At 38.8% G+C, this 228,503-nt stretch overlaps 6 protein-coding genes across 17 annotated transcripts in view; all 6 read left to right on the forward strand.

The window, feature by feature from the left end:
• Window positions 1–435: 435 nt before the first annotated feature.
• Window positions 436–62,476, forward strand: rps6ka2 (ribosomal protein S6 kinase, polypeptide 2). 3 transcript variants are annotated; one of them, XM_067386692.1, is made up of 21 exons: window positions 436–534; window positions 19,420–19,536; window positions 21,110–21,191; window positions 24,066–24,146; window positions 24,599–24,678; window positions 32,627–32,733; window positions 38,831–38,868; window positions 38,981–39,123; window positions 40,917–40,987; window positions 41,167–41,255; window positions 42,943–43,007; window positions 43,233–43,335; window positions 43,689–43,819; window positions 48,454–48,579; window positions 48,785–48,874; window positions 51,544–51,702; window positions 51,871–52,032; window positions 52,346–52,422; window positions 54,404–54,521; window positions 55,963–56,100; window positions 62,059–62,476. In XM_067386692.1, exons 1-21 carry the CDS (start codon window positions 436–438, stop codon window positions 62,182–62,184), a joined length of 2,202 nt encoding a protein of 733 aa, XP_067242793.1. In that variant the 3' UTR covers window positions 62,185–62,476. The 3 variants fall into 3 exon arrangements, with proteins under 3 accessions (XP_067242793.1, XP_067242794.1, XP_067242796.1); XM_067386693.1 differs by lacking the exon at window positions 436–534 and having other exon boundaries at window positions 19,426–19,536; window positions 42,949–43,007; window positions 48,457–48,579; XM_067386695.1 differs by lacking the exons at window positions 436–534; window positions 48,785–48,874 and having other exon boundaries at window positions 19,426–19,536.
• Window positions 62,477–65,792: 3,316 nt separating this feature from the next.
• sft2d1 (SFT2 domain containing 1) lies at window positions 65,793–95,075 on the forward strand. The gene is made up of 8 exons (XM_067386697.1): window positions 65,793–65,968; window positions 67,689–67,775; window positions 68,880–68,965; window positions 75,920–76,001; window positions 76,653–76,688; window positions 76,791–76,849; window positions 84,796–84,825; window positions 94,589–95,075. The coding sequence occupies exons 1-8, from the start codon at window positions 65,903–65,905 to the stop codon at window positions 94,626–94,628; spliced, it is 486 nt and encodes a 161-aa protein (XP_067242798.1). The 5' UTR covers window positions 65,793–65,902; the 3' UTR covers window positions 94,629–95,075.
• Window positions 95,076–97,468: 2,393 nt separating this feature from the next.
• On the forward strand, window positions 97,469–98,686 carry prr18 (proline rich 18). Its single transcript, XM_067386700.1, has one exon. It carries the CDS (start codon window positions 97,593–97,595, stop codon window positions 98,355–98,357), a length of 765 nt encoding a protein of 254 aa, XP_067242801.1. The 5' UTR covers window positions 97,469–97,592; the 3' UTR covers window positions 98,358–98,686.
• A 151-nt stretch (window positions 98,687–98,837) lies between these two features.
• On the forward strand, window positions 98,838–141,166 carry si:ch211-130h14.4 (uncharacterized). Of its 2 annotated transcripts, none has more exons than XM_067386699.1 (14): window positions 98,838–100,197; window positions 100,549–100,670; window positions 110,153–110,275; window positions 117,396–117,551; window positions 122,439–122,528; window positions 122,644–122,779; window positions 126,780–126,892; window positions 129,220–129,321; window positions 139,156–139,242; window positions 139,390–139,490; window positions 139,576–139,639; window positions 140,151–140,296; window positions 140,385–140,505; window positions 140,842–141,166. In XM_067386699.1, the coding sequence occupies exons 2-14, from the start codon at window positions 100,584–100,586 to the stop codon at window positions 140,881–140,883; spliced, it is 1,368 nt and encodes a 455-aa protein (XP_067242800.1). In that variant the 5' UTR covers window positions 98,838–100,197; window positions 100,549–100,583; the 3' UTR covers window positions 140,884–141,166. The 2 variants fall into 2 exon arrangements, with proteins under 2 accessions (XP_067242800.1, XP_067242799.1); XM_067386698.1 differs by having other exon boundaries at window positions 100,569–100,670.
• Window positions 141,167–141,869: 703 nt separating this feature from the next.
• Window positions 141,870–151,169, forward strand: tbxtb (T-box transcription factor Tb). The gene is made up of 8 exons (XM_067385424.1): window positions 141,870–142,188; window positions 142,546–142,810; window positions 142,899–143,033; window positions 143,150–143,211; window positions 144,650–144,711; window positions 144,909–145,085; window positions 150,051–150,180; window positions 150,635–151,169. Exons 1-8 carry the CDS (start codon window positions 141,983–141,985, stop codon window positions 150,897–150,899), a joined length of 1,302 nt encoding a protein of 433 aa, XP_067241525.1. The 5' UTR covers window positions 141,870–141,982; the 3' UTR covers window positions 150,900–151,169.
• Window positions 151,170–188,025: 36,856 nt separating this feature from the next.
• Window positions 188,026–228,503, forward strand: part of pde10a (phosphodiesterase 10A) — a 156,031-nt gene continuing 115,553 nt past the window's right edge. For 2 of the 9 annotated variants that reach the window (XM_067386703.1, XM_067386704.1), the window contains exons 1-2: window positions 188,026–188,382; window positions 201,464–201,532. In XM_067386703.1, coding sequence (XP_067242804.1) covers window positions 188,148–188,382; window positions 201,464–201,532 — 304 coding nt within the window. In that variant the 5' untranslated portion in view covers window positions 188,026–188,147. Of the gene's footprint in view, window positions 188,383–201,463; window positions 201,533–222,982; window positions 223,461–223,501; window positions 224,221–228,503 lie in introns of those variants that run through there. The other 7 variants (XM_067386705.1, XM_067386706.1, XM_067386709.1 and 4 more) reach the window with 5 other exon arrangements.

The following is a 228,503-nucleotide window of genomic DNA, read 5'->3' on the forward strand; positions in this document are numbered from 1 at the left end:
AAATATATATATATATATATATATATATATATATATATATATATATATATATATATATATATATATATATATATATATATATATATATATATATAATATATTAACATAAATATGACACTTCAGCTTTAAGGAGCTCAGTGATTGGGGAGGGTTTTTCAGTGCAGCACGAGTATGAAGGTGGTTCTGATGAGGACAGCTCCCGTCATCTCTGCCGTGCTACAACCGAACTAGCGAGTCCGTTTGAGTGGGACGGGTCAGCGTCAGCAACCGTCCCCGAACCTGCATGTTTGGCTTGGTCATGGCCTCACCCCCTCATAAGTGAGCGTTATGGATTAGTGGAGGGGAGGCGACTATAAATCCCCACTGTTGTGCTGATCTGGATTTAAACGCTGGGCAGATAAATTATCTTTTGAGGATAGCAGGCGTACCGGGACAATGGACACAAACATGCGCAAATTTACGGTGAGAAGATGGTTTTCCGTCTACCTGCGCAGAAAGTCGCGATCTAAAAGCTCGAGTCTATGCAAACTAGAGGTGGGTAACGCTTTATTTGCTTCGTATGCCAACATGTGTGTTAAATCCTTGAAATAAATGTGTGGAGTGCCTGTAAACAATGACGAAATCTGACCGTTGCGGTGTAAAGTTGTGCTGAAGTGCGAAATGTGAAAACGCAACGGCAAATATTTAATTGTTCAAGTATTGCTCAGACTTATTAACAAAGCCTTTTTTTCAAACATGCGTTGTATTTTTGTTGTTTGGTTTGAAATTGCCTGAAGGGGTTAAAAAATCACACAGTATACAGGAATGTGTACAGGATTCCTTTTGGAATTTCTATCGTAATTTGGAATCTATATCCGGATCCTGGAATCAAATAATTCGCTATGAAACAAACGAAATCCCACTGCAGTTTTTACAGTACAGTTTTACAGTACTGTTTGTATATTGTTTGTCTTTGCACCCTGCATTTGCTGCAGGAGACTTTTACAAATCTGCAGAAGTTGTAAAATCTAAAGAGTTTCTTTACATTTGTCATTCAGGGTCATTTTCTCGCTTTTTATATAGGCTAGCTGTTGGTAAACTAATAGTGTGACTTGCTGTACAAAAAGGAAAAAATAATGTCAACATTATTGCTGATGTAAAAGCAACATATTTATTGTATATTATCAACATAAAAACATTGGTAAAAAAAATATTGTTTTTATAGGTAAAAAGATGATTTGTCTCCTTAATTTAAGAAGAAAGGGTTATTTCCCTGCACAAAAACCATCACATTTGTTTATGTTGTATATTTTAAAAGCTTCATTATGTAAATTCAGAGTGTTAATGTTGTGTGTACTCTGGTGTTTTGTCTTCATGTGGGCATCACTTTTACACTATTACTCTTAATATTATTATTGGCCACAAATGAGAGTCATTGTAGCCTTAAATAATAAGAAATAGTTGTTCTACTGACATTTATATATTTTAATTATACATACAATTAGGATATTTACAGAATAGTCCTCAAAAGGATTTTCTATAATGTCTTTAAAGGATTAGTTCACTTTCAAATAAAAAATTCCTGATAATTTAATCACCACCATGTCATCCAAGATGTCCATGTCTTTCTTTCTTCAGTCGAAAAGAAATTAAGTTTTTTTATGAAAACATTCCAGGATTATTCTCCTTATAGTGGACTTCAATGGCCTCCAAACGGATGAAGGTCAAAATTACAGTTTCAGTGCAGCTTCAAAGGGCTTTAAACGATACCGGACGAGGAATAAGGGTCTTATCTAGCGAAACGATCGGTCATTTTTGAAAAAAATGTAAATGTATGTATGTGCTTTATATAAACAAATGATCGCCTTCCAAGTGGTTCCGCCAAAACCGCACTTTCGTATTCTTCAAAAAGCTTATGCTGTATGTCCTACGCCTTCCCTATTCTACTTACGGAACGAACGCAGTGCCAGTTCCATTTTTCCCGTAAGTAGAATAGGGAAGAGTAGGACATACAGTGTAAGCTTTTTGAAGAATACAAAAGTGCGGTTTTGTCAGAAGCATTTTTAGTTCTGCCAAACTTATTCAGTTTGTACTGTGGATTTTTTTGTTGTTGTTGTTTGTTTTTCCTCTCATTAGACAATATTTCCCTTATAATTGGTTAAAAATTACGATACATATTCCAGTTTTTTTGGACTATAATTAGGCTGAACTACTTTAATTATTATTATACAATTTTAGAAGCACTGCAATATGATTCTCATCAAAGGCAGTACACACCAACATCAGCAGTATAGCAGTAAACAAAAGCATGTCCTGGTTGGTTTTCGAACAGATGTGGACCCTAGCTTCGTCATTCAGTCCTGTGTTGTTTTTGCTGAACCCTCAAATGTCTGCTGGCAACACTGATCAAACCTGACATACCTGTCTCTCTGTATTAATAGTTAAGGCCTCAGAAGAGTTGCATTCTATGAAGCATCTGTTCCCCTGCATGTGCCCAACTTTTATTTCTGATGTCTCTAATACCTGTACACTAAATTGATGTGCATTTAATCTGTAATGACAACAACAGAACACATTTAGTCTAGTCTAAATTGTGTACACTTTTTTTTTTTCCTGCAGTCACTTGATTGAAATATAGGTACTTTTTAGTTTCATTACATTTTACTTCATTGCAGAGGTGTAAAGAGTACCTGAAAACCATACTTGAGTAAAAGTACAGATACCTTACACTGAAAATGTCACCAATTCCAATACAACCTGAGTAAAAGTCTTAGAGTATGTGATTTGAACAGTATTTTACTCATACTGAATGTAGGCTCAAAGATGCGCTAGTCCTCAACACCTAATAAGAGGCATGCCAGTCAAAAACAAGAAATGGTTGATTTGTGAGGAGAGCAATAACGTTTATTTTCTAAAAATCTAAATAAAACTGAACAACTCAAAATTGCAATAAATCAAAGTCAGCACTTAAACATCTACAAACACTCAAGTCTCAGTTAAGCTCAAGTGTTACATAAATATAACGGATACATAAAATAATGTTATAAAATGAAATAGCCAAAGCCTACTTGCACCGGACGTGCTGGTTTCAGCCTCATCATCATGTCCTCATCACATATACAGTGCACAGCATAAATGAGTACACCCCCTCTGAACAAATACAAAAGATGTATTTTCTTTATGATCACTAATACAATTCATGGAAAGATGGCAAAACTAAAATGTATTAAACTTATACATAATAAAAACTGAGAAATATATTTTAAATATATTTTAATAGACATAAAATAAGTAAATTAGACAATTTTGTTTAGATTAAGGATTGCCAAAATGAGTACATCCTAGATTTAATTCAACAAATGTATAATATTCTAGTACTTAGTATGCCTTCCATAATTTTGAACATACTGCTCTGACACTTCTTGGCACGGAGTGTACAAGTTCATGACAAATTGTCTGTCCTGTTTAACTCCTGAAAGGGTAACATCTTCAATTTCAAGTTTGTATATTAAATTACACAGTGGTGTGGGAATTCATGACAGCATTGATAAAGCACAACTCCCCCACACCTTAAGCACTCATTCATCCCTATATAAGAGCTTTACTACCACTGAACTTTACTGTGGGAACCAGACACTTCTCACTGTATTCCTCCTCTAGCAACACCATAACATTTTGGATGCTGTTAGATCCATAATGATTGATTTGGTCTCATGAGACCAGAGTATTGATTCCCAGAATCTATATTTTGTAAATATGGGCTTTGGAAATGGCTAACTGACTTTATTGTGTACAGTAGGTAGTTCCAGTGAGAACAACAACCGTGCATGTCATTTCTGCAGGCTGCATCTTATTCTGTGAGATAAACAGTCACTCTTTTCATAGCTTTTGCTGGCTCTGAGACACTTGCTTGGTATTTCTCCTGCTCTTTGTCTTGCAAAAAAAATCCCTCATCACTAAATGAAAGCTTAAAATGAAGGCCTGATTATCTCAGGGACCTTGTCACAAGTCCATTGTTTTTGAATTTCTGTGTTACTTTTGCTATATTTTCACAGTTAAAACAATGATTTGGTAATCCTCTTGTACCACTGTCCTCTTTTGTTCTGAGAAATAAGTCTCATGACAGTTCACTCCCAAGTGGTTTAATTGTTGTCAGCATTAAGTCACAGAATGATTCAGTGGGCTATATAACACTTTTAATTGTCAAGAAAAATTACTTCTCTTTAAATGTTTTGGTTCAACATACTTACCTGTTGAACAGACATTGCCTTAAACTTACACTAGTTTTTTTTTCTTCATTTTATTTAGTAACTTTTAGGAGGGTGTACTTATTTTTGCTACACAACATTTTATCACCTTGATGCTTCTTTGGTAAATGGTTAAGCAGACTTGCTGGAACATTATATCTCTAAAGAACCCTAACATGTCTTCTAAGTAGTTGAGTAATTACTGACTTTCAGAAGTTTCAGAGGGGGTGAACTCATTTATGCTGTGCACTGTATGAAACTCCTGCGATTCAGCAACTACCTGCTAGTGCACTTGCATTCACGTTAAAGGGTTAGTTCACCCAAAAATGAAAATTATGTCATTAATGACTCACCCTCATGTCGTTCCAAACCCGTAAGACCTCCGTTCATCTTCGGAACACAGTTTAAGACATTTTAGATTTAGTCCGAGAGCTTTCTGTCCCTCCATTGAAAATGTATGTACGGTATACTGTCCATGTCCAGAAAGATAATAAAAACATCATCAAAGTAGTCCATGTGACATCAGTGGGTTAGTTAGATGTTTTTGAAGCATCTAAAATACATTTTGGTCCAAAAATAACAAAAACTACGACTTTATTCAGCATTGTCTTCTCAGCATATGTTGTATATCTGCTTTCACTCCACAGTGACGCTGCTTCTTCTTCTTCTTCTTCTTCTTTCCTGTTTTACGGCGGTTGGCATCCAGCCTATTGGTGCTTTACCACCCCCTTCTGCTCCGGACAGTGACATGATTAGGACATCTGCGACATGCACACCTACGCACCATTTTAAAAAATATAGCAATACAAAAATACAAACAATGTAGAATAGCTTGAATACAGCGTGCGTCTCCCTCAGACTGTAAACGAAGCTCGGGCGCACCAGATAACACGTCATCAGCATCACTGTCCGTAGCAGAAGGGGGCGGTAATGCACCAATAAGCTGGATGCCAACCGCCATAAAACAGGAAGAAGAGGAAGCAGCGTCACTCCGGAGTCATGAACGCGGATATACAACAGAGCCGGAAGAGAAGACAATGCTGAATAAAGTTGTAGTTTTTGTTAATTTTGGACCAAAATGTATTTTAGATGCTTAAAAAACTTCTAACTAACCCACTGATGTCACATGGACTACTTTGATGAACATGGACAGTATACCGTACATACATTTTCAATGGAGGGACAGAAAGCTCTCAAACTAAATCTAAAATATCTTAAACTATGTTCCGAAGATGAACGGAGGTCTTACGGGTTTGGAATGACATGAGAGTGAGTCATTAATGACATCATTTTTGGGTGAACTAACCCTTTAAGTAGCCTTGTTGACCAGTTTGGTGAGTAAGGGCAAAACACACCAGATATAGTACCTTTAATGCCCTGTAGATGGTGATATCGCTTCTTTTGCAACAGATATAAACTGACACAGAAAAAGTTGTGTCATGCAAAATGTAACGAGTAATTGCATTACTCATCCCAAATGTGTTGGAGTAAAGAGTACATATACTTATTCAAAAATGTTGTCAAGTAGAGGGTAAAAGTTGCTTATATCTTTGATACTAAGCAAAACAACAACGTAGCCAAAAAGACACTTAAGTACAGTAACTAATTACATTTACACCCACTAAATACTTTACACCCATTGCTTTATTGCCTAAAATTAGTCTTTGTCTTTTCGAATGTTTTTTTTAAAGAGACAAGCTTTCTAAGAGCCCGTCCACACGGAGACGCTTTTAGCTGTATACGCAAAAATGTTGTATCGTATAGGCATTTCGTCAAGACAGGAGCCTGAAGGTTTATGCGCATGCTCCAAGTCATATTCTCCATTTTTAGTCTATCTCTGTGGCAGAATTACATTGCCACATACTGGTCGGCATGCATACTATCGTTTTGAGTCAGATATTTCTTGAGACACTGTGTTTACGGATTGGATAGGGAAAGCTCATGTGGATGTGGCCTAAATTAAGTCAGCATGTTTTGTGTCCCTAAAGCAGTTCTATGCAGCTAAATGCTGCCACTGTTGTCAGAAATTAATTTATGATGGACAGATAGCCCTGTTTTGATTTGATGGGGAAGGTTAAAGCTCTGTACACCACTGAACCCAACAAAACACAGCCTTTTAAAATGACATTTCATGGAATGTTCAGTTACCAGAACAGGATTGAAATATTGGAAATCCATATGCTGCTTATTTTTAGATTGGCAAAGTTCTGCATGTACTGTACGCTACAAACTCACCACATTTGACCACATTTATATGCACATCATTTTCATTGACATCCATATTCTGAATGTTCTTTATTCATAAAAAGATGAATGCATGACAGCTTTCAGAATATTCCAAAATTAGGGGATCTGTCTTTTTATCATAGTAATTCTGCACAATAATTAAGTCAACTTTCCTGACAATTCCTGACAACAGCATACAAGAGAACAGTGAACTGGAATATGTTCATTTCTTTTAATGTTTGTAAAAACAAAAATGTGTCCAAAAATTTCTCTGATAGATGTTTTCACAACTGCCTATGTCTCATAGCACTGATTGCTTTTGTTTGGACATGCGGAAATAAACACAGAGACACATTCCTGATAAGCAGTTTACATGATAAAGAATTTAGATTAATAAAGCATATTTCAGTCAACTTATTCAGATTTCTAGAATCTGGAATATTGGCTTAATCAGGTTATGCATTTACATGACACATACATAATAGGAATATGAACTTTATATGCATGTTAATGTGGTCATGGCAGTGGATTTCCTTTTCATCCAATGGCCAATAAACAGCTATCTATACATTTCTGACACTAAAAATTAGAATCACTGACTGCTTATGATCTTCAGACTAAAATAAAGTCCCACTGTATACAAAAGTTATTTTCCATCATCTTAATAAATATATGTATTAACTGTAGATTTGAAATGCCAGTGTTTTAAGAAGGTCCTGGTAACCTTTACTGCAGAGAAAGACAGTCTGCGGTCAAAGAGCCCTGGAGAGTTAATTCAATGATAAGTGTAGTCAGCATATAACACAGCCCGGGAAATGAAATGGCGGGAGTAATTTAGTTAGTGCTAGCACAGGCCCAGTATCACCCAGCTTAGCTTTGAAGTCATCAGGTTTGACAAAAGCAGTCATGTGGAGGTAAAATGATAAGACGACAGGTTTAATTAAATGTGAGATCAGTAATCAACATTGCACACTGCAAGAGGTAAAGGTCAGTGTATGATGTCAGTCTGTGATGTCATTGCAAACAACTGCCCAATGTGATTTCTAATGCAGGGAATATATTACATTTCAGATGGGTTTTTTGTGTAGCTGTTTTTGATTCATGAGAAAATTAAGGTCTGTAGCTAACTTTATTTATAGAAACATTCATGTTTTGTTTGTGCATGGTCATACCTCAAATGTAAAGCTGAAGAACACAAGGAAAAAAAAATAAAAATATGTATCTTTTTTTGCATCAAACTTTCAGGCTGCTCAGTAAGGCATTCATGTTTATACAGCTAATGAACCTAGGCTTACAAGAAGTCAAGTAAACTGCCCACATATTTCCGTTTTATTCACCCTCACATTTCAGTCAGTGAATCTGTGAGGAACATTATCCTGAGAGGATCCTAAGCAATCAGGAAGAGGTCTCCAATGTGCCTCATGTGGTTTCCATCAGACCTGTAAAAACACCAAAAATATCAACCCTTCAATTTCCTTAAAGTAGTACACACAGTAGGCCAAGTGTTTGAGGCAAGAGTACAGTCAAATATTTATCTCTGAAGACGGAATGATGAAAAATAATAATAACTAATATGTACTTACATTTAAATTAATCATTTGATACAATGCACTTATTGTGTACATACTTGTTCTTACATTGTACTTATATTTAAAAAAATACCTGCATGTAATTACATTGTAATTAATTTCTATAAATTACACTGTTGACCCATTCCTTACACCTTAACCCACCTTTAAACCTACCCATACCATCAAACCTGTCCCTAACCTTACCCGTATCCCACCTCGATAGCAGCAAAAGTGTTTTGCAATACAATATGAACACAAAAGTACATTGTACTTATTTTTGATGTAAGTACATAGTAGTTAAGTCCACCTAATATAATGTGGGACCATATATTCATAATGTAATAATTTCCTTAAAACATAATAAAATCTTGAGCTCATAATATCATAACTATAACATTTTTTCACATAATTTAATAGGTTATTGAATGAGAAATTTATTACAGTATGAACACATTGTAGCAATTTATAATGTAATCACAGTTCAGGATAATAAAAGGTAATACCAGAACATAATGTACATAAGTCAAACACTGTTTACAATATAATAATTATCTTTCAGTATAATACATTTAAGCACATTTTGAAATCATGATTATGAATTGCTCCATCATTTTAGTTGCTTTGACCCAGAAACACATTTAAGTTTTATGCACTAAATTAAAAAAAAAAGCTTTCTACTTTTTGAGTATATGTTTTTAATCATTTTTGAGATATAGTCATTTATATGGTTTGTGGCACGGTGGCTCTGTGGGTAGCACTGTCGCCCACAGCAAGAAGGACCCTGGTTCACACCCCAGCTGAGCCAGGAAGCTTTTCTGTGTGAAGTTTGCATGTTCTCCCCATGTGTGAAGTTTGCATGTTCTCCCCATGTCAGCGTGGGTTTCCTCTGGTTTCCCCCACACAGTCCAAAGACATGCAGTTTAGGTGGATTGGACATGCCAAATTGGCCGTAGGAGTGTGTGAGTGTGTCCCAGCACTCTCGGTGCTGGGATGCGTCAGGAAGGGCATCCGGCTTAAAACCTGTGCCAAATCTAGCATGTGTGCACATAATTCCAATCAAGCGGACCCTGCAAATGAGCAGCACTAATTGCTAGGAAAATAGTCATTTAAATGGCTTAGACTTGCTTATATTCTACAAAAGAATTATTTATAATTTTAGTGACATGATCAACAAATGAACACAAGCTAGAAACCATGAGAACCGAAGGGAAACTGAAAATAATGATATACAAACTATGAGTCTATCAAAAGGAAATAGAAACCAAAACCATGGTAAGGGAGCCAGCAGTGGACAAGACCATGGGGGCTCTGGTGGAGTAAGAGTCCCTTTCCAAGGGATCAAGGAGCCAAGGCGGAGCAACAGGCCGAAGTGGAGTAATGGACTCAGATGCCTGAGGCACAGTCAGGGAATCCTCACACCAAGGTAAAGCTGGAGACCGAGAAGCCCAAGGCTAATCCAAGCAGTCGAGCGGAGCCACCGAAGGAGCTGAAGGGAGCCAGCAGAGGCAGGCCCAAGGAATTAGATGAGTTTGGCAAAGGCGGAGGGATTGGGAGGCTGGGTGGTTCCATCAGTGATGAAGACTTGAGGCTGTGTGAGACCATCAGCAACGGAGGAGACTTAGTGCTGGGTGGAACCAGTGGCGATGAAACATGCTGGAGATTGGGTGGGTCTAGTGAAGGAGGGAGGTCACTGTGATTTTGACAAGTAAGACATGTTCCTGGATCAACATGTTTTGTTGATCCTCAAACAACATTTGTGTCTGAAAATTTAGTTCTAACCATATCCCTACCTCTAACCTAATCCTATGCATAATTTATCCCTAAAATCGTAGGGGAATGATAGATGAATAACACTCATCTAGAAGCACCTAAACCTGGTTGTAAGCCTAAACTTGACATAAACTGTAAACTTGTTCCTCAAATCTGATTGGTTGATTGGAATGTTGTTCCAGGATCAACAAAGATGTTGATCCAGGAACATGTTGTACTTGGTGAAATCATGACCAGGACATCCATCCAGCTGAATGGGACCACCAGAGGAGTAAGAGGCACATGGGTGGAGATGAGGGTGAAAACAGGCTCTGCCAAATTCCAGTAAAAAAGCCACTCTTCATCACCCAGCTCTACTAATAACCCCACTGGAACGAACATGGCTTCAGGATCCATGGTGGGCATTGGCTCAGGGTCCATGGCTGGAATTGGCTTTAGGTCTGTGGAAGGCTTGGATGCTGTTTTGTGGAGGACTGGAGTAGATATTGGATCAGGATGGAGCTGGATAGGCAAGGCAAGGCAAGGCAGTTTTATTTGAATAGCACATTTCATATACAATGGTAATTCAAAGTGCTTTACATAAAGAAGAATAATAAAAATAGAACATAAGGAATAGAAATAACAGTAAAAACAGAATTTTGCTATCTGTTCATTTGATGGATGAGCTAGGAAGTCTTAGGGAGTATTTTTGTTGTTGTTGTTGTCCGTCAGAGTGGATCTAAACGGATCTATTCATCAGAGTAGATCAAAATGGATCTTCCTCACACGACAGGACTGCACTTCAAACTGATAAACAAAGTTTCAATCTCCCCTTTTGCCAAGACACATCAAACTGCACCACACAGCCCTAATCCCCCTTCCGGAGATATCTTATCTATGCAACAGAGTTCAAATTTCCCTTTTGGAAAGTGTCCTGACTAATCCAGAGATATCTTAACCATGCACCACAGCTCAAATTTCCCCATGGTTTGTCCCCCAAATTTTAACCTAATCACAAATGCTTTCTTCCTAATTCACCCAGCTCTTTCAACCAGACAACAATATTTAAAATAATTAAAAGTAAAAAAAAATGACAAGATGATTAAAGATTAAAAATGAAATAAAAACAGGAAAATGAATTAAAAGAATAAAAAGATAATACGTATAAAATAAAATGCAAACAGTTCGGACATAGCACAGTGCTCAGTCATCAAATGCATAGATAAAAATATATGTTTTGAGTCTGGATTTGAATGTGGCTACTGTTGGAGCACATCTGATCTCTTCTGGAAGCTGGTTCCAGTTGCGGCTGGCGTAACAGCTAAAAGCAGACTCTCCTTGCTTTGAGTGAACCCTTGGTATTTCTAAATGACTTGATCCTGATGATCTGAGTGATCTGTTAATTTTCTATGAGCATATCTGCAGTGTATTGAGGTCCTAGGCCATTGAGTGATTTATAAACAAGTAACAGTACTTTAAAATCAATTCTAAATGCAACTGGAAGCCAGTGCAAGGACCTAAGCACTGGTGTGATGTGTTCATGTTTTCTGGTTCTGTTCAGAATCCTGGCAGCAGCGTTCTGTACGAGCTGCAGCTGTCTTATGGTCTTTTTGGGAAGGCCAGTGAGGAGCCCATTACAATAATCCACCCTGCTTGTGATGAAAGCATGAACAAGTTTCTATAAGTATTGACTGGAGACAAGGCATCTAATTCTTGCAATATTTTTGCAATATTTTTAGTTGTTTGACCCCTAGAGTGAAGGTACATATTCACTTTGAGAACTTCATCCTTGTTTCCAAATGCAACGACTTCAGTTTTGTCTTTTGTTTAACTGAAGGAAGTTTAGGCACATCCAATTTTTAATTTCATCAATGCACTGGCACAGGGAGTCAATGGGGCTGTAGTCGTTAGGTGATAGGGCTAGGTAAATCTGCGTGTCATCTGCATAGCTGTGATATGCAATTTAGTTCTTTCTCATTTGCCATGGATCCATGGAGTAGTCCTCTTCCATCTCCATGATGAAATTAGAACCACTCAACCGGAGTAAAGTAAAGTCATCTTTATTTATATAGTGCTTTTTACAGTACAGATGGTTTTAAAAGCAGCTTTACAGTGATAACTGAAAAATAACGCAACAAAGTTTGTTTCGGCTATACAGCAACTCTATAATAAAGTAGTGTAATTTTCCAGATTAAATAAATTCAGTGTTGATTCATGTCCGTTCTGTGATTCAAAAAGCAGCTTTGGAGAAAACAGTGATAACATCGTCCAGCTCAGTCCAGTTCTCATACAACGGTAATACAATGGAACAGAGTTTATATGTTGGACCAGGGTTGTACTGTCCTTTCTGAGCAATAGGAATACATATAACTCATCATCCATCTGCTCCCGAAAACACGCTTTCAGTATGCTCCACGTATCACTTGAGTTGCTTATTTGAAAAAGTTTTAACTAATTTTGTTGTAAATTTAAAAGTAATATGTTACTTTACTAGTTACTTGAAAAAAATAGTCTAATAACGTTACTTGGTTTACTTGTAATGCGTTGCCTCCAACACTGGCTGTAAATACAATATTATATGTTTTAGTGTCTATGCACACATACGTAAATGTTTATATACAGAACCACAGTACATATGACTTCACAATGAATTAGTAGACTGATCCATGACCCCAAACATAAGTAACATTTTCAGAAAGGATGTCTGATGAATGTCTGAATTGTTAATTGAGTTGCTATGGAAATTTCCTCACAATAGGTAGCATAAACAAACACAATTGTTATGTTATCTGTGTTTACAGTACTGAAGAAACAGACATGAATAAAAAACATGAACGGAGAATGAGATAAGAATGTGAAGGTCACAGATGACTATGCATCTTTTTTTTTCAAAGGACAGTTTTGATATTTCTCTTCTTGTTGTTGTACTACACAGGTATATTAACCTTACATAAACTTGTTTTTACTAATTTGTGTTCATGATAGTTATTGCCATATCATATGACTCCTTATAGAACCAAGATTTTATTAGTACATTTTTAAAGTACAGCCATGTATTTCTGCTCTTACCGGGTTACGTACAGATTCATCAATAATTTGATAATTTGATGTTGAGTTTATTAACTATTTATCATATGGCTAATCTACTTATGCAAGAGCTGAAGTCAAATCTAAGATAAAGTCCTGGCATTTAGTTCTATGCAGGGATCTAACAGGTCTATATCCATATCAGGTTATGTAACGCTGTCCAGGTTGTCACGTGTCAGATTTGCAAATATAGATTATATTATGACACATGCACTTGTCTTCAAACAAATGGAGTTACTTTAGTGCACCAAAATTTATCTTCCTAAATCTGTACATGCCAAGAGCTACTGGGAATTTTGTAAATATAATGTAAAATAATAGCACTTAGGAGTGTATGTAATAATAAAAACTCTAATCTGTCTGAAAGAGAGGATGAGCACAATGATTTTACAGTAATACATGTGTTGACTGAAAACAATGCAGTGTCTACTTCATTCTGAAGTGAAATTGAACTGAATATGAGGTTTTGGATGGCAGTGCTAATTGTTTTGAGAGCACATCATCTTCATAAATGGCTATAACAGTTTTCAATATAAATTTTCCACATTTCCACAAACCATGGTAATTTACTACAATTCATTCATGGTAAATGTTTGTAAGGGTGGTGATTTTGGGATTTAAAAGTTTTCTATCTTCATTCATGGCATGTTTCTCCTGTTTTCCTCATCAGTCTTGTTGGGAATGTTGAGGCTGTTTCATCCGATTTAAAACTAGTTTAATCATTGAGTGATTTGTAGTTTGTAAATGAGAGGTGTGTGTCGATGCTGTTTAATAATGGTGACCGGGAATAAACACAGTTCCTTTAAGCTTTTGTTCCGTTATCCACTGGGCCGTGCTGCATATTTCAAAGTAAACTAGTGAAACACATGAATTTGTTGTTACTGACCGAGAAATAACTTCAGATGATTCAGTGACAGAGTGGTCCGAACGAATCCAAATCATTTCACATCATTATGCAAGCGCGTTTGGCCCATTCACTGAGAAGAAAGAATAGACTAAAAATATTATTAATTCACGAATGAATTGGTATGGTATCGCTGGTTCAGTCGACAGATATACAGAACATACATAATAACTGCTGAAATATTCGTACATAAAACATTTCTCAGGTCAGTCAGAGGAGCGTGCGTGGTAAGAACAGTACGTATATAACCGTACAACTGCGGCCACGTATATCTAACCAAATTTAGCCACACCGCCAGGAAAAGAGGAGGAGGGAGATTGGGGTGCTGTGGGCCGGATGAAGATGATTGGCGGGCCAGATTTGGCCCGTGGGCCGCCAGTTGATGAGCCCTGCTCTAAAATATCCTCTTTTGTGTTCAACAGAAAAAAGTTAATGCAAAATAAATATCTTTTAAAAAATTGTTCATTACAGATCATATTTATTTTGTGCTGCATGAAGCCACACTAATTTAGTTTACGCTTGCAATCTTATGTACACTTTGAAAAAAACTTTGCACCCTGTGCATGCAAATCTTTTTACCATCATTTCAACTTCATATTTATAAACTATTGTTTAAAATCAGTTATTGAGGGACTCTAGACCATGCATCACAGAGATTTTACCACACAGAGTTTCACCTTTATTTTGCACTGTGCCAAAGAGCTCTCTTTACTTGTGGAAAAATCACTGCGACTCACTGAATGACTTATTGCTTCATTTTGACAAATAAAAAGGACTGCAATTTTTATTTAAACTGATACAATTTGATTTATGGTGAGCATAAAGCAATTATCATTAAATATATGTAATTAGAGTTATAGCTTGTTATAGCAATGCCATATTGCTTGGGCTGTTGATCTGTCCTCCATTCAATCACTGTAAAGTGAGATTACATGCTGTTTGTGGCTCACGCACAGACAGAAGCTGATATACTGTGCAGGCTGGTGTACAGAATCTCTGATATTACTATACTACATGGTGTCATATTTCAAGATCCATCTTTAGATTACAGTACCATCACAGCAGTCATGCGTCAGTGTTCTGCAGCAAGATGTTTGACAACATCATTGCAGGAAAGCTAAAGATGTACTAGTACAAAAAGTAAAAAAAAAAAAAAAATGACGTTGCCATTTTCACAAATTCATGTTTTTGTAGTTTACACAGAGACAATAACAATATCATTTTCAAAAACTTGCACTTTGAAACCTGTTTTCAAATGTTAGCGTTTTCAGGCCCCCAAAACATCATCATGTAAATAAAAGGTTTTCCATTTTAGATGAAAATGGTATAGTGTAAACGGCCACTAAAAGTTGCAAAACAAATGCACAGGGAACACAAACAATAGAAGGACCCTGTGACATAAGTAAAGTGTTACCACCCCATCAGGTTTAAAATGCAGGTCACACCAGCTCACTTTCATCATGGTGTTGATATCCAGTGATGTTTCTAGACAGCGTTCTGATCTACAGTGTTTACCATTTCTACTCAGATGTTTCATCTGGTCCCACTGAGTATTTATATGTGATTTATTCATATCATTTATTCATATCAAATGTATTTAAGATGAAAAATAACACCAGATGTTTTCTTAGCTTTTAAGGCAGAATCTCGAAAATGAAATGGAACCTAATAAATGTAACAGTCACGCTCTGTTGCGTTTTCTCTCTGTTTGATCATTCCCTGTTTTTTTTTTTGTTCCCTAGTTAGTTTCCCTTGCTGTTAATTAGTTCTTACCCACCTCTTTCTGTTTTACTTATAATTATCTTTCTGCCTTATATATCCTTAGTTTCCGCAGTTTCTTTGTCTGGTATTGTTTTTGTCAATGTCACTGTTAATGTGGTTATGTTATTCTCCTGTTATCTCCTACAGATGATGCATAAATATTGCGTTTCTTATCAATACTTTTTGGTTGGCTATTGAATGAAGTATATATAATCAAATTAGACACTCTTTTTCTTGGATGCAATAAAACCAAAATCAGTAATCTTAGAGGGCTGCAGTATGCTGCCTTCAATTTGGAACAGACTTCACATAAGTAGTGGCTCTTATGATGTCATAAAATTCACCCCAAGGGTTTGCATTAAACTTCAGTTAGGTGAGCAAAATGAAATGAATTTTGTATCTGTTTGCGTATGATTGCTGTAGCACAGCTTTCATGCAATCAAAAGACAATTCTTTTGTGAGATGAGTCTGAAAATGGAACCACTGAGCACGAATCCTAAATTGAAAACTAAATTGAAAAGCCAGTTTGGTCTGTTGAAGGTTCTTTTCCCCTTAGAAGTGACAAATTCTTTGTAGATCATTTCCTTGCACTTAAATTGAATTCAGAATATAAATGTCATTTCATTATATAAAGTGGTGACCAGGGCAAGTTGTCACACTTTTTTACTCCATTGAACATTTCTCAAGGTGGGTTTATTTTGGATTTATTTTATATATAAAATGCAATTTCTGTCATATAGGAACACAATTCAACCTTTCAGTTAAATTGTAGGCTACCTTAATTATCATTAAAGGGTTAGTTCACCCCAAAATGAAAATTCTGTCATCAATTACTCACCCTCATGTCGTTCCACACCCTTCAGACCTTCATTCATCTTCGGAACACAAATTAAAATATTTTTGATGAAATTCGAGAGGTTTATGACTCGTCCATAGATAATATAATTAACACTTTCAAGGTCCAGAAAAATACTAAAGACATTGTATGAAAATGATGTATGAGAATGACACAGAAGAGTAGATATGGTTGAATAAAGTCATTATTTTTGTTTTGTTTTTGCGCACAAAAAAAGTATTCTTGCCGCTTCATAAAATTAAGCTTGAACCACTACAGTCTTGTCGATGGTTTTAACGATGTCTTTAGTAGCTTTCTGGGCATTGAAAGTGTTAATTGTCTTGCTGGCAATTCAGGTCTCACTGAGCCATCGGATTTTATCAAAAATATCTTACTTTGTGTTCCGAAGATGAGCGAAGATCTTACAGGTGTGAAACGACATGAGGGTGAGTAAGTAATGACAGAATTTTCATTTTTGGATGAACTAACCCTTTAATGTTGAGTCTGTTCTGAATGTTCTTTTATTTTTGTTAGCAAGAGCTATTAACTAAATAAGATTGGAGTTTTGGTTTGATGAACAGAATTCAGAATCACAACTCTCAAATCTTATAAAATTCCCCATGTGACAACCAGTCTCTCCTCTATCATAGACTGAAGCACCATCCCCATGATCTGAAGGTGAATTATCACCAAAGAAGAGTTTATAATTTTTTTAATCATATCCTGATGACGATCATATTGAGGTGTAATGAGGTCTCTTTTGCTTGGGTTGGCTTTTATGCGCATAGCTCAGTAATCAGGCCCCTGTGCTGAGGTTGAAGATTGTATATCCTCAGTGTACTCATCATCATGTCACGGGAGTGGCCCGGGCTGGACTTTGGTTATGTAATGCAGCTGCACATTTATTTATTCGTTTCCATGGCTTGACATAAGCCGGTTTAAGGGCTCTGAGCTGTGTCAGTCTCGGTACGGGGTGTATTATTCAGCTGTGGTCAGCGTTTGAGTTTACAGGCACATGTCTGCAGTGTGGCAGTCCAGACTGTCCCCTCTGCAGGTGCCCACTTTCTCTGCTGGGGTACCTGGCAAAAGCAAAGAAAAAGACAGAGTAGGCTATTACTGCAAGATGACTGCATTTGGAACACAACTGACCCTTCAGTAAGCCCCAGCCTCCTTGGTTACTGTTACTTGCTCAGACAAGAGCATCCCAAAGAAATAAATTGGAGATTTCTGATTTAAAAAACTGTCACTAATTATATTGTAAATCACTTTGGATAAATGACAGCCTTTTATTTAGTTTCATACTAAGAATAAATTTGAACATGATATTTAACACTGAACTGTAAAAAAATGGTAAAATGCATTCGTTTCTTTAAGTTCAGGTGGTGTTTTACCAAGTTTGACGAAAAATCTACTGAATACATTATGTGAAAATGCAGATGAAACGGAAGTAACGACAGATCTTTTCTTCCTTAGTGTCAAGCGCTAGGAGATAAGATTTTTCATTAATTGATCCACATCATCTGCAGCTAAAAGAAAAGCCATTATTCAAGATCCTAATCATCCTGGCCATAAACTGCTTTTTTGGCCTTCAGGAAAGTGAAATCATGTTATCAGATCTAAGACTAGCAATCCGAAGAACAACTTCTACCTGACTTCAGTTTGAATTTTCATTGGCAGTGTATACCACCATACATATTAAAGGTGCCCTAGAACTAGTTTTAACAAGATGTAATATCTAAGTCTAAGGTGTCCTCTGAACGTGTCTGTGAAGTTTCAGCTCAAAATACCCCATAGATTTTTTTATTATTATTAATTTTTTTAACTGCCTATTTTGATCCATAATTATATATGCACTGATTCAGGCTGCGCGGCCCCTTTAAATCTCTCGGCTGCCTTAACCAGCGTAAACAAAGTTTACACAGCTAATATAACCCTCAAAATGGACCTTTACAAAGTGTTCGTCATTCATGCTACATGCATGCATCGATTCCTGTGAGTATAGTATATATTTGGATGTTTACATATGATTCTGAATGAGTTTGATAGTAGCCTACGTGTGGCCAACGGGCTAAAGCTAACATTACACACTGTTAGAGAGATTTATAAAGAATGAAGTCGTGTTTGTGAATTATACAGACTGCAAGTGTTTAAAAATGGAAATAGCGACGGCTCTCTTGTCTCCGTGAATACAGTAAGAAACGATGGTAACTTTAACCACATTTAACAGTACATTAGCAACATGCTAACAAAATATTTAGAAAGACAATTTACAAATATCACTAAAATACCATGATATCATGGATCATGTCAGCTATTATCGCTCCATCTGCCATTTTTCGCTATTCTCCTTGCTTGCTTACCTAGTCTGATGATTCAGCTGTGCACATCCAGACGTTTTGCCTTTGTGTAATGCCTTGAACATGAGCTGGTATATGCAAATATTGGGGGCGTACATATTAATGATCCCGACTGTTACGTAACAGTCGGTGTTATGTTGAGAATCGCCTGTTTTTCGGAGGTCTTTTAAACAAATGAGATTTACACAAGAAGGAGGAAACAATGGAGTTTGAGACTCACTGTATGTCATTTTCATGTACTGAACTCTTGTTATTCATCTATGCCGAGGTAAATTAAATTTTTCATTCGATGGCACCTTTAACAAATCAGCCAAAATACTTGATAAACAAACAATCAAGGACCAAGGTACGTGTAGATGTTTGTAAATGACAGGTTTTCTAATTCTGCTGAAATCTGTGGAGCTTTCTGCATTCCATATGGACCTGCTTTTTGCTCTCAGTAATTTCAGTGATTCTTATTGTTATTTGTATGTTGCACACTTTAATATATGTAATTTGCTTTGTGGGAAAGCACCTATTAAATGAATATGGCAATGAGATGCATTAATGATCACACCATCTGAACCCTTTTTCTTGACCTGTTTACTACTGTTATTCATAATCCCAGCTGGCATCATATTGCCAAATATGCTTAAACAAACAGCTTTATGGCAAAAGCATTTGTTTATTTCTCACTGAGCTGTGCCATCTGTTGCCTTTGCAGGATGACAGCATCTTAAAGGAGTTTGATATCAGCAATCATGTGAAAGAGGGCTTTGAGAAAGCAGACCCGTCACAGTTCGAGCTGCTCAAGGTGTTGGGTCAGGGCTCCTATGGAAAGGTGAGTTACTGTTATGCATACTGATAACTAAGATTAGATGTGCCCTTTGTTTGGATGTAATTTTGTTAATGCGAGTGGTGTTCAGGTTTGGGGTAAAAGGATGTAAAACCCTTTTCTGTGTCCTTATAAACCCTTCAGTTGAACTGAGTGTATTTTGGGATGGGAAAATGTTTAGACAGAGAGGATCAGTTGTTTCAGGATTTACATTACATAGTTTTAAACGATTATCTTGTGTCCCAAAGCTGAAAATTCCTGTCTGTTCTAAAATCTAAGCTTCATGTAGGCAGCATTAAAAAGACATCATAATCACACTCTCGACCTAAAGGCCATCCAATAAGGTAGGCCGCATAATCAGAGATGCCTTCTGAGATCAGCATTGCATGTATTTCACATGTAAATCCAAGATGGTGAACAACATGAGAAATGTTGACTATGAATACACTTATAATTAATTCAATATCGAAAAGTATCAAGAGAAATATATTCGACTTTTTTTTACCCAATATTTATGTGCTGTGTATTTTGCGTAGTAGAGTACTGCTTTGTTGTTAGCTTAGCAACATGCTAATGCCAGATTCCATTGAAATAAATTGTGATTTGAGTTGTTTCCTATCTAGAATGTTTCAAATTGATCACTCATGTTGGATGTTGCCTTAGCTCACTTTATCCTTATCCCATTTAATGCCAAACCTGTTTTTCTTCTTCTTCTTCTTCTTCTTCTGTTAAACATACAATATGTCAAGCATGTTCAAAATTACAAAAACAACAAAAAACGAATTTTACAACACATTTCCTAACCAGCCTCCATGGCGATACGCAACAATTCTGTTTTAGAAACAGTTTCTATTTCTGCGACGTTGCAGCTGGAACAACATAGAAAGTATGACATGGTAATCTCAGGTACTGATTATGTGCTTATGTTTATTTATTGTTTAATGTTAGTTTGAATATCATTTTGCATGATCTTTATAGCAATACTGAAATCAATAATTGATAATTCACCTTAGATATATATTCTATGACAAAGATTGTATCAGTCACCCAGTATGTTATAATGTTATAATGGTCTAATATGTATGAATTTGATTATGTACTACTTATCCATTTTTTTGCGAGTGCAATGAGAGACTCCACCCACACACTCTTCTGATTACCTGTGATTTTTGATTGATTTTGTCGTGTCTCATAGTCATGTCGCATCTGATGTGGACAGACAAACTGCTTATCGCTGGAATCTTATCGCATCACGTCTGGTTAGGACACGGTGTTAGTCTTCAGAAGCCATATGATACCTTTGTGCGAAGAAGACTGTTAAAATGTTACTCTTTAAATGCGGGCTATATACTATAAGCAGCTCAGAAGGTTTTAGAACAACAGTAATTTTCAAGAATTTTTTGTCTGTCAGTCTTCATACAAAGCTGTTGCATGGCTGAAGATGACTTCAGATATACTGTCATATGGACATGTGAACCTCCTTTATGGTGTTTTTTCCCTCTTTTTGGAGCCTGTCAGCCCCTGGACACCAGCAAAGATGTGAATACTGTGGGGTTTTGACCTTACTTTTCATTTACAGGTGTTCTTGGTGAGAAAAATCAAAGGTTCAGATAAAGGACAACTCTATGCCATGAAGGTCTTGAAAAAGGCAACACTAAAAGGTAAAACTGACACTTCAGCCCATAAATTATGTGATCTGAATTATGATTTCTACTCTATAAATTGTGTGCCTCATATTGATCAATCTCTCCCTGTTATGTACTGATATAAAACCTGCAGTTATTATTTTAGCTCAGTGTGAAATCTAACCTGTGAGTCATACCTAAGATGCTAGAAGGCCTCTGGTTGATTTTTAAAGGGGTATCTAAATCATCAAATTGTTTAACATGGGAATAAGGTTCCTCTTAGACAATCAGGTGATTTTTTCAGAGTGACAGTTTTTCATTAGGACATATTTAAGATCCATAGCATCTTCCCAGGAAGAAGTGATGAAAATGAATTAATCGATCTTACAAAGCAGATAAACCTGAAGTCTTAAGCAGCTAACTGACTTTCCTCATCATTTCTTCATTTTTGTGATTCATCTCTTTGTTTTTACACCAAAAAAACACACATTTAAGCAAAACAACAGTTATCGTAGTGATTCACAGTGCTCAGTTTGGAGTGGTAATCTATTTCACAACCTGTTCACAACCCACATAACTTATTCACTCATTGTAACCATGGTTACATACCAAAGTCTTTGCTCTCGGCTGATGATGTTGTGCAAGTTCCTCATGTACTTGTGAATGAAAATAGCCGTATTAGTGACTGTGGCACCTCACTGTCAGACCACAGCAATGCTGCAGCTGTTACATAAGACAAACCATTCAGTGTAAAGCATCCTGTGTGAATGCAGTATCCATCATTCTGCTTTTGCATTCAGATTTGTCAAAAATTGTAGTTAAATCCTGCAGGCTTAAAGGTGAAGTATATACATTTTTAGATGTTAAAATGTGCAGAGGCAACTACAGTATGAGTTAATGTAAACATTGACTTTGTTTGAGCATCAGTCTGCCTGTTTGGCAAAACAGTAACAGACATGTTTAGGAAACCTGTTCAAAACCTATTATTTTTGCAATTATTGGTAAGACCTTACAATAAGATTCATTTGTTAACATTAGTTAATGTATTAGAGAACATAAGTCTGAAGTAGTAAGTTTAGGTATGTGGGTGCAGAGCCAGTGGTTGTTCTGTAGACAAACATCAGTGCCTTGAATTTGATGCGAGCGACTATTGGCAACCAGTGCAAATTGATGAAGAGAGGTGTGACTTGTGCTCTCTTTGGCTTGTTAAAGACCATTCTTGCTGCAGCATTCTGGATCAGTTTCTGGAAAGCCTGCCAAGAGAGCATTACAACAGTCCAGTCTGGATAGAACAAGAGCATGGACAAGGATTTGTGTAGTGCACTCCAATAGGAAGGGCCTGATCTTCCTAATGTTGTATAAGGCCAATCTGTAGGACCAGGCCATTCTAGCAATTTGTTCTGTGAAGTTTAACTGATCATCATTCACAACTCTGCGGTTCCTAGCTGTCCTGGAAGGAGTTATGGATGATGAACCTACTGAATGGAGAGGTTGTCTTGAAGTCTTGAATTTCTGTCTTTGCAAGAAAGGGTTGAAGGTGATGGGTTATGAGATTGTTCTGCCTATGTGTAAACAGCAAAAACAGAATGAGATATGATATCTTTCCTTCATATGTGGTTTTATCTGTTACATACACTCTATGGATAAAAGTATTGAGGCACATTTAGGTGTTTCAATCCAACACATTGCCTCAGGTGTATGAAATCAAGCACCTGGCCATGCAGTCTGCATTTACAAACCAGTGTTGTAGTACTTGAGACTCTGACTCGGTCTTGAACTCGGTCTCAAGACCATATTGTAGCGGTCTTGGTCTTGTCATGGACTTGTGTGCATTTTGACACGGAAATTGACTCGTACTCGAACATAGGATTCGGACTCATTCCCGTGTCCCATTCAAAATATTTCATGATTATTTATGTATGTTATTATATCTGTAAATTGATGTTTGATTGACACGTCCATTGATTGGTGATTTTCTTGTGTGCAACTGTGCATGACTAATGTTAGTGCAAAGGCAGCAGGACTTATTAGCTCAAACACTGGTTTACTAAAAAAAGGTTTTCGACTAGTGAGTAGATTTTATTTTTACCCCGCATTTAAAACGCACCATCCAGTGAGATTAAAGCATTAGATTATCCACTGCTGTTACACAAAGTGATGAGATGGTGGTGGTAAAACACAGAGTGGCTGCACACAGAACTCTTAACAGTAAACAATAGGCAGAACCATGCTGCCAATATACGCCCCCATATTTCTCTATATATGTAATTAAAGTCCCTGTTGGTGTAATGGTCAAGTGTCCCAATACTTTTGTCCATATAGTGTATCTAGTAATCTTACTTAGATCTGAACATCCATATCCAATTTCTTCTCAATGAAGAACTTGTCATGTTTAATAACCACTATAATACAACATTCATATAAGCATCTGCATATCCAAACTACGCAATGAGGAGATACAAGATTACAGATTTGAAATGTCAGGCACACAACTTGGTACAAGAATACCAATTATTATAAGTTTTTCCACAAAAATTTAAATTAATGAGCAGTGACCATTTTGACATGCACATTAAAATTCAAGTTAATATTAGAATTTGATTATATTCCAGTTATTAATGGTCATATAAACCTTTTAACCCATTGCCAATACTAGGTTAAGCTAGATTGGGTTATGTCCTCTGTAAATTATATTCACAAAAACACTTTTTCAAAAACAGATTCTTCAGATTATTTTTATGCACTTTAAAAAAGAATTATCAATATGAACATAAATCAGTATACACATAGTCTCATAATCTGCTTTTTACAATTCATGTGCACTTGTGTGCTTTTACCAAGTTAATGTGTGAGAATTAATGAGTTTCTGTTGTCTTCTTGTCTCTGTTTTATCTCTTTGTTTTTTTTAAGTGCGGGACAGAGTGAGATCGAAAATGGAACGAGACATTCTCGCAGAAGTGAATCATCCTTTCATTGTCAAACTCCACTATGGTGAGTTGTTCTCTCAGGAGGAGATTGTAAACAACAGAACATGAACATTTACCCAAGAACATCAATTTCTGAACCCCCTATATGCTCTATTTCAATGACAAACAGGCGGTTTTGAGGAGTGACTGACTACATGTAGCAATGCTAATAACTACATTCTTCAGTTGTATGACAGGAGATCAATAGTTGTCATAATTCTGTAGCCTTTACAGTAATAAGCTATTATGTAATCTTTAGTGTTCAAGTTTGATGCTGTCTGATTATAATCATTATTTTTTTAAAAATAGATTGCCAGTAGCTTGACTGTAGCTTTGAAATTTTGAGTGGCATGTAACTTGATAAACTAGTTTCAAAATATCTTCTCCAAAAGCATTTTTTTTTTTTTTTTACTTTTGCTTCTAATAGGTGAAAAATACTGCTTAAATGTCACTTTTGTTGTTTTTTTTTCCCCACAGCATTTCAGACAGAAGGAAAGTTGTATCTTATATTGGACTTTCTCAGAGGGGGTGATCTTTTCACACGCCTCTCCAAAGAGGTCAGTTTTTATTAAACTAAATATACTGTTGCTGAACAGGCAAAAATGGTGTGCTTGTTTAGTTGTAAATGTTTCTAATAGGAATAATTAATTCAGAAATTCGGTAACACTTTACAATAAGGTTCATTAGTTAACATTAGTTAACTACATTAGTTAACATGAGCTAATAATGAAGTGCATTTCTACAGCATTTATTAATCTTTGTTAATGTTAATTTCAACATTTACTAATACATTATTAAAATCTTGTTAACATTAGTTAATGCACTGTGAACTAACATGAACAAACAATGAACAACTGTATTTTCATTAACTAATATTAACGAAGATTAGTAAATACAGTAACAAATGTATTGCTCATAGTTAGTTCATGTTAGTTAATACATTAACTAATGTTTAACTAATGAACCTTATTGTGTTACCCATTCTGTTGTTCCAAACCCAAAATAGTTTCTTTTCTCTGTGGAACAATAAAAAGAAAGTGAATGGTGAGAGACGCTACAAAACTAACAATGTTCTCATGTTCCTCTAAACCAAAGTTTGAATATATGGAAATGCAAAGGAGATTTCAGAGCACACAAGTTGAAGTTTTATGATCATTTTATGCTGTTTTTGTCAGTTTTTCAGGATTGACAGCATTCTCATTCACATTTATTCTATGTAAAACAACACCTAAAAGGAGAGATTCTTTCAAATTTCTTCTTTTGTGTTCTAGGGGAGTCATATGGGTTTGGGATGACATGAGAGTGAGTAAACGAGTGAAACAGATAATACCAATATAGTTGTGTCCACTCATTGTACAGTTGCGGTCTTCAGCGGAGTTGACATCATTTTGGCCCAAATTCCTTTAGTAATAAAAAGCATGTCTGGCATCTATTCTCTGATTGATGGTGTTATTGGTCCCTCTTAACACTCACTATACTGTAATTCTCCTTAATGGAGTCTTTGATTTTCTTTACCACACCACTTTCTAATCTCACAGATTCAATAAAATCTTCCCTCGAGGATTTGTTCCCTTCGCACAATCTCATTATTGATCTATTGATTACAATGTTTGCTGAAGCCTGTACTTTCTGAATCACACATTATAACATCAGAGGTGATTTTCAAACTGAAAATCAGTGGATAATACACTACTGTTAAGGTGTTGGTAAGGATTAAGGGGACATAATGTGTTTTATATTGATTAGCACAGTTTGTGTCTGGCGGTTGTGCAGAGGTTGTAATAGATATTCCCCTGTGTGCTAAGGATATTCTCAGCCACTGAAACCAAGGTCATTCTTTATTGTAGCTGCAGTAGTACAGAATAATGATGTTATTATCAATACACTGCACTTCTGGATCTTTCCTGTTATACAGTACCTTTCCCTCTGTTGTGGTTGTTGTATTTTGAGTATTTATATTAAAAAAATATACCCCTATGTTGACATTATTATGATATTGTGATAAAAGAATAATTAATGTGATTTCCATATTATATATATATATATATATATATATATATATATATATATATATATATATATATATATATATATATATACAGCTATGGAAAAAATTAAGAGACCACTTAACATTGATTTCTGAACTTGGAGTGGTCTCTTAATATTTTCCATAGCTGTATATCTTTTATATTATATTCAATATATTAAGACATACACAGTAAGGACATGGAAATGTATAGTATAGTAAGAATGACCTTTCTTACATTATTTTGAAAATTAAATGAGATAGTCTTTAAGTTTCACACTTAACATAATAATAGCCTCTGAGTTCTCTAACCGATAAGCGAGTGGTGTAAATCTATAAAAAGTACACGCAGCAAACCACCAAGAATAATTTTGTTGCTGTGGTGATCGGGTGAGAGATGGCAAGGTTTATTTAAAAGCATAAAATTGGGCTTTTAAGATGTGACGACATTTCTTGTTGCTATACTGATATAGGCTATATTCCTTTTTTCTACTCCTTATGAAATTATGACATCTATCCCTATACAAACATGTACTGTGTTTGAAGTTTCAAAGCACAGAAAGCAAAAAGGAATTCTGTATTCACGTTATCTTTGACAAGACTGCTGTTTTATTCTAAAAAGCTCAATAGATGCCTCACATTAAGTGCATGTGCTTTATTTTGATGTACCATTTATGGAAATCCGTGGTTGTTAACTCAAGCACCATTATTACTGTTGCTCATGCTTACAGTTTGAACAAACCCATAAGCCTAATAAGCATGAATGATACATCAAATCATGCGACTTATTGAGGAGAGATGTGCTACTTTTTTACTAAGCATCAGATTTGTGATTTTTGAATGGTGGAATATCATAGAGACTGGGCTCTTTTGATTTCATTAGGCAGCCACTCAAAACACCCTAGCAATCACATCAATGCTACAGAAACCACTCAGAGCACCACCGTGACTGTTACCCAGAACACCCTATGCTGAAAAATAGTGTAATGTTTTCAGTGTATTATAGCATATAGTATTAAAACATTATGGCACAAGCTCATATTTTCTTCAGAATATGTAAAAATCTGATTAATAATAATATCTATCAAGTTTTGTTTTGAAAATGCTTCACATCAGTTGATCAATCAGTCCTTACTGGCGATTCTACTGTGTTCTATACCATTATTGATTCAGTTTAGATCACGTTCACACACCATAATCTAAAGAAGTTTGGGCAGTCGAGGCATTCGTGGCCTAATGGTTAGAGAGTCAGACTGGTAACCAAAAGTAGGGGGTTTGATTCTCAATACTGACAGGAAAATGACTGAAGTTCCCTTGAGCAATCCCTGGGCGCCACAACAAAAATGGCTGCCCACTGCTCTGGGTGTGTGTGCCCACGGTTTGCAGTGTGTGTATGAGTTTACTACTCACTAACAATGTGTTTGCAGTGTGCACTAACTTGGATGGGTTAAAGGATTAGTCCACTTTTAAATAAAATTTTCCTGATAACTTACTCACCCTCATGTCATCCAAGATGTTATTAATCATGTCTTTCTTTCTTCAGTCGAAAAGAAATTAAGGTTTTTGATGAAAACATTCCAGGATTATTCTCCTTATAGTGGACTTCAATGGCCTCCAAATGGTTGAAGGTCAAAATTACAGTTTCAGTGCAGCTTCAAAGGGCTTTAAACGATACCAGACGAGGAATAAGAGTCTTATCTAGCGAAACGATCGGTCAATTTCTGAAAAAATACAACTGTATATGCTTTATAAACACAAATTATCGCCTTGCACATGCTTCCGCTTTCTGTATTCTTCAAAAAGCTTACGCCGTGTGTCCTATGCCTTCCCTGTTCTACTCACGGAAAAAAACAAAACTGGCGCCGCGTTCGTTCCGTTAGTAGAATAGGGAAGGCGTAGAACATTCAGCGTAAGCTTTTTAAAGAATACAGGAAGCGGAAGCATGTGCAAGCCGTTAATTTGTGTTCATAAAACATATACAGTTGTATTTTTTTTTTAAATGACCAATTGTTTTGCTAGATAAGACCCTTATTCCTCGTCTGGTATCATTTAAAGCCCTTTGAAGCTGAACTGAAACTGTAATTTTGACCTTCAACCCATCTGGAGGCCATTGAAGTCCACTATAAGGAGAATAATCCTGGAATGTTTTCATCAAAAACTTTAATTTCTTTTCGACTGAAGAAAGAAAGACATGATTAATAACATCTTGGATGACATGGGGGTGAGTAAGTTATCAGGAACATTTTATTTAAAAGTGGACTAATCCTTTGAATGCTAAGCTTCAGCACATAATGCCTTCAACCCAGTAAAAGAGAGCTGAGATATCTGGCCACTCTAATGAAAACAGCCCCACACTTATCTGGAGCAGACGTTTCCTTCAGACTTTGATTAATGTGACTCATTGGCCATGCTCATTCGCTCAGCTAAATAGCCAGTTTTTTCCACCTGTCTAGGCTTTATTGCACACGTCACTCTTCATCAGTCACGTTGTTCGGTCTTTATTCTGGTTTCGTAGAGATAGTTATCCTTATTAATTGCTTGTGGACCTCTTTGTGTCATTGTACATCATATAGGCCACTTTGCTTTAGGATAACAAGATTATATAGAATCACGGATGAATTGTTGAAACCCCTTTTCTCCTTCAGGTCTCTTTCAATTATTAATTAACTGCTATAATTTTAGAAAGTGAAAATTATGTGCTAAATTTCACTCAGCAAAAGGTGAGTGAATCACATCTACAATAAGTCACTCACAGGATATCGAGAACTACACTAGAACAGAATAATTTTTCATCGTGTTCTATTCTGTTAACAGTTCTTTAAAGTGCACCTTTTATTCTTTTTTGGGTATTACCTTTCATGTTCTGTGTAACAGTGCTCAAAATTTGTTTGGATGTCAGTAATGTCCTTTTATGGCATTTTGCCTGTTAGAAATACATGTTTGGTTTTAATATTATTTTAATGTGGTGTAGAATTAAATGCATTTTTTTTTCACGTACCCCCTCTGGGAACCACTGATCTAAACTGATATCACAGGGTTTTTGTCATTTACTATTAATTAAAATAATATTTTTCAATATGTAAAAATGTCTAATTAAATATAATAATTCAATATTAAATATGTTATTGTGTATTCAATATTTAAGCTCGCTGTTCGGTTGTGTTAAGAATAAACCACCAATTTATCTACCATACATTTGCTGCAGTTAAGCTACAGATTTAAACATGGATAAATGGTTATCAACAGGGTCGCTGAAAAGGACAAATGCAGATGTTTCTTCATCTACAAGTAAGGATAAATCTTCAGCAATGCTTGACATCAAAAAGACTAAAAATAAAGTTAAATGGAAGAAAATACAGTAGTGACTACCTAGCGCTAGTTTTCACATGTGTGGGAGTGGAGAACAAGCAGCTACCACTTACAGCTTTACACATTATTTTACTGGAATAAGCTTCACGTCAAGCCTGATCTTCGTTTGCAACTTTCTTCTCTTCGGCCTGACATACAGTGCTTAGTAAATGCTAAACAACACAACCTTTTCATTAGGTGAGTCACAAAGTTCTTTTAGTTCATAAGGTCTAATTGTTGAATTGTTATGCCAGAGTCTCTTGAGGCTTGGTATGGCCCGGTTCCATGGCTAAGCTAAGCACCCTCAAATGAAAGTAAAAGCGCCCTCTGTTGAAGCTGTAATAATTGGATATTGGCGAAACAGATTTGGCAAACACTCCAGTACGTATTTGTGTTTGAGCTCTGGAGAACATTAAATGTTTCTGTTTACAGCATGCTTTTACAGTGTTGAGCAATCTACCCAATCACAGAGATATCTGTTGATTTCTTGAACTCAGTGGCCAATCAGAGGTTTTTTAATTAGTCAGAAAAGAGTTTTTGTTCAGTGCTGAGTTATGAAAGCTTGCAAATGCTCTCATTAATAAAGTGTAGACACAATGTAAAAATATTTATTGTGCAGTGTAGACAGCTTCAATGATTAGCGGCCAAGTATACGCTGCAAATGTGGAATTCACTCTCATAATTAGATGGGACAAAAGTCTGATATATGTGCATTAAGGCTAGAGCACCCAATTTAATTCTGGAACTGGGCCTGGGCTCTGTAACCTGTTATCTGCATTTTCTGTTCATTGCCATTTTATTCAATAAAGACTGTGTTAACAATCTCTGTTTTCTAAGTCCTCGTTAACCAACGTGACACTGTTAAAATTCTTGGGCCATGGAAACTTGTGTTTGGGTGTGTGGGCTGCAAGTTTGAAAAGGTTGGGAACCACTGTATTATGTCATTTGCAATGCTTTGTGGGATGCTTACCCTCACTAAAACCATTAAGTCTACAATCATGTACCTTTCAAATCAAAGTAGTATTATGATTTTCCTTGTAGCTGGTTGGCTTGGTTCATGACCTATGGGAAAATACCAGAAAAATACCATCACTGTTGCACACTGTTTTTGTTTGTTATATAGTCAATAGCCTTTATTTTACCTAAAACAGCCATGAACATTGATTTGCTATTTGCTAAAGCTAGTCAATGGAATGTGGTTTTGGGGTGAGAGACATTCTCATCTCTAGATGATTTTATTGGAGAAAAAGGTGTATAGACTGCATTAAACAGTTGCATTGCACTGTAAGAGCAACTCCTGCACATTTACCTCTAATCAGTCTCTCTGTGAAGTGTAAATTAAAGAAACTGGAGCACTTTCACCTAGAGATTTGTGCTCTTGATTAAATCGTGATTCTCTGAGCTGAACCATGCTTGGGAAGTGAGACGTAAATTAATTACCGCTGGTGCTCAAATCTCTCATCTGGCTGCAACAGCTGCTGCTCTCCTGGCTGGAACTTGTTACGCCAATCTACTCTCCTCAATATGGCACTATCCCCTGATGCTCTCTACGCAGTCTAAATAAATCTCCCGGTGATTAAAATTAGCTGTGAAAAGAGCAGTTTTTAGTCTCCCATATATACAGTAAGAACACTCTGTGTTCCTGCAATTTTATTGAAGATCTGTCACTGGTCATATCCTGCATTAAATGAATATGCTGGGTTATTTAGAACCAGCTTCTATTGTGCATTCTAAGTGTATTACCATAAATATATTTCCCATTATACAAACTGCAGTTTGAGTCTTGCTGATAGTAATTAAGTTATAACTCAGAACACAGCCAATTGATAATACTATTTTAAGAAATGATCTGAAAGTAATATTGTATGACATCTTTCCATGAGGTGAAACCAAGTGTTTGAGAAAGACATTTATCTACAGGTAAAGCCCAAGAGGGCTTTCTTTGTAATAACCTTTACTGTAAGTTTAGATTAAAAGCATCAGCTAATTGAAAAATTAGATTTTTACATTACAATTGTGTTGCGGATGGTTGCATGGAGTTGCTATGGGGTTGCTAGGTGTTTGGGTCCATGTACTGTACCTTTTTAGTTCCTCCATTGTCCAAATCTTAGCGTATTGCCTAAAACAAAAGTTATGACTTCTGTGTATGATGACTTAAATTAATACTGGTCTGGGCTTCGCTACCATATCTCTGTGCTATCCAGTGAATCTCGCAGCATTGCCACACAGGTTTTGATTGGTGGTCAGCAATAATAAAAACATACATATAATAAAACAGGCAGTGTGCCAAAGGTGCTGGCTATTAGGTAGTTGTGAGTGCAGGTGCAAAGTAAATTATTACTTATACTAGATATAGTATAAGTAAATTATAAAATTATAAATTATTACTTATAGCCTAAACTAGTATAATAATAATATTTCTGAGATAAGTACGCATAGGCTGCCAAATTTATGGACACACAGAAGAAAGCCTTTTCTAGGCTCCCCTGGTATGTGTCAAGCCATTCGTTAGTCTGGCTGTTTGAAGAGAAAGAGATTAAATGTAGTTGCAATAAACGTGTAAAGAATCCATAGCAGCGGAGGACTATTTTATTCTGCTGCGCTGAACTGCAGAAGAACTGATGACGGCACGCTTTAATGTTTGGTTGACCAGTCAGCAGAAAGGGGGGTGTTTCATTCCCGCCCACATGTGAGATCAAATATTCAAGTTGTTTATTAATTTTCTACCCCTGAATTAAAAATCAAACAGAATTCCTGAAAAATGAAAAAGGTGCCTTTTTTTAATTTTCTGATTTCTATATTAAATCAAAAATCGAATGACCAAAATTTATACGGACCTGTTTGCTTTACAAAATCCAAAAAGAGCCCACCCACAAGGTTGTAGTCTGTGGGATTTTTTCACCAAGTGAAAGTCAAAAATCTGTTTTCTAAGAAAAAGTAATAACACACCTCCCCTCAATAAGCTGCATGGTTTGAGGTATCATTTATGTCCATAGCACAAACTGTGTGGGACGAGTTACATGACAAAATGTACTGGTCTTGTTCAAATCCCTAATCCTAAGAGGATTTATATTTCTGTAAAAGCAACAGCAAAATGAAAAATTAGTTATTTGTGATATTTTTCTCTCTAGGTAATGTTTACTGAAGAAGATGTGAAGTTCTATTTGGCTGAGCTGGCCTTGGCTTTGGATCATCTTCATAGTCTGGGCATCATCTACCGTGATCTAAAACCAGAGAAGTAAGACCAAACCCCATGTTTTATTAGTAAATAGCGATGATGTGTTCTAATTTACACTGTAGCCTATACGTGCCCTAGATAGTGACCTTATGCCGGTAAGGTCAAAAGAGTGACCTTGTGTTGATAGCCTAAACCTCAGCAGAACCTTGATTGGACGTGATGTTAAGGAGGGTTTAAGTCCTGTATTTTCAAGCAGCAGTATAATCCACATCTGGATTACAGTCAAGAGTTCTCTGTGAAACTCTCATGTAATTACAGTCATAATTCATAGGTTCATACTGGGTGATGCAACTACCCAGACAGCTTCCTGTGCTGCTCCTGTTTCTCTAGTGCAGTTAGAGCAGCATCTGGTTTGTGTCCTTCTGCTGACTTTAGAGTGCTTGTTAAAGCTATTTCCCTTACATTAGACTGAACCGCTACAATAAGGATGACATTGGTGTGAGAGTAAAGGTAGGGTAGGTATTCCTTAAAGGTAGGGTAGGCAATTTTTTTGTAAAAACTTTTTGTTATATTGGTTGAAACTCTCTTTACATAGAGTTGTCATACAACAAAGTTGTAGACAGAGACAGCCACCGAGTACCACAAACAAACAGCGTCCACCTTTTACAATTCCTCCTGAACCAAAACAACAAGCTTATGCTGAGTTTGCACCATGTCATAACTGTAATTACGAGATGGCAACCCGTGATGTTCCACCCGGAACTGTTCACATCCTCAGACTCGGATTTATGTGTTTCTATATCAACACTGTCAATGCCGAAATTAATCTGCAGCAGTCAGGTGGTACAAATAGGAGCTCTGTAAGTTGTTTACATTCATTATTATTGTAATGTTATGTGCTTTGAGACACGATGTAATTTAAAGGCGTCTCGCGTGACACTTTCCAGACTCAGATGTGTTTTGGAGGGGGCTTAGCTTTGAGGAGCACTATAAAGAGAGGGTGGGATCTCATGCTTTCAAAGCTAGCTTGCTATTGCTAGCCTCCGAAATTGCCTACCCTACCTTTAAACATTTTATTATGTGTTCTGTGATTGGTTATTGGTTATGATGCCATAATGTTCCTTCTCGAGTTACAAAAAAAGAAAAAGTTCAAATGAAAGTAATTAGTACATGTTTCTGACAGATATACATAAATGTGTTAATAATGAAAAAAAATATATGGTGAAAATGTTGGAAGGGCAAAGATTCTTAACAAATAATATTCTTTACTTCTATTTTGTTTATATTTTGTAACTTAAAAAATCTTGATGTTCTTAATTTATTGGGTTGTTTTAGATATTAAGCATTACAGCATTATAGCAACATTCATTACTGTTTCAAAGTTTGGGCTCAGTAGGTTTTTACTAATTAAAAGTAATTACTACATTTTTAGGACACATTAAAAATTATATTTATAATGTTACAAAAGATAACATTTCAAATATGCTGTTCTTTTGAACTTTCTATTCATCAAAGAATCATGAATGTATCAGCATTTCCATTAAAACATTAAGCAGCACAACTGTTTTCAACATTGATCACAAAATCTGCATATTAGAATGATTTCTGAAGGATCATGTGACTGTTACAGATCCCTTGTTTCCCTGGACTCCATTTCCCAGAATCCTCCTGTTCTCCACACCTGCACTCACTTCCCTCGTCAGCTCCTCATCGTCACTCATCACCTGCACCTGGACTCTATTGTCAGCACTCCCCATATATTGCACTCACTCCCTTCACTCCTCGTCCGTTCTCTGTTTTGTTAAGGTGTCTGTCTGTTGTTCATTGCCATTGTTTGAAGTAAAGTCTCTATTATCGTGGAAATCCGTATCTGCCTCATCTCTCTACCAGCCACCCGTAACAGAAGAACGGACCCTAAACCGACCGGATTTTCCACGAAAAAAAAAAAAATGGAGACTTTCCCCAGCTCCCTGGATCCAGCTCCTCCATCGCCTCTCACCCTAACAGCCAGCGAACGCATTATCGGGCTCCTGCAGGTAGGACGTTCGCTGGAGAGGTATGTGGAGGAGTTCGTTGAGCTTGCTTACTTGTCTAACTGGCCCGACGCTCAGTTGATCTCCCTGTTTTTGGATGGATTGGATGACGACACTGTCCGTTTTGATGAACCTGTTTTTTGTTTCTCCTTAAGCGAAACTATCAATTTAATTTTGTGGTTGAATGGCTCCAAATTCTTAGTGAAAGAGGTTCAGGATCAGTGTTGTCGTCCGGTCCATCCAGAAACACGGTTGGCCGGGCCAGTCAGTCAACCTCCGGCTTCCTCCGCATACCGCTCCAGCGAACTCCCTGCCTGCCCCAGGCTGGACCCATATTCCGCTACTGGGCCCAGTAAGCGGAGGAGGAGGAGGAAGAAAGCGGCCCCAATGTCTCCAGAGCCCGCTCCAGTATCTCCAGAGCCCGCTCCAGTATCTCCAGAGCCCGCTCCAGTATCTCCAGAGCCCGCTCCAGTATCTCCAGAGCCCGCTCCAGTATCTCCAGAGCCCGCTCCAGTATCTCCAGAGCCCGCTCCAGTATCTCCAGAGCCCGCTCCAGTGTCTCCAGAGCCCGCTCCAGTATCTCCAGAGCCCGCTCCAGTATCTCCAGAGCCCGCTCCAGTATCTCCAGAGCCCGCTCCAGTATCTCCAGAGCCCGCTCCAGTATCTCCAGAGCCCGCTCCAGTATCTCCAGAGCCCGCTCCAGTATCTCCAGAGCCCGCTCCAGTATCTCCAGAGCCCGCTCCAGTATCTCCAGAGCCCGCTCCAGTATCTCCAGAGCCCGCTCCAGTATCTCCAGAGCCCGCTCCAGTATCTCCAGAGCCCGCTCCAGTATCTCCAGAGCCCGCTCCAGTATCTCCAGAGCCAGCTCCAGTCCCCACAGAGCCAGCTCCAGTGCCTGTGGGGATTTTAATTGTATTTGAGGGGATGAAATGGCCCTCAACCCCAGTCTCCGCCGAGCCAAGTTCTCCAGTCTCCTCCGAGCCAAGTTCTCCAGTCTCCTCCGAGCCAAGTTCTCCAGTCTCCTCCGAGCCAAGTTCTCCAGTCTCCTCCGAGCCAAGTTCTCCAGTCTCCTCCGAGCCAAGTTCTCCAGTCTCCGCCGCCGAGCAAAGTTCTCCAGTCTCCGCCGCCGAGCAAAGTTCTCCAGTCTCCGCCGCCGAGCAAAGTTCTCCAGTCTCCGCCGCCGAGCAAAGTTCTCCAGTCTCCGCCGCCGAGCAAAGTTCTCCAGTCTCCGCCGCCGAGCAAAGTTCTCCAGTCTCCGCCGCCGAGCAAAGTTCTCCAGTCTCCGCCGCCGAGCAAAGTTCTCCAGTCTCCGCCGCCGACCAAAGATCTCCAGACTCCGCCGCCGAGCAAAGGTCTCCAGTCTCCGCCGCCGAGCAAAGTTCTCCAGTCTCCGCCGCCGAGCAAAGTTCTCCAGTCTCCGCCGCCGAGCAAAGTTCTCCAGTCTCCGCCGCCGAGCAAAGTTCTCCAGTCTCCGCCGCCTACGAGCCCTCAGCTCCAGCCGCCGCCGCCGAGCCCTCAGCTCCAGCCGCCGCCGCCGAGCCTGCCGCTCCAGCCGCCGCCGCCGAGCCTGCCGCTCCAGCCGCCGCCGCCGAGCCTGCCGCTCCAGCCGCCGCCGCCGAGCCAGCCGCTCCACCCCCCGCCGCCGAGCCAGCCGCTCCAGCCGCCGCCGCCGAGCCTGCCGCTCCAGCCGCCGCCGCCGAGCCTGCCGCTCCAGCCGCCGCCGCCGAGCCTGCCGCTCCAGCCGCCGCCGCCGAGCCAGCCGCTCCTAGTATGGTCTCTGTGATTGAACTCTCCAGCCCAAAGACTGTTTTCCCTCCCTGCCTCCCTCTCCCGCCTCCTCCAAGTCATGTCTATACTGCACCTCCACCTCAAGCCCCCTCGCCCAGATCTCCACCTCGGACCTCTGGGCGATTACCTTCACCCCGGCTCCAACCTCCCTCTGCTCCACCGTTGCCCATCAGTCCTCCAGCTTCACCAGTCTCCATCCTGCCTCCACTCACACCTTGGTCATTCATCAGCCTGCCCTCCCCTCTGGACTTCACTCCTCCGTCTCCGCTCCGTCACTCCGTCCCTCGGATTCAGTTGGCCTCCTCACTCCCCCCGGTGTTCGTTTTGTTGGCTGTCCTTCTGCTTTCACTGCGGCCTTCTGGAGCCCCGGCTGCGCTTCGGTCGGCGGAGCCTTCGGTTCCGCCATCACCCGCCAGTCCTTCAGCGACGCCTGGGCTCAACGCCTCGAAGGCTTCGGCTCCTGACCCGCCATGGCTGCCCGCTGCACCTGACCCGCCATGGCTGCCCGCTGCACCTGACCCGCCATGTATGCCCGCTGCATGGCTGCCCGCTGCACCTGACCCGCCATGGCTGCCCGCTGCACCTGACCCGCCATGGCTGCCCACGGCTCCTGACCCGCCATGGTTTTTGGACCTGCCCTGGAGACCTCCACTCCAGTTTACTCCTTCCCCTGCTCCGGTTTGAGGTCTCCAGGGCGCCCGCCCCCCTCCCGGTTGTTACATCTACGGCGCGAGGACGCGCCTACCGGGAGGGGGAGGTACTGTTACAGATCCCTTGTTTCCCTGGACTCCATTTCCCAGAATCCTCCTGTTCTCCACACCTGCACTCACTTCCCTCGTCAGCTCCTCATCGTCACTCATCACCTGCACCTGGACTCTATTGTCAGCACTCCCCATATATTGCACTCACTCCCTTCACTCCTCGTCCGTTCTCTGTTTTGTTAAGGTGTCTGTCTGTTGTTCATTGCCATTGTTTGAAGTAAAGTCTCTATTATCGTGGAAATCCGTATCTGCCTCATCTCTCTACCAGCCACCCGTAACAGTGACTCTAAGACTCTAAATTTATCGTTTAGCTTTTACAGTGTTCAGGTACTGAATTTATTGTAATAGACAACGCAACCACAAGAATAGGCTAGTATACAATCAATGCCAAAGCCTGTCATGTTATTCTTTAAAAAGAATATTAAGATGTTAGAACTTTCTCTTTTTTCCCTTTTTTTTTTTTTCTTGCCTGACCAACAGAAAAACATCCTTATTGTTGAGCCGGGGTTTAAACTGTCCCCTTAATATAATCCTTCCTATGCTCCCACTTACAATAATGGTCTTTCAGGGCTTGTCTCTCTCATATCTACTCAAACAATGGATCAAAACCGAGCTCACCTGCACACTGAATTGGCTCTTGTGGGAAATTCTTTGTTAGATATAATGAAAAGGACACTCAGTCAGTATGGTACAAGAGATATTCCTTCTGGTTCTCATCTTAGAAGGTGAAAATGGAGGTGGCTGGAGAGCAGGTCTCAGTGGAGGGCTCTATATCTCTTAAGGGCATGCTGATCTGAGACCTGTCATAGGTGATTAATGGCATATAGGCAAAGGCAATCCAAAGGACACTTCACCAGTACATTCATTAAGAAAATATATATCTTCAATCTTGTCACCCCTACATGATTATAAGAGCAATAAAGGAGGTGTAGCGTATACCTTGTACCTTGTATCTCACTATTAATATTATTTTAATAAAAAAAGAATAAAAAAAACTGTGTTTAATTAATTTCTTCTAAGGCAGTCTGTTAGTTGGGGAGACATTGAAAAAAGAAAAAAAGTATTGTCTTTGTACAAAAAATACATTTATTCTTGAAAATAAAAATAATTATTAATAAAAGGTAGTGTAGCAGTAGGGATGGGCAGTATGACCAAAATCTCATTTCACAGTAACAGTAAGAATGGTATATATTTTAATAATCAGTTTTAATGCCTTTTCATGGATAATCCTGTGGATTAAATATTTAATTAAATATTAGAACATATTTGGAATGTAATGAATAAAAACAAAAGGATAATCTTGTTCATAATTCTGTATTGTAATTCTTTATGTTATTGAATATAATTCCTTTAATTATTCCTTATAATTCCTGGATATAATTGCAAATTTTTACTACTGTATTAGTATGGCAAGTTGTGACATTTCTCTGCATACATAAACAACTAAATATATAGAGGTTTGTACTTTTGTAAAGAACTAATAAATGTCCCCTCTATCTCATTTTAATTATGTAGCTGCTCTCTATATAGTAATATAGAAATGAAATGTAATTGACTGTTGCTTCACCTTCCCAGCATTCTCCTTGATGAAGAAGGCCATATAAAGATCACAGGTGAGCAGAATTTTGTTCATATGCTTTCACCGCACGGTCCAACTCTCTACACTTTTGCCATCGACTAAAGGGGTCGTATGTTGATGGTTTAATATCTTCTCTATTCTCTCAGATTTTGGCCTGAGCAAAGAGGCAATCGACCATGACAAACGAGCGTACTCATTCTGTGGGACCATCGAGTACATGGCCCCAGAGGTGGTCAATAGACGAGGTCACACTCAAAGTGCTGACTGGTGGTCCTTTGGAGTCTTAATGGTAAGTGTCCTTGTAGATTGTGAAGGATGTTTATTTAATATTAATCAAAAATATTCATTTCACAAAGACAAAAAATTAATACAAAGTAAAAAAAATATATATATTATAAAGGACATACCATACTTATTCAATATATTTTCTCAGACACAAGGCAAAATTTTACTTTTAGGTAAAAATCTTTTTTTGCAGCATAAAAAAAGGCTACATTAGCTATAATATGAAAGTAGACTTTAACAAAAAATATTTTATTAGTCAAGTTTTAAGTTTACTTACTATAAATAAAGACAACTTCGAAAGACCTTTGTTTATTGTGATGCATTTTTAAAATATACATAATATTTGCTGTGTAGCACTAAAAACAAACTGTAAATCAATACAGCCCACAATAATTTTTGACGTCATTAAAGCCAGCCGGTATGTGCTCTGCTCATCAACACAAATACTATTTAAGCAAAATTGTTGTTCTATGGTGAGTGTTATTTGCTTTTAGACAAACTGAACAAAACAGGTAAAAACTAGAAGCCATAAATTTCTATTAAGCCAATATAAAAATGCAGTTTGAATAAATGACACTCATTTCACTTTACGATATAGTTAAAAATGTATATCTCAATATTTTTCCAAATTTTGCTGGGATATTAATCTTAATATTTTTGCATTTGCTCTCTTAACTTTTTTTTAAAAAAAGTGTTTGTTTGGTTTTTTGCCCCCCATGAAAAAGACATAATCTAGAACATCTATTGTTACAAGGTACATACAAATTGTTTAGTGCAGAATTTAGCTCAAAAACTGACATAACTTATCTACCTGTAATTTTCTACTAACTGAAGTCAAGTCACCTTTATTTATATAGCGCTTTTAACAATGGAGATTGTGTCAAAACAGCTTTGTGACAAAGTTCACCTTATGTTAAGCAGAAATATCCCAAATCTGACTTTGAATGGAACGCCTTTGGGATTGCTAACAATACAGTTAGCAATAGGTCTAAAAATTATATATTGATTGGAAATATCCTCACTAGATAAAGGACTTCCATGGATATCTTCTTGCTGCTGCACTGGGTCACAGGTTTTTCTATTAATGCTTAAAAGATCTTCTTAGGCAAAAACACCAGTTAAGGAGGAGACTTCAAGTTTGAAATGTTTAAAGGTGAAATATGTCATTTCTGCTTAGCACCACCCACCAAATCTACCAATGGGGGCTAATTAGACCATGCTAAGTTGACAAACCTTGACCCATTGGACTGACAAATCAGAACTGGCTCAACCAAAGGAATGAGTTTGGAACAGAACAAGCTGATGTGGAGAAATTACTCACCTAACTTTAAAAATTTGGGAGTGAATGAAGGACATAATGACTGTTGACTGGAACCAACTGATAAATTATTATTGGATTAAAAGTTCTACTTTATTAAGTGTTTATAAACTACATCATCGCACCATTCTAATCTGCTAAATGTGTATTGTGAAAAGCTCTACATAAATAAATTTGACTTGATAAGCATGATTTAGACTAGTCTTAGTCAATGTTTGGTTGATCCATTGTTGTAAAATGTCACTTAAAAACTGCAGCCCATTTAACTAGCTCACTTCCAAATATCCTCCCCATAACCAAGCCTTAAAATTAATTCACTCACAGGGAAAAGTGTTACATAACAGTGAGCATGCTGACTAGAGACAGATTTGGTTGCAGTATGCGCTGATACTGTGAAGCCGTGCTGAACACACAATTATTGCACCATCCGTAAATAAACTTGCTAGAGCAAATCCTGATGCTTCTATTACTGTGCCTAGTTTGAAATGCTGACTGGATCCCTGCCATTTCAAGGCAAAGACCGCAAAGAGACCATGGCACTTATTCTCAAGTAAGAATTATTGTTGTATTTGTGCATTATCTGAAAGGCTCTTTTTTTATTTGTTTGTTTAAAGATTTGTAATAAATTGTCCTCATGTCAAGATGATTTGTGATGTTTGTGGCTGTGGATCACAGTCTCATTTATTTTCAGACATTAATAACAGATTTAATAGATTTTTTTTTCCTCAGGGCAAAACTGGGCATGCCGCAGTTCCTCAGTCCTGAAGTCCAGAGTTTATTGCGTGCTCTCTTCAAAAGAAACCCTTCCAATAGATTAGGTAAGGCTACCGTACGTAACGATGAATATGAAGTATGATATTCACCTGCCTTCCATCCTTCCTCCACAAGACCATCTTAATCCATCCATGGTGGTTTAGTAGTCTTAGTTCATCTGTTTTGATTTAGTTGGTCTCCCAATCTGTTTTTCTGCTGGATGGTCAGCTGATTAGTGCACACATCCATTCTTAAACCATTAAACTAGACCAGCTAGCTGCCTAGGGACCAGCTGAGACCAGCAAATCGCTGGTTTAAGCTATTCCTCCAGCAGGGATAGTGTAAATAATATAAAATGCTTAGCTCAACAAATGTATCAGATGTTGGTCACAGTGATACCTCCTTTAGTTGAACAAAGTATTGTACATTGTTCTTATGACAGCGGCAGTGGGCATGAATCTCATTTTAGTCAGTGATGATTTCCTGTGTGAATGACTGCAGTCAGACTTCCAGACGCTGCTGCTGAATGTTTGTCAAGCTGAGATTGAATTTAGCTTGGTGAATCATTTTATCCATAATTTATAAGGCAGAGATAAATGACATCGAGACCCAGTGTTGACTGTGGCTTAATATTTCTGTCTCAGATAAGCTGTATACATCCCAGCCAAGTCCTGACTCACTCGTGCATGACTACTAACGTAGTTTGAATGCTCAAATGAAAGGGAAGAATTTATATGCATGTTATCAAGGAATAGTTAATGAAGTGGTATAGTGTTGCACGGTGAAGCACAACAGTAGGTTTCCGGAAGCAAAAATCCTATTCATTTTGTTCAGAAAGAAATTTATTTTTAACATCCTTCTTATGACATTCTTATCATGAGCTCTGAAGATGTTAAAGGTGTAAATTACCATTGGCAAGATGGGCTTTTAATAAAACTTGGCTGTCTATGCAGTAGAAACAATACAAAAATACAGAAGATCAATCTGTAGTTTTAACAAAAGCTCTGAGGCTGTGACATGTTTTGCATCATCCAGTGCAATTTTGCTTTTTATTGAAAATAAATGGGGATATCTAGGTGCAGGTAAGATGGAGAAAGAGTATGCATTGTTAATTTACAGTACATAAACTACTACATTGCAACAATACAAAGCTGGTTGAATAGTGTTGAACTTATCCTTTAAGTGTGAAGTATGCTTCTGCAGCCTTATTTCAGCTTTATTCTCAAAATTGTTTAATTGTCGAATTCCTGAAAACTACACTACCCATAGCCCTAATGAGAGATCCACCAATCAGAGAACTATTACAATGAGAATAGGAATCCAAACAGGAGCTCAGCCATGACCACCGTCAATAATGGATGAATTTTTGCAGCCAGATGTTAGATCATCTGCTACCAGAGGCCAACTTGGTTATGCTAACCAGCAAAACATTGACCCCTTGACTGTGCACTATAGCACAGCATTTATAGGTTCTTATTTGTTGGGGGTTTAAAAGGTTAACTACGTCAAGCAGGATGAGAAACTGAGCTGTAAAGGATTTTAGAAGAGTGCTTTCAACACTTGTCTAACTCACAGATAGGCCGTTTCATGAATCCCATCCTTTAAATCGTTTTATGTGACAGATGGGGTTTAGGAGATTTGTTTTGATTTGAGGAGTTTGTTTTATGATGCATTTCATCCCATACAAAATAAAAAAAAATGTCCATGCAACCTGTTACCTGACTGGATGTTTGTCCTCTGCTTGTTCTGCAGGCGCAGGACCTGATGGAGTGGAAGAAATCAAACGGCATATATTTTTCGCAACAATAGACTGGAATGTAAGTATATATACATATATATATACTTATACTAAGGGTCTCTGATATATATATATGTACTCTGATATATACTTCTTATACTAAGGGTCTCTGATATATATATATATATATATATATCAGAGACCCTTAGTATAAGGGTCTCTTATACTAAGTATATTAGCATATGTGTCTTAAATGGTGTAAATCGTGACCATTCCGTGGGCTTTCTATCTTCTTGGTTAACAGAAGTTGTACAGACGAGAAATCAAGCCTCCGTTCAAACCAGCAGTGGGCCGACCAGAGGACACCTTTCATTTTGATCCTGAGTTTACATCTCGCACACCGACAGGTGACGAAAATTGCAGCTGATTTTCAGATTATACAAGCAATACTCGTATGCTGTTTTATTTAAAGAATATCTGGAAGAATCTTTTTAAGTGTTTGCTTTTAAACGTCAGACACAATGTGATAGACAACGAGCTGGAAACTATTATTACATAACAGTCTGTGCCCAGCAAGCACAGGGAGAGTGCAAAAACAAATTAGAGTGAACCGCAACAGCAGAACCTGTTTACCAAGAGCCCTCAGGTCCTGCATACTATTCATACTGCTCAGATGGGATCAATTGTGTGTTTCCATTCCACAGGGAGACTGTGTCCTTGTTGGCTTTCTAAAAATATTTGTATCTGTGTGTTTCCACAGACTCACCCGGTGTTCCGCCCAGCGCTAACGCACACCAGCTCTTCCGCGGCTTCAGCTTTGTGGCCTCTAACCTGGGTCAAGAACAACCTTTGGCCGAGATCAAGCAAAACTCTGTAAACCCCATTGTACAGGTGAACAGACTCTAATAACCGTTTTCTGGCAAGTTGTGGCAACCATCCACAAATGCATAGCAACATACTAAAAACTGCTCAAAAAACATTAACAATTGCATGTTATGCTAAAAAATAAATAAATAAATAAATAATCAGTCTCTGTGGGGTATTGGGGGGTAATGGGGTATTTTGAGCTGAAACTTCAGACACATTCAGGGGACACCTTAGACTTATATTACATCTTGTAAAAAAACGTTTGATGGCACCTTTAAGTGTTTTGTTTGTCGCTAATGTATTTTGAATGCCATTTTGTTGCTATACTTTGCTAAGGTAGTTTGACTGATTATTATTTATTTATTTATTTATTTTTTAGCATAACATGCAATTGTTAATGTTTGTTATTAAAGTTCTAGGGCACCTTTAAGCCTTGTCTGTGAAACCGAGGGGAAAAGCAAATTGACTGTCTATGATGTCTATTTTAATGATATTCAAATGACTGCTTTTTCTGTAGTTTCATGACTGGTTTAAACCATTGTGAAGTAGAAGAATTAATGAATAAAAAAGGTAATAAATTCAACTCTTGTGATAGAAAGATCACTTGTAACACTGAAGAGATCTGTATGAGATCTTCAAAAAAACACTACAACCTTGTGTGTAAAAGTTGAGACATCAATGAATGGTGACAAAAAATATTGAAATCTATATTCTAAAAAAGAATTCAGCTGCATAATTTATTCAATGCATGCTAAGAGCCATAAATGTGTTTTGTGTGCTAGCATGAAGTTTCATATGCTGATTTTTGATATCTGACACCATAGTTAATAACATCTTGCTCACAATATGTTTTCATAATTTTTTTCAGAATATCAGATTGTCATAGTGGTACCACATGGTCAGTAGCACAATGTTCAAATAATAACAAGACACACTTCTGAGCAGTGATTAGACCACTTCACAATGACATTAATTAACAGCCAACATCACCTATTGTTTTTTGGTCTCAACTTCCTCTGATGCAGTAAACATGTTTTCTGAACACAATATTAATGCAGCCAGAGAAAAACTAAGAAAACAGGGTTTTGCTGAGTAACATCCAACCTTAAGCCATTTTTAGCCAAAAATTTTGTGATCCTTAATCTTTAAAGGACAATCTTCAAAGAATGTTTTCTCCCAACATTATGAGGACATTTTAAAAAATAATAATAATAATAATAATAATAATAATGTTTTTGTGCTAACCTTTTGAGAACATTATTGAAGAACAGATAACATTAAACAAATTTTCTTTTCATTTTACTGGAATGATAATTGTTCATAACCTAACTGAGAGAACCTTTCCAAAACATTAGCCGATTATGAGAATGTTCCCTGTTAGCTGGAAACATGCTAAACCTGACTAAATCTCAGCAACTGCACAGCAAAATTCTAAAAGCAACTCAAAATATTTTAGTAAACATATAGCAACTAAAAGCCATTCAAAATATATTAACAACCACATAGCAACATGCAAAAAAACAAACAAAAAAAAAACTTTAAATACCTTAGCAACTGAGCAACTCAAAATACCTCAGCAACTGCATAGTGAAATGTTAAAAATACCTTAGCATAGTCACTCAAAATATCTTAGCAACTGCATAACAGTACCTTAGTAACCACCCACAACACTGGCATCGGTTTTGCACAGACAAACTCCCATTACTTCAGAAAATGTACAAAATTTTGTTTCTTTAGTTTTGGTGTCATGATGATAAATAAGTGATGAGAATCAATCAATATTTCGCTAAAGCATGCTTTGCTATATTGAGGTAACATACAGGAAATATTGCAGTCACCCTAGCCAAAGTTGTTTTCTATATTCGTTTAACCTTGGTCTGTCTGTGCGCATGCAGTCGATTCAGACCTATTCCTCAGGGAAGTACTGTTGTGTAGCACAGCACAAAAATGAGAAGAAAAAGAAGAGAAAGGAGACCTGTGTTACATAATCTGAACTAATTCTGCCAGATGGTTCATGCATACCTGAAGAGCTGCTTTATTGAAGTGTCTGAGTTGACGTGGCAGTGACCGGAATGAGATGTATTGATTGGCGGGAGCACACTGGCACACAAGCGGATATCTGTTCTGCGGTGCCGTTGTCTAGATCATTCTGATCTGATGTGGCATCTGCCGAGCATACGATATTAACTTACCCTTGGCTCATGAAGATGCATGAGTGCAGCTATTTGTAGAAGATTTCTAAACCTGTGCTGTGAATTGCTTCTGGTTTTGGGAGCTGTTGATTATTTGTATATTTGACATGTACTGTATGTCTGCTTCACTTTTAGCTGATGAATACGAATGTATCTCCATGTACTGTTACAAAGCATTGAAGACTAAATTTGTATTTCCTAAAGGAAAAAGAAGTGTTTGCAAGGCAGCAAATAATGCTGTTAAAGTTTTAGGGACATTTAGGTTCTGTACATTGCCAAAAATTGTTCACACTATGAAATATTGTAGATTCCCCTGAGAAACATATGTCTATTTGAAAATGTCTGGAGGGCAAATTTGGCTAACAATAGCTTTAAAACTATGTCATATTTTTCATTTTTGTCTGTGTCAGTGAAAAAGGTAAACATAAAAAATGTATGGATATTTCACTTAAAAAAAATTATTTTTACCTGAACTATCCCTTTAAATTGTAAGCACAGGGCAGCCATGAGCATATTAATATACAAAGGTTACAGAAACATTAGGATTTCTTGTCAAACAGAGAGAAATAAAGGAATAAAGAAATAATAGTTAGCAAATATATTATAGCTAACATAAATGGCTGTCCTAACCTCAACCTGTAAACACACTTAAAGGATTAGTTCACTTCTGAATGAAATTTTCCTGATAATTTGCTCACCCCCATGTCATCCAAGATGTCCATATCTTTCTTTCTTCAGTCGAAAATAAATTAAGGTTTTTGATGAAAACATTTCAGGATTATTCTCCTTATAGTGGACTTCAATGGCCTCCAAACGGTTGAAGGTCAAAATGACAGTTTTAGTGCAGCCTCAAAGGGCTTTAAACGATACCTGATGAGGAATAAGGGTCTTATCTAGCAAAACGATTGGTCATTTTCTTAAAAAACAACAACAACAACAACAACTGTATATGTTTTATAAACACAAATGATCACCTTGCAAGTGCTTCCACCATTCCGCTTTCGGTATTCTTCAAAAAGCTTACGCTGTATGTCCTATGCCTTCCCTATTCTACTTACGGAAAAAACGGAACTGCCACCGCGTTCGTTACGTAAGTTAAATTTTCAGGAAATTTTATCAATTTTTATTTAAATTATCAGGTGATTAAATTATCAGGAACGTTTTATTTGAAAGTGGACTAATCCTTTAAGCCACATGTTTTACCTTGTTCTAGTGTAGGTCTGAGGTTGATAAGTGAATTTACTAAAAGGCTACCAGGAAAGTGTAACAAAGTTGAAATGCTAAACAACTCATAATACACTCTAAAAAATGCTGGGTTAAAAACAACCCAAGTTGGGTTGAAAATGGACAAACCCAGCAGTTGGGTTAAATCTTTGCCCAACCTGCTGGGTAGTTTTATTCAACTCAACTATTGTTAAAAAAGTACTGTATTGCTTGCTTAAAATGAACCAAAAGTATGTTGGAAATTAACATTCATTAATAAAGTTAATGAATAATAATTAAACACTAAACATTTAATAAATTGCCTATTAATAAATGTTCACCTTTTGATTATTATTGTTGCCTCTTGTAATTATGTGTCTGATTTTTAATTGTGTAAGCCAGTAATTTTTAAACTATAGTTGGGTTAAATAAACCATTTTCAGCTCAACTTGGGTTGTTTTTAACCCATCATTTTTTAGAGTGTATGCATACATAATTCTTAATCTTATTCCTTATATGCTGAAAACAGCTCTGGATGAGTTGCTTGTATGCCTGGATATTACTGTCGGTCATGATTTTAATTGGCATTTAAGTCATTGATGACTGCTGACAGACTACTGATCAGCTCAGATGAGAAAGTCTAGGCATGGTCCGGATTTCTGGGACCTCAGCAGCGGGAAGGGCCATAGTTTTGTGTAAATAAAAATAAAAAAAAGGGACCAAACACAGTTTAGCATGTAAATGTTACACTGATGTAATTGAAGTCAATGGTAGATTTTCAAATTATATATAAAAATAATGAATGTCTGTACATTTAGAGTTTCCTAAAAATACAAATTACATTTTTTTGTATTTTTGTGTTGTAGAAAACCAAATTTTCAGTCAGTTTCAGATATATGGGGTGCTGTTAAGGATGTGGGCTGGTAAGTGAAAGGTTGTATGGTCAAACCCCTCAAGGGAGATGTGAATTGTCATCATTGTGCCCTTGAGCAAGACACTTAACCTCAGGTACACCTGGAGGACAGTTACTGTGTGCTGGTAAAAAATGATCACCTAGAGTGGACACTGAAGCCACATTTAAAATGTATGAATGCCACTGCATTGCAATAAATGATAAATTATTATTAATAGATTCACTGTTCAAAATAAAGACAGTTCAAAAGTTAGTGGAACATGTCCGTAGTTAATGTAATGTTGTCATTTAATCGATGTTAAAATCAAATAAATAATGTCTTGTAAATATGTTGTTGTTTTATAACGCAGCAGCTTCATGGCAACAACATTCATTTCACTGACGGCTATGAGTTGAAGGAGGATATCGGCATTGGAGCGTATTCGGTCTGCAAACGTTGTGTCCACAGAATCACCAGTGTGGAGTATGCTGTTAAAGTAAGTATAAAATCTACTCTTTTAAAGCAATGGATTCTATTAAATGCTCTTTGAGTGACAAAACACACAGTGCAGAGTATCATTTAGTGAACAGCAGAGGCTGTTTCATAAGAACCTCTTGATGAATTGTCGTAGAGAACAGCATCTCTCAGTGTCAGTCGAAGCTTTATCAGACACCGCTTTTGACCAGCCCACTTCATTTCAGATTATTGACAGAGCCAAGAAGGACCCGTCTGAAGAAATCGAGATTCTCCTGCGATACGGCCAGCACCCAAACATCATTACTCTGAAAGATGTGAGTCACAGTTTGAAAAAAGAAAGAAATGCTACTTTAGTTTTTTAGAGACCCCCTACTAGTAGTTGACTATTTTTGAGAGTTTAATCTGTTCCCAGAGTTTTGTAATCTATATTTAGTGTTTCTAAACTGTACTCATAGATTTTAACAATTTGTAACTTTTCTGTCTTTAAATTTATGTTGGATTGTAGATCTAAAGAAAATCGATTATTTGATCATGAAGATGTTAATAGAGGTTTACAGTTTCGTAAAATGTAGTTTTCAATAATACATTTCTATTTTGCCCATATGTTTATTAAATTGACTTATATTTTATGGACCATAGTAGAAGAATGCCAATTTACATAATATGTTATATAGTCAATTCGAGAGTGTATGCATTGACGTCACTTTCTTGTCTGGACAAGCCCTCTCAGCCAGACTGAGTTGCAAAACATCCTGCAAACATGACTGGCTTTAATAGGGGAAACTGTGAAAACGTGTATCTGCTTAAATTAAAGGGTTAGTTCACCCAAAAATTCTGTCATTAATTACTCAGCCTCATGTCGTTCCACACCCGTAAGACCTTTGTACATCTTCAGAACACAAATTAAGCTATTTTTTATAAAATCCGAAGGCTCGTGAGGCCTCCATTGCCAGCAAGACAATTAACACTTTCAGATGCCCAGAAAGCTACTAAAGATATATTTAAAACAGTTAATGTGACAGCGATGAGAATACTTTTTGCAAAATAACGTCTTTATTCTATAATATAGTGAAGGGCGATTTCAAAACACTGCTTCATGAAGCTTTGAAGCTTTACGGATCTTTTGTTTCGAATCAGTGGTTCTTGGAAAGCTGCTTGGAAATGATGTGTATTGAGAAGCACTATACAATTAAATTTGACTTGACTTGACACTTGGTTGCACTTCAAGACAAGATTTGTTGGCGAAATTCAAGTGATGAGGACATCAATGGATACTCTGGTTGTTTCAATATATTTTGTGGAAACTTTTAAAGTTATCTGGATAACTGTCTGCTGTTACCGCAAGGAAGACGATACAGAGCTCTGCGGTGTAAATTGAATCTATTTAACAACTGCTTTGTGCTCCTATCTTTTTAATCTATCAAACCTTGCTTTGTAAGGAAACCTGGGTTTGTTTAACATTATCTAACCATCCCACTTTGTAGAACACAAGGCTCTTTGTAATGTATGTTGAAAATAAATGCTGACGAAAACTTTACAGTTATGTAGAATATAAGATGGTAAATATTTAATTGATAAGTTGTCGATACAATATATAACCTTACCGCAAAATTCAACATATCTGACACAAAATGGTAACAGCAAATACACGTTTCGCCGCCTGAAGTTTAGTTGTTTCTGCGAATTGCAGCAATCCCTTTGCTTCTATTTTTCTGTAGCTTTTGGCAGTCTGTAAAAAGATAGCTCAGATTTCTTGTTGAATGTATTTGTACAGTCGATTACACCACTCTCCAATTTTAGATGTGTTTTTATGTGTTTTCACTGCATTGAAGTTGAACACCAGTGCTGCCACTCAGTCCTTTTGCCAGTCAGTGGGTGTAGCCCCATGTGACTCCGCCTACTGTGACATCATGTGCATACCTTCTAGTCTGTTCCCTAGTAAAAAAAAAAAAAAAAACAATACCAAAATCTATTTAAAATTCTTTTATTTCATGCTAAGTATACTTCATGATATAAAATGATATAAAATTATAATTAAACTTTATTTCTTTATTGCACAATGCACATTTCTTAATAGTATGCCAAAAAGTGTTTCAATATCACTATTAATGAGGATTGTATGATTTTTGTATAATACCAGTCTTTAAATGCAAGATGTTTAAAAAAAGTACTGAATTCTTGCAATAGTTCCACTTTAGCACAATCAAATACACTTAAGTATGTCTTTAGTTGGACCTCAGCAGTACTTCCACACAATTAAAATGCATTAAGCACAAAATTAGTTGTTCCAATTTAGCAGACTTTAAGTATACCAGTTTAATATACCCAAAAGTACAATTGCAGGGTATTTTTATTTATCACATAAATATGTAAATGTATTTGTAGCACACTTTGCACAAAATAAATGCATTTTAAATGCATTTTAGAATTTTTTTTTTTCACTAGGGTAGATTTCAGTTTTGATATCAATATTAATTTTCATAAAGTTAGGCCTGAAAATGATGTGATTAGCTTGGAGAGACCCTTTAGTTTAGAGAAATGTCTAATCGGTTGGGTGACAAAAATATTCTTCATATCAGGAAATAAATAGACATAATTAATCCAAATTAGCTAATGGACTAATGAAACTCTTCTGTTATGTGTTGAAATTCTTTGAATTCCATTTCAAACCCCTCTTTCAATATCCTGTGTGTTGTGTGTATTCCAATTCAACATCCTGTGTGTTGTGGCCAGTTCAGTTTAAATTCTTGGACAGAAAGGAATTCAGAATTTTACAGAACACTGCAGCCCACTAATATAATTTTAAATGTTTTTAGGGCCTTTATCTCAGCTGTCTTACTATGTTAACCTGCGTTACCTTTGATCCAATTTCATAAGTTCTCTTCTGGTTATATAAGCCCTCTTGAGCTCCCTCCTGTCTGTGAGTGAAGGCTGCATCACTGCAGTGTGATGGAGAGAGTGAGCGCTCTGCTGTGTGCTGCAGGTCTATGATGACGGCAAGTTTGTGTATCTGGTGATGGAGCTGATGAGAGGGGGAGAGCTGCTGGACCGGATCCTGCGGCAGAAGTGCTTCTCAGAGCGGGAGGCCTCAGCTGTGCTCTGCACCATCACCAAGACTGTGGAGTATCTGCATTCACAGGGGGTCAGTTTGCATGTGGTCACAGAGGGGACACTAAATAGTTAGTTGTTCAGTTGCCAATGAAGATAAACATACCATACAAGTTCTAATAGAACAAATTGCACAAATTTTGGTTACTTTTAAGTCACATTGTAGAATTTCCTACATCGTTGTTTCTACTTCCGTGTTCAGGTTGTGCATCGAGACTTGAAACCCAGTAACATCCTGTATGTTGATGAAACGGGTGACCCAGAGTCCATCAGAATCTGTGATTTTGGCTTTGCCAAACAGTTAAGGGCTGAAAATGGTCTGCTCATGACACCATGCTACACTGCAAACTTTGTGGCTCCAGAGGTACTGGAAGATGTTTTTTTCGATGTTTGTATAAAGTCATACATGTAATTTAAAAAAAAAACAAAAAAAAACAATTGCTTTTAGTGAAAAGATGCATTGTCATTTTGTGTATTGTACTAACATAATTTAAAATATGCTGAAATGGTTGAAAAAATTGCATTTTGGATGATCTGATTAGTACTCAGAGTTTTGAAAATGCACCATTCGCTTGTGAAAATTGCACCAAAGCAATTAAAAAAAACCTGTTTTATAATATATGTGTTTTATAATATATGTTGTCCAATTTATAACAACAAACCTGTGATTCATACAGGTCCTGAAGAAACAGGGATATGATGCCGCCTGTGATATCTGGAGTCTGGGAATCTTACTATACACCATGCTGGCAGGGTAAGTTGAGTCTTAACTGCATATATGTTATATATTATATAACTATATATCTCATACCATCTTATACTCAACCATTCAAAAATTTGTGGTCAGTAAGATTTTTATTTTTATTTTTTATTTGAAAAGAAAATACATATAATACTACTGTAAAATGCATTAAATTAATCAAAAGTGACAGTAAAGACTTTTACATTGTTACAAAAAAATCTATTTCCAGTAAATGCCATTCTTTCTATTCATAAAAGAATTCCAAAAAAAAGTGTCATAACTGTTTGCAGTTCGATAATAATAATATGTAAAATAATAATAATATATAAAAATGTTAGTTAATATAAATCCATATATTAGAATGATTTCTGAAGGATCATGTGACACTAAAGACTTGAGTAATGATTCTGAAAATTCAGCTTTGCATCACAGGAATAAATTACATTTTGAAATATATTAAATTATGGAATAATTATTTAAAATTGTAATAATATTTCACAATATATGCACAATATTTTTGTTCAAATAAGTGCAGCTTTGGTGAGCATAAGAGACTTCTTTCAAAAACATCTTACAAATCTTACTGGCCCCAAATATTAGAACGGTAGTGTATGAAGTATTTAAATATATAATCACAGTTTATATTACAAGGCAAATGTTTGTACATATTTGACTTTTATTTATTGTTTCTCATGATATAAAAAAAACCTTCACGTCTCATTAGTTAAAATTAGTTTTGTAGACAAATATAAAAAATATCTACATATTTTTCAAAAATAAACTATACAGTAATTTTAATAAAGACAAATAGCTGAGATAATGAAGGAAAATTATTCATTACATGTTAAGCATACATGTGAATCTTTAGTAGTGTTTAAAAAAAAAGAAAAGCTGAGCTGGAAAGATTGTAGAAGCTCGATTATGAAATATTTGATTTTAATTTGTGATCATTACATAATTTTCATATAACTATTTTATGACCTCAATGTTATTCTAATTTGTGGAAAATAATAATAATAAAGAATAAGTAGTGGTGCCCAAACCTGAGAGTTAACAATTTTACCAACGCTATCTCACGGCCAATTCGTATGTATTTTACGAGATGGCTAATTCATACGAATTGGTACGACCACACTCGTACGAATTCATACAATTTGTCTAAACCCCAGTGACGGGCAGGTTTAGAGGTGGGGTTAGGGGTAGGTCATTTGTAAAAATTCATATGAATTTGGCAACTTGTAAAATACGTATGATTTAGATATTCGAACAAATGAGGTTCTCAGTAATAGTTAAAAGCTCACTTTCAAAAACATTAGAAAGAAAACCAGTCCAATACTCCACATTACCATATTATTACCATATATATAAGTCCATATTACCATATTACTTGTGCTGCAGTTTTTTTCATGTTTAACTAATCTCAATTTGAACAGAGTCTGTTGTTCTTAATGAACTGACAGTCTTCATAGGCATGATATAAGCTAACATCTTCCTACAATCTGAATCAGTTCAATAAAAAACAATCTACCCATGTGACCTAAGAGCAAAGCCTTAATTTTCATAATTTTCTATAAAATTATGAGTGACTTGTCAACACGAACGAATGAAAACCCTATGTAGAACATCCTTTTTCCCATTGCCCGGATGAAGGGACTAATTTCTAGAGCAGGGTGGAGGGGATTACTAGGTAAGCCGGGGCAAGTCACAGAGTAATTGTGCTAAACACAATGCCAGAGCTATCAGAAGCCAAGCAGAACTCTCAATTTAATGTTCCTGACTATGGATAGAGCTTTAAACCTCTGTGTAATCAGAACATTTGAAAAAAATTCATCTCGCTCTTCTGACCTAGCCATATGTGTATGCTAAATATATCTCAGTGGAAATGGGAGTATTACAAAAAAAAAGCCACTCTTTTCTTTCTCTTCTCACCCTTTCTCTGAAAGGGCACATTCACAAGTTCTTTCACACACTCAGCATTCAATCTCTCCCACAGTTTCACACCCTTCGCTAACGGCCCTGACGACACTCCAGAGGAGATCTTGGCTCGCATTGGCAGTGGGAAATTTGCCCTCGCAGGAGGCAACTGGGACACAGTGTCTGACGCAGCCAAGGTCAGGTTTCTTATTTTTGCATGTTGCGATTAGGCCTGGGCAATATAGCCCGTAAACCAAAATTAGTATCTTTTTTTTTTTTTTTTTTGCTTTTTGAAAATATTTAATATTTAAAGAAATTATTTTTGTTGTTTAATACAATAAGTGAAATCTAGTTAAAAATAATCAAGGCATGTATTCCACACTTCCTTTCACTAAATGAATAAAACAAACATATTATCAAAAAATAACTGTTTTCTATTTGAATACATTTAAAAATGTAGTTTTTTTCTTGTTTTCAGCATCATTAATCCAGTCTTGGAGTCACATGACCCTTCAGAAATCCTTTTAATATGTTGATTTGGTGCTCAAGAAAGATTTCTTATTGTTGCTGCTTGATATTTCTGTATAAACCATGATACACTACCATTCAAAAGTTAAGGGTAAAAAATGAATAAATAAATAAATAAATAAATAAATAATACTCTTATTCAACAAAGACCAATTAAACTGATCAAAAGTGTCCATAAAAACATGTATAATCTTACAAAAGGTTTCAGAAGATTTGAATTTTCATATTCATCAAAGAATCCTGAAAAAAGTATCACAGTTTCCACAAAAATATTTAGCAGCAAAATGTTTTCAACATTGATAATAACAATGATATTAACTGAGTACCAAAAATAACTTACTATTATTATTATTACTATTATTACTATAAGTTATTATTAGTAATTATATTATTATAATTACTATTATAAAAAACTGGAGTAATGATGCTGAAAATTCAACTTTGATCACAGGAATACATTACATTGTAAGATATTTTAAAACAGAAAACAGTTATTTTAAACTGTAATAATATTTCACAATATAGCTATTTTTACTATATTGCAATATTATTCACAATATTAATGCTTTTTACTGCATTTTTGATCAAATAATTATTCCAAACTTTTTATATATATAGCAGTGTATATCAATATCACTGTTCAGTAATAGACAGCAATGTAGATAGATTATTTATTTAGGCAATAAAAATGCAATGAAACCCATGCAGGGATGTCTGTGATCTTTTTTGAGTGATGACACAAACAAATAATTTTGGATTATTTTATTGAATTTGATTTGAATTGATTTACAGAGCTGAACCTATCTTATCAACTCTAATACTAAATTGAGACGGATTGGTAAACCAGTCTTTAGGGAACTTGCTAGCAATATAATAATAAATACATTGTATGTATTTGTATTTATATATCGCCCAGCCCTAGTAATAATGTGCATATTCAGTGTTTACTCTCAGCTGTGAAGGCGCTTCTTCCTTTAATTTTTCTTCATTAGGATCTAAATGATTTCAGCCTCAGAAAGCAAAACAAACAAAAAATACTTTATATATATATATATTTTTTTTTTTATTTTATATATATTTTTTTTAATTTATTATTTTTTTTTTTTACAGGACATTGTCACTAAAATGCTACATGTGGATCCTCATCAACGGCTGACGGCACCTCTTGTTCTCAGACATCAGTGGATAGTGAACCGCGATGAGTTATCTCAGAGCCAGCTGATCAGACAGGACGTGCAACTGGTGAAGGTAATGCTCCTGTCATCCCATCTGCCGCTGCCAGATCCAGTCTCCACTATCAAAGTGCAATATCGCCACCTCATGTTCACCTGTAAAACTGCATCTGTTCCACTTCAAATGTTTTACACCTAAACAAATGAATAGTTTTTTTGACTTGAAATGGGAATTAAAATGAAGTCATAACTGTACACTAAAGAAAAATAATATAGTGAAAACAAATCAAACAAATGTTGCCATAGTGAATTAACAGGGTCAGTTTTTGATATATAGAGGAGAAATATAGAGGATAGATTTCACAAAAAAGCCATTTTTCTGTACTGACAGTACATACACTACTGTTCAAAAAGTTGGGGTCGGTAAGATTTTTGAAAGTTTTTTTGAAATTTTCTTATGATAACCAAGGCTGCATTTATTTAATCAGTTATTTAAAATACAATAAAACAGTAATATTGTGAAATAGCATTAGAATTTAAAATAAGTGTTTTCTATGTTCATATATTTTCAAATGTAATTTATTTCTGTGATGACGAAGCAGAATTTTCAACAGCCATTACTCCAGTCTTCAGTGTCACATGATCCTAATATGCTAAAGTGAGCATCCCTGTGCCTTACTCTGAAGGGCAGAGCCCTTGAAGTGGGGACTTTGGAGGGAGCAGGGCACTTGTGTGTCATAATGTAGCTGTTTGAAATGTTCTTGCTGAATGTTCTTCCTCATTATCTTCACCTGAATGTTACCCTGACAACACAGCTCAGAGTCCATCACTCCATTAGCTGTTCTTACAACAGGAATTTCTTATTATTTCTGTTAATATACAGTACTGTGCAAAAGTCTTAGGCATGTCAGTATTTTCACCCCCCAAAAAAGGTTTTAAACCAGTTATTTATATCTTTTGCTGTAGTGTATCAATAGGAAATATCCGTTCACATTTCCAAACATTCATTTTGCCATTAATTGTAATAATCCAGTGAGATTTTTGAATACACAATAAGACTGATAACAGCCGGTGCTCCACATGGAGATCAGAGCTCACCATTATCGAATCCGTCTGTGATTACATGAAGAAACATATGAAACTGAGACAAACCAAATCCAGAAGAACTGTGGCCGTGTCTCCAAGAGATTTTAAGAAACCTGCCTCCAAAGCTACCTGAAAAATGGTGCCCAAGTGTACCTGGACAAGAGCTGTTTTAAATGCAAAGGGTGGTCACACAAAATATTGTTTTGATTTAGTTAACATAAGTTAATTGATAAATAATATCTATTTATAACTTTAATCTTTAAAAACATCTTTCACTTTTTACACAAGTGTCTAAAACTCTTCACAGTACTGTATCTTTGCAGGCAGGTTTCTTCAAGCATCTTAGAGACACGGCCACAGTTCTCCTGGATTTAGTTTGTCTCAGTTTCATCTGTTTCTTCATGTAATCACAGACGGATTCGATGATGGTGAGATTAGATCACTGTGTGGAGCACCGGCTGTTGTCAGACTCCTTGTGTATTCAAAAAATCTCACTGGATTATTACAATTAATGGCAAAATGAATGTTTGGAAATGTGAACGGATATTTCCTATTGACACACTACAGCAAAAGATATAAATAACTGGCTTAAAACCTTTTTTGGGGGGTGAAAATACTGACGTGCCTAAGACTTTTGCACAGTACTGACTAAATATACATTTTATAATGATGATGTTATGTATGAGTGTATTCCCTCTCTGCTCTTCTTTGAACCCTGCATGTAGTCACATTTACATAACATATCTACTGTTAAACACATCTTACCTATGAAAGTTATTTCATATGCAATGTATGACAAAAATGTGTGTAATATATCACAAACATAACAACAAAACAACTTGAATTATTCTGTTATACGTTCACAAATCTCTAGCCATCTATTTTTATTTATTAATTATTTTATTTTATGAGGATTTTTTTAGGATTGTCAGGATTCGCCACCCTGTCTCACATGACCATAAACACTAAAATTACATCCTTGAAGAAGTGACCATCGCATGTGCCCTTCACTAACAAAAGGGCCCTTTGTGAAGGGATTCGGTTGTTCACTTTCATTTGGAACGCCCCCTTGCTAAATAAAAGTATTAATTTAAAAAAAAACAAAAAAACAAATCTTACTAAAGGCCTGTTAACACCAAGATATGATAACTATAAAGATAACTGTATTAGTGTCCAGACCAGCGGACGAGAATGTTCTGCTTATTCTAAATGCACTGCAGTTTTGTTGTCTGCTGCTTTAATTGCTTGAGCTCTCTAAAGCAGGATTGATTCTGATTGGCTGTCAATGTTTTTATCATTCATCAGCTGGAAAAAATTATTCTGAAAGTGATTCCAATATTGTGTCTCTGTGTGCGATTATCGTAATAGTGGTGATGTGGTTATTTTTTTATATTTAGAACAGTTTTTAGAACTATATCTTTTAACTATATAGTAATCGTTATAGTTATTGTCCTTGGTGTGAATGGGCCTTAACCCCAAACTTTTGAACAATAGTGTACATACTATCAACATCAGGTAACTAACATGAAGTATTGTTGCAAACAGTTTTAACTGTCACTTTGAATTGTCACAGGCCCTCTTTCCACTAAGATGTGTTTTGGTCGATAGGATCACAAGTGGACGATGCTAAATACAGGTGTAAACGGGGTCTAAAACGTTTTGAGCTTGTCTACTTTTGACCACTTCCAGAGGTAGTCAAAAATGCATTTGACCGGATTGTTTTCATAGTGGAAACATTCATGTGGTCGAATGTGTTCGAACAGCCACAAAAGACCACCTACTCTCCACCGACTGTTTTAACGTGTAAACACTAAAATACTAAAAGCATTGTAATCCTTTTATTTTTAATATTTGGCATGTTTTGTGTGCTGCTGCTTGTCTCTCTGTGTGTAATAAGCAGGGTTAGGGAGTAACTGAATACATGTAACGGCATCACGTAATGAGGATACACAAATCCAGTAACGAATTTGTTAGTTACGTCAAAAAACGTTGTAATCAGATTACAGTTACATTTTGAAAAAATATACTATCAGGATTACAATCGTTTCATTTAAAACGAAATAAATAATTATTTTTCCATAATAACGCGTATTAAGCGCTGCTTGATTATACAGTATTTCCTGGTTCTGTTGCCAGTGATGACTCAAGTGAGCCACCCGCTGACGCAGATTGAATCACTGTTGCTAGTTGAAACGATGCTGCCTGCGGGGAAAAACGCTTTCAATTCATGGAAATTTCTGAATATATATTCAGGGCTGTGTATTCCCAAGTTGTGGAAATGAGACATGGTTGCTTAGTTTTAATAGGTTTTAAAAGTAACCAAAATGCTAAACATTAAAATCAAAGCAGAACAAACATAAACAGAAATGTTTGATCCGAGCTTGTTCAGTTTGGTTATGATCTGATGTCACTTTTCTATTTTTAAGCTCTAAACAACAACAACAATAATAATAATGCAATAGATAATTTATAAGAATGGTCAAATATGTTTATTGCGGAGACCCATTCAAAAGTATGGAACATGTAACATTTAAAAAAAAAACTTAAAGAAATTGAGAAGAAATAATTAAAATCAAATTTAAAAATGCAATTTATTTATAGTAAAGTTGTTCACCCCAAAATCTTTCTCTTTCTTTCTTTCTTTCTTTCTTTCTCTTTCTTTCTTTCTTTCTTTCTTTCTTTCTTTCTTTCTTTCTTTCTTTCTTTCTTTCTATATACAAACCTGATTCCAAAAAAGTTGGGACACTGTACAAATTGTGAATAAAAACAGAATGCAATGATGTGGAAGTTTCAAATTTCAATATTTTATTCAGAATACAACATAGATGTATCATTTTAAGGGAGAAATAAGTTGATTTTAAATTTTATGGCATTAACACATCTCAAAAAAGTTGGGTCAAGGCCATGTTTACCACTGTGTGGCTCTTCTTTTTATAACAGTCTGCAAACGTCTGTGGACTGAGGAGACAAGTTACTCAAGTTTAGGAATAGGAATGTTGTCCCATTCTTGTCTAATACAGGCTTCTAGTTGCTCAACTGTCTTAGGTCTTCTTTGTTGCATCTTCCTCTTTATGATGCACCAAATGTTTTCTATGGGTGAAAGATCTGGACTGCAGGCTGGCCATTTCAGTACCCGGATCCTTCTTCTACGCAGCCATGATGGTCTGGCATTGTCATGTAGGAAAATGCAAGGTCTTCCCTGAAAGATACAACGTCCGGATGGGAGCATATGTTGTTCTAGAACCTGGATATACCTTTCAGCATTGTTGGTGCCTTTCCAGATGTGTAAGCTGCCCATGCCACACGCACTCATACAACCCCATACCATCAGAGATGCAGGCTTCTGAACTGAGCGCTGATAACAACTTGGGTTGTCCTTGTCCTCTTTTGTCCGGATGACGTGGCATCCCAGTTTTCCAAAAAGAACTTCAAATTTTGATTCGTCTGACCACAGAACAGTTTTCCACTTTGCCACAGTCCATTTTAAATGAGCCTTGGCCCAGAGAAAACGCCTGCGCTTCTGGATCATGTTTAGATATGGCTTCTTTTTTGACCTATAGAGTTTTAGCCGGCAACGGCGAATGGCACTGTGGATTGTGTTCACCGACAATGTTTTCTGGAAGTATTCCTGAGCCCATGTTGTGATTTCCATTACAGTAGCATTCCTGTATGTGATGCAGTGCCGTCTAAGGGCCCGAAGATCACGGGCATCCAGTATGGTTTTCCGGCCTTGACCCTTACGCACAGAGATTGTTCCAGATTCTCTGAATCTTTGGATGATATTATGCACTGTAGATGATGATAACTTCAAACTCTTTGCAATTTTTCTCTGAGAAACTCCTTTCTGATATTGCTCCACTATTTTTGCCACAGCATTGGGGGAATTGGTGATCCTTTGATCATCTTGACTTCTGAGAGACACTGCCACTCTGAGAGGCTCTTTTTATACCCAATCATGTTGCCAATTGACCTAATAAGTTGCAAATTGGTCCTCCAGCTGTTCCTAATATGTACATTTAGCTTTTCCGGCCTGTTATTGCTACCTCTATTGCTTTTTTGGATTGTGTAGCTCTCATGAAATCCAAAATGAGCCAATATTTGGCATGACATTTCAAAATGTCTCACTTTCAACATATGATATGTTATCTATATTCTGTAAGTTTAAGAGATTTGTAAATTATTGCATTCCTTTTTTATTCACAATTTGTACAGTGTCCCAACTTTTTTGGAAGCGGGTTTGTATATAAAGAATATATATGTGACCTTTTTAAAGTAACCCTCCCAAGCCTGGTAATAAGCAGAGTGTATGCGCATTGTGCACCTGCCTATTAGGCGCATATTACTAACGCACTCTTTAAATAACAAATCAAATATTGCGCCATTGACCATGTTTCAGTTGGTCAATGGCACAGTCTATTTCAGTTGCCTCAAAATAGCAACTCAACAACAATGCGCCTGAACACACCTTGTTTTCAGACCAGCACGCCCATTGGCACACAGATGGGCACAAATGCATCTCCTATTTAAACAATGTGGCGCAGGACATGAAAATGATAACTGCTTCGGGTTGAAACTAGCAAAAAACACTTGCGTCATGCCAGATATGATAGGGCCCTGTGTGTTTTCAGTCATCTCCAGCCATTCATATGTAAATTGTGCAAGCTTATTTTGTCCATTAGATCGAAAGATCTGAAAAAAACTAACACATTTATCCACCCATAAACCCTCCCCTTGAAGAAATCAGGACAGAAGTGGTTGAACGTGGACAAAAGAGACGGATTAAAATACCAGGTGTAACGGGAATGTGTCTCCCTCATCTACTTGTGATCCTATCGATCTTAATATCAGGTGGAAACAGGGCCATAGATACTACTTTTGGGTCCAAACTAATGCTTTGACATTGCGTAATTCATGATATATTAATTCAATCTATGACATCTTTTCCTAGGGAGCGATGGCTGCCACATACTCCGCTTTGAATCGATCACCTCAGGCCCCAAAACTGGAGCCAGTGCTCTCTTCCAGTTTGGCTCAGAGAAGAGGCATGAAAAGACTAACATCGACTCGTCTATAGTACTCCGGCCAGACACGTGAGCGTCTACAGCTTTAAGAAATGTCAGCGCCCAGGCTTCGGACAAGGTACCAGACAACCGCCAAAGCTTCCGGAGCAGAGTGGAAAAATTGGATTGACCAGAAAGTGTCAGAGCTATCTCCAAAGAGAGACAAATGATCGGCCAAGTGACTCTGCTGATGTGGAGATTGATGTGGGTCAGATGCAAACATCACAGCTGTCAGTGCTCAAAAACAGATCTTGCGGAGCGCGGTGCATTTTTTTTTTTTTTTTGGGTGTGTTCCAGCCTTGTGAACCTCTGGAGTGTAGCATCATGGAGTGTTTCCTTTTAATGGTGCAGCAAAGATCACAGTTATCTTTCCCAAACTGTGTGCAGTCGGTCGGAAACCCAGTCATTCATAAAAGTTGCTACTACTTGCTGCAGACACTTCAATTAGAGCCATGTAGAAGTTAGCAGAAGATGTTTTTGTCTTTCATGGGGAGAGTGCTGCGCCTTTAATATGCCAGCATTATTAACATCTTTTGAACATGCATGCCAGGTACAGTATGTATTTTTATGACAAACAAATGGTTCTAACATGCTAATGAAAGCACAAAGAACATCTTTCATGTCATTTTGGTTTTTTTTTTATTACGTAATTACTTTCTTTATGTCCCAGTTTTACTTTCTTTTATCTTTTTCTTTTTTTTTTGGTTTATTGGTCTTATGTAGGCTAATGCTGAGATTTTTTTCGAACACAGCTGTGTTTAATTTGAATGTTTTTTTTGTTTTTTTTTTCATCTTGTGTATTTGGACCAAATTGGTTGGTTGGTTTATTTATTTAATTATTTATTTAATTATTTATAAATGTGTTTGTTGATATGCACGTTTATCTATATAATTATTTAAGTGTTTATGTGTTTATTGAAGATATCTCGTACATTTTTATCTAATTATTTTTAAGTGACCTTTATGCATAAGCACGAAACCTAAACAAGTGCCACACATTTGCACTAGATTGATTGAACAATGATAAAGAAATAAAATTTAGAATATAATCATGTGCATGTATTTTCACTTCCATAGAAATGTAAAAAGAAAAAAGGTAAAAATACAGTTCGAACTAGACTACCGAAATAATCGAACATATATTGGAAAGTATTTGGATCAGTGATCTTGAAAACACATGACATGCTTTATGTACTGAGGTCATCATCTATTACACCTACAGTTATCCATTATAATCTTCTGTTACATGATGTTAAAGGCAACCTTAAAGGATTAGTTCACTTTCAAATACAATTTTCCTGATAATTTTCTCACCCCCATATCATCCAAGATGTCCATGTCCTTCTTTCTTAAGTCAAAAATAAATTAAGGTTTTTCATGAAAACATTCCAGGATTATTCTCCTTACAGTGGACTTCAATGGCCTCCAAACGGTTGAAGGTCAAAATTGCAGTTTCAGTGCAGCTTCAAAGGGCTTTAAACAAAACCAGACAAGGAATAAGGGTCTTATCTAGCAAAACGATTGGTCATTTTCGAAAAAATATTTAAATGTATATGCTTTATATAAACAAATGATCACCTTCCAAGTGGTTCTGCCAAAACCGCACTTTCATATTCTTCAAAAAGCTTACACTGTACGTCCTACACCTTCCCTATTCTACTTATGGAAAAAATGGAACTGGCGCTGCGTTCGTTCCGTAAGTTGAATAGGGAAGGCGTATTCCTTGTCTGATATCGTTTAAAGCCCTTTGAAGCTGTAATGAAACTGTAATTTTGACCTTCAACCGTTTGGAGGCCATTGAAGTCCACTATAAGAGAATAATCCTGGAATGTTTTCATCAAAAACCTTATATCTTTTTGACTGAAGAAAGAAAAACATGAACATCTTGGATGACATGGTGGTGAGTAAATTATCTGTTAACTAATCCTTTAACCAGTATTACATAATTCTTCCATCAGAAGTCATAACTTGCAGTAACACTTTAATTCAATGGTCCACTTTAGACATTTTACTAACTATAATTAACTTTGCATCTGCATGTCAACGAGCATTCATTAGAGTATTAGTAGACTGTCTGCTTAATATCTGCTTAAAGGTGCTCTAAGCAATGTCATGCGTTTTTAGGCCAAAACATTTTTTGTCACATACAGCAAACATCACCTCACTATACGCTAGCTGCCTGTCCCCTGAACACACTGTAAAAAAAATGCGGTCTCTGTAGTCGCCACAAGCTCCGAAAATGGCAATAAAAATAAACTGGTGCAGCCTGGACCACGAAACATAATAAACATGCTCCAGCCAATAACCGACAAGAATGATTTTAAATGCGCGTTCATGACTGTTTCAGGAAGCACGGAGGGGAGGGGGAGGGGGAGGAGGGAGGGTCTAGCTAGCCTCTGTTTTGTTTGTCAACACTTCGAACGTCAACAGAAAGTTACTCCACCCAAGATCACTTACAGCACCTTTAACACTTTATTTTGATGGTCCCAACAAACATTCTACAAACTATTTGCAACTACATGTCAACTTATTCTAGAAACCCTAACCTAACAGTATACTATAGTCTGCTTCTCTAATGAAAGTTAGTTGACAGACTTACTAATAGTTAGTAGATCTGATTTAGACCATCAAAATAAAGTGTAATACAACTTGCCTATATGCATTAGTTCATAACCGTGCATTAGAAAATCTGCTCTCCACACATAGCATTCTGCTTAATCAAGAATAATCAGACATTCTATTCGCATGCCATACACAATTTGTAGCAGCCTCTGAAAGTTTAATGATAGCAGTACAGATGAAAATAACCTTAATTTTGTATGATAAAAATACTCTCTAGAAGACAGTCCACTATTTTTGTATCAATATGATCAACACCTTTTCCAAAATGAAGCTCTGTTAAGCAGAGAAACACATTCTGGGCTGTGTCAGGTCCTTCAGCCAAACACTTTATCTTTTGCTGATGTGGCTTATTTTTTACATGTGAAATGTGAAGTTTTAGATTTTTGTTTTATAACAATACTCAGAAACAGGTTTATGTCAGCGCATCAGTGCTTCACAGTTTATGCTGTGCATCAGGTGTGGAGACATACAGTGATACCTACCAAACAGCAAAAGTATTAGGATCTGTCCTTGCTAAAGAAATAATTATACTTGTATGGCTTGCATACCAAAAATTATAAATAAAATACATAAAAATGTGATCAAACTGGTGTCAATATTATGATGTGTGATTGACAGCCTACTTAAATGTTAACCATGTAAGTTCTTGAAATTAATATATGGTAGACTGTGTGCATCTGACTAGTCGTTCAAATAAATAAACAAGTACATTAATATATTCATGAGAAGGTCCTGGAGCTGTGGCCCTCCAGGAGCTGAGTTTGAGCCCACAGCGAGCATGCCAAACTGGCTGGCGTACGCGTCAAAAAAAAAAAAAAAAAAAAAAACCGACAGAGATCAAATCTGCGCATGCACGTTCCACCATCATTTTGGCAATGCCCGCCTCCTGTGTGAGGATTGGCTATTGATATTCTAACTCTGTCTACGATTGGGTAATTTAGAAGTCACTCATCAAAGTACGCCCAACCATATCAATCAGCAGTGACATGAAGGGCGGAGTTCACGGAATACGGGTGGAGAAAAGTAACGTCTGGTTTGTGTGTCAATGGTGAACTTCGAGGAAGTTGTTGGATAATTTCAGCTGAGCAATATTTCACCTGACGAGCAACGATGGACAAGTTGCGTCGTGTATTAAGTGGTCGAGACGAGAATGAAGAAGTGGGACTTACAGCTCAGGTATAAGGAGAGTAAACGTGTGTTTGTTGGTAGTTTTTCTGCTTCTGAGAGGCCCCAATGCCCGCAGAGTTTGACAGTGTTGGTATTTTTAACTTCCTTCGAGTTCTTACAAAAGTACTGTGATACCAATTGGTAATACCTTGGAGGTGAATGATTACCATACCATACCTCTTATAGCATAATACTCTAGTGTCCTGCAAAGTGTACTATGGTAGTATGATATTACCGTCATTACAGAGTTAAACAACAACAACAACATGGTTGTTATCACAAATCATAGTGTTTGTAAGGAGAATGAGTCTACATAAAGTGATCACATAGTAATGTTGCTCTATTTTGGACTGTACTGCAATGACAACTGCTCTGTCTTTTATTTGTTTGCAAAAGTTTGTTATCTGATAATAATATTTGTTAATACTGCTGGTTTTACATGCTTCCTGAGGGAAAGGATCATGTGAGGTAAGGTCATGACATCCGGATGTTGTTTTAATTCCTACAAGCCAAACTAAAATATCTGACGCTGGGTTTTAAACCGTTTCAGACCCTCTCTAGTTGTTTTGTCCTTTTAAATGCCACTAGATATGTTTTACGGTAACACTTTATTTTAGGGTCTTTTAACTAGTTGCTTATTAGCATGCATATTACTAGAATATTGTCTGTTTATTAGTACTTATTAATGCCTTATTCTGCATGACCTTATTCTATATTCTTAATCCTACCCAGTACCTAAACCTAACTATTAAAGGTGCTAAAGAGGATGTTTTGTTTTTATACATTTTTGCAATATTACTTGAAACTGTCTTTACTAACTGATAAAAAGACTATTTATTAGGTGCACTGAAAGGAATAACATCAGCCAATCGTTTACGCGATCATCGCGTGAACGATTGGCCCTCTGGCTTGTCAATCACTGACATGACGTTCCTTGTGAGAGACGAGTGCGGCTGCGCGCTCCAGTAACTTTCCACACTCCACAGGCACCGCATGCAATGTTTTTGTCAGGAGACAGGAGTAACAACTGCAGATTATGAGTTACCTGCGGTGAGTCCGACATAATGAATCCACTAAAACGACAGAGCGAATGCCGGTGGTAAACACTCGTGTTCCAATACTCGTGCACGACTTTTGGGAGGCGTTCCCTCTAAATGAGCTGTGAAGGAGGGGGCTGTTCTTATGCATGCACTCATTTCAAAAACTCAGTAACAGTCTTTGGTTTCTCAGTCGACGAAAAGATCCTCTTTATCACCTTTAATAAGAACTAAATTAGGAGTTTATTGAGGGAAAAGTCATAGTTAATAGTGAATATGTGTTCCCTATACTAAAGTGTTACCTGTTTTACATACCATAGTGTCTGACAGAGGGTCATATCATGAGTAACCTCATTTTCCTTTATCTTTTTTAGATTTAAATCATTCTGTAACTTATGAATTTTGTAACTGTAAAAATGCAGTGATGTGTTCTTTTTAGTTTTTCAGTTTGTATGCCACACATTTATTCTTATGTGAAGTACCAACCATCCTGTTAATCAGTTTGATAATGCATGCGTCCATTTATATGGAAAAGAAAGAACAATAGCACATTTTATTCCTGTCTTGTTCTTCCTGTGGGTCAGTGGCATTTTAATGAATCAGATGCAGTCAGCATGCTAAAAGCATGAACTTTTGGTCTTTGTTCGTGGGGCATTATGAATCATGTGACTTCCTTTGATTCTTCTCTGTAGGTTTTGGACGGCACCACACTCAGTTTCAGCACACGGGTGAAATGGTTCGTCATTTGTTTCGCAGCAGGGATCTTGTGCTCAATACTTGTGAGTTAACTTGTCTTATTATTTTTCCATTAAGGTCTTTATCTGTCCAGTAATTTGTTCTTTCAGCAGCCATGCCCACATATTGGCCTAGGTGATTTCCAACACCCACAGTCATTTGTTGTTACCTTAGTCTTTAAAGAATAGCTTCCCCAGAAATGAAATTAATTTTCTCACCCTCATGACGTTCTAATTCCATCTCCTTTTTTCTTCTTTTCCAAACTTGGATAATTTTTTTGTACTGCCAAGCTCCAAAAATAACAAAAAACAGCATAAACATGGTCTTTAATGATATGTCTGCTATATTTCTATTATATGGTTTCCTGAAGCCATACAGTAATTTTGTGTGATTTAATAGGCTAATCTTCCCAACAAATCTCATTCATGCTTGAGTTTATTTTAAAAAGGCACATTGATACCAAATGCCATAGATTATTGTATGTCACATAAGCAATTTCAATGTGGCAAGTTTGAATATACCCAATATCCCCAATCATAAATGATATTTGAGAAGTTTGAATAATTTTAATAACAGCTAAAATTTTGGTTTCTCACACACAAAAAAAGGTAATTGACAGCAAAACACCATTGGTTCTTGAATTTTATGCAATGCAACACATGTAAAACCATTATCACAAATGGGTAAACTTGGCGCCCTAATGACGCCGCCCTGTTCCTGCTTTCAGTTGCTATGTTGTCTGGCCACAGTTGTGTGATAATACTTTTACTGATAACATAGACGGCAACCATAAACTATATATGTAGGCTGTTACTTGATGGTTACTTGATGTTACTTCTAATAAAAGCTCTAGCATCATTTAGCATGCCACTTTGTGTGATATTTTGTTATCTGATGCAACAACATTCATACAGTTTTAAGTGTAATTAAGTGTCCTAAAAAATGTTTGGGGCCACTGTCTTTTTATGTAGCGCTCTACTACGCAAAAGCTTTGTAACACCACTAGGTGGCAGAATTGTTTAATGTGTTCATGAAACTCTGAAATTGAGAGTTTGTACATCAGAATGATTTTATTTTATAACAGACATGCTATTTCATAGAAATGTTTGAAAATTGACTGACAAGCCACATTATATCTTCTGAAACAGGGAACTGCACTCCTTTTCTTGCCTAAAGCTGGTATTAAACTGTTTGCTGTATTCTACACCCTTGGAAACATTGCAGCAATTTCAAGGTAAGTGTAATTATGGCTGGGTATAGGACATGCATACGATGGCACAGTCTCTTGGATGCTGATTCTGTGTCATTATTTTGTGGGTGGGATTTACTAGATATATTAGGTAGGCTACTTAATTTTGTCTAGTTTTGACACTTCCGTGGATATGGAGCAGGTAATAGACAAATATCCTGCATTTTTGTTGGAACTTGGGGAAATGATTAGGTATATTACATACAGTATTATCTAGCATAAAATTAATAAATGGTGACATAGTTTTCCAGACATTAAATTTTAAATCCAAGATTATTGCAGCAATCACATCTTTAATTTGTGAAATGTATGTTTATCAATAACTACAACATTTGGTCCCAAACTGGTCATCCGCTATTAGTGACAGCTTAATTATTGGTTAAATCTGTAGACCTGTTGCCCTTTTTTCTCCTCATGCATGGAGTATACTCAAGGAAAGCGATATGTACTGTATAGCAAGTCTTAACAGCCTGATTTTTTTTTTTTTATTTTGCTGCAAAATGTAACTATATTATTGCCCAGCTCTTTATATAAAGTTGTGTATATATAAGTATTGCATACATGCAGTAAACTTGTGTAGGACAATACATACTATATAGCAGTGGTTCTCAAACTTTTTAGAGTGGAGCACCCCCTGAAGGGATTACCATCCTTCTGCGTACCCCTTCTTTTCCACTTAGACTGCAGTCACACCTTTTCCATTAAGGGACAATATTTGCCCCCTAAATTGATTTTCTAGTGTGTATTTTTACCTTTATGAATAAGTTTATAAAACAAATAATGTTTTAAATTGAAAAATGTTCAATAGAGAAATTTGCAATGATGGTAAAACAAAGTGATAAATATTTAAATATTAAACTAAAACCGCCAGTAGGTGGCAGCAAGTCACTGTTTTTATGAGTGAGTCATTGAGTCATTCATTCAGTAACGAAGCAAGTGGCTGTGAATGAATCATTGAGTCTCACGATTCGCTCAAAGCCGCAGCCGCATTCATGTGTAGTAGTTCTGCTGTGGTTTTCGTTACAAATATCTGTGAGACTATATCTGTGTTTAAAATGTACGTTTTGTTTTATGACCTGTTGTATAATGTCACATTTGCAGTCATTTGGGTATGATATTTGGGAGCAATTGCATTCTTGCTCATTATCAACATTAAATACAAGAACTCACACAAGGTATGTTTTTGTATCGAAGAAAGTTTGACTCTTAAATCGATATCAATCCACTATCTATGTCTATATGTTCTTCATGCGAGTGCTAAATCCCCACTTTTACAAAGGTGCATTGTTGAGAACATCAGTAATTTAGCGTGATTTATAGCAGCAGACTGCACACAATCATATGCACGCTGCTTCTGTGGATGCAGTCATTTTTGACTGCAAAAGATGAGGTAATTTGATTAAATGTAATGGATTTATGACATTTTGCCAGTTAGAAATACATGCTTGATTTAAAATTATTTTAAGTTATGGTAGAGTTAAATGAACTACTTAGCATTTTGTTTGTGTACACCCTTTTGTCACCTCACGTACCACGTACCACGAACCACTGCTATATAGCATATCTATAACTGTTTGATTGCTTATGATGTCACAAAATCTAAACTGTATTATTGCCCAGCTCTAATCTTCTAAATGCGACTAAGGCATGAAAAAATTAAAGTTGGGATGAAACGGAAGTTGCAATACGTCATCAGAGAAGAGATGTCACTGCAAGAGGGAGGAGTTAATTATGAGAGCACATTAATTAAAAAAATTATAATAATAATAATTATGTGCATGGATAACTCATAATAAATACTGCAATATTCTGTAAAAAAAAAAAATAGGAATTTTCAATTTTTGTCCATCTCCCATTTCATGGTGACTTTAACCCTTTAGTTGGCAAGACCATAAAGAGACATCAGAAAATTAATTTATTGCTATTTTCCATCTTATTAGGACACAAATAATACAACTTTATTTACAAAGTTAATTAATGGAACCATATTGTAAAGTGTTACCAAAATTATTTTTAAAGTAACCACTCATGTTATATTTGAGGTTTCAGCACAGGTTTGAGTTTTTCTTTTTTTTTCTTTTTTTTTTTTTTCTTCAAGCCTTCTGTTCTGTCCTATTTGTGGAAAGCAACTTATGCATCATCTGTTAGCTACTGCTTGCATAGCCCAGAAGCTGCCCTGCTTTGTCATTTTTGTTCAACTGCCACTGTCCCAAAGTGGCCACAGTTGTCCTAAAATGAACCTGGACTTCAGGAATTTGTTCATATCTCTGTTACATATCTGTTGGAGGCATGATTGCATAAAGAGCCTGACAGGATTAGTCCTCTAAAACCATGCATTTGGTATGGTTTCATAACTTTGAATTTTGTCAGTGCATCAGCTCAAAGGATGACAAGTTAACACTTTTTTTTTTTTTTTTTCCAAGCTGTCAGACACTTGTAACTACCCTTCAAAAATGTTCTTTGGCTCCCATTGACATGCATTGTCTTTTCAGTTCAGCTTAGAAGTTTGTTCTCCTCCTCTTACAATGTTGTTGGGTTGCCATGTGGCAAGATGTTCTGTTTCCAAAGACTGAAACAGGTCTGTCTGGTTCTCTGAAATCACCAGGCTGAACAGTCTCTGTAATGAGTACAATATTTTAGTAACACCTTACAATAAGGTTTCTTTTGTTAACATTAGTTAACTACATTAGTTATCATGAACTAAAAAAACAACAATACTTCTACAGCATTTATTAATCTTAGTTAATGGTAATCTCAACATTTACTAATACATTATTAAGATCAAATAATGTCTGTTAACATTAGTTAATGCACTTTATGAACTAACATGAACAAGAACATTTTTATTAACTAACATTAACAAAAGTTAATTAATGCTGTAAAAATACACTGTTCATTGTTAGTTGATGATAGTTAATGCATTCATGTAAACAAATGAGACTTTGATGCAAAGTGTTACCAGTATTTTTAATGGAAAGTTTGAATTTTCTCTGCATGGTCTAGTTTTTTTTTTTTTTTTATCAGCTGATGTTTAATTTCTCAGTGTTTAGTTCAGGTCTCATCAACTTTATTACTTACAGAAAAGATATAAAGAATGTCATCTTGCATGAAGACATCAACTGCTTATGGTAGTTCATACCATTAAAAATTTAAAAATCGCAAAATATAATGTTATTTTGGGTCGCTTCAACCCACAGACATGAACAACAACCCGTGGCAACAGTTTTAAAGTAGCCCAATTCTGCCATGGCCATCATGAATAATAATAATAAAAAATCTCATATATAGTAATATATAGGGATGCACCAAAATGAAAATTGAGCTGAAACCAAAACCGAAAATTCTGGATGCTCTTTGCAAAAACCAAAACTGAAAATGACTTATATTGAAAAAAAACTTTTATGACGCGGACGAGCGGTTTGTAAAATGGATGGATGGATGGATGGATGGATGGATGGATGGATGGATGGATGTTTCAGCCACGGGGACCATCTTCTGGTGAGATGTGGGAATTCATTCAGCACACGAGTGGACTGTCACAGTGCATTATGGGTATTCTAGCCATTCAGCATACATCAGTTGTACGCTCGTTATTGCGGTGCATTGTGGGATTGAATGAGTGGACTCGATAATGTCCACTAAGGTTTCAGACACCACTAAAAATGGCTGTTCCCTGAAGTAATGCTCTATTTAAGGGTTTAGGGGGTGATTTCGGACACAGGGATTTTGAGCCTAGAACTTAGCGCAAACACAGCGTAAATTGTGCATCTTCAGAAGCGGAGCCGCTCGCAAAACATTCTGAGCGAGACTGAAACCTTATCACTGAACATGGAGGGGTAGGGTGGCATATTTTCAGCTTATATTATCAGCCTTTTTCCTCTTTCGGCCAAAAACCGAAAATGCCATTTTTGGCGGCCAAGATTTCGGTGCATTCCTGCTAATATAACTGAAGGTACACTATGTAACTTTTGGCCCTCTAGAGGTTAAAAAAGCAAAACTGCATGCATTTTGGGGAAGAACTTTTTTCCTTCATTTTTTTTTTCTTCATCTTCATTCTTTATAAATCTCTCCGACAGTGTAGCATTAGCCCTGTTAGCCACAGAGCATTATCAAAATCATTCAGAATCAAATGTAAAGATCCATAAATATAATTACCATACTTACTTGATCTGATATGCTGCATCACAAACACTTTGTAAAGAGCCATTTTGAGAGTTATATTAGCTGTGTGAACTTATTTTATTGTTTATGCAATGTATTATAGAGTTGCGACTCTTGTGAGCTTGAGGGCGGGGAGCATGAGCATTTAAAGGTGTACACACACTGAATCTGCGCATTTTTAATTACTCCCCAAAATAGGCAGATAAAATATGGTATAATAAAAAATCTATGGGGTATTTTGAACTGAAACTTCACAGATACATTCTGGGGACATCTTAGACTTATATTACATCTTGTGAAATAGTGTTCTTGGACACCTTTTAAAATATATTCATTATTCATTATATATGTATTATATTACGCTGTACACCATGGACGAGCGGTTTGTAAAATGAATGGATGGATTGATTCAGCCGCAGGGACCATTTTCTGGTGAGACGTAGGAATTCATTCAGCACACAACTGTCACAGTGCATTAAGGGTATTCTCTAGCCATTCAGCATACATCAGTTGTACACTTGACTTGTTATTGCGGTGCATTGTGGCACTAAATGAGTGCACTCGATAATGTCCACTAAGGTTTCAGACACCACTAAAAAATTACAAGTTTAAAAGTTTTTGCTGTACTTTGGATCAAATAAATGAAGCCATGGTGAGCTGAAGAGATTTCCTTTAAAAACGTTAAAAAATCTCACCGTTCAAAAACTTTTGACCGGAAGTGTATAATGTAGCTAAAATTCCAGAAAAGCATGACATTGGTGTATCACAGAATGCTTGCGGTCAGCTATTTCCAATCATGATGTAGGAAGAAGGAAGAGACCCAGTTAGTAACCAGGGCAGTGAGATGTAAAAATGACCTAGAGGAATTCCCCTGGCATTATCCCATACTGCATCTCTGCATATCCGAAGATCACTTTTTACTTTGAAGGTCTTAACTCTGTAAGAAATCATTAAACTGAGCCATTGGGCCACTTAAATAAAAATTCAGTCTGGTTTGATTAGTAACCAGACTCTGTCTTTATTCAGAGACTTGTCCTGACAGAGCTACAGAGGTTAATTCTTTACAGTTACGGGTCATGCTGTCTGGGTTACCTGCTTTAAATACACACAACATTGGTTCTGGTCATGGTAGTGGTTTGGAAACCTACTGGCATGACATATTATCAGGTAGCATCAGGAAACTTAATTTAAAGGTCGTGACCCAGACCGAAAAGATGGTTCAGATCATGATATTTATTTCAGCTCATTTACATTCAAAAAGTTTATTTGCTTACTTTTGAAATATTACCTGGGCGTGTTTTTGACAGGTTTTGAGTTCAGATCATTTGTATATTGGTCTTTCCATTTTTGGCCTTTAGCTAGAAGTAACTCGTCCTGTAGATTAGAGGTAGATTAGAGAAGCAAGTGAGCCAGCCCTATTTCTTAACTTAGGATGATAGACCGCTTTTGAAAATGTCAGATTATGGCTGTCCTGGATGCCTGTTGTCATAGAAGAGAGGATGACATCATGGCTGGCTCATGCATTAGTGTTTCTGTGATCTAATGAATGTCCTGGTTAAGGTTGCTTGAGTAATGCAGAGGAGATGGGTTCAGCCCCCTGAGACCTGAGCAGAGTCCATCTACTCTGTGATTCTGAACCCCCTTCTGCGTTATTGTGATGCTAACTGATTTTGCTGATGTCTCACAGCATAAATTAATAAAAGGGCTTTATGGATTTAGGAATTATGCTAATTGGTGCCGTTGGTGTCTTCCTGTCACTCAAATGAAAATCAATAAGATTTTGCTTTTGTAAAGTCAGGAGATTAAATATTTGTAACGGCTACAAACCAAGGGCTCGGTAATATTTGAATATATTTGTGATGATTTTACTTGTGATTATAAGTAAGCAATAAGGTACGAGAGACTGTGCTGTATCATGAATAAGTCACGGCTGAAGGGCGTTGTTAGGCATGACGCGAATCAAGGACAGGAACTAACCGTTTTTAAGCAACATGAATATCACACTGATTTGAATGTCTTTTAGTTTGCCTGTTAAATGTTCTAGACATTAGATGATGCATCCTTGACATCCTTGTTTTAATAGCATCTAAAATGTCTTTAGTTTAATTTTTTTGTCAATGTGTTTATGTTATATTTGCTTTTGTTAATACTATTAGGTATGTTTAGGGTTTAGTGTAAGTGGTACTTTATCGTTAACCTTTTTAGCGCCACTAACCGGACATTTCAATTCAGAACTGCTGTGATACATACAACAACCAACGTAATAAAACATTGCCAGATTCACGTCTGATTTTTCATCTGTTTCGGATAAAACTGAACATGCTTTTAGCACCACTCACTGGACACTTTACTTTGCAAGTTTGCAACATTATCATTTTGCAGAAAGGGCACATTTTTCCAGTGATCTTGGTTTGAACTTTTCCCAGTAAACTTTTACTTACTGTTGTTGAAATCTGTATCTAAAAAGCTCAGTGTGATACACAATAGCATCCAACTAGACAGGACAGTCATTATTATATAGGAAGCAGTATCAACAAGAGCAGAACAAAAAATAAATTAAACATTGTCAATCTTTTTGGCTAGAGTAGTTGTTTGGTCAAAGTGATGCTTTTAAAATGATAAATTTATATAATTTAGGTGGAAATGTATAAATATCAAGAAAATGTCAACAAATTAATTTGCTTTTGTTAGTTATTAATGCACCTTTGGTGTTACTGTGAGTGATGGATACATGTGTATTGTGACTTGAGCTCATTCTGTGTCACTGTTTTTCCACAGCACCTGTTTCCTGATGGGTCCATTTAAACAGCTGAAGCGTATGTTTGAGCCCACCAGGCTTTTAGCCACTATTATGATGCTGGTAAGAAAGAGCCTCTGGCACACCACACTGAGTCAGCACTGGAGAGCTAATGAGAAAAGACATTTTGGAAAGGCGAATTTAACCTCATAGCAGAACAGTTGACTCATCCTTATTAGTTTTTTTTTTTTTTTTTTTTTTTTTTTTTTTTTTTTAACCTTGTCATGGTGTTAGATAACAAAATGTCAAACCAAGTGAAATGTGTTTAAGAAAAAAACTGCACAAGCACACTTTTCAAATTAAACATTTAAGAAAAATTATTATTATATTATATTATAACTTTTTTGAGTTGAGCATACGCACACACGAAAAAAATGCTTCAGCCTTTTACAGTCACAAATCTGGATGGTCTTAAGATGACTACAAGGCATTAAGAGATTCAAATAACTGCTGTAGTAATCCAGAAAAATCACAGTGGAAAATCACTTTCCGTTATAATCTGTTTTGGTCTGAATCTGTTCACACTTGCTCAAGCACAGCACTCTCATTTTGTCATATTATCTGGATTAATCCCATATTGCTTACCTCATCAGCTGTTAATATAGTCATTGTTTCCACATGTAATGCAAGCATGTATATCTATTAAAATTCTTTTTGCTATGTCTCATGGGTGTTTGATGACAATCTCTTATCCTGTGTGTGCTCTTCCCCCAGCTATTCCTTGTGTTGACATTATGCGCAGTGTTTTGGGTACGCTTCCTACACAACATCTTTATTGTTTATAATTAGTTTACGATTCACTTGAGAAAATGTACATTACTCATTTTTCTTTTTCTCCTTGTTGCCCTGCAGTGGAACAAAAAGGGTCTGGCAATCATTTTCTGCATTTTGCAATTCTTGGCCATGACATGGTAGGTGATTAAACATCTGTCAACCATCCTTTAAAAACTGTTTACAACAAGGTTTATGTCAAATAATTATAAAATGATTATTGTTTGAAACTAATATAAACTTTTTTTTTTTTTTTTTTAAAGATTTTTTTTATTCAGAGATTTCAGATTTGTAGTTACGTTCAGCAAAATACATGTTTGACACTTTCTAAATTGATTTATTTTTTTTATTTTTTTAATTTTTTGTGCTATCAGTGGAACTGAAATTATCTAGAAAAAGAAAGTTTGTTTAATCAAACTTTGAATGTTGGCTTGACAAAGCTTTAAAGGGTTAGTTCACCCAAAAATGAAATTAATAATTTTGTGTAATTAATTACTCACCCTCATGTCGTTCCAAACCCGTAACACATTTGTTTATCTTCAGACCACAAATTAAGATATTTTGGAAATCTGAGTGAAGGGGAATGGCACAGAAGAGAAGAAATTGTTGAATAAAGTAATTATTTTTGTTTCGTTTTTGCGCACAAAAAGTATTCTCATTGCTTCATAAAATTAAGGTTGAACCACTGTAGTCACATGGACTATTTTAACGATGTCTTTACTACCTTTCATGAGGAGGAATGTTGTTTCAAACGTGGAAAGACATCAGTACAGACCATTTTTCAAGTACAAGTCCACAGAGCTTAATCTTCTAACTCCTGACTGCTTTGTCGGACAAAATGTCGGATTCGGCATTATGATTGGTTAGATCGCTTGTCAATCAAACTCCAAGCGAAGGGTTAATTAAATTGCTGTCTATGGATGCCTCAGAGAGCTCTCAGATTTCATCAAAAATATCTTAATTTGTGTTTCGAAGATGAACAAAGGTCTTACGGGTGTGGAACCACATGAGGGCGAGTAATTAATAACAGAATTTTCATTTTTGGACGAACCCTTTAAAGGCCAATGCACAGTGCACTGACAGACACCGACCAATGCGGGCAATCATCAGATTACAGTACATCACTTCTCAAACATTCCACAACCCAACATGTTAAATTGACGAAAGCAAGCAGCAACCAATGCCAGCAGACGCCGAAAGGGACTGATCCAACAAAACTCGACAAAGTCTGTTACTTGCCACTGGTCCGCATCTGTCGGTGCAGTGGGATGGATGGATGGATGGATGGATGGATGGATGGATGGATGGATGGATGGATGGATGGATGGATGGATGGATGGATGGATGGATGGATGGATGGATGGATGGATTTTCAATGAGAGTAAATGGGATTTTCATTTGGTAAAAGTAGTAATTTCTCAATAATTAGAGATCCCACCCAAAGAACACTTTGTAGAAGACATTGACATGCCAGATGTATCTTACTAACAGAAAACCATTTTCTGCATTCCAGAAGTAAGCCTATTAAATCATTTTAATTATAATTGATTCTGCTCATTAAACTAGGGTTGGAGAAAAAAAGAACACATTTCATTCTGATTGGCATCTGAATATCATACTTCCTTATAAACGTGCGCAAGCCCAGCATGCTAAACTTTCATCTAAAGATAAAGTTTCATTGTACACGTGATCTCATGGTATTTGTGAGACTCTATGTTTGTGTTATTAAACTTATCCTGGAATCCTGGAAACTACTAGGCAAAAATGCTAAATCACTCTAGCTAAAAACCTGGGCGCAGTTGTATTAAACCTCTTAAGTGGTTTGACTTAAGATATCCCTGAGGGAGGGGAAAATACTGAGGCAAGAGATTTATTTAAGAGCGTTGCAACTAACGTCTTAAAGGGATAGTTCACCCAAAAATGAAAATTTGATGTTTATCTGCTTACCCCCAGCGCATCCAAGGTGTAGGTGACTTTGTTTCTTCAGTAGAACACAAATGATGATTTTTAACTCCAACCGTCGCCGTCTGTCAGTCAAATAATGCTAGTGGATGGGAACTTCTACTATAAGAGTAAATAAAACTTGCATAGACAAGTCCAAATTAAACCCTGCGGCTCGTGACGACACATTGATGTCCTAAGACACGAAACGATCGGTTTGTGGAAGAAACCAAACAGTATTTATATAATTTTTTACCTCTAATACACCACTATGTCCAACTGCATTCATCACTCGATTCTTTTGGTCTGATCGCGCTCTGACAGCGGCAGTGATGTCTTGCGCATATAGAGGGTGTGCACGAGACGTCACTGTTGACCGTTAGGACTGCGGTCACGCATGCTGAGTGGCAAAAGACTGAGCAGCAGCATTGGTTTTCAGCATGAATGTCACGAAAAACACACAAAACACATTCAAAACGGGAAAGAGCTTTGTGGCTGACTGTACAAATAGATTTGACACAAACCCTGAGGTATATATTTAAAAACTAGAGAAAGCAACAGAAAAAGAAGCAAATGGATCACTGCAATTCACAGAAACAGCTGGACTCCAGCAGAGAAACATGGATTTGCAGTTATCATTTTGTGTCGAATTGTTGGATTTTGAGGTAAAATCGTACCTTATGTATTGTATTGTTATATATTATGTTGACGACTCATCATTTAAATATTTTCCATCTTATATTATGCATAATTGGGTGTTTTTAAATAAACAACACTGTCAAAAATATACTATAAAAGTTTTAGGGCTGTACAATATGACGATATAACAATCATATAATTGATTAAGCAGATTTAAACCTACCGATATTGTAGTTATATAAAATATTCACAGGCAGATTTTCTTTATGTATTTCCCCGGCATCAATCAGGCACATATAAATGTCAGGAAACACGACTCCTGGCTGCATGTCAATATCCATGGATTAGGTTTATTTGACAAGTTGTAAGAAACACTTTCGAGTCCAACCTTTAGGGTAATTCATTAGTTTTACTCGTGTTTTCGCCGTTTCTCCTATTAATCCAGTTACGCAGCTGGTTCTTTTGCCACTCAGTCTAGCTGAGGGAACGAAAAATCATCATTTGTGTTCTACTGAAGAAACAAAGTCACCTACATCTTGGATGCGCTGGGGGTAAGCAGATAAACATCAAATTTTCATTTCTGGGTGAACTATCCCTTTAACCGTCACCCTTACCTAAGTGTTTATGCTTCGCATTTCGCGATTAGTTTCTGGCAAAACACAGCAATGGAGAAGTGGTTGCTGTAGTTACAAAATCTCTCACAATTAACAGAACATAACTTAATCACTGACTTTTAAACAAGTTTAGAATTTACTAAACTACAGCTGTACTACAATATTTGAGTTATGGACTGGAGATTATTAAAGGCGGTCTGAAGGACAAGAGTGTCCAGCTACGACAATGGAGGATGCTTAAAATCCTGCTGTGCTACTCACATAAGCCACGTTTTCACCGAAATGACCTGGAACAATTTGTCCCAGGAAGTTTTCCCTCCCAGACCGGTTGCTGTCCGCGTTTCCATCATGGTCTAAAGTAGTAGAGTAGTCTCACCGTGAAGATTAGGCACTTAGTCTGTTGACATAGGACTATGTATGACTTTCCGGTTCCCGCTGGATTTCATCCTCTGCATATAAGCTTAAATAAAGCATGAACCTCTTCATCGGTCCGTCAGTCATATTTTTTTTAAACTTCATTGTTGATTTGAATAGCAAAAAACTCTTACTGCAAAAGCCTATTATTATTATATTATTTTATTTTATTTTTTATAAACACCCAGGCCTGCTGCTATAATCAGTCATTATTGAGCACAAGATGAAAGCCTGGCGTGAGATAGGCTAATTAATTCAAGTGCACAGAAGAAAATGATGAAAAATTATGAAAACTTTGGTGTTCAGTGTAGGGAAAACACCCTAGGAAGTAAAATTAGCTCAAATGAAATATTTATAGGGAATTATAAAGAGTTGTTTAGATTACGACCGAGCAACTGATTCGTCCAGCGTTCATTTGCTCGAGCCGTAATAAGCTCTTGTAATGGATATAAATATCCAACAATCGTGAAAACACTGATTAGAGCACGGTAACTTGATCACATAATACAAGACACTTTCCTTTTAAAATCTACAAGAGATTTTATTTATTCTAACACAAACTAATCTAACACAAAGGCACGCACATACACACACATTCATACGCGTTGCAGTAAGAAGGAAATGAGAGAGAAAGAGTTTTGAAAGAGAGAGAGAGAGAGAGAGATCTGATTAACCGAATTCCTATCAATGCATTTCAAAGACCAGAACGAACCATGAATCATTCATTTAAATGCACCAGTTCAGTTTTCATCTGGAGGTACTTGCTTGCGTTGACTAAGGTGAATTTCCCTCGTCGTGCAGAGAGGGGTTTCCCAAGTCGATGATTGGTCCAGATCAGGTCCGTGTGGAACAATGAAGGAAGTCTCTTTGTCGCTAGAGTTGAAGCGGCAAAAGTCGTTGGTTGAACTTTGCGGCAAAACTTAGAACACGAGACTTTCAGCGGTAAAGGAGAATTAAGTAAAAGAAAAGAAAAGTGAGTAAAGGTTGGATGGCTTGAATGAGTGGCTTGTCTGTTCTTCTTGTCACTCCATTGTTCTTGGTACTTGTCTTGGCTTCTCTTCCCAGAACAGAACCAACTCCTTTCTCTTTAACTAACCAACTTCTCTCGTTCACTATCTTGCCATATGATCATTTAAACTGAGTTGTTTGTCACACCTCAGAGGAGTCTTGGCCAATCAGACATTGACCCGTTTCAAGAGGGCCTTCCTCTCTGGCCCCAATAAAACCTAAGTGTTACATCCCAGTCTGTCTCTGCTTTAGCAGAGTGCCATTTTAACATAATTGCTATTAAATGGAATACAATACATTTTAAACCGATTTCATTCAATCAGAATATAGGAAAGGGAGAAAGAATCAAATTAAGTCCAAATAAGGCATACTTCCAGTCATTCAGTAAAGAGTTAACGCATTTACACGAATTGTGAGTGTTCTAAAGCCTAACTGTTTACAGGTAGTACTTGTGGACACATAATGCAAAATGTATATAGTTAAAAGATGTTTGATAAGTCCGTTAAAATTGTTGGAACAATTTTGAAGCAGATTTATTTGTTCAACAGTCTCTTTGGCTCTCCTATGAAGTAAGGAAACAAAAGGGTCTGGATTGTCTCTCTGTCTTCTTGGGTGACCCTTTGGTATGTCGCTTCTGCTATCAGGAAGCATGTGTCGTAAAAGTAATCAGCCTGGCTTTATCTGCAGACGGTCCGGAGCCGGAACCTCAATTCTGAATTAGAATTATGTTTTGAAAGAATCATCTAAATGATTCATTTGTCTGGTTCGTCCACAGTTCTTACATCAGTTTTATTTTTGACAATACACAGTTTCACGTCATACTTTCAACAGGCTTATTTTGATTGCTGAAAATGCACATCGGTACCTACTCATGCTCAATTTACATGAAATCATCCATCATTTTTGAGTTTAGCATATGACTTAAGGGACCTGTTTTGATCCCTTAATTTTTTTAGGATTAAATGGTAACTAATGACTTGTTGCAATGCATAACAGAACATTAGGGGAACTTACTCAAGTAATTAAGGGATAATAATTAATGACAGCCTTAAAGTTCTTTAAGTGAACCCTTAGGTTTTTTCTTGCTACCCATGTTTCACTAAGGGTACCCTAAACCTTATAACTAAGAGTTTTCTGAACTTAAGGGCTTTCATGCAACTGGGTCCTGAGTTGAGCACTTTCAGTAGTACTGTGCCCTGGCCACCCACAGTAAAACAAATTGGCAGCTTGTTCTGCTCTTTGGAACCCTACTGCCTGGGTTTCTCAACTGGTGTAGGCTGATTACCTGTTAATTAAACCATGTATGCGGTTTGTCATCCGTGTCTAGCTGCAGATTTAGAGGCAGGGGGTTGAATCCTTGGCAAGGTGAGAAAAAGGTCCAAAAAAGACTCAACACTCATGTCCAGTATAGACAGGTGTCAGTTGTTAAGCAACTAAATGCCAGTAGGTGGGGCCTATGGTGCAATGAACCCTCTTCACAAACTGTGAATGACACGTTTTAACGGTCATCAGCATCGTAAATCTTGCAAAGTTTTTTTTTTAAATGTATGTACATTTATAACACTATACTTATTGTATTACCTTTTCATCAAATTACCAAAAATAAAATAAAATTAAAAACTAGTTAACGCTGCTGTGAGGGTGTTTCTAATACAGCGGCTGTGGGAGTGATGGTAAAGTTGACATCTTTCTCTCTTCTGACTGCTGTTATCAATCTTTTTTTTTTTTCTCTTTTTGAAAGTAGTGAAAGTTTTTCTTTTGCATTTTGAGAAAATGGGGACACAAAAAATATATTTAATGTATTCTCTGCCATAGAATTTTACCCAACTATGATGACTTCCGCTTTGAGAAACCTGGACATGTGAAAAGGGTCTATTTGTTGATGTCTTACTTTAGAGGCAGTTATATGTAAATGTATTTGTCTGTGTGATGTCACAAATCCCACAATATTGAAACAGCTTGGTTACATAAATGCTTTCTTGTATTGAGGAGAACATTTTTATGTCAAGAGAAGGACAATTAGATTTTTTTTTTTTTTTTTTTTTTTTTGTCATGACCCCTTTAATGTTTTTAAATGCTAAAAATAATGTGCCATGCTCAAGTTAATTAATATTCATGAGCCATTTCAATGTAGGGACATCCCAACCCACACATCTTTGACCCTTTGAACTGTAAGTTTGTTCACACTTGGAGACCTCTTAAAGGCTGTTCTCTGCCCAGAAAATAAGATAGAGATGGGCAGATGGGCAGTATTCCCATGCCACTAAAGCAGCTAAGTGGAACTGGGCAGCAGAAATAATCTGATCCTCTAAGCGTGTCTTGACCCCTTCACTTGGCCACGAGCAGTGCACAGGTGCAGAACCAGGTGGACAGGGCTCACCACTTCACTACAAACACCACAAGGAAAAAAATATGTTATGTTTGTGGAGTGATTTTTGTTTGCCACATTAAACCCAAATGTATTATTTTATATGTATCACACACATATGGTTTTCTCTCAGAACTAGAAAAGTTCTTCAAAACAAGCTAAATGTTGATTTGACAAAGCTCTGCCTGAAAGTTTAATAAACGTTTCAAAAGGCCTATGATATTGATAGTTATATATTATTAAGCATTTACACAGAATTACTGGATGGATAGATGGATGAACAGAGAGGGAACACTATATATGTGTGTGTGTGAGGATGGCCTTACCAACACTCCTGCCCAGTTTTGCACACGTCACTAGGCCAGGTTTTATTAGCCATGTAATTGCCGTCAGTTTCACTGTCAGGACATTCTCTTCTTTCACACTGTGACACAGACCAATGCCAGCCTTCCTCTAATAGCTATCACTCTGGCAACCACTTGAACCACATATGTATGAATAGGATACTGGGAAATCTGTAGGGAGGATTCCTTGATGCTAGACATTTCTGAGAAACTGACAGTACATTGGCATTTAATTTGAAGTCAGTTATGTGTAACAAATCGCATATTTTAATCTGTTGAAACATGAGGCTTAACAAACTTTAGACTGTATACTTTATATTTTGTATTTTAATATCATACAGTCTCAAATACATACATGGTTTATGTGTAAGTTTTTTTTTTTTTTTTTTTTTTTTTTTAAATATATTTCTAATAAATGCTTTTCTTTTAAACTTTCTCCAAGAATTTTGGTTACACGTCACATCACTTAAAATTGTAATGCTATTTCACAACATTAACATTTTTGCTGTATATTTGGTCGAATAAATGCAGCATTTGTGAGCATAAATGTCTTCTTTAAAAAACACTGTTGAACTCACAGTGTAAGCACATTTTCTATTACATCATTTCATTACTTTAAAAGCAAGCTGTAACTGGCATCTATGACGTGCTTATGGATTTACTCTTATTTTCAGATTGTTTTGATTTTGAATCTCTTCTAAGCTTTTAATGGGACATTAGGTATTAACACTGTGCATTTTTTTTTTGTGCATTTTTAGGTACAGCATCTCATACATTCCATTTGCACGGTAAGTAAATACCTCCTCAGCTCTTAATGTTTCATATTTTGTTCTTCCAATTTTTATACCAATTTTTATACCACATCTGACACAGATCGGAATTAGTTGCATGTGTAAACACAAAAATCCGCGCAAGATCCAATTTTTTCTTATGACCTATATTTACGTTTTAAAGTCATGCGCCCTCTAGCTTGCGTAAAAATAATGACAGTGTTGTGTTAGGTCTGTCGTCACGAAATGACGTATGACTGTCGTTACCAATCAAAATGTGTGTTCATTTAAATGCAATGTGTGGACTTTTTACACCATCTGTCCTATTTCCATTTAACAAAAATATTTTTTTAGTAACAACTACACCCACCCCACCCCTAAACCTACCCTTAGTGATTTATAGTGCATGTACACTTTATGAGCACATGTGTTCCCTGGGATCGAACCCGCGATCGCATGATCACATGATTGCATATTATTTCGGGTTTTGCATAGCTAAATTGGCAGAGCATTGCAATATATATGACACAGATAAAAGGGAACAATGCATTAAAATGAAAGTGTCCTGTTGTCGATAGGGGCGCAACTTTAGTAAACACTCCTATGGGTCGTATTTCAGGGAAATGACCTATATAGGCGTATTGGTTGGAGAACATGTTGATTTTTTTTCGCATCCAATCTGAGCCACTTCCAAATGTGGTTTTAAATCAGATACATAACTGATCTCTGGACATGCGACCTACGTCTAAACACGCAAATCCGATTCCCATTGGAATTCCAAGCCACCACAATGCGGAGGTGACATGTTTGCTAACTAAATGGTAGCTTTAATGTATTATGAAGCAGACGTGTCTGTATGCATTCGCACTAAAAATTCACAGCTTTATTATTAAGGTAGAAACTTTATATGTCTTTTTTCCTTGAAAGAAATTGCATGCACACATGCACACACACATTCAGCAGCTGAAATTCAACCTCTGCCCAGTTCATTTAAAAGAGACCGCCGTGTTGTTTTTTTTGTTTTGTTTTTTAAATAAACCAAAAGCTTTACTTGGTAGGCTACTCACTAGCCCAAAAATCGGATATGGTCAAAAGATCGGCTCTGTGCATTAAGACTTGCAGTGTAAATGCAGCCTATGTAGTGTTTTATTTTTACGTTTTCAATTTCTTACTTGAATGCTACTGTTAAATACACCTACTCTAGCTGAAAAAATTAAAGCACTGTTTATTTAATTTGTACCTTATATTGTATTTGCCCTATTATTTGTAATTTGCATCTTTGTTCTAATTTTTAATAACAAAGATAAAATAATGAAATAAAATGTGAAATTAATTGTTACATTGTAAGGCTGAATTTTTAAAATGGGGAAATTAGCTCAGTGACTTAAAAATAGTCTTAAAATCCACCATGAAAAAGAAATGTGATAAGATTGTGGATCGTGATCCTGCCCTAAAAAATTGATATATTTTTGCCATATCGCCCATCCCTAACCTGATGGCATAGCCTAGAATATATACTTGTGATGTGCAACACTGAAGTTAACCGTATTAGTCAACCGAACTAGATTAGCTCAAATGCCATTTTAAATGTCAGTTAACTTCAGTGTAAGTCAGAAGTTTGTCTGCAAATGGCAGCATGTCAGACTTTGACACCCTCTCTCTCAGTTCATGTTTGTTGGGTGGTATTGGGTTGTGTACACATGGGGAGCCGAATTCCCTGAATGAAAACATGTTGTTATTTACTTATGGTCTTGCGGCTGTTGGCCTTTACCATATGGCACTAATCCCCTACTGGAGTGCATTGCTCTCCCAGTGCCATGCAAATGGCTGCTTGTTTTTCATCTAGAGCCTGATAAAGTTCTTTATCTAATACCTTAAAAATGTTTAAAAGTCATTTTGCTTATCCATGTTTTTTTTTTTTTTTTTGAGGCTTTTTTTTGAGGCTTTTTTTTTTGTGGCAACTTATTGAGACTACTAACAGCTAGCATATTGTTTTTGAAGGCTCAAAATGTAGTACACACGTCACTGTATGGTTTTATTCAATGGAAAGGAGAAGCATGAACATTCTACAAAATTTCTCTTTTTGTGTTCCACTGAACAACATAAAGGGTAAATTAGTAAATAAGGTAGATTACAATAGAATCTTCAATTTTTGTCAAACTCTTTGTTTACAGATATTAAAATCATTTTAGCTGCTGGATGGCAATAAAGGCATCCAGAAGATAGTGGTATAGAAAATTTAAGTGAAAATCCTAAAAAAAAAAGGAGGTACAAAAGAAATGAACACAAAATGTAATCTAGCTTATGCTAACACTCTAAACTAACTATCGTAAGCAAGAATGCAACGTAGACAACTTATGACACAAAACATTCAAGGGGTGGCGGTCACCTCATTCGCTGGAATGTTGAGCATTATTGGATCTTTAAATACAAAAGAATCATTAAAAATGTTTTGCATCCCTTGCTGAACCCAACAACCCCCCCCCTCCTTTCCTGCCAGAGGTGCTTGTGCATGTTTCTGATGGATTCTGACAGTCAGGGCACCCCATCCCCCCAACCTGACACCATCCCTGCTTCAAGAACCTCTTGAAAGAGGAAAACAATTCCTCTCGAATGATTCCCTCTGTATTCCACCTGCTGCTTTCGTTTCATTTTAAGACCAAACCCTTGACTCATCTTTCCATTTATCTGTAGCTGGTCATCTTTAGAGGCCCCTCTCACCATTGTTTCATTGTTGATTGTTTTCCTAGAAATAGCCGCACCCTTCAACAAGCTCAGTAGTGCTGTTTTTGAGTGGCTTAAAATTGTGGGTTATGGCTCTTTTCATTGTGTTTTTACTGGATTAGCATGAGCAGGCTCCACGTCATGAGCTGTTTATCCCACTGATCTCTGTTTTGAACATTGGGCTGTGCACATGTTTTTTCATGAGTATGGTGCATATCCACAAACTAATATTTTAATGCACTTTTTTTTTTTGGTCATTAAATCTAATGACATGGTCTTTAGGAATCTTAGTTTGATTATCTTTCTTTGTCTCTCAAGTATGAGTGTGTTATGATGATTTGTTAGTGATTTAAACATTTTCCCTCATGTTTATGACTTTTTCTTCTATAAAACACAAAATGAGTTTTCTTTTTGTCCATACAATGAAAGTCAATAAGGTTCTTCAAATATATATATATACAGGAGAAATTAGGTATGTTTGATTAATTTCCATGAATCTGTCCATTTCAATCAATTTAAAACTCTAATTCTACACTCTAAAAATGCTGGGTTGAAAAAAAGCCCAAGTTGGGTTGAAAATGGACAAATCTAGCAATTGGGTTGTTTTAACCCAGTGAATCGGTTGTTTTAATTCAGTGTTTGGGGTAAATTTTTGCCCAACCTGCTGGGAAGTTTTATTTATCTCAACTATTGTTTAAAAATGACTATTGCTTGCTTAAAATTGCTTGCTTTTTAACCATTTAACAGCACTTTTGGTTAAACTTTAGTATAGGGAACACATATAAACTATTAACTATGACTTTTATCTCAAACTCCTTATTTACTGCTTATTAACTGTTAATAAGTTAGTTGTTAAGTTTAGGTATTGGGTAGAATTTAAGAATGTAGAATAAGGTCAGGCAGAATAAGGCATTAATATGTGCTTAATAAGAACTAATAAACAGCCAATATTCTAGTAATATGCAAGATAAGCAACTAGAATTTGACCTTAAACTAAAGGGTTACCGATGTTTTTTGTTATTATTATTATTATTATTCAGGGATTCAAATTTGTCACCTTTAGGCAAAATGTTTGGGATTCATCTAGATCCAGTGCATTTTTGAAAATGGGGGGGAGGAGGGTCTGTGCGATTGACTAAATGTACCTCGGTAGCACATGCACGATGCACATGCACGGTAGCACATGCACGATGCATATGTGTATGTGAGACAGAGCCGCATGTTTGTGCGTGAGGTTAATAGATAGCCCATGTGCGCCCTGCTCAATTTCCTTCAAAAGAGTATTTGTTTAGCCCAAGTTAACTGGCCGAGTGTGTATCGTGTAGGGCTGGGCGATATGACCAAAACCTTATATCACGATATGAGTAATTTTATATCACGATAATGATATATATCACAATAGTTATTGTTGCTTTAAATAAGATTTTTATGATATCAAAATTTCCATAACATTGAAATTTCATAATTATTTCAATATAATTAAAACAATTAATACTAGCCTAAAAAACTCTCAAGCTTACTGAAGACAAATAAACTGTGATAAAGAAAGCAAAGGAAACAAACAACAATAGAACAAAGACAGACGAAATAGACCTATATAAAAAAACTTCAAGCACTAGAAAATGTATAAAGTAATCAAAGGTATAAAAACAATGCATAGTCTTTACTGTGTAAATTTAAATATACATTTATTCTTATTAAAGTTACAAAAGCAAGCAGTGAGAGATTTTCTCTATTTTGTTGTTTGATCAACATTAATAATGACAGCAGGTAAATTTGGATGCTGTCCCTTTAAGACTGACTGCACCAATCCATTAACTTGAGCCTTGTCTTTCTCAACTGTACCTTCACTTAAGACATAAATTGCTCTGTGTACTTGCAAATACGTGGTCACTTTGGCACATAGGTATTTGTATTTAAGTGTCCAAGCCCAATTAGGTGGCATAAAGCATTCAGTTCAGTCCTTATGCGCTCTATGAGCAGCGGCTTCATGTCGCACGTCTCTCAGAGAGCGCGTGCAAATGCTGAAATTAGTTGTCTTTCGCTGCTAATTACACTTAAACAGTTTAAAACCACTTGTTTTTAAACCGCAATGCTTAAAAACTCATGCAAATTATAAACATTTGTGACCACGCAGCATAGAAACCTCACGCAAAATCTCTACCAGTTGACAAATTTATACCGGCTAATCATATTGCCCACCCCTACGTATTGTACTTAATTCACTTTAACATCGAGCACGTCTCTAATTCGCGATCGCCTTCTGAGAGAGGTCACTGTGATTTTGCCAAGACAGACATGTTCCTGGATCAACATATTATGTTGATCCTAGAACAACATTCCTCTCCGAAAATTTAGTCTTAACCCTATTCCTGCCCCTAAACCTAATACCCATAACTTATCCCTAAAATCAGAGGGGAAAGATATGTGAATAACACTGATGTAGAAGCACCTAACCATGGTTGCAAGCCTAAAATTGACATAAATGGTAAACTTGTCCCTCAAATCTGATTGGTTGATTGGAATGTTGTTCCAGGATGTTGATTCAGGAACATGTTGTACTTGGTGAAATCACGTTCACCTGAGAGAGGCAGGTTTCTGTGCGCGCACTTGTGTGCCAGTCAGCACGAGCGCTACACCGAGTTCCTTTTCAGGATATATTCCGCTGATAACTCTTTTAACATCAAGCACGTCCCTCTTTATATTCTCATTCATGCACTTCATCACTCTGAAGTGTCAATAGTGCAATATATTTGTACTATGATATATATGATATAGCACAGCCCTAGTATTGTAGATTTAAACTAATCTTAACTGAAAATGAGTAATGTTGCCTTGGCAACTAGCTGAAATAATGTACCTGTTTATTTTAGCAAGTAAGAAACATGATGATGTTGTTGTTGTGTTGTTGTTTTTTTTTTTTTTTTTTTTTTTTTTTTTAATGGTTTTAGTTTTAGTTAATGATAATAGCCCTGTTTTGGGGGTTAAATGAACTTAGCCCTAATGTGGAGCTAATGAATCTTGGCAGATAGATGCCTCTTGAAATGATGGTTCCCTTGATTTGAAAACAAAATATATAAATCAAATATGATCAGAAAACTGACAAATAACAAGTTCCAACCCTAATATCTACCCCTCTTCCTCTGTTTTCTCCTAATGTGACAAGTAAAAACATAACATCTTTATATTTATGGAAATAATATGCTAATAATAATCCTAATTTTTTTACCCCCCCCCCCCCCCCCCCCCTCTTTTGCTCTATGATCATTTAGTTCTGGCTTATTCAGCTTTTTTTTATTTTAAGGAAATCCACCCACTGAGCGTGAAAGCCGGGACATCCGTTGCGCCGATATTTCATCAGAAAGCAGGGGGAGTTTATCATCATTTATTTATGTGCTGTATGTGCAGTGCTTTTAAGGCTAAACACTTACCGGTCTCCTGATTGCGGCTGCTGTGTGGGTGCGTGTAATGCAGGAGGGATGAGTAACATATCTGCAGACGTTAGTCAGTCTCCCTTCTTTTTCTGTCTTTATTTCATTCTCTCTCTAATTCTCTACTCTTCCTTTTAACCTTGACTGCTTTCACACCACCTCCACTTCCTGTGAATTTTGAGCATGACAAAGTCTGCATAGCAACACATTTAGAGAGGGTGACAGAGGCAGAGGCGGAGGAGAGAGAAAAAAGGGTGGAGGCTGAGGCGAGGAAGGCACCGTGACCTTGTTCTGCTGTTGCCTTGGAGACCATGATGGTTACCTCATCTTTTAGCTCCATATCAGGGCTGAGCGATATAGATACAAATATTTTTCATCCTAATTTTTTCAATATCTCAGTATTTATTTTTTAATTGCTCTTTTTCCTAATCAGAGAGAACCAGCATTTTCAACCAAACAGCCAGTATTGTAATTACTCTAAAAAATACAGCAAAATAAACCAGTAATATTTTTTTTAAAATAATCAGGTTTTTATTTTAGTTAGTGCTTTAACATGCACCCTCATAGTGCGATTATAATGGGATTTTGCCAATTTTGCAGTTAAAACTTACCTTATGTAAATGCAATACTTTGATCAAACTAATGCAATTAAGTTCATAATCGGAGTAACCATACACAGTAAAATCCCCAGAGTTAAATCAACTCTGCTCAGAGTGCATATGGTCCCTCTCTAAATAGTGTTAAAATAACACTGTTTAATTATCTCATTAACTTTAACTCTGCTTCAATTACTAAGGCTGTGGCTGGAAGTCAGTTGTAGTTCTTGTGTTTCTCTTTTCTTCAGTGATTCTGCTTGTTAACAGCAGGTGTTCATCACTAATGCACAATCATCACATAATTAATTGATTAATTATCTCAATAATTAGAATTAAAATAATAATTTAATAATAAATATTAGAAATAAATAAGAATTAATCAATTAATTATGTGATGATTGTGCATTAGTGATGAACACCTGCTGTTAACAAGCAGAATCACTGAAGAAAAGAGAAACACAAGAACTACAACTGACTTCCAGCCACAGCCTTATTAATTGATTAATTATCTCATTAACTTTAACTCTGCTTCAGTGTTATTTTAACACTATTTAAAGAGGGACCATATGTACTCTGAGCAGAGTTGATTTCACTCTGGAGATGTTGCTGTGTATTTGCATTAAACTATGTGGCGTACGCCGATTTTAATCACAATAAACAGGCATATAAACACCTTAATCGCAATATTACCGCTCTTCATGAATAAACTCTGTGACATTATTCTGAAGTTTTCTCTTCTCCAAAATGCTAAACTCTGTCAACAAAGCTTGCTGCGCAGTCTCTACTCCGTATCTTCATCCAGATGGTGCGAATAATGTGACGGCAGTGTAGGCAAACCTGGAATTGCGATGTTCGACATGGCGCCCAATAATATCCAGTACGTCCATAAAAATGTATTTAGAATTTGATGTGAGTAGAATTTGATGTTAAAACAATGGCCGGTAACATGCATACTGTATGCCTATCTGAGTGTGGAATAACCATACTTTATTAGCGAATAATCAGAATAATGAAAATTGCATGTCAACTAGAGTGAAGAGTTCTGCTCGTGTCATGTAAACACCTTACTGCGATTATGACCTTACTCTGATTATTAGAAATAATCGCATTTTTGGTGCACATGTAAACATAGTCACTGATGACGCAAAACAGTCAGAGTTTCAGTCAATTAATTTAAGGCACACTCTACAAGATAATCCAGCCGATTTGGGGCCCAATTCTCCCCTTCCAACAATTGTAGGTAAAGTTACAATGATCTTAATAATGGTTCTACAGATTATTTTATCAGATTTTCCTGTGGTGTGAGACGTGTTAAGAGTTTCTGAATCTGCTCGGAAGAGCGTCGGGATCTCAAATCTTAAATATCCAGCATTTTGAATACTTACAATAAGAAATGCTGTTGTTTGGGGGAACACCGAGGACAAACACACACGCACTCTGTAGATTGTCATGTAGAATGTAACAATACCCAATCAGAAAATGAGCTGACGGAAGCAAAACATGATTTCATCCAAACCTTTTTCTTTTTTTCCTGCAAATTGTCTGTGAAAAGCAGTCCAAACACTATTATTGGCATTTCTTCTTGTTTGTCATCCACCATGTTTGTTTATTCTAAAGTCACGTTTGATGGCGAGAGATTTTTCAAGATTTCCAGTGTTCACAGTCAGGTTGTTTGTGAATGGAATATGTGCTGTCTTGGTCACATCATGGCACTCCACACATTATAGAGGGTATGCACGTGTTGTCACCGTCTACTGTAATGACTGCAGTCATGAGTGGCACAAAGACTGAGCGGCAGCATTGGTTTTCAGCGTGAATGCCGCGAAAAACACACAAAACACATCCAAAACGGGAAAGAGCTTTGTGATTGGCTGTATAGCTTTGACACAAAATCTGAGGTATATATTTAAAGACATGCCGAAAGCTACAGAAAAAAGAAGTAAATGGATCACTGCTGAACATCTGGACTGGAGAAACATGGATTTGCAGTTATCATTTTGTGTCAAATTGTTGGATTTTGAGGTAAAATCATACCGTATATATTGTATTGTTATATATTGTGTTGACAACTCATCAATTAAATATTTACCATCTTATATTCTGCATAATTGGGTGTTTTTAAATAAACACTGACAAAAACTACAAGTTTTAGGGCTGGATGTGGACAATATGACTATATATATTATTTTAAATATAATATATAATATAATATAACCTTGATATAAGTGATTACTCGGATTTGAACCTACCTATATTGTAGTTATATACACTATTCACAGGCAGATTTGCTTTATGTATTTCCCCGGCGTCGAAATCGGGCACATATAAATCTCAGGAAACACGACTCTTGGCTGCATGTCAATATCCAAGGATTAGGTTTCTTTGGCATGTTATAAGGGACACTTTCGAGCCAAACCTTTAGCGTAATCGTTTGTTTTACTTGCGTTTTCGCAGTTTCCTCTGTTAAATCCAGGCATGCAGCAGGTTCTTTTACCACTCAGTCCAGCTGAGGGAGCACGTTCCAGCGGGAAAGTGACGTTTAGTGCATGCCCTCTATAGGAACAAAATCATAATTTCTCTGAATTATGCTTTTTTTTCCTTGAGTTGCTAGATCAAACTAGCCTAATAAAATGATTTTTAGGAAAATGAATGCCCTGAAAAGTGCATTACAATTATCATAATCTATAAACCTTACTCCATACCAGGAAAAATGGGGTTGATCTGCTACTCTTTCCATGGAATGTTTTCCCGCTAAAACAATTAAATATGCAAGAGCTCCACCCTGCCACAACAAAGAAACAATAGTTCAAAACAAGCCCTGTTTTTTTCCAGAACAAAGAATTAAATTGAATGTTGAGGTAATAAACCACATTAACAGCGAGCTATTGGTTTATTTAGGATTAAGTATGGTTTTCATCATAGTATTTTCATTATCCATCTGTTTCTGTGGATTTTGCTGTGAGCACCCACCCATATATAATACTCTTTGAGCCGTCAGCCATAAACATATATGTCTTTTTATTTTCACAGGGATGCTGTTATTAAGTGTTTCACCACCTGTTTGAGCTGAAGTACCCAGTATTCCATCTGACGAAAGAACGTGCATTGCAAGAGTGAATATGAAAAAAATTGTTTTTCTTTCATTTCAGAACCTGCCAAATTATTCTCCATGACCTTAAAATTCATGTTTCGTCTTAATATAATAATTTTAAATAAGTATTGTGTAATATTAAGAGTGAATATATAATATTTGCATTTATTACTAGCCTTTTTTATTTTTTTCTAAAGCTTTTTTTTATTTTTTATTTTGTTTGTGGCGTATAAATGCTTATTACATGAGATACTGCCAGTTAAAACTGAGTGAAAAACAAGTGCCTTATTGTGTGTGATGTTTATGAATGAAGTCAATTACTACTGTTCACTTTTGTACAGAAAAATACCTTTCTACCAAATATATTGACAAAAAAAAAAAGAGTGAGAAAAAATGCACACCAAATAAATACAATACTCCTGCTTTGTTTGTTCGTTGTTTTGGAATTTATTTTTGTGCTGCACAGGGAGTAAATGTGTCGTATGTTCTAATCTTCTGACTGATGTGTTCAGAATAATGATGTACATAATGTTGGTTGCCTGAGCCCGGGGCAACAGAGACAGCTGTCTCAACACACTGAATCTCAGGAGATGAGCTGATGGGATTCCAGGAGTCGACCCCCCCCCCCCCCCTTCTTTCTTTTTTGTGCTTAATCTAGGTTTTTGTTTAATAAACCCTTATGATTGTCTCTTGCATGCTCAGATACAGGTTTGTTCCTTACCTCCGAGCATCACGTTCTTAACATGACCTAATAACCTAGAGTGGCTGGTCTGTTTTTAGACTGCCTAAGCAAGGAGACTGATGCGGTTTCCATGACAACTGTGGGAGTGCTCTGTTTTCTTGAGCATCCCTCCTCCACAGCACACTTCTATTCACAATGCTGATCACGTGTCAGTAATTACCGTGGTTACTGTGGGTACAACTGTTGGTGGACCCTCCAGCTTATGGCTGAAAAGATGCTTTAGATTTTACACTCCAAAAAAACTCTAAGTCAGAATGCTTTAATATTAAGTGAGAATATGTCGGCTGTGTGTCTGATAGTGTACAGATATCTGATGTAAATCTTTCCCAGTGCATATATGATATCAGCTCTCAGAACATTTTACATCTGGTTGCAAACTCATCTGTAACATTGTTTTATTACAGGCATAGAATCGTATATTTTGTCAAAACCCTCGGTTTTCACTTTGCATCATTTTGTTCAAGTTATTAACATAAGCTTTTTTTCACTGTAATCTCTATGATTTAATTCTGAATGCAATCTATGGATGTTGTTTGTGAAAATAAACATCTGTCTTTGTGTGCTGCTTAACAGTAAGGATAAGCCTATTGATTTTTTTTCCCTCATTTCACTGGGGCTGAAACACTTCTCAGTGGCTGGGCGACAGAACATCTGTCACTGTGAAATTACAAATAGCTGGAAAGAGGGCGATGGATCAATAACGATGGAGGCTGCTTGTCTTTAACCTCCTCTGTGCTATGCCAAGGTCACCAAGGAGAAAATATTGACATTCTGCAAAAAAGTACCGTTGGTTGGATCTGTGTTATGAAGCCTGATAGCTGCATTCCAATACAATGCTGTTACAAATCTGTTATTTTAAAAAGAAAAAGAATGTACAGATATTCAGTGTCCACAAAACTATTTGGACATATTCAAGATTCAAATCAATCGACAGCATTCACTGCTGATTACCGCCCAAAAAAATAAAGGTTATATAAATTATTTTCTTATTTGTTATATGTTGTCACTGTTGTAAAATTGGATATATAACTTTACACTGAAAAGGTTAGTAAGTGATAGTTGTTTTTAAATAAAGCAAGATAAAAAAAAAATAAGACAAAGCTGCCTTAAAGGATTACTTAAATTTTAAATTAAAATTACCTCAAGCTTTAATCACCCTCATACACCCTATAGGTGTATATGACTCTTCTTCCTGATGAACATAATCAGAGATATTTTAATAAATATCCTGACACATCCAAGCTTTATAATGGCAGTGAGTGATACCAGCGAGTATGAGCTGAAGAAAGTGCATCCATCCATCGTAAATGTACTCCACACGGCTCTGGGGGTTAATAAAGGCCTTCTGAAGCAAAACAATGCATTTGTGTAAGAGAAATATTCATATTTATGAGTTATGAAGTAAAATGTCTAGCTTCTGCCAGACCGCCTTCCGTATTCAACTTACGAAGAAAGTGTAAACTGGCGTCGCATCTGTTACACTTTTTCCGTAAGTTGAATAGGGAAGGCGTAGGACATGGCATAAGCTTTTACACTTCTTCGTACGCTGATCTAACTTGTCAAATATGTTTTGCCTTAAAACAAATGCCTTAAAAATACCTTTTTTAACCCCCCTGAGCTGTGTGGAGTACACGTTTTTGATGGATGGATGTGAATGGAAGCACTTTCCTCAGCTCAAACTCGTGACCCCTGCCATTATAAAGCTCGGATGCGCCTGGATATTTATTAATACATCTCTGATTGTGTTCATCAGAAACAAGAGAGTCATATACACCTAGGATGGCTTGAGGGTGAGTAAAGTTTGCGCTAATTTTCATTTGAAAGTGAACTAGTCCTTTAAGGTGACATTCAAATGAGTAATGTGATGAATGAACTACACCAGTAGTTACACAAGACATTTGGCTGTAATAATTTGTATTGTGTAATGCAACAAACCTCCTTTTTAAGATACATTCATACAGGCACTTGTGTAAGCATGGCTTTGTTGTTTTAACCTTTATGATGTAACCACGCCCCTTCCGCCTGACACACTATAAAGCCCGCGGATGCCCCGCCCCTTGTCAGTCTAGAAGCGAATGTGGAGTGCAATGGACTACTGCGTCTAATAGCCAAAGATCCGGTGGACAGAGGCGAATGGACGCATTTCTCCCATCATTCACGCACAGATTTCTTGATTGTTTTGCGCATCGATTGCGTTCAAAATGCCTTTTCCGCCGATAAACCTGCACTCACGGATATCATCGCCAAGAAAGGAGCTGTTCAGGAGAAAGAAGAGCAGGGACAATGTCGCACCTCCTCAACCCACGTACAGTCAAAGGACAGAAGACGACAAGGAATCGGAGAAAGACAAAATATCCACATCGTGGCCATCGGCCAATTTAAAGCAGCTAGGACGCAGTAAGCCGACCAGAGTCCCTCCAGATCCCGAGACGGACAGCAAACATTCGTGGTTGAGCGTCCCCAAACCCTTGGCTACCTCATGCGAAAGCGTCCCACGGTCCAGTTCTGGAGAGTCCAGCCATAAATATGCCTCCAGGACCTCTCTAGCAAAAGAAGAAGGCGAGCAAGAGATTCACTTCTCCCTCAGCCTGACCCCCGAAGCCATCCTGGTCATCCAAAAGCGCAACCTGGAAAAGCAGATGATGGCCAAGCAACAGAAGTGCTGCGCGTCCGCGGACTTAAGACACCGGCGGGTTTTCCCATCCAAGAGAGCTCAGGGCAGCTCTAACAATAAGAGCTCCGGACCTGTTGCCAAACTGGACAGTTCCAATGACATTAGCACCATTGTGAAGATCTCCCTCCTCAATGATCAGTACAAATATGATGATGTTGAGTATGAGGAAGAGGATGGAGACGTGGACGAGACTGTCATGAGGAAATGTAAAGAGTGGCTCAAAGGTGTGGAAAGTGCTGCTGCTTTTGGGAAAGTTGATAAACTGTCATCTTTGCCTCATCTTAAAAGTTGATGACCTCAGCTATTTCATTCCACTGTGAAGACTACAGTCCACGAGTTGTGTCGAACACAAAAAGTCACCTAATTTGCTTTTAGAAATAATGCTCTCTAAGGGTCATTCACACAGGACGCGTTCTCGCGTTGAAAAATAGCAGGACAGAGCGCAATGGAATTGAAGAGAACGTTTGTAAAAGTTGAACTAGTATTAATTGCAAGGCTCATGACCGTTTGACGCATGTGTACATAGAGCAACAATTAAAAACAGCGCAAAGAGAACGAAGGAAGGCGCGCACACGGGGCGCGTTCTTGCTAAAAAAAAAAAAAAAAAAAAAAAAAAGAAAAGCGCAACAATGGACTATTTTTAACGTGACTGGGCCCAAAATTTGGCACATATGGAAGACGCTGAAAAAAAAAAAAATCAAATGCGTTGCAATGTTTACATAGACCAAAAATTAAAATGGAGAAGATGTAATGCAAAAAGGCGTCAGGACACGTACTTGGGTTCATATACGCTCCATTAAATTATTGGAATGGAACAGAATGCATAGGCCTTTTTATTTTCAACTTTACACGCCGCTTAAACGTGATTGCGCAAAAACGTCCATATGACGCAGTGCACATAAAGCAACAATAAACAGCGCAGAATGAACGCAAGAACGCGTCCTACACACACACACACACACACACGCAGCTTTCTTAATGGACTGACGGGAATGTTTTCTGCATTGAAATGTACAGTATTGCTGATCACTCAGAGAATTTTTGCAGGTTACCTTTACACATTGACTGGAAAACAGTAGTGTTTTTTGCACATTGCTATTGTTTTCACTTTGATGGGCTGAATGACAGATGCTTGATTTAAACTGTGGAAATAATGTGGACAATTAATGAAGCGAATGACGACCAGTGAAATGCATCCAGAGGCCACGGTCCTTCCTTTGTGCCAGAAAACAATAGCTGTCAAAGGCGACACTGTCTGAGAGCCTTAGAAGAGACACTTAATATCTGAGACTTGTTCAAGTATGTGTGTAATATGAACTGAAGGACTGTTTGATCGACGAACCAGCCGTGTACAGTATTTATTTTGCAATGTGGAGGTGTTTATATGCCATGTGTTGTTCCAAGTCATTTTTAAAGGTTCTGATAATAAAATCGAAAAGACATGTTTTTTCTTATTAGCCTATTTGAATGATCAAATGTGAACAGCTGGTAGGCACATAAATATGAATTATTAGTTCTATTGGTTCTGCAGTAGGCCTACAGAATCGTCTCTAGTGTTGTATATACATCTTTAAAACATTATGAATTTTAAAATAGCCTACGGAAAACAACATATCATAGCTAGCATACATTTTGTTAATGTGAAAAGCAGGTCGCGCATCCTTTGTGTTTTGCTAAAATCTAACAAGGGGGATTTCTTACAAATATTTCTTTGATAAATGTGAGCACAACAGGGCTACAATGAACAAAGTGAAATGAATGGGCTATAAGGTATCGAAAGGACTGAGGTTGTGTAAGCTCGCGCTATGGCAACGACCGCTTAAACACAGATCAGACCTGAAACTCAGCACACTTCGCTCTGAGCTCTTACTGTGGAGATGAGTTTGATGCTACAGCGAAAAATACTTAGTCATTTAGAAAATTTCTTCGTTGACTGGGTTGAAACTACGTAGGTTATATCAAATATATAGTCATTACAGTAACACACTGTGGTGATGGTGGTGGTGGTGTTGTTGTTAGAAAAGCTGTTTAGCTTGTGGAGTGATTCTTCAAATTGTTAGGAAACCTATAGGCTATAGTTGATTGTTAGTATAATCAAAGGCTTCAGAGGGCAGATTTTTATTGCTAAACTGGTAAGTCTTTTTTTTATTTCTAGAGTTCATTTCATTTTCTATGTGACTAAATTATGAGAATACCACTGTAATTCAGAAATGTAATCAAACATCTAAATAATAGGTTGTCGACCAATGTAAAATCATTCTATTGTTAATTTTATAATTAATATATGCATTTTGACTTCATATAAAATTGGTAGCCAAAATCGAATAGGCCTATTAGTACTTTTACAAATTCCTTTATCCTCATTTAAGTGAACTGCAAGAAGGTCACTGCTGGTAGAAACGTAAAGAAAACTTACAGCACATCATATATTTGAGTTCTCTGATACTTATAGCATTTTGTCATCCTGTTTGTTAACTACATAGGCCTATTTACATCTTAATAGCTCACTGGTCTGATTATGACAATGAAAACGGAAGAGGTTCATCATATCAGCTCGCTTCCGCCTATCCTGGACTCTTACCAGTCAGCACAGTGTCCAGAAAAGGTATGTGTGAAATAAACAATATGGCATGCATTATATTAAAATATACAAATGAACCAGACAAAGCAAAAGCTTCCTCCTATTAAATATACCATTAATTTGGTATGAATGGACAAAAAATGAATACAATGTTTATTACACTTTTTAGAATAGGCCTACTTGGTCACACTTTAGTTTGGGGAGCACATATTCATTATTTATTATGACTTCTGCCTCAATAACCTCATAATTTACTGCTTATTAATAGTAAGGTAGTTATTGTAGTGGTTAAGTTTAGGTATGGGGTAGGAATAAGGGATGTAGAATATGGTCATGGAGAATAAGGCATTAATATGTGCTTTATAAGTAATAATCCTAGCCAATATTTTATATTCGAGCTAATAAGCAACCGGTTAATATAGAGAATTGATCCTCAAACTAAAGTATTACCAATCTCTTGTATTAAAACATTGTGGAATATGGTGTTCAGACTTCTAGCGACTCTATGTGAATGTGTGTCTGTGGCAATTACAGAACAAATGCAAAATAAAAATGGAGAGGGGGAATCATGTATGGTTCCTTAGACACACTCTCAAGCCTTTCGAGGACTTTCTCCAGTTGGGTTCAAAGTGACTGTAATCAGCATCATCTGTGAACCTAATAAAAATACCATTCTTTTGTGTCCTCATCCCCATACAGGGAAAATAGTAGAACAGGGAAAGTACAAATGAGCAACTGCTGTATTGGTCACCCTGGTTACAACTAGCAACACAGTCCCCAGGTCAACTTCACAAGTCCTTTTCAATAGTCAAAGGCCCTTATTCTTTCCACAAACCTTAGCACATTCATTACCCCATTCTGTTAGATTCTTTGTACCATAATTAAGTGTTCTTTTTTCATTCTGTCCCACACAGGTTGTTATTGTGGGGAAAAGGAACATTCTAACATGCATGTTTGACCCTTTCCAACATATTTCTCAGAGCTTTGCAAATACTGAGATATTTTTTGTTATAGCCCTATGGGAAAAGAGATACATTTTAAACAACAGAAAGAAATTATTTTCATGAGGTTTGTTTCTATTAACAGTTTGAATGTGCATGGATCATCATACTAAAATATTCTGAATATACACAGCTAAAACATTCCAGCAAGTGTAGTCTGATTCCTGAGCAAATAGCTAAAATGAGTAGGTTTTTAATAATGAATCAAAAACATCCAGCGTGTGGTGTAATCTGATTCCAGCTTGCTTTTAGACAATCAAAAATAATTATGAATCTGTTGGAGCAATTACTGAATTCTGGACCAAGTTCACTTCCATTAGGCCTACTGATTTTCCAGCGTGCATTTTTCATAACGATACAGATCTTTGTTTTTGCTGTACTTTTTATCTCACAATAGATTTTTTCCCCCCCAAGTAGCCTAATTGCAAGTTTATATATATGTAGAGAGAGAGAGAGAGTTTATTTCACATTTCAGAGCTTATACTAACTCATTTGCAAGTTTATATCACAATTCTAAGAAAAAAGTAAACTAAAGTTATAAACTCGCAATTACCTTCAACAATTACTGTAGGCCAATATCTTACAATTCTTATTTTTTTATATCTCACAATAATGACTTTATTTCTTCAAGTTATATAGTCAGAATTGTGAGATATCTAAACTTGCCAGAAAATGTTTTTATGTATGCAAGCTTCCAAATGATGCAAATAGCTCACTGACTTAAAGGCCCACTGAAGTGCCCTGGAACACGCAGCATTATTCAATGTGTTGACGTTATTTCAACTGGGACATATCGATCAGCTACTCCTCTTTTTTTTTTAAAATAGCCAGTAGCTTTTTGTTTATAACACAGCTTGGCCAGAGACGTTGAGCTCTGTAAAACATCCGTTTCCTTCTAATCTCCTCCAAATCACTTTAAAATACAGCATTCTGTGCAGAATTCAAATGGGTCCGATACGCTTTGTGGTCTGCACCGACTCACGCATATGATCCGCTCTGTGCTATCATGTCTCTGGACCGGAGGAGATTGTGTGCGCTGCGGTTTGTGTGACGGTTCATTTGCCTCAAGGGAATCAGTGACAGTGTGAGAGTTCTTCATGCATGACAACATTTAAACACATTTACACATTATACATTTTGTTGTAATAAGGCATTACTGGAAAATAATAATTTAAAATATAAATGTGTAGGGTCTGCACAGTCTCAAGGATGAGCAGGTCCCACCATAAACTGTGTTTAAGCCTCAATTCACGGAACTTTGGTTTGTAAATCTTACATCGATTCCGGCCCGGCAGACACTAATGGATCACGAGACCTTCTTTTTATGACTATTTCGATAAGTCCCAAACCTCTCCTCTGTGACTTCAAAGGAGATGCGAACGCCACGGATCGGGTTTCGAAAGACAGGCCCGAATTCCAAACGGTCATAAAAAGAGAAAATACACGCACGCACCCACAGACACACACTCACATACAAAGACTGTATACACAAATATTATACCTGCAAATATGAATGTACCTGCCATTGTAGTGCTCGCTGCATGTATGTGTTACTAGTATAGAATCGTAGAATTGACTGTAGTAGGTTAGTTTTCATGTTAAACGATAGTAATAGAGTGTAAAGTGTATCTTCTTTGTATGACGAGCGACACCTGTCGAGTTTGATCTCTCCGTAAAGCTGTGAATCCGAGCTATTCACTCATGTACGTTACATTTCTGCCAAATGCATCGTTCAATGTTTAATAATACTATGAAGGAAATGCACTGATTCAACATACCATAAATTTATTCGGGAGACAGGACAAAGGAATGTGGAAACCCGCCAAATTGCAACGCTATCATTGGAGGACGTTATCAGTAAGGCGTTCTGGTTTGTTGTCTTTAAAACACCATGACACGCGTCTTTTGGTGGCACAAGTTTTCTGCACGAGTTCCTGCCGTCAAGACGGACTCTCTTCTTTATTTTCCGGTCATATTACAACAGTTAAACCTTCGTTTGAAACTTCGCCGAAACAACCTCCGGAAGAAGAAGCAACTATCAAACCGAGCGCTCCAAAACTCCAAGCACCCTGACTAACCTATGCAAGTATAACGTTTTTACGATCTTAAATACTGAGTTTCCTTGCTGGCTCTTAAAGGTGAACTGTTGCAATTTGACCTGCTTTGATCATCTCTTTCGTTTCTGCCTTTCCCTCTACTTTGTATGTATTTGTATTTACTTGTGTCCATTTAGCCGTATAACCTGTGTATTACCCGTTTCGTATATTAAACTCATTTTATCCATGCTTTTTGTTCACTTGCTCATTTTAGCAACAACCGAGTCACTTTAACGTTCTGATTCTAATATCCTTGCTCTATATTTGAAGGCTATGATAGAAAGTTAGTCTCCCGGCCCGAGAATAACATTTCTGTCATGATAATCTGTGGATAATTGTCCGTTTCGGTGGACGAACTGATAGTTTTCCACATAATTATTCAACCAGAACTAATCATATATGTGATTGATTATAATTTGTTGTAGTTAATTCACCATATATGTTTAATTCCCCGTTGGGTCGATATATGAACGTCATAAAGCTTTCTGAATTATGATATTCATATTTCATCCATAAATTGATTAATAACTGTACATCGCTACAAATGTTTACGGAGTCATAAAAAAAAACAATCAATTAGGCAAGGGAAATCAAAGCAAAACAGAATTTGTTAAGTTTCTCAATATTTGCACTTGTATTGTCCAGCTGTGTGAAACTGCCTAGCTTTGATTCGTGATGGCTGACACAGACGACAGGCTAAAGCGCCCACTTCCAGCCATCCTTCAATGACAATTCCTTATTTAACAGACAAGATAACTACAGTATGTACCCCTTCACAATTCTCTTGTTGCTGTGGCAACAAATTGATTAATACTGCCTTCCTCTAATGTTCTTTGTGAATGATCACAAAGCATCCACTTACTAAATGGGCAGAGCCTATAAAATGAAGGAATATTTGCCAGCTCGCCTGGCCTTTTCCAGAGATGGACGCCACAAACTCATGAAGTGCCTGTACAAGGAAATGGACAGTCTGCTCTTCCCTTTGTGTTTTATATGCTTGCTTAACATGCTGGTATTTGTCTCATAATGTGATTCTTGTTGGCTTATTGGCAAAAAAGTTGGGGAGATCTTTTCGTTAGCATCTGTTTCTTATACAGTAGCCTACTGTACTGTTATAAGACATGGTGGGAAAAGTTTTTAATTATTGTAAAAAATTAAGTTATAAAAAACATCATACCCCACCCATTTCTGAATTCACAGGACACAAGTATGCTCTGAAACCTTTGAAACAATTCTAACTATGTAGTTCATGTCAAACTTTAACCAGTGTTGTACCTGCCAATAATTGCAGAGGATTCCTAAGTCAGTGGTGCACAGGAAGAGTTGTGCAACAATAAGTGCCCAGCATCATAAGAAGCCAGTATTACATAAGAAGTGAGTGTCAGCAGGAGGGAATAATCTGTCCTGGACAGTGGTGTATTGAGATGTTGACAAATAACAGAAATGGGTTTCTGGGAAGCTGAACAGAGACTAACAAAAAGTTTACTGGCTTTCTGTGTATTTTAATGTATAAATGAAATACAAAGTTCTGTCATGAAACTCTAGATGGCACAGTCTGATAGGTCCTTAATCTGCTTCCAATCACAGTATTCTCTATACCCTTACGGAACAAAAATATATGGAAATATACTGCAAAATATAATACGATGTATTACATAATACATTTCCATATATGGAAAACTAGTGCTTATATTTTTCAATATACTGCAATATATGCATTGACCATGTATTGATACATATAAAATATGTATAAATTAAGACAAAAATAGCATTAAATTCATCAAGATTTATCCTTTATTGTGTATATATATTGCACACACATGTTCCCATATAAATGTGAATGTATTGTACACATATACATATTGTACATATATATCCACACATTCATGGAATGAGTAACAATCAGTAGTTACAACAGACTTCTAGTTCCCAGCATGCTTTGCTTCTGACTGTTAAAGGAAAGTAAATGTTAAAATTAAGTGCTATTTCATGTGTTTTGCTCAATATTGATACAGGAGGAGATCTGTTAGTGTTTAAGTTGTATTATTTTGGAATTTAAAAGGTTTTCTGGTATGTTTGAGTTTTTGGGGTTACCACTGTGCTGAAGAGTAGAGTCTGTGGTTAGCTTTATGATTGGCTGAACACCATTAAGACTATAATAACTTTATTTACAAAGTAACAACTGTGCACGCTACAGCACAGTGATAGTCTCTTTGGTAGAAATGTTAATACATACAGGTGTGCTTTTGTTAACTTACTTGAAAATATAAAACATTTAAAATGTAAATTATTATAAAATATAATAAATGTGTTACATAATACATTTTAACATATATGTGTTTATACTGCATGAGTAAATCTATCTGTAATATATTATGCATGCAGTACCATATCTGATCACATATAAATCTATATATATTATGAAGTATGTTACTGAATATAAAATTACGTACATTATGATATATTAGTAAATATATTATCACATATTTTTCAATATATGAAAAGTAATTCCTTATGTATCATTCAATATATTGCAATATATGCATAGACCATATATGTATATATAATGATACATATAAAAAAATATATTGTTATCAAAACCAAAAAAGGCACTATATTTTTACATATATTACCAAAACATTTTCCCATATAAATCTAAATACATTTGGTGGATATTTATAAATATAATATTGCATATATTTGGGGATATATAAACACATATATTATATATTCATGTTCAATATATTGTAATATATTGAAAGCGGCAATCATTTGTATATTTTGCAATATATTGCAATATATTACATGAATATATAATATAATGTATAATATATGTATCATCAATATATTATTCAATGTATTCAAAAATATAATATATTGGAAAATAAAAAGGGAAAATAATATATTACAATATATCACAATATATTTTAAGAAATATATTGGTAAATATATTTTCCTTACGTAAGGGTAGGGCACAGCTGATTGGTTCCTGCTGTATCAGTAGCCAATGAGCTCGCTGCTCAACATTCAAATACTTGGTCAGCATTTGCCTTAGCAGTGCAGCACACTTCCAGATACCCTCCACCTTCCCCAGCTCCACTAGATCTGCTACCCCAGGCGAAAAAAAATAACTCTTCCATAATGTACTTAAAGTGCTCTATTTTCACGCACTAATTTTGTACTTAATAAACTAAAAATTCTTCTTTAGTACTTCTTAAGATAAACTTAACAACATCTAAAGCCGGGCACACATAACGACTAGCTAAAACATTCTAAGACTGTTTCCTGCGACTGAAGCAGATTTAAATACTTACACATGGAATTTAAACACCAACTGTAATCGCAGACTGAACGCAACTGGCTCTGACTGGACGCGTTTGAGTGCGATCAGTCATAAGTATCAATTTACATTCATAATCGGCCTTACAATCGTTAAATGTGTGCGTGGCTTAAGTGTACTTAACTGTGCTATTTTGAGACACCTGCATGAATATGAACTAAAATGTGCTTTTAGCATATTATCTCTGTATTAAAAAATGTATTTAGTTACTACTTGTAGTACAAATTAACCCATCTTTCATACACTAGTGGGTTCAAGTGTACAAGTGGTAATTTAATACATTTCTATCATGACAACTCTCTAAGTGTTTGGCATGGTAATGGGTATGACAATGTTGATATGTTTGGACTTGGTGGACTAGATCTGCTACGCTGCTGCTGCTGTTATTGCTGCTGCTGCTGCTGCAGAGCAAGTACGGGACTTGCTACTGCCAATACATACACAACACGCTTCTGTGAGCAAGTAAGACATGCTGCTGCTGGACAATATAGTGTGCATGAATTACAAGTAGCAGATCTATACAGGTGGAGCTGGGGAAGGTGGAGGGTTACTGGAAGCGTGCTGCACTAGGCAAAAGCTACACATGTATTTGAAGATTGAGCTCGCAAGCCCATTGGCTACTATTACAGCAGGAACCAATCATCTGTGTCCTATAGATAATGATGTGATTACGAGCAGGTTGAGTTAAAGGACCTATTAGCCTGCCCATTAGAGTTTCATGCCAGAACTTTGTATTTTTAATACAGAGATAGTATGTTAAAAGCACATTTTAGTTAATATTCATAGTGTCTCAAAATAGCACAGTTGAGTACACTTAGATGTTCTTAAGATTATCTTAAGAAGTACAAAAGAATAATTGGTTACACTTTATTTTAAAGTGTCAGTATTACAGTGTAATTATACATTTAAGTACTGAGTAAAAATAATTAACTACATGTACTTACTATAGGGTTAGGATGAGGGTTTGGTTTATTTTTTAATTGCGTGTAATTATGCATCATTTCTAGTTATTACTACAGTTACTACATGCATGCAACAATGACACTGTAAAATAAAGTGTTACTGAATGATTTTTAGCATATTAAATACAAAATTAGTGCGCGGAAATAGAGCACTTCAAGAACATTATGGAAATGTATATTTTTTCACCTGGGATGGGTAAATCATGTATGCTATTTTGTATAACAGCAGCATGTCTTGCTTGCTCACAGCAGCGTGTTGTGTATGTATTGGCAGTAGCAAATCCCGTACTTAATCTGCAGCTGCAGCCGCAGCAATAACCAACAGCAGTGTAGCAGATCTATTCCGCCAAATCCAAACATATCAACACTGTCATATCCGTTACCATGCCAAACACTCCAAGAGTTTTCAAGACAGAAATTAGTTTTACCTCAAAATTTTGATTGTATGAGCCACACATGAAGCCACTGTAAAATGACACAACCATGAGTGCACATTCTACATAAAAACACCATGAAGCATATATTATTATTTATGGGGAAAAAATGTTTATTCCAGCTATTATAATAAATTAAATACATTTATTTGTTTTTGTTGCTGCCATTTTTAAAAGCAATAAGTTATTTAAGGTGTTTTAGGTTGTTCCTGTTCTGCAGAAAAAACTTAAAAAACTAAAAATTAATGTTTGTGTGGTTTTGTCATGATCACCGTCTGCTCCTGTCAGTTCCCGGACTACACTTCCCACAATCCTCTCTACCTATCACATAATCACCCCACCAAACACCTGTTGCCACATACAGCCTAGCACTTCACACTGATCACCACACCCAGCTGCACATCATTACCAGGACTATAAAGGACTTTCACTCACACCACCTCACTGCGAAGTCTTGTTTAACTGTTGTTACAATTCTGAGCGTTTTCCTGTATTCCCTGTCTGCCTGTTCCCTGTTGCCGTTACTGCCTGTTCCCTGTTTTTGACCCGTTGCTGCCTGTCCTGATCATTGCCTGTCCCTTGACTACGACTCTGCCTGTTCCTCACTGTTCCTGTTTGCTCCTGCTTTGACCCTGCCTGTACGACCACTCTTGTTATTAAATAAACGCTGCACTTGGATCCCCTGCCTGAGTCTCCATTCACAACAGGTTTAAGGTTGTATTTCTGTAGACAAAAAGTAGTCTTATCTTATACACTAACCCCCGGTTTCACAGACAAAGCTTAACTCTGGACTAAAATGCATGTTTGAGCTGTTTTAACTGAAAGCAACTTGTACTGACATATCTTAAAATATCAGTGTCATTGTTTTGTTTTTTTATTAATTTTATATTATATATATATATATATATATATATATATATATATATATATATATATATATATATATATATATATATATTTATACTATATTTATAAAAGCTACTTAAATATCCTATAATTGAACTAAGGCCTTAGTCTAAGCCCTGTCTGTGAAAAGAGGCCTTAATATGACAGAGTTCATCAAATTCATTGCTAATACTTACTGATGTTTTGCTGTTTGCCCACAAAAATGTCCCTTTCTGGAGTATGATGTAAGGAGCTGGTTTGGTTAATTGGTCATAATAGATTACAATTGCATCAGTATAAAAAAAAAAATAAATAAATAAATATATATTTGTTTTGTTTTGTTTTTTAAAGTCATCAATTTTCATTTTAGAGGTTTTCTAGTTCAAAAATAGCAACATCCGCTAAAACCAAAATTGTGAAATTCAGTCCTATTTTCACTTAATTGTAAAAGAACTAATGTGGTCTGCAGTTGAACTGCAGTTTAGCATTTTATCCAATATATTGTTAGGCCTATATGACAGGGACATGAAAATGTACTGGATGGGAATGACCCACATCCTTTAGCCATGGAAAAATCACTGTTACAAACAGCATCTTGTGGCTTATTACTGTAATTTGTGCTCTTCAATCGTACAAGCTTAGTTTCTTTACCATTTGAGACTGATTACTGGCCAATTCAGGAAAACCCATGCAATTACTCACTGGTGTGCTCTGATCTCTGACAAGAGAAGACAAGAGCACAGCTGCTGTTGTGTGTTGTCATCAAAGTGTGATTTTCTCTTCAAAAGGCAGCCAGTCTATCTGAACGTCAGAAGCAGAGGAGTCAGCAAAGCCACATGGCAGTGACTTCTACTTATGCTGTGGATTCTGATCAAGTCCTTGAGAGAAAACGAAAAGCTCTTCTAGATCAGGTACTATCAGTATTCTGTTCCTAATTAAATGACCATCAGAATGTGCTTCATATGAACTGTAGAGAGAACATCATGTCAAATCACTCTCAAAGTCTAAGACTGTCTGTTTAAACTGGCATTAAATTGCAGCTGCACATAATAAACCCAATTAGTAATCAGGATGCCTTGATGGATTGAAAGACATGCCAGAACAAAGGCCCAGGTGCAGACACTGTCAACTGTCACACTTTCTTGCTGATTACCATAGACACAAAGTGAAGTCCATAGAAACCTCACCTATGTAGAAAAAGATCACAGTGTGCTAGTATACTTTCCTCACTTTATAGACTATCAATAGACACTGCACTGTGGCACTGTAAAAAAGAATAATTTATTTGATTATCTTTTACAGTTTGATTACTCACATTGGCAGCTGTGGTTGCCAGAACTAAAATGGACAATAGACTCAGAGTAAAACGTCATGTGTTGTCATCTCGAAATTACAGTAATTAAGAACGCAGCATTAGGCTATTCATACTTTAAAAACATAAATTTTACAGTAAAATTACATGTATTGTCTTTATAAATAGGTAAATTTAACCAATTAAGAGGTGGTTACTGTAGCAACTAACACGTTTTATGTTGCAGTGTAGCCTATTTCATTTTCAATAGAGGGTATGCATCGATGTCACTTTCCCACCGAAAATGCTTTCCCTCAGCTGGACTGATTGGCAAAAGAAGCTGCTGCGTGACTGGATTTAATAGGGGAAACTGCGTAAACGCGAGTAAAACAAACGAATTACACTAAAGGTTAGACTCGAAAGTGTTTCTTACAACTTGCCAAATAAACCTAATCCATGGATAGTGACATGCAGCCTGGAGTCGTGTTTCCTGACATTTATATTTGCCTGATTTCAACGGCGGGGAAATACATAAAGCAAATCTGCCTGCTTATTGGCACTCTAAAAGAGCATAACAGCAGTTTTCACCGCTCCGTAAGAGCTTCCACGTCCCTCGCCACTCTAAAAAGAGCCCCCCAATCGCCGTTATCACGGTGGCGGCGTTGATGCAAATGCCGCGCCACTCATGTGGCACATCCAGAGTCCCTCTGCACGACGACGATGGACACAGCGAGTGCGTCGCTTTCCTGGGCAAGTCTCACGCTGATGGCGTGCTTGCTGGAGTCTCATGCCCGCACTGCGAGAGCATGAGTCTCGGTTCCCTGTGCTCGCGGGTCGCCTTCTTCACAGAGGGCGATCTCGCCGCTCGCGCCCTCCCATCTCCTTCCTCCCACGAGCCGGCTAGGAAGAGACAGCGGGGTAGAGCGATCCAGCGCCCGGAGTTGAGTGAGCTCACGCCAGCCCAGCCCCCGCGTGTCTCACCCTCTCCCCCAAGGGAACATTCTCAAGTCTTGTTCTCCCGACCCGAGCAGCGTCCCTCTGCCGATGCAATTGACCTTGTTTCGTTTGGAGGATCGGACGACGAACAGGATGACTCCAAGTCCCTCGCGGCCTCCGAAGCAGAAGGATGGGCTGGTGAGCCGGAAGATCTCACTCCCCCACCTCCTTTGGAGCCCATAGAGCACGACAAAGGCAGGGATGCCGAGCTTTTCCGCATCCTGTCTAGAGCCGTGGAAGAGCTGGACCTCGAGTGGGCCCCTCCAGAGCAGCCATCTCGCAGCTGCCTGGACGAATGGTTCCTGCCAGGCAGCCGCCAAGCGCCTCGCCAGCGCTCAGCTCCATTCTTCCCCGAGGTCCACGAGGAGCTGACAAAGTCGTGGCGTGCTTCGTACTCCGCCCGCCTCCACACGACGCATCGCTCTGCCCTCACCGCCGTTGACGCCGCCGAAGAGCAGGGATACGAGCATTTGCCACCCCTGAAAGAAGCGGTGGCAGCTCACCTCTGTCCTCCCGCGGCTATGGGATGGAAGACGAAGAGGGCCCTTCCCTCCAAGCCCTGCCGGACCACATCTACCCTGGCTGGACAGGCTTAGACCTCGGCGGACCAGGCTGCCTCCGCGCTCCATACAATGGCCATATTCCAGGTCTTCCAGGCCAAACTCCTCCGCTCACTGGATGAGTCTGGCATAGAATCGCTCCCTCATGAGACGGAAGTTCAAAATGCTGACGCTGAAGCAGATCCTCGAGCACATTTGCCCCGAGGACTGGTTCTGCTCGCTGGACCTGAAGGATGCGTATTTTCACATCCAGATAGCCCCCCATCACAGACGATTCTTGAGATTCGCATTCGAGGGGGTGGCGTACCAATATACGGTCCTGCCCTTCGGGCTGTCTCTGGCTCCTCGCACTTTCACCAAGTGCATGAACGTGGCGCTTTCCCCTCTGAGACAAATGGGAATCCGGGTTCTAAATTATCTCGACGACTGGCTCATTCTAGCCCGTTCACGAGCCAAGCTGGAACAACACAGATCCATGCTCCTCAGCCATCTGCAATGTCTGGGTCTCAGGGTCAACTTCGCCAAGAGCTCGCTGTGCCCCAGCCAGCAAATTTCGTTTCTGGGGGCAGTCTTCGACTCAGTCCGTATGACGGCAGTAGTCTCGCCGGAACGTGCTCTGGCGATTCGGCAGCTCGCGGCCTCAGTCAAGAACAAAGCCTATCTCCCTCTGAAGCTTTTCCAGAGGTTGCTAGGGTTGATGGCTTCCGCCTCCCCGGTGCTGCAGCTCGGCCTTCTTCGGATGCGGCATCTTCAGTACTGGTTGAAGTTCCGGGTTCCTCCAAACGCCTGGCGGCACGGCCGCTTATGTCTCAAGGTCAATCGGGTCTGTCTTCTAGCCCTGAAACCTTGGTTGAACCCTGCCTGGTTCAGTCTTGGAGTACCCCTGCAGGCGGTCTCACGAAGGACGGTGCTCTCAACGGACGCCTCCAACTCGGGTTGGGGCGCTGTGTGCGAGGGCAGACCGGCCTTCGGCTCGTGGAGTCACGAGAAAAGCCGTCTACATATCAACTGTCTAGAGATGCTAGCAGTGATGAAAGCCCTTCAATCCTTTCAGGCTCACTTGACGCCATGTCTTAGTCCAATCAGACAGCATGACAGCGGTGTCGTACATAAACCACCAGGGCGGTCTTTCATCCAGCCGCTTATGCGCTCTGTCGAAACGCCTTCTGGAATGGGCTCTGCCGAGACTTCAGTCGCTCAGAGCGACTCATATTCCTGGCAAGACCAATCTGGGCGAGGACATGTTGTCGCAGAGCAACATCCCCTCAGACGAGTGGATGCTCTACCCCCAGATGGTTCTCACGATTTAGGATTTCTTTGGGAAAGCAGAGGTAGACCTCTTTGCCTCAGAAGACAACTCTCACTGCCCAACATTTTTCTCAAAGGAAGTCAATGCTCTGGCTCACACATGGCCCAGTATGCTCCTTTATGCTTTTCCTCCGATCGCACTGATCCCCCAGGTCATCAGGCACATCAGAGAAGACAAACACAGAGTCCTTATGGTGGCCCCGCTCTGGAGGAGCCAAGTTTGGTCCTTGGAGCTGTTCAAGCTCTCCACGAGAGCCCCTTGGCAGATTCCCCTGAGACGGGATCTCCTCTCTCAGGCAAACAGGACAATCTGGCACCCACAGCCAGAGCTCTGGGCTCTGCACCTCTGGTCCCTCGATGGGAGCCGGCTAACCTCCCCGGGGACGTTCTAAATACCATTTCTCAGGCGAGAACCCCATCCACGAGACGCCTCTACGCCCAAAAATGGTCGGTCTTTGTTGATTGGTGTTCCTCACGCAACATAGACCCTGTGGAGAGTGACATATCCTTCATACTGTCTTTCCTCCAAGAGCGTTTGGATATGGGGCGCACCCCTTCAACACTTAAAGTTTACGTAGCAGCCATCGCAGCGTTCCATGCTCCTATTGCTGGCCAATAAGTGGGTTGAAACGGCCTTGTGGTTTTTTAAGGGGTTCTAGGCGATTAAATCCACCTCGTCCCCTCACCATTCCCACTTGGAACCTTTCTCTGGTCCTCAGGGCCCTGAAAGGTAACCCCTTTGAGCCGCTGCGTTCAGCTGACCTCAGGCCCCTGACGCTGAAAACCGCTCTGCTACTTGCAGTAGCATCGGTCAAGCGTGTTGGCGATTTGCAGGCCCTCTCTGTGAGCCCTACATGCCTTGAATTCGGACCTAATGACTCTAAGGTCGTTCTGAAACCCAGGCATGGCTACGTTCCTAAGGTGCTCTCAACCCCGTTTAGAGCGCAGGTCATCTCGCTTTCTGCTCTTCCTTCCTCTACGGATGAACGAGAGCTAGAGTTACTCTGCCCTGTCAGGGCATTGAGGACCTATGTGGAGCGATCACAGCCTTTCAGGCAGTCGGATCAGCTCTTTGTTTGTTTTGGTGGCCGCACCAAAGGGTCTCCGGTCTCAAAACAGCATCTCTCATGTTGGATAGTCGATGCCATTAACCTGTGTTACTACTGTCTGGGTGCTGAATGCCCCATAGGAGTTAGAGCCCATTCCACTAGGGGAAGCTCGGGTTCTTTCAGTGTGATTGGGGGGCCTCTTGTGAGTTCCGCCTCACGCCGTTACAGGAATCATTTCCTTTGTAGTGTAACAAGAGATACGGGGGCTTTGCCGCTCAAGGGGATCGCACACCGGACGCGAAGCTCAGCGCTGCGACACGTCTTTCAAATTCGAACGCATTGTTATGACGCGAGTCATAGCTGGGCGCCGCGGACAGGTGCCGAATATGTCGCCGCCTGTGTGCATACACTCATAGAAAACAATGCGTTCGAATTTTAAGACGTGGCGACGCTGAGCTTCGCGTACAGTGTGTGAGCCCCTTCAGTCTTTTGCCATTCAGTGGGCGTGACCGCAGTCGTAATGGTCGACGGTGACGTCACGTGCAAACCCTCTATACCCTTCGCCAACAGTTTGATTGACAGGTGATCTAACCAATCATAATGCCGAATCCGCTATTTTGTCCGACAAAGCAATCAGGGGAGTTAGCAGATTAACATAGATGGATTTGAACTTGAAAAAAGGTGTGTACTGACGTCTTTCCGTGATTAAAACAACATTCCTTAATTTCCTTATGATGTTCATTCATGTTTATTTGATGCTATAAATGAACTAGTAGGAAGAGATGATCGGTTCCGCGATGTATTTTTCACTGTGTGAGAACATAATGTGTGGCGAGAGATCAGCATGGCTTGTCGGACATAGCAAGAGTAACTAAAGGGGGCGGGTCTCAACTGAAAACTCAATCTCCTAACACACCAACTTGTACAAACATCAAACTTCCACGTCAAAATCAAATATTTCAGTCAAAAACGTATTCACTTCTGTTAAAATCAGAGGCCACATACACACTGCAGCTAAATTTAGTTGTCAGTTCACCTTTTAGTGCTTAATCGCGCTCTGTACACACACAGTTCATTAAAATACGGGAGTGACAACCGCATTCTGCAACCGTATTAACTCCCGAAAAATACAGGTATTAACAACCGCATTTACAGAAATTCAATGCAGTGTGTAGCCTACGGAACCGAACTGAACAACTAGTTGTTAATGACATTTACGTGCACCGATGTAACGTGTGTCTCCCGTCACGTGTATGCACGGCGAATCACAGGGAAAGCATAATATCCAAATGCTTTATGCTGAAAATCGTGATTCATGTCTGCTCACTTTAATAACTCCATAAACCCGTTTGCTTTATGAGACGAGCTCAAACAACAAGCCTAAAAAGCTTATAATGAGTGACCATGGCAACACAGAATAAGTTTCGCGCGCTGTATGAAACTGGCTAATACAAGCATATAAACAAAACGCGACGCCTCCGTCGACTGTGTTAGTGTGTTTAGTTAAATTGCTGAAAATAACGAGTGTTTTGTCACTTTAATATTACTTTGGTCACGATTACGGATACCAAACACGATATACAGTAGACGCCAGAAAGTCGCTACATGGTTTCCAAGCTGTCAATCATCGCATTTTCGAGAGTGAGTCCTTTTCCGTACACACATAAAGATAATTTAGGGGATTCACCCCTGCATTTAAATGCGATTGTCACTCCTGAAACTTACAGTGTGTACGTGGCCAAACTTTGGCCTCAGATGACACAACACCTGCAAATACACAGACTACTTTCCTGAACACTAGTGAGATCAATAACACTGTAACAAAAATACCTTATTGGTATTCAAGAATAATTTGGCAGCTCAGTGTCAATTACAGTAGGCTATACAACATAAATGAAAGAGTGCAGATAGAGTAAAATGAACTGTAAAGTGATCCTACAGGAGATGAAAGTAGCTAGATGAAGTAGTTGATCTTACAAGAAGAAGAAAAGTTCAAAAACCAAAGAACTAAATATATAATGTGTACGCAACACACAGTATACTGTCAATTACAGTAATACATAAGGAAATAAATTCGCCATCCTCTGCACCTTCAGCCAAATTTCATTAATACTATAGCAGTTTTCTTGTTCTTCTGACAAAAGACTTTCTCTACCATCCGTAGGCAGTCATCTCTCAGTTCTGCAAAAATACAGCACATCGGGAAAAAAAAAAAATGGCTACAAATAAATTTGACAATCACAAATAGGATGCAATTTCTAAAGCACAATCAGCTCCTGTTTATATTATCCCGATATCCTGAGATTGATTGGTGTGTCATAATTTTTGCTACTGAATGTTTACTGATGGATAAATGTGTGAATATTTGAGTTTACATAGTTACACTTGAGTTAATTATACTATTTGTTTGTGTTTTCTGAAGGAGAACATGGATAAACCACTGTAAAATAAGGGCATGTTTGTGTACAGTTTTGCAGAAATCGTTAAGATAATTGGAATGTGTGAAAACAAGTGAAACATGTTTATAGTTTTGAGAAATGTGTCTTTGTTTTGAGAATTTAATACATGGTTTGGGAAATTGTGTCAAATTAATCAGTTATAGCCTAGTGTATTAGCAATCAAACAATGCAACCAAATAATCAGATCTAATTTTTCATATTTTCAGATCAATTTGACATATTAATAAGATCTTATTTTCTCCATGAATAGGTTATATGAAGAAATATTCTGTATGGATAAAAGAGTTGACAAGTTTCACAAATTAAGTGTTCTCTTTTTTTGCTCTGTCACACGCTGATGCTTTCGTTCTCTTTTTCTTACAATCTAGCGCCATCTAGAGACATACTACAGAATACACCGCTTGAAAGACATGCTTTCATATCAGTATGCTACATTACTGAGGGAAAAAGTTCAAAGACAAAGACAAGAGATGAAGCCTCATGATCCAGATAATTCCAATCTCAGGAAAGGACTTAAAGAGCAGGTAAATCCTCCTGGCATCGATGACTAATCACATTGTTTTCATTACAAAGAGCATAAAGCAAGCGTAGCTGTTATAAAAAAAATTAGCCAGTAGAGACAGTACTGAGAAAAAAAACGAAAAAAAAACAAAAAACAAAAAAAAAACACTTGGCCTGCGTCTCAATGTGCATACTATCTATCTAGTATGTGACATTAGTAATATTCAATACTATTTAGGGCGGATAGGGTGGATAGTATGCATATTGATGCAGATGCAGGGCCAGGTTGCATTGCTTTCCGTTGGATCTCTTTATATTTAAGGCATTTTAAGCATTTCTTCCCAGTTGTTCTTTATCAGATTTGATTATAAGGGAGACATTGGCAAGTTGAAAAGTAAACAGCTTAGAGTAGCTATAGTTTTACGTTTGAAAATATTTCTGTGTATTCACAAGTTACCCTTGAAGTCTTTCCACTGGGGTAAGTTGTCATTTTATCACACTTACCTATATGATATCAGTCTTTCCAACCTATGTTATTTTAGTATCTAGATACTATTATAGTTTTTATTAATATTTTTGAATTAGTTTTGTTTTATATCCTTTGTTTGCATTTTTAATTTTAGATTAAATTTTAGTAATCTTGTTGTGTTTTTGTCATTATTATTATTATTATTATTTTAATCAGTGTATATAGTTTTTATTTTTCTTCAGTTTTAGTTATCAAGTTTAACATGAATTTAAATGAGAAATGTTGTCTTGGCAACTGGTTAATAAAAATAAAATAAAACTGGTAAGGTAACATTTTAAAATATCAATCTATTGTTTTAGCCAACAGAAATTGTAAATAATGGTATTTAAATGGTGGGCAGAACTGAAACTATATTGTTCTCATTTAAAATTATTTGTGAGCTAGGTCATTTAGAACTACTTTGTGAATCACTTCACATTTCACTGCAAGGGGGGGAAAACAAGCTTTTATGCTACTGGACCTTTACCTAAAAAAAGAAACTAAATTAAAAAATATGGATATAGCCCACTTCCCCTACATAACTAATTCAGTGTCCCTTACAAATAAGGTGACCTTCTGCATGGGATAGTAGAATGTTGTTACGGGTGTTTATTGTAAACCAAACTCACATGTCAGCTTCAAACTTCCTTTGCCATCTGAAATGAGCTCCTAGACATTCTGGCAAAAGCCAATCAGACCCACCCAACATACACATACCCATACGTTAGAGTATCAAACACATCATCTACATCAGCCATTAACATTTCAAATAAAAGGTACCCATTTCCTGTCTCTCCATCAGAGCATGAGAGGAAGTCTCTGTGCTGAAATAGTCATGACAGTGTTCTACTGAAACATTACCAGCAACTGTATGGACAATTATACAGTATACATTTCCTTACTGTGGCTGCATGACCCTGAAAAAGTTGTAGCCCTAACCTTGCTAAACTCACAAAGAAAAGAGAGAATTTTTTTTTTCTTAGACAGCGATTTCAGTTTTTTTTCAACTGCTTAGACACATTTTCAAAAGTTTGCCTCTTTTTTTTTTTTTTTTCAAAATTTTAAACACAAATCCAAGAATCTGACATACAAAATGCAAAATGCCTCACGTCTCTTGCAAAATGAAGCACTGCATTCAAAATATCACAAACATATGTCAAAAGCAAACATTTGTCTTACGTTGCAAACAACTTTGCCACAATATTCTATTTTTGGATATATCATATACACACAGTTATTCAAAACCTAAAGCTCTTCTTTCATGAGCTCCTTTGTACATTTCTGTACAAGACTGAAAGTAATTGGCAGAGAGATGTTAAATGAGAAATTCATGGCAAACACGAAAGCAAGATTGAAACCAAACTACTTTTTTACTGTAAGCATTTGTGATTGTGAATACAGTATTACACAGTACGAAAGAAAAGAAATACATCATCCATGTGTAGTTGGACAGAAACAAGTGTTTGAAAAAGGAAATCAAAATACAAACCCGAAGTTGGGAAGTTGGGACACTGTACAAATTGTGAATAAAAAAAGAATGCAATAATTTACAAATCTCTTAAACTTACATTTTATTCACAATAGAATATAGATAAATTGTTGAAAGTGAAACATTTTGAAATGTCATGCCAAATATTGGCTCATTTTGGATTTCATGAGAGCTACAAAAAAGTTGGGACAGGTAGCAATAAGAGGCTGGAAAAGTTAAATGTATATATAAGGAACAGCTGGAGGACCAATTTGCAACTTATTAGGTCAATTGGCAACATGATTGGGTATAAAAAGAGCCTCTCAGAGTGGCAGTGTCTCTCAGAAGTCAAGATGGACAGAGGATCACCAATTCCCCCAATGCTGTGGCAAAAAATAGTGGAGCAATATCAGAAAGGAGTTTCTCAGAGAAAAATTGCAAAGAGTTTGAAGTTATCATCATCTACAGTGCATAATATCATCCAAAGATTCAGAGAATCTGGAACAATCTCTGTGTGTTAGGGTCAAGGCCGGAAAACCATACTGGATGCCCGTGATGTCCGGGCCCTTAGACGGCACTGCATCACATACATTGTCGGTGAACACAATCCACCGTGCCATTCGCCGTTGCCGGCTAAAACTGTATAGGTCAAAAAAGAAGTCATATCTCAACATGATCCAGAAGTGCAGGCGTTTTCTCTGGGCCAAGGCTCATTTAAAATGGACTGTGGCAAAGTGGAAAACTGTTCTGTGGTCAGACGAATCAAAATGTAAAGTTCTTTTTGGTAAACTGGGATGCCATGTCATCCGGACTAAAGAGGACAAGGACAACCCAAGTTGTTATCAGCACTCAGTTCAGAAGCCTGCATCTCTGATGGTATGGGGTTGCATGAGTGCCTGTGGCATGGGCAGCTTGCACATCTGGAAAGGCACCAACAATGCTGAAAGGTATATCCAAGTTCTAGAACAACATATGCTCCCATCCGGACGTTGTCTCTTTCAGGAAAGACCTTGCATTTTCCAACATGACAATGCCATACCACATACTGCATCAATTACAACATCATGGCTACGTAGAAGGATCCAGTGACTGAAATGGCCAGCCTGAAGTCTAGATCTTTCACCCATACAAAACATTTGGTGCATCATAAAGAGGAAGATGCGACAAAGAAGACCTAAGACAGTTGAGCAACTAGAAGGCTGTATTAGACAAGAATGGGACAACATTCCTATCCATAAACTTGAGCAACTTGTCTCCTCAGTCCCCAGACGTTTGCAGACTGTTATAAAAAGAAGAGGAGATGCCACACAGTGGTAAACATGGCCTTGTCCCAACTTTTTTGAGATGTGTTGATGACATGAAATTTAAAATCAACTTATTTTTCCCTTAAAATGATACATTTTCTCAGTTTAAATTTGATATGTCATCTATGTTGTATTCTGAATAAAATATTGAAATTTGAAACTTCCACATCATTGCATTCTGTTTTTATTCACAATTTGTACAGTTTCCCAACTTTTTTGGAATCGGGTTTGTACTTACTGTTAGATTTTTGTGTGCTACATAGAGAATTGTGTGCTGTGTTTTGCAAAAAGTGTTTTATTAGTCGAAGGCCAATAATTAGTGTATGGTTTTGCAAGTTTGGTGTGTTCTGGTGTTTGAGTGTCAGGTTTCAGACATTGTGTTACAAGTAAGGATTTTGTGTGTAAGCAGTTGAAAAAAAAAAACTAAATTGAAATCAAATGTTGAAAAGTTAGAGAACTTAACCTTATTTTTTTCCCATCAAATTATTCCAAGACCTAATAAAATGGCCTGTACTGTCCACATAGATTTTATAAGTCTGTACTCTACTGAATGTCAACAAATGTCTAAATTGTCTCTTGTGTATATTTTTATTCCACCTAAGGAAATTTAGGAGAAACATTAGAGCCAAAGTATATATTCAATTCCATTAAGTTAAGTCTTAACTATGAGAGCACCTCTAACCACAAAAAAAGTGTTTTTACTGAAGTGAAGTTAGGCTAAAACGTATACAAAACAGCATTAAGGTGAATGCCACAGAGCATTCTCTTGAGCAAAAATGCATCTAGAATGCTGTAGTGCAACTCATTGTAGGAGAATAGATGTGTCTCTCCCAGTGCCACTTTGAAGTGTTACTAAAGTCTAGAGGATTGAGGAAACCTGTCGTTGTAATATAGGGGAAGCAGTTGGTGTGGACTTGTGATTGACTTTGATTTTGGCCGTCTGGGTTGAGGACAATAAGAGGTAGAATCTGGGGGGTAAGGATGTGGGGGAGGGGTCTTTGGCTTATCAATCTCCTCCTATAAAAGCCAGCCTTCTTCAGTGGGCTGTAATTGTGTCCTCTAATGACCAGCACTGAAGAGGAGGACAAAGGGAGAGCTATAAAAGACTTTATGGGCTGCCAGTAGGAAACCTTTGGTACAAATTGCTGAGCAAATGAAACTGCCCTGTTGTTTCCTCAGCTCTGCCTGAAAAACTTTGTCCAGACTTCATGATGATGAGCTGGGACCAAAGCAGGCCAAGCCATGGACACCTGCTGGGGCCTAATTGGTCCCTGTTGCAGTTAATGGCTTCCTGTGGTTGCATGTTTACTTCTTATTCGATTTGTATGCTCTACTGAAGACAGGGGTCCTCACTGGACCCTTGAAATGGGAATGCTTACACATAAGCTAAAAATCTCAAATGAAATCTCAAATGTTCTAGACAGAAATTAGCTTAAATGCAGAGCAAATGGAGCTTAAATGTCAGATTTCTCTCTGGAGAAAAAGACATCAGACGTGTCTCTTCAGTTTCAACAAAGATTTCAACAAAGCTGTGCCCAAATTTGTTATCGGTGTCTGCAATCAACAGTTAAGAAATTCAATTTTCAAAGTTCATTCTCTTTCCATCCTCAGTTTACTCTTTCTGTCACAGAAGTTTGTCACCATTCAGAGGGTCACCAGATCAACCCTCACACATAATGACGCATACTTGAGGTGTCTACCTAAAACACGTCACTACCTGGTGAGAGCATTTCTCTGCTTTCTTTCTCCATGAATATTTAATAGGAGATAATCTTTAGACTTAAGAATGAATACACTTAATCATCTAATTTAATCTTTAATCTGTCTTTCATGAGGTTTTGGAACTGCAGAAACGGCTGACCCGACTTGGGTATCTTCAGAGCCACAGAGAGCAGGAGGTGTTCAGGTTTTGGGCGGAACAACACAGAAGCACAAGTCAACTAGAGAAGCAACTACAAGCAATTGGCAATGGTATTACAATGTTTTTCTAGACAAGGTACCATAGTAATACCTTGTGATATATATGAGCTGTTATATATGGGCAATTCAATTTTTGTACAATCATATTAAAACACAGGGTGATGACAGGTTGAGGCAATCATGACAGGTACCATTCAACTGACCATGTATTTGCAGTTAATGATACTCAGCAAACTTAAAGGTGCTCTAAGTGATCCTGGGTGATGTAACGTCCTGTTGACGTTCGAAGTGTTGTCAAACAAAACAGAGGCTAGCTAGACCCTCCTCCTCTTCCTCCCCCTACCCTTTGTGCTTCCTGAAACAGTCATGAACGCGCATTTAAAATCATTCTTGTCGGTTATTGGCTAGAGCATGTTTATTATGATTTGTTGTCCAGGCTGCACCAGTTTGTTTTTATTGCCGTTTTCGGAGCTTGTGGCGACTACAGAGACCGCGTTTTTTTAAAGTGTGTTCAGGGGACAGGCAGCTAGCGGATAGTGAGGAGATGTTTGCTGTATGTGACAAACTGTTTTGGCCTAAAAACGCGTGACATCACTTAGAGCACCTTTAACTAAAAAGTATGCAGCATCAACGTTCAAGGCAACATATTCAGCGCAGGGGTTCAAAGGTTGTTGTGAAATCAAGACAACATACCATTGATACCCCTCAGGCTAAATACCCAGCCGTCGTCAATATATAGTATGGAAGATATGGGAATTGATAACCTGCCCTCATACCTGTACTCAGTCAGACACGTTCACTTTACAAACACCTGGTGCCGGGGGACCATAATAAACATACACATAACACAAGGCCTCCCCGGCAAACAGAGAAATACACCGTCATATATTTAACAACAAATACATACATCAATAAATATAAAATTGTACTGCTGGCTTTCTTACCCGCTACCAGACGTGGGGTACAGCGTTCTGGGAAATCAGCGGTGGCCACCTGACTTAGCCGGGGAAAACCCCAACACTACAAACTATCCCTCCCAATCTATTCGCACACGTCGTACAATAATCTCCAGCCCACGTCCCGGCATGGCAGCCTCGGCAAGGAACTCAGCAGCACTCACAAGAAAAAACCCCCCAAACAACAAAAACATACCTTTATAGCTTTCATCCCTGATTGCTAATGCAACCCAGGTGTTTCTTTTACCCGGCACAACACGAGGAAAACACTATGGATGCCACTGACGTCACCACACCCCTTATTTGGAATGAGCGGCTTACAATTTTAACCAAACAGGAATTGTAACCAATTTGGTTCAAAATGTTTAAAGGGATAGTACACCCAAAAAAGAAAATTTTGTCATCATTTACTCACCCTCAAGTAGTTCCAAACCTGTATGAGTTTCTTGAACACAAAAGAAGGTATTTTAAAGAATGTTGGTAATCAAACAGTTGATGGTAGCCATTGACTTCCATAGTATTTTTTTCCCCCTATACTATAGAAGTCAATGGCTACAATCAACTGTCTGGTTACCAACATTCTTCAAAATATCTTTTAGGTCTGGAAAAACATGAGGGTGAGACAAAATTTTCATTTTTGGGTGAACTATCCCCTTTACTATAAGTAGTGAAATATAGTCAAAATATAGTTTAAAATAATTGAACACAAAGCACTAATACAATACATTGCAATAAGCAGCAATATTTACTAATATATATATATATATATATATATATATACACTATATTGCCAAAAGTATTGGGCCACCCAATGAAGTGGTAGGCCACGTAAAATCAGAGAACGGGGTCAGCGCATGCTGAGGCACACAGTGCGCAGAAGTCGGCAACTTTCTGCAGAGTCAATAGCTACAGACCTCCAAACTTCGTGTGGCCTTCAGATTAACTCAAGAACAGTGCATAGAGAGCTTCATGGAATGGATTTCCATGGCCGAGCAGCTGCATCCAAACCTTACATCACCAAGTGCAATGCAAAGCGTCGGATGCAGTGATGTAAAGCACGCCGCCATTGGACTCTAGAGCAGTGGACATGTGTTCTCTGGAGTGACGAATCGCGCTTCTCTGTCTGGTAATCCGATGGACGAGTCTGGGTTTGGCGGTTGCCAGGAGAACGGTAATTGCCTGACTGCATTGTGCCAAGTGTAAAGTTTGGTGGAGGGGGATTATGGTGTGGGGTTGTTTTTCAGGGGTTGGGCTTGGCCCCTTAGTTCCAGTGAAAGGAACTCTTAATGCTTCAGCATACGGAGACATTTTGGACAATTTCATTCCCAACTTTGTGGGAACAGTTTGAGGATGGCCCCTTCCTGTTCCAACATGACATGGATGAGTGAGTTTGGTGTGGAGGAACTTGACTGGCCTACACAGAGTCCTGACCTCAACCCGATAGAACAACTTTGGGATGAATAGAGCGGAGACTGTGAGCCAGGCCTTCTCGTCCAACATCACTGCCTGATCTCACAAATGCGCTTCTAGAAAAATGGTCAAAAATTTCCATAAACACACTCCTAAACCTTGTGGCAAGCCTTCCCAGAAGAGTTGAAGCTGTAATAACTGCAAAGGGTGGGTCAACTCCATATTAGACCCCACGGATTAAGAATGGGATGTCATTAAAGTTCATGTGCATGTAAAAGCAGGCGTCCCAAAGCTTATAGCAATAGAGTGTATATGTGTATATATATATTAGGGGTGGTGAAAAAAATCGATTATTGATTAATCGCGAGTATGTTATGGACGAGTATGAATCGATTATTAAATTTTCAAAAATCGATTTTTTATTTATTTATTTATTTTTTTGCATTATTTTATTTTGTAAAAAATGTTATACCGGGAGTTGAACGTCACGAACGCGCCCAGTTCCAGTTAGCAAGCGCGTGTAACGGCAGCCAGAGCAGGTGTGTAAAATGGAAGAACCAGGAACGAGCAACCAACCGATCCACCCAGCCAGGGGCGGACTGGCCATCTGTGTGATCTGGAGAATCACAGAACGGCCGGTACTCCAGGACGGCCGGCGGGCCGGCCCACCACCCACCGCCACGCACGCAGTCATCATCTGTTTTTTTCCCCCACTAATCTGTTTCACACTCCAGTACTGTAGGGGGCAGCAATGCACCTTTAAGTTGGATGCCAGCTGCACTGGCCGTGGCCGCCAAGTAAGCAGCAAAGACGTTAGATCAGTGGTCTCAAACTGCCGGCCCGCAACTGATCTCAAAAATAAAACATAATCCGGCCCGCTAAATTATTCTTTTTCTTATTCTGTAGTTGCTACCTGTCTGATATGCAAAGAAAAAGTCGCCGTTCTAAGGGGCATTCACATATCGCGTCCGCGCCGCATTCTCCTTTCCAATGCGCTTTCGCTCCAGTGGCGTCTGTCGTTGCTATGCAACCATGAGCCGCGCTCTCAATCGCTTCTATTATGAGCGCGCCTGCCTAAATTACAGTAAAAGCACTCGACTTTAAGTCACAAGCGCCGATTTAAACCACCGATACTTTTTCTTTACCTTGACATGTTTCGACTGCAACCTGCAGTCTTCCTCCACCTGAACACATTGTCTTTCTAGAAGAAAATTGTCCAATTTCTACAGTATGTTGGTTCTGATCTACTTCCTAAAGGAAATAAGCCTTTCATTTATTTGTTATTGTTTAGTTCAACTTGATGAGTCACAACACAATGTGATGTATTCATTTCTGTGTTCTACAGAACATAAGCTACATACAAATAATTCTGAAGTTATAACTACAAGACACAGAAAGTGCTTTGAGTTGTTGTTACTCAATGAAAGAGTTAAGTAATTCAGTAGCTGACTTTTTTTTTAATACTGCAATCACTTTGTAGTGTATTTTCGTTTACTGTTGTGAAATGGAAAATCGATAATCGCTAATCGAGAATCGTTAATAATCGAAAATCGACTGCAATCGAATCGGGACTTCAATAATCGTAATCGAATCGAATCGGGAAATCAGACAGATTAACCACCCCTAATATATATATGCAAAACTTTGGATTCACATTTGTTGTCATTGTAATTTAATCCTGGCAGAGAACATTAATTCCAGCCCAGATATGACTCTAAAGGACCTGCTAAAACAGAAGTCTGGATCTCTACCGAAACTTCAGATCACATCGGATGACTCCACAGCACAACACGAACATGTAAGTTTGTGCTCATTCAATTCATTCAAGTCACTGAGCGCAGCACTTCAGTGTTGTATTCAGTTTCCGTTCTGTCTTCTTTCTTTGCATTTCTTAGCTATTCGTTTTTACAAAAACCTTTTCAGTTCATTTTAAACAAAGAAAAACTGAAATTAACCTCTAGTTAGACTATTTAAAATGCTGCTAGGGTTGAAAGGCCTGCAACTCTCTTCTCTCCCCATGCTGTTTGCACTGTTGGCCTTACACAAACAAACATTCTACTGGAAGCCATTTTAACCTCAACTGTATAAGAAAAGAGAATTGATTGTTCACGTAGCAGTGAGATGACCCTCAGGATCTCCTTCAGTCAGCACATCAACAAACATCACCCAGGGGAGAATGTCTAATTCATTTCACACACAAAAGAGACTGACCAATTTGGCCTGGGATGTCACATCATGCCGGAGGTCAGGGAATGAAACTGTTTGGAATGTAAACTGTTTGGAAAAGTTGTCCTGTACCTTAAACAACCTTTTCAAGAAAGAAAATGTCTCTCTCTATATATAGATAGATCTCAGATAAAAATCTTTTTCATATCTCAGTACTTTCCCCTACACAGCAGTGAGTTTAAAGATTTAGATTTTTCTCCTAGAGAAATGACCTTAGAAATCTCATATTTATCTCCTGTAGATTTTCTGGAATAGATTTCAACAATATCTCAAACCATGCTCAGGTTTCCCAATGGTTACTGTGATTTTGTCAAGTAAGACATGTTCCTGGATCAACATATTTTGTTGATCCAGGAACAACATTCCTGTCCGAAAATTTAGTCCTACCCCTAAACCTAACCCTACCCATAACTTAAAATCAGAGTGAAATGACAGGTGAATAACACTGATGTAGAATCACCTAAACCAGGTTGTAAGCCTAAACTTGACAAACTATAAACTTGTCCCTTAAATCTGATTAGTTAATTAGAATGTTGTTCAATGAGCAACAAAGACCAGGAACATGTTGTACTTGGTGAAATCACATTCACAATTTGGCAAGATACCAAAGCCTGTTAATGAGAGTTTTCTATGATACATTCTTTCAAGACCAAATTATTTGAGCTATGCTAATCCACACTGATTTTATCACCAACAATGGTCTCTTTTGTTTCAAATTTTATTTCCTCTAAAGCATTTTAACTAAGAACTTTGTAACATCTCTTGAACTATGAAAGAGCAACATCTGAGCAATAGGATTTTTCCCTGGGTCACTGTGGCAGGCTGGTTACTTAGTTTAATACAGCTTGTCAAACTTCACAGCCACAATAATCACAGCTGAGCCCAGAAATAGAGATATTTGGAAATATAAATGATACATTTGAGTCTGTTTCTTTTTATATTTACCTCAGATTGTTTGGTTTCTATGAGAGATACTGAGTCACAATATCTATCTGCTATGTTGAATTTCACACTTTTTTATTTTCAGGATGGACAGTCAAATATGTCTGAGGAACATTGCTCCATCATCACTGAGTTGAAAGGCGAAATACACAGAACAAATTGTTCCCAAAATATTTGTCCACTTACACGCCCATGTTTTTTTTTTCCAGAACATTTATTTTGTATCCAAAGTTTGTATGCTCTACTTATAGCTAAAATCATTCATCAATGCATTCTCCTTTTCTTTCTCAAATGAATTTTACTCTCATTCTCTCTGTGAGTGTGTAGTTTACAGGCTTGTTACAAGTCTTTTAGCTGCTACACAGTGCAGTGAGGAAACACTGTACTGCACTGCATCACTCTGGAGGGCCAGTTTGCACCCAGCAGACAAAGTGTGTCCTCACCCGGGTGTGCAGTGTTATCGGGTGTGAGCTGGGCTGTGTCCGAGGCTCTTCTTGAGATGTAGCACATCATTAGGAATATATTAACCCTATGCTCACTCCAAGGGTTGCTCGCACATACAGCTCAGGCTTGGCCATCTTGCAAAGTGGGAAAAAGGTGGAGTTCAGTTTCAGAGAGAAGTAGAAGACAAAGTCATGTCAACCAGGCATTGTGTTCATCCTCAATAATGCAAACTTAAAAGGATAATTCACACAAATTCATATAATAAATGTTTTGAAAGTCAATAGGGTTGACTGACTTTCGTTGTATGGGTAAAACATCTGAAACATTCTTGAAAAGTGTCTTCTTTTGTTTTTCACAGAAAAAAAGAAAGCTGCACAGGTTGGAAATGACATGAGGGAGTTGAAAAACGTGTTCATCCCAAGCTTATTAATGAAACTGAAAAATACCTCTCAAAGTGTAGCGAAATCTGAGTTATAAATGGTTGTCTGTTTGTAATGTCTGCTCTCTTCACAGATACCAGTCTCACTAAGAGGGGGTGGAGGAGGGGTGAATGCTTTCCAACTGCAGGGCAAACAGACCTGGGGACAAGACGAAACTGAGCTCATGTTTCCTGAGGTAAGTGTCAAACCACAGTGTCTCTGATCCCAGTAAGTAGGAACACATGGAGGCAAACACACCTGCAGCAGTTGTGCGCTCTGTCATTCTCTCACACACACACTTGCATAACTCTCACATTTATCTACACTTACAACTATATTGAACTTTTAAAACAATTCATAATATAAAAATAATTCTAGATATATTTTTTTCTTTTTTAAAAAAGGTTCCAAATAGAACCAAAAAGCCTGATGTCTTAAGAAAACCTTTTTAAGCTCCTCACAAAACAGTCTTTGCACAGTACTGATTTAATATTCATCAAACATTCTGGTTAAATGGTTTGTTCAAAATCTTTTAGAATGTGTACAAATAAACAGACACTTTCGAATTAGACAGTTTCTAATAATGTCTTACTTTTATCTGTGTGATAAAAGTAAGATAATGTTGGAGTGTTTTAACCTGTTAGCATTCCACTGTACCGCCTGCAGTACACAAACCCTTCAAAAAAGACCAAAATCATGCATATACATGAAATGGTTAAAGAACAACATGCAGCTAATTTTGGGAATGCCAAGCTTGGTTAGGCATTTTAGACAAATTTTACAGGTATGCTAAGGGGTCTAAGGGGTCCTCCCGTTCTTTTCGCTGTTATCAGCGCGTTCGTCGACCCCAGAGGGTTACAGTATTAAACCTCTGCGATTAACTCAACGGCACAGTTTAATTGTGATTGGTCTATTTTCTGGCATCTCTTTGAATTCTGTTTCATCTATTTGCAACATCAAGAACTTTTGTAACATCCAAGCTCCAAGCGGGGCTTGAAACATAATACCCAGCATGGAAGTTGGATGCGCTAGTGTGCCTCTTGAGGCCAGGGGACTGAAGTTTACCTGCTCAAACCAACTGGACTCCATTACATTCACCTCACTGTAATTTCAAGTTCAGGAAAGAAGCAGGGGGGAACCGGCGATGTTAAACATAACTTTAATAATAAAATAAACGTAAACAAAAAGAAAGTAAAGCGGAAGCTCCTCATGGATGAATGCCGCAAGCTAAAACAACAACACCAACATAAATGTCCCAGGCCTGGTCCTTTCTCATCTTTCACAGTCGTCACTCTTACTTTTATCCTTCCGGAGCTCCTCTGTTGGACTTGGGATTGGTGTGGCGCACAGGTGATGCACATTAGCACTCGTGCCACCGGCCTCACTCTGTTCCCATGGCCCTCAGCCCCGACCTGCTTGCCACATACCCCCATTGCCCTTTGCAGGCCAGGGGCACCCACAAGACTCCACTCTATTGCCTCCTCTCCCTACACCGGGCCATCCAGTCCTCCAGCAGCCTCAAGCATTCATGGCGGCATGACGGCTCTTTGACAGGCTGTTCCTCCTTCTTCTCGGGTTTCAGCACCAATGTAACGAAGTACAAATTCAGGGAAGAAGAAGGCGGGAACCAGAGAATGTTAAATATAACCTTAATAATAAAAATAAACATAAACAACAAAATGAAAGTAAAGTAACACGACTGCCCTATACTAAAACAAAAACACCAACATAAATGTCACAGGTCTGGACCGCTATCATCGTTCACTGTCGTCACTCCTCCTTATATCTTTCTGGAGCTCCTTCGTTGGACTCGAGATGAGTGTAGCGGTGCAGGTGACACACATTAACACTCTTTGTTCCCACGGTCCTCAGCCTGACTTGCTTGCCACATACCGTTCAAAAGTTTGGGATCGGTAAGATTTTTAATGTCTGCTCACCAAGGCTGGAATTATTTAATTAAAATACAGTAAAAACAGTAATATTGTGAAATACTATTACAATTTAAAATAACTGTTTTCTATTTGAAAATATTTGAAAAATTTGAAAAAGCTCTAAGACTTGTTATAGTCAAACAATTTCACTGAAAATCTAGGGGATATTATTTTTTTTTTGTTGTTGTTGTTGTTGCTTGCTTTGTGAAAACTGGCATTAAAGTAGACTAAAGTTGACTGCAAGACACCAGACATTACCAGAAATCAGACTGCATAGAGGCAAGTAAGGTGGATGAAGAGTAGGAGGAGTAAAGCTGGGATGTGAGTTGACACACGAAAGGTTCATTTTTCTCACACCTCCCTGTCATAGTGGAGGTGTGCAAACAGAGCATGGGTCTGGAGGAGGGATGGGGGATGGCAAACATTGGACAAACAGAGGACCAGTAGTCAGGTACCCCTTTTCCATCAAGGCAGTTTGAGTGCTGGTTCGGAGCCAGAGCCTAGTTTCAAATCAGTTCTTTGTCTTTCGACACACACAAAGCACCAGCTCCGAACCAGGAAAAGTGGTTCGTAAGTAGCACCAAAACATTGCTGGGCTAGAAGTAAGAACCGCTTGCGTCAGGGGCTGGGGGCGGAGTTACCATGACCAACAAGAAACTTGTGACCGCCATTTTTGAAATAGCAGCTAATCGAGCTAATAGCAGCCCGATTGTAATCTCCGTCTATATACAAATTACGGCGAGCCGTGTTTGGATGCCGATGTAGGTTCGCAAAGCCATGAGCATCAACGGTAGTGAAACATTCGCGATTGTTGATAGAAGGCTTGTTCGAGATGCATCGGAGCAGCGCGGACCAATTCGGCAGGTGCCGCGGATCCGCAGGAGCGTTTGTAGAGCATTTGACTCCTTGTGCTTTTGGATTGTTCGTTGATGTCATGCGCCGATCGCTCTGCGAGAAGCAGATGCATCTGGAACAAGCCTGGTATGTTTGTGTTTGGTGCTGCGGCGCTAGCTTTTCTGTGAAAATGAGACGTATACAGTGACGTAACACCTGGCTCTGTGCTGGCTCTCTTGCCCATGGAAAGGCAAACCGGTTTTTAGAAGGCTCCTCAGTTGAACCAACTCCAAACTGGCACTAGCACTAGCTCTGAACTAGCACCTGGTTCGTGCTGGTGGAAAGGGGGTAAGGAATATTACTCGGCCCTGCAGCCCATTGACGCGTCATGACATAAGAAAACAGAGTTTGATCCACCTGGAAAAAAAAGGTACCAGACATCCATCACATTGACAGACACTTTGTGCATTTGTGAGAGAGTATAGCCCTTTAGAAGATATCCAAACATCTCTCACTTACACTTGCATGAGAAAATGTCTGTTTTGCTCATATCAGCCTTTGAGCTGAATACTTTATTGTATTTGAGAATCAGTATTTAATATTTTAAGCAACACATTTTTATTGGATCGGTAGTGGGGAGACACAAGAAATTAATGTGTAGTAGAGTTTCAAGCCAGACTTAAATTTGTGCCACTGAAGGCCCAGGTATACTTAAAGGGATACTCCACCATTTTTTCATATTAAACTATGTTATTCCCTTAACTAAGACGAGTTGATACATACCTCTCTCGTCTCAGTGCTTGCACTAAATCGCTCTGTCTTGCGGCGAAACTTTGTTAGCACTTAGCTTAGCCCAGTTCATTCAATAGGGGCCAAGCAGAGAAGCTACCAAACACCTCCACGTTTTCCCTATTTAAATACAGTTACTCGAGTAGTGTAACTCAACCTAGGACGGTGACACAAAACAAAACGTTGCGCTTTTCTAAGCGTGTAAAATGGATAACTATATTGTATGGCAGAATACCATAGCAAGTGCTCGGGAGCACTTTGACTTGGCGCAGTAATATCTTCACTCGTGAAAAGTCCTCTCACCGGCCCCCGCTCCCTCTCCTCCTCTCTCTCATTTCCGTCAATAGAACCAACGTGACTTTTACAGGAGAGGGAGCGGGGGCCGGTAACTCGTCTTAGTTAAGGGAATAACATAGTTTAATATGAAAAAACGGTGGAGTATCCCTTTAAAGCCAAATCGAAGAATGAACTGGTATGTGGCGTCATTTAAAAACAAAATCAGACTAAAGAAAAGTTTGTTTCAGATATATTTCGGGAGTTCAAAACAGATTTCCATCTTCAACAGTTAATTTTTTTGTTCAATCTGTCAAAATCAGATGCATGTAAAAACATGAACACACTGAAAAGCTGCTTAATAGTAGAAATTGTTGTTTAGTTGTACTTCCAGTTAAAGGTGTTGAAGTTTTTTCATGTTAAATACTTTAAACCTACTTGCTTTTAAAGCAAAGCAAAATGCTTTCTTAACTACTGTTTTCTCACCAGTGTTATTTTTGTTGTGTTTTTCTTTTTGTTATTAAGAAGAAAACATGCAGCACATATTTACTTATTCATCTAAATGCTGCTCCTAGCAGCATTATCAGTATACCTCTGCAAAGGTATTTTAAACTTCTTTTCACCCATAAGCAAAGAACAGAAAAGATCATCTTAGGGTTACGTATGTAATCCCTGTTCCCTGAGAACTGTGTCATTTGTGTCATTTGCTGACGCTATGGGGACATGTCTGCAGGGAGGGCTAAATTGGGAAGGGCAACAAATGAGAGAGTGGGCTGCTTCTTGCAACTTAGTCCACCTCAATTCTCATCTGCCAAGCTTTACATTGAAATGAGTATGCTAGAACCAACCCTCTCAAAGGGGAGCATATATCCCTACTTTAAACCCAAATCTAATAAATCGGGGAGGGTGACAGATGAGAGAGTAGGCCGCATTTTGCAACCTGGTCCAGCTCTCACCTGCCAAGCTCTATACTTATGAATATATCCACAAGGATGCACAGCCCTTCTTTAAATCCCAGGGCCGCTTCTTGTGACCTCAACTCTCATCTGTCAAGCTCTACTTTGATAATGAGTACATTAGAACCAACCCATTCAGAGAAAATAGCCCTGCTTTAAACCCAATCTGACAATTTGGGAAGGGTGACAGCTGAGAGAGTTGCACTTCTTGCAACTTAATCCACCTCAACTCTCAACCGCCATGCTCTATACCCATAGAGGCTTCAAAATGGGCATTCTTTCAGGGCTAGGAGTCTGAAATCTCAAGTCACCTTCCAGCTTAAAGCTGAAGGGGTCACACATAACAAAGTGGAATGATCACAGTAATAAAATCCACCTTTTGTTATAATATCCCTTGAAAACTTTCTGGGAGCGTGCTGATGTAGCCCAGACTATTTTTGCACCATCACTTTACTGAAGGGGGCGACTAATGGGAAGTGAAAGATTTGTTAAGCAATAATTGTAAGTAAGGAGGAAGGGGCAAGAGCCTGAACAAGCCCCCCTGCTTTTATCACCCAACTTCTTCCTCTTAGCTGGAATCACAGTCCTCAGGTCGGATTTTGGCTTCCATCTGGTGCAGCGCCTCTGCCCCCTCTCCACACTCTCCTTCTGACCCTCTCTTCAGTAACTTGTTCCTGGCAAAGGGTCAGAAGGGCTAGAAGAAGCCTGGACCTGGAAAGGAATAAATTTCCTGAAGGCAGCAGACAGCGTTCTCGCCTCTCCACTACTTCTCCACTACCGTCTCAATGGCAGTTTTGAAGAATCCAGTGGGTGTGACCGGGGCATCAAGGAGAAAGTTTTTGTCTTTCTCCCTAATGCCCGACAGGTTCAGCCACAGATGCCTCTCTGTTGCCACCATAAAAACTATTGGCATGGACTATCTTCTTAGTGGTACGGAGAGCTAGATCTGCAGCTCCAACCGCAGCGCCAACCGCTAAACACCACATTCTCTAGCGGTTGTCAGTGTGCAGTGGTTTAACAGCGAAACTGCAAAATCTTGCTACTGTTACACTGTCACACAGCAGCTCCAGACAATCAAAACTGTGCCTCCACATCTGTTTTCAGGCCTTCCCACTTAGCTCTCAACAGCGCTGGAAAGTTTTTCTAATATAAACGCGGGTCTTAAAGCGCTTGCCCAGTCATAAACCTTCATTCCAGTGATATTCTTTTGAGCTCTTTTGTGTTGTGTCCCATCTCTAGTTCTGCCGTTTTTTTCTTATTTTCAAATATCCCTCTTGCTCATAGCTCGTTCTCTCTCCTCAACCATTAATTGCCCCCTAATGCTGATTGGTTAGATGTTTGTTGTTGGCCTGACTAACTTCCAAACAGTGTAGTTGAAAAAATACATAACCCACCTTTAACTGCCTTAGGAAACAACTCCCCGCCATGATCCAGGTCTATCAGTAAGTCAGCTTGGTAGGGCTCCACCAGACTGACCTGTCTCCACACACACAGCTTAGAAGGCAAAACTGGAGCCTTCAATGATGATGCCAACCCAGGCGAGCGTCTCTTCTATTCAGGGCATCCTCACGTATCCCTGCTCACACAGTCCCTCAACATTTGTATAATTTGAATGCACGGAGGTAAATACATGAGTCTGCACATGTACTAAACAATGCACCACAGCTACAGAAGAGACAATCCCACAGACTTGGGACTTGAGATATCTGAAGACTAGAAATAGAGACTTGATACAGTCTGGACTCAGTTTTCACATAGCAGGCAACCAAAAAACTCTTTTGACTTGGCTAAGTAAGCTCCTAGCAACCGGGTAAACAACACTGGAAAAAAATCTAGTTTGATATTGTCGGTCCATATAGCCAAAAATATATATTTGATATATATTTTTAAATGTATTTCATATACAAAAATGGCCAAAAATACATACCTGTGTTTTTAAAATTATAATTTAATATTTTAAAATAGTTTTAGTTACTTATATTTCCTCATATATCTGTGCATTTTTATACATTTTCTATCAAAATATATTCATATAAAATATAATTTATATTTATATTAAAAATATATATTGGAAATGTATTTTCTTGCTTCTTGAATTACATTTTGTAATATATTTTGACATTTTAAGGTTTAAAAAATAATTTTCTTTATCTGCCCTGTTTTCAACATAAATGTAGCATTTATTTAAAATGATATTTTTTCCAGTAAAAAAAAAAAAAAGCCATATGGGGATATCTAATTTTGGACTGAAAAAGTTTTAGTTTTTAGTTAGCTATGGCATGTAAAATCAGTCATGACTTCTCACGTAAATAGTTGGATGTGACCTAATGTCACTCTCACTTTGGTCTACAGGGATTTTACACAATGTTACACCTGTTATTCACTCACATTACAATGTGCTTGCATTTAAAAAATCAATGCTTTACCACTGCAATTGTTGCTATTGTGTAGAAGCTGTAGACGTGATGTCCACCTAACATCATTCATTTGGTGACGTGTGCGAATAAGCACCTATATCAACAGTTCAGCTGTCCCAGATGGCTCCCTCGCTCACATCCTGTCACCTCAGGGTGTGAGACGACACACTGTGTGGCTTGAAAGATTGTGAGGTGCACAGAGTGACACAGCAACTGTGAGAGATGACACTTGTGCTGTCACCTCTGACTGATACATGTCGCTGACATACAGTAAAACCCATGGAAGTGATGAATAATCACCAATGAAGGAATACACAAAACACAGTTCACAACCTATTTATGTTGCTAACGTAATTTGAAATAATGTCAAGTGAAAATACATTCAATGATGAAAAAAGAGGACAGGATTTTATCCACAGGGAATTGACTGGATTGTGAAGCGTAGGTGTTACATATCAAAATGGTGTACCAAATATGATCTCCTTCCTAAAATATAAGGGCAGCTATATATTTTAATGAAGAAAGTCACATTATAAAATAAATGAAAATACAAATATTATGTGTTAGATATTATATATAGTGTTCAGCGTAAATGAGTACACCCCCTTTGAAAAGTAACATTTTAAACAATATCTCAATGAACACAAAAACAATTTCCAAAATGTTGACAAGACTAAGTTTAATATAACATCTGTTTAACTTATAACAAAAATAAGGTTAATAATATAACTTAGATTACACATTTTTCGGTTTTACTCAAATTAAGGTGATGCAAAAATGAGTACACCCCACAACAAAAACTACTATATCTAGTATGTTGTTTGGCCTCCATGATTTTTAATGACAGCACCAAGTCTTCTAGGCATGGAATAAACAAGTTGGCGACATTTTGCAACATCTATCTTTTTCTATTCTTCAAGAATGACCTCTTTTAGAGACTGGATGCTGGATGGAGAGTGATGCTCAACTTGTGTCTTCAGAATTCCCCATAGGTGTTCGATTGGATTCAGATCAGGAGACATACATGGCCACTGAATCACTTTCACCCTGTTTTTCTTCAGAAATGTGTTTAGGATCATTGTCATGTTGGAAAAGTGCACAATGACCAAGGGCACGGAGTGATGGTTGCATCTTCTCTTTCAGTATAGAGCAGTACATCTGCGAATTCATGATGCCATCAATGAAATGCAGCTCCCTGACACCAGCAGCATTCATGCAGCCCCACATAAGGACGCTGCCACCAGCATGTTTCACTGTAGGCACCATGCATTTTTCTTTGTATTCCTCACCTTTGCGACGCCATACAGTTTTGAAGCCATCAGTTCCAAAAACATTTATCTTGGTCTCATCACTACAGAGTTCAGAGTCCCAGTAGTCTTCATCTCTGTCAGCATGGGCCCTGGCAAACTCTAGGCAGGCTTTTTTGTGCCTGGGTTTTAGGAGAGGCTTCTTTTGTGGACGGCACCCATGCATGCCATTCCTCTGCAGTGTACGCCGTATTGTGTAAAATAGTCACCCCAGTTCGGCATTCTACTTCTTTAGATAACTGCAGTGAACTTGAATGCCGATTTTCTTCAACCCTTCTCATCAGAAGATGCTCCTGTCAAGGTGTTAACTTCCGTGGACGACCTGAACGTCTCTGTAAGATGGTTGCAGTTCCGTCTTTTTAAAATGTTTGTACCACTTTTGCTACAGTATTCTGACTGATAAGTAAATCTTTGCTGATCTTCTTGTAGCCTTCACCTTTCTGGTTTAAAGAAATTATTTTCATTCTCAGATTTTGTGACATTTCTCTTCCATGTGGTGCCATTGCTGACAGCATGAAATGGGAAGGGGTTTTAACACCCTTTTATAGTCAACTGTCTGCTGGACACCTGTGTAATGAATAATTAGACTCACCTGTGGTTGAATTCTTGTTATATTAGACATTTGTAGTCTAAAATTTAGCTTTGCTCCAGAGACTTTCAGTGGGGTGTACTTATTTTTGCATCATCCTAATTTGAGCAAAACTGAAAATTTTGTTCTCTAAGTTATATTATTAACCTTACTTTCATGTTATAAGTTAAAAAGATGTTATATAAAACTTAGTCTTGTCAACATTTTGGAAATTGTTTTTGTTCAATTGTTTTTGTTAATTGTTAATTGTTTTTGATATTTTTTAAAAATGTTACTTTTCAAAGGGGGTGTACTCATTTACACTGAGCACTGTGTGTGTGTGTGTGTGTGTGTGTGTGTGTGTGTGTGTGTGTGTAATATATATATATATATATATATATATATATATATATATATATATATATATATATATATATATATATATATACACAATCTTATATAATATTTTTTTCTACCCACCACTGTTAGATGTATAGACTTAAAGAAAAACATAAAACTATGGCTGCCAATAAAATACAATTCTTTGGTAAGTTTTAATCTAGTTATTATTATAATTACAGATAAATTATTATAATTAAATACAGATAAATGAACTAATTATTGATTTTTACTACCGAATGAATCAATGGATTTACTTAAGCTGGACAAAATTATTCACCAGTTATCACTGTAAAGCTGCTTTGACACAATCTGCACTGTAAGAAGCACTATATAAATAAAGGTCACTTGACTTAACTAATTATTATTTCAATTTTACAGTATTTATTATTGTTATTATTATTATTATTATTATTAAATCTGCAGACCCCTAACATCCTCATGCACTAAATATTAAAGTTGTAAGAGTCACAGAGACAGATGTGAGTTCTCAGGACACCTCTTTTAGTGATGTTTGTCATGTAGTTGTAGGGACATTTGCATTTTGTCTCCACAGGTCTTCACTCGGGAGCTCAAAGTGCCTAAATTTTCCACTCTGAAGTCCACCTTCTTGGAAGAACTCAGCTCCAACTTGCTTTGTTGGGTACCTCATCCTACATTCACCTTAATTCATTTAGCAGACATGTTTATCTAAACCTCTCCAGGGGGAAAACAATACAAGTATAGGGCTACCAGTTAGGTGCACATGTTTGGATTATGTGTCCATGTTTCTCTGTTTTCATCATAACAGAGAAGCCATGAGCCACTGATCAAGTCAAAGACCACTGACATTACCTACAAAATTAGATTAATGCACAATCTCTCGCTCTCTCACATGGCTGACACCCAGAGGTAAGAAATTGACATGTTTATTAACTAATTATGAAATGTAAATGTATAGACATTTTAAATAATTATAACTTTTTTATTTGAGCAGAATCATGGCAAAAAATGAAAAATGGAGTTTGCAATGCACAGATGGTTTTAGCATCAAAGAATTGGTTAGTTATACACAACACAAGCTTTCTCAACACTACAAATTCACATTAGTGAACTTCTTAAAACAAGTAGTTTAACCAAAATGAAATGTGCTCACCATCTTGTTGTTTGGACCCATTTTGTTTTCTTTCTTCAAGAAACCAAAAAATGGATTTAAGACAATGTCCAAGCTTTTGTTTTGATCCTATGATATAGTTTTGATGATTTAACTTAACTATGTGAGAAAGAATAGAAAAGAAACGTAAAGTAGTCCATGAGATTAATGCACTATATCCCACAACTTCTGAAATTAAACAGTACCTTTTTGAGGAGTTTAGACATTTAATAATCACTAATGATCTCCCCCTCTACCACCCTCTATCAAATACCATTCACACTTTTGTTCACTTCAAAAAGTATGTCTTTGGATGTGTAAATGATAACTAATGTTAATTTTGAGGCACCTATTCCTTTACCTAATGTGCTTTTATAGTTAATTTATTGTTCAACATCAACACTTTTTATTTTGAGGAGATGAAGCATGAATATTCTCACAACATCCAAATTCAGAAGACCAGATGCCCTACAGAGCCTGACCCTACTACACACCAGAATGATCAGGGTAAACCTGAGGGCCCAGATTCCTTAAGTGAAAGTCCAAATGCACATTTCTCACCAAGGTCAGGAATTACTATGAATGAAGAGTGTTGATGAATGTGTCAGTCATTTTGAATTTCAAACTTTATAATTTTTTATTCATGCAAGTAGTCTCCAGCCAGCTGGGAAAAGCACAGAAGAATCCTCATCTAGTTGTGCTGGAGATCTTCATTCATCATATACAGATGTGCCTCTATGCATATCTGATGTCTATACTAAACATGCTGTTGAGGTACTGACACTGTATGTGTTTTAATCACTTGATATAATGCAGTTATTGTGTACATGTTTTTACATTGTACTTATATTTAAAAATGACCTCTATGTATTATTTTTTTTCTGTAATGACATTTATAAATACAATGTTGTCCCTTCCTTTACAGTTTAACCCACCCTTAAAAGTAACCATACCACCCATATCCCACCTTAATAGCAGTTGCAATACAATTTTTTATGTAAAGATACCTAATATAAAGTGACAAGTTGTTGTTTTTTAAAACCCAACTATAATACAACAATATTAAATCAAAATCAGATTTAAGTTAACTGCAATTTTACTTTGTTTCAGGTGGAAAACTGTGACATGAAAATGTGGACAAATTATACTTAGACCACTGGTGTTTTTAAAACAGGTCCAAGATGATGTTGCTGTTAGAGGAAAGAAAGATAGAGTTGTCCTTTTTAAACTTTTTTTCCATTGCAATGTTTAATTTACTATGAATTTACTTAATAATTATCGAAATGATAGCCTAATATAGTTATAGCCTACATGCTTTATAGTTAAAGTAGACTCTTTTAATCATGTCATGTTAAAAATGTAAGCCTGTCTTCATTTGTTACTCAATTGTACACATATTTTGGTATTCAGATGCCTTTTAAATAAAAAAAAATTCAAAAGTGTTGTTGTTTCTATGAAATCTTTTTACCGGAAGTTTTGTCGCCTAGATGACGCTTTTCACGCTATTTTATGAACACCCATTGTCCTGAAACGCGTCCAGTCGGATGGCGTTTCCTCCGCTTTTGACACCTTTGGAGAAAGATTCCCACGGGCTTTAAACTCATAAACATCTACCAACATTCATCAGCACTTAGCCATGGACTTACACAGCCCTTGGGTGTTTATCATTTGATATATTTTTTTACAATGCAAATTTTCTTCCAATTTTTTTCAAATTATACACGATAAAATAAATATGTATAATTATGCCTTTTTGTTTCGTATTTTCTCCCAGTGGCATTCAGCAGATGACAGCCTAATGCATCTAACATACATTCAAAGTTTGAATTATTATTATTATTATTTATTTATTTATTTATTTATTTATTAAAAGACGTGCATTGATAGGGTTGACCGGCACTGTTTTTTTGGATTTTTTTTTTTTTTTTTTTTTTTTGAGGAAATCGTCGATATAGGGCCTATCCTATTTTAAATGTGCCGTTGTGACTATGAATATGTGTAAATATTTACGCATTTCTTTACACCAGAGCTCTGAACCAATGACTGGCCAGACCGCAAACATCAAAGCGGAGACCAGCCAATCAGCAAAGCACGGGGAGCGTTTTACCTGGGGAGTATTTAATTGGATGCATCTCTTCTAGTCTTGGGCGTATTTTGACTGAAGAGCTCGCGCAGTTTGGATATATATATATTTTTTTTTTTGTGTGTGTGTGTGTGTGTGTGTGTGTGTTGGAGACGATTGGATAGCAGAATGGCATCTGGGTCTGGTGACTGTCCGGAAAAGAGCATCCAGTATCGGGTGGATCATTTACTAACTGCGGTAGAAAATGAACTTCAAGCTGGCAGCGAGAAAGGAGATCCAACAGAAAGGGACCTTAAAGTCAGTTTGGATGAAAATGAACTTTGGCAGAAGTTCAAAGAACTGACTAATGAAATGATAGTGACCAAGAATGGCAGGTATTTTTATTTTAGCCAGAAGAAATATTTAATACGCTCTAGAATTACACTCTGAAAAGTCAAAATGTGCAATTGTTACCTTAACTGTTGTTTATTGATCTGTTGATTAGTTGATTGTCTTATTAGGCTAATACTTATTAAAGTTAAGGATTTGCCACATAAACATTTTTCAACTATTTTTTTTGTTTCTAGCCAAATTGTTTTATTTTGTCAGTGTAGCCTACACACTTAGTATGTGGAAAAAAATGTCCTCCTTATTCTTTTACATTATTATATTAATTTTAGCTGAATTTAAATAAATCGAATACGATGATGATTCCTCTAAGTTTAAATGTCTCTGTTCATTGTTGTGATCAGGCGCATGTTCCCAGTGCTAAAGGTGAATGTGTCCGGTCTGGACCCAAACGCCATGTACTCCTTCTTGCTGGATTTCGTGGCAGCAGACAATCACAGGTGGAAGTATGTGAACGGTGAATGGGTACCGGGTGGCAAACCCGAGCCACAAGCCCCGAGCTGCGTCTACATCCATCCAGACTCGCCAAACTTCGGTGCGCACTGGATGAAAACCTCAGTCTCCTTCAGTAAAGTCAAACTCACCAACAAACTGAACGGAGGTGGTCAGGTTCGTGGACTAACCTAAAATTGAACTACATGAAATCGAATGAAGTAAATTGATTACTATAGGAAAATTATGTCCCTTTTTTTCATAGATTATGCTGAACTCGCTGCACAAGTATGAGCCACGTATCCACATAGTGCGCGTTGGTGGTCCACAGAGAATGATCACCACTCATTCTTTCTCTGAGACACAATTCATAGCAGTTACTGCCTACCAGAATGAAGAGGTAACGCGTTTTATTTTTCTACAGTGTGATTTTATAAAGCATGTCAACGAATGAACAATGATATTGTATTGTGCATAATAATAACACAAGATGATATCTGAAATTTGCACTTTTAGATTACTGCTCTCAAAATTAAATACAATCCATTCGCCAAAGCTTTCCTGGATGCCAAAGAAAGGTTTGTTTGTTTTTATTTATTTATTTATTTATTAGACTTTATATATATATATAAGTAATACATGTGAATTATAAACTAACATTATAAATACCGGAGTATTTATTTATTTATTTATTTATTTATTATGTTTGAAAGTAATGTTTTGTTCAGACACATACCTGTTGTGGTAGTAATAAACTGTATACAATAAAAAATATATAGAACACATATTTGCCCTCATATAATTGTAACAAATTTATGGAAATGTATTGGAATTTCACTTTGGAGGATACAGTTAAAGGGTTAGTTCATCCAAAAATGAAAATTATGTCATTAATGACTCACCCTCATGTCGTTCCAAACCCATAAGACCACCGTTCATCTTCGGAACACAGTTTAAGATATTTTAGATTTAGTCCGATAGCTTTCTGTCCCTCCATTGAAAATGTTTGTACGGTATACTGTCCATGTCCAGAAAGGTAATAAAAAGATCATCAAAGTAGTCCATGTGACATCAGTGGGTCAGTTAGAAGTTTTTGAAGCATTGAAAATACATTTTGGTCCAAAAATAACAAAAACTACGACTTTATTCAGCATTGTCTTCTCTTCATGGTCTGTTGTATATCCGCTTTCTCTCCACAGTGACGCTGCTGCTTCTTCTTCTTCTTCTTTCCTGTTTTACGGCAGTTGGCATCAATTTTATTGGTGCATTACCGCCCCCTTCTGCTCTGGACAGTGACGCGATTAGGACATCCACGACATGCACACTTACGTACCATTTAAAAAAAATATAGCAATATAGTGTCACTTCCGGAGTCACTTTCGGAGTCGTGAACGCGGATATACAACAGACCAGGAAGAGAAGACAATGCAGAATAAAGTCGTAGTTTTTGTTATTTTTGGACCAAAATGTATTTTAGATGCTTCAAAAACTTCTAACTAACCCACTGATGTCACATGGACTACTTTGATGATGTTTTTATTACCTTTCTGGACATGGACAGTATACCGTACATACATTTTCAATGGAGGCACAGAAAGCTCTTGGACTAAATCTAAAATACCTTAAACTGTGTTCTGAAGATGAACGGAGGTCTTATGGGTTTGGAACGACATGAGGGCGAGTCATTAATGACATAATTTTCATTTTTGGGTGAAATAACCCTTTAAATTAAAAATGTCCAAGTGTTTAAAACTATGTGTTTAAAGTAACTTACAAAACCACTGATAGAGAAAACAAGCATTTGTATAATTGGACTTTTAACTCATAATTTTCACCATGGAAAAAATCATGTGAACAATTTTGTCAACCCATGTTAACAACTGGCCCCAATCCTCCTCCATGTGAACATTGTTGAGGACTTATATTGTAAAAATGGAGAAAAAAAAAAACAAACAAGTTTTTGTTAGAACTAAGATAATATATTATATAAATTATCTTCTTTTTTTTTCTTTCCAGAAGTGACCATAAGGACATAATAGATGATGTCAGTGAAAGTCAACAGTCTGGCTATTCTCAATGTAAGATCAAATTTATTTTATTAATCATTGCAATAATCATCAGTGTCATTCATTTGGATTAAAGTTATTTCACAATTCTCTATTAAATGTGGACTGATCCTGTCCAGTTTATGTTGTGCAGCAGTTGTGTATTTATAATAATTGCAGTTATGTGCAAAATGAATTTCCTGTTGACTCTCATTTTCCTGTTGGTCTAGTAAGTAGCTGGTTTCTGCCAGCCACAGGGTCTCTCTGTCCTTCTGCAAACCCTCATGCACAGTTTGGCAGCCCACTATCTCTATCCTCACCCCATGGCTGTGAACGTTACTCGACTCTGAGAAGTCACCGGTCCACACCATACCCCAGCCCATATGCACACAGGACGGCCTCTCCCAGTAAGTTACTCCCTCCCATATTGTCCTACAAAGTTCCCAATCACTGCTAAACTGTAAAACTAAACATAAACATACTTTCTGAAAGGCAATATGGACTATTCCTAACCTGCTATTTAAGGAAATTGTGTATCATATCTCATTCATGCTTCAGCATATTCAAATATATGCAGTGTTGGTGAAAGCTACTTTGGGGGTAATTTGTTACAATATTGCGTTACTCCCTAAAAAAGTAACTAATTGCATTACTTATTTTTTATGGAAAGTAATGTGCGTTACTTAGTGTTGCGTTACTTTTGCCTTACCTTTGCTCACTTGGGCTGGGCTTGCTTGTTTGTTTGTTTTTTAATAACAACATTTTTATTTTATATTTGGCCAAATGTAAAAGCCCTTTCATACCAAAAGTGAAATGAATAAGATTCCGGCTGAAAGAAATGCAAATTCACATCTAGAGAGCGCAACTCAAACAAACCTTTCAGCTGTGCTGCCATTCTGAATTGCAGAAGAATAGGACGAGAAGAAAGTTCAAAGCTTTTAATTCAGCAATAAAAACAAACAAACCAAAAAACAAACAAAAAAGAAACACAAATGTGATGTTTAACTAAAATATTTTTTGCTTATTAGTATGGGTGAATTGGATAATCAAAGGTCAGCAGCAAAGACACTGGTTCATAAAGTGAGCTTAAATGCATAAAGTATATTTGTGTCATTTAACAATCAATTATTGCAGGTTTGCATAGTATTCTGAGTTTACATTTCACTGTTTTTATTGGTTTTGAGGAATACTGAATCTGTTTTTGTGTAAGTGAGATGAGTGCTCACATTAAGTCTAGAACTATAGTAACCATCATGTTTACACAGTGCACACAACGCCTCTGCACCTTACTCACAACTTGCATTTACTTATTTGAAAAAGTAACTCAGATATTTTGTTGTAAATTTAAAAGTGATGTGTTATTGTACTAGTTTTAGTAAACTTTACTGATTACATAACTTGCATCACTTGTACTGTGTTACCCCAACACTGAATATACGACATTTCTATCTGTACGCTGCTCATACAGAGATGGAGCGTTTACTGTGAACTAGGGCTGGGAGATATATCGCATGCGATTGTCACAATCGCCTTCGATAATGAACGCGATATTGCGTAGCTTGTCAGTGAACTACGTCTCTGTCTATTAAAGGTGCCCTAGAATGAAAAATTGAATTTATCTTGGCATAGTCAAATAACAAGAGTTCAGTACATGGAAATGACATACAGTGAGTCTCAAACTCCATTGTTTCCTCCTTCTTATGTAAATCTCATTTGTTTAAAAGACCTCCGAAGAACAGGCGAATCTCAACATAACACCGACTGTTACGTAATAGCCCGACTATTACGTAACAGTCGGTGTTATGTTGAGATTCGCCTGTTCTTCGGAGGTCTTTTAAACAAATGAGACTGTACGCCCCAATATTTGCATATGCCAGCCCATGTTCCCAACATTATGAAAGGCATTAGACAAGGGCAGCCAGTAATGTCTGGATCTGCACAGGTGAATCAACAGACTAGGTAAGCAAGCAAGAACAATAGAGAAAAAATGGCAGATGGAGCAATAATAACTGACATGATCCATGATATCATTATATTTTTAGTGATATTTGTAAACTGTCTTTCTAAATGTTTCGTTAGCATGTTGCTAATGTACTGTTCAATGTGGTTAAAGTTACCATCGTTTCTTACTGTATTCACGGAGACAAGAGTCGTCGCTATTTTCATTATTAAACACTTGCAGTCTGTATAATTCATAAACACAACTTCATTCTTTATAAATATCTCCAACAGTGTAGCATTAGCCGTTAGCCACGGAGCACAGCTTCAAATCCATTCAGAATCAAATGTAAACAATATAATAGTATACAACACTCACATAATCCGATGCATGCATGCCGTTTACTCATTTAATTCTTCTCCTGAATCCTATTCTTCTGTATTCCATAATGGCAGGACAGCTGAAAGGCTTGTCTGAGCTGCGCCCTCTACTGTATAGGCTTGAATTCGCATTTTCTTTAGCCTGAGGTTTATTCATTTCACTTTTGGTGTGAAAGGGCCTTAACATTTGCCAAAACTATAACTTTTTTGTTGTTATAAAAACAAACTAACAAACAGCCCAATGAGAAAAAAGTAAAGCAAAAGTTAAATTACTTGCCATAAAAAGTAACTAAGTAATGCAATAAGTTACTTTTTTAGGGGGTAACACGATATTGTAATGCATTACTTTTAAAAGTAACTTTTCCCAACACTGGTCATAACACAGCGTTTTTCAAATGGGGCTTTTCATGTGGGAACTGCAGGAGACTCCTGAGTTGATGAAAAGCTAATAGTTGAATCAAATGTAAAAATGTGAAAATGAATAAACCTCAGGCTAAAGAAAATGCGAATTCAAGCCTATACAGTAGAGGGCGCAGCTCAGACAAGCCTTTCAGCTGTCCAGCCATTATGGAATACAGAAGAATAGGATTCAGGAGAAGAATTAAATGAGTAAATGGCCCTGTCCCAAATGGCACACTTCATGTGCACTTTTGGTCTTGTGGACTTACAATGGCCACTGCGTGCGCGTGTCCATTAAGTCCACAAAACCATAGGGTGTCCCATTTGTCATTTAAGCTTAAAGAAGGGTGCTCGTGAGTGCCCCCTTTGCGGCTGCTATGCGCCCTCGATGCACACTTCTGCTGAGCCCTTAAGACTGGCCCTGTCCCAAATGGCACCCTAAACCCTCACGGTCTTCCTCTGAGTCCGCACTTTCACGACGTAATGCCGCTTTGACTGCTGGGTAAAGTCCTCTGCGTATCTCACAGTCTTGTCGCATTGAGGGCGCATAGCATCCGCAAAGGGGGGGTGCTCACGAGCACTCTTCTTTAAGCTTAAATGACGAATAGGACACCCTACGGTCTTGTGGACTTAACGTACACGCGCACGCAACGCGTTCAGTCCACAAGACGAAAGTGCACATGAAGTGTGCCATTTGGGACAGGGTCTCTGTGAGCTACACAGAGGATTTTACCTGGCAGTCAAAGCGGCATTACATTGTGAAAGTGCGGACTTAGAGGAAGACCGTGAGGGTTTAGGGTGCCATTTGGGACAGGGCCAATGTATGCTCACGTTTAGTCTAGAACTAGTCTATAGTAACCATCATGTTTACACAGCGCGCACAACACCACTTTCTCTCAAAATGGGGACACGAGAGCTGTCTGTCAATAAATTGGGAAACAAAGTAACTTGTGTTACGTATTTGATAAGATAACAGATATTTTGTTGTAAATTAATGTGTAATGTGTTACTTTACTAGTTACTTGAAAAAAGTAATCTGATTACGTAACTCACGTAACTTGTAATGCAATTAATTTTTTTAACTGCCTATTTTGGGGCATCATTAACTATGCACCGATATATAGGTTGCAGCCCCTTTAATTCTCGTGCTCCCCCGCCCCGGAGCTCGTGCTTGCCTTAAACAGGAAACACAAAGTTCACACAGCTAATATAACCCTCAAAATGGATCTTTACAAGATGTTTGTCATGCATGCTGCGTGCATGGATCGGATCATGTGAGTATAGTATTAATTTAGATGTATTACATTTGATTCTGAATGAGTTTGAACTGGTTATGACACACAACAACCAATTGGGAGTGTTCATGCAGAAAACATGAACATGCTGGAGATATGAGAACTCTGGTTTTGGAGAAGATTTTCGGCAATTAAAGGGTTAGTTTACCCCAAAATGAAAATAATGTAATTTATTACTCACCCTTGTGCCGTTTTACACCCGTAAGACCTTTGTTGATCTTCGGAACACAAATTAAGATATTTTTATTGAAATGCAATGACTCAGTAAGGCCTGCATAGCCAGCAATGACATTTCCTCTCTCAAGATCCATTAATGTACTAAAAACATATTTAAATCTGTTCATGTGAGTTCAGTGGTTCAATATTAATATCATAAAGCAACAAGAATATTTTTGGTGTGCCAAAAAAAACTAAATAACAACTTATTTAGTGATGGCTGATTTCAAAACACTGCTTTAGGAAGATTCGGAGCATTATGAATCAGCGTATCGAATCATGATTCGGATTGCATGTCAAACCACCCAACTGCTGAAATCACATGACTTTGACGCTCCGAACTGCGTATTCGACACACTGATTCATTTTGCTCCGATGCTTCCTGAAGCAGTGTTTTGAAATCGGCCATCACTAAATAATTTGTTGTTTTTTTTGGCGCACCAAAAATATTCTCGTCGCTTTATAATATTAATATTGAACCACTGTGCTCACATGAACTGATTTAAATATGTTTTTAGTACATTAATGGATCTTGACAGAGGAAATGTCATTGCTCCCTATGCAGGCCATTACGATGGTAAATTATCAAAATTTTCGTTCCGAAGATTAACGAAGGTCTTACGGGTATGGAACGACATGCGCGTGAGTAATAAATGACAGAATTTTCATTTTTGGGTGAACTAACCCTTTAATTGATATCAGTCTGTAGCTCACAGTGGGCGTTACTTTATACTATTACTACTATGCTATTTTTAAAAAATTTTTGGACCTGACAGTACCTGCCCCTGTTTACGTTACTGAACAGAAACAAGATGTTGGAGATTCTGCTAAAGGTTTGGACTTTAAGCTTGTTCAATGAGGGTTATAATGAGAATTTTCTTCTTTTGCGTGAACTGTTCCTTTAATGACTCACTCAAACAAGTTCTACTGACCACAGAGTGTTTGACATTCCTGAAGCTTTTGTATTTGAGTTTACGCTCATAAACAGGGGAACTTTGTTGGTGGAATGCTAACCCATAGCTACTGGGTTTTTGAACACTGTCACATCACCTCCAGGTGTAGGAGAGAGAATTCTAAAGCTATTGATGGAACAGGTCTGAAACTGATCATGTGACAAGGTCCTATGTGTTGTTTATATTGCAGCTGGTTACTCTGAAAGCTCAACATGTCTCTCCATGTTGCCGTCTCATGATAACTGGTCCAGCCTTCAGATGTCCTCCCACTCCAGTGTGCTCCCAATGGGCCACAGCTCTCCCCCAAACTCAAACTCTAGGTGAGGCTCTTTTACCATATATCACAGCCAATAAATCACACACTTCTACTACAACTTAATAAATGCTTTAGAAGTATTTAGTTCATGTTAAATATACATAATTTTCCTTGCTTCTTCCTTGCACATCCTCACAGGAAAGTAAAATCACAAATAAGATCTCTTTAATGTCTCAGTAGTTTCTCCTAAAAGCAGTGAGATTAACTGGAGGTTTTCTTGAGGGGGAAAAAAAACCTCCATTAATCTTACATGCAAGTTTAATAAGAGATCGCAACAATGTCATATAAAGGAGAGCCAGAAGAGGGCCCTTAATTGCAACAAATTAAGCTCTAGTAATAAAATGCACTCCCAGTTTGCTAATCTGACCAATAATATTTTCCTCTGGGTTGTTAAATTCATATTGACGTGATGTTGTACAGCACTGAAAGCTCATTATTGTTTTATATCCTGTTTGCAGTCAGTACACCAGCTTGTGGTCTGTAGGGAACACATCTTTGACCCCAGCGTCTCAGGCTGGAAGTATGACCAGCGGTCTGGGCTCCCAGTTTCTCCGCGGCTCTGCCAGTCACTACAGCAGCCTGACTCACCCAGCGCCCTCTTCTGGCTCTCCTTTATATGACTCCACAGCTGTGGCTGAGGTGCACGAGGCTTCACAATATGACAGTTCAGCCCATGTACGCCTTCCTACAGCCTGGACCCAAATCACACCGTCCTCCTTGTAGGAAGTTGACCCTACGGACTAAATTAAAGCTGTGTATAGCTGAACTATTGCTTTTATGCAATATCTTTTGACACCTATATATTAGACCAACTGGTTTCTCTGTTTTTGCAGTGGAAGTGACTCAAGTTGGTGTGATTTTTATTCTTTACACACAAAACTAATTTCGAGATTTGTATGCCTTACATTCAAAACTAAAGACTTAACTGAATTCTTTCTTTCTTCAAAACTCAATTTGTAAGTGTTATATGATTTTGTCTTTGAGTAATGCTAATTCAACCAGTGGAAGCCATATGGGGTTTATAAATATGCAAGTCATCATTTTAAGGCATATTGTACATAAGGCTTATTTATTATGTCTCGTTATGAAGGAAACTATGTGCACATTTGTGAAGAAAAACTTTTGTAAAAAGAATAAATGTTTATATTTTTGCATTTGAATTCAGCATAGATAAAAATGTAAATGCTCTTCACATTGTGTTATTAAACACATTTCTGTACATTTATTTAACAACCTGATTTTTTTTTTCTTGCTGCATATTTAGTAAGTTAATGTTGTTTAAAGATAAACTTAGTCTAACAAAGTTTTGCAGAAAATTGAGAGATGAACATTACTATTGGAAAAATTAAAAATGAACAACCATACTCTATACAAGTTACAAATAAAAATGTCAATTGATAAAAGAAACATGAATACTTTTTACGACACCCCCCCACCACCACCACCATTTTCCATTGTACATATAGTAAAATTTTTTCTCTCTTTTTATCTTTGTTAATTGAGCTATTTTATGTCAAAAGATCAAAAGTAAAAATATAGAAACAGAAAAAAAAATGAATGCATGTAACAATGCATAGAATAGATGGTTAAAGCTTTTATAAATGCTATTTTATAAATGCCAAGTTATTTTTTTAACATCAATATAATCAATTGTGCCATCAAAATCAAAAATAATTTTCTTTAAAACATTTTACGGACAGCTTGTCCCTAGTCATAAGGGTGTATTTTTCTGTGTAAGTCTTGAACTTTTAAATGGATCTAGATCCTTCTTCTGAGATTGCTTATGGACACTGCTTATGGATTCTGCACCCAGCAGGTCAAAACTGTGTTGTCCTCTCTCATGTGAAAATTCCACTCACTTAGGTGAGGAATTGCATCCATCTTCAGACAATCCAGCCGTTTAACAGTGGGGCCAAAGGAAAGCATGAATGATTGCCAAAACTTTTCCTTGTCAACACAGGAGAAATACTGAGGTCTCTAAGAAATAACAAGTCATTTTAATTTACACATCCATGAGAATGGAATAATTAAATCCTGTTGATTACTTCTGTTCTCTCACGGCGGTTTTATTTTTCATTCTGACTCAAAATCAAATGCTCATAATATCTCCCTAACTGTCTATCCGACTAAACAAATTTTAGAATAACCAGAATTGTATTAAGACGAAGAAAGTAACTTCTTTAATGTAATATAATACAAATTAAATTTATTTAAATGCATATTTAAACTAACTACCATAAATGTGTACAGACAGAGATGCACTTAAAGGGTTAGTTCACCCAAAAATGAAAAAAAAAAAAGAAAAAGAAAAAGTAATTTATTTATCCCCCTCATGTCGTTCCATGCTCGTAAGACCTTCGTTCATCTTTGGAACACAAATTAAGATATTGTTGATGAAATTCATTGGCTCAATGAGGCCTCCAGACAGCAATGTCATTCAAACTCTCGAGGTCCATAAAGATACTAAAAACATATCTGAAACAGTTCATGTGGGTTCAGTGGTTCTATCTTAATATTATAAAGATACATTGTGTGAGCCAAAAAAACAAAATAATGATTATTCAACAATATTTAGTGAGGCTGATTTTAAAACACTGCTTCATGAAGCTTCTGAGCTTAATCTTTTGTTTCGAATTAGTGATTCAGATCTCCTGTCAAATGGCTAAACTGCTGAAATCACGTGACTTTGGCACTCCGATTCACTGATTCGATTCATAAAGCTCAGAAGCAGTGTTTTGAAATCAAAAAATAATTTAAAAGAGCAAAACATTATAAGAATGCCAAAATGTTCTACAGAATAGAAAGATAGAGATGTAGCTATCATCTTGGAAATAAAATATATTTTAAAACAACAACAACAACAAAAACAATAATAATAACAACATTTTGCATTTTTAATTACATTTCGTGTAAAAAAATAAAGTCAGACTTTTGACAGTTCAATCCAATAATAAGTTGAAATAAAGATCACAACTATTAATTGGTATAATTTTACTCCAGTTAATATTCGTCAAGTTATATTTATCTTGAAAGTCAGGATCAGGGTTTCCTATGCAGAAATTATAAACACAAAATCTAAAAACAAAAACATACAGTTAACTGAATAGGTTGACCTTTGGAATGCTGTTCACCAATAAAACTAGTGAACCTTTAATGGTCTCACCCTTTGCAAACTACCCGAAAGAGAGATTTAAAAAAAAGAAAGTGATCTGTGGAGCTTGAGTTAATTGAAATTAGCACTTTCATTTCTGCATTAATATGAAAGTAAATCTGCATGTTAAGTAATCATGTATCTATGTGATATGTCGGTGAAGTGTGAATTTCACCTAACCTTTGATTATTTCCAAATTGCAGATTGAATTTGCAGATTGCCATCCTCTTGCAAATTCGCCCAGGCACCATAAAACCCGTTCCTCCCCACCCCTGGCCAGGCGTACCCCAGCCATCTCAACTCCCTCTCCAACTTGAGCTCAACAACTTCCCTCCAGAAAATCGGCCATCAATGAAACAGATAAGTGGACAGTCTGCCAGGGATCGAAGCCCAATACCTTCACTAACCAATTTAGCCTACATACGTCTGCAAGTATCCACCTAAATTTTCTAGTCAAGTCACCTTTATTTATATAGCGCTTTATAAAATACAGATTGTTTCAAAGCAGCTTTACAGGGATAAACAGGAAAATAAAAATAATAATGATAATCAATAATAATGATTCATTGATGCAATAAGAGTTGCTGTAAAGTAGCCCTAAAAGAAAATAGTGTCATTGTTCATCTGAGATCAGTTCAGTGTTGATTCAGTTCTATTCAATAACTGTGTAAAAATCATCAAATTAAATGAAATAAGTTCAATTAAGCTATAAAGCAGCTCTGTAGAAAACAGTTATGTAATCATCCAGCTCAGTTCAGTTCTCATCCAATAGTGTCAGTACAGTCAAATCAATCATATTGCTGAAGTGGCAAGGAACCCAAACTCCATCTGTGACAAAAATGGAGTAAAAAAAAAAAAAAAAAAAAAAAAGGGAGAACCAGGCTCAGACACAGGGACAGTTCTCCTCTGGCCAAACAAACCAACATGGTGTGGTTATGATTCCAGGCTGCATCATAAGTCAGATTGTGGAATGCTCTCATTCATCATTTCATCCAGTCAACAAGGTCTTCACAACGGAACTGTCTTTAGGGCTTGTTTTGTTGTCATGGTAACTAACATAAGTTCTACCTTTCAGCTTCACCTTCTACCACTGTAGATTTACTAGATTCACATCTACACTTACCATAAATTATCCTAAATGCACAATGGAATCACATAGTGGAATCAGTGTCCACACTGTGGCTCTCTGGACTTCTTAGGCTGCTGCAACATCTCCTGCATCATGTTGATAATTTACGATAAGCAATGATATGTGGGAGAAACCCCTAAAACAAACACGTGCATGCTCTGGAGACGATGTAAAACGAAAAAATATCCAATCAGAAAGTGAGCTGACAGAAGACGGAAGCATAACAAACAGTCATGGTGCAGCAGAAAGTTAAATGGATTTGGACAGCAGAGATGGAGAATGAGCTTGTCGATTTGGGGCAACAGCACGAGTGTTTATACAACGTGTCCTGTAAAACATACCAAAATCATTCCAAACACTATCATTGCAATTTCTTCCTGCCTATTGTCCGCCATGTTTATTCTGAAGTCTAGAGAGAATGTGCGAGATTTCCCATGTTCACAGTCGGGAAAATCTGTTTGTGTGTGGTGTGCTGTCTTTGTCATGGCACATCACGCATAACCTGATTTTGCTGAGTTCAACATGTTCCTGGGTTAACATTTTTGCTGATCCTGGAACAACATTCAAATCAACCAATCAGATTTGAGGGACAAGTTTACAGATTATGTCAAGTTTAGGCTTAAAATCATGAATTGGTTCTTCTACATCAGTGTAATTCATCTATCATTTCCCTCTGATTTTTGGGATAACTTATGGGTAGGGTTAGGTTTACGGGTAGGAATAGGGTTAAGACTAAATTTTCAGACTACAATGTTGTGCTGGGATCTCTCTAACAATATGGAATCCCCTACCTAATCCATTTACTCAGTGACCTATTTCTTAAACAATGAAGGGTCTTACCTTTTTCTATGACAACCACATATCTTTACCCTCAGACATCCACTGGTTCACTGACGTCACCCCCTCTGTCGGTTCTGGGGGTATTTCCAAGGTGACTGGTTCAAATCTACCCAAACTCGCCAATCTGAAACCTTCTGTCTCATCTTCCACTATTTGAGCTTTACACAATCATCATGGCTGCTGCCCTATGGGAGATAGAATGGGCTTCCAAAAGCATCTTCTTTTATTTTGACAACTCCTCAACAGTCTAAGCTTGATCAAATTCCACCATTCAAGAAATTCAGGACAGGCCATAATTGTCTTTCTCCTTTGAGGCTTCCATTTCTTCCTGACCCCCACTTAAAAGTGGAAAAGTCATGGAGGAAACTATACTCAGGTTACATTTATCCTTTCCAATATTCAAATGATTTGAATGTTGAAGATACACTTGTGGGCTATCTTTCAAAGAGTGAATCATCCTCTTTGAAGACTCCAACCATGCCATCTTGGCCGCTACAGACCACCTTGCGTTTAGATGGAAGGGCGTATGTGGCAGCAGGTCAGGCTGGCCAATATGACGACGTGCTCAGGATCTGGCCCTCTGAGCCACCAAACAAACAGTCGCTGCAATTGGTTGGCCAATGGCGACAATGTTGGTGATGGAGAGGCATTGGCGGTTGAATCTGGTGGATATCAAGGAAAATAGAAAAACTCCCTGATGCACCAGTCTTGCCCTCTGAACTTTTCGGGATGTCTATAGAGACGAAGTTTAGAGAGGCAAGGGCTTGGTCCATGGCTTTCAGAAAGTACATCATGCACTGATCTAAATCTTTGCCTAAGACCTCTGGGAGACCAGGGGCCGTATTCACAAAACATCTTAAGGCTAAAAGTAGCTCCTAACTTGCCGATTTAGGAGAAACTATTAAAAATAATGGGCGTGTCAGTCCTAATTTTAGGAGTCCTAAATTTTTGCTCTAAGAGTATTTCACAAAGCATTTAAGCGCTAAAACTACCTCCTAAATCTGTGAAACGTTAGGAGTAGTCAAGAAGACTCACTAAGAGCAAATCACAAACCTAATCCACCTAAAGACACTGTACACCATTGAGGCAATAGCGATAGAGCCTTGGGTGCTGAACCTTTTCTTCATAAATGTAATACATTTTGATTTATAGATTTAAGGGTGCTTTCACACTTGGTTCGATTGCCTGGACTGAACCCGAGTTCGATTGTTTCCCCTCCCCCTGCGCCCACTGGACTGTGTTCACATTATATTATTTGGGTCCGAACCGCGGTTTGTTTGCGTCATCAAACCAGCAGCTGTTTACTACGTTGCTTAGTAACGATGGCACAGGAGAAGGTGGCAAAATGCATAACGTTGCTCTCCTCACTTTTATATTTTTGTTTTTGAACCGTTGTTTTTGTTCATAACGGCTCTTGCGTCTATCCGCCGTGAATGTAGAATGCTGAAGACGAGCAGAAATTAGAAAAGCTACGTTACAGCTCTCTGTTGGCAGCATGTCACTCATGCTCGTCGGAAAAGTGAGTGAAACACACACACAAACACACATTTTTATCAAATTATACGGCATTAATAGTGGTTCACTTCTGCAATTTGGTATGTTTGCATTCATATCAGAAGCGAACCATACCGGAGTTCACTTGAACCGCACCCCAGACCACCCTTTTTAAGTAGACTCGGGTACGGTTCGCGGGTGCGCATCCGAGTTCATATATATAGTTCATATATATAATAAGCGTATTTGGTGTGCTGTCCAAGGGGATGGAGGGCTCTGAATATGTTTGAGTACTCTGAAGTATGGTAATATAATTAAGTATGGTAAGAGTTATGCATCTCCTGGACATCTCCTGGACCTCCATTTTGAACTTGAATGAGTCAGTTTCTCTATAGGCCATTTAGGCCGGCTGTTGAACCTCACCACTCCTCCCTCCGTCCGTCAATTAACAATGTCCATTAAGGCCCGGCGCTACAAGCTGCCCCCATCAGAGGCAACATGGGCCCTCTTGGTTCAACAACCACGCTTCTCGAAACGCCAGCTCGCCAATCTTAAGGCTTTGGGGGGGCTATTTGGTCTAGCGACTGTCCTTTGCTCTTTTGCATCTGGGGGAGTACTCTGGGTTCGGGCCAAAATTTCCGAGCTCGGAGCCCTCCCCCCCGGACAGCACGCCAAATATGCATAACTCTTACCATACTTAATTATATGTAAATGTGAACCCGTGAAGTGATTGTAAAATTGGGACCTTGCAAAGGGACTTTTTTCAAGGATGTTCCTTTAAATGCCGCATCACAATCAAAAACCACCAGCAGGTTCCTCTTGTTGGGATGACATACACCATGGTGAGGAATGTACCACACCTTGCCGCTCTCACCTTTAAGCTGATGAGTGGGCATTTTGTCTGCATATCCTTTGTTGATCATTTCATTGACAAATGATACATACTCCTGATAAAACTGATAATCTCTCTGGAATCTCCTCTTCAATCCAAGTAGGCTATCTGCTGTATTGCCACAGAGAAGCTGTTAGGAAGATACACATTTTCGCAACTTCAAGGCATAGTGATTGTCCTCAAGCTTGTTCTGACAATTCTGACAGCTTGTTCTGTATTTCTGTCAACATGAAGCACAGTGGGATGGTGCTGACTACATGTCCTACAAGTCAACCTCTTGTCACAGTTACGACTCATGTGCCCAGCACTTAAGCAACCAAAGCAAAGCTCTTTCTTCTTTAGAATGTCCATATTTTCCATATGCTTCTTCCTTTTGAATTGTAGACAGTGCTCTAATGCATGATGCTTAGCACAACACACATAACAGAACAATTTAGAACTGTTTGGTGGCAATTCTGTCCTCATATTCTTAGAGGTTTCCCCAGATTATACAGGTGCAACGGCAGTGGCAAAGATGTTTCTTTTAACTCTGCCTTCTGGATGTAGCTTCGGTCAATTAACAGGTCTCATGCTAGTTGGCAAGTCCCTAATTTCATCAAACAGAGGATCCCTTAGAATGCCAAATTGTCTTTCAATAAATTCCACAAGATCTTAAAACAAAGCTCTACATTCAGTAGTTTCCAGAATGTTATGTGCGAGAGTTCTCCACTGCTCTGAGCTAGAAAAGTAATTTAATTTAGATATGATAGCTCTCATATTGCTTGGCATATCTAACTCCTGGAGGTATTGCACTTCCTCTGTGACGCTGCAACAGCCACGCAGAAAAAGAGCATAAGACTGCAAAGCATTGACATCCTCCCCCTTTATTGAGGGCCAAGACAAGGCTCTTGCAGGATCCACTGCTGGTACTTGATTTACCGTTTTGCTAGAGCCAACAAGTTCAATTTTCTCCTCTGCCATTGGGTTTAATATAGTTGCAGATGCTTTCCTATCTTTCTTTTCCAAGTGAGACTTCATGAGAGGCATTTAGAAACACTGACTTTCAGAGGCCTGTAGAATTGCAAGTTTAGCAGTGGATTTCTCTAGAATTGCTTTCAGCTTCAGTTGCTCCTTTTTCCTCTTAATCATCTGCTCTTGCTCCTCCAAGGCATGTCTTTCCTTTAAAGCATACGATACCATACAAGCGAGCAGTGCAGCCTTATTTGACTTGGCTATGACTCTGGCAGAAGAAACACTGTTGCATGTACTCATTTTACTTGAATGTCTACTACCAACAATTTAAATACTATCATTTGGATTAACCCCATCAACCTTGTCATTCATGACCTCATTTGTAGTAATTTCACCATCTTCAATACATGATACCCACATTTTAACTTCAGAAATGAAATCATTTTTTGCAATAATTTTTTGCCTAAAACCATGTCACGTTTTTCATTCTCACTTTCAGGTAACATACCCTTCAAAGAACCATGAATACCTTTTGCTTCATCACGCAAATTTAAAAGATCAATAAAAGCACTTTGCACCTCTTATTTCTTTATTGCATCAGACCTTGTATCTTTTTCATTAAATTATTAGCTTTGGTTAGTACAGATATTCTCTTTCTCTGCAACCTTTCAACCTTTTCAACAAATGCTTTAGGAGTTAATTTTACAACACATTTTTTTTTTGTGTGTGTGATTCATTTATTAAACATTTTAAGTTTATAACTATTTACAACAGAGCCCAAGATCCACCCACAATCATAAGAAAAAGAGATACAATAAGACTTGATAAATAAAAATAAATAATATATCAAGATTTCAACATTTTTGATAAAGTCTCAATAAGGTCCAACCAAAATTACATTGTCCTTCTGGGGGCGCCATGCATTTTAGCTGTGGTGCTCTCCAAAAGAGCAATGTCCAGCAAATAGGACATCCAAGTGGACATAGCTGGGGTAGATGGTTCCAACCACAGTTTCAGGATAACCTTTTTAGCAGCAGTAAGGGCAGCTGACAGAATCCTCTTTTGGTTGACAGACAGTAATAGTGAAGAGTCATCTAGCAAAATAAAAACCAGGGGGTCCTTTTGGATCTGAGAAGATCTATCAATAAGTCCCGGACTGAAGACCAGAACTGCTCAATTCGAGAACAGTCCCAGAACATGCATATATGTAACTAGGTTTGCGCTGCTACACAAGTGACAAAAATGATCAGACTTCCTTTTCATTTTATATAGTAAACAGGGAGTGGCATATGCCTTCTAAATTAATTTGTTAATTAAAGTGATTTATAAATTATACTCACAATACCTTTAGAAGACCTACTGGAGTCTATCCAATCTATCATAAAATGAGGAGATATTTTAGTCGACTAGGGTACTCCTTAAGCTTTTAGTGCAGATCTTAATCTTAAATACAAAAAGAAGGAAAATCCTGGGAGAGAGAATTCATCTTGTAGGATCTGAAATGACTTAAGCCCATAATCATTGTACAGAACGTTTAGGGTATACATACCACATTCAACCCAGCATTTAGAAATAAATGGTTTATTACCTGTACAGAGGTTACTTTTATGCCAAATAGGGGTAGAATTGCTATAGGAATCTGAAGCTCCCATGATCTTTTCTGCTGCTTTCCAGATTTTAATAGAATGACATATAATTGGACCAAACTTTTCCAAAACCTTCTTAGGTATTCCGGTAAAAGGTAAATCCTGTAGACACAATGGGTTAATAATATTATTTTCTAAGGCCCGCCATGACACAGGAGAGTCAACATCAATACAAGTCCTAAGCGGTCTCACTTGGTACGCTAAATAATAGGACCAAAAATCTGGTAGCGAAAAGCCACCATGGGGTTTCAGCTGGTACATAGATTTGAGACGAATTCTAGGCCGTTTATTATTCCATAAGAATTTTGTTACCACTGTATTAAGCTCTTTAAAGTAACCAATAGGAGCTGCCAGAGGTAATGTAGAAAATAAAAAGCTCAACCTCGGGAAGTACATTCATCTTAACAGTGGCTATCCTACCATGAAGAGCCAAACAGAGTGGAGACCAACACAGAAGATTGCTTTTAATCTAAAGTTCCATTTAGCAATGTGTGAAAGTGAAGAAAAAAACTCTAATCCCCAGATAATTAAACTGGTCAGTGATTGGAATCATAGTGGGTAAGGCCTGAATCTCTGATTTAGCAGCTATATTAAAGGTGCTAAAGAGGATGTTTTGTTTTATACATTTTTGCAATATTACTTGAAACGTCTCGGGTTACGGATGTAACCCTGGTTCCCTGAGTAAGGGAACGAGACGCTGCGTGAAACGCATTGGGAACCTTCTGCGTGATATCGTCATTGAAGCACTCCTGTATCCAACCAATCGTGTAACGAGATGTCAGAGGCGGGTTACATCACGGACCAGGAAACTATAAAGCATGCCCGGATGCAGAGAACGCTATCTTCTGTGGAAAATCTGAAGCAAGCACTCGCAAGCATGCAGGGGTACGGCAAGAGACGCAGCGTCTCGTTCCCTTACTCAGGGAACCAGGGTTACATCCGTAACCCGAGACGTTCCCTTTCGTGGGAACTATCGACGCTGCGTGAAACGCATTGGGAACGCAATCCCAACTGTGCCGTACTTCAAATGCTTGCTATGTTAGCTCGACAGTACGGAGGACCCCGGAGTGGAGCCCACATCAAGGTTATAATATTTGATAAATGTGTGCTGGTTTGACCATCCAGCTGCATCACAAATGTCACTCATAGAGACGCCAGACATCAAAGCTTTCGATGCCACCATACCCCTTGTGGAATGAGCGTGGACGTTAAAAGGAGAGGACTGTCCGACCGCTTTATATGCAAGTGAGATGGCCTCAACCACCCACTTGCTCATCCTCTGCTTGGACGCTGGTCCACCTTTATTAGGAGAACCGTAACAGATGAACAATTGCTCTGTTTTACGCCACAGGGCAGCTCTGTGGACATAAGCATCCAAAGCTCTCACTGGGCAAAGCAGATTTAGTTTTTCCTGATCCGAAGATATAAATGGAGGAGGATGAAAGGCTTGAAGCACAATAGGACCCGGGACATTGGTGTGGACCTTCGGCACATAGCCAGGTCTAGCATGAAGAAATGCTCTCACCATTCCAGGAGCGAACTCCAGATATGAGGGGGCCATTGAAAGGGCCTGAAGATCTCCAATTCTTTTTAGAGAAGTAATAGCAAGTAAAAATATCGTCTTTAAAGTCAGAAACTTTGCAGACACCTCCTCCAGTGGTTCAAAGGGAGCCTCAGCTAACCCACGTAGAACCACTGATAAGTCCCAAACCGGGGTTCTTGGCCGCACTGGAGGTCTGACACGAGGGGGTCTCGACCAACCGAGGAATCCCCCCCAACATGATATGCTGATATAGCCGCAACATAAACCTTCAAGGTTGAATAAGATAAGCCCTCCGAGAATTTTTCTTGGAGAAAGGATAGCACAAAGCTGATAGGAGCACGGACAGGGTCCATTTTATGATGTCTACACCAGGTAGAGAATAAATTCCACTTATAAGAGTAAAGCTTCCTCGTGGAGGGAGCCCTGGAGCTAAGTAGGGTCTCAACAACCTCAGATGAGAGACCAGCCTCTATGAACCTGTCCCCCTCAGAGGCCAGGCCCATAGTTTCCATAGTTCTGGGCGGGGATGTATTATCGTGCCGCTCGCCTGAAATAGAAGATCCCGTCTCAAGGGGAGCTCCATTGGAGCGCCGTCTATCATGGAATCGTGGGAGCAGAGTGACTTGGGGAAATGCGTACAGACGTAGCCTCGGCCACGTCTGTACCCTGGCATCCAGACCCAGGGGTGCCGGATGCGTGAGGGAGTACCAGAGCGGGAACACTGGGTTGACTCTCCTGAAGCAAACAGGTCTACTTGTGCCTGACCAAAGTTTTTCCAAATGAGATCCACCAATTCTGGATGGAGTCTCCACTCCCCGGGCCTCGGCCCCTGCCTCGACAGGGTGTCTGCCCCCACATTCTGACTCCCGGGGATATAGGCTGCCTTCAACGAAAGCAGCTTCCCCTGAGACCACAGGAGGATCCGACGGGCCAAGTAATTTAGTTGGCGAGACCGTAGACCCCCCTGATGGTTTATATAAGAGACCACTGACATATTGTCTTTGCGGACCAGCACATGGTGGTCTCTCAGGTCTGGGAGAAAGTGTTTTAGTGCTAGAAACACCGCCATCATCTCCAGACGATTTATATGCCAGGAGAGTTGATGGTCCTCCCAAAGACCCTGAGCTGAGCGACCGCTCACAATCGCTTCCCAGCCCGTGAGGGAAGCGTCTGTCGTAAGCATTGCGCAACGACCAGAGGCTCCCAACGCAGGACCCTGGGACAGGAACCAGGGGTCTTTCCACACGGCTAGAGCACGAAGGCATCACCGTGTGACTTTGATCATTCGAAAAGGGTTCCCCTTCGGGGAAAACCCCCTGGTCCTAAGCCACCACAGTAGGGGTCTCATATGCAGGAGGCCAAAAGGAATTATGTTGGACTGTTTCACAGTGAGAGACTGGCCAAATTTCACCCCTTTTACGTCTGACACAACAGAGCTCACACGGGCAGGAGTCAGACGTGCTCCCATTGTCTCCCCTGGAGTCTCAAAGGAGCCAGGGCTGCATCCACGCACTTCGTGAATGTGCGGGGTGATAATGATAGGCCAAACGGAAGAACCTTGTACTGGTAAGCTTCGCGCCCGAAAGCAAACCTGAGGAACTTCCAATGAGAAGGATGGATGGATACATGAAAGTAAGCATCTTTCAAGTCTATCGTCACAAACCAATCCTCGGACCTGATTTGGGGAATGATCTGTTTGAGTGTTAGCATTTTGAATTTTAGTCTTTGCACCGACCGATTCAACACCCGTAAGTCTATGATAGGACGAAGTCCTCCATCCTTCTTCGGAACTATGAAGTAACGGCTGTAGAAGCCTGACAGCTTGCTGGGAGGAGGAACCCTTTCTATAGCTCCTTTTTGCAAAATTGTCATAACTTCCTGTTCCATAACCAGAGACTGCTCGGGGGTCACCACTGTGGGAAGGACCCCATTGAATCTGGGCGGGCGAGACCCGAACTGAATTCTGTACCCCTTTTCTTTCATGAGCAGCACCCAATTTGATATATTCGGTAGAGTTTTCCATTCTTCCAGAAAATCTACTAAGGGAACCAGTCTCTCGAGACTGGCCTCTGGTGTTTTTTGAGCACTTGGCTCGGCACTCTGAAACGGCATGCCGGCAGAGGTCAGCCAAATCAAGTGCAGGCCAACCCTCCTCAGAGGATTGGTGGGGACCCGACGCACACTGGATGGTAAAAATAGCGTGGTCCCCGGAGGGCGCTGGATGGAAGTGGGGGCCAGGTGTTTCAACACCACGCTTCCTCCAGACGGGGGCCGCCCTCCTGGGTCCTGATCCACAGACATCAGGACCGCTTTTTAGAAGCCTTCCGCGCCACAATAACAGCCCCCAGGTCTGTCTTGGGCTGAGAGGGCTTCTGTGCAGCTCACCCCTGTCCCCAGAATCTACGTGGGGGAGCACGGGCGGCCACACTAATTTTTTGTTGCGCTCTGTGGTGCGCTGAGGAGCTCGTTGTGGGCCGAGACTGCTCCCGCTCAACAGTCTCGGCTGGGATTTTAGACCGGCGGGGGAGGAACCTCTGAAACGCCGCAGATTGTTTCTTGGTCTCCTGGAACTTTCCCCCAGCACTTCAGCTTGATAAGTTTGCAGCAGCGCCATGGTGTGAAGACACGCTGCTGCCTGCCCTGCTGCCGCATAAGCTTTGCCCATCAAGGAAGATGTAGTCTTAAGGGGCTTGGTGGGCAACGTCGGTGCTTTCAAGGACAATGCCAACTCGGGTGAGAGATAGCCCGCGAGCGTCTCTTCAACCCGGGGCATCGCCGCATAACCACACTGTTTCAGCCCCACGATGTTGCTATAGACCGAGGTCTTGGGGGCTGAACACTCTGTGTTGGACCGGTTTATTCCAAGATCTAGACACCTCAGTGTGTAGATCCGGAAAGAACGGCAAGCACCGACGTGGAGGTATTGACCGCGCGGGGAGAAAGCGCTCATCGAGTTTGCTTTTAGGTCTTACACCTCCCTGCTCTGCTTCTGGCCAGCTAATATTTAATTTGGCAACAGCTCTGGCCACTACCTCAATGAGCTCCTCATCTGCAGAGGAAGAGGATGGTGGTTCCTCTTCCGCTGCGTCGACACTCATCACATCAACATCCTCAGATGAAGACAGATGAAGTGCCGATGTCTCGCCCCGAGGGGAAGAAAATGCTGGGCGTGCTTCCACCACGGCAGGAGAGACGGTCTGGCAGCTAAAGGGAGAGATAGGGCGGAGCCCGTTTCAACCCCCGCTGCCAGATCCATTTGTGAACCCCACGAATGGAGCCTTCGCTCTGCCTCGGCAGCAGCGGGACCCGATCCGTGGGGAACACCAACCGAGGCACCCTCCGTTTTATCAAAGAGTGCCCGGCGAGATCGCAGCACCCTGAGGGCGAGCCTTTCGCAATGCACGCAGACAGCTCCCTCGAGAGCTGCCTGCGCGTGCTCAACCCCCAAGCAAACAACACACATATCTTGCGTATCCCTGTGAGGGATAAAGCGAGTGCAGGGATGAACACATTTCCTGAACCGCTTGCTGCTTTCATCCGCCATTTCTTTATATATATTTGTGTCTTATGTGGTGTATGTATGTATGTATATATATATATTTTTTGAAGCTCTTGTCCTCAGACAAAGAGAGAGATTTTAAATCACAAAAAATAAGACGCACAACAGCGATCTTAGACACACACACACTTGTTGCTGCAGCTCTTGTCCTCAGACGAAGAGTGAGACAAACAATATATTTGGACAGACAACAATAAATAAGACACACGGAATAACATAGAGTGCTTGCTGAAGATAACAGAAGCTAGCGTTCTCTGCATCCGGGCATGCTTTATAGTTTCCTGGTCCGTGACGTCACCCGCCTCTGACGTCTTGTTACACGATTGGTTGGATACAGGAGTGCTTCAATGACGATATCACGCAGAAGGTTTCCAATGCGTTTCACGCTGCGTAGATAGTTCCCACGAACTAACTAACCTAACTAACCACTAACTGATAAAAGAATATTTATTAGGTGCACTGAAAGTAATAATATTAATATACATCATCTGTGCATGAGGTAGGGCCTTAAAAACATCAGTCAATCGTTTACGCGATCATCGTGTTCCAATACTCGTGCACGATTTTTGGGAGGCGTTCCTTTGAAATTAGCTGTGAAGGAGGGGGGCTGTTCTTACGCATGCACTCATTAAAAAAAAACTCAGTAACAGTCTTTGGATTCTCAGTCGACGAAAAAATCCTCTCTATCACCTTTAAGGGGCAGAGGTACGGATTTGCTCCAATTTATTTTGTAACCAGACAATTTACAGAATGTATCGAATAATTTTAAGCATTCACTAACAGAATCTATGATATTTGATAGATACAAAAGAATATTTTCAGCAAAGAGTGTAATTTTATGGGTCGTATTCATACAGCTTATAGGAACTATTGCAGAGTATTGTCTAATCGCTTGGGCCAAAGGCTCTAATGATAAATTAAAAAGCAAGGGTGACAGGGGACATCCTTGACGAGTACCCCTTTGCCATTAGCTTTGAATCTGTGGATAGGAGGCTAATTGGCTTGTAACTACAACACTCAAGGGGATCCTTTCCTTTCTTCAACAGTAAAGATATCAAAGCTGTGTTTTGGTCTCTATGTAGAGCACCTTTTCTAAAGCAAAACTAAAAGAATTAAGTATCAGTGGAGCTACTATGTCCCATAATGTCTTCAATAACTCTGGGGGAATCCCATCTAAGCCAGGAGCTTTATTATTGCTGATGGAATCCAGGGCAGATTTTAATTCTTCAACGTCAAAGGACTGTCCAGTATATCACGCTGAGTTATTCAATTTAGGGAGATTTAAATGCTTAAGGAATAAATCAAAATTTGTTGGGTCAGTGCTGGATTCTGAAGTATACAACTGTTGATAATATGATTCAAACACTTTATTTATATCCTTAGGTTGAGTATACACTGAACCCTCATGTCTAATAGCAGACATACTGGCTTTGGATTCAACATCCTTCAACCTTAAAGCCAAAGGCTTATAGGGGCGTTCTCCATAGAAATAATAAGATTGCCTAGTACGATGTATAATAAATTCAGCTCTATGCAAATATATAGATTTTAATTCTGATTTAAAAACATTTAATTCTTTGGCTTTGATATCACTAAATTTACCTTTTAATTTCTTCTCTAGCAGATTAATTTGTTTTTCTAATTCAATTTTACGACTCTCTCTATGCTTTTTACTAAAAGATGAAAAACTTATACATTTACCCCTAATAAAACACTTAGTGGTTTCCCACAATACTTGAGGGTTAGAGGCTGAATCCCTGTTAATCTGCAAAAATTCCTTCAAAGAGCTTCGTAATTCAGCCACAAAAGTACAGTCCTATAACAGGGAGGTGTTCAATCTCCAGCGGTTGTGTCTGGAGCCCAACGATACAGGTGTAGTGATTACAGGGGAATGAACAGATAAAAGAGGTGGCAGAATATCAACTTTACTAATAAATGGAATACAAGAAGGGGACATAAGTAAATAGTCTATCCTTGAATAGCTCTTATGACGAGCTGAAAAGAATGTATAGTCCCTGGCACCATCATTTTGCAGACGGCAGACATCACATATGTTGGAGTGTCACAAAAATGAGTTTAAGTATCCAGTAATCACTGAATCAGCCTTAGAGGCCTGAGATCTATTTAGCTGAGGATCCAACACAGCATTAAAATCGTCCCCTAAAACCACAAGACAGTCTTCCAAATTTAAAACTAAACATAATAATTCTTGAAAAAATAGGGGAGGGGGGGGGGGGGGGGGGGGGGAATCACTCTCGTTAGGTGCTTATATAGACATAAAAGCATATTTAGTATTATTCAGGGAACCAACAACATAGGTAATTCTGTCTTCTGTATCTCCACCAGAACGTATAATTGCAAAAATTAGTAGAACGCCTAGACAGAATCAGCACTCTTAGTCTTATTGCACTTAGTCTTATTGCCTGCCGAAGATGAGATCACTTTGAAGTATCTATTTTGAAAGTGATGTACATCATCTGATTTCAAATGAGACTCTTGAATAAGGGCGATGGAGACCCTTTTACATCTTAGGTAATCTAAGCATTTGGTTCGCTAAATAGGGCTATTTAGACCATTAAAGTTCCATGACAATATACTTTAGCCATGTTTTTGAGTAACATCGATATCCAGACCAACCAGAATAAACAATAGGTCGGAGGACCATAAAATAATCCCCAGGAAAGATAGTGGCAATCCAAATATATGCATACACATACATGTACATACAAATAACGTTATTACGCATATAAATGTAAACATAAAACTGGTTAAACTTACGTGGGCGGACTTGGGCATAGAACAGAAAAACACAAACAAGAACAGTAACAAAATGGGCAGTAAGCAAAGAGTTGAAACACACTCTTCTACCTACCCACAAAGTAACAATCTTTGGATACGCGGCCAACTAGCAGTCCGGCTCATCCATCAACGCCTGACCCGGTCATTTTTCAAATGAAAAAATAGTCAGTCAAACCGTCTCCTCGCCATGCTACGGCTGCCACGCCAGAGACTCTTCTCGCCACGGTTGCCATGCCTGAGTCTCGTCTCACCATAGCTGCCACGCCAGAGCCTCGCCATGCCACGGCTGCCACGCCAGAGCCTTACCACGCCACACCTGCCACACCTGCTTGAGGGGCTGTGGCTGCGGAGCTTGGTACACATTTGACCCATGGCCCAGGTCCTCCAGTGCACCTGGACCCCACGCTCCAAGGCTCAGGTCCTCCCATGCTCCATGGCCCAGGTCCTCCCATGGTTCAAGGCTCAGGTCCTCCCACATTCCACGGCCGAGGTCCTCCCACGCTCCACGGCCCAGGTCCTCCCATGCTCCACGGCCCAGACCTGCCTCTGCCACGCTCAGATTTTCTCATGCCCCACAGCCCAGGCCCACCTCTGCCATGCCCAGGTTCTCCGATTCCCCTGCACAAGCGTGGCCCACCATCCCTCCCCCAATACCACCCTCCTGGACTGTAGTTTTTTTTTTCATGTTGGGCGTCAGGAGCTGCCCTTAGAGGGGGGGGGGGGAATTCTCTCATGTCTTGTTTTGGTATGGTTTCATGTTCACGTGTTTTGGTTTATTTTACTGTTTTGCTATGTTTGTTTTCCTTGTTTTTGCCTTGTGCTTTTGTCATGTGATTTTGTCATGTGATTTCCCATTGCCCTCATGTGTTCATGTCATGTGCTTCCCCTGTCTCATGTGTCATGTTCTCAATGATTGTCATTGTCATGTGATTTCAGTTCTGTCCTGTCATTGGTCCTTTGTCTTCATTTTTCACAGGTGTTCCTTGTTTGTCATTAGTCTGTTTGTATAAATAGCCCTCATGTTCCATTGTTATCTGGTCTAGCTTTGTTTAATGTAACCCGCTATGGTGAGTGTCAGGATGAGTGTTCATGTCAGGATGAGTGTTCATGTCAGGATGAGTGTTCATGTCAGGATGAGTGTTCATGTCAGGATGAGTGTTCATGTCAGGATGAGTGTTCATGTCAGGATGAGTGGTCATGTCAGGATGAGTGGTCATGTCATGTCAAGCCACGTCTCGTTTTTGTTCATGTTTGTACTTTGGAATATTGTTATTAAACTGCACTTGGGTTCTACCTATGCTCGCCTCCAGTGGACTCCCTTATGTTACAGTCCACTACTACCTGGATTTCCACTGTGTCTTTTTTCGTGTTACGGAGGGCAGCCTGCATGTTGACAAAGTTGTTTCTTATCAGACGAACATCCTCTTCCAGGACTCCAATATCAGAATCAGAATCAGAAAGAGCTTTATTGCCAGGTATGTTGTTTACACATACTAGGAATTTGTTTTAGTGACAGAAGCTCCACAGTGCAACAGAGTAACAGCAACAAGACACATAATAAAAAGAATAAAATAATAATAATATACAAATTTACAAGATAGACAAAGTACAAAAAAAGCAAAAAACAATATATAATATAGACAATTTGTATGTACAGTTATGTGAGCAAATTTGAAATATAAATAAGCGTTTAAAGTAAATAATGTGTAATAGTGTTGTGTGTTCCGTGTTTGTCAAGTGTTTATGAGATGGATTGCTTGAGGGAAGAAACTGTTCCTGTGTCTGGTCGTTCTGGTGCTCAGGGCTCTGTAGCGTCGACCAGATGGCAACAATTCAAAGAGGGAGTGTGCTGGATGTGAGGGGTCCAGAGTGATCTTCTTTGCCCTTTTTCTCACTCTGGATAAGTACAGTTCTTGGAGAGTGGGGAGGGTTGTGCCAATGATTCGCTCAGCAGACCGGACTAACCTCTGTAGCCTTCTGAGGTCAGATTTGGTAGCTGAGCTAAGCCAGACTGTAATTGAAGTGCAGAGGATGGATTCAATGATGGCAGAGTAAAACTGTTTAAGCAGCTCCTGTGGCAGGTTGAACTTCCTCAGCTGGCGAAGGAAGTACAACCTCTGCTGGGCCTTTTTCACAGTGGACTCAATGTGGTTGTCCCACTTCAGGTCCTGGGATATGGTGGTGCCCAGGAACCTGAATGACTCCACTGCAGTCACAGTGCTGTTCATGATGATGAGTGGGGGGAGAGCAGGGGGGTTTCTCCTGAAGTCCACAATCATCTCCACTGTCTTGAGCCTGTTGAGCTCCAGGTTGTTAAGACTGCACCAGACAGCCAGCTGTTCAACCTCCAGTTTGTAAGCAGACTCGTCATTGTCCTGGATGAGGCTGATCAGTTTGGTGTTATCTGCAAACTTCAGGAGCTTGACAGAGGGGTCTTTAGAGGTGCAGTCGTTTGTGTACAGGGAGAAGAGCAGTGGGGAGAGGACACAGCCCTGATGGGCGCCGGTGCTGATGGTGCGGGTACTGGATGAGAATTTTCCCAGCCTCACTAGCTGCTGCCTGTCTGTCAGGAAGCTGGTGATCCAGTGACAGACAGAGGTGGGCACGGAGAGCTGAGTTAGTTTGGGCTGGAGGAGTGATGGGATGATGGTGTTAAAAGCAGAGCTGAAGTCCACAAACAGGATCCTTACATAAGTCCCTGGTCTGTCCAGATGTTGGAGAACATAATGCAGTCCCATATTGACTGCATCATCCACAGACCTGTTTGCTCGGTAAGCAAACTGCAGGGGGTCCAGTAAGGTCCAGTGATGTCCTTCAGATAAGCCAGAACCAGTCTTTCAAATGACTTCATGGCCACAGACGTTACAGCCACAGGTCTGTCATTTAGTCCAGTAATTTTGGGTTTCTTTGGGACGGGGATGATGGTGGAGCGTTTGAAGCATGAGGGGACTTCGCACAGCTCCAGTGATCTGTTGAAGATCTGTGTGAAGATGGGGGCCAGCTGGTCAGTGCAGGTTTTCAGACAGGCTGGTGAAACGCTGTCTGGGCCTGGTGCCTTTCTTCTCTTGTTCTTTCTGAAGACCTGGCGCACATCATCTTCACTGAACTGAATTGCAGGTTGAACTAAGTTGATGCAAAGTTCTTCCAATAATCAACTTAATCTTGTTCAACAGATGATGAAACTCCAATGTAAAAACAGGATAAACACAGTTTCTTTTGAGTAAATACAGTTTTTTGTCCAAATGTAGGCAGCCAAGTCTACTACTTAGAGCAGCTGAGGGATGCTGGACGGTGCTTGTTAATGGATGTGCACGCCTGGGTCATTATTCACTGCTATGTCCAAACACAAGTTTATATGCTCACAGTCGTAGATTTATTTTACCGTGAATGGTCTTCATTTCAAGTAAGGAAGAATCCAAACAAACAGTCAATAAATCCACAGTTCCAGTTCTGCACCAGTACAGATTTCCTACTTGCATGGCAACACCTGTTACCTTAGAGAAGGTTCCCACCTATATTCTGTGACCATTACCAAAGAGTGACACCTACTGGACACACACTTACATGACAAAGTTTAAAATAAAGATGAAATAGCTCTTAAACAAGGTGACCAAAGCAATGGTACAGTACATAGTCGACCTTTGAGCACGCTGTGTGAGGCAGGCATACAATAACGTTAACTGTCTGCTCATGGAAGGGACTAGAAGCCTCAGGTAATTCCACAATAGCAAAGTATTAGTTCACTTTAAAATGAAAATTACCATTTACTCACCCTTAAAGGTGCCCTAGAACTTTTTTTAAAAAAAGATGTAGAAATCTAAGGTGTCCCCTGAATGTGTCTGTGAAGTTTCAGCTCAAAATACCCCATAGATTTTTTTTTTTTTAAATTCATTTATTTAATTCATTCATAGATTTTTAAAAAAAATTTAACTGCCTATTTTGGGGCATCATTATAAATGAGCCGATTCAGGGCTACTGGCCCTTTAATTCTTGTGCTCCATGCCCCCGGAGCTTGCGCTTCCCTTGAACAGTGCATAAACAAAGTTTACACAGCTAATATAACCCTCAAATGGATCTTTACAAAGTGTTCGTCATGCATGCATGTATGCATCGGATTATGTGAGTATTGTATACTGTTATATTGTTTACATTTGATTCTGAATGAATTTGAGGCTATGCTCCGTGGCTAACGGCTAATGCTACACTGTTGGAGAGATTTATAAAAAGTGAAGTTGTGTTTATGCATTATACAGACTGCAGGTGTTTAATAATGAAAATAGCGACGGCTCTTGTCTCCGTGAATACAGTAAGAAACGATGGTAACTTTAATCACATTTAACAGTACATTAGCAACATGCTAACGAAACATTTAGAAAGACAGTTTACAAATATCACTAAAAATATAATGATATCATGGATCATGTCAGTTATTATTGCTCCATCTGCCATTTTTTCTCTATTGTTCTTGCTTGCTTACCTAGTCTGTTGATTCACCTGTGCAGATCCAGACGTTACTGGCTGCCCTTGTCTAATGCCTTTCATAATGTTGGGAACATGCAATATCTGCAAATATTGGGGGCGTACACCCCGACTGTTACGTAACAGTCGGTCTTATGTTGAGATTCACCTGTTCTTCTGAGGTCTTTTAAACAAATTATATTTATATAAGAAGGAGGAAACAATGGAGTTTGAGACTCAGTGTATGTCTTTTCCATGTATTGAACTCTTGTTATTTGACTATGCCAAGATAAATTCAATTTTTCTTTCGAGGGCACCTTTAAGCCATTCTAGGTGTATATGACTTTCTTCTTTCAGATGAATACAATCTGAGTTATATTAATAATCACCTATAATTAATAAAACACCTGTTTGAAACTCAATAAAGTGCATCCATCCATCATAAATGTACTCCACATGGCTCCGGGGGGGGGGGGGGGGTTAATAAAGGCCTTCTGAAGTGAAGCGATACATTTGTGTAAGAAAAATATCTATATTTAAAAAGTTATAAAGTAAAATAATATCTGGGTAGTATCTGGGACATATCATTAATGATGAAATGGGTGATGATGAGGATATGTACAGGCAGCGCTGTATTCTATATGCCCAAGCCAATATGTTGTTAAGAAAATTTTATATGTGTTCAGATCAGATTAAGATACACCTTTTTAGAACATTTTGTACCTCTTTTTATACTGCTCCTTTATGGGTCAAGTTTAAAAAAGTGAGCTTATGTAAGCTTCAGACTGCTTACAATGATTGAATGAGAATTCTCTTGAGAAAACCGAGGTGGAACAGTGCAAGTAATCTGTTTTGTATGTCAAGAGTAAGAACTTTTATGGCTTTAATGAGAAATCTGATGTATAAATTTATTTGTCGGTTGGATAATTCACAGAATGCTATTATTATGCTGTTGTTGAATCCCGATACCAGTCATCTATGTGAAAATATTGGTATAATTGTTTTTTGTTTTTTTGTATGTTGTATGTTTCTTTTCTAATGGACCTTGAGTCCGGAAATAGAAAAAAAGTTGAATGAACGAATAAAATATCTAGCTTCCACCGGTCCTCCTTCCTATTCAACTTAGGAAGAAAGTGTAACACCTCTCACAGTTCATAATGATTACACTACATCCTACGCCAAGTCAACGTCAGTTATCCTTTTTATTAAGTTGAATACAGAAGGCAGTCTGGCAGAAGCTAGTTATTTTACTTTATAATGTGTTAAATATGGATATTTTCTATTTTCATACACAAATGCATTGCTTTGCTTCAGAAGGCCTTTACTAACCCCCCGAAGCTGTGTGGAGTACATTTATGATGGATGGTGTTATATCTGCATCAATATGCTATAATAACTCTTTATATTCTATTCCATTTCAGAGCATTCACAGAGAGAACAGGAGACATGACTGCACCGCTTTTGCACTGGTTTACTCGGCACACAGCAACAACAACAACCAACGGCAAGGGAGTGCCATCTAGTGGCCATCAGGTATTGTAACATCAACTCAAATACATTACATCTCCTCCCTCCTTAAATCAGTCTCTTTTCCTTTTTAACATAAAAACATCCATTCAAATTAGGGAATAACAGTTAGGGGCCAACAATTAATATTCACCCTTAAGCAATATCACACTTATTCACTTGTCAACTTAACTACTCCCCCCAAAGGTATGAAACACTAAACACATTCAACTATGCATTATGACATTCAAACACTTTACAGATCAAGTCTGCTAGGTGGTTTACGGATTCTAACAGGAAATCTTCTCACATTTGGGGAAGAAGCAATAGCTGGTTCAACAAGCTTGGTTACATTCTGGTCTAGAGCATTTGGTTCGGTGTCATTAGATGTTAAAGACAGTTCTTGTCCCTTATCATTCAGAGTTTGTGATGTACTGCTCTCTGCTGGTAGTGTTTCTGTGTTTTTTGTAATTTCTGGATGACAGTTCAACATTTGATCTGCATGTCTTTTCCAGCTTTGTGAACTGTCCACCTGAACTGTGTAGGACAGTGGTCCTGACTGAGAAGAAACAGTACCACTTCTCCTCTCCCCGTTGATAATCTTTGACCAGCACCGAATCGCTCACGTGGAAGTCTCTGTGTTTTGCATGGAGGAAACGGTAAGAACATTGAACTTTCTTGTGCCTGCTCCACAGTCCTTTGCACACTTGGTTTCAGCAGATCCAGCCGTGTCCTCAATCTGCGACGTAAGAATAACATAGCAGGTGTTTCTTTAGTTGTGCTATGTGGGGTATTCCTGTACTGTAGCAAGAAAGTCTAATCTCTGCTGTAATGGTACTGGTTCTTTAGATGCTTTCAGTGAGTGTTTAAAAGTCTGCAGACCATTGGTGGCTGGGTGGAATGGTGCAGAGCGTACATGTTTAACACCATTTGTTTTTAGAAAACATCCAAACTCCTCCGAAGTAAATTGTGGGCCATTGTCGCTCACTAGGGTTTCAGGTATAACGTAACGACTGAATAGACCACGCAGAACTTGAATAGTCTTGGAGGAAGTTGTCGAATCCATCACATGAACTTCTGGCCATTTTGAGTGTGCGTCAACAATTACCAGAAACATTCGTCCTTCAAATGATCCAGCGAAATCGACATGAATCCGCTGCCAAGGAGCTTCTGGCCATGGCCAGGGATGTTAAGGTGAGAGACATGGAGATTTTTGATTTTGTTGACATGACATGCAGGTCTTTGATTTTTCTTCAATTTGAGAGTCAATATTTGGCCACCAGATGTAGCTGCGTGCTAAAGCCTTCATTTTTACTACACCTGGATGTCCTGTGTGTAAATCTTCCAAAACTCGTTGTCTCAGATTCGATGGAACAATAACTCGCTGTCCCCACATCAGACAGTCCTGCATCAGTGAGAGTTCCTCTTTCCTTGTGAGATATGGTTTTAGTATATTTTCTGAGTCTTTGGTAGATGGAAATGATCCAGTGGCTACCATCTCCTTCACACGACAGAGGGTCAGATCTGCTTTGGTTTCTTTCCTGATATCGCTGCTACACACTGGAAGTGCATCCATCTTTTTTATGAGGTAAGTGTCCACTGCATCTTTCCTGTCTCTATGCTGTCCAGGCAGTGGCAAAGGCGATAGCCCATCAGCGTTTCCATGGTCGTTAGCACTTCTATATTGAATTGTGTAGTTGTGCGCAGCCAGCAGAAGAGCCCACCTCTGAAGTCTGGCAGCAGCCATGGATGGAGTTGCTTTGTTAGGATGGAGTATGGTGGTAAGAGGACGATGGTCTGTTATTAATGTGAAGTGACGTCCATATAGATAAGTATGAAACTTCCTTACTCCAAAAATGATCCCTAGTGCCTCCCGTTCTAGTTGTGCATAATTTTGCTCAGATTTACTCAGGGTTCGGGAAGCGAAGGCTATAGGTCTTTCATGTCCATCCGGCATCATGTGCGAAAGCACAGCTCCCACCCCGTAGGGTGAAGCATCACAAGCCAAGAGAACTGGGAGTCTTGGATTATAGTGTGTGAGTACATTGGGTGTTAACAGCTGCATTTTAGCATCTTGAAAAGCTTTCTCACACTCTAGAGACCACTTCCATTTTGCATCTTTGTGTAGCATTACATTCAGGGGTGAAGAACTGTGGCCAGATTTGGAACAAATCTTGCATAATAATTAACCAGACCCAGGAATGATCTGAGTTGGTTAACATTAACAGGAGCTGGTGCTTCGGCGATGGCACGCAGTTTGTCTGGGGACTTGTGAAGTCCTGATGCATCTATCACATGACCTAAATACTCTAGTGAAGTTTTGAAAACTCACTCTTCTCTCTTTTAACCCGAAGTCCGAATTTATCCAGCCGACTCAACACTGCCCCCAGGTTAGACAAATGATGGGCATTGTCTTTTCCTGTGACCAGGATATCGTCTAAAAAACAATGTACGAATGGCAGCCCTTGTAACACTTGTTCCATGACTCGTTGAAATATCGATGGAGCTGAAGTAATGCCAAAGGGTAACCTGTTGTATACAAACATCCCCTTGTGAGTCGTGATGGTAAGATATTTACGTGAATCTTCATGCACAGGAATCTGCAGGTAAGCATGTGAAAGGTCTAGTTTGCTAAATCTTTGTCCCCCAGCCAGTGAAGCAAATAGATCTTCTATTCGGGGTAATGGATAATGTTCTGCACACAGAGCTGGGTTCACAGTTATTTTGAAGTCACCACAGATCCTAACATTGCCACCCTTTTTTATTACAGGCACAATCGGGGTTGCCCATTCACTGAATCGCACAGGTGAAATGATTCCTTGTTTCAGCAGGCGATCAATTTCTTCCTCCACCTTGGGTCTGATGGCATACGGTACCACTCGTGCTTGGAAAAATCTCGGTTGGGTTCCCGGTTTTAGGTTTAAGGTAGCTTTATACCCACTGAATGTTCCTAGATCTTCCCTGAATACTTTGGCATACCTTTTTAAAAGACTGTCCAATGTCCCTTCATTAGCATGATGCACAGCTCTTACAGTTTTGATCTCGCGCCAGTCTAGACGGATTCTGCGAAGCCATTCTCGTCCCAGCAGTGGAGCTGCGTTTCCTGTAACAACATACAAGGGTAAGCGTACGCTTTGTCTGTTTAACTTGACGCGCACCTTGATAACACCTTCTGGCGAGATTACTTCGCATGTATACGTCTTGAGAACAACGTTCGTCTGGCGTAGTCGAACATGGCTCAGTTTATCTCTGTACAGTTTGCTAGAGATAATAGAGACCGCCGCCCCAGTGTCCACTTCCATGTCAATTGGCAATCCCTCAATTTTTGGTTGCACTTTTATTACAGATGATACTGAATCAGTTTCACTTTTCACTATGTTCACCCGTGAAGAATTGCGCAGTGTTGCTGTGACTTTGTGTAGTGTCAGTTCAGCATCTGTGTCTAAATTTGTCTCTTCCTCACTCTTTTCCATATTAGCGTCCATTCTGTGAATTGGTCTTTTCTTTATCTGTCCCTTCCATTTTACATTATTTTTCCCTTTTACTGTAGTTCTAGGTATTTTATCCTCTGTCTTTTTACCTTTACACATTCGTGCAATGTGGCCTTTCTTTCCACAGTTGTGGCACAGTTGGTCTTTGTAAAAACACTCATTTTGGATATGGTTGGACTTTCCACATCTATAACATTTCCCCTTAGGCGATTCTGACGACAGGGACATGGCATTTACTTTAAATGAGTTGCTCAGATGCTGTGATTCTCTAGATACAGCCTCCATTGACATCGCTATATCCACAGCCTTTTGATACGTGAGCGCCGATTCAGTCAATAGTTTCCTCTGAATTGATTCGCTACTCAGGCCACACACGAATCTGTCTCGCAGTGCGTCATTTAAATTGTCGCCAAACTCACAGTGCTCCGCCAGTTTCTTTAATACTGCCACATATTGTGCGACACTTTCCCCCTCTGCTTGATTAAGTTTGTGAAATTTGAACCTCTCTGCAATCACAATGGGCCTGGGGGTAAAATGTGCTTGGAGTGCGTCCACAATCTCATCATATTTCATAGTCCCGGGCTTAATTGGTGCAATGAGACTGCGTAAAAGTCCATAAGTCGATGCCCCCATTACACTGAGAAAAACGGACACTCGTTTCTCTTCGCTAATGCCATTAGCCTCCACAAAGTGTTCAAAACGTTCTACATACGTAGTCCATTGCTCTCTTGCCTCGTCGAACGGCTCGACATGTCCGATGATCGTAGCCATCTTTTCCTCTCGACCGACGGCTCAATGTTGGCTGTGGGAACTTTGTACTCGTCGCCAATTTGTGTTATATCTGCATCAATATGCTATAATAACTCTTTAAATTCTATTCCATTTCAGAGCATTCACGGAGAGAACAGGAGACATGACTGCACCGCTTTTGCACTGGTTTACTCGGCACACAGCAACAACAACAACCAACGGCAAGGGAGTGCCATCTAGTGGCCATCAGGTATTGTAACATCAACTCAAATACATTACAGATGGATGCACTTTCTTGACTTTCAAACAGGTGGTTTCTGTGCACTGCCATTATAAAGCTTAGGAGCATCAGGGTGAATATTAATATAACTCAGATTGTATTCGTCTAAAAGAAGAAAGTCATATACACCTAGGATGGCTTGAGTAAACCATGGGGTAATTTTCATTTTAAAGTGAACTAATCCTTCAAATCTGGAAGGTAGGGATATGATGTTGAATCTGATGACAGGTTTAAGTCTCTAAGTGGAGTATATGTGCCATCTGTTGTGTACCTTCTTTGCATTCACTAGATTCCCGTTGTCATCTGTGTTCATACCATGCTGTGCTTAAAGGATTAGTTCACTTCAGAATTAAAATTTCCTGATAATTTACTCACCCCCATGTCATCCAAGATATTTATATCTTACTTTATTCAGTCGAAAAGAAATTAAGGTTTGCGAGTAAAACATTCCAGGATTTTTCTCCATATAGTGGACTTCACCGGAGTACAACGGGTCGAAGGTTTCAGTTTCAATGAGGCTTCAAAGGACTCTAAACGATCCCAGTCAAGGAATAAGGATCTTATCTAGCAAAATGATTGGTCATTTTCTAAAAAGAATAAAAATGTATATACTATTTAACCACAAATGCTCATCTTGCACAGGGTGGTGTTCCTAAAATAAATCATCACAAAATAGTACAGCATCTCAAAGTAACATTAATAATAAACAGCGCACCTCCTGGACATAATAAGTAACAGTTCCAAATTAACTATATACGTGTTCGAACCATTGAGGGCCTTTTGTACAACCCTCATTAATTTTAGATGCACTCTCATACCCCTTTTCCATTGACACAGTTCTGGTGCGGGTTCCTGGCCTTTGTCCATTCTCGAACCGTTCCACGCAATGGTTTTTTACTGTTTCAGTTTCAATATATCTCTGAAAAGGACAGATGAGAGTACCAGGAGTTTACGTGAGCTACCGGTACGCTAGAATTATTTCTGGTACAGTGAGCAGCAAAACAGGTACTGTGTGCACAAACACCGGGACACACACTGTTTGATTTTAGACTGGTTATAACAGCATTATAAGCAGCATTACATCACTGTTCATTCCTCAAGGCTGTGGAAACACACAGCCGGTTTGTGACAAGCTCCAGTTCGCCTGGACGAGAATAAGCTCTGGCTCCAGAACACAAACCAAGGGATATCTGTGATTTGATTCTGGCCTGGAACGTTCTTGTCACAGACACGTCAGGTTCCTCCTCACTCCCTTACCCATGCACTCAATCACCAGCTTACTGATCACCGCCACCTGAAGCTCATCAGCACCGCAATCAGCACCAGCATAAAGACACCACACTCACACACACTCACTGTCCGGTCTCGTTTGCACTACCTCAAATGTATGCTTACCTTAAGGACTCCCAACGCCATATCTACCTGCTCCAGACGTCTCCACCAGCTCCCTTGTCTCCTGCTCCTCATGTGTACTTACCTGCCTGTGTGTGTGAGTGTCTCCGTCAGCTCCTTCCATCATCAGCATCTGCAAGACAGAATCAGGACTGTATTATATTCTCTTCATCTCTCATCTTCCCATTATCTGCTTATCATCACCCAGTGCTCTGCTTATTGTGAAATAAACTTACCTGGATTGTTATTATCTCTGCCTCCGTGTCTCTGTTGTAACAGAAGACCGGACCATACCAACTTCACAGCATGAGCACCAACGACCTGTTTCAAGAGCTCGTGGACGCACTGCGCCGAGCACTCACACCACAGCCATCCTCACCATCACCATCCACCGCTGCAGCTCCCGCACCCTCCGTCACCGCTCCTTCACCTGCATTCACCGCCAGTCCCATGGCCAAACCGGCGCCCTACTCAGGATCGGCGGAGGAATGCAGCGGATTCCTTCTACAATGTGAACTGGTCCTGGAGATGCAGCCGCACCTCTACACTACCGACACATCAAAATAGCGTTCATCATTTCGCAACTGCAAGGTAAGGCCCTGCAATGGGCAGATTCCCTATGGACTCAAAAAGGCCCTGTCGTCCAATCATATTCCGCGTTCGTCTCTCACTTCCGCGAGGTCTTTGGGAAACCTCTGAAGGATTCTTCTACTGGTGAGAAACTCTATAATCTAAAGCAAAGGAATCTCTCTGTAAATGATTATGCCTTGCAGTTCCGAACGCTAGCCACCACCAGCGGATGGAATGAACAAGCCCTCATCACCTCTTTCCGTCAAGGATTGGAACCCAACGTGCGGCTGCATCTCGCTGCATACGAGGACTCAATGGGACTTGAACGCTTCATCCAACTCGCCATCCACATGGGTTCTCGTATGCAGTTGTGTCTCCTCGAGCACCAGGGCCAGTCGTCTGCCACCAACCTCCTCCGCCGGTCAGAACCCGTCAGCTCCCCAGAACCAGCCACCGAGCCTATGCAAATTGACCATTCACGTCTAACCTCCAATGAAAGACAAAGAAGATTAACTCTGAACTTATGTTTATATTGTGGATCTCCGGGGCATGTTCTCTCCACATGCCCAACCCGTCCTCCTCGGCCCGTGGTGAGTGCTATTTTCCCTTCCATTCATAAAATGAAACCACTCACAACTATTGTAATCCTTACTGCTGCAAATACCTCTGTTCCAGTGGTGGCGCTCCTCGACTCAGGGTCAGCAGGAAATTTCATCTCAGGCGCCCTCTGTCGACAACTCAAGCTCAAGATCTCCCCGTCTCCGGTTAACTATCAAATCCACTCCATCACGGGCAAACCCCTGAGCCGTAAGAACATCCTTCATTGTGTGGGACCACTTCAACTCTGCGTGGGTATTCTACATTCCGAAAAGATTCATCTGCTGGTTCTGGAGGAATCCACCGCTGATGTGGTTCTAGGGGCGAAGTCCTGAAGTGGGGCGACCACTGCTTTCCAGATTGCTTCCCAACGCTTCCTGTTCCAAGGTCTCCACTCTCCGAATCTCTCTCCATGAACGCAACCTCTATTGAAAGCCCAGTCGAGAAACGCTCCGTGGATGTTCCCCCGGACTACGCCCCCTTCAGTGACGTTTTCTGCCCGCAACGCGCCTCCAAGCTTCCTCCACACCGGCCATGGGACTGTGCCATCGATCTGCTACCGGGTGAACCAGTGCCCAGGGGACGCATCTACCCCCTGTCAATACCGGAGGAGAAGGCCATGGAGGAATACATCAAAGAGGCCCTCAACCAAGGTTACATCCGCCCGTCTACTTCCCCTGCTGCTTCAAGCTTCTTTTTTGTGGCGAAGAAGGACGGAGGCTTGAGGCCCTGCATTGATTACCGTGCCCTCAACAAAATCACAGTCAAATTCCGCTACCCTCTTCCCCTCGTCCCAGCGGCCCTGGAACATCTCCGTGGTGCCACTGTGTTCACTAAGCTGAACCTCCGCAGCGCGTACAACCTCATCCGGATACGCGAGGGGGACGAGTGGAAGACCGCCTTTGTCATGCCCACCGGACACTACGAGTATCTCGTCATGCCATATGGCCTGGTCAACGCCCCCTCCATATTCCAGGACTTTATACACGAGGTGCTCCGGGAGTTTCTACACAAGTTCGTTCTGGTATATATTGATGACACCCTCATCTACTCCCGGAGCTTGGCCGAACATCGCCACCACGTTGCGGAGGTCCTCCAACGCTTACGGCAATTCCACCTCTTCCTCAAAGCTGAAAAGTGCTCCTTTCACCAGCACTCTGTCCAGTTCCTGGGGTACGTAATAGATCACAGTGGCATCCGGATGGACGAGGGGAAGGTCTCCGCTATTCAGTCCTGGCCCACTCCATCTTCAATCAAAGAACTCCAACGCTTCCTAGGTTTCTCCAACTTCTACCGCCGGTTTATCAAGAACTACAGCACCATCGTCAGTCCATTAACCAACCTACTCCGTAATCAGCCCAAGTCTCTGTCCTGGTCCCAACAAGCCACCAACGCCTTTGAGACCCTGAAAAGAGCCTTCACCACCGCTCCCCTCCTCGTCCACCCCAATCCAGAACTCCCATTCGTCGTGGAAGTGGACGCCTCCACCACCGGAGTGGGAGCGGTCCTCTCGCAGCAGCAGGGGACACCAAGTAGGCTCCATCCATGCGCCTTCTTCTCCCGCAAGCTCAACCCGGCGGAGGTCAATTACGACATCGGTGACCGCGAACTCCTGGCCGTCAAGCTTGCCCTCGAGGAGTGGAGGCATTGGTTGGAGGGGGCTACTCATCCTTTCCAAGTTCTCACTGATCATAAGAACCTTGAATATCTGAAGGCTGCCAAGAGACTCAACCCGCGCCAAGCTCGCTGGGCCATGTTTTTCTCAAGGTTTAATTTCTCTATCTCCTACCGCCCTGGTTCAAAAAATACCAAAGCCGACGCCCTGTCTCGCCTGATGAAAAGCCTGAAGATCCTGAAACAATCCTGCCGGAGTCCATCTTCGTGAACCACAACTCCGCCGGGTTGCCCCCAAAGCTTGCAATATGTCACACGGGCACGTCGCACTCCACTCCTGCACAATACCCACTCTTCACTTGGCACTGGTCACCCGGGGATCAATGAGACCCTCTCGTTGCTCAAACAACGCTTCTGGTGGCCCAACATGGCCAACGATGTCAGAAGGTACATGCAGGGCTGCAGGGAGTGCGCCATCTCCAAGAGCCCACGCCATCTTCCCACTGGCAAGCTCCTACCTCTGCCCGTTCCTGAGAGACCCTGGTCACACCTGGGAGTGGACTTCGTCACAGATCTCCCTGAGTCTGACGGTAATACATGCATCCTGGTGGTGGTAGACCGCTTCTCGAAGTCCTGCCGTCTGATACCCCTGGAGGGTCTACCTACCGCTATGGCAACTGCTGAGTTAATGTTTAATCATATCTTTCGTCATTATGGAATACCTGAAGATATAGTCTCCGACAGAGGACCCCAATTCGTCTCCCACGTCTGGAAAGCCTTCTTCTCGCTCCTGGGTGTGACCGTCAGCCTGTCATCGGGATACCATCCTCAGTCGAACGGGCAGACGGAATGCAAGACGGGCCGAGTACGCACAGAACTCCCTCCTCCAAGCCACAACTGGACTGACACCCTTCCAGTGCGTACTCGGCTACCAACCCCCACTGTTCCCCTGGGATGGGGAACCTTCCAACGTCCCCGCAGTCGACTACTGGTTCCGGGAGAGCGAGAGGGTTTGGGACTCAGCACATCACCAACTGCAGAGAGCCCTGCGCAGACGCAAGACGACAGCCGACCTTCGGCGCTCCGAAGCTCCAGTATACCAACCGGGGCAGAAGGTCTGGCTGTCCACCAGGGATATCAGGATGCGTCTGCCCTGCAAGAATCTGAGTCCCCGCTTCATTGGCCCATTCACCATCATCCGGCAGATCAACCCCGTCACCTACCGTCTTCAACTCCCAGCACAGTATAGTAGAATCCACCCTACATTCCATGTATCACTGCTTAAGCCTCACCACCCTTCTGTTGTTCCCTCCACAGAACCTGACGTGGCAGCCGCCGAGCCCCCCCTTCCACTCATCCTGGAGGACGGCACAGCTTACGTGGTTCACGAAATCTTGGATTCCCGGCGCCGTGGTGGTCAGCTCGAATACCTCATCGACTGGGAAGGCTATGGCCCCGAAGAACGCTCATGGGTTCCCAAGAATGATAACCTTGATCCTATCCTGTTACAGAACTTCCACGCCAATCACCCAGACAGACCTGCCCCAGACCCTAGAGGAAGACCACCACGACGTTGGGGTCCGCGGCCCTCAGGAGCGGGCCGTGGGAGGGGGGGTACTGTCACAGACACGTCAGGCTCCACCTCACCGCAATACCCATGCACTCAATCACCGGAGTTCTAATCACCGCCACCTGAAGCTCATCAGCACCGCAATCAGCACCAGCATAAAGACACCACACTCACACACACTCACTGTCCGGTCTCGTTTGCACTACCTCAAATGTATGCTTACCTTAAGGACTCCCAACGCCATATCTACCTGCTCCAGACGTCTCCTCCAGCTCCCTTGTCTCCTGCTCCTCGTGTGTACTTACCTGCCTGTGTGTGTGAGTATCTCCGTCAGCTCCTTCCATCATCAGCATCTGCAAGACAGAATCAGGACTGTATTATATTCTCTTCATCTCTTATCTTCCCATTATCTGCTTATCATCACCCAGTGCTCTGCTTATTGTGAAATAAACTTACCTGGATTGTTATTATCTCTGCCTCCGTGTCTCTGTTGTAACAGTTCTATGCTGATGATGAAATTTGCATCACGTGCAATTGTACATACCCAGTGTATTTTGGGACTTTAGGACACAAAAGCTCCATAGACACTGCATAGTGTTGGAATTAGATGTTAAAGTTTGTATTATAAAGTTAAAACACATCGAAATGGTGAATGCTTGCTGTGTAATTAACTGACAGGGTCATGACCGATGTGGAAAATGTATCTCAAATGGAGTGCGATTTTTCAGCCTTCCAACTTGGAAACAACACCCTGGAACTCGGGTCTCTGAGTTAACCGAGCAGTGTTGCACGACATGGGGAGCAGCAGAAAGATGAAACATCACCTTTGAAAGATTGTGCATTCGGCTGTATGCATAGACCAAACTTTAGTGTTAAAACTGAATTATACATTGTGACTATTGAATAGGCTGAAAGTTTGTCTTAAAAATCTGTGAAATTGTTCCAGTGATGATGGACTGAATAACATTGGTCAGCCAATCAAATTTGATGACCAGAATGTATTATTTTATTATTTAATGTGGTGTAGTAGCCAATGCTAAATGCTGTGTAGGCTATTTTAACACAGCTGGAACACTCTATGAACCAAACAAACATCTAGGATCGGAATATGATCGAATTACTGCTAAAGGACAATGAACAAAGTATCTATGATGCTGCACTGGGAGAGTAGTCAAGCCTAAAAAAATAAAATAAAAATACGTCATAGCTTTGTATTGCACGAACACACAAATGATTAATTCTGCTTTCTAATGTGTTCTCAGAGGGGGGTGGGGGTAATATTCTGATCCCCTACTAGAAATTTTGTTTTAATTTTTAATTTAATTTGTGTTGTATTGCACAAACACGTGCTATTTTGTAATTTTACATGTTGTGAATAGTACGCCTAGATTATGGGCCTAAAAAATAGCTACTACAATATGGAGCACACAAAGCCTACACCACACGTGGATCTGTAGAGAGTAGTCACACTTATAGATTATGTATTATAGTGCTATTTCACATTTTAATGTAATGCATCACACGAGTGGCTGAAATTGCCATTTTACCAGCATTGAAAAGGCCTGTGGGCATTTTTCTATAATAATCCTATTAGGATCCAAAGGGGGAAAAAAAACTCTCTTTCTGTCAAAGAGAGAGCATTGACGCAAGCAGCTCTGACGTCAATAGAGCTGCAGTGAATTTGGGGGGGGGGGGGGGGGTATGGGGGGGGGAGCTGTTTGCCCACAGAAAACACTGGAGGCGAACGTCACTCGAAGTGCCAGAGTGATCTGATATAGTCCTCTCACAATACAGCCGGTTAAATACAAAATACAGAGTTATGAATGTTTATTAATTCCAGGATTACGAAGGAACCTACGTTATATTACACAGCAGTCGCTTATTATTGGATTTGTCTGTGTTTTATCCGACTACTAGACTGTTGCTAAAAATCAGAAATTATTTGCCCAACAGTCATATTAGCTGGACTTGTGGTTGAATGTCTTAATTTTTATTTTGAAGAGTGCAATATTGACGATATGTTTAGAGCAAGAAGATTTTTCACTTCAGAAAATTTGGCAACAACGCAGGGGGCAAGTGACGATTAAATGATAGCTGTCATGTCACGTCACTGAAATCCTGAAAAGTGGATTCCTTTTTCGGAAAAAAAAAATAATAATAATAATAATAATAATAATGAGATTAGGGTCTAGTGTTAATGGCAGAAACATTGGACAAACGAAGAAATAGACTGCAGCAATTAATGAGTGCAGGCGTTTACATGCAAGATACCTATATTTAGTAACCCGACAACGTGCAATTTAGAATGTGTTCTGGTAAAGCATTACATGTTTTTCAGTGCACACGTTTTTTTCTTTCTTTTTTTTTTCCACGATTTTTAACATTTTGTTAAAGATACATATAAAGATACATAATAAATAACAACAGCAAACAATTTAAACCAGCTGGTCTTACATGGTTTAAAACAGTATGACAAGCTGAAACGTGTACAGAAATCCTAAAACCAACCAACACAGCCTACAATCCCTCACGTGAGCACTTAGCATCTCCAGTGTGATTACTGCAAACAAAGTAAGTGACTGACTGGAACTTTGTTTGGCTTTTTTTTCTATCAAACTTGGACAAAAAGGGTCCATCTGACATTTGGAGCCAGCACACGTGAGGTTTGCAGACAACCTTGTCATTTCAAATGTTGTTGCGTAAAATAAACGAGATTATCTTTTGAGTCAATCTAAGCTGTAGCCTTGGCACCACTTGCGGAGGAGGCTACTGACGTCATCCTGTTTCTGGAATGGAAACGCTAAAGCCCCGATGATGCTGCTGATGATGGAGCCTATACAGAATTCTTAAACTGTTTCGTGCCACCAAACACACACAGAGCGTTTACGCTCAAAAAACTACGAAAACTATCTCTGCGTAAAGTTGAAGTCACTTAAAATCAAGAGAGCGCTAAAATCATGAATCCGTGGTGGTTTCCTAGCAACCGGACTAAGAAGTTTTGAGAAGAACGTGCTCAACACAAGGCGAACATCGTTAACGCATCGCTGGAAAGATGATTTCTGTGTAAAAGCAAAGGTACAGTGTTGTGTTCTGTCCGTCCAGCATTTGATGGTATCGATTGGAGCTCTGCCATCGCTCTAAACTGGACCCATACAGACAAAGAGAAAATCTCCCTAGATGACTATTGTTTCTGCGTTGACTTGAGTAACAGACAACGGTGACTTTTCAAATCGACTCTTTGCAGCTCGTTTACAAGAAGTTCACTGGCTGTAAGGCGAACTCGGCTGACTGACAGTTGAACAGGGCGTCATTGAGATAACATACCTGAAAAATGTTAGTACTGCTGTGTATCACAATAACATGGTCAACATTGTGGGTGTTCGTGCTTCTGCGAAGAGACGAGAGCGATTTGAGTTGCAAAATGTCGTGGATGCGTACTTTTCTGCTTCAGTATAATCCCGGGCACACGTGATGCGCAAATCACTTTTGTAGCAACATCTCTCATTTGTCAGGGGAAATCCGTGCGTTTTTCTTATGCTTTAAGTATGAAGCTTAACATTTTTTTTTTAAGTTTTTTTTTTTAATATATATTCGTTTTTCTCTTCTTTCGTCATCATCTTCTTCTTTTTAAATTCACACATTGCTTTACCAGCATCATCACCCGCGACCATGCCAACTTTTGCTCCCGTTGCGTTTGTTTCGTAGTGGAGAGAATTGGGAACTGTGGATGCCCGAATGAATGGGGATCGTGCTTTGTGAAGGTTTCAACTGTCGACATCCTGCCAATTTTATGTGCTTGCCCAGACAATTGAGTGTTTATCGTCCTCATTCGTATATCCGTTTTGAGCCAAGAACAAACAGACAACAGAGATCGCGTCATATTAGACCGCCAATGTCGAAGAAACGCAAAACTCCAGACGACGATGGTGGTGGCGGTGGGGAGCTTGCGGGCACTGAGGATTCCCTTCAACAAGGTATGATCTAATTCCTCCATACTTAGACTGAATTCTCATGGTAGGGTCTTTTCTGAAAACATATCCGCACATATCAGTGTGCAGCTTACGCAGTATTTCAAACCCAAGCGTCACACTTAAGACTGACTTAATGTTATGATTGGGGTCTCAGAGACCCTAGAATGTACAAGCAAAAACATAATAGTATTTTCTAATTTAACCTCTTGTTTTCCCTCACTCTCTGAAAATGTTCCTCTAACTTGGTCTAAATCTAGTAGGCAGAAATTATTGATATTTTTACCCTCTGTTGTATTAATCCATATATTAGGTAAGGACAAGTGACTGCACATAGATAGATAGATAGATAGATAGATAGATAGATAGATAGATAGATAGATAGATAGATAGATAGATAGATAGATAGATAGATAGATAGATAGATAGATCAGCATCGAACTTCGTGTGTCACGGAGCAATGCACAGACTGAAAGCTTGGATGGCAGCAAAGAGTGGAGCTGTAGTGTCCTGTAATTACTCGGCTCCAGATCCACTCCATGTTTTCCTTTTCCGCTCTAGTCAGAGAAACCTGCTCAGAGTGATGAAGGAAGGAGTGAGAGAAAATACAGATGCTTTGACTTTAAAAAATCCGCCCCTTGCTGCGAGCAAAATCACACAACTCGTCCACTCGTGAGAGAAAACCTGAACTCATAGACTATCCAAGAAACCTGCTCCTTAACCAGGCAATATAGCTGTCCAATATAGTAACAGAAAAATACATTGTAGAAAACTACAGTTAAAATAAATTAATAAGGACACTTGACAGAAATTAACTGCTATGTGTAGGGGAGAGCGGGGTAAGTTGTCACACTCTTCATTACTCCAAAACTAGAGGCTCTATAAAAATCAAATAGCCACTTTGTGTGTCTTCTTCTTCCATAGTCAACTTCCTGGTCACATGTGGATGTGTTCAAGATCACTCTAATCAGAGGTTAGCAAAAGTTTCTTATTTTTTGGCTTAAAAAGTAAAAAATTTGCACTTTACATTTTATGCAATACAACTTTGTTAGGTATGAATGTTAAAAATTATTATTTTGCACACAGAGGAGACAATAACGTGTCTTTTGATACTTTAGCTGACTGCTATGTTGAGCGAACCTTGAGATTTAGCCAACATTAGCACACATGTCAATGTCAATGTCAATGTCAAATTTGAGTTTAAAGTTTAAAGTAAAGTGGTCATGCCACTTAATGTGTTTTGATTGAAATATGTATTGTTTGGATTTAAATAATTGTTTTTCCAAATTCTCTAGGCATGATTGTTTATATTTCCAGTTCTGGTTTGAATTAAAATTATAATTGAAATGTGTTATAATTATAATTGATGTGTTTTGATTGAAATTATAATCAATATTAACAATTAAGTAGTTGTGTTCTTATTTTTAGATAATCTAGTGTGACAACTTACCCACCGATGGGGCAAATTGTCACAAATGCACATTCTCTATTCAACAGTCTACAACTCCATAATGAGATAAGATTTGAAAATGTAATGAATACAACATATGTGCCCAAGACTTCCTTCTTTCATTTGGTATGACATTTATAACATTGTCATGTATGGTGCTCAGTACATGTTAGACACCTGTGAAAAGTGTGACAACTTACCCCGCTCTCCCCTACACCATTCAAAATGTTTTGTCAAAATTTGGAAAGTTTGTTCATGAAAAGTTTAGGTCTGTTTTGATTTTGTGCTGAAATGTGTTTTTCAGCTTCAACATTCTGTCATAGAACTACAGTAACACTTTTGAGTGAGCCATTATGTTTCAGGATCAAACACGTGAAAAAGAGAAGAACTTTGAAAGGAAGATAGATGTGGAAGCGCAAGATAGCATGTAGGAGTCTCCATCGACTCCCAAAGGGTGAATTCAGTAATGCGCTGTCAAGCACAAGATGTCTAGCATTGCTTGCATAAATTATAAACACTGGATTCTTTCAGAGTGTCATGACATCACAACACATTGCATTTATAATGCATCCTATTAGCATTGTAGTCCATGCACTGCACGACATGTCTTGTTGACTTGGGCCTTTGAAGAATGTAAACCCCTCAGAATGTATTTACATAGAAATTTTTGATCCAAATCCATTTTGTAAATATAAATTTACTATATATATATGTGTGTGTGTAAATTCACCTTAAGCATCTTTGATATGAATACCTACACCAAAATATACCAACACACAAGCTTTGCTACCATGGCTCTGTGTTGCTATGTGAAATCCATGTGAAGGTCATGCCTCTCTCGCTCTCTCGGGGTGACTGGGGGAGCACTGTCATGTTGTTTACACACATTGTGTGACCCAGCAGCAGGTTTGTTGGCTGCATTCTGTGAGCGTGAGCCAGAATGCGAGTTTCCCTTTGGCTAGTGCGAACGGGGAAGCGGGCACTTCCTTTAGCCTGTGGAGCGTGGCATCTGCGTAACTGTGCAAGCTTGTACACCGTGCTCCATGTCCATCATGATCTCATAAACAAATCATTAACAATGTCTACATAACTCTACTGTATGTCTAAAAACCAGGCAACACTTCATTTTAGGGTCCAATTCTCACTATTAACTAGTTGCTTATTAGCTTGCATATTATTAGGACATTGGCTGTTTATTAGTCATTATAAAGCACATATTAAAGGGATAGTTCAAAAATCTGTCATCATTTATAAATAGTAGGCTATATGTTCTGCTGAATACAAAGGAATACATTTTTGAAGAATGTTTGTAACCAAACAGTTGTGGGACACCATTGAAAAATACAAATAATGAAAAAAACAAAAAACAAAATACTATTTGGTTACAAACATTCTTTTTTTGACCAGAAGGCTGTCATACAAAGCAATTATGTACACATGCAAAACAAGATTAAATTAATAACTGATGTAGTCAATGTATGCTTTTTCTTTTGAGCTTTTTGTTTCTATGCATAGTAAAACCTGTAGCTGTCGTTTTCCACTCTTTTGCCAAATAATTTTGTCAGATAAACACCTTTAACCAATCACACACAGTTTCTGCCAATCTCATGTTAATCTTAAGTACCTATAGATTAGTAAAGCATCCTTCATATCGCCAAAAAGTCTTTAGTCTTATCATATTTATAAAAGATACATAAGCTGTACCGAGTCTTTCCGAAAACAGCCGAGTGCCTGGAGGCGTGTAGTTGTGAGCGGAGATAGAGTGACGAGCACGCTCAGCTTTTGTGTAGAGATCGACTGCAAGCTATCAATGGTCAGCTAAACAAATATATTTAAACACACTCAATACACCATCGCATTATCCATGGATAACTTTTGAATCACTATAATGAATATAGCGTATAGTGAATGATGAATAATGAATTTATGAATTCACTATGTTCGTATTGTTTACATTATATGCACTTAGGCGCCTATTGCCAACAAAACAGACATTTGAAGCAGTTTTACTCACCACCTGCGGTTACGACTCATGACCGGATCATTACCGCTGTGACCGCTCCGTCTTTCAGTTTCAAACGATCTGTAAATCCAGCATGGACTGGGCCTTGTTTATGAAACCATAAGTGCCGATCCCAAGGGCTCGACCAACCACGGAAAAACACGAGATATTCTCTGTTCATTTTAACCAATAAAAAAGAGATTGAAACTATCATTTTCTATGGTTATTTTAATGACATATATCGAGAGTGTGTCAATGTAATGCGCGAGCACAAAACTCTCAGCTCCACTTAATGCTGGGTTCTTTGGGAAGCAAGGTTATCTTTCCCTCACAACCAAAAACACACTTCTTTGGTGACATTGTTGATTTCTTGAAGTCCTGTGACCTGTGCAGCACTGCCGACGACTTCCATAAAGCCGAACGCGCGTTGATGGGCAACGTGTGCTCCCTTCCGGGAGAAGTACCCATACAAGGAATTTTGCCCCTGTTTACGTCACTCAGGCCCATACTGGAAAAAAACCCCCGGAAGTTTGTGAGGATTTGGAAGAGTATTTTTGGCACAGAAATACTGTTATAAGTCCAACTCGTGTTTTGAAACTTTGGCCATGTTTAGCATGAGAATCCAACTCTTTAACAGTGTAAATAAGTCAGAATGCATGAAATAGCATTATACCCCCATTTAAAAAAAAATAAAATAAAATATTTTCCTCATATTTTGATGATTTAATCGAATTTGTTGGTTTGTTAAAAACAAATCCCCAAACCAATACCCTCCAGACATAATTTTTTGCCACTACTGTATATATTTGTTAATTGTTGGTTTTAATTAGCCGTACAATGTATATATGTCTGACTGTCGTGGCATATACAAATAAAATGTGGTCTACATTTTTAGTATATTGTTGTTATAATGGATTGTATTATCTTTAAATTTTTTATGTTTTTAAAAGAAGTATCTTATACTCACCAAGGCCATTTATTTGATCAAAAATACAGTAAAAATGGTTAAAAAGAACTGCATCTATTCAGAATATATTTTTTGTAACATTATATTTGCCTTTACTGTCATTTCTGATCAATGTAGTGTATCTTTGCTGAATAAAAGTACAAAAATAAAATTACCCTAGACTTTTAAATGGTAGTGTATCATGGTGTCCATAAAAATATTAATTAGTTTTCAACATTGATAATAATAAAAAATGTTTCAGTATATTAGATTTCTGAAGGATCATGTGACACTGAAGACTGGAGTAATGATGCTGAAAATTCAACTTTGACATCACATAAATTACATTTTAAAATATATTACAGTATAAAACAGACCCAATTTTCTTTTTCTTTTTTTATCAAATTAAAGCAATAAATGCAGTGATTAAAAAATATATTTGATCAAATAATTGTAATCTTTATATAATAGTATTCTTTTAAAAACAAACAAACAAAAAATCCAAACTTTTGACCAGTAATATCAGCATGGTGGATAACAGACATGTTTGTGTGAATGAAACACCACTTACAAATACGTAAAATGTTATTACATACATTATATGTTACGTAAAATACGTAATGTCTGGAATGTTTTCAATATATTATCAAACAGGAAAAGTGTGATATTTTGAGTGTATATAGTTGGTATATAGTTTCATAGTGTTTATATGGGTTTTCATTTTATATGGCTGATGATACAATGTAAATATTGTAAAAGCTGTTGGTAGATTTGGGAACTGACACTAGGTAGATTGACCACCTTTAATAAGGCCATTTTGAGTATGTCAAAATATTCAAATATTGGCCAATAATTGATATGGCTGATATATTAGTCTAAATCAAATATTAAAAAAAATATATATGTTAGATGACAGAAAGCTGAAAGAAACCCCAGGAAATCGCTGACTCTGTAAAAAAGGATCTGCATCATCTGTATGATGCTTGCACTGCCCTTCTTACAGTTATAATAACATTTCAAGCACACAAAAAATATATAATCTATGGAAAAAAATACATAATCTGTGGAGATTCCGCTGGGGGGGGGGGGGGGGTGGAAAGGGACAGACAATGCAAAATGTCTTTAAAAATAATCAACAATTTTTATATGAATATTTATTTCAAAATGTGTTTAATTTTTTAAAATAGTTTTAAAACAGGAAATGTGTATCTGATGATTATACAGTGCATAACCATCATGAAACAAAGTCTCTCTGTCAGAAAGTACAGTGGTGCAGTAAACCAAGGATGTGGAAAAGGATGATAGTTAGGCTAGTTATCTGATAAACTAGTAATTTTTAGCATAATGCAATAATGTTTGTTAATGTTATTGTCAATAAAAGATATTGTTACCAAGAAAAAAATTAAGGTGTAGCTAAAGCTTTTAACCACTAGATGGCATTAAAGGTTTGAGTCACTTCTCAGGCACTGAAGCAGCTATTATAATTCATCATTATAATTAGTATATTGTAGATTATATATATATAATCAACAGAAAGAAAGAGAGAATAGTGAATGTAAGAAAATGTCCATGTCATATGATGATCTGTTATATATGCTACAATTTAGATAAATGATAGAATTAATATGATTAAAAGACCTAAAACACCTTTAATCACATATGATTAAAATGCTCCATGTAGTGTGTGTGTGTGTGTGTGTGTGTGTGTGTGTGTGTGTGTGTGTGTGTGTGTGTGTGTGTGTACTTGTTTTCTTGATTTATGAGGACACAAATTTGTATAATGACATGGGTATTACACTGGTATTACGACGTAAACATGAAATATGAGGACATTTCATGAGTCCTCGTATTTTAAATAGCTTTAAAAACATAATAAACAGTGTTTTATTAAAAATGTAAAAATGCAGAATGTTTTGCTATGATGGTATGTAGGTTTAGGAGTAGGGGTAGTGTAGGGGGATAGAATGTACAGTATAAAAACAATTATGCCTATGGAATGTCCTCACAAACAAACCTGTGTGTGTGTGGTCCTGGTAAACGCTACAGAATGTCCCCACAAAAATGGCAATATTAAAAATCTTTTTCCTTGTTGGGCCATTTTTTGGTCCCATGAGGAAAACAGCTTATAAATCAGACTAAGTGATGTTTTTTGAAAATGTAAAAATGCGGAGAGTTTTCTGTGATAAGTATTTTTAGGTTTAGGGTTAGGATATACAATTTGTACTGTGTAAAAACCATTATGTCTATGGAAAGTCCCCATAAAACATGAAAACCCAACGTGTGTGTGTGTGTGTGTTCATGGTAAACCCTACATTATGGGGACAAAATGTCCCCATAACCACCCTCCTGAGGTGACAGTAATTGTAAGAATATGTGCAAAAGACAACCCCCCCCCCCCCCCTCAAAAAAAAAAAAAAACATTTGAGGTAAATGAAATTTCATGTCTGCATTATATTTTGTTTTGAAAACATGTTTCTCATTTATTTCTGTATTTGTTTCCTTTTCATTAAACTGTTACGTATGTTAAAGTTCAATGTGAAAACTGAAAAGATGGTGTGATATATTGAGGAGGCGTAGCCAAATACTTATATTGATCAAATAAATTTGATTACCGCAATACATATACTAATAGTTATATTTCAGTTTTAATTTTAATATTCTACTTGAATATTTCCTCTTACAACTAGTGCAAACTAAATGTTACAAAACTCCCTGGTCTCTCCTACTTTTTGAATAAATAGGAGATAACAAGATTTTGCTTTTGTTATGTTAGAATCTTTTTGATCAGAAATTATATTTCAGAGATGTCAAGAGATTAAAATAATGAATCGAATAATCTCTCACACTTCTCTCTTCTTCACAACAGTACAATGTCAGATACAGTTGTTCTCAGAACTGTCAAAGCTTGTGATAGACAGACAAGCTTAGATGTCTTATTAAAGGGAGAGGAGTCTGTTTTTCAGCTACAATGTTCAGCTTGAATGTTTTTAGTTGTGTAGCAAAAGTGTATCATTGCAATGGCCATTTTAATAATATTAGTAACAATACTAAATTATATCCAATTATAATTATATCCAATTCAATTTCAGATAAAAAAAAGTCTCACTTATGGATTTGTAGGAGTACAGAAGATTAAAAAAAAAAAAAAAACATTAGTCTAAACCAGCTTTTTAATATACATTTCTCTCATTCTGTTCGCTATTTGAAAATGAGTATTAATGATATCTTATTATAACAATATATGGGCAGATTGAGGCAAGCCTTAGCCTAAAAATAATATCTGACCCATCCCAATCTTTTGCCCTCTGATACCAATATCCATCCTGTATGTTGAATCATATTAGAATCTCATTTCTTGTACTCATTTTCTTAATTCTTTTTTGGCCTACTACATATTTGTACTGTAATTAGATTATTTAAGGCTTCTTGCGCCTGGTATTCTTGAATGTCTATTTATTATAACTGATTTTAAACAGAAAGCTCTGATCATTCAAATCTAACACACTATATATATATATATATATATATATATATATATATATATATATATATATATATATATATATATATATATATATATATATATGTATATTAGTCTGAATGTTATTTTCTAATGGCTTACCATTAAATTACGACTGCTTGTTTTAAACTCAACAGTCAAATTATTCATAGCTAATTGCATTAACATTAGTATCATTTGTACAGTTTTAGCAGTGACACTACTGAAGTTTACTTTTTATGGTTATTTTTTATTATGGATTATAAATAAGGCATGTAAACATGCTGAATAGAGTGTTTCGTCATGGGCACTTTTTAAATGGGGATCTTTAGAAAACAACTCTTAAAAAAACACTCTCATTACACTCTCATTTATTTAATGAACATTTCCACCAAAATATATTTTCCGCCACATCGTAAATTATGTGTTTTGTGTGTATTGTTTTAATAGCAAGTGGTGGAAATTACTTTGATGAAAATTTCAAACATTTTTGGAATAAAAATGGCTTTTGTCTTGCTATAAGGCTAATTCCATAACCAGCATCTATATATCCTAAATACACAAAATTAAATAACAGTTTTACATAATTTGATTTTACTGGAAAGGACACACACACACACACACACATGTTTGTTTTTGTGAATTGTGGGGACTTTCCATAGACTTCAATGCATTTTACACTGAACAAACTGTACATTCTATCCCCCTACCCTGCCCCTACCCCTAAACCTAACCCTCACAGGAAACTGTGCAAACTTTTACTTTTTCACAAAAACTCATTCTATATGATTTATAAACCCATTTACATTGTGGGGACCGCTGGCTGGTCCCCACGATGTAGGTGAACTCAGGTTTATATTACATCATGGGGACATTTGGTCCCCACAATGTAATATAAACAAAAGCACACACACACACACACACACACACACACACACACAAATATACATTGTTCACAAGTGATATTTACAGTGAATTTTCTTAGCATTTTTACTCATAACATTCCTTGTTTTATGAATGATGATGCCACAACTTTGGGGCAGTTTGTTTAAAAATGTAAGTTTATCCAAGTATTCCACATTTTGTTTAGATTATCATAGCTTTCACAATGTAAAAAATAATTTCTTTATATTTTAAGATGATATTTTTAAGAATATATATATACATTTTTAAAAGTAGCAAAAATAAATGCTGAAGGCATGGTAAAAAATTTCCAAGATGACCCCATGGAACATAAAAGTGCCCATATTTGAAGAAACACCTAAAGGCATTAACAGGACAGTCATTATCTGTGTGTATTTTCCTTGCAATTATTGTGCTGGCGTAATTTCATGAGGAATTCATTTAGATGGAGACTGTTCACCACTGCAGAACAAATGCATTATTCTGAGATTGCTCTGCAACCCAAGTTTGTTTTAAGCACAGAAAACGGCACACTTCCACAAGAATGGCATGTACTTTCCAGGGGTTTGTGAGCCAGCATTAGAGAGACACAGGAGGCCATATAACGTCTTTGTTCAGACCCCTTATGCATACACAAAATATCCTGTAAGCAGGCAGAAAGGACCCTGACAGGCAGTATGACATCACTCGTGTGTCAAGCGGTGCTGCAGACGTTAAGTGGGGGTTGAAATGGATGATTTTGTGCAGTACGTACAGTGCTGAGTGCTGACAGCCTCAAACTCTTCCTCTTGAAGATTTGTAGTGAGCATGAAAGTTGTTTTTTCTATTTTTTAAATTGAGAAAAAAGAGTTGATAAAGAGAATGATTAAGAGAACAGAGGTTATGCTAGCATCCATCCTCTGACATATTATAAATTGAAATCACTGAGCACATAAAGCTCACATGGACACATGTACCACACAAAAGAGTGAAATAACTTGGGGTCAAGTATGTTTTTTTTTTTTTTTTAAGAAATGAATATTCTTATTTAGCAAGAATGCATTAAACTGACTGTAAAGACTTTAAAATTATCACAAAATTGTTTCTGTTTCAAATAAATGCTCTTCATTTGGACTTTCTATTCGTCAAAGAATCCTGAAAAAAATATAAACAAATATATCTGGAGCACAAAATCAGCATATTAGAATGATTTCTGAAGTATCATGTGACACTGAAGACTGGAGTAATGATGCTGAAAATTCAGCTTTGCCATCACAAGAATAAGGAATAAATTATTTTAAAATGTATTAAAAACAATTATTTTAACTGTAATAATATTTCACAGTATTACTGTTTTACTGTGCTTTTGATAAATAAATGCAGCCTTGCTGAGTGTATGAGATTTCTTTAAAAAACATACAGAAAACAATTTGTACTAAACATTTGTGTTAAAAATTATATTAAATTGTATAAGTATTTGAATAGTTGTCTTAAACGTCTTTATATATGTTTTCATAACAGTATTTTTATTTACTAGTTATATTTATTTATTATATTAATAAATATGATTGAAAAAAATCAGTTTATTCAAATTAAGTAATCTAAGTGTGTGTTCTGTGACTGTCATACGATCCACAACTTTATGTGCTGTTAATGAATTCTTAAGAGGATTGGAAGACAAGAAAAGTGCATACTGTGTGTTTCAGTGAACAGGGGTGTGTTACATGTGCTTGGTTTAATGTCACACACACTTAGGAAGAAGTGTGAAGAAAGAGAATGTGTGTAGCCGTAATTGTGCAAGCTTTGATGTTATAGCACAGCAAGCCCTTTTAGACGTCCCTCTCTGACGTCAGTAGACCACAGTGTGGAATATATAGTGCCTAAATCCGTGCTTGTTTTTTTTTTTTTAATTCTTTTTCCCCCCTTCACGAGAGCCCAGGAGATAGTGACGTGTGTCATATTTATCATCATAATCAGCTCTTGGAGTTAATGAGGGCAATGATTCAGGTTCAGAACGGCCTCTCTGAAATTCCAGGTCACTGGTCTCAATGGATGTCATATGCGAGAGAGTAAGTGTGTGTGTCGTCCTCCAAATTGTCTTTAGAGAGTCACAATGACGTAGAAAGGTAATGTTTAGGGAAAAATGTGTCGGGTGTTCTGGGCTGATTGATTATGAGAATTGTCTGACATTTAGCCATCACGGACATGTGTGGGTTTGGGTATCTGCTGAACTTAATGGCTTTATTGGTGTGACAAAATTCTCATTACTGAGGTGAAATTCAAAAAATCAGCCTCTGCTTTTTTGCCTTCCGACCACTGATACAATATTCTGGGAGAGTCTGTACAGAAAAATACAGAAGCTCTTTAAAATGGGAGAAGCAAGGCCCCCCTCCTTTGTCTGTGATGCTCAGACTCGACTCGTCTAATGAAGCCAATGTGCCACGAAGCCCTTTCTTATTTTCATTGGCTTTAAGTTAGTGAGCAATGATCACTTAGGATTTGTGCTTTCCAACAGCACAAGAAAAAAGATAAAATAGAAATATTTTTATGTAAATATTTATTTATATTTAACCACGGACAAGAGCTGCAGTTCCATCTAGGGCTGGTTGATATGCCTAAAAATATGATCATATTTTTTGCCAAATTGAACAATATTGATATTTATCGCAATATATAATTTGATAATGCTGCTAGCTTGAAGAGTATGCTGACAATAACTGACGTCTGGAGAAACCAGAGGTTTCATTAATCATATTTTAGAATATAGTTTATTAGCAGAAAATAAAATAACACATAAGTTTTCTTCTTATTAAAATAGTGGCATCAAACATCTCAAATATTTATAGAGGTAACCTATACAAAAAAAACATTGATTGTTAGATAAAATAAAGTTGTGAGAGCATGACCATGGTGACGCTGTGGTCGCATCTCTCTTTTCTGGTAAGAAAGGGAGAAACCTCAGCTGCTACCCACACTGCGGCTATAGCTCAGGACAACACGAGAGCTACAGCAAGAGTGTTTCTGCTGGGTGAATCCCCACGGACCTCCCACTCCTCTTGCATGTTGCATCTGGTGGTGTTCCTGGTTGCGTCTCATGATGCACACAGACTTTCATTTGGGCTTCAGATGAGGACGAGCTGTCGATAATATCATTGGGGGGTGCGCTAGAGCCTTCTGACGCAGAAAACTCGACTGAGCTCCCACCCTCAGGTGTGGTGGCTCAGTCTGAGTGTGTGACGCCGAGTTGGCAGCCATGCTTGCCCAGGCCGCTGCAGGCATTGGACTAGAGTGGAATCCTCCACCCTGTCCTGAGGTCCTGATGGTGTTGGCGGCAGTTACGCAGCTTAGGTTGATGCATATGAGACCACTTCAGCACTGGCTTCAGGCTCAAGTCCCAAGATTGGCATAGTGGTGCAGGACACATCAGTCTGTTGCCGTGCTTTCAGCTCTTGGACAGACCTTGCAATTCTATGGGCAGGGGTTCCCTTAGAACAAGTGTCAGGGCATGTTGTGGTCACGTCTAAGAAGGGCTGGTCCACTGTATGCAATTGGCATGCAGCTTTGGGCTCCTGGACACCATGTGCTAAACTTGCAAGTGCTGCCTCAAGATGAGGCAAACCCAGCCTTATTGTTGTGTCTAGTACGCACTTTGCGCATTTGTCTGGACCACATGCAGAGCTTCAGGAGCTTGGAGCAGCTCTTTGACTGTTTCGGGGATCAGCAGAAGGGGAAGGCTGTCTCCAAACAGATGTTGATCGACTGGATAGTGGATGCTATAGCCTTGGCTTATCAAGCACAAGGGAATATGCTGTGCCCCTTTGGAGTTCAAGCACACTCCACAAAGATTGTGTCATTCTCCTGGGTGTTAGCCAACGGCAACTCTCTAACAGACATTTACAGAGCAGCAGGCTGGGCGACACCTAGCAAAATTCTTCACAAAATTTTACAGTCTCCAAGTTGATCCAGTTTCATCCTGTGTGTTGTTAGGTATGAGCAGGTAAACTGCGGGGCAACTGGCTGGATGCTCCCCTTGTACACAGCACCTTTCCTCTCCCTGAGGTGACAACATGCGCTTTTTCATCCTTGTGAGTTTCCAGACCGGCGAACCCTGGATGTATCTTAAACTTTTAGCACCCTGGGGCAGCTGAATTCGGTGGAATAATTCGATGCCAGGCCCAGTACTCGTGAATGCATGCCCCTATCAGGTCAGCCTGTGTACTGGAGCTAGGTGCGTCATATGTATTGATTCTCTGTTGCATATTGTCCATGATATGGTTTCCCTGTTAGTAAACTTGTGTCCTCCCCTAGGCAAGGCTCCATCTCTGCTGTCCCTCGCTTTTCAAGTTGGACCTACCACAAGGACTTCTTTCCACATGGGTAAGTCCATGTGATGTATTCTCCACATACTAACCACCCCTTTGGGTAGGGTGTGGTCTCTGTAGTTTCTCTCTCCCACCTGGGAGGAAGAGTGCTTCCTCAATGCTCCAATTGCCACCAATGGTCTCTATGATCAACTTAGCTCACAATGCTTTTGAGAAATGCAGCCTTGGTCTGCATCAGCTGTTGATATCTTCCCCCCAAAAAATTAAAGAACAGAAATGTCAGTGCTGTGGTGTTTTCTATAGGGACACCCCTATTGTCGTCATTCGACACAACAGATAGGGAACCTTTTGTTTACTTGTGTAACCTCTATTCCCTGATGGAGGGAATGAGACGTTGTGTCCCTCCTGCCACAGCGCTGACCGACCGGGACACACTCTTGGCTCCTCAGCACAAACCTTTGTGAGTGCGTCTGCATGCCGTTCATTTATACCCATATGACGGGAAGTGGCGGGCTATGGTAATGGAACAAGAGGTAAAGTTCCTATTAGCAAAAGCAGCAATAGAACGGGTTCTGCTATCCGACAGAGAGTTCGGGTTCTAAAGTTGGTACTTCATTGTTCACAAAAAAATGGTTCTGAATCGTTCAGTCAAGAAGCTCAAGTTCAAAATGTTGATGTTGAAGCAGATCGTGACTCAAATCAGATCCAAAGACTGGTTTGTCACTATAGATCTAATAGATGATCAGTAACGATGTAATCTGTACTTTCGCCTGCTCATGTTTCTACAATCCTCACAGCCATAAAAGAGATACAGCTAGGCCAGTCACACACTATGAAACAGTTTCAGAGACTGTTGGCTCTGATGGCAGCTGCGTTCAACATGATACCTTTTGGCCTGCTGTATATGAGAACCTTGCAGTGGTGGCTCAGGACCAAAGAGTTTTCCCCAAGCATCAACCCACTCCGTATGATCAAGATCACACGCCGGTGTCTGCACGCCTTGGTTATATGGAGGAAACTTTGGTTCCTGTCCCAGGGTCTTGTGTTAGGAGCTCATTGTCATCGCATTACGCTCACGACACATGCTTCTCTCACAGGCTGGGGAGCGGTAATGGAGGGCCGCTCAGCTCAGGGTCTTTGGAGGAGTCATCATCTTTCGTGCCCTATAAATTGCCTGGAGATGACGGCTGTTTTTATGGCATTGAAGTACTCCCTCCCAGAAATAAGGGGCCATAATGTTGTTGTTCACACAGACAACACATCAGCGGTCTCTTACATAAATCACCAGGAGAGTCTGTGTTTGCGTCCACTATGCAAACTGGCACACCAGATCCTCCTGGGGTGCTCTCTCTGAGAGCAGTATACATCCTTGGGTACCAGAATGTAGGAGCAGACATCCTGTTGAGACAGGGGCTGAGGCCTGGGGAATGGAGACTAAGCGAAAGTTTATCTGTTCATGTCTCAGGATATGACGTACTGTCCACTTTCTCCCTTTCTCCCATGTTCTCCCTAACATACCCAGCCCCCCTGGATGCTATGGTACAGACATAGCCGAGGCCACATCGGTGATTACTCTGTTCCCAGGAGTTATGGAGAAGGTCCGGCAGGACAGAGTAAACCTACTTATAGTAATGCCATACTTGTCGAGCCGAACAGTTCTCAGACCTAGTGTCCCTCCTCGATGGCTCTCCCCTGGAGATTCCGATCAGGTGGGACCTTCTGTCTCAGGCGGGAGGCACAGTCCTTCACCCCTGCCCCGAGAAATGGAACCTGTGTGTTTGGCCTCTGAGGGCCAAACCCAACTCATAGTCTCAGGTCTCTTAACTGAGGTTGTTGAGACCATACTTCACTCCAGAGCTCCCTCCACAAGGAAACGTTATGCCTTGAAGTGGAGAGTTTTCACTTCTTGGTGCAGAATGCGACAGTTGGATCCAGTTAACTGCCAGGTTGACTCAGTATTAGAGTTTCTTCAAGATTGTTTTTCTGCAAGGCTTTCCCCTTCAACATTAAAAGTATATGTGTATGTCCACAAGGTGCCGATTATTGTACCATGGCCTGTTGTTTTGCAGGCCTTCTGCCCTCCTCCTTTTGGAGATCAGGACCAGGAAAAGCTATATATATATATTAATATTATTTTTAATATTATGAACATAAAGAAACTTTAAAATAATAATTATTACCATATGCACCAGAGAAACAAGCGTGCAGCCATCTTTAGAATTTTGTGTTTGAACTTTAGTTTTTGCGATAGCTCTGTATATTTTTTTATGCCATTGCAGTAGAAGAGTAGTCAGCTGGTGAAGTGGATTTACTTATTGTAGAGTTAACGAATGTTATCATATGAGCATTCTAATTTTTGAAGCAGATGTCACATCAAAATTCAGTAGACCAGGGCTGCGTTTCCCAAAAGCATCGCAAGCTTAAGTTGATCGTAGCTCCATTGGTTTCAATGGAGCTACGATCAACTTAAGCTTACGATGCTTTTGGGAAACGCTGCCCAGGAAGATTTTAAAACAAGCAATTCATGAGTGGGCAGTTGTGGCCTAAGGGTTAGAGAGTCAGACTGGTAACCCGAAGGGTGCAGGTTCGAGTCTTAATACTTGCAGGAAATGACTGAGATGCCCTTGAACAAGACACCTTACCCCCAATTGCTCCCTGTGCAACACAGCAAAAATTGCTGCCAATTGCTCTGTGTGTGTGTGTGTCTACTGATTGCAGTGTGTGTGTTCATTACTCACTACTCCTAATGTGTGTGAACTAACTGGATGGGTCAAATGCAGATGACAAATTACGAGTATGGGTTACTATACTTGGCCTTCAAATGTCACTTTTACTTTCACATTCATTCATAAATCCATAAGGTCTTACCTTTATGCTGTGCAAATACAAACCAGAATACAGAACACAATGAGCACAATGCTGAAAAGGGTCAGGGATACATGAGGTCTATATGTGGATTCTATTTTTTGTCCATATATGCTGTGCAGACTAAATGCTCAGCTGCATAGAAATGTTCTCAAATCGACCAAAATATTTGGACAACATATTCTGTGGATTTGAATAAATATGTAAATAAATATAAAAAAAAAAAAATAAAAGTAAAAAAAAAAAACCTATATAATTTTTATATACAGTGGGTACGGAAAGTATTCAGACCCCCTTAAATTTTTCACTCTTTGTTATATTGCAGCCATTTTCTAAAATCATTTAAGTTCATTTTTTTCCCTCATTAATGTACACACAGCACCCCATATTGACAGAAAAAACACAGAATTGTTGACATTTTTGCAGATTTATTAAAAAAGAAAAACTGAAATATCACATGGTCCTAAGTATTCAGAACCTTTGTTGTGACACTCATATATTTAACTCAGGTGCTGTCCATTTCTTCTGATCATCCTTGAGATGGTTCTACACCTTCATTTGAGTCCAGCTGTGTTTGATTATACTGATTGGACTTGATTAGGAAAGCCACACACCTGTCTATATAAGACCTTACAGCTCACAGTGCATGTCAGAGCAAATGAGAATCATGAGGTCAAAGGAACTGCCTGAAGAGCTCAGAGACAGAATTGTGGCAATGCACAGATCTGGCCAAGGTACAAAACAATTTCTGCTGCACTTAAGGTTCCCTAAGAGCACAGTGGCCTCCATAATCCTTAAATGGAAGACGTTTGGGATGACCAGAACCCTTCCTAGAGCTGGCCGTCCGGCCAAACTGAGCTATCGGGGGAGAAGAGCCTTGGTGAGAGAGGTAAAGAAGAACCCAAAAATCACTGTGGCTGAGCTCCAGAGATGCAGTCGGGAGATGGGAGAAAGTTGTAGAAAGTCAACCATCACTGCAGCCCTCCACCAGTCAGGGCTTTATAGCAGAGTGGCCCGACGGAAGCCTCTCCTCGGTGCAAGACACATGAAAGCCTGCATGGAGTTTGCTAAAAAACACCTGAAGTACTCCAGGATGGTGAGAAATAAGATTCTCTGGTCTGATGAGACCAAGATAGAACTTTTTGGCCTTAATTCTAAGCGGTATGTGTGTAGAAAACAAGGCACTGCTCATCACCTGTCCAATACAGTCCCAACAATGAAGCATGGTGGTGGCAGCATCATGCTGAGGGGGTGTTTTTTAGCTGCAGGGACAGGACGACTGGTTGCAATAGAGGGAAAGATGAATGCAGCCAAGTACAGGGATATCCTGGACGAAAACCTTCTCCAGAGTGCTCAGGACCTCAGACTGGGCCGAAGGTTTACCTTCCAACAAGACAATGACCCTAAGCACACAGCTAAAATAATGCAGGAGTGGCTTCACAACAACTCCGTGACTGTTCTCGAATGGCCCAGCCAGAGCCCTGACTTAAACCTAATTGAGCATCTCTGGAGAGACCTAAAAAGGGCTGTCCTCCAACGTTTACCATCCAAACTGACAGAACTGGAGAGGATCTGCAAGGAGGAATGGCAGAGTATCCCCAAATCCAGGTGTGAAAAACTTCATCTTTCCCAAAAAGATTAGATTAGATTAGATGATCTGTATTAGATCAAAAGGGTGCTTCTACTAAATACTGAGCAAAGGGTCTGAATACTTAGGACCATGTGATATTTCAGTTTTTCTTTTTTTAATAAATTAGCAAAAATGTCAACAATTCTGTGTTTTTCTGTCAATATGGGGTGTTGTGTGCACATTAATGAGGAAGGAAAATGAACTTAAATGATTTTAACAAATGGCTTCAATATAACAAAGAGTGAAAAATTTAAGGGGGTCTGAATACTTTCCGTACCCACTGTATTTTAAATATATTAAAACCTGATCATTATTAAAATCTCTTTGTTCAGTGCAAAGATATTTTGATTAAAGTTTACGAGGGCACATGAATTAAAAAAATGTGCACGGATAAATCATCTATAATAAATACTGCAATATTCCATAAAAAGGAATCGTCAATTTTGGTGACTTCACCCAAAAAAAGGAGGGCTTACTTATTATAACACTTCATACACAGGTTGTTTCAAAGCAGCTTCACAGTAATAAACAGGAAAATAACAGTGTTAATGTTGCAAAATTATTATAATTATGAACATATGAAACTAATTCAATTTCAGCAGTAAAGCTGCTCTACTGAAGACAATAGTGTCATTATTCAGCTCAATTTAGATCAATATTGATTCAGTTTAGTTCAGTAACAGTGTCAGTTTTGCAAAGTTTCACACTGTCAGTGTTTCCAAAACTCATGCAGATGCTAGGGTATTCTTGGTGGTTGCTAGGCAGATGCTTACTGGCCCTAGTCAGCAGAGCCCAACCCCAAGAATAAGGAAAATGAACCAATCATATTGAATGTGTCAAATAATTAAAATCAAATTATTTTTTGTGCAGGAATGGAAGATTTCATAGTGTATAAATGCTGAAGCTAGTCCTGTCCTAGGTCAGTTTATTGACTGTGGGCTGACAGAGATGAATGTGGTGTCTCCCCCCGTGCTCTGCTACTGTGGCACCTTCCGCTCATATTCTCTTTACGGCACTGCTCACGCAACTCTATAACGCTGCCCTAACGTCACTCTAATCTCAATATGCATCAGCGGTACGTCAGTGAATCTCATTTAACCAATGATCACTGAGATTGAATGGCTTATACACATTTTTTTTTTTTTTTTTTTTTTTAAAAACTGGGATTTTATCTGTATTTGCTGATTATCTATTATTGCTCTTACTTTGTTGCACAAAGGACAACATGACACAGGCAGCAACGTGGAGCTTATTTAAAAAAGACAAAACTGTCCAGGGAAAAATTACAGTCATGATCTAGAACATAATAATATGAAAACCACAAATGGTTTGTGTATGAAAGCACCGTCATGCATGTCATTATAGTCTGGATGCATTCTGGGGTTTTCTTTTCAGGCGCTGTGTAAATAGGGGCTAAATGTGTGCCTCTTATCATCGTTGTTGAAATAGTTACTAGCTGTGAAGATGAGTATAAGTTCCCTCAAGCCTCTAGGGACTCATTTTCTTTCATAGGCCTGTCTCTGACGTCAATGGCCCGGCTGTCCTGTGGATTGTCACAGCAGACGTTTAAAGAAAGAGAGAATGTGTGTGTGTGTGTGTGTGTTTAAAGATTGCAGTATAGAAGCCTGTAACCTTGCACAGCAGTACGTAGAGGTGGAGTTCAAAATCATGTGTTGTGGTTGTGGGTTTTAAGTACATGTGCATGTGGGTGTATCTGTAAAGAGGGCTTGTGCAATATTCAGAGTGTGCATTTGAATTGAATTGTCTACAGGATGTTGAATTGGAATTTAAATTAGAATGAGAGGATGAGGAAAATCAATGTTGTGTAGTTCATCCATTTAATTATGAATAAGTCCTTAAATGTTTTGTCATTGCATCATTAAGGTTGGAATATCTTATAAACATTTCTATAGGTGGCATTTCAAACATTGCTTATTAAAGAGTACAGAGAATTCTCAATTAGTTTAAAAGACTGTATCATATTTATATCTTCTCTGAAGTAATGCTTGAAAAAATAAACAAAATAAATTTTTATATTTACAGAATTATAGGTGAACAAAATGTAATATGAGATCATACATACAGTGGCATCCAAACGTCTGAAGGTACATGTACAATACAATGATATGCGTAAAACTGTGAAGTTTTCTTTTTCAGTTTTCCACGTACAGACGAAATGTTTCAGATCTGCAAAAATGACTAAAAATGCTGTATTCTGCTGTCGGGCCATTAGATGGTGATGAAACGCGCTAAAAACTGAACATGCAATACGCATGTGCATGACGTCATCATTTTCACAGATATGCATTCTTGTTGTTTACACACAGACCATTTTCAAAAACTTGCACTTTGAAACCATAGACTGTAAAAAAAGATGGACAACGCACCTTCACTTTCTTCCATTGTACTATCTGAGGCTGCCAGTGTGCCAATATGGCGCTGACATCTTGAGTCTTGAGTCTGCGCATGGTGAACTTGGAGTGAACGCGAAGTAGAGCCGCAATACCAAGGTCCCGCCCACACTTAGAACAACTCATTATGTCGGTGTGAAATAAACAGTTTTGGAAATGTAGAAATTAAAGTTAAAGCTCCAATCTCCTCACGAAAATCCAGAGAAAAGTCTGTTGGCGCCTCAGTGACTTCTTCACTCAGAGAAGCTGTCAATCTCAGCTGTCAATCATTACGTCTCACCCCCATTTTTATAGTATCAAATAACTAACTGAAACCAAACTTATTTATAGAACAAACACTTGAACTAACACCAGTGTGATAAAAGCTGCCTAAAATGACAGAAACGGTCTTTGGAAAAAAATGTTTAAAGTGTAATTTGATTGTTTAGTTTGTCTCGCGTCCCATTACATTTCATGGAGAGGGTGGGATTTATGACCTGTTTTGCTTCTAGCCACTTGGGGGCAATTGAGACGCTTTGGCCTCACTTTTCAGGACTTGTGTGGCACGCTTGTTTGAAACCCATTTATAAAGGTTTATGTTTTCAGGCACCCAAATGCCATTGTCATGTAAATGAACTGCCAAATTGCATAAAAAGTTTTACGTTTTTAGTTAAAAGCAGTGTTGTGTAAACAGCCAAATAGTGAAAATGCTTCTGTTTTGCATTTTTCTAATTTAATACAAAATTAATTCTAATGCTATTTCATACATTCTGAAGCGGAGCGATGCATGTGTGTAAAAACAAATCCATATTTAAACAAGTTAAATCTAAGTTAAATTTATTCAACGTATGCAAAAAGTGTAAACCTCTTGCAGTTCACAAAGCTTACGCTATGTCATGTGCCTTCCCTATTCAACTTAAGGAAAAAGTGTAACTGACGTTACCAGTTTATACTTTCTTCGTAACGTGTATACGGAAGGCGGTCTGGTGGAAGCTCGATATTTGACTTCATAACTTGTTTAAATATGGATATTTTTTTACACAAATGCATCGCTTCACTTCAGAAGGCCTTTATTAACCCTCCTGAGCCGCGTGGAGCACATATTTATGATGGATGGATGAGGATGGAAGCTTTTTCTCCAGCTCATACTCATGAACCTTATTTACTGCCATTTTAAAGCTTGGATGCATCAGGATATTTATTAATATTTCTTCAATTATGTTCATCAGGAACAAGAAAGTTATATACACCTAGGATGGCTTGAGGGTGAGTAAAGCTGGGGCTAATTTTCATTTCAAAGTGAACTAATCCTTTAAGGGAACAGTTGATGAAGTTTGTTTTTCCAGGTCAGCAACGGAGTTGTGCACGTATATTTGTTTGTTCCCGGAATTTCGGTGATGAATGCTTTGTTAACAAGTCCCAGTTCGATGCTGGATTTGCAGATCGTGGGCGGTGAGTAAAACTGCATTAAATGTCTGTGTAAACATTTTTGTTCCCTTCTTATTTATTATGATGTCGCAGCTTGCAGACGATCTCTACGCAAAAGCTGCACACACTCGTGACTCTTTAGCTCTGCCCACGGCAGGCATGCCTCCAGGAGCTCTGCTTTTTTCAGAAAGACTCTGTATAGGGCATCTATTTTTTATAAATATGATAAAACTAAAGACTTTTCGGAGATATGAAGGATGCAGTACTACTCTATAGGTACTCAAAATTAACATGAGATTGGCAGAAACTGTGTGTTACCTACACTTTAAAACTGAATTTGACTTACTCCTGTAACTTTTCCTGCCACCTTAAGGCTATTCAACCTATTCCTATTTCTCGATGTATGATTGCCAAATCAAGCTACAATGCTAAAAGAAAACACTGATTCAATAAAGGACTTATAAAATAAAGTCATCCATACATTTGCTTCAAAACTTAGGTTGTTGTCAATCACTATGCCAAGATACATATATATATATATACCTTATATATGACTTAAATGACCATAAATGAATATGTAGTTTTGGTTAGTGTCATTGTTTGCAAGTATTGCATTTTTAAATTGCAGTGACTGAAACAAATGAATGTATTTCATAAGTTTTTACACAACAGTTTTATTATTTATTTTATGTTTATGATTATGATCCATTTTGTGATGATGGTTTTGAATCACTTTCACAATAATGTTTGCGTGTGTGCAAAACTAATGCAATGTGCATGATTTCACTTTCCATTTTCAATAACGAATGTCACCTAGAAGTAGTCGGGCACTTTTTTTTTTTTTTTTACATTATCCTTTGATTATGACATTGTTCAATAAAATGAAAAGTGCAATATAATATTTATAAATATTTATTTAAGACATGAATACAACTTGCTGAATTAATAATGCAATGCTGTGAGGATGTCACAGACACATCAGGCTCCACCTCACCGCAATACCCATGCACTCAATCACCGGAGTTCTAATCACCGCCACCTGCACATCATCATCCCCGCAATCACCAGCACTATATAGCCCACACTCACACACACAGTCTTTGTCCGGTCTCGTTTGATATACAGACTCATGTATACTTACCTCAAGGACTCCAACCTGCTACTTACCTGCTACCAGCGATCCCAGTCTCTCCAGTGTCTCCAGTCTTCCTCCTGTGTTCCTCCCTCCGTGTGTGAGAGTGTTCCTCGTCTGCCATTCTCCACCTCATCAACCACGAATTCCATCTACAAGCAACAAAGGACAGTATCAATTCCCTATCATCACATTGAACTCTCTATCCACCATTTACTCACCTGCTCATTGCTGAATTTCAATAAACAACCTTACTTGCTTTTACTTCTGCCTCCGTGCCATCTGTACTGTAACAGAAGACCGAACCAGCAAAGTACGACAGGATATCAGCATGAGCCAACCAGACCCTTTCCAGGAGCTTGTGAGTGCGTTGCGCCGAGCACGCACTCCAACACAACCACCGTCACTAGCACCTGTCGCCGCTTCCTCGTCCACTTCTTCGTTTCACACTCCAACCCTGCACGCCAGTCCCATGGCCAGGCCGGTGCCCTACTCAGGATCGGTGGAGGATTGCAGCAGATTCCTCCTGCAATGTGAGCTGGTCCTGGAGATGCAATCACAACTTTACCCCACAGACACCTCTAAGATCGCCTTCATAATCTCATAGCTACAAGGAAAAGCTCTCCGTTGGGCAGACGCACTCTGGATTCAGAAAGGCCCCGCGGTAAAATCATATTCTGACTTCGTCTCTCATTTCCGCGAAGTCTTTGGAAAACCTTTCGGATTCATCAGTCGGTGAGAAACTTGAATTTGAAACAAGGATCTAACACTGTGAGTGATTATGCATTGCAGTTCCGTACTCTGGCCTCCAGCAGCGGATGGAATGAACAAGCCCTCATCACTTCCTTCCGCCAGGGGTTGGAACTGAAGTTGCGATTGCATCTCGCTGCATACGAGGACAACATTGGCCTCAAACGCTTCATCCAACTCGCCATCCGTGTAGGCACTCGTATGCAGTCGTGTCTCGAAGAGCACCAGAGCCAGCCACTTCCACAACATCTCCTTCGTCGGTCCGAACCCGTCAGCTCCCCAGAACCAGCCAGCGAACCCATGCAAATAGAAAATTCTCGGCTCTCCCCCACTGAGCGACAGCGACGGCTGACCCTGAATTTGTGCCTCTACTGCGCCTCTCCTGGGCATGTACTCTCCGCATGCCCAACTCACCCTCCAAGACCTCTGGTGAGTGACCTCCTTCCCTCCTTACTCAAGATGAAACCACTCACCACTGTTGTAAACCTTACAGCTGCAAATGTGTCTGTTCCAGTTGTCGCGCTCCTCGATTCAGGGTCAGCCGGGAACTTAATCTCCGGGACCCTCTGTCATCAACTCAAGCTCAAAACCTCGCCTTCGCCTAGTATCTATCAAGCCCACTCCATTACCGGAAAGCCCCTAGGCCACAAGAAGATCAGCCGCTGTGCTGGACCACTGCAACTCCACGTTGGTTCTGGAGGAATCCACCGCTGACGTGGTTCTAAGGCGCCCGTGGCTCAAACAACACAGCCCAACCATCTCCTGGCGCATGGGCGAGATCCTGAAGAGGGGCGAACACTGTTTCTCAAGCTGCTTCTCCGGGTTTCCTGTTCCTCCATCTCCACGTCCTGAAGAAATCACTGTCTGTGCTACCTTCATCGAGAGCCCCATCGAGAAACAATCCATCGACATTCCATCCTGTTACGCCCCCTTCAGCGACGTCTTCTGCCCGCAACAAGCCTCCAAATTACCTCCACACCGGCCATGGGACTGCGCCATAGATCTGCTACCGGGTGAGCCAGTGCCACGGGGAAGGATCTACCCCCTATCTGTGCGGGAGGAGAAGGCCATGGAGGACTACATTGAAGAAGCCCTAAAGCAAGGATACATCCGTCCGTCTACTTCCCCTGCTGCTTCCAGCTTCTTCTTCGTGGTCAAAAAGGACGGAGGCTTGCGGCCCTGTATTGATTACCGCTCACTCAACAAGATAACCATCAAATTCCGTTACCCACTTCCCCTCGTCCCAGCGGCCCTGGAACATCTCCGTGGTGCCACTGTGTTCACCAAGCTGGACCTCCGCAGCGCGTACAACCTCATCCGGATACGCGAGGGGGACGAGTGGAAGACCTCCTTTGTCACGCCCACCGGCCATTACAAATATCTGGTCATGCCCAAGGACTAGTTGACGCCCCCTCCTTATTCCAGGATTTCATTCATGAGGTGCTCCGGGAGTTTCTCCATAAATTGGTGTTGGTGTATATCAATGACATCCTCATCTACTCCCGGAGCCAGGCCGAACATCGCCACCAGGTTGCGAAGGTCCTCAAGCGCTTACGGCAGTTCCAACTGTTCTTGAAGACGGAAAAATGCTCCTTCCACCAGTCATCCGTCCACTTCCTCGGATACTACATTGATCACAGTGGCATCCGGATGGACGAGGGGAAGGTGGATGCCATCCGGTCCTGGCCCACTCCTACAACCATAAAAGAACTCCAACGCTTCCTAGGCTTCTCCAATTTCTACCGTCGTTTCATCAAAGGCTACAGTTCCATCGTCTACCCACTTATCAACCTCCTTCGCCATCAGCCCAAGTCTCTGTCCTGGTCCGAAGATGTCACAAGAGCCTTTGAAGCCCTCAAGAATGCCTTCACCACCGCTCCCCTTCTCGTCCACCCTGATCCCAACCGGCCTTTCGTCGTGGAAGTGGACGCATCCACCACAGGAGTGGGAGTGGTTCTCTCACAGCAGCAGGGGCAACCAAGTAGACTCCATCCATGCGCCTTCTTCTCCCGCAAGCTCAACCCGGTGGAGGTCAACTATGACATCGGTGACCGTGAGCTCCTGGCCGTCAAGCTCGCGTTGGAGGAATGGAGGCATTGGCTGGAGGGAGCCAAACACCCCTTTCAAGTTCTGACCGACCATAAAAACTTGGAGTATCTCAAAGCTGCAAAAAGATAAAACCCCCGTCAAGCTCGCTGGGCCATGTTCTTTTTAAGATTTGACTTCACTATCTCCTATCGTCCTGGCTCCAAGAATCTCAAGGCTGACGCCTTATCCCGACTCCATGCTCCCGATGAGAAAATTGAAACTCCAGAAACCGTCCTTCCAGAATCCATCTTCGGGAATCCCATTCAGTGGTCTGAAGAAACTCTGCCCTCCTCCAATGCCTCCACCCACACTCCGCTGGGTTGCCCGCAGGGTCTTCAGTACATCACCAGAGCACTCAACTCATCCACGCAGCTCACTCATCACTTGGCACTGATCACCCGGGGATCAATGAGACCCTCTCACTGCTTAAAGCGCTTCTGGTGGACCAACTTGGCCAGGGATGTCAGAAGGTACGTGCAGGGCTGCAGGGAGTGCGCCATCTCCAAGAGCTCTCGTCATCTGCCGGCCGGCAAGCTCAATCCTCTGCCCGTTCCTGAGCGACCATGGGATCTCCCACCTTCTGATGGTCACACCTGCATCCTCGTGGTAGTGGATAGATTCTCCAAGGCCTGCTGGCTGATTCCTCTCCAAGGTCTACCTACCGCTCTCACCACTGCAGAACTAATGTTCAAACACATCTTCCGTTACTATGGAATCCCCGAGGACATTGTATCTGACAGGGGCCCCCAGTTCATCTCCTGGAAGGCCTTCTTGTCGCTCCTGGGTGTGACCGTAAATCTATCGTCCGGATACCACCCTCAGACGAATGGGCAGACGGAACAGAAGATCCAAGAGATCGGCCGCTTCCTGCATACCTTCTGTCACGGCCACCAGGACTCCTGGAACCAGTACTCGGCTACCAACCCCCACTGTTCCCCTGGGACGGGGAACCCTCCAACGTTCCTGCTGTCGACTACTGGTTCTGGGAGAGCGAGAGGGTGTGGGACTCAGCCCACCATCAGCTGCAGAGGGCCCTGTGCAGACGTAGGATGACAGCCGACCTTCGTCGCTCCAACGCTCCCAACTACAAACCTGGGCAGAAGGTCTGGCTGTCGACCAGGGACATCAGACTGCGTCTGCCATGCAAGAAGCTGAGTCCCCGCTTCATTGGCCCATTCACCATCATTCAGCAGATCAACCCCGTCACGTATCTTCTTCAGCTCCCTCCACAATACAAGATTCATCCCACTTTCCATGTGTCTCTATTGAAACCTCACCACCCTTCTCTCTCTCCTTCCACAGAGCCTGACGTGGCAGCCGCCGAGCCCCCCCTTCCACTTCTTCTGGAGGATGGAGCTGCATACGAGGTTCGTGAAATTCTGGACTCCCGGCGCCGTGGTGGTCTCCTGGAATACCTCGTAGACTGGGAGGGCTACGGGCCAGAGGAGCGGTCGTGGGTCCCGCGGAACGACATCCTTGATCCCAACCTGCTACAAGCCTTCCACACCAGCCACCCGGACAGACCTGCCCCACGCCCTCGAGGTCGGCCACCACGACGTCTGGGTCCTCGGCCCTCAGGAGCGGGCCATGGGAGGGGGGGTACTGTCACAGACACGTCAGGCTCCACCTCACCGCAATACCCATGCACTCAATCACCGGAGTTCTAATCACCGCCACCTGCACGTCATCATCCCCGCAATCACCAGCACTATATAGCCCACACTCACACACACACAGTCTTTGTCCGGTCTCGTTTGATATACAGACTCATGTATACTTACCTCAAGGACTCCAACCTGCTACTTACCTGCTACCAGCGATCCCAGTCTCTCCAGTGTCTCCAGTCTTCCTCCTGTGTTCTTCCCTCCGTGTGTGTGAGTGTTCCTCGTCTGCCATTCTCCACCTCATCAACCACGAATTCCATCTACAAGCAACAAAGGACAGTATCAATTCCCTATCATCACACTGAACTCTCTATCCACCATTTACTCACCTGCTCATTGCTGAATTTCAATAAACAACCTTACTTGCTTTTACTTCTGCCTCCGTGCCGTCTGTACCGTAACAGAGGATATGATGACAGTATTGTAACACTTTTTAAAAAGATTTATCATTGCATATACTGCATACAGTTTCACGTATTGTACTGTAAAAAATGGTAGTCAATATACAGAAAATACTGTGCATTGTGCAGAAAGCAGTAGGCTGAAGAATTTGATGGCCAGTGGGTGGAGCCAATAAAACTAGACAAAGTTTTACCCAGAACTTCCAGAAGGTATTAGTAAACAGTGCTAAACTACTCAGATGAATGTATTTTAATAATGCAAATCAACACATTTTGTGAAAATATACACATTTAAAATAAGTCTCTTCTGAGAAAACTGACAAAAAATACAGATGAATGAAGATAGGCTTAGAAATGGCCTGATCTCTGGATCAGTACGTCACATAGGTTATTTATTTATCACAACAGTAAAATATTTAAGTGTAACATGAATAATATTCATAAGCTAAGCTTTTGCCATGCCCATGTCACATCATCACAACCACATTCACTCATTTGCAAAAGAAAATTGGTGCTCATGTTTCACATAATCTTTCTGGCCTGTGACCAGAATCATAACACTGGATTTCAGTGACAAAATACTTTTGGATAAATAAAACAGTTAATACTTAAGCAAGAAACTATATTATATAAAATTTTACATTTGAGACAAAATCGTTTTGTTACAGGATGCCAATAAACATCTGATACATACAAATCTTCATTTCCAGCACCTCTAAGCTCGTTGATGTTGAGAGTAATACCACTTGAACATACAGAGCTTAGGAAATCCCTAAAAGCCGCATGACATAATAACCACAGTCTGGTCTGTGAATATTTCCTCTGCCTCCAGGCTCTAAACACTGGGTGGTTAGAATGGGAAAAAAGAGGTAGCTGTAAAATTACTCTTTTTATGTCTTGTCCACAAAGTCCTGACTGACATTTCTGCTTTACATTTTCTTAATGGATCAGCATTCATCAGCCCTGAGCTCCCCACCCACGTCACTGTTGGTCTTCTCTGATGTGGCGTCTTACTGTGTTACAGGGCAGGTTCCTTCACATGGTTATTACCCTGTAATTCGCTCTGCCAGGGTATACACAACTATTTACAGTGTGGTTGCATGGTAAAAGCGATGAAGTGGTGAACTAGAGAGCTGCTGTATGTCAAATCATACAGGCACAGGATCTCTGATTTGAATGACCCAGTTTATGTAAGTTTAAATGGATTGTGTTCCTTCATAATGTCAGAGAGGAAATTGATTAGGACACCTTTCTGGGATTATCGTACTAGAATAATTTGAATTTATTCCCCTCATGATATTACAACTTATAATGATGTCTGAGGTATCCTTTGATAAAGGTAGTGGCTGTTACAGCTATTAATTAACATACAATCATCCATCCATTTTCCAAACCTCTCGTCCTATGTTGGGCTGCAAAGATGCTAGAGACTATCTAGCAGTACTGTACAATGTATCTTGCTGCGTAACCACTGTATTACAATGCATCATTGGAGAAATTTAAGTCAGCATGAAACAGAAGTTGGATTGTTCTGGTTTGCTATTTCTGTGATCTCATGTAAATGACAGGTTGTCCCGCCCTCGTGCTAGTAAACACATCATCAGAGAAGAGAAGATGTTGCAAGAGGCAGAGGAAGTTATTTTAAATAAAGATTTTGAGTGCACATGAATTTTAAGAAAAATTAGGATGTGTACGAATACATAATTTATAATAAATACTGCAATATTCCTTAAAAAACAAGAATTGAATATTTTGATTTCATTGTGACTTTAGTCACGACTGTTTTCTGAAACTGTAGTAACATTATCGAACCTCCGTCGTTTAAACTAGAGATGCACCGTGTATCGGCCGCCGATATTTATCGGCCAATTTTTGATCAATTTATAACCATCGGCATATCGGCTATAGCATGTAAAAGGCCAATATAACAAACCAATGGTTTATTAATTAACTGCATGAAGGCACTGAGCTGTATAATGTCTGTTGCATAATCCAAGATTAATCCATAATCTAATATTCCTGCTGTGCTGCTGTCTGTGTTTTAATGTTAATCAAACAACAAGAGACAAAAAGGATAAATATATCTATAGGGCCCTATGATTTCTACGACGCGATAAACACGGACGGAATCCCAGAATCCAGTCATAAAAACGGAATTTACTGCATAACGCGGATTGTCACGGAATTTGTCAAAGTTTTGATGAATAAATAAGTTAGGTCTGTACACTTAAATAAAATTGCAATATAGATTAGTCTCTGTGTGAATGAATGGTATAGATGCGCATATGCATGTGACGGTATCAAAGCTTTTATCACGGTATACGGTGTTATCACATTATCAAAATAAGTTGCAAAAAGAGTGTTGTCTGTCACCGTCAGCAGCACTAGCACTCCATTTCCCAGCATCCCTCCTGTTCCTCACCTGCACACACTCATTTGTTACTATGGACACTAATCATCTTCACAGCTGCAAGTTATCAGTTAATTCCCCTGTGTGTATATAAGTTCCTGTTCCAGTTCTGTTCATTGTCCGTTAACTGTCTTATAATGTTGTGTTGTTTCCTGCCTTTCGGATTTTTGATATTTTGCTATCTTTGTTCTGTTGTATTTATGTATTTATGTAGGCCTGCTGAATGTTAAATAGATTTAATCCATGTTCATTAGAAATTATTTGATGATATAGCAATAAACTAGCTAGTATAACTTAATGCGTGTTTTTTTTAAAAACTTTGCTGATTTAAAATATGATCAAAACACTATCCATTTTAATGACAAATGTTAATGACAAAAATAAGAGAGCAAGTCACAAATATCAGTATCGGAATCGGCCAATAATTGTTTGTTAAAATCGGTATCGGCCCCAAAAAAATCCTATCGGTGCATCCCTAGTTTGAACCATGCTGGTTCAACGATATAGGACTTCTGTTAATGATGTCATATGCATGTGGTGGAGTAATAATCTCTGCTAATTAATTGATTCGACATTTTAATTAATGTAATATTATTATATAGAAGGTCGTTCATTTTTTAGCATGCTAACATGCAGTAATTGCCGTACACTTTGCTCCCATATACATGTGGTTCATTCAGTCAAAAGCTTTCTCCCCAATGCAATTTCTCTGAGATGCTGCCATAATGAACATGGCATTTGAGGACTACTTCAGTATTTTTGATAACTGTCGTTTTGCTTTATTTGATGTTTGAGTCATTGTGGGTTCCTTCTTATGTCATACTTCAGAGTTAACAGAACTTTGCAGAGTTAAACTGATTAATCATTGATTCAATCTTATTTCAGCAGCTGTCGGTGACAAGTATAGTACAGTCTGGACGGCTGAACAGTTGCAGATGTCCTGGTCAGGCCAGTGTGCACATGATGATGAACAGTAGTCAACCCATATTCAATTTCAATGAATGCGTTCAACTGTGCTTTCAGAGTTATATTTACAAAGAGCCTTTGAGTCATTGCTCATCGCTCTTCCACTCTTTACTGTAGCTACAATTTAGATTTATGCCACTTTGGCATGGCGATCGATCACTTGCAGCTACAAGTTCAAAATCTGATCCCTTATCACGCTTAGTGCTATAAGTGGAAAAATAAAAGTGCCAGTACTCCCAATGCTCGGTTCAAAACGCTTTCCTGATGAAGGGAGGGCGCGGCGGGCTTCAATACCTGCAACATGTCAGAAGTGCCAGTACGCAAGGAAAACTGGCGGTACGCTAAAGGTAAAAATAGAGAAGTGCCGGTACTGATACCGGCCCACTTCGAGCACTGGCTAAAAACTTGTCACTCATGAATTATCTTGTCTGTCTGATATCCCTCTTGATTGGCTAAAAGTGTGGGCTCATCGGGGATGTCAACACCAACATCAGCCAACTCTGCAGTGGGCGTGTGTGTTTAGTAACGTCATGATGACTGATTGGATGGAGTAGATGCACACTTAGGTTTTGATGGTTAACCAATTAGCCTATAAAATTAAAATTTTTGAAAAACCGCCAAACTGATCCTGAACCAGCCCAAATTTTGTCCACCCAACCAAATACCTTTTTCCCCGCACAATCGATTTCAAAACTGCCCAATCCGGCAACACTCTTGTATTGTAATTTGCTGGCTGCAGTTCACTTAATGACCACCGGTTTTGCTAATAACAAGGTTTTCTGAATTCTACATAAAGCCCCTTTAAAGGGATAGTTCACCCAAAAATGAAAATTTGATGTTTATCTGCTTACCCCCAGTGCATCCAAGATGTAGGTGACTTTTTTTCGAACGCAAATTATGATTTTTAACTGCAACCGCTGCCGTCTACTTCCATAGACAAATCCAAATGAAACCCTGCGGCTCGTGACGGCACATTGATGTCCTAAGACACGAAACGATCGGTTTGTGCGAGAAACCGAACAGTATATAATTTTTTACCTCTAATACACCACTATGTCCAACTTCGTTCAGCTTTCTGTTAGTGAGGTCAAAAAACGCGTTCTGTTGACGGAAGTGATGTCTCGCCCATATACTTCAATGAGCGCGAGACATCACTTCCGTTTTCAGAGCGCGATCAGACCTTACTAACCGGAAGCTGAACGAAGTTGGACATAGTGGTGTATTAGGAGGTAAAAAATTATATAAATACTGTTCGGTTTCTCGCACAAACCGATCGTTTCGTGTCTTAGGACATCAATGAGTCGTCACGAGCCGCAGGGTTTCATTTGGATTTGTCTATGGAAGTTTTTTCGACTCTTATTGTTCAAGTTCCCAATCACTGCTATTATTTGACTGACAGACGGCAGCGGTTGCAGTTAAAAATCATAATTTGCGTTCGACTGAAGAAAAAAAGTCCTCTACATCTTGGATGCACTGGGGGTAAGCAGATAAACATCAAATTTTCATTTTTGGGTGAACTATCCCTTTAAATGGAATGAAAGATATAGAATGTACTGCACGCTAGCTTGCTTATTGTGCCCAAGAGCTTGATCTATGTAAGTTCACGTGTCATACAAATAAGAAACTATGCTTCTAACCACAGGACGAGAGCTGTAATTCCAATCACACAAGTTTACGATGCTGTTTGCGAATGCTCGTTGGAACTATGGTTTCGAGAAAGACCGAATCATTGATTTATGTTGGTAACAGTTAGCTAATGATTGGGAAACTCACCCCTGGATGGTTGGCCAGTCACAGATCAATCATCAGATTGCAAATGAGCATGTTACTGTATTCCATCCCACAGTGACTTCAAAAAGACATTCAGTTCTTGCAGACTTATTATGAACTTGGGAGAACTCCATGAGAAACTGCTCCAGTGATGTTCACACTGATACACAATCCGGAAAGCAACCGAAAAGCAATGAATTGTTTAAACAGGAGTCACATTACAAAAACACTCAAACTGTGTTCTCAAACTAGTTTCTCTAATGTTTTAAACAAATTAACTGCAAGTCTTATAGATTAACCATGTCTGACCATGCACTTATTTTCTCCACTGACTCAAAAGTCTGAATGCTCAGTCACCAGATGAAGAAATATTTCTAAGTTTTGGAAAGTGTGGGGCCCAACAGACGTCAATGGGACGTCAAAATGATACAGGAAATCCTTTGAATAAACCTCAGGGTAAAAAAGGATTCTGGTAAAGAAACCCAACTCCTGTAATAATTACAAAGAACTGAGCTGCAAACTTGTGCACACCATACTGAAGCAACAAACTGAAACTTATCAAAGATGAAGGCGAAAGTGCATTATTGGCTTAAAATGATTTAAACAATACCAGTGAAAACAGATGTTGTATCATTATTTAATTTCTGCATGGCAAATGGAAACCAGTTTTATTCCAGTGCATACTGGTTGTTGTCATATTTTAGCATAGTTATCTTAAATGTTTGTTCTTTCGGTCCAAACACATCTTCAGGTGCTACAGAATAAAACAGCATTTATGAAATGTATAGATGCTTTATCTAGTGTGCGTATTCAATGTAAACAAACAAACAAAAAAATGTAAACACAGAAATCACATAAGTACATTAAACCAAATAAAATATAATGTAGTATATAGGCCAAGGGAGAAATTATTTGAATACAGTAACATTTAATTGTAAATGTATTTAAAAAGTGGATAAAAAATAAAATAAAACTCAATCTTTTTTTTTTCTTTTTATATTTTTATATAACACTGATTTAACCTCTTCCCTGATTGTTGTTGTGTTTTTGTTTTCCCTTTACTCTTTGTTTTATGAATGTATGCTCTGTTAGCTAATATTATATTGAATGGGTCAGCATACAAAATAGAAATAACATGCGTGTTATCTTAAATGCTTATTTAACACATGGTGTGAATTAGCTAGACTGAATTATAGTGTTAGGAATTACGCAGGAAAATAACGCATTGAATTAAACATGATTTTGAAGTAGAAAGACTAAAATAATATTTTTTTTTTGTAAAACAAACTTTAAAATCATATTTACAGTATATGTGTCCTGCATCTCAAAATCGCATAATATCACATACAAATGAAAGTTTTGCTCTTTTCAGATCCACAGTACTACAAGATTTTTACATTGTTTTCATTGTAATATTGTTTAAAGGAATAATACTATATCTGAGGGTACAGTGGTCATTTCGTAGTTTATATATTTATGCAAATATACTTTTTTTTTTTTTTTGAGTGGAAAAACGTCGTTTCTGCAAGAGTAGTTTGTTATTAGTAGGCCTAAGCTGTACCAAAACGAAAAACTGATTTGTCCTCAACCCATAAAGCACACACACGCACACGAGTGCGCGCTCTCTCTCTCACACGCTCTCTCTCTCTCTCTCTCATGCACACACACAAACACACACACCGAATCATTGACGCGTGCTGACGTCAGAGCGCGTCAGTCCGCAGCAGCAAACAGTTGATTTCCCCAGTTCTGCTGTCTGCCTCGTCACAATATATGCACTCGTTTATGGCTACTGACAGCGTGATTTTTTAGCACAAACAGTATTACGTGTATTAAAATACTCGCTGTGACTGTGAGATCTAGAAGCTAAAGAAACAAATCCGAACTGTATGTACCCGAAATGCACCAACATGTCTTTATCGCGAAGAATGGCCTCTAGTGGAAGGTAGCACTTATAAACACCCATTTGTCCTTACAGACTGCTTTCATATTAATTCCCCAACGTCCTGCCTCGACACTATAACATAAGAAGATGTCCAACCCTGAGAAATGACGCCCCCATTCCCCCCCGAGCAGTGGGAAAACACTACAGCAGTCCGGAGCAGAGCAGTTGCGCCAGAGTGCGGCGCAGCCGGGGAGGAGATACGCGAACGCCGCCGCTCTCAGTGCCGTTCTCCGGCTCCACTCGATTCTTGGCTTCATTTTTCAACATTATACTAGGAGGAGAGGACCGGGCGCGTCTACATACTGGACATAGATACATCAGTGCGCGTAAAACACAGCATTCTATAGCGTCTTTTAGATTTGACGCGCTTTGATGTCATCCGGTGTTTCAGGGTCGGATCGTTTCATTTATAGCAGCGGGTCGACATTAAACTAGACGCATATCATATCAAGAGTTATCATTACTCGCTTGCGGTCAGACATGGAAGATGGTCCGCCTTCCACAAGCTGCTTCCGAAGATTTACGGACTGTTTCCTTGGCTCAAGTAGGTATACTTATTGTTTTCCTTGCGATCTAAGGGTGTTGTAAAATGTAACGTTTTTGTTGCGCTCTTGCACTGCGTTGCAGCTGCATACTGGGAAACTTTTGGTTTGCTTTATTTTCCAACGTGAAGTTTGGGTGCCAATATTTGCGCAACGGCTGCAAGATATAGCGTGAATGATTATGTCCATTACAGTAAGTTGTTTAGATATTGTCTGTCATCACCTGTTATTTGTGTTTATATTAAGTTTTTGTGTGTGTGTGTGTGTGCAATAGCTGGGTGGGGACATGCATACATGTGAGAAAGGGTAATGTCTCTTCCTTTGAATTAAGTGTGGCAGTAAACTTGTTTTTGTGATTTCCTCTTTCATTTAAAATGCACAGAGAGGATACACAAGACAAGACACAAGTCAACTGTTGTCTACTGGAATGTTAATTAACCAGTGTCTTTTTTTTTTTTTTTTTTTTTTTTTTTTGGGAGTAATCTAATGCAGGACAAGCCGAGAAATGCAGAGACTAAAAAGTGGACCTGTTTTTAAAAATTACCTGTTGTAATTAATTTAGCCCTTGATTATTTTCACATGCAGAGAAATTATTGGAATTATTTTCCACGGTGCATAACAGCTCAAAATGTGTGTAGGACAACAGTGTCGAGATGTTGTTGTGGTTGAACTCCTCTGAAGAATATCATGACAGAATTAGTATTGAACCAATTGACATGAGAGCACAGCGTAAGCTGCGTGAGGTGGTACTATGACAGACAGGTAAGCAACAATGACATAGACTTTGCTGAGGTTATAGTACCTTGAAATGAACTGCCTGCTTATGATGTTTTCTCATAGGCAAGATTTATTTCATTGCAGTCTCAGAGGATACATACAAAATGCATACTATTCGTACTTTAGAGCATGTTCCTGCAAGTAACAACAGACATAAAAGGCCAGAATAATTACTCTTATGGTACGGGATTTACTTTACATGTAGTGTGTTGACTTAGCCACAGGCCATTTTTTGCATCAAAAATCTGTTTATATTAATTATTCATGTTATTAGTATTTATAAAAGTGAATCACTCAGTTTGCCATTTGAGCTGATTTGTGAAGAGGAGATTTCTCCATTATTGATGGAAATTGATACATTACCATATTTTTATGAGGTAAATGGTTTTTTAAAAAAGGTGTAAAGATGAAGGGTAAAAGGTAGTTATTTAGGGGGTGTATCAGCATATTTCCACTTATTGAATTTTAGTGCTACTGAAAAATTATTTATTAAACTAAGACCTTTTTTTAATACGAAAAACTGGTTGCTTTAGGATCTAGATTTCTTAATTGTAAATCAAGTGTTGCTGATCTTCTTGAATTTAACAAAATTGTTTAGTGTACAAAAGTAATTGAAAAACACATTGAACTCAATGCCACCTTAAACTGCGCAAGCTTATCAATATGCAGAAGTATTTTCGGAACGCTTATATTTTAGTTTTACTTTGTCATTAATAATATGTCTTATGAATTACAATGGGTTCGTGCTGTCGGCAGATGATAATTCGCAGCACATAACACATTGTGGTCTGTACAAACCATGTTTATCCACGCTGTAAGTGAAGCAGCATTTAATATAGTCCGGGTCATATTTTCCTTCAATCTGTGTAGCTTCTTTTCAAGCATGTCATGCAACGCACAGTATCTGCCTGATTTGACTAGATTGCAAGTGAGAGAATAATTTGCATTAAATATTGTATTGATTTTGATTGGACGCTTGGCCTTTGAGTCCAGCAACAAAAGATGCGTAAATCCTATTTATTTTGCTATGCTAACTATATAGGCAATTTAGTTTTATTATCAGTTTCTCTACTCATTTTTATGAGCGCGTTTGTTTCTATTAGACAGGATAGTCTAGACCAAGAGGAAGGTGGAGGGAGAGAAAGGGGGATGAGACTGGGACATGACACAGGCTGCATGATTTAGCTGCTTAACTAAATGTTGAAACTAATGTCAATTGGCAATAATAGAATGAAAAGAATGAAAAGACTATATAAAAAATATATTATTATTTTACGTTAGTGTTATTGCAATATGTGGTAAGACTCCAGGAGTAGAGCAGTGTGGTGGTGAAGATGTTTGGCGTGTTGAAGTGAGCTTGCGGCTGGTGTGTCATTGCATCTCTCAGAGACAGTGCTGAGTCTGGGCTTCCTGCCGCTGTCTGTAAGGCTGCTGATATCAGCAGATCACCACACGTAAACAATGGAAATTCAGCATTGATTTCTACTTAACATTTTTTGGCATATGTAGTTTTTTTATTGAAATTTTGAATTTGTGGATTCTTATTAGTCTCATGAAATCACATAAACTGATATTAGAATTAATCATGACTAACAATGAATGCTAACAATAACCAAAAATGAACAATACATTTGTTACATTATTTATTGATCTTTGTTTAATGGTAGTTAATAAAAATAAAACTCTTCATTGTTTGTTCATGTCAGCTCAGGTCCATTAAATAATATTAACAGATACAACTTTTGATTTTAATCATGTTTTCATAAACGTTGACATGAACTAAGAGTTATAAATGTTTTAGAAGTGTTTTTCGTTGTTGGATCATGTGAACTAATGTAGTTAACTTATGTTAACAAATAGAACCTTATTGTAAAGTGTTACCAATGAATCTGAATGAGAGAATAAAATATAATGAGTGATTTCTTTTGAATGAAATATTCAGAAATACTTACAAATCAGTCTTGAGTGCATTATTTATCAGTTTATATTCCTTGTGATTCTTCCTGAGGGAGACTTTATTTTTTTTTTTTTTAATAGGATGCCTGCATTATATCCGAAATCATTTTATTACCAAGTGCATAGTAACATATTAAATATTGTTACAGTCATATTTTCCGTGTGTTGGTAGTCAAACTCCAGCTCTGACTGCATCACGGGAAAAAATGCAAACAACACTTTTGTGCTACTGTGCTGAGGAAACATACACTTATGACACATGTATCCGAACACAAAGCTGAAGAGGCAGAGGGGAAGGAACAGCGCTGAAATGGTCTTTCGTGACATTTGAATTCTCTGCTGTAATGCGATCTCATGCATAATACAGTGCAGTGATTGGATTAAAACAGTTCATTCTCATGAATAAATGCAGAGAAAAGCTTAGAAACTGATGATGTAGATGCGTACTCGTAGCCAATCGCCACTCTAGATTAACGCGTATACTTTTCGTGACATTGGTTCAACTTTGCTTTTTTAACCAGAAGAACTAAATACTATGAAAAACAAAAAAATAACCACTTTTCTCTTAATAATAAACATAAATGAGTGCTATTGTTGTTTTGGTTAATGTGCAAACTGTACATATCTGTTAACATCTCAAAAAATGTGTTTTAGGGTTTCATGACCCTTTAAATAATGGGCTGAATGAAGCCAAACTAACACAACCCATGTTATTTAATTTGGATCCAAATTTAATTTGAAAGTATGTACTAAGATGTCATCTCACAGATTAGATCTGGAAAAAGTTGTTCCGTCTTACGACAGCTTTTTTTATCAGAATGTCTGGGACAAGTCATGCTACCGGTGGTGTGGTGTTGTTTTATATCAGCTCTGCCATAGTGTGTGTGATGGACCTCTCCACAGAGGCCGTTTTTGAGGCTACTCCAGGTCAACACTAATATGATCTGACAGGCCATCTACAGAGTGCTTAACTCAATGAAGAACGCTGCATTGTCATGCAGGAAACGCTCATCGAAGACACTTCCTCCCCCAGCTGGATGTCATTTAATCATCCCGGTGAATTCCCTCCTCAAATGGCCTTTCACTACATACGAGTCAATGAAACTGCCTCATGTGATGTACATTCAGCACTCTTCCAGACATACACAATGGCAAAACGCACTTTTGAAAATCTCATTAAAAGGCCAAAAAAGCCAGTGGACAATTGGACAATTTCAAAGTTTTCAAATGTATCTTTTCCTTCATGATTTACTGTATGGAGGTAACAAGGCATTAACATGTTTGAATCCAATGTTTGTGAAATATCCTGTCTACTGTCCTGCCTTCATCAATCATTTGAAGGCAGTAGATGTGTTCTTTCTGCCTAAGATATCCCACTATCTTATTCATGCTGTTCGCTGGTTGGTGGAAAAAAGAATAAAATGGTGTATGATGTAGCAGTTGAAAACTAAATTCATGTCTTTTTTTTTTTTTTACTTCCACTTCTACTGCAAAATAAACAATGTAAACATTACATATTTGTTTGTCTATGTATAAAGCTCACTTGAATTTGTTTTATCATTAGTACAACACATTAGATCATTAGACGTGGAATTGGAAGTTTTCAGGACATGCCTTCATTCACAAACAAGGCCACTGACTTCAGTTTTGGCACATCCAAAAGCACATTAGTCATGGCATATATTGGCATGCGGGTGATGCAAGTTTGTGTCTGGCCTGTGCGCTTGTAGTGTACTTCAAAATTTAAAAGTATACTTAAAAAAAAATCTGTACTTGCAGATAATACTTAAGTACACTTTTAAAAAGTCAATTTTGTAATGATGTCAAATTACAAGTTTTACTTTAATGTACATTTTAAATCATGGTTTGCAAAAGTACACTGTATGTATGTATGTATGTATGTATGTATACCAAACCAAACATTACTCACTTTTTTTATATTTTTTATATAATTTTACTAGTGGGTGCAGGACGCTCCTAGTTCATTTATGTAAGTGAGGATAGCAAAATAAAGTAAACTGTGACATATTACAGCCAAAAATTCTTTATGTGGACTACCAGTAAAATTGATAACTTGGAACCAAAATTATTTTGACACTTTGACCTGACCATGTTTTGCTTAAGTGTTATCTGACATAATTAAGATTAATTTATTCTGACACAGTTTAACTCTGAGATCTTGTCATATTTTATTAGCATTTTTGTAACTATAGTGAATAAAATGTATTAATGAATTAAATGTTCAAGGTGTCTGAATACATTTTGATTTGACTGTATGGATATACAGTGGGTACGGAAAGTATTCAGACCCC

The sequence above is a fragment of the Chanodichthys erythropterus genome, chromosome 5, assembly GCF_024489055.1.
Source record: "Chanodichthys erythropterus isolate Z2021 chromosome 5, ASM2448905v1, whole genome shotgun sequence".
Lineage (NCBI taxonomy): Eukaryota > Metazoa > Chordata > Actinopteri > Cypriniformes > Xenocyprididae > Chanodichthys > Chanodichthys erythropterus.

Excerpts from the sequence above, each read along its gene's own strand:
- rps6ka2 (XM_067386692.1), top strand. The coding sequence starts at position 436 with ATGGACACAAACATGCGCAAATTTACGGTGAGAAGATGGTTTTCCGTC. Across the intron at positions 38,869-38,980 it reads AGGCCATATAAAGATCACAG|ATTTTGGCCTGAGCAAAGAG; the intron begins GTGAGCAGAATT and ends CTATTCTCTCAG. Across the intron at positions 40,988-41,166 it reads ACCATGGCACTTATTCTCAA|GGCAAAACTGGGCATGCCGC; the intron begins GTAAGAATTATT and ends TTTTTTCCTCAG.
- sft2d1 (XM_067386697.1), top strand. The coding sequence starts at position 65,903 with ATGGACAAGTTGCGTCGTGTATTAAGTGGTCGAGACGAGAATGAAGAA. Across the intron at positions 65,969-67,688 it reads AAGTGGGACTTACAGCTCAG|GTTTTGGACGGCACCACACT; the intron begins GTATAAGGAGAG and ends TCTTCTCTGTAG. Across the intron at positions 84,826-94,588 it reads TCATACATTCCATTTGCACG|GGATGCTGTTATTAAGTGTT; the intron begins GTAAGTAAATAC and ends TTATTTTCACAG.
- prr18 (XM_067386700.1), top strand. The coding sequence starts at position 97,593 with ATGCCTTTTCCGCCGATAAACCTGCACTCACGGATATCATCGCCAAGA.
- si:ch211-130h14.4 (XM_067386699.1), top strand. The coding sequence starts at position 100,584 with ATGACAATGAAAACGGAAGAGGTTCATCATATCAGCTCGCTTCCGCCT. Across the intron at positions 129,322-139,155 it reads CTGAGCTCATGTTTCCTGAG|GTCTTCACTCGGGAGCTCAA; the intron begins GTAAGTGTCAAA and ends TTGTCTCCACAG. Across the intron at positions 140,297-140,384 it reads AATGCACATTTCTCACCAAG|TCTCCAGCCAGCTGGGAAAA; the intron begins GTCAGGAATTAC and ends TCATGCAAGTAG.
- tbxtb (XM_067385424.1), top strand. The coding sequence starts at position 141,983 with ATGGCATCTGGGTCTGGTGACTGTCCGGAAAAGAGCATCCAGTATCGG. Across the intron at positions 143,034-143,149 it reads CTGCCTACCAGAATGAAGAG|ATTACTGCTCTCAAAATTAA; the intron begins GTAACGCGTTTT and ends TTGCACTTTTAG. Across the intron at positions 143,212-144,649 it reads TTCCTGGATGCCAAAGAAAG|AAGTGACCATAAGGACATAA; the intron begins GTTTGTTTGTTT and ends TTTTCTTTCCAG.